General features: G+C 38.1%; 3 protein-coding genes, 1 long non-coding RNA gene and 2 other non-coding genes across 12 annotated transcripts; 5 read left to right on the forward strand and 1 right to left on the reverse strand.

The window, feature by feature from the left end:
• Nucleotides 1-20,476: 20,476 nt before the first annotated feature.
• On the forward strand, nucleotides 20,477-29,600 carry HEY2 (hes related family bHLH transcription factor with YRPW motif 2). Its single transcript, XM_063098118.1, has 5 exons — nucleotides 20,477-20,559; nucleotides 22,450-22,528; nucleotides 22,659-22,742; nucleotides 25,043-25,124; nucleotides 28,912-29,600. The coding sequence occupies exons 1-5, from the start codon at nucleotides 20,477-20,479 to the stop codon at nucleotides 29,598-29,600; spliced, it is 1,017 nt and encodes a 338-aa protein (XP_062954188.1).
• A 15,497-nt stretch (nucleotides 29,601-45,097) lies between these two features.
• TRNAE-CUC (transfer RNA glutamic acid (anticodon CUC)) lies at nucleotides 45,098-45,169 on the reverse strand. The gene has a single exon. It is a non-coding gene; the product is annotated as a tRNA-Glu (tRNA).
• A 461-nt stretch (nucleotides 45,170-45,630) lies between these two features.
• On the forward strand, nucleotides 45,631-46,243 carry LOC134377683 (uncharacterized). The gene is made up of 3 exons (XR_010023561.1): nucleotides 45,631-45,684; nucleotides 45,798-45,868; nucleotides 45,963-46,243. It is a non-coding gene; the product is annotated as an uncharacterized LOC134377683 (long non-coding RNA).
• An 8,312-nt stretch (nucleotides 46,244-54,555) lies between these two features.
• NCOA7 (nuclear receptor coactivator 7) lies at nucleotides 54,556-177,105 on the forward strand. Of its 5 annotated transcripts, XM_063096512.1 has the most exons (17): nucleotides 54,556-54,788; nucleotides 74,842-74,927; nucleotides 75,811-75,924; nucleotides 112,072-112,292; nucleotides 122,984-123,063; nucleotides 128,990-129,097; nucleotides 133,120-133,233; nucleotides 133,818-133,943; nucleotides 135,488-135,672; nucleotides 139,829-140,874; nucleotides 141,540-141,708; nucleotides 160,676-160,823; nucleotides 169,141-169,266; nucleotides 170,744-170,896; nucleotides 175,451-175,546; nucleotides 175,958-176,031; nucleotides 176,519-177,105. In XM_063096512.1, exons 3-17 carry the CDS (start codon nucleotides 75,875-75,877, stop codon nucleotides 176,652-176,654), a joined length of 2,832 nt encoding a protein of 943 aa, XP_062952582.1. In that variant the 5' UTR covers nucleotides 54,556-54,788; nucleotides 74,842-74,927; nucleotides 75,811-75,874; the 3' UTR covers nucleotides 176,655-177,105. The 5 variants fall into 5 exon arrangements, with proteins under 5 accessions (XP_062952582.1, XP_062952581.1, XP_062952583.1 ...); XM_063096511.1 differs by lacking the exon at nucleotides 74,842-74,927; XM_063096513.1 differs by lacking the exon at nucleotides 74,842-74,927 and having other exon boundaries at nucleotides 139,862-140,874.
• On the forward strand, nucleotides 110,733-110,862 carry LOC134379382 (small nucleolar RNA SNORA30/SNORA37 family). The gene has a single exon (XR_010023781.1). It is a non-coding gene; the product is annotated as a small nucleolar RNA SNORA30/SNORA37 family (small nucleolar RNA).
• A 25,225-nt stretch (nucleotides 177,106-202,330) lies between the features above and the next one.
• On the forward strand, nucleotides 202,331-225,473 carry HINT3 (histidine triad nucleotide binding protein 3). Of its 3 annotated transcripts, none has more exons than XR_010023628.1 (6): nucleotides 202,331-202,747; nucleotides 207,882-207,999; nucleotides 212,310-212,379; nucleotides 214,521-214,647; nucleotides 215,774-215,896; nucleotides 225,165-225,473. XR_010023628.1 is itself a non-coding variant. In XM_063097372.1 (5 exons), exons 1-5 carry the CDS (start codon nucleotides 202,547-202,549, stop codon nucleotides 225,195-225,197), a joined length of 549 nt encoding a protein of 182 aa, XP_062953442.1. In that variant the 5' UTR covers nucleotides 202,331-202,546; the 3' UTR covers nucleotides 225,198-225,473. The 3 variants fall into 3 exon arrangements, 1 of the variants encoding a protein (XP_062953442.1); XR_010023629.1 differs by lacking the exon at nucleotides 225,165-225,473 and adding an exon at nucleotides 219,070-223,746; XM_063097372.1 differs by lacking the exon at nucleotides 215,774-215,896.
• The last annotated feature ends 9,631 nt before the right edge of the window (nucleotides 225,474-235,104 follow it).

A 235,104-nucleotide genomic window follows, 5' to 3' on the forward strand; every position in this document is an offset into this window, starting at 1 on the left:
TCCAAAATACAGACTTGCCACGTAATATTCCATTTCATAATATCTCATTTGATAAAAATATAACACTAAAAAGATTGAAAACTGAGCATGAATTTTAGCACATAATTGTGTGTGTGTGTGTGTGTGTGTGTGTGTGTGTTTCCAAATGAAACATAATTTTCTCAATACCTGGCATCTAAGTATACAAAAAGATTGTTCAAAGGGCTGTGCTAATAATAGTTGATTTATGTAAAAGGATATTTACTGCTGCAACGATTCTAAGAGTGAAACACCGATACAACTTAAACATCCAGCCATAGAATGGTTAGATAAGTGCTATATTTGTGACATATTATAAGGGGATTTTTTAAAGGAGGTAATTTTATATGTGCTAGTAGAAGACTGCTCAATGTACATTAACAAGTATACATGCAATTTCATTGGCATTACAATGCTAACATAGTATGAATCTTGATTTACAAACTCAGATGTGCAAGTAATATAACTTTTTTAAAATGATAAACTTATTTTCTGTTTTAAACCCTATCTTTCAGTGGTGATAGAAATTTAATTTCTGATATTGCCTTTAAGTTGCAGGGAGGCTTCTGCAGGGTCAAGATGTGGGTAAGGAGACATCTCTTCCTTGGTTGTGTCATCTATCAGCACTGGTGTCCAAGGATCCATTCCCACCCTGTCTGGCCACCCATCTGAGGACCACACAAGTCATTGCTGTGACCTCCTCTCCCCAGATCTGGGCTTCAACTTCTTCCATGCCCATCCCAGGAATCATTCTATTCATGCTAGGCTGTAGGGAATTCTGAGACTGTCTAAGATCCAATGGGTCTAGACACACTCCATGGCATTTCTTCTGTTCCTGGGGCCTTGCACCACTGCTTCCTGGAGGTCTCCCAGCAAAGCAGGCACAACCCTTCCACTTTCAAATTCCCTAAGCCGACTTGAGTCCTGTCTCACTACTACCAAGTTCACCTGAGTTGGGGAGACAGGACAGAGGACTGTCTTTCTCAGGAATGCACAAGGAAGCATGCCTCACACAGTCATGCAGTTTGAACACCACACAAATGTACTTGCTTGGACATGGGGCCAAGGATGCCGGAAGGAGGAGCCTTTATCGTTGCACAAAGGTGTTGAAACTGTCTAAGGCATTGCTGCTGGAGAGCTTCCACCCAACAAAGAAACTTACTGTAACTCATCCATCAAAATGGGGCATTTTTCTAATTTTCAGAGAGAAACAGTATAAGCTCTCAGAGGTCCTTGTTCCTCTCTGACTCTCTCTCTCCTCCTACGAATTGAAATCTTTTTTATTCAGTCATGAAAGCTCTAAAGCTTCTTCTGACTAATCATGTATTCTTCCAAATCTCCTATTATGCCCTGTGTCTTTTTCTATTCCCGTGAGGGCTAGAAACTCAAAAATTTGACACTGAAAAGTTATTGACTCCATTTTTAGAATGCATTCAGTTGGGTCATCTTTTCTCTGAGGCAATGAATGCAGAATGTGTTGGCTGAAGGAATGGGTGAAAGGCCAGGACCACTAGGAAATACAGAGGGGACCAAGTACCTCCATTAAAATTTTGAAATGTCATCCGGCCATTGTGCGTGCATCGAATAGCTCTGGAAGGCTACACACTTGTCTACGCTGTCAGCAGTAATTCCCCTCAGGAGTGAAATCTGGATTTCATGTCTATTGTTTGCTATATAAATTTCTGCATTTGAACTTTGTGACTTTTGCAATTTTTCTTTGAAAGACAGACTTTTTTAAAACTGGAAAAAAAATGCTCCAAGGTACTTTCACTGATAGCACTCAGAATGATAACTTGTTTGTTCTCTCTTCTCATTGCTGTTTTGTGGTATTCCTTTCTATGGCAGAGTTAAGCTATTTTTTAAGTTTTGCTCATTGTTTAAATGAAATTACAGTAAGTTATGGAAATGGCAGCATCAACAGATGGAAACAATCTGGATTAAAATGTACGTAATTTGCATAATTTAATATGACCCTTTCCAGGTGGGGTCACAAAGGGTTCCATAACTGGAATGCAAATTTCTCACTTCCTTTTACAGAGGAGGAAAGGACAACACTTAATAGATAATAAGAGTGAAGCCCAGAGGGGGACCCAAAGGAACAGGTCCTGGGAGAACTGGGAGGAAAGCTCCAGTCCTCTCAATTCTTTATATTCCAGAACACTCCTTTTCAGTTTGGGCTACTTCTCTGCCTTAGTGAATATAGAATGGTGAGCAGAAGTGGACGTAAATGAATGAATCTCAAGTTTTAAGGGCCTAACCTGCATGGGCCCTTTCCAAAGAAATAGATTCACATAGACACATGATTTTTGTAAAATTTTAAAAAGTAATACTTTTTAAACTGCAATTAGTTGATGCCATTGTCTCTTTCCACTCCAGCTTCCCCCTATATTGCATTGCTTTCGGTGGCATCTGCCTTTTAAAAATACGACTAAGGGGTGGTTGATTATGTTGGGGACACATGTGATTTCAGTATAGTATCATGTATTTATGGGTTCATAGTTACTTCCATGAAAATTATTGCCAATCATCCTAGTGCAGGAATAGATTCCAAGAAAACGTTATCACCCACTGTGCCAAGTCTCCTGGTCTCCTGATGTAATGGTGCAGGGCCGATGGCTGATTCCTACTGCACTCTGTTCCAGCAGCATGTGGTAATGGACAAGAGCCAAGGTTAAACTGGACGGAACCAGAAGCTGATCTGTAGAAAATTCTCCCAGTCATCAAGTGTATAAAATTTTAACAGAGGATTTGATTCTTATGAACTTTGAATCAAAACAGATTCTTTTTCCTGTCAGGAATATATTTGTTAATGCAGTATATACAATGATAAAATCCCCATATTTCTCTTGTTTTTATGGTAGTTGTATGAATTTATCAGAATTACTAGGTTTGAAGGGAACAAACCCATAACCATGCTAAAAAGAGACAGCAGGCCTGTAACAATTCAACAACATGATAAAAGGTTTTTCCTATTTGACAAAAGTCATGAAATTCCACATGACATTACTAATAATGATGGGACTAAAACTTTTGTGAACTGTCAATAATTTTTCAAATGTTAAATTTATGACACTAGAGTGAATTATGTTTCTATTCTCTCTACAGAACATAAAATTAATGTCCAGCAAAGAGGCAATCAAAGAGTATACAGCCAAACACAGTATAATAAAAGTAGTACATAGAGGTGCAGAAGACAGTTAATTTAAAAATTGGCTTTCTAGATTTTTTTTTTTTTTTTGGTATTCATGGCTTTGTGAGCTTTTATAAGTTTGTCACGTGTATGAATTTTTTGTGCCTAATTTTGTGTTCTTCTTTTGGAAGAGGGCCTCTCAAATTATATAGGCTTCGGGAAGCCATTAAACCCAGATTACCCTGATGGTGAGCATGATTTTAGGTTTTCTTTTGACGCTCGCCTCTAGCAGCTTCATTAATCCCTGCAATTTGCTGGCTTCCCTTCCCACTTCTCCCTACCTCTTCTCCTCATCCTCAAATGCAACTGACACAGAAACCTTCCCAACATACCTAGTCAGGATTAATGGTTCTTTTTTTTAATTCCCACAACAGCCAGTATTTACCTCTGTCATTATACTTATTAGAATCTGTCCTAAATAAATTTATTCATCAAATATGTATTGAGGATCAGTTATAAATTGGGTTCTGTGCTGGGTCTAGTACTACCCCTAGACCAGGCCTCATCCAGGCTCCTGTATTTTAGAAGGTCTCCCAGCCACACTCCTCCAAATGGGCTGAAGGTCTTTGAAGCCAAGGGGAGATGCATATCCAGAGTCCTGATCTCTTTTTTAAAATCACATTCTGGATTCCTGGGACCCCAGTACTTCTTGCTTAAATCCATATTAAGTTTGCTTCAGTGTGGGCCTCTTCCCCTGGTTCTTTGTCCAGAGGATTGATTTGCCTTTGGTATACTCATTCCTAGAGCAAAGGAGAGGCTGTTCTTTGGGATGGGGGGGGGATAAATATATAGAGCTCAGACTTGAAAACTGGGGTATCCATACACATGTGCATGTAACCCCATGAGGTAAGAGCCATAGTGAGAAGAGGAAGGAGCAGGCTAGTGGCTCCATTTGTATTCATGCTCTTGACCCTGTAAATGTAGTTGGATTACTATGCCTCGGTTTATTCCAGAATTCCCTAAACTTTCTCTGTTGCTATAACTTTTTAGTATCTCTGTCATTTTTTTCATGGAATAGCTGGGAATGAAGAAATGCCTAACCATTCTGTTTATTGAGTAATTAGCTCCAAACAATTTAATAAAAGTAATTTACATTGTATCTGACAGATGTCTCTTCATTTCCCTCAAAAATATAAAATACCTGCAGCTATCCTGTGAATTTGCCACAGAGACCTGGGGGATGTGTCAATGCACAGTTTGAGAATCATAGTTTTATACACTAGATTGTGAATTTCTTCAGAAAAGACGTTGTGTCTCATTCGTCATGGCAAATTGTATTTTCCATAGATGACTGGCATGTAACCAGTTCAACTACCCTGAAGCCACCATGCTGTAATAAAGCCCAAGCTAGCCAACTCACACAGACTACATGCGGAGGCTGTGAAGCTACATAAAGGAAGATAGAGTCCTCACTTGCTCAAGCCCCCTGCTGTTCCAGCTCCAACCACTGTCAAATACAACCATATGAGACACTCCAAGCCATAACCACCCACTGGAGCCCCTCCCGAATTCCTGTCCCACAGAATCTCTGATAATAAAATGACTATTATTATTTGAAGCCATCAGTTTTTTTTTAAAAATTGCCTTGACAGCATAGTATTTTGAATATCTTGGAAGGTCAAAAATATTCACCAAGTTGAACTGAAATACGGAAAATCTCAAATTAATGATTAGTGATGAGTGATTAATTCAAACTTCAATGATGATTATAAAGACCAAAATTACAGATGTATATGTTGAAAATGTGGGAACTTGGGCTAAATGTGTACTGACTCTAGAGCAAAGCCTAGATATTAAAGGTTGAGATTTTTTAAGAGTTTTAATAAATACCTTAGATGAGTCTGTTTCCTTGCCTTTTGCTTTTTTCTCCTCACAACAAAGAGCAAGGGAAAAAGTTCTAAATTCATTCATTTGTTCATTTGCATGAAGTCACCATAGGGATCATATATGCTGAATTACCAACACCAGTTAATTGAGGATTTTAATTAGTCAATTCAGATTAAGCAAGGTACTACTATAATTGGTTAATTCCAAAGGTGGCCATCTGTTCCCTTATGTCATGTAGAGTTTAGCAGGGAGAAGAATTTGTCAGGTAGAAATTGTCTTAACATTAGCAAAAGATAGATCCTTAGGAAATAAAGGAAGGGCTAGGAGAGGAAACTTTCTAAAGATTGGAAAAAAGGAAAGAAAAGAAAAAGCCTGTGAAAAAAGGAGAAAGTCAAATAATTTGCAATGTTAGGAGAAACAAACTGAATTTAACCTTAGACATCTGCTCATGTTGCTTTTCATCGGGGTGGAGGGAGGTAATTAAAATGCCATGTAGCTGCCTGCCTTGTACACATTTCTAAGCATAATTCAACCTCTTATGAATATACCCTCTCAAAGAAATAGCTGATTATAGAAATAGAACAAAACCCCTTTGATCCCTCTTGTGATACAACTAGGTCATGAGAAGCAGAATTCCAACTGTATTCTCAGTTTTGGATGACTCTTCATGGAAAGTTTGACTTGGGGAAGCTTTGAAATGAACAATGATGGAAATCAAGGCAGAATATAAAGCAAAAGACTTGCTGGCATGAAAAAACACCAACTCTGCAGAGGTTACTAAATGGGCTTTTTTGTTCATATGATTATTTTTTTCTAATCTCCATTGTAACAGGGTTTTTTCTAATGAATAGTGTACAATGATATGTATCAGGTGTGTGTAAAGATGGATGAACTGACTGTGCCTGTAACATTTCGGATATTTGTGAAAATAAAAAAAAATGGACAACATTTATGAGTTTCTCATAAACTTCTGTTTTTCGAGAGGCTCTGTTATCTAGAATACATAAATGTATCTTTGTCTTCTAATCAGAGGAGAACTTCTGTGCTTTTGAAATTAGTTGTACCTACTTCTAAAAACAAAACAAAAAAAAAAGGATTTTGTGGAGAATCTAATATTTTTAACATTTATATGTAAAATAATAAGATTAGGATGAGGCTGTATATCAAGTAACATTTTTTCCCCCTTATAAAGAACGGGCTGCCAAATACAAACTAGTTTCAAAAACAAAAGGGACTTAAAGGCCCATATAAGAGTAAAGTTCCGAGGTAGGAATGGCTTCAGGTACAGCTTAGTCAGGAATCTTGCTCTGTTTTTCTGCAGTTTTCTTGGTATTTCCCTTCTCTAAATGTCATTCTAAGACTTCCCTCATGGTTCCAAGATGAGTCTCCCAGAAAGGTGGGTTTCAGGTGTTTTCACTCATCTCTTAATCTGCTCACCCAGTGAACCTCCCCTGAACCAATCCTAGTGGCCTGCGGATAGCCACACAGACATACCTAAGCCTACAGCAAGCAGGAGGGGAATGTTCTGACTGGTTGGTTTATACTAACTCAGTGTCTACCCCTGGACTGGAGTCAGTTCAATCCCACCCAAACTGATGGCTACTACACAATGCGGGGAGGTAGCTTTTCAAAGGAAATTCTGAGTGCTGCAAGGAAGGAGGGAGAAGGGGTATTGGATACTGGGAAGATAATTGATGTCCACCATGGATGGTTCCTATCAATTGTCAAAGCAGCACTTCTGTTTTTGCGTAAGTACAATTATAAAACGACTTTTGCCAGAAAAAACAAATCCTTCCATTCTACATCCTATAAAAGTTTTTTAAGTGCAGAAATAATCCATAAGTTTATCAGAAACAAGTCAAGGAATTAAATTAGCAAGGATTTCAGCCAACGAAAATGAGTCATGGGGTTGGTTCTGATTCATTTAGCAAATATTAATTGAGCACTTACATGAATCAGGTACTGTGCTAAGTTCTAGACATGAAGAATCTCTTTATTATTTTTCTACACTTGCAAAAAAAAGGCCTATCAAACAAGCAACGATCAAATTGTTTCCTCCCCATTTTAAAGATTAATCAAACACACATAAATTATAAGAAATCCTAAAAGATAAAAAATGACCAGTGCTGAAACATTAAAGACATTGACATTTTATTAGTGTATTCAGTATCTTGTAATATAAATAGATATAGTATTTCTGATAGTCTTAAAAGCATTATTATTAATAAGATTTAAATAAATAATACGTACATAATTTCTCTTAGACTTTTAGAAGTAATGTTTTTTTTCTCAAAAATATTTATTACTACTTTTCTGAAGCACTAGTGATACAAGGGCCCTGGATTAGGAACTATGATAAAAATAAAGTGAAATAAAAAATTTAGACACATGTTATATATATTATATATGTATAATAGCAATAGTGTCATATAAATCTTATACACTATTGCTATTAATTTTGAGGCTCAATTCTCCTAAATCGTTCCCCAGTGGTAAGATATACTATGATGAGAGGCTTCCAAGTTTTTTATTCATCATATAATACAGGAGTCAGATTGAGCTCTACTTGGGGTTGTTTATTCATAATATGAGACTAAGCAACTCAACCCCAGACCTTGGGTGACACCAAGTATGCACTATGCAGAATTAATCATAAAAATTAACATCCTCAGTATCCAAGTAGCTTGTATCACAAATTTCTCTCTAACAAAGAACAGCATGTATTTTATACATTAGTAGAAAACCTAGCAGAAGTGTACACAGGACCAGACAGCCACACGCTGACTTTGTATCATGCTGAGCACCCACTTCCCACTTTTCATGTTTCCATATTGCCCCCACACAGCCAACCTCTGTTGCTAAACACTTCACCTCCCACAAAGCAATATGATGCAAGATTTATATAATTAACGTTTGTAAGGGGCTATTAAAGCCTTGTCTGAAAGATGCCTTTGAAGAGGAAAGGATTGTTGATACTATGATGTCCTGAATTTCTTATCCTTCGCAAGACTGTTTATGTGAGGGAAAGCTACAGAAATGATAGATGAGACCACTTTTATTCAGTACAGTCACAGGTGGCAAAACACTGCTGCAGGACTCAGGCAAGAATGTGTCCCTGGGCAAAATCAACTGCATAAACATGTGTCCTGTCAATCACTAAGAATGCAGGTACAGTACTTTATAGACCAGGGATAATGTTAATTCCATCCTGCTTACAGAGTGCTTTGTACTAGAAAAGTTCAAGGTGCTTTGCAAGCACCATAATTTAGCAAAGCATGAAATGAAAGCTACACATAGAAAAATTGAGTCATTATAAAAAATTAAGACATTATCTTTATTTACCCATGAATCCAGGTAGGGTTGACATTCAGTGCCACAAACTCTTTCCTCTGTATAGACTATTTTTGTTGTCATTTAAGAAAGGAAGGAAAAGGAAATTGATCTTCATCAAGTATATACAATGAACTATATACTGCTAGGGGTTTCACACATATTTGATCTTTAAAACAACTCAGAGAGGCATATTTTTCAGTTGAGAAAACTAAGACTCAGAGAGAAAAATTAATATGGCTTAGATAACATAGGCTAGTAAATGACAGAGCCAAGAACTTAACTTAGGTCTGCATGATACCAAAGTCAATGCTCTTTCCACTACACATACAAAGCAGAAGAACAAATGACACCAACCTAATAGTTTCTATCTTCTAGGATTTTATCCTTACCTTTGTAAAGAACGGAGGAAACATATCGGACTTTTCCAAATAAACTATCTTGGAATACCCATAAAGCCATCTCATATCATGCCAGCCCTCATTTCCCTTTTCCATCACTGAACTGTGGACTTCAATACACAATTTAACATTTGGTTATTTATAGGAAGTCTCCATTTCAAAATAGGACCTGACTTATACCTAATCACTGCCTGCCAATCACGCACACAAACCACCTCCCCCTTTCACCATCACTGGGGTCACTAATGTCATTAACTATAACAGAATTCCAAAAGGAAAGAAAATCAATGGATTCATCAGTGAAAATAGAGAAAAATATCTGAAAACAAACAAACAAAAATAGTACTGCCTAAGATAGTTTGCATGGGCAGCAGACACAAGAAGCTGGCCCTCAATTCAAAAATATGTTACCCATGTGTAGACAGAAATTTAACAAAAGACTTAGTTATACTATTGGAAGTCTACAAAATAGCAAATCATTTAAGTTCACAAATATCCTTTTCTTTAGATACACACTCCACCAAGAGGGCTAAGAAGCATTTAACATTCACAACTTAGGGACAATTAGTTCCTATTGTTTCCTCCCAATACCTCTATGAGACCAATTGCATTGAGGGAATGCCCATTTTTATTAGGAGAATGAAAGTGAAAATAGATAATTTTGAAGCTTGGGGCAGCTTGAGGGAAGGAGGAGTTCAGGGATCAAAGTACAATGCTGGGATTAGGCTAGTGTGAAGACAGTCAATACCAGTAACCTGGGAAGGTAGCAATAATAGAATGGAAAAGAGATAGAAAGGGACATGTGAGGATATTAAGAAGAAATTAGGGTATTTGGGAGAGTTTTGACAAAATGATTCTAAAGTTATTTAATTAGTATAACTACAAGGGATGCCATCAACAGATGAATGGATAAATAAAACTTGGTATATTTGTACTACGGAATATTATTCAGTTTTAAAAAGGAATGAAGTTCTGATACATGCTACAACATGCATGAATCTTGGAAACATTATGTTGAGTAAAATAAACCAAACACAAGAGGACAAACATTATATGATTCCATTTATATGAAATATCCATAAAAACTAAAATTAAGATGACAGATACTATTTCACCTATCAGGTTGGCAACTATCAGACATCAATTATTGGTGATGATTCAGGCAAATGAGCACTCTCAAACATTGCTGACAGGGATATGAATTGGTCCAAATGTCATAAAAAGTAATTTGGCAGGAAATATCAAAAATGCTTAAAATATGATCACCTGATTTGGTTACCTGATTTCATTTCTAATAATTTAAACTAAAACTATTTTAAAGCATGTGCACTTTTTTTTTTACCTACAAGATTATTTCAGCATTGTTCATAATAGGAAAAATATATAAACATTTAAATGCCTAGTAATAAGGAATAGTTAAGTAAATTTATGATGCATTTATACCAAGGGTTACAACACTATTAGAAAAAAAACTAAGGTCATGAAATATTTAATGAAATGGGGAAATGTTCATGATAGATATTTAGGTTTAAAAGCAGGTTACAAAATTGTGTTAGGCAAAACGACCTCATGTTTTGTGAAAAGAAAGGAAAGCATAAGAAGTGGAAGGAAAATCATCTAAGTATTAATGGTAATTGTCTCTGATTGTCAGTTTTAAAAGGCAATTAAGTGTTCTTATTACTGCTAACAATTTATTAATTTTTCTGCAATAAACATGTATTAATACTATAAAAGAAATGAGAAAGTTCTAATTTTTTGTTTTCTTTTCAGCTGACAGTATAGGGATCAAACCCCAGTCCTTAGTGGTTAGGTTTTAATTTAAAAAAAAAAAAAATAGGAAACCTTATCCCCTGTTCTCAAGAGCCAGTATTAGTTAATCCGCTATAGCTCTCTTTTTCCATGTGTCAAACATGTTACTAAGCACTTGACATGCATTATTTTATTTGATCTTTACTCTATTGTGAGGTATCATTAACCACATGGATGAGGTCCTGGTTTCAGAAACAGTAGCATGCTCAAGATCATGCAGCTAGTGACAGAGCTGAGTATATATGACTGACACCCGTGGTGTCTGATTCCAAAGCACGTGTTCTTATTTACAAATTTTCCTGGTGCCTATTGTGGAGTAATTTTCTTTTTGAGGGTAGACCCAGAAAACTAACAGCCACATATCACATAGTTTCTATGAGAAAATATTTTGGCACTCCAAATAGCACACTTATAAATGGCCTTTGAGAAACAAATTTTTCTTAAACTGCGTGTCACTTCTAACTGTTTGCACTTTTTGTCTGTGTCACATGCATTATTCTTAAAGGCTATGTCTAGTAAGAGGTAGGAGCACTGGCTCAGAATTAGATTTCCTGGGTTGAATCTTACTCTACCCCTTAATACCTATAAAATCTTGGGCAGTTACTGATTCATCACCAGTAAAATAAAGGTAATGATTGTACCTACCGCAAGGAGTTCTGGTGAGGATTAAATAAATGAATCCCCATAGTGCACTGTGGATTAAAAAAAGTGTCAGACACATAGCAAGCACTGAATAAATGGTAGCTAGTATGATCATTATTAATGTATTCTCTGGACAGTAAATACCCCAAGGGCAAGAATCATATGTTGCATTGTTTTTGGATTGCCTGAAGAGCTTGCTATATGATTGATCAATGGGTGAAGGCTGGAAGTAAAATAATTTCTAACAAGAAGATCTCAGTACTGTAAATTAGCTTTTCTGACTCAAAAAGAGCAGTCTTTTGTTAACTTTTATTTACTAATAGGAACCTTAATTTTATCTTATCTACATGGGGTGACTAGAAGAAAACCACTATTTAAGGCTATGTTGCATTTCCTTATTAAGCATCATTGTTGCTTACTCATTAAATATTCAATATTTAAATGCAAGTTACTTTTATTTCAAAAAGGCCTTGTAGGGAAGGATGTAACTTTATGCATGTAAAAATAAATGACACCCGAGTTGCAAAACCTTTGGATGTTTATTTATGGCACACTATAGGAAGGTAACTGTAACCTATTTCTTTCTTCCAGCAAGAAAGTAGCAGGAAAGAATCATGGCTCAATCTTTCATTGAAAGTATTTAATCTGGATAAATCCTGAATAGTGTTCATATGTTGCTTTGAAGTTAGTGAAGCTGAAAATCTCACTTTGGAAATTTCTCTTAATCGTTGAGAGTAAAACTGTGTTCTGATTTTAATAATGACATGGTAGATTTTAAAACAAATATGTAAATACTGATGTGCAAGTCCTAGCACAATTAAGTTAATATTCTACAGAGCAGGGAGTGACCAAGTTTTTTCATATACATCAAGCCATACTAAGTAAACCCAAGGAACCCAATTAAAAGCAATGAGCTTCCCAAGGGCTGAGCCAACAGTCCTACCTGACAATGGTCTTCTAATGGCTAAATGACTTGCACAGAGAAACAAAGAATATAAAAAATTCCAACACAAATTGTCTTGGAATTTTTCTTCTACTGTAATGTTTTCGAGTTAGTAACAACAACTAGAACAAGGAAGAAATTTGACTGGACTGAACAAGCATATCTAACGAATTATATAGCTCTGAACATGCCACCTCAGGTGGCTCTCGAATGACTTCAAGAAGATACTCAGCTTGGAGTGCAAGCTCCTCTGGGATTTGCCTACAGCCTAACTCATTTTCCCAAGACAACTCTCTCCCCTCTGCCCACTTTCCATTTCCCTCAGTAAAGCTAAGGATCACCCCTCTTTCCCAAAGCATCACTTGCACTCTTCAGCCTGTGTCTTTACAAATGCCGGTCTCTCTCCAAGAAAATCTATTTAAAATTGTAGCTATCCTGCACATCCTTCAAGGCCCTGCTCAAATGCTACATTTTCCCTTCACCCCATGATAGCACCAAAGGATAGATAAGGGTTAGACACCCCTTCCTATAATATTTAAGAACAACAAAGACATCTCAATAAACATATTTAGTAAAAATACTGTGCTTGTTCTATAAATGGAGCTTGAAGACAAAAAACCTAGGGCCACCCCTGCCTTTTCAACAGGATTAATGCCTCTAGGTCTATACAAAAATTTTGGGGCTGCCTCTGCTGAAATCTCCCTTTAATAACAAATCTTCTCACTCTTTGTGTACATAGCATTCAATTTTTTGTTTACTTCCGCTTAAATACATCCCATCTTGTATAACAGTTGTTTGTGTTTAGACTCCCATATTATTTTCCCTGCTATTTCCTGGGAGCAGAAATTGAATCTGTTCACCATGTATCACCCACACTGCTTAGAAGAGGGCCCTGCTCAAAGTGGGTGTTCAAGTTAATCTATCAGATGGAGAGAACAAATCTATGGTTATTAGAAGAGAGAGGCAGAAGGAGGTGGAGTAGGGGGAGGGGGAGGAGGAGGGAAGGGGAAGGGAATGGGAGGGGGGAGATTGGATAAGGGTCATAAAGAATAAGTATGATTTGTAACAATGAATATGCTAATAGAAAATAAATTTTTTTTTAAAAGTAGATGTTCAAGATTTTAGTGGCCTGGAAATGAGAATGCATGAATTAAGAGAGGCACAGTCTGAAAAATCAAGTCATGATTAATGAACGTTAGTCTTACTTCTTTCCAAGTACATACCCTATAAATTCTATCAATGATCTCTGCCCATAATCTCTTTAGTTTCATTTTTAGATCATTTCCCCCACAGTTCCGTTTATTTAGTCACCACTGCGATGTTACTATTAGTTCTCAAACTACATTTTTGATAAGAACAAAGTGTTCATTGTTACAATTAAAGTATAAATGTTCTTTTCCCAATTCACACTCCAAAAAAGTTAATTTATGGTTAAAACTTTTCAATTTTAAACTTTGTTTAAACCTTTGTCTCAACTAGAATCTATGTACATAAGTATATAGTTAATTTAGCAATATTTTATGGGTTCATGCAAAGAGGACATGATTTTTCCGCTATTTCACCTGAACGCCAGAAAGAATCACTCTCCCAACCCTTTAGCATAACAATCTTATTCCTATTGCACCAAGAGTTTCAAAATATTAAAGCCAGTTTTTCTAAGGGTCTACATTTTAAAAATTGCATAAAGAAACTTATTTAAAACATACAGGCAATGGGATAGACAATAAATGAGGTATTTGGGTATTTAAAATAAAATAAACCAATACAGTGAATGTAATTTTCAAAAATAGAGAAAATACACAAGATACATAAAATTTGTAAATTTCATTTTTCAAATTGTGTTTTAATTACAAAGTACAGCATTTTCCTCTCTGACTTGGGCTACTGGTCTGTGCCAGACATTACCATTGGTTTTTATAGACTAACAATCAAGTCATGTGAATTATAAAACTTTTCATTATTGTGTGCCTTTTATATCTGTCCATATATAGATACTTTTATCTATTTGCAGATAGATATATACTTATATACACACATGCATCATTTGTCTGTCTTCTCTTTTCTACTCATATTTTGTCTTCTATTTTCAGACTTTATTAACGTTCCCATTGAGACTGTTACTGCAGCAATATCCTGCTAGCCAGCCTTAACAAGTAAATCCTGCAATGCTGTGAGTTTTGATCCATGATTCAATAATGCCCTAGGATTCTCAGATTAAAAGTGTTATGGAAATGTACAGTGCACCTTTTTACATATTCAAGGCACAGCACACTGCTCTTCCTCATGCTGCAGCTGAGCATGGCTGTTCTCCACTAAGTAATATGACATTCTATTTCCAAAGAGATTTCATTGCCCTAACAAATATTGTGATTGCTACAAACTGTTATTTTCTAAAGTATTCACTTCCTAGAAATGGAATGAGCCATTCTTAAGACCAAAATCTATTTGTAAAAATGTTTAGTTCAATATTCCCAATACATTGTTATACTATTAAATTATTTTGAAGGCTAAAGCTAGAAAAAACAAACTTCTGTGTTTTGCCTTTCAACTAATAAATACCAAGAACTAGTCAAATTCTTATTCAGTAGAACCACTCCAACCCTGTCTAGAAAATAAAATTGCTATTTTCTACGTATCTTGTAAAGTATGTATTGCAATAGGTTTGCAAAACACCAAGGTCCAAAAATAGCCTGTATTTTTTCCACAGTAAATCTAAAATTAGCAAGCTCTTATTTCCAATCTATGAAGTTTCTGTTTTTTTTTCCAAAAGTCACCTACCAACTTAAAAACAAGCAGATAAGGTCATAAATGTGCATACATCTAATAAAAATGTTGTAATAAAAGTGTTAAGAAAATATAGATGCTCATTTGCATTCCAGTGGCAAATACTTAGTCTTTAAAATTCTATAGCACTTGATATTTCAGAAACCTGCAGAGCCTCTCTCTTTCATTTTCATCAAGTAATGCCAACCAAGCAGATCCAGGAATCTTTCATTTAAATTTTCTTTCTGAAACCGAAAGCAAAAACTTTTCTACAGAGAATCCACATTTTTAGGACTCTGTAACACACTGGTCCTATTAACATCTATTAATTAATCTTAACTTAGTAGATGGCTTATTCAGCTATTAGGCATAAACTATTGTCTTCATTTATGCATAGTGTGAACGTTATTTTTCATGTTGTAATTAATACAGATATTTTGGAGAGATCTTTAGACAAAGAAAATAATTGTTTTAAATAATTAAAATAAATTCTTAAAAGTCTGTGAACAGGCAATCATGCAGTTCTTTTAGAATTCAGTAACTGGGTAAAGTTTTTCTTTACTGAAAAACAATGTGTTTCTTCTTTTTCGAATATACAAAGTGGAAAACTTTCTGTTTCTCTTCTGACTTGGCTGCCAGGAAGCTCAGGACTGAACTAAAGGGTCCACTCACAGTAAATGCTTTTCTGTTCATATTTAAGCATATTCTCTCCATCTTTTCATGGCCCTTTAGTTCATGGTTGTTTATTTCCTTTTAATTACTCCAATGTATTTAAATTCTATACACATGAAAAGCAGAGAGTTCATTAATTTTAACAAGAAAGTCATCTCCAAACCATTTATTGTACACCCACTCTGTTCCAGGCATTATTGTAGCGGAGGGGAATATATTAACTAAAATAACATTTTCATGAGAGAAGTGAATATATTTCACTGTGTCCTTAACAGAGGGGAAAAATCTGCCAATCAAACCAAATTCAAAAAAAATGGAAATTTAAAAGAATTTCCTTAAAAGAAAAGCCTGACAGTATCAATTCAATCCCCACTAAGAGTTAATTAAGTAAGTGTTGTCTTCTGACTGTTGCTTACTGGGGTATGGAAAACCGGTTACTTGCTATATGACCCTCATCTCAAGGGTTCTGCAACAAAATCAGTCTTCATCCTTGAGCATGTGCTAAGCACTCATAACACCGTAGAATAAAAGCTTTTAAATTGCCCCTTAAAAACAGAGATCAATTTAAACACACTAACTTCCGGGAAAGGGAGCTTTGGGTCTTAGATTTCCTACCTTGGAGCCTCTGACGTAACAAATCAGTAGCACCTACTGGGGTAAGCCAAGAAATATTACGCATTCTGTGTGGCTGACCAGGCAAGAAAAATTAACTGGTAAAGCAGCTTCCATTTAGAGATAACTTCAAGGTAGGTGGGCCTAAATTTGCACTTGCTTTCAGCTTTGTTTTGCTTTACTGGTTTGCAAATATGTGTCACACAGTGACCCCAGGTTGGCCTGCCTGTTGCCAGCCTGATGTTGGGAAGGGTATTGAAATTTACAAGGATCTTGCCCTTGGCCTCCACTCCCAGGGCACGGCATTCTCACACATTGTAAGGCATTTTACCAGCTCACAATAGCCCTGTAGTCAGGGAAGGCAATCCTACAAGACTGCCCACAGATCACACGTGCTTGTCACCTGCCCTAGCATTTGCAAATAGACTAGCACTTCTCAGGGAAACCTGTTTGTCCTTCCTTTGGCAGAGAAAACAGTGTAAATAATTATAACATTTCAGATGGGGCAAAATATTGGACTTCTCAATTTGAACTGTGTGCACTTAGGCTTCTCAGACTAACATAAAGGTCTCTAAGAGAGCTGCCTTTAATTCACTGAGAAAATAAGTTAAAGTATTTTTTAAAGTGGTGCATGCCTTGGTGAATTTCTGAGCCAAATACTGGAGTGGCTGACGTTTTCTAAGTAATTGTAAGCAGCATCTCAAAGGATTCAGAGAAGCTACAAGTAAAATGTGACAACTGATCTTGAAAAATCAAAAAGCTTTAACGAAGAAAAATAGCAGACCAAGAAGAATTAAAAAAAAAAAAAAAAAAAAATCCCTGGTTCGTTCGTTCCAAAAACGCTGCAAGGGAAATTTCTAAAGTACAGCAAAGCAATCACTTCATTAGCTTGTGCAACAAAACTCAAATTTTGTGGGATAAAATAAGACTTGGTCAAGATCGCCAAACTTATGGTTACAGATATAAAAACTAACTTTATATTAAACGGGTGGGGGGAGAATCAGGGAAGAGGATAAGGGCCATTGAATCTGATATTTCCAGATCTCTGCATTCAACGTCTCACGCTCACGCCAGTAATTGTGTTAAATCACATAAGTACAAAACACGGGTGAGATGACCAATTTCGGGAAGGCGACTGAGTCTCCCCTCCTCCATTCCCCTAAGAACTGTCGTCCTGGGGCTTTCTTTCCTAATGGCATTTCGTTTTTAGGAAAGCCCCTCGTATCTTTCGGTCTAATTATCTCATTGTACAAATCTTTCAAAGAGAAAGAAAGAACTGCAGTTTGCTCAGTGCGCAGACATCTTTTCTCCTGCCCTGGCTCTTTCTAAGCCTTCGACCAACTTTCGCTGAAAAGGATGTCGCAGAGGGGCGATGAGGCTTGAAATCCCGCCGTTCTCTCATTCTCTTTTTTCTCTCCACACACGCCACCCCTACACCTCCCTGCCCCACCCCCACCTCCGATCCAGGGCTGTTTTCAGTGTGCTGGGGCACTTTAAAGAGTTTCCTCCCTCTATTTTCTCCCTCTTACTCGAGACGCACTTTCAGTTGAAGACAGACAAGGCACCTAACCAGGGGAAAAGCAAACGGAGTACTTGGGGGGAATAAAAGACCTAATTGAAAAATCTGCTGCCTAATTGCGATTAAGCATGTTAAAAAGAAATGAGCATATTATTTTGATAGTATTCAAAACGCTGAGGTTTTTGCCCGATGCGTTCTTCCTTATTAACAGACATATACACTCATTATGTATGAGGCACTGTTCTAAACGCTTTTAAAATATGACCCTCTTTGCTTAAAAAATGTTTAACCCACATTAAATCCATGTGTGCTTTCACGTCCCTGCCATATTTTTTTATAACACTGTACAGCGGTTACATCTTCAAAGACAAATATGGAAAAACTAACCATTGCTACTTTATTGCAAGCAAGTCATTTCCCTTTTTGCAATTTTTCGCCATCATTATAACTAAATTCACTAGTATAGTGAGAGAGAAATCTTGTGTGTTTTTTTTTTCCAAGGATGATCTCAGGTTTTGCTTCGGGCGTTTGGGAGCGCCCGCTAATTTGCTCGCGTGGCAAACGTCAATTGCACCTGTAGATATTCGCTTTCAGAAAACCCTGCAGCCGTCACTGACAGTGGTGAAGGTCGCGCTTGCGCTCGGCGGGCCGCGGCGCATTCACCTGTGGCCTGGGCGGACTGGCCACCTACGCTTGGGCCGGAGAGACGGGGCAGGCGACCGGCGCGCGTCTGGCTCACCATCAGCTATACGGCGGGGACCCGGAGCGGGGGCGGCGTCGGGGTGCAGTCCAGCTCTGCTCCGCGCAGCGCGCTCAGGCCACGGGCGCTGCAGTCGGGCAGAGGCCCGGACCCCGTGAACACCGGCCACCCAATCTGAGGCCGACAGCCAAGCTGGGGGGTGGGGGTGACCACGCCACCGCCCGCCCACCCCCCGGCCGTCCCTCGCTGACCCGGTGCAGCCCCGCCGGGCCCCGCCCGACCCCGCCGACTGTGTGATTTGCCCGGGGTTAAGTTTCAGAAGTCAGGATGGAACGTTTCGGGTTTCTGTTCGCACGGTTATTGAAGGCACCGAGGTGGAGACCGCACTAAAGAGACGAGGGCGTGTAGGGAAAGGGTTTTGTGTTTTAATGAGGGCTTATCACGCGGGCTGCAGTCCTCTCCCCCGGCCCAAGCCCCGCCCGGGTCCCGTCTTTTCACGTCGCATCCTTTCCTCTTCTGCCCTCCCCGCGCCGGTCATATGTGGGGTGTCAAAGGGAATGGGGTGTCACTGGGAAGCCCTAGGCACATCCCCAGAAAGATATGAATCCGTCCGTGGCGGAGGGTTGTGTTTGCTAGACGCCCCTTTCTCAGAGGCTTTACTCCAACGTGTGGAGCCTCCGGCTGGAACCCAACCAACCCGCCGCCCGGGACCACCACGCCCGGGTGCGGGAATAGACCCCGGCTCAGTCTTGCTCAGTTCCCGCCCTCGCAGAGGCACGTCGGCGTAGCCGATTCAAAAATCTCACAGAATGTGGAGAGAAAGAGCAGCTTGAAAACGCTTTGAAAGCACAGCTAGAGTTTTAGCAACCCACATTGTCCAATGCACTAAGTACTGTCGAACACGAAGTCGTACTTTACAAATTGTTTCCAAGCGCGAATCTTCAAGTCCCGGGTTCTAATTAACTCTACGGCTGCGACTACACACGCCAAGTGGGGGTTACAGGGAGAATTCTGGCAATCATCTGTAAAATCCAAGCTCGAAAATTTTAAAACGACTAAAATCGTGTCCTGAAATACCCGCGTCACTGCTCTAGTTCTTCCTAGCATCAGGGCAGACACCACTCCGGCGCACGGTCTACTCAGTCCCTGTGGCCGAAGACCACATGGAAATAACCGAGCTCTAGCAGAATCGGAAACCGTACGGTGCCGACCTCTCAGACCCTCCGACCGCCAGCAGCTGAGTACCTGGTCGGGGAAACGCACGTCCTTATGTGTCCACAGCCCAGAGGCCGCGGAAGTAGCCTCGGGAGTTGTCAGGGAGAAAAGCAACTTTGATTTAAGGTTTTCGAAAGCCCCAGAGGGCAAATGTGACCGCGCGGGTCGGCCAGTCAGCAGTTTTGGTCCAGACAAGGGACAGCCGGGTGGGGAGGTTCGGCTAAGCCGCGGCGCCTCCCGACGTCACACACGCTCGCTCACACTCAGACACGCGCTTGGGGTTATTCCTTAAACACAGGACTCAAACTTCACCCGCAAGACCGCCGAGCGCGGACGAGGGCCGAGACCCGAGGGCCGGAGCCCGCCCCCGCCGCGGCCGCGCGCGTCCCCCGGGGAGAGAGCTAGCCGGCGCTCCCGCTCGCCGCATCCCCCCTCCGCCCGCGCGCGGCTCCCGGGTCCCAGGTGCGCGGCCGCGTTCCCACGCCTCGGCCAGAGCCCCGCGGCGGCCATTGGCGAGCGCGGTCCCGCCCCTTCGCCCCAGCCAATCGCGGGCCACGCAGATCGCCTAGGAGGCAGCGCCCGGAGGACGGCCGCTGCTGGCGCGCTGGGGGCTGGTGAGGGGGCCCCGCCCGCGCGGGGGGCGTGGCCGGCGCCGGCTCCTGCGGCCGAGCTGGGTTGCGGCGTGGGAAAGAGCCTCGAGGAGCCGACCGCGCCGCCTCCCGAGCCGCGCCTGCCGAGGCCCAGGGAGGAGGGAGGAGGCGGGCGGGGAGGGCACTGCACCCGGCTCGGCGTCCGTGGCTCCGGCAGGGCTGCGCCCCGCGCCGTCTTCGCCGCAATGAAGCGCCCCTGCGAGGAGACGACCTCCGAAAGCGACATGGACGAGACCATCGACGTGGGGAGCGAGAACAATTACTCGGGGTAAGCGCGGGCTCGGCGGGAGCTGCTCGGAGCCCGAGGGCGTCGGGGAGTTTTGTGCACGAGCGGCGCCTTGGAGATCCCGAGGCTCCTCTCCGCAGCATCCGGGCGGAGAGGGGAAAGTTTTGCCCGAGAAACTTTGAGTGGTGGGCGCTCGCAGAGCGCGAGTTGGGGTGGGGCGAGGGATGTCGGTTTTCAGTATAGGGGTGGGGCGGAGAGGACTAGGGAGCGACTGAAAAAGAGAGTGCAGGAGTTGGCAGGGCAAGGTTCCCGGCTGTCACCGCTGGGCGCGCGGACAGGCACGTACGGGCCACGGGAGACGCTCCCGCCACTGAAACTGTATTTGGGGACAGTTTCAAAATAGGTCAGGAGTAAAGAAAAACAATTTGATTTTTTACTTTTAGAGAGACTGATGACTTGCTTTTTGAAGAAATTAAAGTAGTCTGCGATGTCAAGGCTAAGTAGGTTGAGCTGTGCAGGTTGACCGTATGTGAGCTAGTGAGTGACAGATGTAACGATCGGATCGGGCATCCTTTCTTTGACTGCTTGTACTTAAGTCTGGAAAAGATCGGCGTTGTGATCACAGAAGCCAGACCTCCACTTTCCTGTGACAGAGGGAGATTACCGAGGCATTTTAGAGCCAAGGCGGGTCAAATGATAATTGCTTCTAATTGGCATCCCATCCCCAGAAGCACTTTAATTATTTATCTGCAGCTGTCACTCAAACAGCAAAATTCTTCCTACCTTTGGAAAACTGGTTTTCTTTCATAATGTTATTCTTATACAAACCAAAGCCTGAAATCAGCAAGAGCGAAGATATTTACATGAAACGTAGTTTGCAAAGTAACTATTCAAGTGTTATGTCATCTTTAAAAATGAGGTCTGAAAAAACGGAAGTGTCTGTGAAAGGTGAAACCAGTAGAGAAGGAGTGAGAATGAGGGGGACAGTTAATTGAGAAATAAGATCCAGAAGTGAGAAGGTGAGGTAATAGGAACCTGGTGTGTGCAACATTTCTAAAATGAAAGAGAACAAATGACAAGAACCTGGAGAATTTGAGAACATAAAGCAGCACAGTCTCCATGAATTATGAGGAGAAACAGATACGAAGTAGAAAGAATTGTAAAAATTATGTGACCAAATAATAGTTTGATTAAACTTTCAATATAAAAATATATTTTCATTAGTCCACTGAGTGAGGGTTGCAGCTAGAGATTTAAACTTAGATGAAGGCTGAGAGGACACCTACAGTTTCATATTCAAAGTAAAACACTTACCTAGTCCTAAACCTAATTTTAATTTCCCAAAGATTAGTATGAAAAAGAACCCATCAAATTTGTTGGGTTTTTCTTGTAAAATGTGACTAATGGAAGTTTTGAAATAATAAGATAACTTCTGTTTAAAGATTGCATGTAGGGACAAGTTCCACATGTGACGGCTGTATATCTTCTTGATAGTGGTCCTTAACATGACCCTTATTTTAACAAGGTGTATTACTTTGTTCAGTGTATCTGACAGAAGGGAAGAGGAGGGATGCTATTAGTTGACCTTTAAGAAATGTATATGAGTGAAACTAGGAAATACTAATATCTAACTTCTCACCATAACTGCCCATAATTATTTCACTGGGAAACTCAAGTAAAAGCTCAGGGACATTTTGCCAATGGATTTGACATCTGGGTTAACCATTAACTATTTTTTTAAGGCATAATTTCTACCTAAAAAGAAACAGGGCTGGAATGAAAGTCTGTTAAGAGTGAAGCAAGAACTAAGGTTGAAATAACACAGAAATGAACTGTGCAATCACTCTGAATATTTAATGGGTGCCATTAAGTACCCAGAAGAAACGATTGTTATGTTAATGCAGCACCTGACTTACTCTTCCTATTTCATAGGCAAAGTACTAGCTCTGTGATTAGATCCAACTCTCCAACAACAACGTCTCAGATTATGGCCAGGAAGAAAAGGAGAGGGGTATGTGTTATTTTTTTCTTTTTATTTCATGTAATTCAGCCTAATGTGTAACAGTTGTATTTTTCCATTCTAAGGAATTTTATCATTTATGTATTCATAAACTTTTGTTGTTTTGCTTTCTTTGGGACAGATTATAGAGAAAAGGCGACGAGATCGGATAAATAACAGTTTATCTGAGTTGAGACGACTGGTGCCAACTGCTTTTGAAAAACAAGTAAGCTACTCCCCCCTGCCCACAAAAGAGCTCAAACAATCTGATTCTCTCATCTGGGAATGTGGGTTCTTGTTAAAGCTCATTAAAATAATGGTGTATGTTCCCTGATCTGGCACAGAGCAGCTATTTCAATAAAATGCTTTGTTGTGGCAGAACTATTAAAAACATAATCCATCATGAAGTTGAAAAACATTTCCATTCTTTAGCTTATTTTTCCCTTAAGGGTAACAGTGTTCATGCTTTCTCTGTTCTTTCTATGAATACCAGTAGTGGTTTTGTTTAAAACCATGCTGTATGTAGTATTCTTCAAAAAAAAAAAAAAAAAGTTACATATTTAAAGTATTATTTTTTTCTTACACTGTTTGAAAAAAGTAAATCTTTTTATTTAAAAAATAATCAAAGCCCAGGAAGTAACGTCTTTAACTCTATTTCCTAAATAATAATACTAATAAAATTTATTTACCAAGACATTTGCTTTCATTTTTAATCCCTGGATTAACTGGATGATGTTTGATTTAGGGAAGCTTGGTAAAAATCAAATCAGTCATAAATGCCCTTTTCTAAGTGTGCAAAATCTTCTGAAAAGTAAAAAGTTAAATGTTTAAATCTTCCTTTGTGGTTTTAGAAAAGTCAAGTTTCTCTCCCTGCTGCAATGACTAATAGCACAGATTTTAAGAGCATCTTTCAAAGGATATGGCAGCATGTCCTTGTTGAAAATTTTCAATTTAATTCAAATAGGGTATAAGACAGTAGTTGTTTGTTTATTCCATTTTGTCTTTTACTTCATGAATCTACAAACATAAAACAAGCCCTTGGAAATTATCCAGAAACTGCAGTTTTAGTTATTAGTCATTTTCACTAAAACTACTTGTACATCTTCATGGAAAAGTTAAACACTGACAAAAGTACAGGGTGTAATGTGCTATTGATTATACATTTTTAAAACAAGCAAAAAGTCTATATGCAGAGACTGTCTTCAAAAATCAATATATGCCATAGAAATTGTAGTTTTGATTAGTAGCATTTTCAATGACAATAGGCTGCAAATGAAAATGTCAGTAATCGACGCTTCGAAAATTTTGAGTACTGAAATGTCTGTAGTTAGGAGGAGCAGTCAGTTTGGGGATTTTTTTTTTTTTCTCTTGGTTTGTTAGATTTTTTCCTTAAATGCTGACTTAAAACAAATCTTAAAAGCAAACCTCAGTTGTTTGGCAGTTAGTTACCGTAAACACAAGCTTTCCCATTTGCAGAGCTTGGCTACCAATCCTAGCAAGCTGGCCCTGTCACAATATGATTAGAAGAATTTTCTTGAGAGCAGTTAAATAATCCTGGCATTCTCACCATGTACTTGTTTTGTGATAATTGTCACAAAACAAGTAAAGCATAGGAACCTGAGATAAAATTTAGTATCCTTTCAAAAAAAACATATTAGTTTAATTATTTAGCTCTTCCAGGAAATTAGAAGCCACTGTCAGCCCCTGAGACAGTTTGAGGTGGTGCATTTATATTTCAGTTGGTTTCCAGAGGTTGCCTTATTTTAAAGAAGAGGGGGAGGGAGCTAAAAATATATTTCCAAGACAATTTTATTAAGAACTATTTTAAAAGGTTTGAAAATCCTCAAGCATTTATGATGCTTCCTAGATAAGTAGTAAATTATCCCTCTTGTTTATGACCTTGGGAATTCACAGTGACACCTGCTGGTTATTATTGAGGGGAAAACCTTAAAAGTCTTCCCTTGTTTATTTGTGGATCTGCTTACCAGTGGCCTAGTATGAATTACCTTAACCTCTGATTAGATTTTTCTCCTTTTGAAAAATCTCCTTCTAATAATAATTTGCTAAAATCCTATCTCCTTATCTTCCAGACTTGGTATTTAACTATTCAACTGATTTAGACTTCAGTATTACATAAGACTATTGGATGTCCCGTAATAAAATATATTTTTAACCAAGACAGAGAGTGAATGTAAAGTTTGAGATTTTTGCATTGTAATAGTGGAGTGATCTTAGGAGTATAATCTAAGTATAATAATTATAATTATTCTTATGATTAAAACAATCATTTATTATGCCTTCTTCTAGTCTTTAAAAGTTAAAATGGGAAATACTACCTGCCATTAGTTAGGTATGACACAGTAATTAGTGCAAAGTTTGGAAAGAATTCAGACTTTTCTGTGAAAGAATTAAACTTAGAATTTTCTAGTGAGAGAGAAAATTGGCATCATAATGCTTAATTCAGTGTATAATGTTCCAAATTAGTTTCCGTAGGAATTATGGGGACTTTATTATTTGTTTATGTAGGGATCTGCAAAGTTAGAAAAAGCTGAAATATTGCAAATGACAGTGGATCATTTGAAGATGCTTCAGGCAACAGGGGGTAAAGGTAAGTAGGTGATTTCATTTTTTCTCCCTTTCTACCTTTCTCTTTTCATTTTTCCCTTCTAATATTGTAAGGAAGTCATAGTTGAACAGTTCTTTAACAAGCTGAGATAGACAGTCCCAGATTAAAGCCATGGAAATCAATGCTAATGGCAGGATTGAACTCGTGGGAAAGAACTTCTGGAACAAAAGAAGCACTTGACCCTGGGCTTGTGTTTGCTTTCATAATACTGTGGGAGTAAAGCATCATTCACAGTAGCCTGATTTGTTTGGGACTTAAGAAGTGCATGCTGGAATCTGTACAGAAAGACAAAACAAACATCCAAACATCCAAACATAAACAGGAGGCTAGAGGCAATCTTTTTCTCTTTCTTCATCTTTTCATTAAATTGAGTCTAGGACTCAAAATAATTCAGGTATTCCAAAGGAAGTGACTCTGAAATTATTTTCAATGTTGTTTTCAGATTTTGGTCAGTCTTGGATTTAGACCAAACAGAACACTTGAAGTGCAGGTAGTGAATCTCTGTACTAGAAACCATTAATGGAGCAGAATCATTCCTGAGGAGAGCAAACAGAGGCAGGTGCTCCAGGACCATTGCCCTAGAGAGATGTCTTCTGTACTAGATAGTGACGTAGGGAGGAATTGTCAAGGGGGTTAGGGAGAGCCCCTCATCTCATGTTAAAAATAGACTTGAGATCCTAAAAGCTGTAATATTTATTCAAATTTTATTTCCCGCTTCCCCACACATCACTTAGATTTGACTTTGCATCTTTTTACCCTTTTGTATGTTTTTTACCCTTCGAGGAAGGCTTTGATATTCACTCAGCCAAGGGTATTGTTGGGTATATTTAACAACCAGATAAGGAGAGGGTACCACAAGAAGTTAAGGGCTGCGACTAAATCCTGGAGTCCTCTCTGTGCTCAGCATTAACCTTTAACTACATAGCGTATGGGTTCTAGATCAGCTCAGGGACAGGGCATTGGAGGGAAATAGCTGTTTACCAGTTGGTATGGGAGTATTTCAGTATTTAACTCCTGTATGGCCGTACTGCTGAAGATCTGTAGGATATTAGCTCTGACCTTAACCATCTTTTACCTGTGCCAAGTGTGGGATTGGGAAGCCATTGTATAGAGAAGCCCACATGGTGTGACTTACCCCAGGCTGTACCTTCTCAAGGAACTGTTCTAAATGAATAAAGAATAGCATAGGATGCAAGCAATAATAGAGAAGTGAATTGGATTAAATCATAGAAACCAGTGATCCAGCCCAGCTTGGCCACTGCCTTGCCTTTGACCCAAGACAGAAGTACTCTGCTGCACTTTGAGGCCTACTCTAGCAGGATGAGCTCCAGAGGCAGGCCCCTCCAGCCTCATGACTCTGTGTTTACAACTGCTACCTCAGGAAGTTAGGAAACTGATTGAGTTAGTGATGGTGCAAGAAAAGTTGTTTGTTTGCTCCACCTCCTTTGGCATTGTTAGCCACTGGCTAAGAATTCTTATCAGGGTTTCACATATTTGGCATGAGCTATACTTCTAAAGAGTAATATTGTTTTTTGGCTTTATTATAAAAACTGAGGTCCATCTTGGTTGCTATTCTTGGCTACCTGAACAGTCCTAAAATTTGTCCCAGAATAGTTTGTGAACAGATTTTTCCAAGCAGGCTCCATACAAGTGGCCTGACTGCCAGGTCATTAGAGATCACAGGAGAATGTGTAGGCCTTGAAGAAGGGAGACTGGCCGTTTGGGTTCACATTGTCAGACTCCCAGGTGCCTCACAGTATAGTGTTGAAGGGCATAGACTCAGTAGCTGGGTTGCCTGATTTCAAACCCTGGCTCTGCCATTTATTAGCTCTGTGACCCTGGGTAAATTACTAGCTCTCTCTTAGCCTCAATTTTTTCATCTACAAAGTGAGGACAGTGATAGTGTCCACCTCACAAGGTTGTCATGAGTTAATTCATTTAAAGCCTATAGAACAATGCTGGCACAGAGGAGGTGGTATGGACATGTATGCTATTGCTGGCCCAAGATCCGTTCACAGGAGACAGCTGCTCATCATCACTTCCCTCTGCATTCAACAACAGGATAGGAATTACATAACTTATATTCCTGAAGATGCAACAGAAGACTCAGCCATATACAATAGCATAGCTGGTAAACCACAAATTTCACTTGCTTCATGGCCACTGATGAAAATCCTTGGAAGGTCCTAGGCTTCCAGTTCTCTTGGTTCATTATTTGTAGTCTATCGTGGTATTATAATACTTCCTAGAGAGGATTTAGTAGAGTAACCTAAATTTCTAAATCCCTCTGGGTTTCTGGATCTGTCTACCCTAATCATTACCTCCCTCCTCTCATGGAAGTCAGAAGCCTGCAAAGCCCTGTAGAGAACCATGAGGACTGAAATGTGAAATCTTTCCATGGAGGCGTCTTCTTCAGAAATAGCTTTTCCTCCTAATCCCGGGAGCTTTGTTTGCTAACTATGCCAAAGTCCTGGGACAATAACTATTTTTGTTGCCGATCTTTCATATTTCATGATATTCTTATATCAGCTTTGTGCTGTTGTTATTTCTGTTTTAATAGTGTACATATCTACCCCAAATGTCTTTTTGGAATGTCCAAATTTCTGTTGTAATTCTAGCTTTAGGACTTTGAATATATGTGACTATAATTTTCCAACGTGTTTTGATTACAGATTAAGATAGTCTAATTTTTAATAATCAAACAGTTAATACTTTCATCTGCCAAACCTTCAAAAGATAATGTAGTAAATGCCTGAGATGAAAATAACCTTGTATAATGTGATATTTCTCATTCATGGATACAGACATCCCAATAGTAATAATGACAATGAGACATTACTATTTTCTATTCTAATGTATTTTCTTTGGATAAAAAGGGACTTAGATAAATGAGGCCCAGCTCCGGCCATTTTTATGGTAGTAACCATAGGTGTACATACACACTGACAGTTAAGATACATGTTTTCTTGGGTGGGTGCCAGAAAAAAGTAAGCTAACCAGTGAAGGAGATATATATATTTGAACTTCAGAAAAACTTAGAAGTTATAGTATAGTAATCTCATATCAGTAAAGCAGACTTAAATTGCCTGACAAAAAATTAGATCTTTAAATTAGTAACCAAATTTTTAAAAAAATACTTCATTTTGTTTTCATTGAATTTTTTTCATACAAAGTAATGACAAGATGTTTTCACTTTGATAAAACATTTTGAGTCAAGAAGCACGTATGACTTTGAGATTCTAGCACATTTCTAAAGAAAGTCTTCAAGCTGCTAAGATGCAGTTCACGTCTTTGTTAAAATGCCAAGAGAGTAAGGATGTTTCAGATAAGCCCTTTAATCTCCAACTGATGTGACAGAGACAGACTGGAACTCTGTTTTTCTATGAAGAAATTTGCTGGGGAATTTTACTATCCCACAATACAAAAGGAGAGACACCTTTTTTTTTTTTTCCTGAAAGTGTTTAAAACACGGATGTTCCTAATTTTTCCCGCACTGTGATATTTAGTTGCAAGAACAACTGTAGCATATCGCATTGCCAGCTGTCACACATGTGAATTGCAAAATACACTTTCTTCTGCAAACATTAAAACCCATAAATCGCTGGCAATATTTTCAGAGAGGATTCTCGTCCTACTTAAAACTTTGGAAGGACGGAGGAGAACATAAGTGGCTGGTGAGTCTAACTGTATCATTTTCCCCCCTCCGCCTCCCCCAATCTCTCCCTCTCAATCTCTCTCTTTCCCCCACTTTACTCAACCCCCTTTTTAGGCTACTTTGATGCGCACGCTCTCGCCATGGACTTCATGAGCATCGGATTCCGAGAGTGCTTAACAGAAGTGGCAAGGTACCTGAGCTCCGTGGAGGGCCTGGACTCCTCGGACCCGCTGCGTGTGCGGCTGGTCTCTCATCTCAGCACGTGCGCCTCCCAGCGGGAGGCGGCGGCAATGACGTCGTCGTTGGCCCACCACCACCACCACGCCCTGCACCCGCACCACTGGGCGGCGGCCTTCCACCATCTGCCCGCAGCGCTGCTGCAACCCAACGGACTCCACGCCTCCGAGGCAACCCCTTGCCGCCTCTCCACAACTTCAGAAGTGCCTCCTGCCCACGGCTCTGCTCTCCTCACAGCCACCTTTGCTCATGCAGATTCTGCCCTTCGGATGCCGTCGACCGGCAGCGTGGCCCCTTGCGTGCCACCTCTGTCCACTTCTCTCTTGTCCCTCTCGGCCACTGTCCATGCCGCAGCCGCAGCAGCCACCGCAGCGGCACACAGCTTCCCTCTGTCCTTCGCGGGGGCTTTCCCCATGCTCCCCCCAAACGCAGCTGCAGCAGTGGCAGCCGCAACAGCCATCAGCCCGCCCTTATCCGTGTCAGCAGCGTCCAGTCCTCAGCAGACCAGCAGCACAACAAACAGTAAACCTTACCGACCCTGGGGGACAGAAGTTGGAGCTTTTTAAGTTTTCGTTGAACTTCTTGCAGTCGTAACTGAATGTCCTTCATTTCAAAGTCAGCTTAAAACCTCTGCACCCTGAAAGTAGCCATGCAAATCCACAAAGGGACAATAAAGCTATTTAAGACACAAACCTCACGAGTGGAAATGTGGTATTATCTTTTTGCAGTTTTTTTGTTTAAGGCAGCTTGGTGACTGACATCAGCAACTTTTGAAAACTTCACACTTGCTTCCATTTAGAAGTTTCCTGGAAAATATATGGACTGTACCATCCAGCAGTGCATCAGTATGTCTGAATTGGGGAAGAAAATACCCTGATTGAATTCTCTTGAAGCTAGATGGGGGTGGGGAATGTGTTTCATAAGTGCCTGAGCTGGCGAAGTTTTCTTCTGAATATATAACATTGCACACATGAAGAAGAGTGTGGCGGTTAGGTTAAAGGAAAGGGACAGAAGTCTTGCATTATTAGGCTGCAGTCATTTTAATCCAGTGCCAGAGAAGAGTACTCTGCTGAAACCAACAGATTTTATTGGTCAAAAGGATCGCTGAAAATAATTTTCAAGTTGAAAAACTCAGTTTTATCCTAGTTTGCTTCTCTGTACAGACTTGCCAAGAGGTGACATTTAGCAATGCATCGGTATAAGCAATTATTCCATCAGTGCCCAGATTAACAAGCATTTCTGCTCTGCCTACAAGCCCCCAGGCACTTTTTGTTTGGATGGCTCAAAATATGGTGCTTCTTTATATAAACCTCACAGTTATAAAGTGCACCTAGGAGCAGTTGCCTACTATGTGCCCACCAGAGGCTATTTGATTCATGCCAAGTTGAGAACTCTCCAGTTTGTAAGAGTTTGGATTAATTTATTCAGTTTCATTTGGACTATTTTTATATATTCTCTTCATTTTCTCCTGATAATATGTAACATCCATTCTTGTCACCTTTTGGGAGAACTTGCATTTCTGGAGGTGATGAGACAAGGGGAGATCATTGGGAAGAGAAAAGCCACAGGTTTTAAATGCTCTTTGTCAAGTCTGTAATTGCATTTGATCCCAAATCAAGATGAATGTATGCAGTGGGATGTATATAAATTATTTTTGCCCATGCCTAGACTAGTGCTACATAATGGTGGTTTTGTTTTGTTTTGATTTTGTTTAATGACAAAATAATCTCTTAATACATTGAAATTGAGCACGTGAGATTTTATGTTTGAAAGAGACACAGCATGTATTATTATGCACTTCATTTCTCTGCTGTGTGGAGAAAGCAATAAATAACATAAGAATGTTAAACATTATGCAAAATTATACTTTAAAATATTTGTTTTAAAATTACTGTACCTAGTCTTTTTTGCATTACTTTGTAACCTTTTTCTATGCAAAATCTTTACATATCACTAATTAAATGAAGTCCTTTTTGACTCTTAATGTGAATGAGTTGCTTTGCAGAATGGAAAGTTGACATGAATTTCAAGTGAGGCCTTTTACAAACAATTTAAGACATGGCTTTTCCTTATCTCTTTCAAAATCGTTTGACTGATATAACTCACAGCTTGCTTGGAAATAGCATTTATCTGAGCTTTATAAATCAATTAAGCATAGGCAGGTAAGACATTTGGAGGCAAGAAGTGATCAGTTTCCTCTGCCTTCTGTTCTTAACCAGGATTCTTGAAAAAGTGTAAATACGAGACTTCCAAGTGGGAGTATGCCAAATACAGGATAATAAGCCGGGATATGTAATACTCAAAAACATTTGTAGAATATTTGTAAAACATCACATGCATACTGATAGGCATATACATGTATCCTGATTGTAAATTCTCTGTAACTCAATGACAGTTTGTTCTGTTGAGGTGGGAATTTTGTGGGTATTCCCCCCTCTTCAGCCTAATATAAGCTAATATAAAGGTCCTGAAACTTGGGCCAAACAACATGAAAAGAATAAAAAAGAATGTTGTTTTTATTATGCTTACCAATATGCTCAAAGGAAAAAGGAGGAGGACTTTACATTATTTTGGTTTTGAAATATCAAGCATATAGTTTATCTAATTCTTCTGTAAGTGGGTAAAAAAAAAAATGGGCAAAAACAAATCACCTTATTTCTCCTCTTTGTAAGCCCTGTGGTTCTTAAGTTTTCAGATAGCGCTGATGGAATTAGGTAGCAAATAAGAATGGATTCAATAGTATTTGGAGTTTGCTTTTTAATCACAATTTGTAGACAATAGGCATGTAAATAATTTTTATTTTAATATCTAAAAGCTGGTTTTGTGCCTAACAGATTATTGGCATTCAGAGAACCTTTTCCTTTTTGAAATGTACACTGTTTTAGAGATGAGGAATTTTAAAAAGATTTGGATTAAATATTTTAAGATAAACCCTTTCCTTCCTCCTTCCCTCTCTTTTTGTTGTTTTTACATTTTTTTCTTTTCCAATTATATATGGGTTACTATTTTTCAATATAACTGACTAAAATATTTGCAAACCAACTTGCCATATAGTTGATAAGTCAGTGTTCCTAATTTCAGTCATTTCAAGTTAATTGGTCCAGGATCAATATTTCACATCATCAGCTTTTAACATCACATTTCACTGTTTATAAACTTTACAATTGAGTTTTCCATTCTGATCCAAGTGTTTTATGAATGTGGTGTTCCACCTTTAGGTGGGGTAATTTTCATGTTTATTACCAAAATTAAAAAAAGGAGTTATGCCTTTTAAAATTATTTTAGGGAAAAGGAACTTTTAGGGTTTGATTTATTGGTGGCTTTTATTTGTGTAAAATTCCAAAAATTAATTCAAAGCATTTTTAGTAAGATAAAAGGAAAGAGGGAACATAGAAATTTGGTTTTCCCCAACTGTTAAAAGCTATGTGTATGCCTAATTAGGACATGATTTTGTATTTCGCATCAGTGAGCCAGAAGGCACTTATTGAGTAACTGCTTTGGTGGGCGCTACACTGTATATGTCAGTCTTGCAATGGTGTATAGCAGCACATGAAAGTACAATCCTACCGCCTGATGGTGATAGCTATGACTCCCACCACCCTGGCTCTTCACAGGGACTCTCAAAAGAAGGAGGTCCCCTAAGAGTTAGGAAAAGGGAATCTGGAAACTGGTGGGGGAGGCTTTTTGCTCTTCTTTGGATCTTTTGCTATCACAAACATATTTCCTATCTCATTTGAAGAAATCTGAGGGCCTTTTAATGTAATGTTGAAACAGTCCAAACATTAACTAGAGTGATGACTCTCATATCCAGATATGCCCAAATAATATCAATCTTAATGAAACCTCTTGGATTATCTTTTATATTCAACTTTTTTTTTGGCCTATCATTAAGTTATCACAGAGTAAAAGTAATCACCTTAGGTAACATCATCACAAAGCAATATGATTTTAGAATTCCATATTCCCATAAACCTAAGCCTCCATCAGTTACAAGATACATTGGTTTAACATCAGTTTTTAAGGAGAAAGAACCACTACAACATGACCTTACACCCTGATCATAAAACAGCCTAATTACCAGAATATAAAAAAAAAATGCATCTTGGATTTGAGGCAATATTATATATAACACAATATTATACTCATATTGAATACAGTTTTAGAAATCCATGGCTAGAGGTGTACATAGATTAAAACGTGGCTTATTTAACTTATTTTTAAAATATCTCATTAGGGTAGGGTCCTAGTCAAATCAAAGAATCTAGATTGACTCTGTAAGCTTAGTGATCTAAAGATAGATGTATTTTTTAAGCTTTTCATGCTTTTATTGCTCAGTGAGACTACTCCTAGTTGTTCTGCTGTATTTTACTGAAGAATGGAGTTTGACTTCCCCTTATAATTCTTTTAAGATCTAAGCAGTGACTGAGGTTGTGAATTCCTCAGCAACAACAAAGCATTACAGCAAACATGACATCATAAACTGTGACTGTAACACATATTATTTGGAAGGATAAGTCTTTGAACTTGGATGAGAGATCTTAAAAAGAAGAAAAGCCCCTGAGCTTACATAGACAATCTTGTGTGAGGGGCCAGCAGCATATGGAAAATGGTTGTCTAGGCACCAGGTGGTGCTTTTTCCACAGCCTCCTTAGTTCAACTTCAAAGAAGAGGAAAGAAATGGGGTTGGTCAGGGAATTGCATCCTCCGCTATAACTGTCGGAACCAGCACCCATTGTAAGCCACAGGAATAAGAAAGTAAACCAAGTGTGATACTAAATGCTAATACTGGTCAGTTGTTCTCTGTGCTAAGCTCCCTGCTGAGTGTTTGAAATCTGTTTCCTCATTTAAGCCTAATGATTGTCCTAAAGAGTAGATAATACTATACCTACTTACATATTAGCAATTGGAGAATAAGAAGTTGACCGTCCAAGGTCATACCTAGCAAGTTGAGTTATGCCTCAACCCAGGCCTGTCTGATTCTTACACCTGTGCTTTTGGCCTGTAGGCTATGGTTTTTGACACCACTGTTTTGGACTCAGACTCATTCAGACTCTCCCAAGATTTCAACCTGCCTGGGATCACTTTGGACTAATGACAAGAGTAAACCCGTCTATAATAACCACATAAATCCACCATCATCTCACCATTTTAATGTGAAAGGATGAAAAAAAGAATAATTCCACTTTATTTTATAATACAACATAAAAGAGAACTCATGTTGGCAGTTCTCTAGTTTTAAATCAGCTTTCAAGCAGGTCATACCTATCTTAATCAGTGAACTTACCCTCTGTAAAGACCACCAAAGAATATTCTATAATCTCATTCAAGATGGTTAAATAAGGTGAGGCAAAATGATGAAGTGTTAGGACAAGGTGCTAAGCAAATTGAGTTTTGGGGGGGGGAAATCCACTTTCTTCCATTGAATGTGAAAGATGAGACTTTTTTGAGGGATAATGCTGGATTATTCGGACTGTTTATACATTCCAGGTCCATCATATCATAAAACAACATTCTTCCTTCGGCCTATGAAGACCTGCCCTGTAACCCGTTCACTTTCCCAATTCTCATTATCAGGAAGGGCTTTCTAACTAACCTAAACTCTTTGGTCTATAGTTAAGCATGTTTTCTATAGAAACTGATAGTTTATATGTGTATAATTTTTCAAAAATTTTATGCCCAGAGACATTTTTTATATGCCTCTTGGTTCTTGGCCTTCTATAAACTGAATATTTGGGTTCCTTGGCCTGTATTGTCATTCTGTTGGTCTGTGGGAATGAATAGATTCATGTATATAAAACGGTATATGCATGTAACAATGTATTATAAGGGATTATTTTTGAGGGATAGAAAGAGGTTAAATAATTTTGGCACATTAACTCTACAGTTTCTTGCATTAAGTTTGCATTGTAATAGTTTGGTGATTTCACTGCAATGAAAACAGTCACATTTTCTCATGAGGAAGAAAAAGTATTTTACAAAGAATGGCTATTATCCATAATATTTCACGTGTATTAATGTGATGATAAATTTAAAATTGCTCATAAACTCCTAAAACAACTATCTTCATTAAGTTAACCGCTCCTTTCCTGATTATAAACTATCAAGCTGAACATTATTTAACATACCATAAAACTCTGCTTCCTAGATCTTTCGGCACTTCTTTCTTAACCCTTTTCCTTAATTACAGAGAACCTAAAGACTTTTTTCACCAAAGCAATATGACTGGAGCATTGCCTAGCTCTGTTTGTGTAGACTTTCTCCTGAGCCACCAATGGCTGGCTTCTTTCCTTATCCCAGCCAGTCTGTCCCAGCACAGCTGCTTTAAATAGGCTTCTTTGGGATCTGGCAAGATGATGAAAATGTGCTTCCAGTCAGAAGGGCAAAACACAGAGGCACACTGACCATATTTTACTCTCATCATAAAACATTTCTCTGTCAATCACAAGCCACCTCCTAAACAGGAACTAAGCCAGTCTCACAAGCAGCCACAATTAGATTAATTTTATTATTTTGATATCTTTCTGATGGCAGAAAGATAAGCATAGAGTAAGTAGTACAAATGGGTGTGGTAACATCACCAAAACCCATGTGCAACCTGGTGACCATTAGACGAGGGTCTGGCCAAGCACAGTGGCCAGCACTGCCAATGGTGCCACACGTCCTTTATTGCTGCAGTACAGTAGGGAGGCTTGATGGGCACAGATATCCATGAGTCCATCACTGCCGAATCATTAAGCAGGCTCAAGGTATACGTGTTGCACCAAGAGAATAGACTTAAAACACCAAGTGCTTCCTGACCATGACTGTCATGGAAACGGGCCTCAGTACCAAACCCATGAGTTATCTGGCCCATGCTGACCAGTTCTCACACCAGAGCCACTCCTTTGATGTGATCCTCAAACCCCAAAGACTCCCAAGAGTGGGAACCACAGACAAAACAACACAGGAACAATAATTCAATACAAATGCATTTAGCCCTTTCCCCAAATGCCAAGACCCAGCAGGCAGCCTCTTTGCTCTGGGTATCAGGAGTTTGAGACAAAAGGAGAAACAAAGTTCACGAATTGTTTGTCTTCAGGATATGACATAGTGAGGGAAGTGGTGAAAGTTATTTGTCTAATTATTTTTTTAACATAAAGCTTAGCAGTTAAAATTCTAAGTTTATTCTCTACCAGTACAATAAAGACACATTAACAAGGAGGTTGTTTGCTTAATGACAGTGCAACTTCACAGCCCTATCTAGGATAATGCATGTTTAATTGCTTAAATTGAGTCTGTTAAGCAATTTGTTTAAGATGTGGGAGTTATTAAAATTCTTGGCGCTTACTCAACAGACCACTTGTAAATAACTTGAAATTCATATTTATAATTCTAGTGAATTTCTCTCTATTCAATATTTATACGTCATTTAAAAAAACCACAACTCTACAAAGAGTGTAATAAATAGTGTCATGACTAAAGGACAGATTCTGAAATCAGACAGGTCTATCTGTCTGATTAATGGGATATTAATGGGATTAATATCCATAATATACAAGGAACTCAAACAATTATATAGTAAAAAAAAAAAAAACAATTAAAAAATGGGCAAAGGAGCTGAATAGACATTTTTTGAAGGAAGATATACAAATGGCCAACAGGTACATGAAAAAATGCTCAACATCACTAGTCATCAGGGAAACGTTAGACTGGCTATAATCAAAAAGATGGTGAATAACAAATGCTGGCGAGGGTGTGGGGAGAAGGGAACACTCCTACACTGTTGGTGGGACTGTAAATTAGTCCAACCACTATGGAAAACAGTATGGAGGTTTCTCAGACAACTAAAGATAGATCTTCCGTATGATCCAGCAATCCAACTTCTGGGTATATGCCCAGAGGAATGGAAGTCATCATGTCGAAGGGATACCTGCACTCCCATGTTCATCACAGCTCTGTTCACAATAGCCAAGACATGGAACCAACCTAAATGTCCATCGATGGATGCTTAGATAAGGAAACTGTGGTGTATATACACCATGGAATACTACTCTGCCATAAAAAAGAATGAAATACTCCCATTTGCAACAACATGGATGAGCCTGGAGAAACTTATGTTGAGTGAAATAAGCAAAACACAGAGGGATAAATATCACATGTCCTCACTCATATGTGGGAGCTAAGAGAGAAAGAAGGAAGGAAAGAAAGACCACAGTAGTGCGTTGGACTTGCAGAGGGAGAGAACATTCCTTGGGCTGCAAAGTGGAGTGAAGGGGAAGGGAAGGTGGAGAGGGGAAGAGAGGTTGGGAATAATTGGGTGGGGGACACAGGGTACAAATGCAATTTGTGGTAATGGGTATACAGCCAGTATGAACCTGGTCCCCACATCATGGGCAAGAGGGGTGACAATCAGCTTTGTATCTCATGAATATTCATAACCAAATAAATAAATATATAAATAAATAACAGAGTGGAGAGAAGATTTTTTTTTTTCTTTTTTGGCAGCTGGCTGGTAAAGGGATATGATGTTTTAAACTATTTTTATTAAGTGTCTTACCAGTTCCCATGCCAACCAGCCACCAATAAATAAATAAATAAATAAAAAGATCTGGATACATCTTGAGATGTATTAACTGTGTGACTTTAGACAAATTACTGAACCTGTATAAGCTTTATTTTTCTCATTAATAAAATAGATTTTTAAAACACCTATCTCAGGGATTTTCTGAGGATTAAATGAGATAATGTTCATCAGACCTGGCACACAGTATACTATCAGTAAGTGGTAGTGCAGCTTATTCAAATTTAGTTTATTAAAAATGTCTTAATATCCAAAATAAGTCTCATTTGGTCTTACACACGATTTTTACTTTCCCGCTCACACAACTTTATTCAAATACATACCAAGGTAATCCCCCCAACATCCATTCTTTTTGCATTAAATTAATAACACGTATACATTGCTTTTTGTAAATATGTTTACAGATTCACAGAATTTCAGAGTGAGAAAAACATAACTAGATCAGTGCTTCATTTTGCAGGCAAAAAAAACCTGAGGCTCAGTCAAGTTAAATAATCTTTCCCACAGTCACATGACCCAGATCTCCTGATTTCCAATATGTGGTTCTTTTTGAGACAATGTGACCATAAAGTAAACATTTTCTTTCATACTTTTTATATTTTAGATGCCAAAAGTTTTTATTTTGTTGTGGATGAGCTAAATAGGTCTATTTGTTAAGATAGCACAGTTCGTGTTTCCTGTCTTCCAAAGCAATGGTATTTAGTATGATTCAAAATAAATACAATGGGGTCGTATGAAATCATATGACTGTCTTTAAATGATGTCCCTCACTACCAAAAATCTACTCACACATAGATGAACAGAGTTGTGCCACTCTCTAGTAGGGCAGAATCTTTCATATATACTTGTACGACTACTGTCTCATCGTGACTGGGCAGGGGCTTTGAGCCGCTGCTGCCACCTTTCTGTGGCTCCCTAATGCTCTTACCATAAAGGCAAAATCCTTCACCCCATGGCAAGGCCATGCACGATCTGTCCCCTGCCCACTTCTTAGGCCTCTCTTCACCTCTCTCTGCTAGCTCTGACTTGCTATCCAGTTTCCTGGCTTTCTTTTAACCCCTGGTATTCTCCTTGCTCCCTCCTGCTACATACAGGCCTTGCATGTGTTCCTTCTACTTAGAGTGTTCTTTTCTCTCCTTTTTACCTAGGCAACTCATCTTCATTTTTCAGATCTCAACAAATGGATCACTCCTCTGACATCCCCACCTGGTTCAAAACCTCATTGTGGAACTGTGTGAACCACATGTTTCTCCTTCACAGAATTTGTCAGTAGCAATTTAAATTTGTGATTGTATGATGACTGACTGTCTGCACCACTACACTGAAAGCCAATGATAGTGACTGTTTTTGTTCACCAAATAGTCTCCAGGACCTCTTTGCCCTGTGTCTGCTGCAGAAGAGAAGCTCAACAAATATTTGTGGACATTGGTTAAATGAAAAAATACATGAATGCATGACTTGGCTGAATAAGGAATGAATGAATGTCATATGCTGGACCAGCATACTTGTTGCATTAAATTTATTCAAATGGCTTCCCCCAAACTTTAATCTGATAGCACAGTATATATACAAGTAAAATCAAGCATAATTGATAAAATGAAAGAAAGAAACTAAAAGGAAAAAAATCCTTCACTGTTCCCTATGGATACAATAAATTAGATTTTAACTATACCCAACATTTCCAAGGTAAATATGAGTACAGTGACTTGGATTAAAGAATCAGAACAAAACTCATGAAACCAGAATGCCACCTTGTGGTTCATTTTCATATTTACCATTTTCAACGTGCCTGGAACTTTCCTAATTTAGAAAAGCAGTATTATAAACTATGGGAATAGAAGGAAGTGGAATTTTGCTCAACTAAATATTGTTTGCATGCCTTTATCCCAAAGAGTTGGCTCAAACATCATTCATTCCTTTTCTATTTTTTAATTTTAATTAAATATTAAATTAATACAGAAGAATAGTATGACATATATAAGGTATAAATAATCGAATGAAAATGAACACGTGTACCCACCATCAGCTTAGCACTGCCAGTACTTTAAAAGCTCCTCGTGTGCTTCTTCCCAAATATTTTCTCCATTCCCTGGGACTAACCACTATCTTGCTTTTATTTATAGTTTACCATCTATATGTTTATTATATATCAATAAACAATATTTTTTACTTTAGCATTTAAAAATTTCATATAAAATGGGATGATACTGTATTTGACTTGCTTTTTAAATTAACTATTATTTTCCTGGGATTATTTATGTTGTGAAAAGGAGGTGCAATCCATTCATTTTCACTACTCTAGTATTTCATCATACGACTATACCACATTATATTTAGCCGCTTTACTCTTGATGGACATTTAGGTTGCTTCCAGTTTGGGTCCATTATGAATGGTGCTGCTATGAATGTTCACGTGCACATCTGGTGCACACATGCAGGATTTCCCAGGGATTGAATTGCCGGGTATGGGAACCTCCAACTTTACTAGATAATACCAAATGTTTTCCAAACTTACTTTATTGAACCAATTTACACACCTACTAGTAGAGAATAAGAGTTTCAATTGTTCTACATTCTTGAGAACGCTGGATTTTGTCTGATTTTTCCATTTTTGCCATTTGATGGGTGTGAACAGTATCTCTTTTGCTTTAGTTTGCATTTCTCTGATAACGAAAGAAGTTGATCCTGTTTGCAAAGGTTTATTGATCACCCACGTTTTTTATGAGAAGTGCTTGTCCAGTCTTTTCCTCAATTTTTCATTTATTCACTCAAGAGTCATTTGAATCGCGATTACATGCCAAGTACCATCACAGCCTGGAGGATATAAAGATGAATACAACATAGATCCTACCCTCGGAGGAGCTCTTGGCTTGTCTATCATTTTATTGTCTTCAGAGATCATACTGATTATCAAGACCAAAAAAACAGCAAAAATTTTTGATGACCAGGTATATGATTATCATTTTGCAACACAGAAGCAGTATAAGTTATGAACTCTGGTCTCAGGAAATTTACAAAAACACAGCTTACACAAAACAATAGCAAATTGTATAATGTAGTATATATTATAGAAATTTAGAGAATATAATAAGCAGAAAAAAAGCTAATTAATCAAGTAGGTCCATGGTTTAAATTTAAATTGCTTTCCATTTACATAACTAATGTAAAAAAATTTTTCTATATCCTACTCAATAAAGGAAGAAGAAAAAAGAATCATTTTTAAGTCAAAATAATACTCCTCAACATGAAGATGTGGCAAAGACTATTTTTAAATGATAAATATTGTACTGAAGAAGAAAAAAACATATCAACATGCCTATCCATAAATGCAAGTACACTTGTGTTTGTCATTAAACTTATTTACTAATTAAAACTTTTCCACATCTTTCTATGGAATCTGGCAACTCCTAATAAGCTCTACAAGGATTTACTTTCTCCAAACTTATAATGCATAGAATTCAATTATAAATTTGAAAAAGATCCTCCCAAATCTTATAATTCCTCTCTGCTTCTATGCAACACTCCCCTGAACCCATCTATTTGTAATGACTGCTCTAAAGAGGACTTCATTATGCTACCAGACACCTTGTTGTAGTGTGGGGGAGGGTTAAAGAATACAGGGTTTAGGTTGGACAAATCCAGGTTGGAATCCTGGTTCCCTTACATATTTGTGTGACTTTAAATAAATTACATAAAATTTCTGAGTCTATGTTTCCTAAACCACAAAACAAGAAAGATTGTTGTAAGGATTGATTTAATTATTTTGAATTATGTGCTTAATTCAGTGTTCACCATCTAAAAAACCTCAGTAAGTGATAGACATTATTCAGAATGACTCAGTTTAACTCTATTTCCACTTGTGCTGTTCTCAATGAAAATGAAGAACTTTCATTAGTATAAATATAGCATCATAAGGGAATTTAAAGGGAAGTCCTAGCAATCTACTTCTTGGTTTAATGAAGTATTTATTTCATTCATTCATCACCAACCGTGTCAAGCACCGTACTAGATGATAGTGAAAGTCTTTCCCTTCCTCCCTCCCCATCCCTCGTTACTCTCAGACACCCCCCAAATCACCATCCACTGTAGTAGTCCAACCCTGAGTGAATGTTGATTTTGTATTTAAAATAAAATAATTGGATATGTCTAGGAAAATACTTTTGGTGTACAGCAAATAGCCTTTGCTTTCTTTAGTGCGGGTTAAATAACTCCTCTCCCCTTACCTTTAAAGAACCTCTTTATACGTGGAGTATTTTTGCAAACAGTCCTTCAGTGTTTCCCCATTCTTTGTAAACACATAAATGAACACAGTATTCTGGCTCTACAAAGCAGCAACTTTGAGCTTTGTGTAGGTGATGTGATACACTCCTGTGTCTAAATTACAATATCACTTAGGAAAAGGGTAATTCTTTGACTAAAAATAATAATAGAATAGGTAAAACACAATAAGGAAAATACTAATCAAAACCTAAAAACAAAAGCCTCTATTAAAAATTAACCAAATAAGAGACATATGCTGTACGCTATTAATGACTACCCAGCAATCTCTAGACTCTTTTTTTGGTTTCCTTGACCCTGACTCTTCCTGACTCTGCCTCTTCAGACTTTCCTCCTTTGTCCTCCTCTGGCCAAAGCCATAACTGAAAGCGTAGGCCCTTCTTTTTGCTGCACTCAATCTCCTGGCAAGCATTATCATTACTGAGGCTTCAGTTCTCACCTCAGATCTGAACCTTCTCTAAATCTATTATTAAATGTCAAAAATTTTAGTCCAGGTACAGGACAGCTGCACTTGGATAACCTCTCTTCAGTGAAAATCTAAATGCAATATTTGAAAAAGATCCTCCCAAATCCTCCCAAATTTTGCCCCGCTCCTATTCAGCACCCTTTCCAAATTAATAGGCCATGATCAAAACCCTAACCATTTTCTCCTTTGATCCTTATTAATAGATACAGTCTTGTTCACTTTTCTATCCCTATGCCTACAACAGTGATTGGCAGGAGTAAGAATTCCATGTTTGCTGAATCACTTAACAAGTGATTCACAATAACTCTGTAAAGCATGTACGGAAGCTATTAGCTTCTCCATTGTACAGATTAGGATCCAGAGACTCAGAGAAGTTAGGTCACTTACCCCAGATAATCCAGCTTAAGTTGGCACAGTCAGGATAAATTCAGTCTCTGGCTCCTGAACAAGAGTGTTTGCTCTTCTAAGACCTCCTTTTCTTCTCCATATTTGTTCTTCCACAACATCTAGTTCATGGACATGTGTGTTGTCTCTTTCTCACTTTAGTCCCATCCCTCAGCACTTTGAATTATATTTATAGCCATGACCTTCTAGACAGATTTCCTTAGTCTGGTCTTGCTTCCAACAGTCTGTTCTGCACCCAGCAGCCGTTGTCTCACCGCCTGTCTTTCCTTACTCTCCTTCATCTTCTCCTTGACCTCTTTACAACACCCTGTTCTCTTCATTTGCTACTTTTTTCTTGAATCTCTCTTATCCTTTTATTATCTGTCTGACTGCACTTTTTCTACCTCCTTTGCTACTTACTCTGCTCCTTCTCATTCTCCTGCATTGTTTGCTCTCCTGGGTTTATTATTCCTTGGTCTTCTGTCCTTTTTATAGTTTCCTTTTGGGAGAGCACAACATTCTCAAACTTCTAAGGTAATGGCTCCAAGATCTATACCTTCAACCCTAATTCATTACCAAAGTTTCATTCTATATTTCCAACCACCATTTAGATTTGCTGACTCTGTACAGATCAAACTGAATTTACCTTTCTTCCCAATCTGTTTCCCCATTGCAACCTCCCTATCGCTTTTTTCTGACAAATTACTAAAGCATAATAAATATCTAAAAACTCCCTATTACTTTCTATGCCACCTTAACTTCACTAACCACACAGCCCATAAATCATGGAGTCATTAATGATTCTTCCCTATTCTCAACCCTTTATATCCTATCAGACACTAAGTCCTCTTGGATTCCCTTTGTAACTTGTCTTAAGGTCCTCCAAAATCTGGCTGCAGCCACCTATCTGACCTCATCCTGCCCTGTTTCCTAGCACAGGTTTACAGCTATAGCCAATGGGATATAGCCACCTTGTTGGCAGATTCCAGGCCTTGGTCATCCTGGATCCTCTTAGATGAAATGCCCCATTCCCCTCTTCTCAGGCATTACAGATACACTAGCCTTTACGTCTAGCTTGGGAACCAGTTTTCAGGTTCTATTTTCATTTAGCGTCCACTACATTCTCCCTTTCTTTACCACATGCTTCAATTATTTGAAGTGCCTGACACCTAGCAAATAATCAATAAATGGTGACTATTATTTTTGTTAATAGCAATAGTAATAACAAACATATTTCTAGCTTAATTCCCCAATGTAGTAAAAGCTCCTTTAGCACCAAGATCACATCTTCTTTTCTCAGACCATGGCACCTATCACAATGCACTCCTGGGCCAGTAATAAATATTATCATTCTCCTTTTCCACATCAGTCTCAGTATAGCTAAAAAGGAAAGCAAAACAAAACCACCCTACTTGTAATCACACTTTCAGTCCAATTTGATGCTATTGTGAAGTTTCAGGTTTAAAAATGAAATGGCAATAAATAAATAAATAAATAAAAATGAAATGGCAAAACAACAAAAAAGACAACAACAGCAACTGCTCAAAATGTGGCAAGGGCTAGAATAGTTTTGGTATTTCAGGATTTAAAAAAGTTAATGTCTAGATAGAACAATTTGTCTTCTTTTTGACTCCAACATTTCTATATTTCCTTTCTGGGAACTCCTAGAGTTCTACTTTGCCCTAAGTGTAAGAATTCCCATTGCTACTTCAGTGCATTTTGGGGGAGACTATATGATTTATATACTGGGAATTGACACTGTGGTAAGATATTCACCATATCTTTGTGAATTTATTAGAGAAAAGTTAAAATTTAAGTGGTAACATAATTAAGTAAATGGATTTTTAAAAGAAAATGTAATAAACCAGCTACTTAGTAATTAACCAACCACATTTCTCAAAAAATATGCTCTTGGACTCATAAAGAACAAAGCAGGAACAGCTCTAATATATGCAAATAATCTGCAAAGTACATAAACTGAATATAGAGAAAAAGTAGAAATTGATTCTAAACATGATGCGAAATAGGTATTATCCCTCCTAAAAACTAGGCTTTGTAAAAATCCCTGCTTGTATACGCATTTAAATTATTTTCAAAAGCTCGAAAATGCAGTTTTAGAGGTGGCTTAACAAATTTATGGACAAATATATCCAGAGTATTTTAGAATCAGAGACCTTTATGTTGTTTAATTGATTGTAAATGGTATCTGTAAATAGCTACAGCATATTTTAAATCTTAGATTAAATAATGTTTAAAACAATCGAATTTTTATTATATGATTTAAAAACAAACAAACAAACAAAAACCCAGCAGCAAGTACCAAATCAAAATCATAATGAAATTCATGACTTCTAAACGTCGCAAGAAAACACGTATTCCCTGACCGGGAATCGAACCCGGGCCGCGGCGGTGAGAGCGCCGAATCCTAACCACTAGACCACCAGGGAACTTGACATAGTGACTTCCTTAAGTCTATTTGCTTCCTAAAAGAGCAGCATCTAACCGACCAGCACAGGGCAGGTAGTTGTCTCTAAGTCACAACCACATTGTTCTTACTTTGGGTCTCAGTCCCCGAAAATGAAGCAAATTCTCGGCGCTCCCCGCCGAGCTCTACGGTGTCTCCTAAGGGAAAAACCTGCTTCCTTCAAATCTAATCCGCTTCCGAATGCCCTGCTGAAAAAGACGTCCTGAAATCCTCATTCTAATTACATAATATGTAAATCTTTCTCTACACCTAAACAAGTGTTAAAGTGTTGTCCAGAAGCTTGTAATTTGCTTTATTATTTTCTTAACTATCCTATCCGCTCTTTCCAAATCTAACCCCTGTCGCTGTCTTTCTATCTCTGTCACGCTGATAGTACGTCCCAGTAAACATGTGACTGAATCGAACGAGATTGCCACAGGCGGAAAGCATTTCAGGGTGAAGAGGCGGGTGCGACACCGCACAAGTCCTGGGCACAAAGTAAGTACCCTGTAGATGTGGGTGGTGAAAGGCCACTTAGCCTAACAGGACGCGACTTCATCTGTCTTCTATCCATCTATATCGCGTGATTATTGCTTACTTGGTATATTTAGGCTAACCAAGCTGAGAGAGCTTTGCGGTGACATGCCTAGTGAAAAACCAGAGCATCTGCACAGAGCTCCAGGTAAGCCCGACAAACTCACTGTGTTTATTATCGTCACAGTTTTCAAAGTGTTATTATCTGGGTAATCGCTTCACTTCTCTTCGTTACATACCAGGCACGCAGGAAATGATGCAATTAATTACAAAAGGAGTCAAGAAACCTTACAGCCCAGCCTTAGTTCAGAAACCCTCATGAAACAGAAGCAGAAGGATATAACTCAATTTTGAAAGTGCCAACCATTCCAGGTGAAGAAATAGAACCCAAGAGACCCTTCTCTGCTGCAAGATGGAAGGAGGCTTAAGTAAGACATAAATTTGTAGTAACTTGTTCACGACAACGTCTGGCGCCACTGTGAGTTACAGCCATCCTCCATTACCACAAAATTAGGTGAACCAGCGCTTGAGTATAGTTTCTTGTTTTCAGCAACTCAGAAATGGAGTTTAAATCTTTGAGATAATTTATCTAATATTATTTAATAACACGGAAACAGGAAGATTAAAAGGGGTCATTAAGACTAATAAGAAAAGATGAAAAAAACACCAGAAGAAATTTTTAAACATTATTATATTTTAGATGGGGCATTTACCCCTTTTCTATATCAAAGCATCTTAGATCATCATGGTCAATAGGTGGAGCTCATAGCTCTCAATTGGGGGATTATTAAGATGATTAAGACCTCAGCATTAGAGTGTCTGGGTTTGAATAAAAAGATAAAGCAGATATTATTTTTACAATAATTTTAGTCTAAATTCTAATAGTTTAGTAACAATATTTTACACAAGGTACAAAAGATACAGTGAAAACCACCCTCCTACTTTTATCCTCTACTCACTCCTCATTTCTTCTTCCCAGAGGTAACCATTGTTAACAGTTTCTTCTGTACCCTCCCAGAAATAGTCTATGCATATACAACAAATATCATCTTCTTTTCTTCCCTAACTTTTTATTTTGAAACATATCAAACCTACAGAAAATTGCAAGCACAGGACAATGAATACACACACGACCTTCGTCTAGACCTCTCCTGCCCAATTTAATAACTCCAGCAACATGTGGCTATTGCGCTAGCACAAACTTAGATGTTCTATGAGTGTTGAATACACACTGGATGTTTAAGCCTTAGTATAAAAAAAAAGAATGTAAAATATCTTATTAATACTTTTTACATTGATTACCTTTTAAAATGATAACAATGGGATCTATTAGGTTAAATATTAAAATTAATTTCACTTTTTAATTTTTTAATGTAGCTACTAGGATACTTAAATTATGTGTGGCTTACATTATATTTCTATTTCACCGAACTGATCTAGATTCAGCAATTGTTAATATTTTACCATATTTGCTTTCTCTCTATCTATCTTTTTCAGAACCATTTTAGTTTCAGACATGATATTTTACTTCTAAGTAAACACTTTATCACACACCAACTAAGAAGAAGCAGTACAATGATCACACTTGGGAAGTTTAAGTTTAATTCCATATTGTTATTTATTATACAGTCAACAGTCAAATTTTCCAGTTGTCTCTTTTAGTTTTACTTTTTATGCAGGAGCCACTCAAGGATTATATGTTGCATTTAGCTGTCAAGTTTCTGTAGTCTCCTTCTCCTTTAACAGTTTCCCCAACCTTCTTTTTTCTTTTACAACATTGACCTTTTTGAATAGTGGAAGACAGTTGTTTCTGAAGTCCCTCAATTTAGTTAAATTTTTCTTTTGGCAGAGTAACTATTGTAAGTGATGTGTCTTTCTCAGTGCTTTATATCAAAATGTGCATAATTGACTGTATTGCATTATCTGTCATGGGTTAAGTGTGGTAGGAAGAACAATGCCCCCCCCCACCATGTTCCTGTTCTAAACCCCAGAACTTGTGAAACATGTCACCTTACATGGCAAGACGAACTTTGCAGATGGAATTAAGGATCTTGAGATGGAGGAGATTATCCTGGTTTATCTGAGTGGGACTCAAAATCATCACAACGGTCTTTATAAAGGAAAGAGGGAGGCAGAAGAGTCAGAATAATGTGATGTGCAGAAGACTCAACAGGCCATCACTGCATTCAAAAATGGAGTCAGGGGACCACAAGCCAAGAAATATAGGTGGTTTCTAGAAGCTGGAAAAGGCAAGGAGATAGAGTCTTCCCTAGAAACTCCAGAAAGAAAATAGCTCTGTCAACACCTTGATTTTGGCCCAGTGAGACCTGTCTTGGACTTCTGAACTACAAAACTGTAAGATAATAAATTTGTTTTGTTTTAAGCCACTAATTTTGTGGTAATTTTTATGGCAGCAATAGGAAAGCAATACAGTAAGTTTGATCACTGATTAAGGTGTCTGCTGTATTTCCCTGTGCTGATGGTAACTTTTACACTTGTAATTAGCTAATACTGAAAAAAGCAAGTATCACCTATGGAAATAATACTTTGAGAAGGTACGACTACTCTGTTCCTCAGCAAACTTTCACCCAATGGTTTCAACATCCAATGATGATCCTCGCCAAAATCAATTATGGCTATAATGAATGCAAAAATAGTGATATTTTAATTTCATCGTTCTCCTGTAAAGAAGAGCTTTTCCTTTCCCTCCTCCCTCTTTTTAATCTGTATTTACTATTTACATATAAATTTGAACTCATATATTCTTTTTTGTTTTTATTCAATGTGTTATAATCTACTGCTGTTTTATTCATTTAATACTTAAATTGTCCCAAACTTGGCCAGAACACGTCCCTTCAAGCTGGTGCCTGTGTTCTTTCGGCAGGTCCCTGTAAGTTTTTTGAGCACTTGTTTACTTTCTGACACAACACGGCTCAGGTACATGCTGTACTTTATAAAATAACTTAGGTATGATTAACATCTTCATGCATATATATATATTCTTGTTTAATTTCCTCTTTTATTGTATTTTTTTAGACCGGCTAGTATGGAGATTGAACCCCGGACCTTGGTGTTATGAGCATTGGTCTAAACAACTGAACTAACTAGTCAGCCCCCCTTTTTATTTTTTACACTAATAGTAGCATACTCTATATACTTTTCTCTAACTTTTTCATTAGTATTTTTAAAAGATGCCCATTACTTACATAAAGTTTTCTCACTATTTTTAATAACTGCATGGTATTCTACTGCATAGATATTTATATTAATAAAATATAAATATAAATATAAAAGACTGGATATTTTATCCAATCTTTTGCTGTTACCAAAGTACTACATGAATAACCTTATATCAACATATTTAGCATTTAGTTTTTATTGACTTGCCCACAAGAGATTCACCTTGTAGAGTACCAACTTCTGATTTGAAAATGTTGTTATATATTAGAAGAAAAACGATGGCATCCAATTCAAATTCAGCTATAGTTATAATTTATTAACAATTTTATTTTTTAAATTGATTTCAACCTGACTCAGCTATTCTTCTTTTCATTAATTTGTTCACTTATTCAATAAATATTTATTGAATCCAATATATGCCTGGCAAAATTGTTAAGCACCAAGAACACCAAGGTGAATAAAACAGGATCCCTGGCCTTAAAACTTAGTCTGGTGGGGTTTAAGTAGCCAAGCAATTACAATATAGTAAACAAGTAACCAAGCAATTATAATACAGTAAAAGAAATGTATCACTACACTTTAATAAGTTTATTTAATAGATTAAAATTCATCTTTCATTCCTATCAGCATAGGAATCTGGAAAATTGTTTGGCAGTTTCTTAAAAAACTAAACATGCACTTATCATATGCCCAAGCAAAATGTACCCTTGGGCACTTATCTCAGAGAAATGAAAACTTATGTTTACACAAACCTGAACATAGCAGTAGTTTTATTCATAATAGCCAAAAACTGGAATTAATTGTAATGTCTTTCAATGGCTGAATGGTTGAACAAACTGTGGTACATTCATGCTATGGAATATTTATCAATTGAATAAAGGAACTATTGATACTTGTAACAACTCAGATGGATCTCAAGAGAATTGTGCTGAATGAGGGTGAAAAAGCCAACTCAAAAGGTTATTATATGATAGATATTGTATGATTCCATTTATATAGCATTCTTGAAAATACAGAGATGGGAACAGATTAGTGGTTGCCAGGAATTGGGGTTATGGTGAGGAGGAGGATCAGTGTGACTGTAAAGAGGTCGCTCTCAGGAGCCTTGCAGTGGTTGCATAAGAATCTGTACATATAATAAAATTGCACAGAAAACACACACACACACTAATGTATGTAAAACTGATGAAATCTGAATAAGCTCTCAAGATTGTACCAATGTCAGCTTTCTGGTTTTGATATTGTAATGTAGTTATGCAAGATGTTACCACTGGGGAAAAACTGGGGGGAAACATGAGACTTCCCTGTATATGTTTTGTAATTTTTTGTTAATCTACAATTATTTTCTTTGAAAAACTCCCTTTTAAGCATATTCACTGTAAATTTCTTTTACCTAATAAATGCAAACAACAACCACTACTTAATGTCATTTTGAGTTTAGGAATTCATTTCAGAATTATAAATTGTTTTAGTACCAGCTTATTTGAATACGTTTTTCTGAAAGTATAAAAAAAATATATAATGAATCCTCAAGCTATTCAAAAGACTATTCTGAGCAGTAATAAAACAAGAGGAAACTGTCCAAAAGCAGATATTTTTAAATTAACTGTGAATAAAAGAAAAGGAAAATATTATTTCTCTAAATCAATAGCCATAAGTTCGATGTGCTGACAGGCACCCAGACAGCAGTCCATTTCTATATGTGTCAATATTTCTATCTCAGTAAATTCTGGCAGACTCCTCCTTCCAAATGACAAGGTGATTTACACCTCCTGTTTAGATTTATAATGAGCCAAGAGAAGAACTGAACCTAGTTCTATTCGATAAACAACCCTTCTTCTCAAAAGCTCAAGATGGTATCTTAACAAGGAAATGGACCAATGACCCCAGTCTGTGAAAATGATCCCCTTCCTTTAATACTATTAAATAATGTACTCTTTTCTGCTTCTTCAAGTGCAGGATGTCTACCCACAGACCTCCACAGATGTCATCAGTATTTACCTCCCGTGTCTCAACCAGCCTGAGTCTGTTGTGCGAAAGGAGGTGTTTCTTTCTGTGCTAGAAAGAGGAGGATTAGGTCCAAAAACAAAAGGATGCACTTTCTTGGTGCTAGTAGCCCAAACTCATTACCCAATGCACAAATCTCCTCTCCAACACCTTTGCAGAGAAACCTTTTAGAGAAGTTTCAATACTTCCAGTAGTTGCAACTCATCACCTATCCAGGGGCCCTTTTGCTTTGGCAAAGTGTTAGAGCAATATTCCCAGAATTCCAATTCCAGGAGAGGTTACCAGTGTTGTGTTTAAAAATGGAAATACTAGCCATACTTCTCCATTCCAGAATTTTCTTTACACAGACAGGTAAGAAAAATACTGAACACATTTGCAGTTATTTGATGATGCTTCTCTAAGGCCCAGGGTGCCTCCTACCCAGGCCTTCAGAATGTTACTTTGGAGAAAACCTAGTGTCTAAATTCAGAAATCCAGCTGCCTCTGACTGGTTCAGTTCCTAACCTGTGGAGCAACAAAAGGCAGGGCGAATGAAGTGACTCTTTTCTTCTTCCTTTAAGTGCAGAAGTGATCTCTGCTTCTCTATATCTACCCCCAAAGTCTCATCATGCAGATTTGTTTATTCCAGAAAAGTGAGATGACAATTCCATCTCAATTGTCCTATAATGAGCTCTACACTTCAACAGAGAAAGAATGGTCAGTTTGCATATTTAACAAAAGCCCTCATATCCATAAAATCAATGTAGCATTACATGTTTTTCACTAACTCAGCATTTACCAACCACCTTCCGTTAGCCAGGTTCAGTGAGAGGTGCTAGGGATACAATTTTTAAAAAGAAAACCTTTATTGTAATAAACTATATTGTTATAGCAATAGCTAACTTCTATTGATGGCCATTTTCTAGACTTTAGTCTATGTACCATTCGTGGATTATCTCATTTAATCCTTATATCTACCCTGTAAAGTTGGTACTTATTATCTCCCTTTTATGGATAAAGCAACAGAGGTTAAGTAATTTACCCAAGGTCAGCAGGTAGTGGAGTCTGAAGCTAGAGCCTTGGTAATCTTAAAGATTACCATGTTATTAAGAAGTATACTTTCTAATGAGGTTAGATCTGTAGTGTACTAAGACTTCCCAAATTATTTTATGTATCATATCTTATCTCCCAATTAAAATTTAACCTATTTAGGGCAGAGCTGCTCAAAAGTATTTTTCTGCAATAATAGAAATGCTGTCTTCTGTACTGTCCAAAGGGTAGTAACTAGCTACGTGTGGCTCTTTGGCACTTAAAATGTGGCTAGTGGACTGAAGAACTACATTTTAAATTGTATTTAATTTAAGTGTAAATGGCCACATGTGGTAGTGTTGGACAATACAGACCTAGAGGATAAGGGAAATGGTTTTATTTCTTCTGATTTCTCTATAAAGACAAGGCTTAGGTAAATCAGTTAATGTTCAGTTAATAATAAAAACTGGGCAGAAGAATCATTAAGGAGGAAATTCCCTCCCTGCCCCACACCTAAGCTGAGAAGAAATATTTATTATATCAGAACTTCCTCTGTATTAAAAGGTTATAATGATACAGTGTGCAGTTCTAGAGTTTATGGAGATAGTGGAGAGGTCTTTAAATTACTTGCAATGTTTTTGAAAGGCTGACAAACATTTCATAATTTATGGTCACTACTTTTAAAATACATACTCAGTTATATCTCTTTAATAAAAAAAATCACTGCTTACTTTGTTTCTTGACAAAACATGGGGTCTATAGGAAGGGGGGAAAAAGGTGGCTCTCGGTGGTGAAAGGAAATTATAACTCAATGGATACTTCCTGCAGAAACTGCATTCGAAATTTATAAATTTTGTTAAAGAGTAAGCAACTGCCAAATTCTCCTCCTAAGTAACATTATACTGTTATTTATACATCACACAAATAATCCTGAATTGGGGACAAAATATCACGAAAAATAATAGATATCTTTTGAAAATAAAGTGGGGCTGTAGACCAATCAGAGTCTCAAGAAACAGCCAAGTCATGTGCCCAGGTTTCTTGATTCAGCGCAATGCAGCTCCCACAATGCCCAACACCCAACCTCCAATTTGCTTAAAAGAACTCATTTCAAAACTATCTCAGCTATTTGATTACAATTTGTACTTGCCATGGAACATATTTTTTCTTTTGCGTGATTTTTATTACCCTTAGTTTTCAAAATCATAAAAGTATTCATCAAAAAAGTGTGAAAGCAGCTTAGTTTCTCTGGAGACTCAAAAACATGTTCTTCTGGTACAATAAAATCAACCTTTTATATTTTAGGAGCCTAATTCTACCTTGCCAAACGCTAAATTATTTATAAATAACACAATGCCTAAACAAAAAAGAGAAAAATCCCTAATTCTTCACATTCAAACTAAAAGGAGGTAAACCTGAGGTCCTAATTTACACGCTCAGTGCGGGTTTGGGCGATTACTCTATGTTTGCAAGAGAGTATAACATGACCACCGGCAACTGAAATGCCAGAGTCGCCACTGTTAAATGCCTCGCGGCGCCTTCCAGAGAGGCTGTTACGGCTTAAGCAGCGTCAACAGCCCAGAGGAGGACGCAATCTAATGTATCTGTGTGGCTGGCCTCTCAACGCGTCGTTATCACTGCAAGCTCTTCCTGGAGATTTTTTTTTCTGTGTGTAAGGGTGACAGCGCAGCAACATCCTTCTTGTCATCTTGCAGTGGTAGTCATGCGACCATACAGGGAACAGCGCCCAAGTGGGGATGGGACGCTCACAGGCACAGGCCCCGATGCTGATGCAAACCTTCCCAACCAAGGCTCCCTCGGGTCTCTGCCAAGAGGCGCCTGGAGGACCCAATTGCTACGTTCCAATTGCTACGTTCCTTTCGCGCTAACGATTGCAATTTGGCTGCATCCAGGATGTTGCACCGGGGACGGGAGGGGGAGGAGATGGTGAGCCCCTGTACTAAATGCAACGCCGGAAGGGACAGAAGGATGAATTTATTGTGGCCAGCGGTCCTCGAGCTGGAAGGAAAGGCAAGGGGCTTTAAAGCTCAGGGAGACGCTCTAACTCCAGCTCTGCTCTCAAAACCTTATTTCCCACGAAGAGTGGGGGTCAAGGCGGGCCAGCGGTAGGGGATGCAGCCCGGGCGAGGTAAGCAGACCCTCGCAGGTTCCGCAGCCGGCCTGCCGGGGCAGCTACGCGCTGGCGCTGGGGAGGCGCCACAAAGGGCCGAGGCCTGCGGAGACCGCGCGCGCAGCTCCCCGGGGAGGAGTCGCAGGGCCCGGGTTGGGGCCGGAACTGTGCCCCGGCGACGGAGGGTGCCGCAGCCGGGGGCGACCCGGGTGCCCAGCCTCCCAGCTCAGAGGTCGAGGGGGGCCGGGAGGATGCCGCAGCCGCAGCCCGAGCCGCCGAGGCCGGCCGCCGAGCCCCGCTGCCCCCGCCGGCGCGCAGGGGCGCGGAGCGTGTCGCGGACCGGGCGGAGCTAGAGGCGGGCTTCTGCACCGCGTCGCGCCACCCGCGGCTCCCCGCCTTCGGCCGGGCCCGGGAGCCTGTGGCGGCCGATGCCCTGACCGTGGGCGCAGCTGCAGGGACGGCGAGGCACCGCGCGTGGGGAGAGGCCTCAGGCAGCCGGCGGCGGCGGCGGCAGCGGCGGCACCCAGCCGTCGCACTCCCGGGGCTCCGCGGGCGCGCGCCTGGGCGCTCCTGCCTCCTCCCCTTGCTCCTCCTCGGCTCGCGGTCCTCCTCCGACCCCTCCTTCCACCCACCCAAGAGGATGCGCTCCCCCGCGCCCAGCAGCAGAGGCCACCTCTCCCAGAAATGCGTGCGTCCGACCCCCTCCTCCCGGGCACGAAGAGCCGGCGCCCCCGCCCTGTAGGTAGGTGGGTGAGGCGGGGTCCAGCCCCGGCGGCCTCCGTGACTGCTGCTGCCACCGTGGGGGAGAGGCCGGGGGTAGCGGCCGGGACCGCCAAACTTGCCTCCCGCCGGGGCTCGCTGAAGCTCTCGAAGGTGTGCTAATGGCGCTGGGCGTAGCCACTGTTAACCTGCAAACCTCTTCTTGGGCTCGGAGGCCGAGAGGGGGCGAGGGAGAGCTTGACCCTTCCCCGCCCACCCCCTGGGGGCCCGTGGGGTGCGGGCTGGGGCGGCGGTGGGGAGGACAGGCTGCCTTGTGGCTGATTTGGGGAGAGAAGACCGTTGGATTCGTAGCAGCTCAGGTAGGAGTATGTCGCTGCATTTTTTTCGCCTGGATTAGCAGATGCGTTCTTCCTATCTTTTTAGCCAAAACATGTAGACAGGCAAAGCGTTTTATTTTAGCGACATAAGGAAGTCACTGGATTTTTGTGAATTTCAGACCTGACTGGGTGGTATAGAACATTTATGGCGCAACCCCTTACCGTCAAAATTGTAGGGCCGCTTTAGAGAAGGTCCTTCTAGAAGTCAAGTGATTGAGGAAAGAGGAGGCTGTGGTGTCCTTGTGCAGCCTACTTAGCCTCCTTCTTACGCGAAGGGATGTGTTTAGAGGCAAGTTTAATACAGGTGTCGGGAGTGGAGATTCTGCTGGAAGGATGCACCGGGTCAGCCAGCAGAGGCAGCCTTGTGCTCAGCCTAACTTCCAACTCGGTGTGTGGTTTGTGTTTCTGAGAAACTGGTTATGAATTTTTTTTTTCTCCTCCAAGTGTAAAGTTCATACCTCAGAGCTTTTGGCAAGATTATCCCATCCTAGGCTATCATTTTCTATTTTTGTTAAGCGGTAAGGTTTTAGAGTTTTGGAAAATGGATCACTGTAAGCTCCAATTTTATATTAACGTATTTAGAGATTTGGAGAAATGAATCGGTATAAACTCCAAGAGGACAGAATCTTCGTTTTTTTCAACCCTGTATCCCCTGCGTCTGATGCATAATAGGTGCTCATTAATTATTTGGTGAGTGAATGGACAGTCTTTCAAGCTATATCTAAAAACGACAATTTAGAATTACGATGTATTCGTGCTGTGGCTGTGAAATTTAACTGGATTTAAAAATTGCTTCTTTGTATAAATAGGCAAACAGTAATTTTAGCATTAATACTTGAATTCTGGTATTTTTTAGGACTATATGCTATTCTTCCGTAATGTGTTATTAAATGAGGTAATTCTCCTCAACTCCTAAATTCATTTCCTGTCTAAGCTTGCAAATTTTCCAGTCTCACTGGCAATCAAACCTATTTCGATTAAACTCTCACACACAATTTAAAAAATACGATTCATGTTTTAAAGAAAATTCTAAGTTACTCCAGAGGGAGTAGTGATTTGGTTCATGTGACATATTAACTTGTTTTAGAATTGAATTGTTGTGGTTTGATCCAATTACAACGTATTTATTACAGGTGAAGGTAAAAATAAAAACATTTTGAAGTGTCTGTGACTCCTAAATGATACACAATATATGGCATAGAGACAAATTTTTAACTGTTCTCCTCAGTACATAAGTATATTAGTTTGCAAGTTTGATAACCAGGGTGGTAGTAAAATGTTATTTTGGAAAAAAAAAAAAATAAGGATAACTGCATCACATTTCATTTGTTTTAGTTTTGCACTTGTTTTTGTTTTCCTGTCACGTAAATTTTGAGTCAGTATTAACTTCTTTTCAATCTCTGCTTAACAAAATTATAAGGGAGCGGTCCATTCACTTTCTTTTTTTCTTTTCCTCATTTTAATACATCTTCACCATCTTCACTACATATTACCCAAGGGACTCCCTTTCAAAAAATATGGTAATCCATAATGTATTACTACTGCTTCTCTAACCTAGTCGGGTTCTTCCTGGATGGGTGGGGAATAACACTTTTATGTAAAAGGTAGTAAGACTGGGGAACCAACAGTGGAAAGGCACTTATGAAAAAAATCTAATTTGTTATGATTTACTAAAACAAAGCAAAAATTCCCCCAGGCAATAAAGATAATTATATTTTACACATCTTAAATTTGTAATCAAGGGTATGGAGCAATTAATTTACATTGGAGCAGTTAATTTACAGTGCTCACTTTACACTTTTCAGAAGAGCCCTTCCCTGTGATTACAATAAACTCTTCTTTACTTTGTTACTTATAAATATTTATTTGTTGATTTGATGATAGAAGTTGAGCGCTTAACAATGTGTTGCTAATCTGGGCCTTGCAATCACAGTCAAATACCAGCTGGTTCCTAGTCTCAGCATGGAAGATGCGTTTTTCTCTTGTGTGTCCTGCATCAAGTGTGCAGAGCCTTATGGGATTGGATGACTCATTTGTTGGGTCCTGCTTCATCAGCCCCCAGCACCCTGCATCCATATGTACCACTTTAATGTAATCCTAAAACCTGAAGCTTCTACTCTATCGTTCTGTATCTTCCCCCAAGGTTTTATTTTAGAAACTTCCATCCCTTTCTTGCTAAATGTCACTTACTGTCCTTTTAAAAATCCCAGCCTATAATTCTCTTTTTCTTTTTTTTCTTGTGTTTAAGTTCAATAGGATCCACTCAATTTACATATGCTAAAATCAAAATTATTATTGTTGCAGAAAGAGTATATAAAATTTATATAACCTTGAATTTCAAATATAGGGAATGTTTGGCTGAAGAATAATTGTGCACTGGTCTCCCCTCAACAGTGGTACAAAATACCTCTGTTTCTCCACATGCCAGAAAATATGAATTGTCTGTTTGTAAATTTGATCAGAAGCTTAACTGGGAGAAATGATGTTTGCAGAGGGTTGGCTGAGCAAAGGTCAAGACATCCACCCATTCCTCTGCAATACTAGGTGTTAGACCAAGAGGCCAGCCAGATTTTCAGAAGCTACACACTTTGGTAAACTTGTTTTGCTTCCTTGACACCCCCAGCCCACCATTGTGCTCCCACTGAGGGAGTCTATTAATAAAGACAGTCAGAAGAAACCTACTATTGTGTTACTTTAAAGATCTGGTTAAGATCATGGTCCTGGGCCGGCCCGTGGCTCACTGGGAGAGTGTGGTGCTGATAACACCAAGGCCATGGGTTCAGATCCTATATAGGGATGGCCGGTTCGCTCACTGGCTGAGCGTGGTGCTGACAACACCAAGCCAAGGGTTAAGATCCCCTTACCGGTCATCTTTTAAAAAAATAAAAATAAAAAAAATAAAAAAGATCGTGGTCCCTTCTACAGCTCCTGTATAAAGACCTGTGCAAGGAATTCCATTTATCTCAAGATGCCAAAGAAAAGCTTTACTTCCCCTGAACAATTAATGTGGTTGTCTTTTTTTTTTCAGTCATGCAAAACGAGAATCACGTAAGTGATTATACTTCCCTTCCTAATTTTGCAAATAGGAAATGAAGAGTCAAATTTGCAGCTCAATTTTAGTAACCATATAAGAACGTATAACCTAATGTTGATATTCTAACTTTCTCTTGGGTCTTGAGCTTATATCCTTTGTTTTTCTTGATTCTGATTCTTTTCTAATTACATTTTCCCGTTTTCTTGAATTGTGATATTTTAAGCTGACTCACATCCTTTGTGGAACACGGCAAAATATAAAACATAAAACCAAATAAATGAAAACATTGTAGAATTGATCTCTGAACACAGTATGTTTTTGATGAACAAGTTTAATTTGTTACATTAAATATGTTTTGAACAAATATTGTAAATTTAGTATATTTGAGCTTATATATATATATGTGTGTCAAATGGAAAACAATGTTACATAGTTTTGTAAAACTAAATTCCACTTATTTTTTAACCATTAAATTTATGTCCGTTCATCACTAATTTGAAGTTCATAAAGCCATTCAGTTTAAGTCACTTATTTTGACTACCTATCTTAGATGCTATATTAGGGCTAAACAGGAGATTCTTTTTTTTTTTTTTTTTCCCCAAAAGATGAAAGGACTCCTTCTCATCCCTGCCCCACAGTTGCCTGCTTCCCCTATCCATAGGCAATTGTCCACAGGCAACTGCTATTATCAGTTAATAGAGAATCTTCCAGTGACATTTTACATTTATACAAGCAAATATGAACCTAGAGCCTGCTCATTTTTCATGTAACCAGTCCTCTCCTTCACTCATTTCTATTCGCACTGCCCTTGTTTGGCTCCTCAGATGCTTTGTATTTTTCATCTTGTTTTCTGCAGCTGGCTGGTAAGGGGATCCAAACCCTTGACCTTGGCATTACAACACCATGCTCTAACCAACTGAGTTAACCAGCCAGCCCAGATGCTTTGGACTGTTGTCTACATTCTGTCTTCTACATTTCAGCCTGCCTTCTTCTAAACTTCCCTCTTCTAGCCTTCTAAAGGATTCCTGTCATACACAGGAAGGAATCTGTATCTTAGCTTGATCTCTTGGTCCCTTAGGGATTTACCTCCTTTCCCTTGCCCCTCTCTGCCATGTATTTGGCTCACAATCATTCTTAACTTAGCCCCCTCTCTCCCATTTCAGGGACCCTTTAAAAAATTGATAAAAGTTCAAGGTGTCATCACTCAGCATTTGCCTACATGTCCTTGTTTGTGGACCCCTAAGTTGAGAATGTCTGTTTTAGTAATATAAAACCAATTGTCACTTCCTGCATGCACACAGCATATGATTTTTATTCACCATGCTGTTCTCTCTACTTGGAACACTCAATCATATTTGCAAGCCAAACTCAGTTCTGCTGTCATTTCCAGTGGCCTTTCTTAGTTGAGATTCCATAAACACATGGAGCCTTCCACATGTAATTTAGTGTTCCAAGTAGGCTTCCCTACTGTGATTGGACATTTCTTATAAGTAGCAAAATTGCCTTTCTAGTAAAAATTAACTGTGATTTTTGGGTAGCATATAATATTGGTCAAAAAAACAAAACAAGCTTGAAGCTTATCTTTAACCGTTCCTCCCTCTTCTCCCCCCAGCCCATCCTCACCCTCACCTCAGTGTAATACACATCCATATCATTTTTGTTTGTTTGTTTTGTTTTTGTTTTTTTTAGCAGCCTTGGATTGCTTTACTAATTCTCTTTCTAATATCATGTTAATACTCATTAAAAGTAGGTTTTATATTTATTATGACCCTCATCTGACAGAGTGCCTTTTATGCCTCCAACTCTGGGTTTTCCTTTATAGTTGGTACATAAAGGGGCTAAAGCCTCCAAATAGGGTGTCACTAAAGTTTAGAAATCTAATAGGAAAAAGGTTACTCTTAAGAAATTGAAAGTACAGTCCTCCCTCAGTATCTATAGGGGATTGGTTCCAGGACCTCTTTTGGGTACCAAAATTCATGGATGCTGTAGCCCTTGATATAAATGGCATAGTATTTGCATATAACCTATGCACATCCTCCCAGATACTTTAAATCATCTTTAGATTACTTTTAATACCTAATACAATGCCTATACATCCATTTGTGTGGTTTCCAAGTTTTGCTTTTGGAACTTGGTGGAATTTTTTTCCCCAGAATATCCATGAATGTGGAACCTATAGATATGGAGGACTGACTGTATTAAACATTGGCCCTGATAGATGACATGAACTATCTGGAGAGAGTGACCCATCCTAAGAAGTGACCCCTGAGTATGTGAATGAAATATTTTTAATTCCAGCCCAAGGAATCAGAGGATATCTTAGGTGCTTGGTTTTATTGCAAAGTGCCTGGCATGAGGTAATTTGCTCTTGATGACTGATTAACAGAGGATTTAGAGAGTAACGATTTAACAGTGTTTGCTCACCACTGTTCATGTAGAATTTATGACTGGTGGACTGTTCTTGTCACTAACCAGGTGTACCTTGTAAAAGAGGAATAAGTGTTGAGACCAAGTATGAGATCCCTCCAGATCTTCCATTTTCCTCCTGTAGTTTTGACTCACTATGCAAATATCAGACTTACTGAATTGTTTCCCCAGACATGTTGACACCAGGAATTGAGAGTGCCCTGAGTAGCAGCGATAAATATTCTAGCCATTGGATAAGTGTAGCCCCTGTTGTATCATGTAAATACAATTTCAGGCTATTAATCAGTCTGTAGGTATTGCCTGCTCAGTCTTATGGTCTCAGGTGTTTACAGCTGAGCCCTCATCCCTGCTTTCTGGTGATTACCCCAAGGTACTGCCTGTTTCTAGGGTTCCACTGAAACAGCTAGTTAGCAATTCTCTTTACTATTTTGAGTCACAGAGCTTTCTAAAACAATTTCAACTTAACATGCCTTGCTTCTTTAAAAAGCATTATAGTAAGGAATAAGAATAGAAAATTCACAAAGTAGGAACGTAAGATGGCCAAAACATGAAAAAATATTGACTTCATTGCATCAAAGAAATTCAGATTATAATTAGATTTTTAAAGTTGATAACAGTGCTGGCAAGGATAAGGTTGTGTCAGATGGTAAGAGGGTATGTTAGTATACCTTAGATGGAGAACAGTTTAGGCACCAGTGATTCTATTGTGAGTGTATCCTAAGGAGATAATCAGAGATAATGCAGAAGTTCAGTGATGAACCCATTAACTTTGATAGGTAAGTGGTATAGTAGAGGAGTTAAAAGCAGGGATGCAAGAAACAGTTACCTGGCTTGGAATTCTGTTCCACCATTTACCCCCTATGTGGGCTTAGGCAAGTTAATTTCTCCACACCTTGACTTTTTTCATCTGTCAAATGAAGATAATAATTGTATCTGCCTCCTACATTGTATAGAGAATTAGGCTGGTTAATTTATGTAAAGTACTTGGAACCCTGCCTGGCACAGAGTAAGCAAATATATAAGTATTAGTTATTATCAAAGGTGTTATTGTGAAAATTTGAGAAAAATCCAACAGTGCAGTCATTTTTTAAGTGATAGTACATATATATGTGGTAAAAATTTAGCCATTAAAATAATGATTTTGAACAATATTTAATCACTTAGGAGATGTTCATAATAATTGAATTAAATATCTGTATATACAAAAAGATCCTAATTTGGTTTTAAAGATAAATTTGCACAGAAGAAAAGACAGGAAAGTGCCAAAATATTAAAGCTTTTTCCCCATTGATGGGATCATAGGTGATTTATATTTTCTTTTTCCGCATTTTTATTTGTCATCCATATGTATTACAATGATAATTGTTAAAAATTAGTAAAATTAATGTATCACAGAATTCTTAGGTTTTTGACTTTTCTTCGCCAAATGTATATTCATTCTGACATTATTTTACTTTCTCTTCCTCCTTTCAAAGCTACGAATATCTTCACCCACACATCCATCTGCTTGGTATTTTCTTGCATTTAGCTAGCTTGTTTTGTGTATAGATCAGCCCCAAGTCTGTTTCTTCAAGAATAAGTAGACCAAGTGCAATGATTTATGAGATTTTAGTGGTGTTGTCTTCTCTCTGGGAAGTTTAAGCCAGAGAGTACTAGTTAGGTGATGATAGCACTGTATCCTCCTCACCTTTCATACATTCCACCTTATCTCCCACTCTGACTCTTGTGTGAATTTGGCACTCCAGTGGAGTCAGAATCCTCAGCAATCCTACACACACAGGAGGGTAATTTCTGCCTCCAAGCCTTTTTCTGCCCTTCCTATCTGAAATTTCCTTCCACATTTCTTCCTTTAAAGTCTGTCTTCCATACCAGGTTGATACTTAATTCCGTGCACACTTTCCAAACCATTTATTCTACTCTGACTTCAGTTCTTCTGGCATTTAAATATTTTTACCACAAGTAAACTAAATATTGGCTTGCTTTATGTTCTTACAAGTATGCTTATAGGGGTTGTGTTTTATATTACTCTTATGTCTTTCATTTTCTAGCACAGCATTATCCACATACATGCACATGGAATAGGGGAAAATTGAATGTTATGTTGATGACATTATTAAGGATGATTTATGAGTTTTCTGTTCCATCTTCACCTTTGCCTAATCTTTCTCTTTTACTTATTTTCAAGATCAGTATGTTATATCATTTGATTCTGTCAGTCTTATAGACATTTGCCTGAAGATCTGATAATATGTTGGTAAAACGTGTTAATAGGGATCTCCTAACACACAAATTAATTCTAGCTTCAAGGACAGCTCTATCATCAACTCTAAAATATTGCCTGTTTGATCTGGACAATTTCATGAATCTATCAGAGAATGTTTTAACATTCATAAGTATGTTAGAATTTCATAGATCTTACTTAGCATTTCCTGGAAAGGACCAAATCCCAGGAAATGTTTTAAAATATCTGCTCTCATAGTTTAGACCAATGGTTTCCAGATTGGGGTTCTTGCACCTCATGAGAATATGGGAAGAAATGGTTAGCACATTATCTTTTTATCACTTCTATTTTTATGTATTTTATAATGTATATTAGTGTAGAAGACATGCTCTTATAAATAAAAAAATAAGATTTTATGCTCAAATACTTTTATTTATGTGGAATATGATTTTAAAAAGCAGAGACCATTAATTTAAATGAAAGGCAAGACATTATTCCATAAAATGAAGTCGGTTTCTGTTATTTTGCTGTAACAAATCAAAAACCAACTTATTAGCAGCACCGAGGTCAAGGGTTTGGATCCCCATACTGGCCAGAAGCAAAAAATAAATAAAATGAATCAATTTATTAAACATAAATTCTGTGTCCAGCCTAATCTAGGAATTGTGATGTGTGCTTGTGTGTGCACCTGTGCATGCATGGACAACATAAGACATATTCCCTGCCTGTAGTGAACTTACAGTCTTCTTGGAAGGAATGTGGGCACAAGGAACAATTAATTAGAAAATGACTCGAGGTAGCATAAGCATGCCCTGAGAAACCTGGCAGTATGAGTTTGTTAGATTAAAATTTCTAAAGAAAGTATGAGAGTGGCATGATATATGATGATGCTGCATTCTCAGAATATTGTAAACCCCTTTTATGTGAGAATTTTTCCCTGATAGGTCAGTTCTTGGTCCACCTACTCGAATAAGTTGTGCTTGGATTATCTCCTGGGTGCAGATGTTAACTGGATACGCTTTCTGCTCCAATATTCAAAACAATATTTACCGATTCTCTCAATGACATGCCCACATTTCCTTTAAATTATACGAGAAAGTGGCAGAATAGACATGGTAGGAAAGTAATAACGTTTTTGGAGTATATTTTTGGAACAGTGATAGTGTATAAAAGTAATTGCAAATCAGTGTATTAGTTTCCTAGGGCTGCCATGACTACCACAAACTGGGTGGCTTAAAACAGAGGAAATTTACTGTCTCACAGTTCTTGAATCTAGATGTCGAAAATCAAGGCGTTGGCCAGGAGTAGGCTCCCTCTGAAACCTGTGGAGGAATCCTTCTTCGCCTCTTCCTAATTTGTGGTGGGTTTGATGGTAATCCTTGGTGTTCCTTGGCTTGCAGCTGCATAACTCCAAGCTTTGCTTCCTTCCTCACATGGCATTCCCCCTGTGTGTCCCTATCTCTGCATGGCCATCGTATAAGGATGCCACTCATGTTGCATTAGGCGTTCATGCCACTCCAGTGTGACATCATCTTAACTAATTACATCTGCAATGACCTTATTTCCAAATAAGATCACATTCTGGGGTACTGAGGATTATGACTTCAACATATTTTGGGGGGTGAAACAATTCAATCCATAATGGTAAGTAATATCAAAGTCTATAGATGAATATACTAAGACAGTGACTAAGTTCAAATGATGCCTTCTTAGCTGAAACTCTAGAGCCATGCCAATTGGTTTTGGGGTAAATGACAACTGGAAGGAAAGAAAACTTCCTCAGCTATTTGTGTCAATTGGCTGCTTCTGTCTTTGGGCTTTGATATTCTCGGCCATGGTAGAATCATTCATACAGACAGTACTATGTTTTGATCTTCCTAGTAAAACTCCATTAAGTAACTTATGAATCAGGATGTTTCTAAGAGTATATTGAATTTTTTGTTGTGAGAATGCTAACAACTTCCAAACCTCAGTGGCTTAGATCCACAGATATTTATTTCATGTTCATGGATCTGCAGGTTGATTATGGTTTGGTTGTCTTGACTGGGTTCCACAGGGCTGAGCTAGGGTCCAGTGTTGAGGCAGGAGTTCAGGTCTCTTTCACATGTCTTTATCCTGGAACCCAAGCTGAACAAGAAAAAGTAACTAAATGGAGCATACTCTTCTGGTGGAGAACAGAAACCTGATAGATCTCTTATTGGCTTAAGTTAAGTAAGTAACACTATTAATCCTCATAGTCTATTGGTTAAAACAAGTCACATGGCAAAGTGGGTGGGGAGGTATACTCTGTGCTAGTGCAAAGCACCACAGAGTTGTATAGCAAAGGGTATGGATGTGTAATTCTCTTACCCGAGGGAAGGAGTGCATAATTGAGAACAATAATCCAGTCTATAAAAGAGTCACTTTTTTCTTTTCAATTCTATAAGAACTTTTATATTGAGCAACTAAATAAGCCTTTAAACAAAATAAGTACTTAAACCATATACTTGGTTTCTTAAGCCAGTCTCCTGGAAAATTATAGTTAAATATCATATACATAATTTTTTTCCAAGTAGAGGTTGTAGTACTTCACAATGCTGATTCACTTTCACGTTGGGCATATTTTCTGCTCTGTAGATACTTTCTGTTATGCCTTGTTTCCAAACTCACATTTGTATTGACTGCATTTTAGACTGTGCTACCATGCCTCTCTCCATTGTTACCCAAGACATCTGAGGCAGAAGAATCTGTAGAATTGCTGTCCCCTTAAGTGTGCCCTGGTAGAGAACATTTTCATTCAGGATAAAACTTTCTAGTTTACAACTGTGGTTGTTGATTGTGAAGCACTATTGAGATAAAAGTATAACCATAATGGTTGTTTTTGGAGATGTCTCACTTCTAACACCTTCCCTAACAATGCTGGCCCGTGTGACCTGGCCCTTTTCATACTTTCTGTTAGCACTTCCACTGTGTATCATACATTTTATTTGGCATAAACTTTTCAAACCCCTTTTTTCTGATTATTTTACTTATATAAATCTTATCTCACTTGTCAAAAATGGAAGTTTCCTTAGAGCATATTGAGTCATTTTTATATTCATAGGTTTTAGATAAATAGTACAGTGGTAGGCATAAAATAGGTTCTTAGTAAAAGCTTACTGAATGAAAAAGAAATACTCATAAATATGTTACAAGGCGCTACATATGAGTAAGTGTAAATTGTTTATTGCCTCTTATACTCTCCATGTAAATAAATATGCTGAAAGCACATTAAAAAGAGTGATAATTTTGTTGGGTTTTTTTTTTTTTTTTTTTGCATCTTAACAAGTATGAGTGTATGCCAGTTTATTTTGAAAATGCATTCAATTTCAGATTTCAGTCATAGAGAATAAAGCAGCACATGGCCTTTTCTTTAGTGAAATGGCAATTTACCTGATAGAATGAAGTTTGTGCCTTTCATTGATAAAGTCTCAGAAGATATTTGTATTAGTCCATTCTGTTGCTTATAACAAAATACCTGGAACTGGGTAACGTGTAAGAAAATGAAATTTATTGCCTACGGTTTTGGAGGCTAGGAAGTCCAGAGTTCAGGGAACACATCTGGTGAAGGTCTTGGTGATGGGGACAGTGACCCAGGGGTCTCATGTGGCAGAAATGGCAGAGCAGAGAGAGAGAGTGAGACCCTCATGTGCTTTTCTTTTAAAGACCTCCTAACCATGCCTCTGACCATTATTAATCCATTCACTATGGCATGGTCCTGCAGTCCAATAACCTCTTCAAATCCCCACCTATCAATTACCGTAATAGGATTTCCCACCTTCTTTACACTGTCACATTGGGGACTAAGTTTTGAGGGGACATCAATCCACAGCAATATTCAAATTAAATTCTTGGGCTGGCTGCTTAGCTCAGTTGGTTAGAGCATGGTGTTAAAACACCAAGGTCAAGGGTTCAGATCTCCATACTGGCCAGCTGCCCCAAAAAAAAAAAAAAACTTGAAAACTAGTATTTGCAGTCCATATACTACATGGTTTTTTGGGAAGACATTCCATTTATTTTTTAGTACTTTTTATTCATCATATTTTATTAGTTTTGTTTTCGTCAGTTAACTCTTAGTTCAGATCCATCAAATAGACACCTACCCCCCCCCAAGAATAATAATAATGATAATAATAATACTTAGTAGTAGCAGTAATACTGGCCACACTTATTTCTCTCCTGGCATTGAAGAAGTCGTGGCACAGTGTAAGACCAGGACCCATGCCGTGGTGATAGCATTTGCCGTGAGCATGAGGCGCTGGCACAGTAGTTCACATTAGCACCTATTTTCTGCAAACCCCACTGTCGGTGATGCAGGCATCAGATTTTTCCCAGCTCTTGTGAGGGTCAATGATATACATGTAGCAGGTACTCAATAAATAGTGATTGATGGTGAGAAAGAGAAAGTTTTCTCTTATGGTTAGGAGATGATATCAACAGAGTAGACTCTGTTCTGTTTTCACTGCCTGCAACTAATTTTTGTATGACTTAATGCCTATTTCTGTCCTCTAGTCTGTCTTTTGTGTGCAGGTAGAAAGTTGTTCAAAACTGACTTCTTATAACTTATGAGTTTTAGTGATAGAATGCATTTAATACATTAAACACCTTTGGTAGAATTTTTATAGAGCCATAATTTCTAGTTCTAAAAAGGAGCTACAATTTTTGTTGCTTAGAAAAAACTAACTTTTTAAATTTAAAACCAATAAAGGAATGGATGTTTTTTCAGAAAGATCAAATTTCCAAATTCTGATTCTCTGTATTTACCAATTCCATGTTCTGTAGGGAAACAATTAGATTGGCAGAAAATTACTTTTCAGAGCAACAGAAACAGAAGGAATTGGGGCATGGTGCAAGTTGGTATGGTGCCAATTGCTAAGAAATATTCCTGGCATATTCAAAGACATCTGTATGTTCTTAAAATTTAAGGGGCAATTCATTTAATTTAGTGAATTAAGGGAATATGCTTTCCAGTTAGCTCTTTAAAAGTCTGATCACTGCAATAAATATTTATTAAATGCACTGACAAGTTCACTGCAGTGCATTTTATAATGCACAGTAATGGCTAACCTGCATATGGATCAGTGTTTACACCCTAAAGGACAATTGGCCAGAAAGCTGGTGTTCATCCTCTTGTTCTTTTTAACTGTGGTTAAATCCAGGAAGAACCAGGCACTTAATGTGAAAATTCTGTGTAGTAACAGCCTAGCAGTAGAGACTATTATTAGTGATTCTTTCGTTGGGATCAGACAGAGGTGATCATTCCGGCTGTAACTCTTATGACTGTTTGACCTTGAATAAATTCTTTAATCCTTCTAAACTTCATACTTCTAATCTGAAAAGGATTGAGAATATTAATCCCCTTATAGTCATAATGATTTAACTAAACTGTGTGTAACAGCATTGAACAAAAAATTTGGTGCATATGGTTAATATTTAATAAATGTTTAACTGTTGCTCTTTCCTGTCATCTTTGTATTCACTAGGTCTGCCGAGTTAGTTAGTTCACGATATGGTTTTTCTATTTGAGGCAAATTTGAATTTGCCAGGTGTTGTAGCAAGTAATGTCTCATGAACACTTGCATGTCTGGATTCATTGAAACCTCAGTGGATAGAATTTTCTGTTCCATGGAGCACCAGACTCTAGAAACATCTAAGCTCTATAACAGCCCTTTTACATATAAGGAAACTGAGGATTAGAGAAACTGGATAATTTGCTGAAGGCTACATACCTTGTAGATGGTGGAGCCTGGATTCTAACCATGCCCTCCCTGCTTTAAAAGTGCTACTTTACCATAATAACATGTTGTGTTATTCAGATAAAGCACAGAGCATATTGAAATCAGAGAACTCAGATGTGTAGACTTTATAACATCTCAGCTTTGAAGGAATTTTTGAAATTAAACATTTTTAATTTAAAAATTGATGGAAAATATTAGTCTACTCATCAAGATTGATTTTCTTCTTAATAGTAGTTTTCAATGGGTGCAGTAACCTGCAGATCCATGAATGTGAAATACATATCTGTGGATCTAAGTCACTTCCCCCTCTGTGCTCTGTGGTTCTTTGTACAGGCCAAAATCAGAGCACTTACCCCTTCTCATTACAGCTGGTGGGTGCTAGTTGCCCGGTCTTCCGGCCAGTGAATATTGTCTTCATCTTTTTATCTGCAGCAGAGTGCTTGGTCCATGGTAGATGTTTCAGAAAAGGCTCATTTGTTTGTTGTTCTGCAGAATGGTTGGTTTTCTGGGAACATTATGGATCTCAGGGTTCACTGCCTCCTCTTCCAAGCCCTTACCAAGCTGCCTTTAAGGATCATTTCTAAAGTTTTCCTGGGGATCTACGTAATGTCTTCCAATGTGTATTTTGCACAATCCCCTTTCTAACTTTTCTTGAAAATTAAAATGTATTTGCCTGTTTTCAGACATCTGGCCTTTCCACATCTTCAGCAATTCCTGAGCCTGCCAATGACTTTTTAGAGGTCTCATTTGCATGTTCTCTTGTTAGAGAGAACTTATAAAATGATCTATCAAGCCCAGAGATGGGTCTTCATTTAGAGTATCTAGGAGCTTTGATGGAATCTGTTTACTCATCTTAGTTAAGAGAGCACTGACACTCACACTTGTTTAATTCTTTTCAGGTCAAATTTGAGTTCCCTAGGCAGAGAATAATGAAATAAGCATTGACAAGTTCTCCTTTCATTTTGCCATCATCCGGAGACTTCAGGTAGCAGATCAGTAGTTCATCACCTTGATCATCACCTTGCTTTCAGGCATAACTTTTTAGTTCTTTGTTGCTGTTTTGTTTTTTCTTGTTGTTTGTTTTTGTGACACAAGTTTGTTTATTTGTCTTCTGGTTGCTCCCTTTAGGATTTTGTGGAATGTGTCTGTGTCTCGTTCTGTGTCCTTCCCAGGTTTCTTGTTAGAGAGAATGTTCAACTTTCTGACCTTGGTTAACACTGAAATTTGAATATCTTTCCTTTGTTTAGATGACAGTGTGGCTTTGAGAGAGACAGCACCTGTCATATTTCTGAGTAAGTGTAAGTATTTTCTAGGAGGAAGTGTCTGCACAGAAAGGTACATTTTGATCTGTTCTTTTAGTGGCCAAGTTCAGTGTGACCAAGCCTCAGTGCATGTTCCTGCCATTATTTTGTTTGTATATTAGGAAACTTGTTGTTGGGGAAACAGTTAATGGGCGTCATGGATACACTGGTGTTTTTCTAGTCCTGAGTGGTTGTATCTGAATGTTCAAGGAACTGTAGTATGTTAGATGTGAGTCCAAAAAGCCACACTGTGTTGTGTGGGTCCACACTAATTTGCTGTATTTAGGAAGTCTCTGCTAGCTCTGCTCTTAAATTCTCTTTAAATGGTGCCATGGTCTCATAGGGCACACTTTGCTGGTAGTACAAAAAATGCATCATCTTTAACACAGCTCTCATGAGGTAAGGATTTTGTATGTGCTATTTTTATTTGAATAATGAACTGAATTTAGGTTTAAACTGACTATCCTGATTTAAGATTACAAAAAGAAATATTTAGAGGGAAGGTTCATCTTGTGCTCCCTCATAAAATTCTTTTTGATCTGCAATATACCATAAATGCAGGAGACGCTTGTAAGTCGATGTTTGGATGAGTCTAGAGTGTATTGATGTGAGGAAAAGTCAACATTAAATGAATGAAGGGCTTTTAAGAAGCCCATTATAACCATTATAATGGAAACTGTAGTTTGCATTAGAGACTGACTTAAGGAGCTCTGGTTCTTCACCACATCATGAAGGCTGCAGTGTCGTGTCTTGTGCAAATCATTTTTATAGCATCTTCTGCTGAGCTCTTCTTGGTTAATCTGTCAGTGTGTCTAAATCTGAAAGGACTGTGTCTGTCTTGTTTAAAGAATATAAACATTCCTGGAAACTTAAAAGAAACCAAAAATTAGCATATTTTCATTTGTCTAGTAGAGTATTGAAAAACAAAAAAGCCTTACCAGTTCTAAACAGACACAGCAGCACCAGATGTCAGTTCTTGGATCATTTAATCTTTTTCTCTTGTGCTTATTTTTGTCAATATTTTCCTGCTAGATCGAAATATTAGTTTCTGGCTCAGCTTGCAATATAAAAATTTTCCAATTAGATTTTTATGGCTTCATTTTTATTCATGAGGGGAAACTTAATAAACAGAGCTCATCACATATTTGTGGCATGTAGGAGAGGAACTTTAAAATAAGCCACCTGGCCCAAAGCAGGGCTGAGAGCCTGGGATTCTAATCCTTTCTGGAGTCTCAAGGAACCCGGCATGAGTCTACATTCTTCATCCCCAAGTACTTCGTAATTTGGAAGGAATCCTTGGATTTATATTAATCTGCCATATAATTGACCTTATTCCCAATTCTGCATTAATTTAATTCCTTTCTTAGCTTTTATGTAGATTTTGTGCATACTTCTATGCCAGGTGTGTAGGGAAGTATAAGAAAAGTGTGAAACATGGTGGTGTTTGGCTGGAAGGAATTTATGGCTTGGGGCTGAGGAGGCTAAGTGAAGTGCCATTGTCGTGCAGTGTGTAAGTGCCTTGCAGAAAGTGATAGGTGACATGTGAAATAAGCTCCTAAGGAGGAGAGAGAAAGACGCACAAGTAGGTGTTCAGGGAATGTTTTAAAGCAGAATTGGGCCTTGTGCTGGATTCGGTCAGAAAAAGAAGCATAGCAAGGTTACCTCAAGCTTGGGGAAGGAGTATGGATAAAGTCACAGAGTTGGGGAGGAGCCCCAGGGGTTCAAACCACAGTGTGAGCCTGAGCTCGTGAGAGTGGGACACTCAGCCACCATCTTTTCTTTTTCTTCTTTCTTCCATCACCCAAATTCTTGAATGAGTGCTAACTGTCCCAATTCATCATACTGTGGCTTTACTCCCACTGTTCCGCTGATACTGTGCTGTTGAAGGTCCTCAGCGACTCCCCTGCTCCCAGTGGCCAGGTGTGTTCGTCTGAACTTGCAGAATTTATGTGGAGGCAATGGATGTTGTTGATTCCAGACTACTTTGTCTTACTCATCTCCAAATGCTTCCTGGCTCCAGAAGTTATTGAAAGACTCTTGTATTAGTCCGTTTCTGATGGTTATAACAAAATACCTGGAACTGGGTAATTAGTAAGAAAACGGAGTTTATTGCTTACAGTTTCAGAGGCTGGGAAATCTAAAGCATAGGGTATCACATTACAAGAAAGGCAGGAGCAGAGAGAGAGACTTTCATGTGCTCTTTTAAAGCTCTCAGAACCACTCCCAAGACCACCATTATTAATCCATTCATTAGGGCATGGGCCTCAGAATCTAATCCCCTCTTCAAGGCCCCACCTATCAATTACAATAATAAGATTTCCTACCCTCAACAGTTACAATGGGGATTACATTTCAGTGGCTTAAAACTTGGGGGACACTGTTCAGTCTATATCAACACTGGAGTGTACACCAAACTGATTTATTTATTTATTTATTTATTTATTTATTTTGTTGTTGTTGAAACATAATTGTACATATCTATGGGGTACCCTGTTAAATATCAATACCTGTGTGCAATGTGATGCTCAAATCAGTATAATTAGTATGTTCAGCATTCTACAATGTAATCATTTTTTGTGTATCTACCAATTTCTCACTAATACCCCCACCCCATTCCCCCTTTCCCACCTCTAGTAACCTCAGTTCTGTTCTTTACTTTTGAAAGTTCAGCATGTTATTGTGATTGTTCTAGCTTTCTTTCTTTTCTTTTTTTTTTTTTTTTTAATGTTATTTGCTTTTTTTCTAAGCTCCCACTCATGAGTGAAGACATGCAGTATTTCTCTTTCTGTGCCTGGCTTATTTCACTTAACGTAATTTTTCTCTAAGTTCATCCATGTTGCTGCAAATGGCAGAATTCCTTTCTTTTTTCTATGGCAGAGTAATATTCTGTTGAGTATATGTAGCACATTTTCCTTATCCAGTCATCCGTTGATGGACATTTAGGTTGGTTCCATATCTTAGTTATTGTACACAGAGTTGTGATAAGCTTGGGAGTGCAGGTATCCCTTCAGCATGATGATTTCCATTCCTTTGGGTTTATATCCAGCAATGGGATTGCTGGATCATATGGCACCAAACTGGATTTAAATCCCTGTTCCACCACAGCTGTGCTGTTGAATTAGGGAAATTAATTATCACCTCTCAGCCTCAATTTAATGGAAATAAGGATACCTGACTCATAATGTGGTTGTAAAGATCAAAAGAGATAACATGGATAATATGTTGAAATAAATGGCTTATGATAGGTAGGCATCAAGGTTGGTTCCCTTTTCCTACCTGGTAGCTATTCTGTCCCTCTTGCCTGAATCTGTCTTGCCCCTTTCATTGCTATCCCTTTCCCTCTTTCTGGAATGCCCTATCTCTCTTCTTTACACTGAAATTTTAACCGCCCTGAAAGGTTTATTTTATCAACTTAATCAAAATTGAATTTTGTGTCTTCTGAATTCTTACTATTATTCATTGGACAGTTCCTAGTTACCACCCTTCAGTTTAGTTATTTGCACACATCTGATTTTCCCCACTAGATGAAAAACTCCTGGACGGAGGAATCCATGTTAAGGACATTGAAGTAAAGCAGTAAGAGTTGAGACTGTGTCTCCCGTTGTCTCCATACAGGGCTTGTGCGTAGCTGCCATGCTTCTATGGTGATCTCATCATCATATCATTTTTTCTCTTTTCTTTTTTTCCCTAAGTACAACCATATGCTGAGAATTTCTAATCCTTTTCTTCTGCCCTTACTGTCCTCCTGTGCTTTCGATGTAATCAGGAGTCTGGGGCATGTCTCCAGCTGACTACCCCATAGGCATCTCAAAGCAACATGTCCAGATCTATCTCTCATCACCTTCCACTCCCCTGTCCCACACACAGTCTGCCCTCTTCCTGTATATTGTATCTGTGCTGTCATAGTCGACCCAGTCCCTGAAGCAGAAACTTGGAGGGCATTCTTCATTGCTTCCTTTCCTATCTTGTCTACTTTGAATGAGTCACCAACTATCAACTCATTTGTCTCCTAGGTATTTCTCTGTTAACTACTGCTTCCTAGGTTTGGGACCTATGCCCTCAACTCATTTTATTGTGACTTCTTTCTGAGTCCACTTTACCCTGTTCTTAATCCTCTGAAGTCCATATTCTACCTCAACAATCTGATTTTACCACATTCCCTCATGTAAGACCCTTTGGTGGATGTAAAAAATTGGTTTTATCTTGTGAACCAGTTCCGGTCAATTTCGTTATGTCTGCTGCAAGAGCTGCTGTTGGGTTCTCTGTGATCACTTAGTGATGTCTGGCAAAGTGTGGCAAAGCACGCAGGCAGTGCATAGCTCCTTAGTGCGGCATGCAGGGTCTTGCATGACCCTGACAATTCCCATGTCTTCATTCTCAGCTCCCACCATTTTCCTGCTTCACACTTTACTCTAGAGCAGCAGCAGACTATTTTGTCTTTTTGCTTTTGTTCAATCTGTACCTGCATCCCTGTACTCATTACCTGGGAAGCCCATACTCATACTTACAACCTTAATTTGTATGTGTGTGTCCTGGGGGGAGGGGAGGGGCAGTGGTGGTGCATGCAGTGGGCCCTGCATGAGGCTGTTTTTTGTAAATTTATTTTTTTAATTGACAAATAAAAATTGTATATATTTATTGTGTACAACATGATATTTTGAAATATGTAGATTGTGGAATGACTAAATGGAGCTAGTTAAGTGTCCTTTCTGTAGGCTCTAGTAGCACCCTGTGCCCCCTCCATAATAGTACATATCCCATTGTCTTGAAACCCTAAGCCTAGCAAGACAGTAAATCCCATTAGAGTAAGTATCATGCCTCATGTATCTTTGGTCCCTGGTACTTATGACAGTACCCTTCATGTAATATGTACTGTGGGTCAAATTCTTTATTGAATTGAAATGAAATAGTAAATAATTGTTTTGTTTTGTTTTGTTTTGTTTTGTTTTGTTTCGGCAGCTGGCCAGTACCCAGAGCCAAACCCTTGACCTTGGCATTACAAGGCTGTGCTCTGACTAACTGAGCTAGCTAGCCAGTCCAAAATAGTAAGTAATTTGGTTGATGAATGTACTTTACTTTTTTTGATTTAAATTTGATTAGAGAACATGATTTTGTTTCAGGGTAAAATGACAGGTTTTAGGACTGTTAATGCCCTGCAGAAAATTTAGGTCTACTTAGGCAATAAGTAGACATTGGAAATTTTTTAGCAAGGGAGTGGCATGATGAAAATGGTATTTAAGGACTAATGATCTGGAGAAACTATTTTTATGATAGTTTAATTATTTTATGATAGTTTTAAACTGCTGCCAGCAAGCATAGGTGAGTGTCTCAGGGATGGGGAGAGGAAGAGGCATGCATATAATGCCATTCTGATGAATAGCATACTGAGGTCTTAGTACTTTCATTTCCACATTAGCTCAAGTGCAATGTACTTGCTGGCATGTTTCCAAAAATAACATAGAACACTGAGGTTATTTTTATTTTTAAAGAAAACATTTTTGTAAAATACCTAAATAAGCCATTTTACATAATTATCTGAGACATAGTCATTATTAATTACTTGAAAAGATTATGAGTTCCAAAATTTAAAAAAATAATAATTATCATCTGCATAGCTAGCCTACAGTCTTCCAAAGCCAGTGAAAGTTTTCATTTTGGCACATTTTGAAATCTAATTATGAGGGAAATACTTTAGTTTGGTTTTCCATCAGCTTTTTACATTAAGGTTTATCATCTCTATAGTTTAACATCTCTATTCTTTTGTGGTTTCCACCCTCCCCATGGGCATTTGCGTTTTGTATTTGACTCATGTGACTATGTTTCCTGGTTTAAGTTTATCTTTCATTTGTAGCTCTACTCTGCTTTATTTTTCATATTGGCCATTATGAACGTCGTAATTTACAGTTACTTTATTATTTTTTACTACAGGGTTTTGATTCATTGATTAAAACGAAGGACATTTCCAAATACTTTGCACTTTTGATTGTGTATTATGGATACCAAGGAAGAGAAGAAGGAACGGAAACAAAGTTATTTTGCTCGGTAAGCATTCACTTTGCAAAATTATGTATGTACTTTAAAAAAAAAAAAATTGAGGTGACTTTGTCCTAAAGTATTACTTGGCATTTTGTGTTTGTGACTGTTCAGAAACACAAATTTCGTCCTTTTTCTTATTCATCTCAGAGGAATAACATTAGTTTCTTCTCTATCTTTGACAGTTCTCAGACCAGTGCTGCTCAGAGAATCTAGCTGTCATGTACTGACTTACAGATTGCTCTGAATCTCATGTTTAACAACCTACCTTGAATTTTAAATCCTAAGTGCAATCCTAAGTGCTGTTCTGTAGCTTAATTGGTTGAGCTATAACTAAAAATCTATGACGCATTTAAAGCTTATCACCTTGTGGGGAGTCCATTACTAAAAAGTATTTTTGTAGGTAGGTGAAATGGGTGTAACTTTATCATTGGAATCAGTATCATTTTTAAGGCTTTAACTCATTCAACATATATACATTTGTTGATATCTGAACAGAAATAATCTGCAATATGACTGATTGCTATTTATATATTTAAACATCTGTTTGGCAGTCATTCATTAGTCATAATAAAATGAATGATAAACATAAGTCATTTTGATAGTCAGAATGTTTTCAGACTCAGAGAACATAGGCTTAAAATGATCATTATGGTCTCCTAAACTGAAATACTTCTCAAGAACTGAAAAGTAGCCTCACTTCTTCCCCAACCCCTATCTATGCTTGTTATGATGCATTCCTGTTTTCTAAATGTAAGCCTTTAAACTAAACCCAAAGTTTGTTGTTGATATTTGTAACTGGTAATTACACAGGATTTTAGGTTATGAATGAGAAAAGGAAGGGAACAATTTAAGGACTTACTATGTACCAAGTGCTTTACTTACTATGTTTATCTTCAAAATAAAACTATGACATAGGTTATTTTACCCTATTATATCAATTAGGTAAATAACACCCTGAAAGTATTTTGTCTATTTCATGCAACATAAAAGTCAGTATTCAAACACAGGACCATCTCCAAAGTGCATGTGCCATTTAGGAATAAAAAACCATAAATAAGGGTTTTGGGAAAGCAAGAATTAAACTCCTAATTGTATGGAAATATTTTCCGCTGTTAGGACTACAGACTGTAGCAAGATTGTTTGGGGAAGAAAGAAGCCATCTAATGAGTGAAACATTGGAAAGATAGGACATATAGAATAAATAATAACTATATACATTTTTAAGATAACAGTAGATTCACATGTTCTTGTAAAGAATAATAGATACCCTGTATCTTTCATACAGTTTCCCCCAAAGGTAAATCTTGTGATATCACCACTAGGAAATTGACATTGATACAATCTACCAACCTTATGCAGATTTCACCAGGTTTCCAAATACTCATTGTGTGTGTGTTTGTATGTATTTATTTCTATGTAGTTTTATCATGAGTAGATTTGTGTGGCCACCATCATTGTTAAGATACAGAACAATTACATAAACAGGACTCCACAAGCTACCCTTTTGTAGCCATACTTACCTCCCTCTCTTTACCAAAAGTTGAACATCTTTTCATGTGTTTGTTAGCCACTGACAACACTAACATGTTCTTAATCTATGTAATTTGTCATTTCAGGGATATTATATGAATGGAATTGTATAGTATATAAACTTTGGTAATTAGCTTTTTTCACTCAGCATAATTCCCTTGAGATCTGCCCAAGCTGTTGCATATATCCATAGTTTTTCCTTTTTATTGCTCAGTAGAATTCCATGGTGTGGATGTATCACAGCTTTTTAGTAATCCACCTAATTGAAGGACATTTGGGTTTTTTCCAGTTTGGAAAAAACTGCTAGGATCATGTTTTTTTGTGAACATAAGTTTTCATTTCTCTGAGATTAATGTCCAAGAGTGCATTGCTGGGTCAAATGGTAAGTGTATGCTTAGTTTTGTCAGAAACTATCATATTCTTTTCCAGAATGGTTGTATCATTTGACATTCCCATCAGCAGTATGTGAGTGATTCAGTTTCTTTGCATTGTCACCATCATTTGGTATTGTCACTGTTTTTTATTTTAGCCATTTTAATAGGTGTGTGGTGGTATCTCATGGTGGCTTTAATTTATGTTTCCTTACTGGTTAGCGAAGTTGAACATCTTTTCATGTGTTTATCAGCCATCTGTAGATCTTCTTCAATGGAATCTTTTTTTCATGTCTTTTGCCCATTTTCTAATTGAATTGTTTTTTATTGTTGAATTTTTATTGTTGAATTTTGGGAGTTCTTTATACATTCTAGATACTAGTCCTTTGTTGGATATGTGGTTTGCAAATATGTTCTCCCAGTCTGCAGCTTTTCTTTTAATCCTCTTAACAGGGTTTTTGCAGAACAAAAATTTTTAATTTTGATATGGTTTAATTTATAAATTTCTCTTTTTTTATGAATTGTGCTTTTAATGTCAATTCTAACATCTTTTTGCCTAGCCCTAAGTTCTGAAGATTTGTTTCCTGCTTTTTTTTTTCTTTATACTATTATATTTTATAATTAAGTCTGTGATTCATTTTTAGTTAATTTTTGTATAAGGTGTGAGTTTCCGTCCAGGTTCTGTTCTGTCTCTTTCTTTCTCTTTTTTTTTTTTTTTTTTTTTTTGCCTTTAGATGCCCTACATAGTGATTTTAAAACCTGTAGTGCCTTCTCATTCTGAATCCAAAGTGATTCCAATAGTAAGAGTTACTGCTGGTTCATGAACAACCTGCTCAATGTTAACTTCTTGTTCCAAAAATGTAGAGTAAAGGGAGCCCCTTAAAGTGAGAATACAAGCCAAAATTGTCTGGAAGAACAGCATAGTTTTTTTTCAACTCAGTTTTTGCCAACATAGAGCAGATTTCTCTGGAGCCAGTGTACTTAAAGGCAGTCCAGGCAAGATCTCCGGAGAGGAATGTAAGGTCAGGCCAAGGGTAAGGCAAAATTGATGCAATCATAGTCTTCTCTAAACTAAATTATACCACCTTACAGAAATCTCGATGAATGTTCAGAAGAAATCAAAAGGAAGATCTGCCCTGATGTTCTGCTTGCTACCACAGTTGTGTATTGGAAACCCTAAAAATTCCTTTTAAACTCTGCTTCCCCCTATCCTCCCTCCCTTTTCCTTCCTGAGTAGTTAAATAGCCAGTGTTTACTTTGTATGCTCTCACGTTGTGTGGTTTCATAAACATTGTGTGGCTGTGTTTGGTAAATAATCCTTTACCAAACCTCCTTTGTTGATGTTTCTCTCTCTCTCTTTTTCTCAAAGTAAAGTTTGAAAGACTCTATTTTAATAATGTTGGATTAAAATTAATGACTTGAGGGTCACCCAGTCCTTCCTTTTTAATAAATTATCTTGAAATATGCCTGTGTAACTCTAAATAGAAGGGTAGATTAGTCTCACTACTAGATAAATTCATCTGGATTAGTCTTGATGAGTTTTCAGGACCCTGGCCCACCTGGTTTTTAGGTGCTTTAGTGTAGTTTTACACCAGTTTATCTTGGATCCAGTGATTCGTGAGACCTTTCTTCATGCTTTTGCAAAGAATTTGTATGTACAAAATTAGTACATTATATTTGCGTGTATTCCATGATCCCTGACAGATCTTGAAGACCAGATGAAAAACTGTATTATTAAAGCAAATTGTATTCTCTGTACAAGTAAAGCAACTTGTACTCTGTACAAATTGTACTGTCCTCTGCGGAGACTGTTATTCATTATGGTGCCTTCTTCTCTGTCCCTCACCGTCTAGTTAGAGTGCAGGTATTTCTTCAGTAGTGCCACACAGGGCTCAGTTCTATGCTCAGATGACATTATTTGGCTTTTGTAATTTTCATGTAGGTCCCTATGTGCTATCTGTATGTGTTTGAAAATTCTTTGAAAGCATATTTTTCAGTGTCAAGTGTTAATTGAGGACATCAGAAATACATTTGTAGTTATCCCAAAGTGGTATTTTGTGGGAGGTTTACTTTTCACCTCTGATAATGTCTGAGAGGGCCTGTGAGTAGACACTGAATGATATTCACCAGCAAGCAGTGTGTTGTTCATGAAGGTCCCTCTTCCTAGATTTGCCCGATTCCCTCCTCTGCTATTCCCTGGTTATCGTGAAAAGCAGAACTGCTGCTCCCACCTGCTATCTTCTCTTACCCACCTCTTCAGAGCTAGCATCATGATCCCCAGCACCTCTGCCATCAGCCTCCGTGATAAAGGATGCAGAGTGTCGAGCATATCTTAGTTCCCATGCCTACTCCCACCCCAGCCTCTGCCCTGGCAGTTCATCAACCTTGAACCTCTGACCCATAGCAAAACATTTAATGTTTGAAAATAGCTCCAGTGTATATAACCTTGGGCATATTTTCTAAACTTCCTTTACCCAGCATTACTGAAGAAGTTGTTAAATGTGGCTAAAACAACCCACTAACAAGATGGCTTTGAAGAAGGAAGTATCCCAGCCAGAACTGGGGAGAAGAAGCCCAAATGGGACACAGTGAGGACCAGAGCCAAACAGCTTGTCCCTTATTCCCTTCTTTAGGGAGGAGAATCTGGAGACTGATGTTTGAACTCACTGTATAGCCTTTTTATTAAGTCTGCATAGTAAACTGTGTAGCTTTCTTTTTAAAACACAACCAATCCAAGATGGTGATGAATATGAAGGTAATATATAAAGAATGGCACAGTAAATATTCACCTGTCTTTTAGAAACAAGTTATTCCTGACCTTACTTCTATGCCTAACTGCACCTTCATTTTCACCCCAAATAATCCATGTCTTGATGCCCCACCCCCATCTCACAAGCTGCTCTTATTTTTAGGATCAGGGAGGAAGGAGCAATTACAGCGATCCAAATTGGAATCAATAGTTTCCCAGAGCTACATTGTTATGAGCACAGTTAGGTTCTGGAATATCATGAAGTGGATTTATATAATCCATAGGGCTTTGAGAAATCTAAGGCACCCTTTTATTTAACAGTTGGACCCTATGCCTGTGAGGTGAAAATGACAATGATATGCTGGCTCTGTACTAGGGCACTTATATATATATTCTAGGTAATCAGAGCCTCACCACTGTGTTGCTGGACACTGTCATGTATCAGGTAGGTGTGCCAGAGATACAGGTTCCCTCAGCACTCACCTTTAGCTATGATCACCTTTAGCTATGATCATTACCCTTTTATCCCAGTGTGGGTTGAATAGACTTATACGGGCAGTTCTGGCAACTTAACATTAACTTACCCCATTGTAAATTAATCTGGAGAATGCATCCTGGGTTCTAAAGATCTAAATTATAAGTGACCTTTTAAAAACAACTTGTTTATTACTTGAAGATATCCCATAGCACAACCTTACCCATTCGTAATATGGTTAATGTCAGAGTGTTAACCTACTAAGGCAATAGGAAACATGCAATCCACGTGTATACATAGAGTTTCGTATTACGGTGATTCACTTTATTCTTTGAGATTGCATCTTATTTAAAAAGAGTAGTTGCGCATAACAGAAATGAATACAGAAATTCATTTGAACAGAAAGCCTCCGTTTGCCCTCTTGGTCAGATACAGAGTCCAAGATCCAGTGAAGGTGTCACCTGGACAGGTTAGGCTAGCTGATCTGTAGCACTAGTTGAGGACATAGGGGCATGCTTCTCTTCTCCAGCCCCACGGAAGGCAGTCTTTGAACCCTAGGAAAAAACGACCTCTTTGTGGCATGCCTGTGCCAAGAATGAATATATCATGCAGATAGAGTGGTATGATGTGAACTCTTGCCCTTTCTTTAGTTAGCAGTCTGTAGATTGTTTTTTCCTATTGGCCAAGGGCCATTAGAGATGATTTGACCATCCTTAGTATGTCTAAGGAAATTGGAAGAGAAACTTATTACCAGTTGTTGGATTCAGGTATTCAGCTATATCACAGCTTTTAATTGTGTCGATACACGAAAAGCAAATAGAACAATTTTAAGTATATGGTAAATGTTAACTCTATACCTTCTTAATATTTGGTCTTTTTATTCTATCAATTTCACTAGGCCTACTGATTCTGGTAAAAGTTAATAGTAATAACATTTGTTGGTATGTTTACAAAATGCTTCATAAACATTCTCTCACTTTATCCTCGGCCTCACAATGATCCTATGAGTAGATATATATGCAGATGATGAATCTATTGTTCAGGAGGTTAAATAATTGCCACAGATCACTTAGCCTTTAAATGGAGGGTCTGAGCCCTGAATCCCTGTCTGCTGTGTCTGTATCTCTGATTATTTCTCTTCATTCCATGTTGTCTCAATTTACGTTGCATTAGTATTAACTTTTACTTTGTCTGAAAGAGGGATTAGAACATGCTGTTTGCACCATAATGTGATATATAGGAAAAATTGTATATGGGTTTGGGAATAGAATGTTTTAGTTGACTTTAACGGAAACCTTATTTGATTCCAATTTCAAAGAACCATCCTAGATGACTATTGTGTTGTGTGCCTGTAGCAATCCCCAGTACTGCCTAAGAACACTCTCTTGCATGGCCTTCATAGCTCTGATTTATTTATGTGTGTACAGTCAGTCACCCCCCAAATGGCCAATCTGAAAAGTGGGGACTCTGTAACAGTTAAGTGCTGTTTCAGTGTGCTTGTTAAAATAGTGGTTGGCATATAATAAATGTTAAATATTTGTTGACCAACTGACAGCCTAAGAATATTTAAACAGCTTTTTTGATGTAGGATATAAATGGCTTGTGAGTCTTAATTTTTATCACCATAGTATTCAGTAATTTTATTAATCTACAAAGATTAAGAATATTTTAAAGCCGTTTTCCATGTAAAAGCTTCTAGTGCATTATTTGACATTGCTAATCACCAGTTGAACTCTTGCATGAGCTGTAATGTTCTTTAAAGCTTATGTTTCCTATTCTCTTGATCGAGTTCAGACCAGGCAGCTCTTAAGGGAACATTAACATATTGCTTGTTGTTCATTACTGGGAAAAACATCCATGGTCAAGTTTGATCTGCTAATGTTTTCAGGAAATCATTAACTTTTTTCTAGAGATTAGAAAAAAGGCTTATGAATATTTAACCATTAACAGTTAGACTCATGCTTTTTGCTTCATTTTAAAGGAACAGTTACTTGATTTAATTCCATGTAGAATGCTGCTTTTTAATGTGTAGGTTACAACCCATTGGGTTATCATGAAATTGATTTAGTGGATTAAAACCAGTATTTTTTTTTAATGGAATAGAACAGAATCGATTAGATTGGTCTAAGCTAAACTGAAATGGAAAATATCAGAGTGTGTTGTGTGTAGTCAGAATAAATAATAGTTTATGAAAAAATTGTTTTAAATAGCTCTATGTATGTACATATTGCATCACAATTTAAAATTATTTCTTTATTGTGGGCCATGATCAAAAAATGACTCATTGATTTAGAATGTTCTTTGGTGGTTAGTATACTGGGAGTGAGGTTATTTTTTTAACATTGAAAAAATGAATGTCTTCGAAAATTATTCATCTAACACACATTAACCAATTGTTCAAAGGCAGCCATGCATAAAGGGCCTGTTTTATAAATATACTTTCCCACAGTACATTGTATGGGCTCCTGTTAAGCTGATTTCAAGGATCAATGGCAAGCATGTTTCTATTTTACCCAAAATCCCAGACTGATCTAGATATCCCAAATCTTGGAGCAAGACCAATAAAGTTGTTGCCTACTAAAACCCCTAGTTGGAACTACTGTGGTGGTGAAGTTTGGGTGACTTTTGCTTTTGGGCCTCCTGCAGGTTTTTCCTCTATAGAACTACTTGTTAGCTGTGGGGCCATATTAGTCCATTTCTATTACTTGTAACATAGTACCTGAAACTGGGTAATTTATAAATAAATGAAATTTATTTCTTACAGCTTCAGAAGCTGCAAAGTCCAGGAAACATATCTGGTGAGGGTGTTGTATAGCAATGTAGGGTGTCACATGGCAAGAATGGGCTGAGCAGGAGAGAGTTAACCTTCTTACTCGTTCTGCTTATAAAGCTATTAGAGCCACATGCGTTACTTCATGAATGGATCAATCCTCACAAACTAATTGCATCTTTAAGGCCCCACCTTTCAAATGTCATAATTGGATTTCCCACCCTCTTAACGCTGTTACAATGGAGATTAAGCTTCCAATACATGAACTTTTGGGGGACACATTTGACTCATAGCAGGGGCCTTAGGTATAGTTTTCTTTTCTCTAAAATGGCGATAATAATAGTACTTAACTTATAGAGTTATTGAGAGGATTGAATTAATTAACATTTATGAAGTTTTTAAAATAATACTTTTAAAAATAAGCACTAGTGAATTTTAATATAAAAGCAAGCTCCCTAAATGAAGAGAGAAATAAATGAGAAAATGAGAAAAAGTAAGAATAAATACATACATACTAATTTTGTATAAATTTCAGGGATTTTATATATTTCCTAAAACTTGTCTATAAACATGCCATAGCCACAGAACTTCAGTGAAAGACCTAAGGCTCCAGACTCTAAGACATAGCTGAACTGACTCCTGAATTTGGACTTAAAAAACCTAGCACTACTGGCTTGAGATGACTTTTGTCACATTGCTATGGAATGAGTGTGTGTGTCCCCCCTCCCCCTCACCAAATTCATATGATGAAAGCCTGGATACCTAAAGTGATGGTATTTGGGGGTGGGGCCTTTGGGAGGTAAATAGGTCATGAGGGTGGAGACCTCATAATAGAATTAATGCCCTTATTAGAAAAGCACTCTCTCTCTACCATGGGAGGACACAGCAAGAAAGTGGCCATCTGTAAACCAGGAATAGGGCCCTCTCCAGGAACCAAATCAGTCAGCACCTAGATCTTGGACTTCCCAGCCTCCAGAACTGTGAAAAATAAATGTTGTCATGGAAGCCGCTCTGTGGAATTTTTGTTATTAACAGTGAGAATGGACTAGAACATACGTGTATCCGAAACCTTTTGTTTTTGCTGGTACAGCTGTTCAGCAAGAGAAGTTTGAGTTCTATGCTTTGTGCTTACAGTTCTAAAGCTTAGGTCACACTTAAAATTCAGCTTTTGATGATTTTAGCAGAAAATAGTTTTTTTCCCAAGAAACTCATATCTGAAAATTCCAACAAACAATCTTCATCCCCTCTCCTCTCATAAGTCAAATGCTGACTGCACATCCTCCCACGCATCTCACCTGATTAGTATTCCTGGGCAGAGCTCAGGTATGTCACTTCTCTGTCCCAACTTCTTTCTGGCATTTGAGGTTCTGCACAATAAGGCTCATTCCTACCGTTCTATAATTATAGCCTACTTTGATTTGGAGTACATGTTGTATATTTGCCTTCTGAGAACGTTGCCTTCTGTATACAAAGAACTGCTCTTTGCTGTACTCTCCTTGTATATGGTGATGTGCACATCACTCTGTCAAAGCTATCTTTAATTGTGGCACTACCTTCTTGAGGCTTTTCCAATTTCATTTCTTCTCCCTTTCCCCAACACAGACATAACTAGATGTACCCTCCCCTGTTACTGGACTCTGAGGGTATTGCTAGGCTTCCTTATGTCTTCTCTGGAGGCCCTTAACACAGTTTATCTTGGGATGCACCCAATAACACTCTTATCTTCTCTGCCTCATTTATCTGTTGTTATTTATTGTCAGTTCTTTTTCATTTTATATTCATCGCAGGATCTAGCCCCATGCCCTGCACCCACCAGTCATTCACTATGAATGATAGCTAACATTTGTTGAACATTTACTGTGTAACAGAGACTGACTTGCCTTCTCATGCAATCTCATAATTACCCCCATGAAATAGGTCCTGTTATCATCCTAATTACAGATATGATGCTAAGCCTCGGAGATGTTAAGTAGCTTGCCCAAGGTCACATAACTATGTAGTACAAGACCCAGGTCTCAACCCAGCTGTGCCTGACCTCACAGCTCACACTCATCATCATTTTGCTATATTCTTCATTGAGCTATGTTGAATTGAGTTTTATAGAATCTTATGGGCTCTTAATACAAGAATAAGTGGGAATTATTTAAGTATAAACTGGCATCTTCTGATTTTCAGTACAAAGGTATTCTTAGGATCTTTTAAACAAACTAGAGAATCTCTGCTCTCTCAAGGAAGTGTCGATTTTTTATTTATTATTTTTTAGGCAGCTGGCTGGTATGGGGATCTGAACCCTCAGCCTTGGTGTTACAACACCAGGCTCTAACCAACTGAGCTAACTGGCCAGCCTTCTCAAGGAAATTTTGAAAGTCCCTACATAGCAACATAAAAAGTCAGCTATCTCCTGACCTTATGTTTTTGGGATGTGGCAAGAATTTCCCTGTTCTTAGCTCTGTACATTCAGAGTTGGAGGCACTAACAGCTGAAATTCTTTCAGCTTGGACACTTCTACTGTAAAAGTGATGACCTGGTGTTTGAGTCATGGGCATGTGTTCATACATTTTTTATTTCCCTTTTTTTTTTTTTTTTTTTTGCTTACTGTTTCAAATAAAATTTGTATAAACAAAATGGTTAGGTTCCCTTTTTTTTTTTTTCCCTGCACTCATTTTTGTGGTGCTTCATACCAGTGAACATGCAGCAGCCTTGCCTACTTGTTTTAACTTTTGGCTTCTCACACATAAATGACAGAGGTAATGGAAAGGATAGTGATCCAGGTTTAAGGACAGCTAGCAAGACACAGGTTGGTCCAGGGCTTGCAAATGTGACTCAGCACAAATAAAGCAAAGTCAGATATGTCAACAGCATTGAACATGCATCTGAGTGCTCTAGGGGCAAGAAGGGAAGATGAATTAGTTGGAGTGGGGACCTCCTGGGTCTCTTCCAGAGCAAAACAGGATCTAGCATCTCTGAGGCAAAAGGTGGTGGAGAGCTGGAAGAGTCTTTTCTTAATAATTTTGTTACTAGAACCATCAACTGATTTCATTTGAAGAATAGCCAAAGATGACTTTGAGGTGGGGATATCATGGACTGAAATAAGAAGTATAGCTTGATGGTTGTGAGACAAGAATTGTTTAGGTGTGGGGCGTGGAGAGTGTGAAGTAAATTAAATATAGAAGAACTAGAGAACAAGAACATGGATTTCATGGGCTGGCTACTTAGCTCAGTTGGTGCTGACAGAAAAAAAAAGAATATGGATTACGTCAGTAAAATTTTAAGATGGTATTTGTTAGTGTATTTATGGGATACCTGATAGACTAGATGGCCAAAATATGATTATTTGGGCTTATGAAGCAGTTAAATTAAAGGCCAGTTAGTCATGTTTTAAGTATTTTTTTTTCTAAACTAAAAAAAAAAATCTCTAGTTCTATTTCTAAATCACTCAGTGGCTTTTTAAAATACAGTTTGTGCATATATTTTCATGAACACATCTGTCGTACAGAGCAGAATAGAATCAAAATTGATCGATCCCACTTTTGAGTAGGTGGAGTGATTTCAGTCAAATGACTGTTGTGGGTAATTTAAGCTAAGTCATTAATCTTTCCATTAATTTTTTACTTTGTGGGTGAGAATATGTTATGATTATGACGACCATGGTGCATGTACTTCACAATTTAGAGCTGGAAGAGGTTTTGTTCTAGAAGTTGCATAATATGTAATATAAAGCAGATGAATTTTGATATTTCAGATTAACTTTGTTAGCACAGCAGAAAGCTGAACAAGTAATTTGGTTATTTCATTTTCAGAGGGTAATTGAAGCAGATGCTGGTGAGGTCATTGGAGACTGAACAATCTCCATTTCAATGGCTCTGTTGTTTTTAAAAATGAGGGTGATATTTCCTTTTACTGTGCTAAATCAACTGCTTTCTCTAGATAATGAGAAAAATTTAATTTTTGTACCCACAATTCTAAGCTTATATAATTTGGATATTTTTCTTTTATAAGAGTAGATATATTTTAAATATAAAAAGGAGTTATATGCACACATATACATATATATGCAAATACATAATATTTTTACAAGTATATGGATTTTTAAAATATAAAAATTTGTTGTAAACACATACATATTTATATTCCTTTAAGTGCAATTTGTAAGAAATTGCATAGTCTTAACAGATCATTAAAAACGTAAAGTTATAAAATTAATTGGGTTATGACCCAAACATATGTAATCTTTATCTTCTTCTTGTTTATTTTTAATGCATGAAACAACCTTTCTCTAATGTCAAATAAATGACCATTTTGGTTTTTATATTACCTGATGCAACTAGATACTTATGACTTCTCCCAGTTCTTTGACTTAATCAAATGTAAAAGTTTATTAGAGCCATATAATATTTGTCCTTAGATTTGAAATGTAATATTGTTTGTGTTATGGGGAGAAACATATGCATTGCTTATATCTCAGGCCGACCTTATGTGCCAGGACCTATTAAGCCCAGAGGGTAGAGTGTTGAATAAAACAAATGTAGTCCTTGCCCTTATGGAGAGTACTTTTCACAAAGACATTGTCTTAGTTTGCTTTTGTGCTGCTATAACAGAATACCACAGACTGGGTAATTTATAATGAACATAAATTTATTTGATCCATGATTCTGGAGCCTGGGATGTCCAAGAGCATATCACTGGCATCTGGCAAGGGCCTTCTTGCTGCATCATCCCATGGCAGAAGGCACAAGAGCAAAAGGGCGAGAACAAGAGAGGGTAGAAGTCACTTTTATAATAACCCACTCTCAAAATAATGACAATAATACATTCATGAGGGCAGAGCCCTTGTGGCCTAATCATGTCTTAACAATCACTTCTCTTAACACCATCACAATGGCAATTAAATTTCAACATAAGTTTTGGAGGGACATTCAAACCATAGCAGGCATTCAACAAAGAAAAACATAAATGCATATGCCATTATAAATTGCGGTATTTGCTATGAGGGAAAATAACAGGATGTTATAAAAGACAATTGCAATGGCAGTAATCACATTAGACAAGAGTGATGTTCAAGGAAGGTCTCTGGAGAAAAATGACACTTAAATCACCAGGAGATCACCAGGTTATCTATGTGTTTAGGAGAAAGGCTAGGGAGAGAAAAGGGGAGTATTCTATGTAGGGAAAACACTTAGATGAAAATCCTTAAGGTGACAAAGAGCTTGGCAGTTTCCTAGATCTGCAAGATAGCCAGTGTGCCTTGAACAGAGTGCTTTTTAGGGAGAATCGCACAAGAGAGGTGAAAAGATAGGCTGGGGCAAGTAATGGAGGACTTTGTAGGCCACGTTTAGGAATTTGAATTGAGCAAGTACATGAAGCTGAAACGGGATAACTGGAGAAATAAGTTTTGAAAGTGAATCTCAAGAATTTTAGTTTGGATATGTTGAGATGCTTATGAGAAATCCCAGTGGAACCACTAAATGCATGTGAATCTGGAGTGAAAACAGGGTGGGTCTGGGTTGAGATGAAAATTGAAAAGTTGTTGGCTCCAGCCATGGGAAAGGATGAGATCATATATAGACAGAGGGTATAAAGTGAAAAGAGAACAGAAATAAGGAAAGGGGAGCAGAATTGGGAAGCTCCACCGTTACGTGGTCCAGTACAGAAAGAGAAGTGGAATGAAATCCAAAAGAGGTGAAATCACAGCAGCCAAGGGAAGAGAACATTTCAAGGAGGAGAGAATGATCAGCAGTCTTGTAAGCAGCTGGGAGGTAAATTTTGATGAGAATTGAAAAGTATCTATTAAGATTGACCCCTTGGAAGTCAGTGATTGATTGAAAAAAAGCAGTTTCAGTGCAGTGTGGGAGAAGCCAGTTTGATGTGAATGGGCAGTAAGGAAGTGGAGACCAAGTTTCCAGGCAATTCTTTTGGGAACTTGGCTGGGAAAGGGAAGCCAAAAATGCAGGCCTTGACATGAGGGAGATGTGGAGGTCAAGGAAGGGTAAGTTTTTAAAGATGTAGGAGGAGGGAGAAGTATTAGACCATGCTTGTTGGCTAGTAGGGATGATCTGTTCAAGGGAGATCCCTCAGGGAGGTCAGCTTGAAGACCGACCGACCTCATAATGTCATGAGGATATTAGCAAAGCAATCAAGTGGGAGATGAGCCATGCTAGGTTACATGTACCCTGGCTATCTAGGGTCTATAATGTGTTCTAGAGTTTTCCTTGTGTGTATTGGAGGTACCGTGGGCCTCCTTTGCTGATTGCTCACTTTGTGCCAGAAGCTTTACAAATATGACCTCACTGAATCCTAAGAACAACACCATGAAGGAGGTGGTATTTGTTTCCTCATTTCTGCAGGCAAGGAGACAAGCTCAGAGTGGTTCAGTAACTCCCCAAGTTAGCTAGAATGGATTAATTACATTAATCCATTACGAATCCATTACAGCTAGCTAATAATGGAGCCAGGATTTCTTCCTACTTGTGTCCAGCTCCAAAGCCTTTGTTCTTAATACAACTTCCATAGTACTCTCCAAATACAATGTTAAAATAATTAGAATAATTTTGCCACATAATAGAAATTTTCAGTTGTAATAAGCTAAATGAAAAAAATAATTTAGACATTTTAGAATTTAAATTCTAAAAATAAAATTTTTAAATTTAGACTTTTTTTGTAAATTTGTATAATCGTTAGTAAAAAAAACAAAAAATTATAATATGCCCTTTTTATAATACATGTGCCAAGATATTGGATAACCTAAGTGTTTCTGTTTTCTGAGTAGAGCTATTGCATATTGTTTTAAGAAACAGATGTACAATGCTAAGAGTTAGAATACCCTGGTGGTATTAACTTTTTCCCTACTGATATGAATTTTTAAAATAAGCTATAAGTGACTGGATTTTAACATGTTAGTGATTTAGTATAATTATTCTGTTACAGATGAGCATTAATCACTCATGTCTGTTCTAAATGAGGAATGCTAATCTTAATGCTGTAGGCATTGCTGTCTGTATAGGAACTTGATGTACAGTAGGTTTGCTGAGAATGGTTAGTTGAGCATGTTGTAGCATCCTCTTTTATGTGCAGAAAGCAAGCTATTAGCAGCCGTGTTCATGCATTTTCAAGTAAACAACATGCAGTGAAGTGGTTATGTCTGTATAGCTCTGATAACAGCTGGTAAATTTCTTTTCCTGCCTTCAGAATTCTAATGAGTGTCTCCATGACCTTTCTTTATTGCACTATTTCACAATAGCTTAATTTTATAGGCACTTCAGTTCCCCTCTAAAAGTAGGTCTGGGTTGTTGAAGCACCAGGTAATATAGTATTTAGATAATGCCCTGGGAGCCTGGAAGAAGTGACTCAGAGATTAGAAATAAAAGACAGCAGTTTCTTTTATAAATGTCAGGTTTATGCTAACTTGGTATCTTATTTTTCTTCTTCACTAATCTTTTTAATACAGGCACCATTCTTAACTTGAGAATCATAAAATCTTTTAGTTGGAAGACAGAGGTCATCTGGGCTATCACTCTAGGGTGAAATTATTTTTCAGCCTGTACTTGAACTTTTCTGGCTGTAAGGATTTCCCGGGGATTCCCACGGTTGCTTATTTCTTGCTTGAAAAACTCTTAGTAGTAGAAAATTTTTTTTTTTAATTTTTAGTTAAAATTTATTTCCTTTCAACTTATTCTGCTTATTTCTAGTAAATTAGGATCTACACAGAATAAATCAAATCCCTCTTTCATATGTCATCATTGCTTGTGTTTAAAGACAACATCATGTCCTCCCTCAACCTTCTCTTTTCCAGGCTGAATGTCCTAACTTTCTAAATCTCTCCACCTAAGACAGTTTTTGAAGATTTTTAACCATCTTAGTATGGCCTGATTAATAGATTAATAGGAAATTACTTGTCTTTTATTTTTGTTAATATAGCATATTTCATTATTTTATTGACAACAGTTAGGCTTACACTGAGGGAGAAAAATGTTTTTCCTTTTGAATTGGAATTTTAATTTTATCTTGTTTGTTTTCCATGTATTATTCTATTTTTCTTGGAATTTTGAAGCCCAATTTTTAACATTGAACGTATTTTCTGTCCTTCCTAGCTTGGGTGAGATATAATACCTATAACATGCCTTCTATGTCTTTATTCTAGTAGTTTATTAAAAGGTTGGATTGGAAAACTTTGTGCATGACGGCATATTAGTACCATCAATATATTAAATAATTATCTTTAAGTACTTCACCTTGCTGTAATCATCTTGCTGTAAGTTCAGTTAACCAAATTTTCTAGCCCAGCTGATTCCACCTTATTCTCAAGAAAGTAGTGACATTTTCAAAGGCCTTAGTGAAATCTTAATATGAGGGTACTTCAAAAAGTTCATGGAAAATAGAATGAAAAGATAATATGAATCTTTCCATGAACTTTTTGAAGTACCCTCATACTATCTATCTCCTTTGACTATTCCATCAGTATGCCAAATCTAGCAGTGTACCCGTGGTGGCTCCTAGCAGTCAGTAATTCATTTTCACGTAATCACAAATGATCAGTAATATCTGTCTGTCTATTTTTCTGGGATCTGGGAGTTTGTATCAAACTGCTCAGTGTGTCATTTCTAGATTTTTTTTTTTCTTTTGAAAACCAAGATTATTTATTTATTTTTTTCTATTTCTCATTATCTTTCTCTGTGATTTGCCAGAGATTACTGGTAATGATTCTGCAACTCAGAGGGTTGCTTCATACAGGGTAAGAGACTTCACTCTGGATTTCGTTTTCTTCTTAGCCATGGATGTGTCATCTTTTTAGTTTTTTGTTTATTCACTTCAGTGGAGCTGGAAAATAGGATTGGACTAGATCTGTTTTCTCTTTCTTGTAAGTTAGTTTCACCCAGTGGGCCTATTGCTTCTTGCCTCTTCATCCTCTTCACTTCCCTCAAATTGCCTTGTTATTTTTTCTTTGCATTGTTTATAAACTTCTGCTGACTCTGGGCTTTCCTTTTCCATCGTTGATGTTACAGGTTTCTGTCATTTGCTTTCTGCTTTTGTTTGTGCTTTCTTATGTGCCTTTCAGCCACTCTATATGTAGGCCCAAGTTGAAAACTTGTGTTCCACAGGCCATAGTTATTTCTTGAGATGCTTTCAGTTTTGCCTCTTCAACAGGCTCATTTGTGGGGGAGTTGACACAATTTGTTTTGGAAGAACATATTATTCCTCTCGAGCGATTTCCCTTTTAGTCTCTGGCCAAGAGATTATACTCATCCATCCTTTCCTTCAGCAAACATTGGTAGGAATGCACAGTCTGGTGTAATAACAGAATGCTTATAAAAGTTTAGTAGCAATGGGATAAGTACTGGAACCCAGGTGACTGCCAGGTTATGGGGCAGAAGTGACTGTCCGAAAGATCCTGGCTGTCACCAAAAAGGTAACATTAGGCTGTCTTTAGATGCGAGTAAAAGTTTGCCATGAAAGGAGGAAGGGGGTTTCAGGCAGAGGAGAGGCAATGTGCAGATGCATAGACACGTGGAAGTGCATGGGATTTGCCTGTGACTGGGATGCTAAGAGAGATCCCTTATATTATTTGAGAGAAGCCAATTATTTGGATCAGTTTTTTTGCACTATCTACTGAATACTTCCATATCTTACTTTTGATTTATAGCCACAGTCTTCAGCCACAAAGTGAGAGGAAACATCATTGAAGACCCAGATCCATAAGATTCCTACTCAGAACTTCAAAGGCATTAGGGAATCATTGCAGGCTTCTTCCATTAGGGATCAATCTCTTGACCATGTGTCTGGACAAGTTCTTCTAGAGTGATGGTTATGATCATTCTCAGGAGGTTCTCTGCCACTTTGTCATTTTGTGCACTAAACCTAACTAACCTGTCAGGTCAAATTTTGGTTGCTTTCATCCCCCCCGACAGGGAGCACCCAAATACTTTACTTTCTTTTAACTCTTAAAGGGATCAGTAAAACAAGAATGGAATTTATTTTATTACTTGCCAGGCAAGAGAACACACACCAGTCCATTGATGCTTCTTAAGGATTAAAATTTGCACCCTAAAGAAAGGGAATGAGTCTGTAAGGCCACACAAATAATTGACTTTAACTAGTCCTGTTTTTCATTGGTCAGTACAGAGCCTTCAGTCAGGGCCCATGAGGGCCTAGCATACCAAGGGTGCTCAAAGATCGCAGTTTTACATGAGCTTTGGCTGATGGGCTGCTCAAAATTCACAACCAGTTACAGCAAAACTCAGCTCCAAGTTTACCTCGTGGGGTAGTGCTGCTACAAGTGGGAAGTTCTTTGGCAGGACTCCTGAAGGATTTTCAGGTTTGTAGGACATCATCACGCTGTTGTTTCACAGCGTGGCATGGTCTCTAGGCCTTCTTTCTTCTCTGCCACGTGTTCTGCCCACCAAAATTTTGTTACTGGTTTTAGCTTCTTTCTGGAACTTCAGGATAGTTTTTTTCTTGTATTTTATATAAATTATTTTTTATCTTCTAGAAATTGTGCTTAATGAAACTAGTATTTTTCAAAATAACATTTCTGTTCCAATCTGTGTTACCACAGAGTGAAACCATTGGTCCTAGATATTTGGCACTTTGTTAATTTGAAGTCATCCATTTTGAGTGATTTACATAGTTTAACCTTATTAAAGAGAAAATGAGAAAATAAGGAAAAAGTGGAAATTAGGAAAGACAAATGTGCTTTTTTAATGAAGATCACACACATGCATATAAAACTTTCAGTAAAGTAGGAAGACAACTAAAACTCTTAGAACAAATAAGTGGGGCTGGTCTTTTGTTTAGAACAGGGTGGAGGCAAGAGATACTTTGTGGGTTTTAGCCTCTGCCTCCTCCATGCCATTGCCATCAGCACTTCCCACATGCCACCCCAAATAAATGGGGAGTCCTAATAAACACAGTCTGCTTGCTTAGCAGACGCAGCTTTAAGACATGTCCCTGAGTCTCCCTTCATCCCTCTAAAGCTCAGTTCTGCCCCTAGCTTCTTCCTGTATGTTAGGTTCAGCAAGACAGAGAAAAGGAAGAGAGAGAGACTCAAGCCAGGCACCATTTTAGCCAAAAAGCTTTATTCCACTAATGTGGAGGGAAGACTGAGCCAGATCAGTTACCCCGAACAAAGGCAAGCAGGGGGTTATAAGCCTTTGAGGGTTCTGGCAGAGTAATGGGCAACTTCAAAATCAGTGGTATGCAACGTGACATAGCCCTTGTAGTCTTCTAACACCTGGTCGGTTAGGGCATAGGCTTCTTATTAGTGTCGCTACTGTATCAGTGCAAAGCGCTCCAGTCCGAAGCCGAGGTTCCTTTGATGATAACTGTCATGTTTACCCCTTCCCAGGAGAGGAATTTCACTGCTCAGTTCCTGGAACAGAAAAGGGAAAGAGGAGAGGAGAAGGAAGAAAGTTGCTTAACCTGGCTTTGCTGATGTTAAGCTAGACATGAGGCCTAGTACTGTATAGAAGTTACAGAGTGGCTACTAGCTTAAGTTAGGCCCTTCTTCCCTCTGTCTCTTCCTTCCTTTTTGTTGGTTCTATCAGGTTGTTTCCTCTGGGGAATAATAATGGACTTAAAAAAAAATGTTAGGTTAATATATTAAACTGTAAAGCTTTTCATTATTTTTAAAAAATCATAATGCATGTAAAAACATTTGGTAGGTATGATTATCAAGAAATGATAAAGAATCTTTAAAAGTAAGAATGTACTTCAGTACGCAGTGGGAGAGTATTAAAAGACATGTGGTGGGCTTTTAACTCAGTTGGTTAGAGCACAGCCTTACAACAACAAGGTCACAGGTTCAGATCCCCTTACCAGCCAGCTGCCAAAAAAAAAAAAAAGAAAAGAAAAAAACGTGGGTGACTTATTTATCTTTTACTTTTTTTAGTAAACACAAATGTTTGGTTTTAACCATGAAACACCCGTGTATCTAAAATCATCACTAGAGAAAATTAAAAATACAAATAATACTTATTAAATACATGTGGACATAATTTATTATGTCCTCTGCAGCTATAAGAAAATTCTAAAAAAAACATGGAGTAATTGAAGATTTGTTCTCCAAATAATCAGTCCCCATATGATTTGAATTTGTTTACTTAGTTGTTTATTTTCATAGACATTTAGGGCTGGAAAATACCTTAAAATTTACCTAAGCTAACTGCTTGGTAGAAATGAGTTACTGAGTCTTGAGAGGTTGATATTTAACCAGAGTCACCAGAATCTCAGTTGTTCCAAGCCACAAGCAAAGGTTTTCTCTTAGCAGAGTTGTGGTTTCATCTTTCTTTACTCTCAGCAGACCATTTACATTCCAAGCTTTTCTTTTGTAAGACCTCATTGAAGGCCAAAAGAAATAGATAACTTACTCCAGAATCCTAAAAATTCCCATAAGTCTCCTAATAATGTGGCCTTAATAGGCACACAATCTAGTCTTAAGATTCAGCAGCCATCCATTTTAATGTCAGGTGATAGAGAATGCCAACTTCCTCGCTATCTAAACCCAGCTGTGCCAGTCCACATTTTGGGGTTATTCATGTGGAACATCCTTACTATTATAAACTTCAGAAATGACTGGATTTGGAGCTCAAATAATGTCATCATGACTCAGTTCAAATGTATCTAAACCCTTCCATTCTTTTGGCTTCCTTTCTCGGGCTTTACTTGATAAATGCTGTAAACTCAGCATCTTCCTTGTACAATAGCAGGCAAAGCAAGTGTTTGCCAGTAGGTCACACAGGTCCTGAGATTTACTCTGATTGGACCAGACTAGGTCATGTGCTGATTCTTGGAGGAATTACTGCTGCTGGAGAGGCCGGGGCTCAGTGCTTTGACTGGACAGGGCTGTGTCAAGTATTTCCTTTCTGGAGCTAGGGTGGAGCCCTACCCAGATCTGGTACTATAGCAAAGGGCATATTTATTGAAAATTGGGCCTTGATGCCAAAACAAGTAGGAATATATTGTAGGGAAGCCAACAAAACTCTACTGCACTTACCTGTAGTGTATCAGGCAGTGTACTCCTAGGCAGTGGAGTTAAAGCTTTTAAAAAGTAGAATAATATACATCGAGTCTTCATGAGTTTCTAGGCACGAGAATATTTTGGTAGAGGCTGTAAATATAGTAGTTAATTCTGTCATTGAATGGATGGATAATTTGATAAAATGACTTTCAAAGAATTTTCCTACCTGAGATTCTATGATTCATTCTTCTCAGAAAACTAAATGGAGAAGATCATTTGTTTATTAGTTTAGTAGTTATTTTATCATTTTAAATTATTTAACCGTTTTAGAATTTTTAATATTGTGACAACTTTATGTAGAATTTAGAAAACTTAGTTCAGTGTTTAACAGCACAACTCCCCTGAAACAACATCTGAACACAGAAGAATTCATATATTGATAAAGAGTGCCCTTTTTTGGTGTGTGTGTGTGTGTGTGTGTGTGTGTGTGTGTGTGTGTGTGTGTGTGTGTGTGTGTGTGTGTGTGTGTGTGTGTGTGAATTTATATATTAATTTTTAGCTCCCACCAATAAGTGAGAACATGTGGTATTTCTCTTTCTGTGCCTGACTTGTTTCACTTAATATAATTCTCTCAAGGTCCATCCATGTTGTTGCAAATGGCAGTATTTCATTCGTTTTTATAGCTGAGTAGTATTCCATTGTGTAGATGTACCACATTTTCCGTATCCACTCATCTGATGATGGACATTTGGGCTGGTTCCAACTCTTGGCTATTGTAAAGAGTGCTGCGATGAACATTGGGAAACAGGTATACCTTCGACTTGATGATTTCCATTCCTCTGGGTATATTCCCAGCAGTGGGATAGCTGGGTCGTATGGTAGATCTCTCTGCAATTGTTTGAGGAACCTCCATACCATTTTCCATAGAGGCTGCACCATTTTGCAGTCCCACCAACAATGTATGAGAGTTCCTTTTTCTCCGCAACCTCGCCAGCATTTATCATTCAGAGTCTTTTGGATTTTAGCCATCCTAACTGGGTAACATGGTATCTCAGTGTGGTTTTGATTTGCATTTCCCGGACGCTGAGTGATGTTGAGCATTTTTTCATATGTCTGTTGGCCATTTGTATATCCTCCTTAGAGAAATGCCTACTTAGCTCTTTTGCCCATTTTTAAATTGGGTTGCTTGTTTTTTTCTTGTAAAGTTGTTTGAGTTCCTTATAAATTCTGGATATTAATCCTTTGTCAGATGTATATTTTGCAAATATTTTCTTCCACTTTGTTGGTTGTCTTTTAACTCTGTTAATTGTTTCTTTTGCTGCGCAAAAGCTTTTTAGTTTGATATAATCCCATTTGTTTATTTTTCCTTTGGTTGCCCGTGCTTTTGGGGTCGTATTCATGAAGTCTGTGCCCAGTCCTATTTCCTGAAGTGTTTCTCCTATGTTTTCTTTAAGAAGTTTTATTGTTTCAGGGTGTATATTTAAATCCTTAATCCATTTTGAGTTGATTTTAGTATATGGTGAGAGGTATGGGTCTAGTTTCATTCTCCTGCATATGGATATCCAGTTATCCCAGCACCATTTGCTGAAGAGGCAGTCTCTTCCCCAGTGAATAGGCTTGGTGCCTTTGTCGAAGATAATATTATTCATGTTTAAGAGAGTTTTATAATGTTTATTAGAATTAAAAGGAATTTCTTAAAGCATGTTTACAACTCCATAAACAAGTAAACGCTATGTAAATTACCTTGTCTTTTATCAAAAACTATTTAAAAAATCAAAAATAAAATGTGATAAAATCAAAAGTTTCTTGGTAACAGCTGCTACTGGAGAGGGTGGTTGATTACCCACTTAATGGCGTGTAATCGATTGCCTTCTGTGTGCCATGTGACATATTAGGTATGAAGAACAGTTCATGATAGGAAATTCCAGTTGTCTTATTTATAAGGGGAAAATGGGAAGGTATTCAAGTGGTGGGGAATTGTTAGTCTCAGGGTAGTTGTTCCCCACAAAACACCTTGTAATATTTTTTAAAATAGTAGATTGATGTTGGGTGGGTTTGATTTCTCTCATTGTAAGGGTACAGGGCGACTTCACTTGATATATTGGTCCCTTTTAGTCTATGTGACATGGTCAGATTGAAGGGTTTTATCAATTCATGAAATTGACATAGATGACTCATGATTAGCTTGCTTTGTCTTTTCATACTGAAATTTGTTCATTGTTTTTGTTTGTTTGTTTTTGTTTTTTGGTTTTTGGTTTTTTGATAGCTGGCTGATATAGGGTTCAAACACTGGACTTTGGTATTAACACCACCACACTCTAACCAACTGAGCTAACCAGCCAGCCTTTGTTCATTTTCTTGTTCTTTATTCATTTATACATACCGCACCTTTAAGGCACCTTGGAAAAACTACACATATGTAACCCATATATAACCAGCTTTGTTTTGGTCCATCCCAGAATTAAGTCACAATCAAAGAAATAAGCATAATAGAGAGAATAATTGAGAATGTTTAAAATATTTATTCACCTCTCAGAAAACATCCAAGGGAGGAATAAATGCATTACATTTGATAAAACTTAAACTCTTTCCCCATCTCTCTGACCTTTCACATGGCTGTCAGGTGCTTCCCCAAACTGTCTCCTTCTTGAAACTTACCCAGAGATTCTCCCCAAATTTAGTCAGTGTATCACCTCATGTCCTTACCTTTTGCCCTTTTTTTTTTCCTTTAGGTCTTTTACTGCTATTTTTTCTTTCACTGTGTCCTTTTCTACTTCTTTCTGCCTCCTTCTTCACATCTATGTAAATAAGCCCAGAACCAGGGAAAGAGAAAAGCAGACCCAGAATTTCCCTTTGGAGGCAGCACAAGGAATAAGGCTGAGATCATTCATGTGTTAATATATTTTCCCTTTGTTGCCCTTATTAAAAATGACAAAATACTATTTAAAAATGAGAAGTCCAGACCAGAGAACATATAAGTTGGCATGAAAAAGAGGACAGTAAATTGCTTGCCATTAGTTGTATGGTTGACTCGGATCTACTTCATGTTCAGTGTTAAAAAGGAACTCCTTTCCATCTCTCTCGTTACTGATGAGTCGAGCACCCTCCAGTCCTCAGATGACAGTGACAAAGCCCTTCCTAGCCTTAACTCTAAAATTATATAGGACTTCACATGAGAACACTGAAAAATGCAATGGTAGTGTCTTTAACAGCACTTATAGAAGCAATTTATTGCAGCGACTATAAGTGAAATGAGAGGGCATGATGCCAACATATGACTCAGTGAAATATATTCTATACTAGGCCAACCTATGTGGTCTAAGACTGAGCTTTCTGATGAGCTAAATTGACTCAAGAATAAAATGTGTACTGTCTAGATAGAGCAAAAAAATGCAAACAATACCGTTAGGAACCAATGTGGTGATGTCATGAGTGGATGATAGTTGTTAACTGCCAGCCTGAGATGTTGGGATGGATACCATAGGGCAGGAAGAGACGGTGACTGGACAGCATGTGCTTTTTCAGAGGAGGGAAGCTGCTTCGGCTCAGCTCCATCAGGTTTAACACGTGGGGCTATAGCTCAGTGCTGTTATATTTTCTAATTCTTCATAAGAATCTGAAATCCAGATTCTTATGTGAAATGTTTCCATTTTAAATGCTCACTATTTAGTCATTGGGATTTTTAAAAAGTGCTCATGGGCTAAGCAGACCGTGTTGCAGGTATTGAGTCATCAATCTGTGATCAAAAGGAAGGATAGACTGCATGGTTTTTGTACAAGTCTTTATCAATCATACTTCCATCTTCTCTGCTGTGTTCCAGATTGGTTCTCTGGAAAAATTTAGAGTTTGGTTTTCTCTGATTCTCTGACACCAGCTGGGTATTTAACAATTCGGTTCAGTTCTGACAGTAACTACCCAGAGTCAGTGTCAGACTCCACATATTTAAGAGCTCAGTTCCACCAGATAACTCTCATTTCAGATGCCAGTCATAAACCCCAGGTCCCTAGTTTGCCTGTACTTCTGTCCAACTTGGCTACAAATTTGGGGGTTCCCACGACCCCCTCCTCAGGTTTGATATTTTGCTAGAATGACTCACAGGATGCAGGAAAACATTTTGCTTATGTTTACCAGTTATAAAGGATACAACTCAGGAGCAGCCCACTGGAAGAGATGCATAGGGCAGGGTATGAGGGCTGGGGGTATGGCACCCAGTTTTCATAATGTGTTCATCACCCCAGAAGCTCTCTGAACCCTGTCCTTTAAGTGTTTTTGTGAAGGTTTCATTCTGCGAGTATGATTAATTAAATCATTGACCATTGGTGGTTCAACTCAATCTCCAGTCCCTCTCTCCAGAGGTGAGGGGTAAGGGTGGTGGCTGAAAGTTCCAACCTTCTAATCAAGCCTTGGTTTTTCTGGTGACCAGCCTCTATCCTGAAGCTTTCTAGGGACCTCTGACCCCCACCCCCAAGCCATGAGTCAAGTATTCTAGATCTGTTCCAGGAACCTGGTGTGAAAGACCAAATATTTATTTTTTATTATACCACAGATGATCTTTGTGGTTGGTTAAGAGCAAACTGGCATATTTGAGAGATGCCCTCTGATGAGGATTTTTGAAGAGCCTAAGACTTTCATGTGATTGGATGGTCATTGTCCTGGAGATGGGCCCTCAGAAATATGAAAGCAAGGCCAAGACTTTTCCTCAAAAATCTCTTTTGGATTCACCCTTACATGTGAATGAATTATCTAGACCCCAGAGTTCTACACTAATTTTAGAAACATTTAGGAAACATTTCAGAGTAGGTATTACTATTCTCGTACCCCATGAATCCTGTTTTTGAGCAATGTCACTTCCCAAGGAAACAGCCAGTCTATATCAGTTGGAAAAAATATCTCTAAGACATTGAATGGACATAGTGAATGTAAACCACCTAAGTTGAGGGAATCTGCCAAAATAATTTTTTTTCATTTTATAGCTGATATTAGACCTTTTTTTTCTGAAAATACCTATAATGACAGGACAAGTTATAAGGCCTCTTCTAGTTTATGGCATTGAAAGCACATTGTCATAAAAGGGTAGGTATATGTGAGTCTGAAATTGTTCAAAAGCAATTTAAAATTAATGAAATACATATGTAAAAGTTGGAAGAGGGAGAGAAGTGCAGCTAGAACATACTCTAATTTGATGCCATTCATAATTGTTTTTGTTAGCAGGCCATTTCTGCTGATCATAAACTTTATGCCTCACTTATTAGGATTTCAGGAGGGCATTAATTTATATACTAAGCTAATTATTTTCAGGATTGTATTTTTTTAGCCTTTATTTTCCTCCATGTTTCTACAGTTTAAGCAATTGTCAGGAGGGAAGGTTAAAATCTGAGAATAAAATCCCTGGCAACATTGCATTTCTGCTTGAGATTTTTCAAGGTAGCGATGCTTTAATTGCTTGTTTCACTAAAATGGTTCAAGAAAGCAAACTTTTTCAGTTCCTCCAGAAGAATTGTGTCCCTGAAATATATTGCTGTTATAGTAAAATATGTGTGTCTCTAAAATGTATCCCAATGCTGTTTTCTTTAAAATTTATTGGGTAGTCAGAGCATATAATTCATTTTCAATAAAAAACATTCCTAAAAAATTAACTGACCAGAAAAACAAAAAGAAAGAAAATCTGGGCATGCTAAGGCACTCTAATAAAAGAAAAAAATTTTTGGAAGACTTCCTTGGCTTCGTGAATGATCATAAACATTGAAATAATGATTTCAGTGCAGACTGAAGTAATTAGATAAGAAAATGAGATTTAACCCTTTAGAAATCCTTCCTAATAACATTTTTCTTTGAATACCCACAACTCCAAGCGGCTGTTTTAGAGTCACCCAGTATAAAACGAAAGCTCATATCTGAAATATCCTCATTGCAGCACGAGATTTCAGGGTAGTCGTGAGTAAGCTTTTTGGTTTTTCCTTAGAAATATGTTTATTGACAGTCACTGCCAGCAGTGATCTTTTTCAAGCAGCTTAGACAATACATTGTGTAGACATAATAATGATTTGGACATGGAAACTAAGGTCCGACAATGATATGATGCTTGGTTTATAATTATTTATAACACAAAAGTTAAATTAACCAGTGTGGTAGGCTGAATAATGACCCTCGAAGAAATCCAGGTCCTAATCCCAGGGAATGGAGAATGTTATCTTTTATGGCAAAAGAGATCCTGCAGATGTGGTTGAATTAAGGAAGCTGAGATAGGGAGATTATTTTGGATTATGTGGGTGGGTCCTGTGTGCAATCACAACTGTCCATATAAGAGGGAGGCAGAGGGAGATTGAACTGCAGAGAAGAAGGCGGTGTGCATGGAAGCCAGGTGCCATCCTGCTGGCTTTGAAGATGGAGGAAGGGGCCACAAGGAATGCAGCTCTAGAAACCAAAGCAGGCAAGGAAAGAGCCTCTGGGGGAGCATGGCCCTGCCCACACCTTGATTTCAGCTTGGTGAAACCGGTTTCAGACCTCTGAGCTACAGAACTGTAAGAGAATAAATGTGTGATTTTTAAAGTTTGTGATAATTTGTTAGATCAACCACCGGGAACTAATATAGCCAATTAGTTTAACTATATTATGTTAAATAAGCCACATGCATAATACCATTGTAAAGCAGAAAGGAAGAAACAACTTTCAAATGCTCTGTCACTTCTTAGCATTTCTATTTGCAGATTTTGATTAACTTCTGTGTTGCTATGTTGATCAGCTTATTCTTGGTTGATAAGCAGTAAAATTCCTAATATTTAAATGCTATATTTACAGGACTTTGCTGATATTCTTAGCACAACACACTTCTCTTATCCTGGAGCAAGTTCCCTTTTCTGGTTCCTGTCCTCAGTTTATAACTGAGACATATATTACCATTGTCTGTACAATTGGTTGTCCTATAACTTTTTTAGGGTGTGACTCAGCATCCTGACTTTCAGAAAAGGGAGCCAGACTTCCACGTGGGGTAACCTGCATGTGCAACAAAAGCCTGTCTTGTGCCATAAGTACAAGGCAAACACAGTGTGCATCCACTTTGCAGCAGTGTCATTGTAATCCTGGCCCTGGGAACGACTTCTAAGGTTCTCTGAAATGTTCCGTATGAACCCACCCGAAGGCTCCTCTGAGAAAGTGAGAATTTGTTTGCAGCCATTTCTGGCACCTGCGTTTTGGTTACCAAAGTCTCCTAAGATCTGCTGACCACACCACTGTTTCAGTAGCACAGGGAAATCCTAGAAAAGGGAAACTGCATTTTGTGGCTTGCCCCTGACTGGCATTCTATTTATTGGTTGTTGTTTAATTATTTTTCTTCCACTGCCTTTAAGTTTGATTTTATTTGAGTTTTGCAGTTAAGTAGGAAAAGCAAACTGTTTTTCCTCTGCTCTCACAGCACACTCGTCGACACAGAAGACAGACTTCTGTGACCAAATGTGTAGAGATTTCTCCCCGCTAGCAAGCAGGAAGATTCTGCAGTGGAAACCAGCTGGGTGTCCTCTAATTCAATTCCAACATTATCTACTTAGAGATAGCATCAGATTGCACAGGATGAGGGCTCAGTCCCCAAGTCTGCCCCCACTTCAGATGCCAGTCACAAGTCTAGGCCTCTGGAGCTTCTGACCAATCAGCTATAAATTGGGGTTCCCATGGCCTCTCTTCCCTCTTTAGGGACAAAAAGAGTATGATCTAACACTAACAGACTGAGTTCCCAGGGAAACCCAGCAAGGCCTGTTTGTTCAGATTCTTCTTGGCCTCTCTGTGTAACATTCCTTTCTCTTGGGTATAGGGCAGAACCTCTCCTGAAATGGGGGTCTTATGACCTACAGTCAGATAAGGTATGTCTGAGAATTTCTTTATGGCCAGCTCTAAGACAGAAAGGTAGGGATGGGGAGAAGATTTAGTCTTTATGGCTGACTTTGGGGAAAATGGGCTCTGGTTTCTATGACTCGCCTTGGGGAAGAGAGGTTCTAGTTTCTGTAGCTTGCCTCAGGGAGAAAAAGGAGCAGGTGAAAGGGGGGCAAGAGAAGTTCACAGAGAAAGACTGTTTTCTGAGGACTGATTCTGAGGCCTAAACCACCCCGACATTATAACAAAAGAACAAGGGCTCTGAGAGGTATGAGTTGGTTACTGTGGATGAAAACCAGTAAATATAATATCAAAGCAGTAGCAACTGAAAACTGACTCTCTATAAAATCACAAAATGAAATGGAATACAAGAAGTGATGTTCTTCTAGAAGTGATAAATAGCTTTGTACTGGTGACTTAGTCATAGCAATGTTAAATAAAATAAATATTTATGTACAGTGAGAAAAAGAATGTGAATGTATATTAATATCTGGGATTTTTCAGATACCTTCTTTGTTGTGTTTTATATTCATTTGTTCTCTCCTTTACTTGGATCCTTAGAAATCCTCAAGTAAAAATAGCAGCAGCACAACAAATTAGTAACTTCTGGTTATTGTGCTCTTATTGTGAACCAAGCACAGGTTGTGTTTAATAGTAAAGTAATTTTCTGTGTAGTATTTAATCATCACAAAAACCCATCTGTAAGGCTATTATTTTTATTTCAAGGACAAAGAACCTGAGGCTTAGATATAGTAACTTGCACAAGGATGCACACCCAAGGAACAAAAGAGAATTCAGACACAAATATTTCTTCCTAAAGGCTGAGCTCATTCCATTGTAGTACCCATTTCCCCGAGTCTGGAGGTAGCAAAAGTCAGGAAAAAACAGCCTAGACTCTGAAGGTCAGACAGTACAATGACAGGGTTGCAGCCAGAATAGCCAAGAACCAGTACCAGAACCAAGAGAAGGTCTCCTGAGGGAGATAGACCAGCTCTATCTGATTTAAAAAAAAAAAAAAAAAAAAAGACATGTTTGCTTGCAGTCCAGGAGTTCACTGCAATAGCTGGATTCAGGAGCAAGAATAAACCACTGAATGAGATTTAGCAAAATGTTGCCAGAGCTGCAAATATTTCATTTTTATTGTGGTTATTTATTGGCCTTATAATAACAAAAGTTATACATTCTTGCTGTTCAAAAAATTTAACACCACCAAGTGGTATAAATGTAAAGTAAGTCAACTGAAGCAAAACGTAATAGCTCAATAAAAAATTTTGAGAATCAAAAAAGTAAAGTCAACAGGGCTGGCTGGTTAGCTCACTTGGTTGGAGCAAGGTGCTGATAACACCAAGGTCAAGGGTTTGGCTCCCAGTACCGGTCAGCTGCCAAAAAAAATGAACGTTCTTCCCTTCTCCAACCATTTTCCCATACATCCACCAAACCTGTATACATATATATCTACATGTATATAGTTGTTGGTTTTGCTTTATTTTTTATTTGTTTTTTCCACAAGTGGAGTCATAGTATAATGTTATTCTAAAACTTTTTTCATGAAATATTATATTTACATCTTTTATGTTAGAACTCTATTTCCGTACAGAGGCAATTTTAAGGAGAAATTTGTACTAAAGAGGACTATACTGCCCTCAAGGTCGGTCAATTTTAACATTTCCTACTTTTCTTCCTGGAGCTATTAGCCCCAAATTGTAGAGCATTGGGGTTTTGTTGTTGGTTTTGTTTTGGTTTGGGGTTTTTTTTTTGACAGCCTTTGTATATGAATGGTGTTCTGTCCTGACCCATGGACTTCCCCTGGGCTGGAGGCTCTGCAGTGGAAGGAAAATGGCACGTACAGGAAAACATAGGAAAGTGCAAGACTCGTGGAAATGTTTAGTTTGGATGTTAAAAAAATTTTTTTTAGATATCCAAACAGCTTTGGCACATTTCCTAATCTTCTCAGCCAAGTGTAATTTGTTAGAGCCAAACAGGACCTTGAAAATCATGTCATCCTCTTGCTTTTGTTTACTTAGAAGTCCCAGAGAGTTTATCATATTTCCAGAGACGGTCACAGAGCTGATTACAGAGAGAGCCAAGCCCGGAACTATGCCTGAGTTCACGGCTTCCTGAGAGTGTGTGCTCTATTGAAGCCCACTAGATTATCAGGCCATTATCCCCCAGATAGATCATAAAATGCCCAAAGTGTGGTGGATTTTATTTTAAAGTCAAGATATGCATATAAACCATACAACACTTTTAGAAGGGGTGATCCTGGGAGGCCCTGCGGCAATTAGCTCTAACCTAGGTTTGTGAATTCCTACTCCACGACTAAACTCTGTGCTGTGACCTTGGGAAATGGTCCTAGTTTTTTTCAGTCTTCTTTTTCTTATCTGTAAAATAGAGATAAAATTGCCTACCTCACTGGGCTTTTGTGAGAATAGGATAAGATTTGTACAGTACATAGCGTGGTGCCTGGTTCCTGGTTCCCTAGTGAACTTGGCAGTTATTGTTTGAAGAAAACTCTTTCAAGCTTTTCATAACAATCTCAGAAAAAGTAAACATTTTTAAATATTGACAATATTTATGTGTTAAATTATTCTTATAGTAGGGAGACTTCAAAGACTAAATACTTAAAAAAAATTTTGAATACTTATTGTACATGGTATAAAATTTAAAAGGTGCAAAAGCGAACACAATGAAAAGTAATTTTTCTTTTTCTCCCCATGCTTCCCACCCCACTCCCAGCTAATAACTTTCTTTTTCTGGAAACTGATTTTACCATTGTTTTTGTGTACCCTTGTGGACACAAGCATATACTCATTAAGTTTTAAATATTAGTTCTATCTTCACCCTTCCCTCTAATCTCTTGCTAATAGGGCTAACTATAGCTCTGCATCAGTATTGTACAGTACTTTCTGTGAAGAAAGAAGTGTTCTGTATGTATGTCCAATAAAGTACCTGCTAGCATATGAGTCTGTTGAGCTCTTGAAATGTGTTTCTTACAACTAAAGAACTGAATTTAAAATTTTTATTTAATTTGATTAAATTTAATAACCATAAGTGACTGGCTACTGACTACCCTATTGGACAGTGCCATGCTAAATATTTATGTCAGTCGTATTTTTTGCAGAGTCATATAGAACCACTAATTTAATATTAATTAAAGAAGTCTATAGTTTAATGCATTTTAAATTTTATGTAGCTTATATATTTTCTTTTTAAGTCAATTATCTAAATAAGGAGGTGGGAGTTTATTTTTGAGAGCATGCTGCTAATCACAAAGCTGTGAAATGGCATGTTTGTAGGACAGATCTCAACCAACACGGGACATAGAGACTCATTATCCATTCATTCATTTAAGAAACATTTATTGAGTACCTAATGTGGGAGCACAGCCCGTAAAAGAACAAACCCCTGCCTGCGTGAAGCTTTCTCTCTGAGCGCTAATGCAAGCCTCATCATTTGGCGCCTTTTCCTGTTGTATTCCCCTAGGTGTCAGCAAGCAAGGGAAGAAATCTCTGCAGAAAGGATCTTGCTCCATCCAGGCCCTGGCTTTGATTCCTGCCAGTGCCCTGAACTCATTTCCTTTAGTAAAGGAAAAAGCTTCAGAGGAAAAACAGTTTTCATTTAACTACTAAAAATGATTTCTTTAGTAGTATCACCTTATTGATTTCTTCAGTCTGCTGACTCTGGGCTCGGACAGTAGTAGGTATGTGTGTAGTAGGTATCCTGCAAGTGCCCTCGCTGTTTTAATGTAAAAAAGCCAATAGAGAGAATTATATTAAGTGAAACAAGTCAGGCACAGAAAGAGAAATACCACATGTTCTCACTTATTGGTGGGAGCTAAGAATTAATATATAAATTCACACACACACACACACACACACACAAACCGGGGGGGGGAAGAAGATATAACAACCACAATTATTTGAAGTTGATACGACAAGCAAACAGAAAGGACATTGTTGGGGGGGAGGGGGGAGGGAGAAGGGAGGGAGGTTTTGGTGATGGGGAGCAATAATCAGCCACAATGTATATCGACAAAATAAAATTAAAAAAAATAAAAAATAAAAAAATAAAAAATAAAAAAAAATAAAAAAAAGAATAAATGCAGTGAAACTAAAAAAAAAATAAATAAAATAAATAAATTCACACACACACACACACACACACAAACGGGGGGGGGAAGAAGATATAACAACTACAATTATTTGAAGTTGATACGACAAGCAAACAGAAAGGACATTGTTGGGGGGGAGGGGGGGAGGGAGAAGGGAGGGAGGTTTTGGTGATGGGGAGCAATAATCAGCCACAATGTATATCGACAAAATAAAATTAAAAAAAAAAAAAAAAAAAAAAAAAAAAAAGCCAATAGATTCCAGAATTAAAAAGCTCTTTAGTATTCCATTACAGAAAGGTATAAATAAGAAGTTTGGAGTCAAGGCATTGAGAGCCCTTCTGCCTCATTCTTCAGCCTTTGGGGAAGGTCTGAATGGTGTAATTTCCTTTTTCTTCTGGTTTTCACACTACCTCCCCCAAACAGTGATAGCTTCTTAGTGTTCACATTGCATTTGTCTTATTCTTTTTACTTTTCTGCATTTTGAAAATTTTCTAGTATAAAATGTATTATTTTCATAATAAAACAAAGAATAATAAAAATATGGTAAAAAGTAGTTCAGACAGAGATGATTAAAAGCCAGACACGATCAATGGGAGCAGAGATCAAGAAAAGAAGGTGGATTTGAGAGGGAGACATTTAGAAGACATGACAGGGCTTGGTTACTATAGTGGGAGGGGGTTAAATTAAAAACACTTCATTTATGTAATTGTGATCTTTTTTAAAGAAAGACAAATGCAGCATAACAAAATAAAAATTTGAGTTTTGTTTATTCATACAGCAATCAAATGTAAATATATTTCGTTATTTTTTAATCTTTCATCTGTTTAAGATGATGTTCCAAGTATTTTTAAGTTCACAATATAAATAAGTGTATATTTGGGGTCATTAAAAAAGCTTAGATGAAATAAGGGGAGTTTTATTTTTCTTTAAGACCTTTTTTTCCCCCAGTTTACCTTAATTTAGTGATAACAAATTCCTATTGTGTGAATGTCTTACTATGATAAACAATGACTTGAAAAACAAAAGAGAAGGCCTAAAAGATAAAAGCCCTGAAAAGAAACATTTGAAGAATATTAACTGTATCACATTCATCAGGTTGGCCATTATTCCTCCTTGGAAAAGGTGTTTAAAAAGTGTATTTCTTTGCTTGGAAGGAAGGATTTCCCAAAGAGGTTCCAGAAACACATCTGATTTCCAGTTGCAAGATCAGAATGTTCCAGTTATATTGATAACTCCCAGAGAAAGAAATTCTCATAAGTACTCTAGTCCAAACAAAAGATGTAGCTTATTGCAGGATTTCTAAAGCATTAAATTGTACTTTGTTTTCTGTTAAGCAAGTTTGGTATTTCTATTTTCTAGCATTTTTCCTGAAACAACAACTATATTTGGCATCTGTGTTGACAATAACGGTCTGTGTGGAAAAGGGGGGAAATGAATAAAACAGTGTATATCCCATTTTGTTATTTCCATGTGTGAAAATCAGCCTGTAATGAGATGTCCCCAGACAATGCTGCTGTTCATCAAAACACATGCCCTAGATCTGATTGAGTTTAATTATCGTGGGGACAGTGAAATGAGGACATTTGAATCAACTTAAAGTGGAAAAGTTCAGAAGATTGAAAAGCAGCATGTCTTAGTCCACATAGAACTAATTGTTGACGTCTCTTTTCTCTCCTTGTAGAAGGAATCTCTTCTGGATGGGGACCACAGGGGTTATCTCAAGCATGTTTTCGATCAGCCAGTACTTCACAACAATGAGATCAGCCCCATCCATAGACAGCATTTTGGATGAAGAGATCAGCCCTTTGCATAGGCAAACCTCCCTGTGTAAAGAGATGATCTCTGTATGGTATCTAGATCACTACATATTAATTTCTGCCTCATACAGTAATCTCAATTGGGAGAGAAATTATTTTGTTGAGAACATTATCTGACTCAATATTGCAAAGAGCCACCTGCTCTTTTACCAGAAAAAAATTTAAAATCTGAGGGTAGACTAGCACTTTCACAAGTCCTCCCCCAGGCAGTGGGGCCAGGATTTGCGTAGCTGGTACTGAGAGAAAACCCTTGATTTCATCCTTGCCCTGGGACTGTACCACTGGCAACTGTTGCTCCACTGGACAGACAAAAACAAAATAAAACTTAAAAATCTGAGGATAGAAAATGCAAACATCTTTACTCAAAATAATCTCTTTTTATGAGTCTCCAATTTTGTTTCGTTTATGATTTTTTTTTTCTTTTTTAACAAGAGAACATAAAAAGATAGCCAAACTAAGAGATGGGGAGTATATTCATCTATGGCTTTTGTTTAGTTTTTCTGCTCTCATTTATTAGCCAATGAAAATCTGAGAACCAGGCTGCTCAGTGTTTGGTGAATGATAGCCTGGCTGAAATATCTTGTTGGAATATGGGACCTTTATCCTCAGATCATGTATCTTACCATGCTTAGTTCTCATGTCATCATATGATTCTGTTAGGAAATATTTTACTATTTCTGTTTCTGTTTGTTTTATGTTAGGTATTGACATATATCATCTCAATTAATCCTAATAAAAGACCCTGTTAGATAGCTGCAGAAGTACAATTATCACCATTTAATATGTGGGAAAACTGAGTCTCAAGGAGTTAAGTCCCTAGCCTGAAGTCAGAGCCCTCTTAAGGGTCAAACCCTCAGGGAGACTGTCAAATTGATGTGTCCAACCAGACAATAATATAATAGCTGACCGATAGCATTCATTAATATATTCAATGCTTTCAATTCTTTACTCCTCAGTCAAAGATGTATAAAAGATGAAGTTTATCATAATTCACTGAAATCCAGTAACTCAAAATATTTTCCAATTTGATGTATCACTCTGTGATTAACTGATGTGTCGTTCTTGAGAATGTTTTTGCCTTATCAGCGTATAAACTCTGAAAACAAGGCCTTTGGCCTCTACGTATATGTGGCACTCTGCTCATATGTAAATATATTTTTAATTATGGCTCCTTTCCTGTGCTTAGAAAGGATCTAGACAGTTAGCTTTCGCTTACACATTTCTATTTCCTTCACCCTCTCGAGGAATCTCATTTTTCTTTAAGCCTAGAGCATTTCCCATTAATTTTCTGAGACATAGTACTGAGGATATAAAATTGAGGAAAGGCCACAGGTCTCACATAAGAATTTTTAAATGATTAGGAAAGGAAAAGTTACAGAAAAATCTGATTAACAATATTATAATGAAGGTGTTTTCTGTATCAGTTAATTAGTTTTCAAAGCCCAACAGCATGGAATTAATATGATTTCTACTAGCAAATCATTTCTCCAGTGTTTTTCCTTTATTTTTCATTCGTAGATTGAAAAAGAAAAAACAAGCCAAACAACATGCAGAGACAGCCTCAGCTACAGCTGCGAGGACTCACACTGGGAAAGAAGATGCTAGTATGGTCATTTTAGAACAAGACAAGTGCACCATTGCTGTGGAAGAGGAATATGTTACTGATGAGAAAAAAAAGAGAAAAAATAATCAGTTAAAGGAGATCAGGCGTACAGAACTAAAGAGATATTATAGTACTGGTGAGTACTGGTGGCACGACTGAAGTTATCCTTATTTTAAAAATCTGTAATAATTTTTAAAAGACTATAATTTGTAAATGATCATCATCATAATGAAAACAACAGCTTATTGAGCAGCTACTACATGCCCCAAGCCCTTGATTTATATAATTGACCATTGAACATTGCAGGGATTAGGGGCATGGACCCCTCACACAATTGAAAATCCACATATGACTTTCAACTTCCCAAAAGCTTAACTAATAATAGCCTACTGTTGACCCAAAGCCTTACTGATAGTATAAACAGTCGGTTAACACGTATTTTGTATGTTATATGTGTTATATACTGTATTTTCACAATAAAGTGAACTAGAGAAAAGAACATGTTATTAAGAAAATCATAAGGAAGAGAAAATACATTTACAGTATTTACTGGAAAAAATCCACGTGTAAGTGGACCTGTGCAGTTCAAACCGTTATTGTTCAAGGGCCAGCTGTGTACATAATCTTGTGTAAAAGGATAACAATGAAATAATATTGTGTCTTATTCACCTTCGTGCTCTCAGCACCTAGCATAGTGCCTCGCATGTATTGTGCACTAATAAATATTTATCTGGTGAGTGGTTACTTTTTCTGTATGACAAATATTATTTTTCTTGTATATAGATGTATACATAAAAGTGTTGATCGAAATGCCTGCACTTTTTGGCATCAGCTAGGCAATAGAAAATGGAGGAGCATCTGTCAGTTAAAAATATGTATACTTGAGAATTTTAGTTAAAGGGGATCTTAAAATGAGTACACAGTGTTGTACAGCTTCTCAGAATAGCCACTGATCTGAAACTGCACTAGCAGAAGTGTCATATCCAACTTTACTTGGATCATCCTTCTCCCGCCTACTGTTCTATCATATGCAGGCCTGGAGTATGTTCTAGAAAGAATGCAAATAAAAAGTAAAAAAGTACCAGGAGTCAGAACTTGAAGTGGCATCCGGATTGTGGCATACTCAAGACTTCAAGGCAAAGGAAGAGAAAACTGAGGGAGGTCTCTGAGCACACTCTGCAAGTACAGTATATGAAATGTGGTAGCAGAGCAATAAGACTTGTTGTCGAAGGCCCTAAACTTGGTCCCAGTTAATGCCAAAGTTATGAGGAGACATATTGGTCTTGATGGTTAATGTAAATGTCTAACAGTGCTCAGCAAAGATGAAATGGATTGCCCTTGAGGTGGTGATAAGTGCTGCATCACTGACATTGCTCCAGCAGAGGCACATGAGGTATCTGTAACTGAAAGTATGTGCTTTGTAGCTATTACAGTGGGCTAGGATGATTGTATAATGTATCACATAGCTTAATGGATGCTCTTAATCTCAAGCCATTGTAATATTTTATAAAAAGCTATAACCGCCAACCTATTGAAAGAGGTTGTGATTAATAAACTTCCTCTTAAAATTCACATCATCTTTTACATATGATTTCTCACTGCATTAGGATAGCTTTTTAATGTGGTATATACTCTGTTGCGTGTGTAACGCTGAGTCTGAAACAGTACCCTTCTCTGTAGGTGACTAAATCTTAGTTGACTCCACAAAATCAGCTCAGTCATTATTTCTTCTGGAAGGACTTCCCTATCCCTGTCCAGGTTAGACTTCCTTTCTGCATTGTTGTCATGGATTTATCTCATTCCCTATTTACAAGCTGGGATGACTTAGACCCTGCTGTATTAGCTTTGTATAGTGTCTGCAGCATTACAGGTGTTCTTTAAATGTGCACTGAATGGAACAATTAATAAATAGGTGAATGAATACTCTGTTTTTATTTTTTTGAGTCTCATGAAACTTTTGGAAGGATATGGGTGACAGCGTAGTTGTTGGGTCAGAATTATCCTATGATTTTATTAGGTAGCAATAAATAAAGAGACACTATTACAGCTTGTCATCTTCTCTCAAGAATGATAATGATAATAACTAGTTTGGAGGTTTGGGGCATTTCTTCAGGAGAATCCAGTGCTTAGATAGAACCTCTCAGTGGGCCACTGAATTCCAGGGCTCCTTGGCCCTTTCCACATCTGACTGTAGCTGGCAAACTCCCATGTTGGCAGGTTTGCTTAATCTCGCAAGGTCTGTCTGGCAAATCCCCATGAAACCCAGTCTAGGATGATGTTCTGTGCCACTAGGTGGAGCCTCAGACCTCACATCAAAGGTTATCTCACATTCAGTTCAAGATTCTTTTGGTGGCTCTCCTCCGGGGGAAAGAGACACAAAATGGGAAGATCTTGTTGGCCCACCAAGGATTTGTACTTTATTCTGTACTCAACAGGGCGTTGTTGGAGGAACTCATTCACTCTGTGCTGGCCTGAGACTGGGGCTGAGGAGTAAGGGTACACTGAGGAGAGATTTTTCTTGTAGAAACAGCAGTATTTGGTTATCATTATAGTGTGTCAGAGAGAAAAACAACAAAGTCAAGAATTGACAAACTAGGAAACTTTAGAAGATAATGAATTTGTGTTTGGAGGTGTTTCTGAAGTATCAAATGAATTCGTTTAGAGGAACCCAGATTTCAGGTGAAAGGCTTGTAAATTGCTATTTACAGGTATGAGGTGAATCTATATGTGTAAAAAATGTAATTCAAGGAACACAAAGACTAAAAACGAAAAGTTAGTGGACAGCAAATGATAACATATGAATAGGAAAAAAAAGACTAGGAGGATATATAACATTATGTTGATAGTTGTTTTCTCTGGAACAGAAGTTGCCAGGAAATTCGTTTTCTTCTTTTTTAATTTTTTTTTTTTTCCGGCACATGACACACTATATAGTTACTTTTAACAAGAAAAAAATTTAGAAATCTTCATATAATAGAGTAAAAGCAAGGGCTTTGCAAAAAGAATGTTGGACAAATATAAAGTTCAACAAACAATATATAAGAAAGTAATCACTTTCTGTTGGTATTTATTCCTCACCTGTACGTGACCTGCCTGATCTGAAGAAGCATATTTTGACAAAATAATGTTTTTACTTGTTGAATTAGATTTATCTGTGCCTCACTTAAGCCTAGGGTCATAATTCATTGCTATCTCCTGACACTTAAAAGAATAGTTAAGATACTGGTAAAAGATGTTCTGGAAAGATTGAGTCACTAGAATTGCCCCATTGTAACAACATGTTGCTGATTCTAAAAATGTTTTGTTTTGCTTTTGAGAGGGGAGTAGGAGAAAGGAAGTGGAGTAATTGTGTTGAGAAAGATAGCATCAGATAAATGTGGATCCAACAACTAGTGCAGTACCTGGCACACACACTAAGCATCAAAAAAGAAGCTTCTAGAATAAGTGAACTCAACCCTTCTGTAGTTGCATTTGTATTTGCTAATATGTAGGTCTCTTTTTTTTCCATTTCTGTTTATTTACATAAACTCTTAAGGAATTGTTTGGTAATAATGTGTCTTAATGTATTTTGCATTAAGTGTCTTAGTAGTTAAATTTGACAGAAGTATGTTGTAATGTTTGTAAAAGTATCAAGAGATGTATGGTCTGTACTACAGTATTAAAAGGTATGAATTGTCATGAATTATATCACAAGATACTTTTATATTTAAGGAATTCGTTATACTTAACCTTAGAATAATTGCACATCTTTGATTCTAAGAACATGGAGATAGGAATGGGAATTTTACAAATGTGGAAAACATTTCATTATAGAGAAGTTCTTCAATTGAATATTGCTATGCCAGCCTAAGACTGGAAAGAGATGAAGAAATTTTATAAATAAAGGAGGCAAACCTGAATTGGAATAAAATTTATTATTATTATTATTATTATTATGTAATGTTTTAATGTAAAAGGTTAATACTAAGAATCCTGGATAGTAAAGTAGAAATTTTAAGAGAATTTTACTTGGGAAGTCATTATTACAAACCCAAGAGGCTTAAATTAGGAGTATGGGTAGTTTTGAGAAGATCATAGTCAAAGATTTATTTAAGAATAACCTTTGCAGTGTGAAGAATGAATTTAGCTTTTCAATAATAACTCTGTAATATCAATATTAATCATTTCAAATCATAGTTTCCCCTCTTGACTTCAAAAGAAACTTAGCAAGAAAAAAATAACAAATGAAATTCTCTACTTTTTCTTTGCTATACATTTTTGGTTTTTAGGACAACATGAAAGTAACCACTACAGAGTTATTTCCCACAGTGGCAACCCTAACACTTTTCCATACACAGATTACTTTTTATTAAGTATTTTGTTTTGTTTTGTTTTTTGTTTTTAACCACATGTGTGAAGATTTCATCTATGTCATTTGTCTTTATTTCACAAAGCAAGTTCAGAAAGCTGGTTTTGTTATTTTGATAAATTTACAAACATAAATAGGTCAAGCCACAAACATAATAGCATTGCTCTTCTTTTCAGAAGTGATGACTATTCTGATAGTTTAGATCTCAAAGAATCAAAGAATATAGGATATAAGGGCTCATCTCAGTTTACACAGGTATGCTTTAGGAGAGTTTAGAACAGTGCTTAACCTCTCAGGAGACCATTGATGAGCACATGGGTGCCTTTAGTACATTAGAGCTCAGCTGTTATCTTGGAGTGCTGTGAAAGGTGGCCTCCAACAGACAGAAGGGATTCCCTCTTTGTCCATAATGGGGTTTCCAGACTGTCTCCATTATGTTTGTAGTGTTTCTGCTTTCATCTCCATTACAGAGTTTTTTCTTTATGACCTTAAATACTCGTAGTTTGGCTCACATCACATTAGGTTAGCTTTTTTATTATAATTTAGTATAGGGGTAAATACCATGTCCAGAAGCCTTAAAAGCTTTGCTGGAATTGCTCTTAGTCACTTGCCTTCTGCAGCAAAACCGGAATAGAAGGAATGGGATGGAGCTTGCACAGTGCCTATGGGTATCTGTCCCACTGTTCATGTGGAGTCTTTTTTCCATAAAGCTGGAGGCAGGAGCCTTAGCAGTGCCTTAGTTCAGGCTGACTTTAGGTAATTAGCCAGTGATCACAGACCTGGAGGTGATATCATGAAGTCATTCAGTTTTTATTCTTATGGGGAAATTGCTTTTGATATAATACTCATGAGGATTGCATTGCTTTTTCAGAAGCATATTTCTAATGAATATCAAAGAGTAACTAAAAATTCTTCATTGTGCTGAAGAAGTTCATTCTATTCTTAGTTTTCCAACAGTTGGATTGAAATGAGGTTTTTTTGTTTTTGGGGGGGGTTTTGGGGGGCTGTATCAAAGTGATCAGATATGGTTTTTCTCCTTTAAGTAATTTATAATAATCGATCATATTAATACTCTATCACTGCTGCATTTCTGGAATGAACCTTTTTGCTCATGATTTATAATTCTTTTAACACTGCTGTATTCAAATTGTTATTTACTTATGCTGACTGCACTACTACTAATAATAGTGTTTGTTAAGCACGTACTCTATGCCAGCCTCCAAGAGTAACACTATTCACTAATTTTCTTGACAACATTATGAGACAGTTCATCTTACAGATGAGGAAATTGATACACAAAGATTTCACATAACTTGCTTAACATCACACAGCTATGAAAATATATCAGGATTGCTAGTTGGACTCTGCTCATTTTGACCCCTAGACCAAATTATAGTCAGAAAGGTGTTTGGTGACATAAGGGAGATGGCGCATGACCTTGGTTTTATGATAAATGTCTTGATATTTTTATGATTAAATTTCATAATGTCATCATGGCTGAATACATCAGTTTTCAGTATAAGGACATGCCTGTCATTGGAAACAGATTCTCCAATTCATAAATCAGTGTACCTCTTTCTTAGAAAGATCTGGAGAGACACAGAAAACTTTTGCCTCTCTGGACCGCGCTCATTTGGATGCCATGGAAACCATCCTCCCTCTTTAGATGAGATGTTGAGGGTACTGTGCTGTCAGACTCATGAACCACATTCTTATGGCAGAGATAGATGAAGGGGAGAGAATCGATTGTTCAAGGGGAGCCAGGGATGAAAGGACACACATGCTCAGTAAGTGAAAGACCAGAGCAGAGTTGGTCCTTATATAATCTGAAAACCTGATAATTTTCTAAAGTTCTGTTTGTGCTTGTTCAGATAATTGATAGTAACAGAAAAAAAGGCTACCTCCTGTCTTTTCTGTCCTTCTGTATGTATATAGAAATTACGGAATCAGAATCCAGGGAATTCACAGGTGTCTGTTTTGTTCCTGTTTTCAAGTACAATATTATACAATCATTATTCAAGTACAATCATTATTACTGTCCACAGTTCTAAATTCACCTGGTCCCCACTGGTGTGACAGGAGCCAGATGCTCAGGTTTGAAGGACATTGGTATTGGTTCATTTGTGCTGGGTTTTTTGTTGTTGTTGTTGTTGTTTTTCCAGAACCAGAATATTTAACTAGCGCTGCATTTCTTAACAGCCCACTATCTTCCCTACTAGCGTACTCACTGGCCACATCTGACAGCACTACCTGAATCCTCAACAATCCCCTTTGGATCTCAACCTCTTTTTGTTGTCTTTTCTTATAAATCTGTTCTCCATCTGTGGTAGGCAGAATAGTATCCGCCCCCCCCACCCCCACCCCCGGCCCCAAAGATGTCCGTGTCCTCTTTTCCCAAACCTGTTAGGTTACATGGCAAGGTAAATTAAAGCTGTAGCTGGAATTAAGTTTGCTAACCAGCTGACATTAAGGAGATCTGTCTGGATTGTCAAGGCGGGCCCAGTCTAATAGCAAGGGTCCTTAAAAGTGAAAGAGGAAAGTAGAAGAGAGAAAACTAGAAAAACAGTGTGAGAAGAACTTGCCAGCATTGCTGCGTTTGCAGGTGGAGAAAGAAACCTTGAACTAAGGAAAGTAGCCCATTTCTTAGGACTTAGAAAAGGCAAGGACACTGACCCTCCCCTAGACCTTCCAGAGGAAAGCAGTGAGACCCAGGTCAGGCTTTTGTAATCGTTGTTTTTGGTGGCTGGACAATACTGGGATCCGAAAACTTGACCCTGGTGTTATAACACAGCACTCTAACCATCTGAGCTAATCAGCCAGCCACTATGTCAGACTTCTAACCTAAGGAACTGTAAGATAATGAATCTGTGTTTATTTTTAATGTTGAGCCACTAAACTTGTGGTAATTTGTTACAGCAGCAACAGGAAACTAATTCATCCTGCCATTGTCCTAACTCCTCCAACATCTTACTGCCCTTCACCCACCACTGGTCTAGCTTCAGCCACCCTGCTCTGTGTGTCTTAAGCCCCACAGGTGGCCATTTCAGCAGTGTATTTGCTTACTCCTTACTTGGCCTGTCACCCTGGTGTCGAGACCCCACCCCTGGGTGATCCCGTACTGTTGTGTTGCTTCTTAATGCTCATATTATTGAAACCATATCTTTGCCATAGTAACTCTTCCAATTTTCACTGCCCCTTATTCTCCCAATCCTTTCTTCACCCCCTTACATTTTAGCAGATGACCTTACCCCTGCTCCTGATAGGGTTAACACCATGTGTCTTGAGCTTCCTACACTTGCAGGAACTCTGTGACCTAGTTATCCATTTCCAGGTTTCCATCTCTTGGCAGCATTTGACAGTGTCAGCACCACCTCCTTTTAACTTTTTCCATGATCTCTGTGACATTACATTCATTTTCCCGTTCCTCTAGTTGATTTTCCCCCCTTATATCAACCACACTTGTTTTCATTCCCCCAGTCTAAGCCTTCCTTAGGTTCTGTCCTCAAATCTCAGACCTCTTCTTTAAATGTTTTCTCATGGCAGTCATAACCTCACCCGAGACTTCACAGATAACTACTACAAAGGATTCTGTCACATCGGGACTTCATGTCCCCCTAGGCCCCAGACATACTGGTGGATATCACCTTCTTTTGCCCTAGTGTGTGGAGAAAAAGGAGTCGTCTTTCAGTAAACTTGTATCTGGGATCATCTCAGATGCAGGAGCCAAAAGCCTTGTGTTTCATACCCTCCTGGCCCTCTTATGAGGTGGGAAGGAAAGTGGCAGGACTTGTGGACAGGACACCAAGATCCACCTGGGTTGAGGTTGACACAGGTACCCTATTCCTGCTGCCCATTTCAGCTCTCAACTCCAGGACTTAATGCAGAGTAAGATAGGTTAGGCCGAAGGGCCTAAGTTTCATTCCTCTAGGATTTTTATCAATTTTACTACAGGTACTTCCTTATTCAACTGGGAAAAACCAGCTCTGAAGACTTGATTTCAGCAGTGGGGCAGGTAGGAGGTTCAGTTGCTTTGCTCTAAATGGCTTCTGAGGAACACCTGGCCACCTTTCCCCTCTGGCAGTAGATACTTTTATAGCATTTTCCTCAGGTTCCTGTAAGCTGGGGGGAGGGTCAGAATTTGGGTAGGTACAAAGGGCTGTGAGGAGGTCTGAAGCTGGAAGTGGAGGTGTTGTGTCACTTAGGAGACAATTGCACCCTTGGGGATAGTCATGGGTCCTCTCCTAAAATACTGGAGTTCGAGCCCCATCCTGAAGTACCTCAGAGCTGTCCTTGCCCATGGCAAGTCTCTTTCTAGCTCTCTCCAGTGCTGTGTGGACTGTGTGCTGCAGAACCCGTCTGGGTAAGACAGAGAGTATCACTCATTGAGACACGTAGTTGGCCATCTTTACCAACTCCTGCAAAAAAAAATACTTGTGAAGCAATATGAAACCTTACCTTGTGCTGTAATGATATGAAGATAATTGAATTAGGTCCTTCAAATTTGCCAGTTCTCAAGCTTTTTATATTGAGCTAACTGTAAAACACAGTGTTCAATTTGTGGCTTTGACAGGTGTGTCACCCGCAATCAAACACGTCAAGGTCTCTGGTTTTATAAATGGATCTGATTTGAACATACCAATGACTAGAAGAGGACTCTTAACAGGAGCTTCTATTTAAATATATTTTTCCCTCTTGGTTTTTAGTTTTAAAAGGAAATATTTAAAAGTCAGATAAATCCATGTGAATTAACTATTTTCATGTTTCTGTGTTACCATCCAGTTCTCATCCAGTATCACCATATTTGTTATGTAGATGAAATGATATTGTTGATACATTTCTGTGTTATGTGTGTGTGTTTATAGGACCTCAGATATAGAGGGCTGAGATAATCACACTTCTCAGATCACAGCATGTCATAACTAGTTAGAGCTGGGCTCCTTGTTTTTATTCATTAATTCCCTTTTATTCTCATTCTCCACTTCCATTTCTCTACCCACTCCACATCATCCTCTTGGGTTCGGTGTATATAGGCTTTTATTTTTCTGGGCCCTTGAAAAATGTTTGTGGTTGTTTTGTGTCCATCTGTTTAAATGTACATAAATGATATTGTTCTGTACATTCCATTCTCTTTCTTTTGATGTAAACTTTTGTTGTGTATACTTCTGGCTTGTTATTTCTTTTTTTTTTTTTTTTGTCTTTTTCATGACCGGCACTCAGCCAGTGAGTGCACCGGCCATTCCTATATAGGATCCGAACCCGTGGCGGGAGCGTCGCTGCACTCCCAGCACCGCACTCTCCCGAGTGCGCCACGGGCTCGGCCCCTGGCTTGTTATTTCTAATTACTGCCTGGAATCCCAGTGCGTATCTACCACATCCTTCTTACCCTCCATTTCCCACTGCCTGAGATGACACTGTGATGATCATATTGAGTAGGTCACTTACATTATAGATAAAGTGTATACCTCCTGGGAGAGGATGTATGTCTGTGAGTTAAATTGCTGGGTCATATGAGCTGCATGTACTTAATTTGCTGGAATGACTGAACCATTTACATTCCTAGTAGCGATTCATATTTCTAACAACATTAGAATTACCCTAACATTAGAATTAACATTAGAATAATTATAGAATAATAGTTAGAATTATTAACATTATAACATTAGAATTTTTGTTATTCTTTTTCACCAGTCTAATAGGAGTCAAATGATACGTGATTTTGACTTGTATTTTTCAGAACACATACAAGTTGCTCCAGTTTTCATGGTTAATTCAATTTTATATTCTTTTTGTCACTTAAATTTTTATCCACTGCAATATATCTCTGTGGTTTTTCATTTCTGAATTAACATATCAGGATCTATTAACCAACAATTATGTTGAATCATCTTATAGCTGCCAATGGTTGACCATTTTTGACCTCTAAACTAGCAAATCTGTGGTCCAACTTAATATGTTTTTGTACATACAGGTCTTTCCAAGTGTTTATTATTATAAATATTAGTACAATGACCATATGTTGCGACAGTATTTTTCTTCTTTTGAATTTGTCCTTAGGATAAATTCCTAGGAGAATTATTACTGAGCCAGAGAATGAACATTTTTATGTCTATTTCTACATATTACTAAATCATTTTCTAAAAGGGCTGCACTGATTCACATTATATATCATTTATATCATAACAACACTGATTTTACTCTTCACCATCATTACACATTATCATTTAAACTATTAACTGTAAAATATTGCCTCATTGTTTTTACTTGTGTTATTTAATTACAGTTAACATTAATTGTTCATGTGTTCATTGATGAATAGTATGCTTCTATGAGTATGATCTGTTTGTACCCTTAGTCCATTTTTTATATTAGGGTCTTTATTTTTAAGTCAATTTGAAAGTAAGTTTTCATATACTGTAGACTTACCCTCTCTTCAATTCCTGAAAATGAAATGATTTATCTACATACAATTTCTTCTCCAGATGACAATCAAAACAAAACACATGATAAAAAGGAGAAGAAGATGGTGGTTCAGAAGCCCCTTGGTACTGTGGAATACACTGTAAGTATAGACAAGGTGGTGCAAATGTCTGTTAATACTGGTAGGTTTACATAGTGCGCCCCCCCCACACACACACACACATAGAGACTACACATCCTGACCTTTAGCTGCATTCCTCTTGTGTGCTCATTAAGTAATGAACCTTCTGAAGACCTGTTCTGGGTCATTTCTTTTCCCTCCAATTTTTCTCCCCCTGCCAATCTCGTGCAAACCAATGACTTGAGGATGTGAGGGTGACCTGGCTGCACCATCTGTCACCCCATTGATCGCCAGCATTGATTAAGCTGATCAGGCTGGCTAGGCAGGTATCCCCTTCTTCTCTTACCCCTCCATTTGCATCCCCCTGGAAGGTGATTTTAAAAGGAGAACCTTCCTTGATAGATGAGGACTGTTTTGAGGTCAAGGGTGTACTAGTAGCTGTGTTCCCCTGCTAGAACCTCCAAACAAACTGATGGATTACCTTTGATATGGCAGTGACTACCAATTTTAAGCCTCCATCTCTGACATCCTTTCTGAGTTCTAAAGCCGTATATTTAGTCTCCTACTCTACATGTCTACTTCATCCTCTATGCTTGTTTTTCAAGAATAAATGGCTCCATCATCCATACATGCATAAACCAGACCCTTATCCTTGACATCTTCTTCCTTTACTCTCTCTCTCTCTTTTTTTTGTTGGGGGGGGGGGCAGTTAGCCAGCTTCTTCCTTTATTCTCCACATTCATTCCTACCTTCTGTGATAATCCAGTAAGTCTATGCCACATCACTTCATTTTACACTCTTACAGAATCTTGTTCCTTTATATAATTTGTCTCAGTTTAACATTATTGATTCATTGATGTGATTGTTATTTTAATGTCTACCTCATGCCTTGATTCATGTGTCTGTTACTACAACTCCGCTCTGTATGTCATGTACTCATCTCTCCCACTGCACCATGAGCTCCTAGAGGCCAGGAGTTATATCTTATTTATCCTAGGCTTGGCACAAAGTGAGTACTCAGTTACAGATCTGTTTTAACTCATGAAATAGCAATGTTGAGGAGTATTCTCTTTGACTTATTTTATGTTATTTATTTAATTTACTTTTTGGTGGCTGGCCAGTACAGGGATCTGAACCCTTGACGTTGGTGTTTAGCATCTCCTTGACTTCTAAGAAGATATTAAGTGCTGTTGCCATTGCCTGGTTGTGTTTTCCTAATGTGTACTTATTTTATGCTCGTTATTTGTATGCCATATCAGGCACTGTATAAGGCAAGCAGCAAGACCTGACCCTTCCCTTGTGTTTCTTTTGGAATGCCGCATCTTCTCCAAGCTTCTGTAGAGTTACATTGAAGAGCTCTGGCACAGGCGTTTCATGCCCAGTGCTCTGTGAACATATCTAGGCATCTTTGTGGCATTTATAGGCCCCGTCATTTTCAGAAAGGATTTGGGGTGATTACATCACTCATTACCACAGTCTAAAATGTGTTGTTGATCCTCATACACACAGTGCAATTCTTATCTCAAAACAGACACTCATGAAGTGTTAGGTTAAATTATTTATTATTAATAACTAACAATATTAGCAGTATGATTCATAAGCCCCTCCAAAGAATCGAGAAGCACTGTTTGCTGAGTTGCTTCACATAGTGTATACTAAGCAATTCACTGAGTAAAAATCAACCCCCAAATTAATTAATAAATAGAAACAAGTAATCAAATTAGTAATGCAGATATGCCCATTTGTTTGATTTATATGTTATGTAGATTACTTTTATTTGGCAAACTATTTTTGTATTTGTCATTGGAAGTAAAAGGTGACATAATTTTGTGTATAAAGAACCTGCTCGCAGTTACTAGATTGCTTATGTATTATTCTGTTTATGTTGCTTATAATAAAATGCCTGAAACTGGGTGATTTATAAAGAAAAATGACATTTATTGCTTATAGTTTCTAAGGCTGGGGAGTCCAAAGTCCATCTGGTGGTGGCAGCAGTGACCCAGGGGTCTCACATTGCAAGATGGTGGAAGCAGAGAGAGCAAGAGAGAGAAAGAGAGACAGACAGACTCTCCTCTTCTTTTAAAGCCCTCAGAACCACACCCCGACCCCCATTTTTAATCCATTCACTACTGCACAGTCCTACAATCCAATCACCTCTTCAAGGCTCCAACTTTCAATTACCATAATAGGATTTCCCACCCTCTTAACAGTTACAGTGGGGGCTAAGTTTCTAATACATAAAACATGGGGGATACAAATCAAACTTCAATGACTTTTGGGTGGACATAATTCAATCCATTACATTCTGCCCCTGGCCCCCCAAAACTCTTGTCCTTTTCACATACAAATACATTCATTTTATCCCCAAAGTCTTAACTTGTTTCAACTCAAAAGTCCAAAGTTCAAAGTACCATCTGTGAAATCAATACAAGTTATATACTTCCAAGATACAATGGTGGGACAAATATAGGGTACATATTCCCATTCCAAAAGCGAGAAATAGGCCAAAAGAAAGGGGTAACAGGTCCCAAGCAAGTCCAAAACCCAGCAGGGCAGGCATTAAATCTCAAAGCTGGTGAATCTTGTAACTTGATTGCACGTTCAACGTCCTCTGCACGCTGGTGTGGGGGTTGGGTCCCCAAGTCCTCCAGCAGCTCCACTCCTATGGCTTTCCTGGTCTCAGGTGATGCTTTAGATCTTGCAGGCTGGCGTTGCACGCTGGTAGCTCCTAAGGTCTGGGGTCTCCATGGTGGTCCCACTCATGGCTCCACTAGGCATGGTGCTGATGGGATTTCTCTGCTGCAACTCCAACTCCACGTTTCCACTTGACATTGCTCTAGCAAAGGCTGTCTGCAGTGACTCCACCCCTGCAACAAATCTCTTCCTGGATCCCCAGACTTTTCCATACATCCTCTGAAATAAGGGTAGAGGTTCCCAGGCCTCCACAGCTCTAGCATTCCGCAAGCCTTCAGACCTAACACCACGTGGATGCCACCAAGGCTTCCAGCTTGTGTCTTCTAAACCTGTGGGTCCAGCCACACCTGGGGCCAATTTAGCAATGGCTGCAACAGCCAAAGCAGTTGGGGTGCTGGTGCTGGAACCAGCTTCCCAAGGTGGTCCTGGGCAGTGAGCCCATGGAGGGCACCTCAGGCCTGTTCCCCAAGACCAGTCTGTCTCCCTAGGCATTTGGGCCTGAAATGGAAGTTGGGCCCAGAGGCTTCTGTAATGCCTTCAGGGCCTTTTTCTCCTTCTCTTGATAATCCCTTTCCTTTGTACTAATCTTCTTAGCTAATGGTTGCTGGGCTGCACCATTGCATACTCTCTGCTTCTGTACCACATGGCCAGGCTGCAAATTCTCTAAATTTTTGCACTCTGCTTCCCTTTGAAATTCTGGCTTTATGTCATACCTTTGCCACCATAACTCAGCATAGGCTGTTACAAGTAGCCACGCAGCTTCCATAATGCTTTGCTGCTTAGAAATTTTTTCTGCCAAGTACTCTGGTTCACAACTCCTAAGTTCCAACTTCCACAAAGTCCTAGGGCATGGACACAACGTAGCCAAGTTCCTTGCCAGTTCACAGCAAGGGTGATCTTTGCTCCAGTTTCCAATAAACTCCTTCTTATTTCTAAGACCTTTTTAGAATGGTCTTTACTGTCCATATTTCTATCAGCATTCTGCTCACCACCACATAACCAGTCTCTAAGACAGTCCAAATATTTGCTTGTCTTTTTGGCTTCTTCTGAGTCTTCCAAACTCCTACAACGTTTCCTCAACATCCAGTTCCAAAGCTGTCTCCACATTTTCGAGTATTTGTTATAAGCAACACCCCACTTCTCTTGTACCAATTTTCTGTATTAGTCCGTTTATGTTGCTTATAATAAAATGCCTGAAACTGGTTGATTTATAAAGAAAAATGACATTTATTGCTTATAGATCTCACATTGCAAGATGGTAGAAGCAGAGAGCGAGAGAGAGAGAGAGACAGACTCTCCTCTTTTTTTAAAGCCCTCAGAACCACACCCCTGACCACCATTTTTAATCCATTCACTACTGCATGGTCCTACAATCCAATCACCTCTTCAAGGCTTCAACTTTCAATTACCATAATAGGGTTTCCCACTCTCTTAACAGTCACAGTGGGGACTAAGTTTCTAATCTGTAAAACATAGGGTATACAATTCAAGCTTCAATGAGTTTGGGGGGATATAATTCAGTCCACTACAGCTTATATTGCTCCTGAGTTGTGGACGTTCAAGCATTCTGATTTAGTTTTAAGCATTTACTGTTACTAGCATACCTCTTAGAGTCTGTGGCCTAATTCTGTATTTTTTATCCTCATGTAGTAACTCCAGATTGTTGAAGTTTTTCTCTTTCCCTGAACCCCATTACAAGCTTTATTTATAAAAATATGAAGCAAATTTATTGATCACTTACTGTGAAGTAAGTGCTGTAACGCAGATATTACAGTTATCTGTATTTGATGGATGAACAAGACACACAGAAGATAAGCAAATGGCCAAAGTTCATATAGCTAGCAAGTGGCAGATCTGGAATTCAAATCCAGGAGTCTGGCTCTAGAATCTGCATTCTCAACCTGTGTCTTGTACTTTCTCCAAATCTTGAAAACCTCTGTATTTGAATATATTACATAAATGTCTAATATTAGGGGAAAAAAATTTTTTTTAACTCTTTTTTGGTTTGTTTTTTATGGAGATGATTTTGCCAAGTGTAGAGGTAGGGGCATATATGTTTACTTAAGTTTTCAATGATTCTTAAATATATATATATATATATATATATATATATATATATATATATATATCCTAATTTGTTCTAGAAAGGCTTTGAAGCTATTTTACTGTAATCTGTAATTATAACCTTTGATTAGTCTGAGACAGTTTATCTAGTTGGTGGGTTTTTGATACTGAGGGCAGTGGTGGATTTAATTATACTTCTACATCTCTACCTTTTCACTGGTCCACATCCTAGTTCAGCCTCTTCAAATCTCCACATAATTCAAGGCTCACCTAGTGGAGCCAATTCTACTTACAGGATCAGCCACCAGTCTGGACCCAGGGCAATAGATGGAAACTTCTCGGTGGTATTCATCAGAGTGACCTCGTGCTAGTTAGTCCATCCAGTGACTCTGGACAGGGAGTCCATCATGTCCTATCGACATGACCACAAGCAGCCAGCTTCTTTCTGGGGGAAGCTTTCTTGCTATGATGGTTCTCATCTTCTCACTGCCCTCTATTGCTGTTTCTCCTCTATTATAGAAGGAAGGAAAAGTATACACCTAGAACATGTCACAAGTTTTATATAGATTTAGAGAATAACGCTAATTTGGCTGACCATGGAAACTTGTCACTTTAATGACAGTGAACAATTATTGGTAGACAGTCTCAATTTCTTTCAGATTTCCTTTCATCCACAGTATTCATTTGCCAACTATTTGAGTGCCCTTTATGTGTCAGGCACTGTGCTAAGTGATGCGGAAAACAGCCATTAACAGGCCACTGTCCAGGAACTTAACAGTGCAGTGAAGAGACAGGCAAATAGAAAATTGTAAGAGAAGTAGTAGCCCCACTTCCCCTATGGGTGGGTACCGTGTGTATGTTTTATTTCTTATTACAGTGTTGTGCTGTATACCTCATGGACCTCTACTCCATACACCTAAATTGTGCCAAAGTAAAATTAGAAATCTATTAGTGGACAGTGAAACTTGAAGATGAGGAATCCCAGAAATGAATTACACTTAAGACCTTGCTTTTACATGATTTTATTAAGAATTGAGAACATATCCACTCTGTTTCATAGTAAATCTGGGTGAAAGTATTACTTTTTCATTCACTTGTATCATGAACAGATTAGTGTTGTCTATCTAAAGGAATTTTTTTTTTTTTTGCTTTATGTATTGAATCTGGTTTTTTTTAATTATTATTCTAGGCTGGAAGCCAGGACACCTTGAACTCCATAGCACTGAAGTTTAACATCACTCCCAATAAATTAGTGGAACTGAATAAACTTTTCACACATACTATTGTTCCAGGCCAGGTAATTATTTTCTTGTTGCATATGACTTTAGAATTGACCGTTTATCTTATATTGCTGTTTTTTGATGCCTCACTCTGGGTGTCACAGGATTATCATCATTAATGTGCATTGGTTCAGTCTTTCCTCTCCTTTAGAACCAAGAATTCTGAAAGCATCCTAGTACTTATAAACTGTTCAGAGATGAATACTTTGCAAATGATTAACGCATTAAAGTATCATTAGTTTATGTAGTATAGTAGGTGTTTCCTAGGGCATCGAGAGAAGTTCTAAATTAATGTGACTTTTTTCCCCCTGTCAAATATAACACAGGCATTCTTAGAACGTTTAATGCAGAATTGAAAGTTTCAATTTAGTCCACTCACCTGGGGTACATTATGGCCATTGTTTTGTTTTAAATTAGGCAGAATTTTTGTCATTTTTGTTTCAATTTGATGCTATGACAAGAATGGCCAGTCTGGCCAAAGACAGAGATATTCAGCAGGACCGTCAACAAAACGCCACCCCAGTTTTTTCCAGGTTTTTAGTACTTTGTTAGACTGAATGAAATTGACAAATTGTGTAATTTTGCTACCCTAGTTTAGTCCAGTAAGTCGTTTTTAGTGCCCTCTACGTGATAAGATATTCTTGTGTCTCCACTTTAAAATGACATTCAGTCAATAAATTAAAATGTCTCAGTCACTGAAGGAACTTAGCTGAGGTTAAGTATCCAGTCCCAGCCACAGAATTGTTTGGTTGCCATGAGCATATTTGGGTTTCATTGTTGACTTACTAGACCATCTTCCTGCATCTCTACATTATAGTGACATTTTAATTCTTTCAGGAAAGATAATGCTACTTTTAAGCATGACTTCATTTGGGCAGTGATGATATTCTTCTTTGCATTTTTTTCAAAAGCAACCCATGAGGCCAGGATGGCCACAAGTTGGCCATTTCGTACTATACTGGTTTTTGTATTTATGTTCTTATTGAAAGGAGAAATTAGTGTACTGCCAGTACCAGGTAAGTGGGGGGAAACCTGCATTAAAACTTTTCAAAACAATAAATTTTCATCTCTAGGAAAAGTAACAGACAGAATTTAATCTCTTTCATTGTTGGCCTTATCTTATAATTTGGGGTATTGCTGCATAGTGTGTAACTGACCTATAGCAGAGAGCCTAGGCTTATATTTACTAATTCCAGGCTGAAGACTGTAGTCACTGGAACTTTAGTAAAGTAACTTAGGGTGATTCCTTATACTATGTCCATAAACAAAATAGTTGATTGGTACTAGATTAAGGTTCAATAGCCAATAGGAGTAGAAGGACTGTTTTAATATGTCTACTGTAATGGTAAAAATACCAGAAATAGGAGCCCCAAAGCTTTGTTTCTGTTTGGCCATGTGTTAGCTACATGACTTGGACAAGTAACTTCCTATTGTGGATTTCTGTTTCCTAATCTCTGAAATTAGGGGTTGGGCCACGTTATGTCAGATGTCTCGTCTAGCCTTTACTGTTTGTAGTGTCTAGCCCTTAGAGAACTAAACAGTTAAGTGCTGTCTCAGAACCCCTCTAAACTGGTGATTTTTGCTGGCAGAAATGAGGAATTGAGAAGAGTGAAATAGACTGAGGGGATTTCAAAATCTGAAGATGACCTTTTGCTTTGAAGGATTTTTAAATACTCTGTCTTGGTTCCTGGAGGGGTGGGTATCCCTCTCATCTCGGTAGATCTGATTAATAAGAACCAGTTTGATCTGCTCTGGTTCCAGAACATTTGAGACTCACCTTCCTAGTTTTGATTTGATGATCACCTTGAAGCAGAAAACTGGTCTGGCTGGGTCAGTGACTACTTGTTCAGAGGAGGGTAACTAGGAGCTTATTAAACTAAAATCTTACTCTAGACTTTTTGTTACTTCAAAAGACAGAAAACAGGGCCGGCCCCATGGCTCACTCGGTAGAGTGCAGTGTTGATAGCTCAGAGGCCGCGGGTTCGGATCCTATATAGGGATGGCCGGTGCGCTCACTGGCTGAGCGTGGTGTGGACGACACCTAGCCGAGGGTTATGATCCCCTTACAAGTCAAAAAAAAAAAAAAAAAAAAAGACAGAAAACAAAATCAGACAAACTTAAAAAAAAATTACTGAGGCATAAAATGTTTTTAGTATGTCCTGAGTTGGGCCATTAGTTCTGCTACTTATATATATCAAATTTGAAATCATGTTTAAACAATGTACTTTTATAAGTGATTTATCTTGAGCACACTCTAAAGTTGCCTTGTTGATATATAATATTTGAAGATGTTTTTATATTCATGGGATACCTTGGCTACATGTGCTTAAAATTTTTTTTCTAGGCTAAAATGATAGCTTTGCTTTATGGTGAAGGAAATGAAGGACCTCAAATTTCCATTTGCCTATGTGTTGGAGCAAACCCAGAATTATTTTCTAAAGGCAGTAGGAAAACTTGACCCCTGCCTATGATCCGGGAACTCATTTCCCTATTGAGGTAGTATGTGTTCTGGCTGAGATTCCCAGCTTTTAAATGTCACCTCTATCTACAGTGCAGTTAACTGTTTAAGCATAGGAATTATCCCTTCCATTCAGCATTTGGAATGTGTCAGACAGTAGAATCTCAATCTGTGTTGCCTGGTATTTTTCAAGAGTTCAGGTACAAACAATAATATTAATGGAGAATTGCTTAGGAAAAATGCAATCCATTCATTCCTCTAGTTTAGCTATGTAAGGTAAATAAGAGAGCTGTATATCAAAACCACGTAATTATAGCCCTTTCTAAACTGCTTTTACAGAACTCTAAACTTTGGCATTTGCTGTTGACCTGTATTGAAGATGTTATAAAGAACAGTTTTTTAAAATTTATTGTATTTACTTTTAGTACATCACTGAGGACAAATAGTTCAGTCTAGGATATTCTTTTTTATGAGACTCCATGAGAAAATACTTGTATTTCTGAGAAACTGGTTTGTCTTTATCATGGAAATTGAATTCTGCTAACCAAAGATGTCTGTCTGTCTGCATGGGTTATATGGAAACTCAGAGCCCGTTATATGGGCCAACTCTCAATGAGTGTTTAGTAATTTTGGAGCATATATTTTCAGTAGTAATCAGTCGTTACCTTATATCACCTTGGCTTTGATTTTCCCACCTTTATCTTGATGTGTCTATTCTTGCCTCAGATATTTTCTGGATTGAAGTGAGGTTTAAATAACTAAAGTTAAAACAGAAATATGACTGGAAGGATGGGAGACACTGAATAACAATATTGATCAGTGATCAGTTGTTATATAATTAGCTTTTAATTATGTTTTATAACATTAAAGGTCATCTTTTAAGTTTATATTTGATGTATGCCAAAATATAGCATGTCTCATGAAAAGAGTGTTGAACGACAGGATCATAATAACATTTCAGGAACCAGAATATTTTGTAGAAGGAAGCTATTTTGTACAATTTGTTGGGGAATTTTTATTTTTTAGATGATCCAGACATTGAAGGAAGAGAAAGTATTGGGATTATTGTGTTAATATTACCTTGTATACTTTATCATATGAGGACCTACTACTTTAGCATTCAGGGCCTGCTAGGAGTTAGCAAGCCTGGATTTGTTCCATGTCTACCTGACACAGGTATTATGTTTAGAAGCATGCCATGCTTCTTTCTCCTTGATTCCCTTATACTGTTAGTCCCCTTTCCTGGAAGTCTCTCCTTTCCCTCACATCCAATTCCCACTTACTCTCCAAGGCTTCACATGGCCTTCCCAGAATACTCACCACCTGCTCTCCCCTTTATTTGAGCCCCTGTAGTATCTACAGGTGTGTTCCATACCCTTTGACCTAAACACATTCATATTGCTGAGTATCATTTCATGGATTAGTGTAGAAGACCTCAAGTTGCTTTTGAGTTCTGTGAAAGCCAACTAGGTCTTAGTCATGCACTGAGCATGACACAGTGCAGAGAATGACTTCTCTAAACACTTATTAGTGGTTTGCCTGATTCTTGGTATTCACCCAGCTCCTCTTTCCCACTCTTAGGTCCTTTTTGTGCCAGATGCCAACTTTCCGTCCAGTACTTTAAGGCTTTCATCATCCAGTCCTGGTGCTACTGTCTCTCCTTCATCATCAGATGCAGAATATGATAAACTGCCTGTATGTATGTTATGCACTTCATGCACTGAAGTTCATTTTTATCAAAAAGATTTTGAGTTGTACAATTCAACTTGTTATTTTTCACAAAATTATGTCTGAAGTCCCCCCCGCAAAGTGGTGGACTTAGGTAATCTGTCATTAGTTGAGAGAATGCATCCTCTGCAAGAGAAACATGTTCATATTTAAGTTCTCAAAGGCAAAAATGTGTAGTAATGTGTAAAGGTACGAAGTAAAACTCCTAATGAGATGAATAGTTTATTTGAACACTTTCTTTTTCTAGAGAATTTTAATCATGAGTCTAATACGAATTCTTTTATTTAGGTTGCTTTCTAAAGATATGAAATGTCTTTACACCTTTATGGGTTTATATATATGCTTTTGTTTCTTAAAAAAGCATTAGTTTGATTTGGATACCTATTGTTGTATTTGTGATATTTTTGAAAGACAACAGACATTTGCTTTTTTTAATGTCGTGATAAATAGAAACAATATACTTACTGGGAACTTATGAGGCTTGATTTATATACATAACTTGTTTTGAAACAATGCTTTTATTTGAGTTTGGAAACTTTTGCTTTCACAAGGATGCTGACTTGGCACGAAAGGCCTTAAAACCCATTGAAAGAGTCTTATCATCTAATTCTGAAGAAGATGAGCCAGGCGTGGTGAAATTTCTAAAAATGAATTGTCGATACTTCACGGATGGAAAGGTATATGGCAATGTAATTTGTTTCCTTTTCCTGGAATCTATGGGAAACTAAACAAGGTTATAAGTTACTGGAAGGGAGGTCACATTAAAATATCTTACACAAAGTTTCAGTTTCAGATTTGATAGCATCCATTAGTTTTACTCTGTTAGATGCCAGACATTTTATTTATTGAATGTGATCATTGAGTGGATGTGTGATTCTTTGTGACCTTGGATGTATCATTTTATCTTTAAATCCTTGACCTATAAATTGTTAGGGAGATAGTATATGTTTAACAGCAAACACTGGGGTCAGACTCACTGAATTTAAATTCGAACTCCACTATCCACTAGCTCTGAGACCATGGGCAAGGTATTTAAATTTTCTAAGTTTCTACTTTCCTCATCTATGAAATAAGAAACAATAATAAATTTAACTAATAGGATATGGTAATTGAAAGAGGTAATTCATGTAAAGAGTTTAGCACCTAATCTGGAAAATGGTACGTTCTCAACCTGTGTTTCCTATTGGCAATGCTAGTATTAAAAATAATGTCTGCTGTGTCATGTTTTTTATTGTTGGTGTTTTTTGATTCTTGGTGGTTTTTTCTTGTTTGTTTTGTTTTGTTTTTTACAAAGAACAAATCCAACTTTCAGTGAGCCTCTGAAGGAGCTATGTTGATACCAAGTTAATTTCTGTGATTATAGTAGAGACTTCATATCAGGTTCAAAATAATAGGAAAATATGTTATTGATGTACATTTGTAACTTTTGCAAACAAGAATAAGTAATGCCTGAAATACAAAACTTTTCAGAAATATAATCACTAGACTCATTAAGAGTACCAAAATAAATTATTTACCTAATGGGCATTATCCGATCTTGCCGTCCATGGTAGCCAATATCCCTGTGGCTGTTAAGTTATATATCATAATTTGACCAAGCTTCAGATTTTAAGATCACACCAGGCTACTACTGCTTTTTTATTTTAATTTCCATAGTTCAGCTATATTTGCTCTGGCTGCAACAATTATATATTTTTATTTATGTTGAATTTGGCTGGATGTGGGCTTCCTAAATATTTTAGAGAAAAATATTGGGACTACTCTTTGGCACAATGACCCTGAGACCGCTGTTCCCTTAGCATGGACCATGCACTTGTTAGACATGTGGTAAAGACTTCCTAAGTGAATTGAAAAGCACCATGCTCTTGATCAGAAAAGCACCTGGGAGAGCCACTCTCATTTTACAGAAAACTAGGGAATCTGAGATGTGCATGTGGGAACTGGGATTACACCGCAGTTGTACTGTTGTGGCAGCTGTACTAGGATCAAGCTCAGGTGATTTCCACAGAGACACAAGTCCATTTTGCCTGCCTCACCACCGAGCACTCATCATTGCATTTCTTCAGCTTGTTTTTCCAGCACTCAGACAGAAAGTGATGGTGTAAGCAACTGTGGTTCACAAAGTCAGTGGCATAGCAGTGTAAGTTAATTAAAGCTTCTGCGGTAGTTGCTGAAAGCATGTCTGCCTGAAGTGATTCTGTCCTGTCCCTTTCTCCTGCAGGGTGTGGTTGGAGGCGTCATGATTGTCACTCCTAACAACATCATGTTTGACCCTCATAAGTCCGATCCCCTGGTTATTGAAAATGGGTGTGAGGAGTATGGCCTCATCTGCCCCATGGAAGAGGTTGTCTCCATTGCACTCTACAATGACATTTCCCACATGAAGATCAAAGATGCTTTGCCATCGTAAGACACATTTCTTTGCTTACCCCAATAAAGGGGTGTTGAGAGAATTAAATGCAATTAAAAATGAGGGCATTTGCAGGATGGAGGGATTGTGTAGAGGTGAACTCAGAGGTGGAAGATGTGTGCACTAAATTTAAAGAATAGGAAAATGAGAAGAAATGGAAACAATAAAGTCGGTGAGAGGGGAAAGTTGAACATATAAAGGTTAAAGGAGAAGAACAAAAAAGCTAGTATGTAAAAATGGTATTCATTTGGCTTATTTTTCTGAAAAGTAATGCATGTTTTTAATGAATTTATGAAAGAAGAAATGACATTTCTCTGAAAGAAGTTTAGCTCAATTATCAATAACAGCATAATGTTTCCTTCTGGGTTTAATTAAGGAGAGTTATGTTTGCCATAATTTAAATTCTAGGAAAGGCAGTCTCCCTTCGCCTCCTAATCCTGCATGGAGAGAGGTTTGAGTAGACAGTATGGTAGCCACCTCCCCTGTGGTGTGAATGGGGAAATAATATTGGTTTGCTTTTTCTCTGAAATGTTGGTGATTATTACTTTAGTTCTGATTACTTTTGCCTTAAAATGCTAGGTTTATTGTAAAAAAGGGAGCTCCCCATGAAGAAAGAGAAAGAGTTAAGAAAGCTTAGGGACTCAATTAAACTACAGGGATAATCTGATTTTGGTTGTCCTTTTGCCAGTATGTCTGTTTTTCTACAAATGCCAGCAGTAAAAATCTTTAAAACCTCTCGGTAGATTCTAACAGTGCAGAGGGAAACTAGCTCTAGGGACTCATTTGAAAAGAAGGTAGGGGAACTAGGGAATTAACCCAGACACTGAGTCCCTGGGGGTTTATACCAGCAGGTTCACATGGACTCTTGCTGTCCTTAGCATCTGATCCACTCATCCTGTACCCAACCCCAAGCCACAGAAACTACCACCAGAACACGGGCACTGAGGTAGTTTCTAAGTTGTGCTGCCAGAAGTGTTCAAGTGAGAGGTTTAGGGTTTAGGAGGTGTGTAGCAGGTGAGGCAGCACTGCGTGATGATTAGGAGTGGAACCAGACTGCCTGGGATTCCCAGGCTCCATGACCTGCATGAGTTACTCAGTCTGTGTCTCAGTTTCCTCATCTGTAAAATGAAGTTAATAGTATTCTTCAGCTTACAGGGCCGCTGTAAGAACTAAATGCATTGCTATACCAACAATCTTAGAAAATAGCCTGGTGCTTGGTAAGTGTAGGCTGTTAGTATTTGAACTTTTAGTTCATGTTTGAAACTCTCTCCATTCATTGTTCCATGGGAATCTTGTTATCCATGTGGATTGAGGCTTCTAATGCACCTTAGTGTGTGCCTCTTTTGCGCCAAGGACATGAAGATGAGTGAGTCATGGCCCTGCCCTCAAGGAACCTGCAGTCTACGGGTGCAGCAGACACATGGAGAGAAGTTGTAATTAAATGGCACTGTAAACGTAGAAGTGCACACAGCATTTCATGAGAACCCATGGGAGGGAATGTCTAGCTGCATTGGAATCTTAGATTAGAAGGAGGAGAGGAAGTGATAGAGCTATTTTTGGAAAGAAGGAGTGAATATTGGATTCTCTGTGACAAGAAGAAAGAAAATTAGAATAGGTAAAGATATAGTTAGGTCTAGAAGTGAATGGCCAAACAGATAGGAGCATTTCTTGCCAGAAGGTGGCTTCTAACTGAGTAGTACTACTCATATTGCACAGCTCCAGCCTAGGATATTAAGTATTCTGTCTAATAGTAGAAAGGGAAGATACATCTTACAGAAAAATTTCTCTCAATGTGAGATTATGTTTAATGATCCAGAATACAGGAATAATGCTGTGACTGGGGGAAGAGAAGAGAGTTAAGAAGTGGCTCCTAATTTGTTGAAATTATTTCAGGGTTGTGCATTGATTCCTGCCTTGGATGCAGGCATATAAAAGATTTCTAGTCTAATGAACAATATGTGCCCAAATGAGCAAGACAGAATGTGTGAGTGGAATCTGTGAAATAAACTTTGTATTGTCTTCAGAAGTCCATCGACTGTTTAAAATTGGTTAAAATGTCATTATTAACTAAAAGTTTAACGGTAAAACAATAAATACAAATTATTTAGCTGCAGTGTGCAAATAGTTTCTAAAAGTGTGTGTGTGGTATAAAAAATCTCTATCCTCACCTTCAAGTTTCGTATTTTTTTCATGCGTGTGCAGGACGTTTTGTAACTCCAGCTGCCGCAGAGAGTAGGAGGGGAACAACTGAAGCAATTATTGATTGTCATTAGGTGCCTGACTAAGTCCAGAAAACATTAATTAACAACAGCGCCAGTTGACACCATTATGTACTTTGCCTCAGAAGCGCTTGGCAGCTGCAGTGCAGAAAAAGCAGATGGTTAAATTAATCCCAAGTACGGAATTGGCAGCTTGATTTAGGTAGAAGAGAGAGAAGGGGAGGTGGGCAGGTAATTTAGGAGGCTAATTAGAGTGCAGCTGAATGTATGCTTTGTGGGGTCAAGCTAGGTAAGGATGGAAGCAATGAGAAAGGGGCTTGGATGTTTATGGAAGAAAGTTTTGCATCTTAATCAAGTATGTGAAGAGCTGAGTTTCTTTCATACAGCCCATAATATGCCAAATTAAATATTGAGTTCCAATATGGAGATTATGCCATGTTAAACTAACTTTTTTGACTGAAGAATTGGAGCATCCTTAACATTTCCTGGGATGCTAGTGTTGGGAAGAACATTTTGTGTACACAAATTCCTGCAGAACAGAGACCGTCACAATCATATTTTAGAATATGGCACTTACAGGCTCAATGAATGCTTACTGAATTAAAATGAATTATGAATTAAAGACACTTTTTAAAGCATTTGTCAGAGCCTAACAATTACATAGGCTTTTTTTTTTTATGTTGGAAAAAGCATGAACATTTCATGCAAGTGATTTATAAAATAACTTTAGGGAGACAATCTTCTTGTAACTTGAGAACTGCTTGATACTTTGTTGCTTTATTGCAACATAACCACTTGTTTCGAAGCCAGAGTAATAGATAAAGTATCACCTGAAAATGATCTGGCCTTTTTTTAAATTTAAATATTTTTGAAATTAAAAATGTTATTTTTATTTTTAAAAAGCACTTTTATATCTCTGCATTTCGACTCAATAGAGGCATGACTACTAGCAGTGATAAGTAGAAATATGGGGTTACACAAGATATTTCCAGTCATAGTTTAAAAAGTATGTGTGATCATTTATTTTAAACTCAGGAGAACATGTTTAATCAATATTTTCATGTAATTCAAATCTGTTCAGTAAAGCATCTATTATTAAGGAAAAATAATGGACTACATCTGAAGACAACATGTTTCAGCTGATAAACCAGTTGCCCCATTGCCATAAAGTAAAGTGATATTGTTATAAAGTAAAAGAAATGTTTAATTAAGAAATTTAAGTTAAATATTATAAATAAGATGTTTTTTGATAAGATTTGCTTCTCTAAATTTTTAAACTGTAAAATGGAGCTACTGCTATATATCCACAATAATAGTGGAAGCTTCCTCTTGCAGCTCCTTTGGGAGAAGAAGGGTGTCTGTTATTGGAAGCATCAGAATCTAAGCCATAAAACCTAAAGTCAGGGTTCAAGGTCAGTCACTTTACATAGTGCAGTTAAATGATTAGCTACTAAGTCAATGAGTCTTTCAGAATTAATGTATTGTTTGCTATACTATTTTATAAAATGGAAAAGCATTGACTATTTAAGGAATTGTAGTCACTGGTACTAAAATATTTCTTCTCCTTTGTCCTTTCCTTTATGAAAATTAGAAACATTATTATTTCATACTTAAAAATCTTATGAGTGACATCTCCGTGTTCATATGTAACTCCCAAAACCATTCATGTGCTTCTAGTAGGATATGCAGCTCTCATGGTTCATTCTTTTGCCATTTCCTTTAGTTGACTTATATTTTATTTTGAAATCAATTTCTTGATTTCGTTTTCGTACTCTGTAATCATTTAAACATAAATTTAAGTTGTAGTATATTTATGTTTTGGTTTTTAGTTGGGATTTTTTTTTTTTTTTTTTTTTTTTTTTTGCCTTTCCTCCATTTTGTTTTTGGTTTTATTTTTAACATTCCATGTGCACCCACCATTTTTCCCCAACAGTGACCTACCTCAGGATCTTTGTCCTCTGTACAGGCCTGGAGAATGGGAAGACCTGTCTTCAGAAAAGGATATCAACCCATTCAGTAAATTCAAATCCATCAACAAGGAAAAACGTCAGCAGAATGGAGAGAAAACCGTTACTTCGGATTCCAAATCAACAGGACCTTTGGAGAAGTCAACAGAATACACACGTACAAAGCCCTCAAGCAGCTCTGTGTTAGAAAAATTAAAGAAACTGGAATCCTCTAGGGAGACAACCCGTGGATCTCCCACAGTGACTAAGCTCAGCAAGGAACCTTCTGACACTCAGTCTGCATTTGAATCTACAGCCAAAGAAAACTCCCTTTTAGGGGAAGATGATGACTTTGTTGACTTGGAAGAACTTTCTTCTCAAACTGATAGTGGAATGGACAAAAGAGACACCTCGAAGGAGTGCCTTTCTCTTGACCCAGAGGAGCAAAAGAAGGCTGAGTCACAAAAGGCCAGTTCTGCTGTAGAAATGCAGGTACAGTCAGCCCTGAACTTTCCAGGAACAGAGAGTGATGCTGAACTGAATGGGGCCCTAGATCTAGAAACTTGTGAGAAGCAAGATATTATGCCAGAAGTGGACAAGCAGTCTGGTTCTCCAGAGAGCCAGGTGGAAAATACATTGAACATACATGAAGATCTTGATAAAGTTAAACTTATTGAATATTACCTAAATAAGAATAAAGAAGGGTCACAGTTACCTGAAAATTTGCAGAAGGCACAATTAAGTGATGGTAAAAATATTGAATCAATGGGAATAGACATCACCCTTAGTAGTTCTCTTCCCCAGGCAGGTAATCCCCCAACTGAGGGCAATAACAAGACAGATAAAACCTGGGTGAAAGAAAGAGAGTCCCTTGCACTGAAACTAGACTCTTCTACAGAAGGAAATATGACTAAAGAGTCTCTAGACTCTTCTATGGAATCTACTGTGGACAACAGCTGTCAGGGTGCACAAATGGATAATAAATCTGAAATTCAGTTATGGCTATTAAAGAGAATTCAGGTACCCATTGAAGGTAAGCTGTTTTCCTTTAATGTCTTTATATTCTGTTGCATAATTGCCTTTCTAAAACTTGCACATGTAATAGCAAAAGTAGTACAATTATTTGAGAGCAGGGTTTTCTCAGAGTGTATTCTTGTTGATAGCATTAATAATTGGGAAAAAAATAGCAAGATATGATATCTGTTCTGGAACTCGAACCATGACATAGATTTCCAGATTTCTGCTTCAAAAGTAGTTTACTTTTTAAAAAATCTTTTAAGTAACTTTCCCTTTTCCCCTTGAACTTCTAAACCTCAAGGAGTTTAAAATGTTTTTAAAGACATTTCAATTCTAAACTGAATTGCATTATGGTGTAATTGAGTCCTTAGTACCGTTCATTAATATGTATTCTTGTGGATTGTCTCAGTTCTTCGTTATTTGCTATTTTATTGGTTTTTATGCTTATTTCTGGTATGTATCATCTCATGATGTAGTCCAACCTGAAACATCCCAGGTTTTTCCCTTTTGTGCTGAGGAAGTTCTGAAACATTCATTAGTCTTAATATAATGTAGTTGTCTGATGTTTCTGCCATATGTTTTGACAAAGAGGACTAGACACTATTCTTTCTAAGTTGGCAAGTTTTATTGTCACCTGTTTATTGTCAATATTAAGGGAGGTTTTTTTCATGTGTGATTCAGATATACTTCCTTCAAAAGAAGAAAAAAGCAAGACCCCACCCATGTTTCTGTGCATCAAAGTGGGAAAACCAATGAGGAAGTCCTTTGCCACTCACACTGCAGCCATGGTCCAGCAGTACGGCAAACGAAGAAAGCAGCCCGAGTACTGGTTTGCTGTTCCTCGGGAGAGGTGAATGTGGCTAAAATGGAAAGTCTGTTGGTGAATTTGATTCTAATCACATTTTGATATTCTTTGTCTTAAAATACTTAGTTTTATTCAGGAATAAGATCTTTCTCTTATTTGTAGATTTTAGAATCAAGAAAGTTATTATTTGAGTGGCTTTTTGCTTAAGGGTGATTTTAATAAAGCAAAGATGAGGTCATCATAGGCACTGTGTGCTGAACCACTTTTCCTAACTCTGTACCCAGTTGATTTTTAAATGAAAGAAGATTTAGACATTCTCAAGTGCCAGTAATCGGAAGTGCTCTTCTGTTGAGAATAATGGAATACCATGGAGCAGATCCAAACCACTCTAAGTGCAGTAAAGCAGCATGATTGCAATTTCTAAAGTGCTTATAATTCTAGGGAACGAAAGATTCTTTGGCCCTATGGAGGGAGTATCTGTGACTCAGCAGCATGAGAAATGTGGCGTGTGATCTCCTGGTTGGAAGGGCCATATATCTCTAGAGAGATTTATATTTTTAAATTACTAACGAAGATATTTTATTGGTTATGTGACAGTCAAGGATAGCAGGGATAGTGGCATAGAAATTCTTCCTCAGTACATCATTGAGGATGTCCTTATAGTAAAAATATTTTGGAAATATTCTTTTTAGAAAAAAATAAGTGTTTTCCTTTTGTATATGTAGAATAAAAATGTCTTTCAAAAGTGTTACAATTAGTTTTCAAAATTGTTAAACCCACACATTTTGCCTTTTCCTAACTGGTCATCAAACATCATCATCTGGGTAGACCTTTTGACTTAACACACCTGCCAAGAACAAATACACTCAGCAAGCTTCTTTTGCATGAATTCTCAATGAAACAAAATTAAATTCTGAGCAAGGGCACACGGTCTGGCTGATAATTTCCCAGAATGATAATTCTCATCAAGAGAGTTGTCTCATTTTAAAAAATTATAGTTTAATATGCAGAATAATAAGATTTTTATTAATGAATTTGCTAACAGCTTTTCTCTGTCTTAGACACAAATCCACATTAACATGAACACTAAACATAATTTGTTTTGCATTTAAGTAATATAGTCTTTACCTGTGCCTACAACCCCCACAGTATCTCACTGAAGGTTTTTTTTGGGGTTTTTTTTTGTCTTTTTCGTGACCGGTACTCAGCCAGTGAGTGTACCGTGCACCGGCCATTCCTATATAGGATCCGAACCCGCGGCGGGCGCTCCCAGCGCCGCACTCTCCCGAGTGCACCGCAGGGCCGGCCCTCTCACTGAAGTTTTAAACTAGGGATACTGGAGAGGAAAAAAAAGTGTCTTTTGTTATTATTTAAAAATGTTTCAGCAAACTACATACATTTCTGAAGGCCCGTTAAAATTGGGGTCCTAGAATTAGAAATTTCACAGCTGGACAGTTCCTTAGGATTCTACCGATTCCTGATTTTATAGGTGAGGAAAACAAAGCCCTGAAACTTTCAGCCACATTGTGCGTAGTGTGGACTTTCGTCATCTATAAGAAAAATTACGTATCATATATATCACATTTTCTCTGGGAAAATGTTTTGTTTATAATATAAGAAAATAGGGCTTGTTTTCAATTTTATTATCTATAATGGGACAGTGTAGAATAATTGTAGCGATCCCACACATGTAATTATTTTACTGTCATTCTTTAACACAGAAGAAATCTTTAATACTGAAATAGTACTTCTCTTTGAACACTTGTACGTGAGGTTTTTGTGAGTTTTTTGAAGTAGGTCACTTATTAAATTCTACTGTATTATATTTTATAGTGTCCGTGACTTATCTGTCTTTGGGTAGCAAAAAACCTGTAACACTTATTTTTCTTTCTTTGACTAATTATTAATCAAAGATTTTCTTGGAAGCACTATATCACACTGTGTTAATAACAAAAGGGTTATTTTGTGTAAATGTTAAAAAAAATTGTTGTAATTGTTTCTTTATTTGCATGTCTACCTGCTCTAAAGGAGCCCACATTTTAGTATAAGAGGACAAAGATGGGACAGTACTATAGTTAATTTCTATCTAGACCTCTAAGTGCACAGTAAGAAGTAAACTCATTTTCATTTCCACTGTATGAAATTCTTCAGGATTTAAGGCTCGACAGAATCTTTAATGGGGAGCTAAGAAATGGCATGCAGTGCTTTTCTCACTCTAATAATAATTTCTAGATTCCCTTGCTACATCAAACTTAATGTTTCTACTTGCCTTTCTGTTTAATGGATCCAAGTATCTATTGGAGTTTCGGCAGCAGGGTGAGGTCACCCTAGCAATGTCTTCCTTCCTAGGTTAATGTTTCATTATTCCTCTCTATTGTTCCCAATACTTTTTTTTTTAAGGTTTGCTATCTCCTTTTTGTTATATAACTACAAAGAAATTAACTCTACCAAATCACTCTTTCTTCCTTTACGATGTGCTCTATGGGTTGCTTAACTCCATCATGCAATGAATAGTTCACCAAGTAAGAAAATGGGGAGAGAAGAGGGCAGGGAAGGCAGAGATGAAAACTCTGCATAGTCTCTCTTTATCTCCTTTGTTTTTGGTGGGGTGTTTTTCCCCACAGCTATTCTTATTAAATTTTAGATACTAGAAATTAGAGATGTGATCTTGGTAGAACTTGTCACAAGATCTAAGACCACTGTGAATCCAAAAAAGCTGGCAGTTTCTTCTTGTACATCTGCTCCTTAAAACATACTCAGATTCACTGGGGAGTAAGTGCATGTCAACCACAGAATCAGGTGCTTCTCCTGAATCAGCTGAGGATGACAGTGGTGTACTTGGAAGATTGGCAGTTTTCAGAACTCGATCTGTAAGCCTGGGAGATCTGGCTTTTCCTACTCTCACTTTTGTTGCTAATTTAAACATGAGAACAGTAGATAATTCCACCGTATTCTAATCATCCAGTACAGGATTTCTCAACCTTGGCACTGTTGACATTTTGGGCTGCATGATTCTTTGTCGTGGGGAGATGCCCTGTGAATTGTAGGATGTTTAGCAACATCCATGGCCTTTACCCACTTAGCTGCCAGTAACACCTCCCCAAATGTAACAAGCAGAGTATCTCCAGATGTTGCCAAGTGTCCTCTAGAGGACAGAATCGATTCACATTGAAAACTACTGGTTAAGTATTAGCCCTGGGCCTATACACCGTTTGAAAGTATTTGTGAGCCACATTAGCTAAATAATTTAGGGAATTGACTACTTAAAACTTTGTTGTACTTGATCATATTCACTGTGGTTACTCATCTGCATATATTTTGTTTACTAAGGTTAAATTTTTTAAAACCCTTTTTGCAAAGAATTTCATTTAAAAAATGTTTTAACTTCCTTATTTAAATACTATGATTGTCTTTTTTTCCCTTTTATAACAGATGATTTCCTTGTTTAGAAAGAGCCAATAGTTCCTATTCAAATTAAAACTGTTCTCTTTTTTTCCAATTGTTTATGGCTTCTTTATCTCTAAAAAGGTTTTATAATAATTGATTTTATATTATAAAGCCTTTAAAATAAATAAGACAGAAATGATATTAAACAGCAGAAATTATGTAGAATTTGCCAACTCATGCATAAATGTTTAAACCAGGATGAATTAATTGGTTAATGTGATTTGTATAATAAGTAAAGAAGTAGGAGAGGGGAAAGGGGAGAAGGAAAGGGAGAAATTATATGATTAAAAAAATTTTTTGTACTTAATAATTGTGTTAAGATAATTTTAGCAACACTTGAACATACACATAAGCCAAAAGGAGCAGAATCTCACAATTGGCTTTATTTCACAATTGGCTTTTTTCCTCTTAACATATTGAGCACATTTTCCACACCATATACTGTGTTGTTATATGTATATAAACAATATAGTTAGCATCGCCATTATGTTTTCTGATCGATTTAATCATGCCCCTAGTTTGGATATTAGGTTGTTTTGAATTTTTTGCCATTATAAGCAAAACTACATTAAACATCTTTGTAAAATCCTTCATAGTCTTACCAAGTAAAAGAACATGTTTAAGGCTTTAAATACATGGTGCACATGAAAAAGTGCAGCAGTTTATACACCCACCTGTATAAGAGTGCTCTTTTCCTCACATGCTGGGAAATCTAAGTATTATGATTCTTTATCTCTATCAGTTTGATAGATGAAAAAAGAAACAAATGTAACTTTTAAATGTTTTATGTTAAAGTTGAGTGAGCACTTTTTATATATTTGTTTGATGTAAGATGAGGCCAATAGTGGCCTGAGGGTTTTTATATGACTCCTTTAATAATAAAAAATTTATGCCTTAATATACAAATGTGTAATACACTTATTTGTTAAAAATTATTCTAAAATGCCATTTCTCTAGTTAGCTTCTAATTATGGTCAGCAAACCTTTGATTTATAAGTTATGTTTTATGTCTGCACACATATTCAGAATAAATTCATCATCTTAAGTTGATAATTCATAATTAATAAGTTAATAAGATAATTCATAAGTTGATTCCATTTTAGAAAGCATATTTTGTTGCATAATGTCAAGCACAATTGACATTCTCAAGCACCTTGTAATAACTGAGATTTTTGTACTTTCAAATAAAAATGAGTAATGTACACATGAGCACACAGGTATCTGTCCTTTTAAAAAGTGCTATCCGTGTTATATATGTGTGTCAGATTCTAATTAGTTACCAGTAATAGTATTTTCTGTAGTTTATGTTGTTTCTCCAGAGTTCTCCATGGTTGCTTAGCCCTAAGAATAGATTCTAGTGTTCAAGGCCTCATTTTTTTAAAAGGGCGTCTTTTCTTTAGGTCAACATTTTCTCAAAGATGTTCAATTACCTTTTATTTCTCCATACTAACAGATAATTTCCTTGTTTAGAAAAAACTAATAATTCCTTGATGTAGTTTGGATGTGTTGTCCCCTCCAAAACTCATGTGGAAATTTGATCTCCAATGTAGCAGTGTTGGAAACTGATTGAGTCATGGGAGTGGATCCCTCATGAATGGATTAATGCTCTCCCTGGGGGAGGGGGGATTAATGAGTGAGTTCTCGCTCTATTAGCTTCCGCCAGAGCTCGTTGCTTTTAAAAAGACCCTGGCACCTTCTCTTGCTTCCTCTCTCTTGCTTCCTCTCGCCATGTGATCTGCTTGTACCTGCCAGCTGCCTGCCACTTTCCACCATGAGTAGAAGCAGCCTGAGGCCCGTGCCAGACGCAGCTGTCCCAGAATCGTAAGCCAAATAAACCTCTGTTCTTTATAAATTACCCAGTCTCGGGTATTTCTGTTATAGCAACACAAAACGGACTAAAACATTCCTGTTCAAATTAAAACTGTTCTCTTCTTTCCAATTATTTATGGTCTTTTAATCTCTGAAATGTTTTATAGTAATTGATTTTATATTATCTAGCCTTTAAAATAAGTAAGATGGAAATGGATTAAAGCTAGTCCCATGGACAAGTAATAGATGTTTCATAGTTAACTATGTTCCATGGTTAGTTTTTAGCTCTATCTAAAGTAGTCTTTTATGCTCATAATTGCCACTCTCTTAATAGGCTTCTGTAGGAATTTAAGTTTTATTTTCTGTTCTCTACTGTTTTTTCTGGTATTGGTATAACATACAATTTATTTTATCTCCAATTTTAATTTTATGAGATTACTTGGCTATCCACACATACAGTATATTTAAAGCCTGTGTTATTCCAATCTCTTTTGGTTTTAAATTTTTTGCTATAGTAAATGCACGTTGGGATTTATTTCTCTTTTTCACATTTTGGGAAGAAGCGGCCAGATATATAAAGACCATATAGTAACCTTTTGGCCATCAAAGCTATATTGCATTGTTAGGAGTGACTAGTTCTTGACAGATCCTTGTAAGGATCTACCTTTTAACTCTCTTTGTATCTTCTGTTTTTTAAAAGTGTTCAATCTTAGTTCTGGAATATTTAGAGTAAAGCCTGAAAGCCATGAGTACTGAGCTTTTCATGATGTGCCATCACTCTGAAATCTTATTCATGTTTAAACTGTGTATGTTAAGCTTCATTAGACTCTGATGTAATTCTGGTTCCTGAATTACAGACTTATAAATTGTATCAGATTATTGTGATTAAGCACATGCTTTTGCAGAGATGATCCTATGATCCAAAGTAGGATTGCTACTTTTAAAAACTCAAAGGAAATATCAAAAAAATTAACCCACCAGGTCAGCTATCAATTTCCCCAGGTCTAAATCAGAGAGGGTTAAGAGGGGAGGCAGAGCACTAATTGATGCCCTCTTTGACTGTGCTAAACATAATGCGTAAAATAGCTCTGTGTGAGGCCTGTGGTATTATTCCCATTTTACAAGTGAGGAAACTGGAACACACTGGCTTAAGTTTTAACACTTTGCTCAAAATAGCAAATATCAAATCCGGGACTTATACTCAAATCCATTTGATTTCAAAGCTCATTCTCATCACCCTACATCAGAGCAGGCAGTTGAAACTATATTAATTATACTCTACTTAGGCTGACAAATCACTGAAATGGGGTTGGGGGAGGGATGCCTTATACACACAAAGTCATTTCTTGGTTAGTGAGGAAATGGAAATTTGCAGTATCCCCAAGTTTATTCATTTCCTTGGACATTGCTAAAGTGCCTTCCATCTGGCCAGATGTATTTCAATGAGTATGGGGAGAGGAAGTGATTGATATTTTATGGATGGCACTCCATGTATACTTCTTAATTGAATTGGTATGGTCTAATCAGAACATTGTATGAAAATAAAGAACTTGAATAAAATTTCCTCTCAACATTTATTCCTGTTTTTCTGTTCTCTGATATTAGATATTTTAACTTAGTTGCAGGTTGGTTCTTGCATTGGCCCGTTATTATAATGAACTTTCATGTGCTACAGTGGTAGCTGGTCAAAAACAAAAAACCAAAATCCCATCCTCCAAAGCTAGTATCACAAGATCCAAGCATATTATTTTACCTTAATCCAGGTAGCTTATTTTACTTTAATCTTATTGTGAACATAGCACTTCGTACCTAAAATGCAATTTTCTATTCTCTAGTTCTTCCTCTTAAAGCCTGTTTTGTACCGTATGGCCACAATAATCTCCTAAAAAGGCATTTTGATCTTGTTGCATTGGCCCAAAAATATCTTAAGCCTTCGGGACTATTGTCTAACTCCCTTGTTTATTTTTAAAAGCCCTTTGAAGATTGGCCTGCTTTTTCAGCTTCTTCTTGATCTGCTTGAATCTGTAGCTTTACTGACATTGGTTGCTTTATTGACCTCTCCAAAAGTCTAGAGCCTTTCTAGCTTGGCACCTTTTCAAACATTGGCACCCTCTATTCTCTACCAGTGCAAATACTTTGTTACAATGACCTCTTCCTATACTGGCAATTACTGTACTTTCCCAACCTACCTTGACTGATGAACAACACACAGGTTCCAGGGGGAGGAATAATATTCTGGCATCCTTACACAGGAGTATAATACTTAGAAAATACAAAAAAGCAAAAAGAAGAAGATAAAAATCTCATGGTTTTGTTACACAGAGCTAAATACAATTCATTTTATTTGTGTAGCCTTTCGGCCTTTTTTTTCTATGCATGGATTAATAATACTGTATAGACCATACATACACACTATAACGTAAACTACTTATACTTAAAAGAGTATCTGTCTCTGCCATTAAATATTCTATTTGCATGTATTTAGTAAACATACATTACTTTTATAATTGGAAGGAAAATCATAAGAAAGAAATCAATCCTCCTATTAAATTCCTTTTATAATGGGAAGATATCCAAGTCTTAAGGACCCTTATGAACACTGAGTAAAATGCTCTCAACATTTTCTTAGAGAATTAGAATTAGTACTTTTTTTAGTACTTTTCTTAGAGAATAAAGGATGAATTAAAGGATTTACAAGCTGACCTAGCTTTCTAGCATGAAATCTTTAACCATAGTGTGGAGATTTCTGATCAAAAGTCACGTTGCTTTTAATGGGATAAGGGCTAAATTGGACTCTTTAATGAATCTTTAATAATGTCGGTGCTAAGACCATAGTGTTAAACATTCTTTAAAGTACTGTACTTTCTGGAGAACTTAGATTCTACTCAGCCAAACTAAGTATATTGCAGAATACAAACCCTGTGATTTTTAAGTACTGCCTACCATAATGTCATACTGTAATATTATTGTGATGTTCTAAGGTGAGAATGTCAGTAGTAAAGAAAAACCCAAAAAGGTCTCCAAAACAATCCCTAGAGGAATTCTTTCTCTCTTCCTATTTAATAGGAATTTTGGAAAACTGCTAAACAAATATGTTGTATGATTATTAGTCATTTATATAAATATTCTCACTTCCACTTTTTAAAAATACCTTAAAATGTTTTGAAGTGATATTGCTTATATTTCATTCCTATCCTGGTCATTTTACCTTTTGTTTTAGCAACTTAAAATTCTAGAAATTCATCACCTTCCAGAAACATTAACCAGCCACCCTTCAGTAACTTCAGTTACCAGCTTTGGCAAATGCCTTGAGTTAATCATTGACTCTATAGCCAGAATTAAGCTCAATAAAAAATAACCCCCTTCATAAGTGAGCTCTTCACAGTGGTAGCTGGGCTTTCTGTTGGAGAAACAAGCTTTGAGAGAGTAGCTTTGGAGAGTAGCTTGGGGCCATTCCCAACGAGACCAATTAATCCCTGCCAATCCAGTGGGTGCTGCGCACAGTGTTTGGGAATAATTGTACAAAACAATAATTATTACAAACCTAAATGCCTGCGGGGGCCAGGCTGATGAACAGGGGTGAGGGAAGCTTGGGACCAGGGTTAACTACAGAGTCCTTCTCTGGGGAACAGTCACCTCTGCATACCTCTGTAGCTAACTGCTATGTACCTCTGTAGCTATGTGGCAACGTGGGCCTGGTGTTGCTAGATCTTCTCCTCTTTTTCAAAGGAAACTAAAATGTATATTATATGTGCCAAGTCTCTTAGGGGCCGGGCCGTGGCTCACTCGGGTGAGTGCGGTGCTGATATGTGCCAAGTCTCCCCCAAGTTTTAAGTATATTGGCAGACCAAAAAAAAATGTATCTGCTGTTGAGTCTAGGCTGTGGGCTGCCAGCCTAAGGACTCCAGCGTTGATATTGATATGAACTTTGTTTTTATTTATTTTTAAATATTTTTATAACTACGACTATTGTTTTGAACAGTTATTCTCCAAAGAGAGCTTTCTTACTATTTTTGGCAAACCAAATGAAGAAGTGTGCTTTTTCCCCAGATTTACTGAGGCACAGTTGACAATTAAAAATTGTATGTATTAAAGGTGTACAACTTGATGATTTCATATATTTTGAAACATTGTGAAACACTACAGTCAAGCCAATTAACATATCCATATGTCACATAGTTACCATTTACTTTTTGTGTTGTGTGATGAGAACAATTATTAGCAAATTTCAAGTATAGGATACGATATTGTTAATTATAGTCACATTGCTGTTCGTTAGATCTAAAGAAGTGCATGTAGTTGGTATGTTATAAATAAAGTTTTCTTTTGATAGACATAAGACCCTTTAAAAAGGGACATTATATGATGGCATTACTAATGATTGGTTTAATTTGGAGTTGTAGAATATTGAAACTGAAGGACTTTACAGGGTAAGGTAAATGATTTTTTTCACATAAGGACTTTGGGCCAGGCCACTGAGCCTGGATTTTTAAAGGTGATAGTTTCTAGCAATAATCCCTGTGGTGAAGAATGCATTACCCTGCTGAGCTTCTGTTGCTGTGTTCAGAATGGAGCCTCAGGAGGTTTTAGATGGAAGTGCATTTGGATAGTTTATATTTGGCAGTACAAATGACCAGCAGAACTGCATGCACATGCGTGTCCGTACTTTCTAGGCCAAATTCTCTCTCTTCTTCCCTTTCCTTTATATGTCCTCTTTCAGGATTTCCCATTCTCTGTGCCATAATATACTCTGTAGTATGTTTTTAGTATGATGGCTATTAAATTATTCAATGGTTTATACTCCCAATTTTGTGGGGTTTTTTGGTTTTTACCATAGGAAAAAAATATTTTTTTAAAGAACATAAAAGCGCTTTGAATCAGCATCATGCTATATAGTAAAACACACAGTTATTATTTGGGATGAAACTATTGTTTAAATTATCTTAAATAAAATAGGGAAATCAGACTGTTTGAATGTTTACTTTTTAAATTAATTTCACTATCAAGTGATAAGGAACAAATTTAACACAAAGATGAACATTCTTAATGAAAAAAGAACTCTTACAAATGAATTAGAAAAATATAAGCAGAAACTTGGTAAAGGACATGAGCAGATAAGTTACACACTCTGTAGAAATGCTCGTTTCTAATAAGTACACTCTAAGATGTTTTTGCGGGTATGGAAAGTGGGGATAGGCCAAAGGCCCTTGTGTGGACCCCCCCATCTCAGGGCCCCAGGGCCTTTTAGTTCGGCTCTGTGGTCTGCCTGGTTGCAGAAGGTGGTGGGCGGGCTGAGGCCTGTGGCTCCCACCCTCGTCTTCAGAACCCCCTGGGCTCTACTCACAATTTTTAAGTTGAGTGAGTAGTTTAGGGGTTGTATTTTTCTATGTGAACCCCCAATTTCTTTTCCTATGAGTCAAGTTGCCTTTGATAGGACAAGAATGCCTTAACTGCTTGTCAGTCATTTTGGTCAAGTTTGTTGGTTTAAGTGATGGCAAGTTTGTAGATCATTATATAGAAGGGACTTCCTAAAAGATTTGACTAAAAGTAAAATGAACTTCCTTTCACATTTAATGCTCCAGACACTGATAGGAAGAACTAGGATTTTTTATCTTCATTTAGAAGCTCAGAGAGTAAGGAACTTTCCCAAAGCCTCCAGCTAGGAACGGGTGACACCAGTTTGGGAACTCTGGTCTTTGACTTAGAAATGTGTGAGTTGCTTTTTTGTTTGTTTCGTTTTTTCACTGTATCTCACAGCTATGTAAAAAAAAAAAAAATATATATATATATATATATATATATATGGAGGGGACAGAATGGGCAACAGTAAATTAAATTTCACCTTAACTAGTAGTGAGTCTTGTCCAATAAAATAGATTGTAATTATACCTAAAATCTATACGCCTAAGGTATAAAAGGTAAAATAATATTTTGTTCTAAGCACCAGTTCTTAAAGATTTTTACTCAAGGTTTTCTATTCCTTAACCCTGCAGCTTTGTTAGTGACAGGCTTTTATGCACTAGTAAAACCAGGACAGTGGGACTGACCATAAAGGACATGGTAAAGCATATTGCTTAAGACCATGAACTGACCCAGTGTTGATCTGGGTCTACCCGTAATGTGCTGTGTTAGCATCTGTTTCTTCATCATTAAATAGTAATGATAATAATAGTGACTATGTCATGGGGTTATAATGAGAGTAAATGAGTTTATCCACACACTCAATGAAAGTTAGTTGCTGCTGCTATTACTTCTTCGGTCTGCATTCCTTTTTATATCTGAGAAAGCACTGCCTTCCAAGAACTTCTATCATCTACTTTTTTTGAATTTCTTCTTCAGAGATGACAGGTTTACCTGCTAAATGGGGATTTGTAACTTGAATATGGTGTCTCCTTTGAGGTGAATTCCTAAAGGAGCATTATGTTGGAGATAAAGACCTTTGAGGTTTATGAATAAATCTAATTAAGCCCAAATTTGTAATTAAACAGAAACCCAAGTGCCAGGTTTTGGTATTAACTATTGCTACATGGATTGGTTTTGTTCCTGGGGCATGTGTATGGTAGGTTTCTCCCATGTCCACTGCCACGCCTGGGGTCTGGCCTTGATCATCTCTTGCCTGGATCACTGTTGTAGCCATAGCAACAGAGCCTTTGTTTCTAGTTGGTCCTGTCTCTTCCTGGCCTTCCCTTCTTGGCTCCACAGCAGTCTTTCTAAACTGCAGATCTGGCCGTGCCTCTTCCCTGCTAAAACCATGGGTGTGGCCTGCCAGTGCCTACAGCAGCACTTCTCAAGCTTCAGCTGTCCTCATACATCCTTCCCTTCAGAAATATCTCCATATCTTTTTTTACTTAGCATTTTCCTGAGCAGCATTAGCTGTGAAATTAGAAATATAATATACTAGTTGTACTTATTACCCTTTAGAATAGGTTATTCTGTGCACTCTCTGAAGTCACTGGGGCTGCCCTTACTACACTTTGGGAAACGGTGGCCTAAGGATAAGGTTCACGCATTTTTCTTATGCCCAGAACTTTCTGTAACCCAGTGACTCACCCCCTCCATCTTCTTCCTTTTCATCTCCTCCCTTGCCATCAAGCAAAGTGTAAGTCTCACTCTTTCATTCCTCCTGTCGGGCATTCCTCCCCTACCAATTGAGGTTTTATTCAAACCAAACATCACAGCTCAGATGCCCGCTAGCTTCTATCCCTGTCATGTTGGTAATGTGTTGGAATTTTTTGTTTACTCCCTGCCACCTGAGCAGTCTAAGGCAGGGTCTGGGTCTCCTGCATCTCAGCAGCCCTGTCCTCAGTAGAGAATCCTCTGTCAGAAGTCACCAGTGACCCATTTGCATAGTCCTTCTTTCTCAGTGCCACGGCCAGCATCACCCTGCTCTGTACACATGTTCTCTCCACTTCCCCTTCCTCCTGTAGCAGACTCTCCTGCCTTCCACAACAACCAGTTTACCCATGGCTGCTGGAAAGCCTTCCCTGACTCCAGCCTCAGCCGCTTCTCCACCAGGCTTGCTTTTGACACTCTATCTAAAAAAAAAAAAAAAAAACAATGTGAACACAGAGCCAGAATGGATGCTGGAACAGAGTGCATTTTAGAGAGTGGCACAAGACAAAGATCTCAGACAGCCCCCAAGGAGCTTGAATTTATCCTAAAATCTATGGGGAGACAGCAGAAGAATTTATGCAGCTTGGTGAAGTGATCAGGCTTGCATTTTATAAGATTTTATAAGACAGCTGCTACCTCTCTGCCAGTTCTTGGCCTCCCTCCAGGACTACTTCTGCTTCCTCCTTAAGTCTTAACGGTTCCCAGGACCCGGTGCTTGACCCAGTTCTCTGCTTGTGTTTGTTACCACACCCAGTGCTTCAGGACCCATTAGCAGCCAGGGTGGCTGTCATTACTGGTAATCCTGCTGGCTTGGCCAGAGGCTTTGGATAGAGTCCTGAGGAACTGGGGCCTAGAGATGTTCAGTGAGTCATCCAAGACCGCAAGGTGCGTCGCTGAGGGAATTTCAAAAAGACATTAACGGGCTTTCAGAGGTCAAGACAGATAATGACTGAGTTACTGTCAAGTTTCACAGTTGGTGACTTTTGAGAAAATCAGCTTCACTAAAATGGAGAGGGAAGAAACCAGACTTAAAAACTCTGCCTCCTTCTAGAAAGTATCTTTGACTCAACAAAGGGCATATACTAAAAGGTTAATTAAATCAGAATAGAAGAATGCAGGAATGAAAAAGTGTGGGAAAATATACTAACCCAGATGTTAACAATATACTCTGAAGGGAAAGTGAGGTATGGGAAGGGACTTTAGGAAGAAACCCAGAAAATTTTATTTTTTAAGGATGGGGAAATACAAATGGGTTGATGGATCAAGATGAAGGAGACAGAGGAATGGAAAGGATGGGAGAAGTGGGGTGGAAATAGTGGAGGAAATTCACCAAGGACTGGCACTGTCAAAAGTACAGAGAGGAGGGTTAAAACAGGTAAAAGAGGAGTTATTTCTTCTGCAGAAAAAGATTGCTGAGAGGGATGGCAGAGGAGAGCACATTATTAGAATAGTGCAGTAGGCATCCTCCATTCAGAGAGGGGCAGGTGGGAGAGTAGCATGAAAGCTTGAGAAAGTAGAGGTGTGGAATAGCTATGGGTCAAGTAGTAAAGGAGAAGAGCTATGCATGAGTTTGGAGCTTCCAGGTGAAGGGAGGGTTTTTCCTAGCCAACGTTAGTTATCTTTGATTTGCAGGAGACCCATTAAGCACGAAGAAGCAAACCCAGCAACACTGATTATCCCAAGTTAGGAGGTAGAAAGGTGATTGTGTTTCTGCTTCTGCGGCAGGGTCTTTGGAAAGGCAGGTGCAGAGGGATCCCAGCTATAAGCCTCTAAGGGGCACCAGAAAGGGTGAGATGGGAAGATCAAGGCAGGGTCCAATGGCTGGGGAAAGAGGAGGAGGAGAGGTCGAGGTGGGAGCAAAACCAGTATAGTCAGGAGGAAGGAGTGGGCGAGGTGGAAGGCAGAGGGACAAGGAGGGGAATTTCAGAATCTGAGGCTTGTTTCTAGAGGTCAGGGTTGAGTTCTGGGAACTAAGTATTAGGAAAATCCAGTTCGTCAAAAAGAACCATTCCAAGAATAAGGTTAAATAAACTTAAGGCAACTCTAATCAAGAAGGGAAAAAGATGAAGTCATATCCTCTCCATTCCCCACCCCCATTATATACTAAAAATAGCATAAACAGATGATAGAGAATTGAGCAGAAATAGAGCTGGGAGGAGGGACACTGATTTCTTCCATTTGGAATCCAGGACCTTAAAGCTAAAGTAACTGATTCCAAATGAATTCTAATTTTCTCATATGGAATCGACCATTTTAATTCTTCATTCCTTCTGCTTTCCCTCAGAGGCACAGTATGAGGGCCCTCCCTACATGAAAAAAGGAGGCTATTGTTGAGGGAAGTTGGGGTGTGCTAGTTCCCCCGAGTGTCTGAGAGAAAAGACATGAACATTTCCCATCAGGGTGCCCCATTGCAGAAGGTGCCCTTGAGTTTCCCATCTCCCCTCACCCAAGGCTTCCTGAGGCAGGGGTGACTCCATTGGCCACAGAGACAGAGCACAGTGCCCACTGGCCAGTCCCAGGGCCTGAGGCAGTGCCGTGAGGCTGCCGGTAGGAGGTGCAGGAACAGGAACGGGGACTGGGCAGCATGTGCCCTAAGAGTCACCCCGGAGGTATTGTCAAAGGAAGCAATGCCGTCTAAACAAAGACCACCAGGAGCACACCTGTGGCTGAATGAGTGGAGTTGTCTTGTTGCAGTGAGTGAGAGCACATACGGCTGGGAGCCACGGGCCATCTCAGGAAGAGGGTGTTAGAAAGGATTTGGGTTTGTGTTAGGTGATTTGGCGGAGGACTTAAGAAAGCAGGGCTTTGCTCTAGGTGGGAAGCTGCAAGGAATAATTTGGATTGGGTATTTTATTAAATCTTGTCTAAAAAGAGGGAAAGCTAGAGAGACTAATGCTATAATTGATAAAGAAGAGAGTCATTCATATGATCCCGATTAGGGAGATGTTTGGTCATTTTTGTGGCTGGGCAATGTGGTTTTTTATATTCAGATATGATTACAGGTGGTCTTGTTTTTGTTGTGGTTCATCATGGTCATAGAGTGGTCTTGTTTGATGTAGGTGTTCTGTGAAATTATTTATGTTCAATAATAGGAAAATACCAGGGCCTAGCTGTGAGTGCAACACCAAGGCCTAGCTGATAGTGCCAGGCTAGCTTCGAGGTATTAGGGGCCGCTCTTCTTTCTCAAGTAGGCTAGCCAACAGGCAATTAGGACACCACTTGTGCCTACAGATTTTATCCAATGTAGATATACACATAATAAATGTTTCCTTTTCCAGAAGTTATACTGAAGCATATTTGGTTCGCAACTCCACTCCAAAATACATTTAAGATGGACTAAATTTTTTTAAGTACAGTCATGTGCCACATAATGATGTTTTGGTCAACAAGAGACCACATGTAGGACAAGGGTCCCATAAGATTATAATGGCTATACCAGATAGCCTAGGTTTGTAGTAGGTTGTACCATCGAGGTTTGTGTAAGTACATTCTGTGACATTCACCCAATGATAAAATCACCTAATGACACATTTCTCTGAATGTATCTTTGTCATTAAGCAACATATGACTGTATTGAAAAAACTAAGGGATTTCGAATTGTACATTTATCAAACCTCTCTGGAGTGGTGTTTTATTTCATGTTTTCTAAGTTAATTTTTAATATGGAAGTTCATACTACATGGTAAAGGTAGTTCAGGGGTTCAAAAGAGATACATGTTAGTTAGTGGTGGGAGGGAAAAATATTATAATGCCTATACCAGACAATGTGGTATTATAAATCAAAATTATAGGTGAATTGTTCCTTTGTCAATGCAATCCCACTTCTGGGAATATATCCTATAGCTATGCCTGTACACAAGTTAAATGACTAACATATGAAGTTAATTCATCATAGTATTGCTTATTACAGCACTATCTTGGAAACAACCCAAGTGTCCGACTATAGAGGATGGTTATATAAATTATGGTAAATCCACATAGTAAGTACTATGTAGCTATAAAGGAAAGAATGAGGAAAACATCTATATACTGATATAGAAAGATATCTAGGATATATTGCTAAGTGAAAAAGCAAGATAGAGATAATAATCATGATAACGATAATAATGATAAAGAAAGGGAAGGCAAAAAAGGTATATATTTTTAATATATAAATAGTGCTACAAATAAATGGTCACCTATGGGACATGGGTGAACAGAGATGTAAGTGAGAAGGAAACTTCTCATTATATGCCTTTTTAAATATAATTTTGATGTTTGAATCATATAAATGCACTACCTGTTCTAAATATTAAAATAATTTCTTATTATTTTTTGGCAGCTAGCCAATACAGGGATCAAACCCTGGGCCTTGTTGTTATCAGCACCACACTCTAACCAACTGAGCTAACTGGCCAGCCCCCAAATATTAAAATAGTTTAAAGAAAGATGTTAACAATATAAAATGTCTTTCACTTCATTCTGTTCCCATTTTGATCATTTCTTTTGCAACCTTTCAGAGTAGTACATTGTATTAGTCAAGGTTCTCCAGGAAAAGCAGAACCAATAGAATATATGCTATGTTGATGTTGCAGTATTAAGTCTGAAGGAAGTCTGAAGAAAGAATTCCATCTTGAGGGACCTCAGTCTTTTTCTCTGAAGACCTTCAACTGATTGAATGAGGCCTACCCACATTACGGAGGTTTTACTCAAAGTCTACTGATTTAAATGTTAATCACATCTTAAAAATATCTTCACAGCAACATCTAGGCTTGTGTTTGACCAAAAACTGAAACCATAGCCTCACCAAATTGAAACATACATATCATATCCATGGACAATTATAGCATATTCAATATCTGTATCTATTGCTTTTTATGGAAATGGTAGCATATCATATACACTGATACACACTCTGTCCTGAGTGACAACTTTCCATGTTTTGAAGGAGTCTAAAAGGAAATAGACATTTAAAGTATGTGATGATAATTCTGTGCTGTGGGGGAAAAGACATAATATGAAAAGGGAAACAACACCTTGGAAACCAATTTGATAGTGGTTAATGTTTACATTACATAAAGGTTCCCACAAATTGAAAAGAGAAACATTGACACCACAAATGACAAAGAGCCAATTCATAAAAGAAAGCTTCAACCAGGAAAAAAACATTGAAAAATGTTCAACCCCCAACACTCAAAGAAATGCAAAGTGAGTTGGTAAAACTTAAATTCATTAAAAACTTATTTAAAAAAAAGAAAGCACAAGCAAGGTTGTGATGAACTGCAGTGCTGGTTTCAGAGTAACCTAGTCAGCCTTTCAAAAGCAGTTTGGCAGGATGAATCATGAGCTATAAAATCATGCCCTTTGGCCTAGTAATCCCTTTTCTGGGAACTAATCTTGAAGAAATAATTCAAAAGATAGTGAATGGCTTAGACTGTGAAATATTCATTGCAACATTATTCCTATAATCAAAGAAATAGAAACAAGCTAAAACCTGATGACATGGGAATACAGGCTAATTGTGACTTATTAATTTCATGAAATGTAGCCATTAAGAATGAGTACAGAGAGTAGCAGCGTGTTAAACATGTATTATATAATGTTACATTTAACAAACAATTATGTCTTGACTCTGAGTACAATAAAAAGAAAACTGTATAAACTGTATAACCTGTGGGCTAGAACAGATAGGGATGTGGAAACCTAAAAGCAGTGTGATCTATTGGGATATCAGAATTGTGTGTGACATTTCTATTTTTGTTTTAGTCCTATTAATATTATTATATTTTTAGGTAATTGTAAGTTTTTAAAAATTAATGATAAATTAACATTGTCCCCCAAATAACCGCAAATTGCAATTATCATTTTGTAATTAGAAGTGACTAAGGATCATTTGATCCTACCCATTGCCCTCTCCCCTACTTTGATGGGTATAGGTATGGAATCTGAGGTCGGAGAACATGTGACTGTCCTATCTTGAGGGGATATTGCAGGTGCTGGAACTGAGAGTTCCCATCCTCTGCTTGGGAATTAGCCATATTTCTACTGATTAAGCCTGCAGAGATGCTAGAGAACCTTCATATATTAAATATATAAAAGAGAATAGAGAAATTGGAAGCAAAGCACACACCAAAGTCAAAATTAGGTCTCTTTCTCATATTAAAATAGTAGCTAGTATTATTCCTGATACTTTCTAGTTATCAAAGATATTTTATTAAAATTATGATATAACAGTGCTTTGATCTATAAAAACATCCATTGGAGTATTGTTTATCTTTGTTCCCAGCTAAAACTTCAGATCAACATTTTTTTCTCAATAAATACAGGAATCTAATAAATGAAGACTCAGCAAGGAAAAAAAATTTGGTGTAAATATTTCATTGTGTTTTTCAGTTTTATGTCCCTTCTCTTGATCTTTCCCTCAGGTTGAAAGACAGTTTTAACCTTTTCTCAGTGCATGTGGACTTTGGCTTTCATTTGTTGCCTTTTATTTTCAGAGTTTGGAAGGCCACTTATAGACATAATCTTGACGGTGGGAAATTTCCCAATTAGCAAAATGGATTTGCCAAGCAGGAAAAAGATCATTGGATGTACACAAGTCCCCCGTAGTGGCTGCCAGGAAAGCGGACTTAGTGTTAACGCCTGTCACGAACGTGTTTTTCAGGGTGGATCACTTGTACACATTCTTTGTTCAGTGGTCTCCTGACGTCTATGGGAAAGACGCCAAAGAGCAAGGCTTTGTGGTGGTGGAAAAGGAAGAACTGAATATGATCGACAACTTCTTCAGCGAGCCAACAACCAAGAGCTGGGAGGTGAGCACTTGGGTTGGGGCTAGGCTATTTTGGCCTCTAAAGTACAGAAACTGGCTGGTAGAAGTTAGAGTTCCTGTGAATCTGTGCAATTACAGGGGAAAATAACTCTATTCCTGTTTGGAGATAGTTATCAGCACCACCATGCATACATGCACACAATTCATTCCAACCACGCTGGACAATCCACTTATATTCTCACTCATAGCCTCATGCCTTAGTTCAGAGGTCAGCAAGTTTTTTTTGTTTTGTTTTGGGTTTTTTTTGGAAAAGTCCAGGTAATAAATATTTTTGGCTTTGCAGGCCATGCAATCTCTGTTGCAGCTACTTACTTCTGTCATTGTAGAGCAAAAGCAACCATGGACAATACATAAATGAATGAGCATGGCTGTGTTCCATTTCATATAGTTATTTTGGGTTATAAAATATTATTCTTTAAAAATGTTTTTCAACCACTTAAAAATATAAAAACTTTCTTGCCTCATGTGCCATACAAAAACAGATGGTGGGCTGCATTTGGCTACAGTTTGCCAAACCCTAGTTCCCTTCATCCCATCAGGCAGGCATGTATCAAGTACCCCTTTGGGGCAGGGCCCTGTAAATATGATGATGGATAAGACAGGCTTTTTACACTTAATAAACCATTATGAGGCTCTTGCATTAATCAATGTTGAGAGATAATGGTTGCTGAGAAAGTGGCAGTGAGGATAGAGAAAATTGAGTGCCTGCCTTTGAAAGACAGATAGAAGGTGGAATACACAGGACTTTGTGCATAATTAGATGTGGAGAGTAAGGAAGATGTCAAGATTGATCTCTTGGTTTTTAGAGTAGGAACTTGTGTTAGTCCATTTCTGTTGCTTATAACAAAATACACAGAACTGGGTAATTTGTAAGAAAATAAAATTCATTGCTTACAGTTTCAGAGGCTGGGAAGTCTAAAGTCCAGCGAACACATCTGGTGAGGGTCTTCTTTGGTCATGTCTTTACCACATGCAGGGGTCTCACATGGCAGAAAATGGCAGAGCAGAGAGAAAGAAAGAGACTCTCACGTTCTCTCCTCTCAAAGCCCTTAGAAACAGGCCCATGAACTAGGGCATAGCCCTTACGAACCAATCACCTCTCAGAGGCCCCACCTTTCAATCATCAGAATAGAATTTCCCATACTCTCAACAGTCACAGTGGGGGCCAAGTTTCCAATATCTGGAACTTTGGGGGATACATTTAAGCTTCAATGAGTTCAGGGGAGGACATTCAATCCACAGCAGAACTGGAGTGATAGTAGTAGCTGCCTGTCACTGAGTGAGATAAGGAGCATAGCAAGAGGATTTGATTCATTAGAAAGGCTCTGCATTCTGGGTTTAATCTGGGTTTCAGATGCTATGGAATGTCCAAGAGACAATTGAGAATGAAACTTAGGAAAAAGATCTGAAGATGTGATTTTGGAAATCAATAGAAAAATTGAAATTACGGGTGTGGATGAGGTCATCCCAGGAGAGTATGTACGGTGGAAAGAACACATGGCTCAGAACAGAACACTGAAGGAGACCAGCATTAATGGACCAAATAGAGAAAGTACAGCCCCCAAAGGTGACTGAGGAGGAGAAGCCAGGAAAGGGGGAGAGAAGCAGGAAGGTCATGTCTCAGAAGCCAAGAGAAGAGAATGCTTCAAGAAGGGAGTGGTTGGTCAAAAATGACTAATGTTACAGAGGAGTCAAAAGAACTGAAACACACCTTTTGGATCTAAAACGAGTGAGGTAGTTGGTGACTTTAACAAAAGCAGTTTCATTAAAGTGACCGGGTCAAAATTTAGACTCCAGTGATTCAAAGAATAAGCAGGGGGTAAAGAAGTGGAGCTAATAAATTTGAGCAAACAACTCAAGAGTTGGCTTTGGAGAAGAAAAATGGGATAATATGGTGAGCTGGAAGAGGTGAGGTGGGGTGGGGGCAGGTTTCCCTCTGATGAGAGACTTTAACATTTTAGGTGAGATCAGATGGAAGGATAGAGTAGAAGGTGTGGAAGATAGGGAATGAGAGAGGAAATCATCAGAATGGTAGGTCCCTGCAAAGTCACAGGGAATGTGGAAGGATCAGCCTGAGGTGATCAGACAGGAGAAAAAGATGTGTGCAAATCAGATGTAGATTCAGTGACAGTAAATCATGGCACTTCTCATTTGATGGTTTCTATTTCCTCTGAAGCAGAAGGAAGGGGCAACTCCTAGAAACCAAAGGGGAATATGAAGAAGGTTCGAGATAGCAATGACAGAGATAATACAGAAAACACCAAGTAAGGAACAATAAATAGTAGGCTGGCTGGGACTGAAGGTTGCAGAGTGGGGCGATTTTCTCCAGCAGTACCCCCAGCCTGGTGTTAGATTCATCCAGTGGGCTGTTGCATTCTTCCAAGGCTGGAACCTTGTCAGACTGGAATGGCCAAGGCTAATCTCTTCTAGAATGCTGGGTCCTTTCACAGGCATGTTGGCACGTACTCTTCCCTTTCCCGTTCACTCCCCCAGCCCTGTGCACATGCACAACTGTCCATGACAAAGTCCTGTCCTCCTGCAACTCAGGCAGATTTACTTCTGACCTCCTACAGCCCACTGTTCATAGCTCTGTAGTACGTTGCCCAATAATTAACTCATATACATGTTTGTCTCCCCATAGTGCATAAGCTCCTTGTTTGAGACCATTGTTTAAAGGTTTTTAAGCATATTAGGCTTCCCCTCTTTTGGCTTTTTTATATTAATTTTTGGTCTGTTTCCTTCTGTCTCTGGCTAGTCTTTCTGAGTCTACTTTGCTTGTTCCTTTCCTTACGGTGTTCCCTAGGAGTTTGTCCTTGGCTTTTTCTTCTCCTTTGTTACATCTTCCTTAGATGAGCTCATCAAGTCTGTGGTTTATGCTGCTGATCCCACATCTGCCTCTCACAGACCTCTTTCTCCCAAGCTAGTACTCTACAATTCACGGCTGCCCCACACGTCCTCCTGGAAGTCTCCGTAAAGCAAGGCGTGACACTCATGTTCCAGCCAAGAGACACAGGAATATCAAGTCCTGTCCTCACCTAATCATCCCTGCCCAAGATGCCCCCATGAAATATGGGATAAAGGAAGCAAAGCCAGAAAAGGTGCTTTTTCTTACCAAGGCTGTGGCCTTTCACCCTAACGCAGAGTTTCAGAGAGAAGGTTTAGACCAATGGGGGACTTAATCCTTTCCTGACTAGGCCTGAATATTTAGAGACAAAGCAGTCCTCTTAAGGCTTATTCTTCCTCTTTCCACCAACCCTAGACTGGAATCTCAGCTTTTGACAACTCCCAGGGAAGAAGAGGCCACATAGACCAACACCAGAAGAAAGGGAGCGAAAGAGGGGTGCAGAGCAAGAGGTCTACTTCAGGATCTAGGGTTGAGGAGAGTGGGGTTGGGCGGTGGGCCCCAGGCCTTGTCAGGCCCAGCTGCTGAGGAGAATGGAAGAGAGGGCAGGTCCTTCTGGAAGGTAGTCCCTGACCTGTAGTGGAAGGGGAGGAGAAGAAGAAGGGATAGAGAAGGGGGAAGCAATGGGTTGGCCTGTTCCAAGCCCCTATACTGCCCTTACCAGTGCACAGGACACATGGAACAAAAAGATAGCTGGAGAGAGGTGACTAGACTGCTCAGGCCACCTTAGCCCTTTTCTCCATGTGGAAGAGAGTCCAAAAGTGCAATGAGGAGAAAACCGCTGCTTCCCTCCCATGCAGGAGCAAGCTCTCCCCGCTGGCACTATCTTCAAGCCAGTCCACAGTCACAGCATTTCTCCTCCTTTGTGGGAGGGGAAGGAGAACCTTGCACTCCCTGAGAAGATGACAGGTGTTTGGTCCTCGGTATGTTCAAAAACACTCATCATCTTTTCCCCTAACTTGCTCCTCCTCATGTATTCCAAACTTCGTTAGTGATGTCCAAGCCAGAAACCTAGATTTGCCAGATTCTTCTTTTATCATTACATGCAGTCAGTCATCTCTAGTCAGAATCTTGTTGATTCTGATCTTAAGTGGTGCAGGGTCCTCTGCTCCCCTTCACCACCACTGCCCTTGTCAGGCTCTCTGCACCCTTCACTTGGACTCCCAAGGACACTTCCAGTCCCAACCTGACCACCAGTCCACCCTGCCATACACAAGATCTTTAAATAAGCTTTGTTTCCTCATTTTATAAAAGTAATACCTGCCTATTGCCGGAAATTTGGAAACTACAGAAAAATATTATGCAGAATATTTAAAAATACTATCTAACCACAATTAACAATTTTAGACATTTTCTCCTACTCTTTTTTTCTATTTTGCTTTAGGATGTTTTCTGGATGGAGGTGGTGCATGTTGCTTTTTATTTTTGCAAAATGGGATTATGCTCTGTGTATATTTTGTATCTGGTTTTTCTCACTGCTGTATTGTAAGAATTATGTCATATTATTAAAGATTTTTAAGAGCTTCATTTTTAATGGTTGCATAGTCTTTTTTAATCTCTATTATACTTTAATAGTTGCCCACTTTGGGGAATCATTGTGTTGATTCAAGCTTTTCACAAGGATGAGATGATCTGCAGCCCTTATTATTCCCTTAGTTTCCTGGAAGTGAAATTACATGGTTTAAGGGTACTAATTTTTTAAGGCTCCTAATTTTTTATGTAACGCCTTGCCAGCAATGTGAGGAATACCCTGTCACTGTGCATCTGCCACCAGAAAGCATTATTGCTATTATCCCTTTATAAATATTTTTGCTAATTTGGAAGCTGAGAAATGTTGCCTTATTATTTGATTTTTATTTCCTTGATTGCTGTTGAGGATAAAATGAATATAAATGTATTCTTGAATTAGCCATTTGTTTTTCTCCTTTTCGATGTCCTCTCGTTTCTTTTGCCACCCCATGTTCTCCCTCCGCTTCCCCCCATTTGCCTGTAGCAATTGTTACTCCCCTGGGCAATTGTTAAACTAACTACCTCAGTCGTAGACCCTTATCATTAGAGACTTTGATTCAGTAGGTCTGGAAGAGGAATGTTGAAATATGTATTTTAAAAAGCTCCTAAATGATTTTGAAGAACAGCCTGGTTTAAAAAACACTGATTGTATTAGTCTGTTTTTGTTGCTTATAACAAAATACCTGGAACTGGGTGATTTATAAAGAAAAACCAAATTTATTGCTCACAGTTTCTGAGGCTGGGAAGTCCAAAGTCCATCTGGTGGTGGCAACAGTGACCTGGGGGTTTCACACTGCAAGATGGTAGAGCAGAGACAGCAAGAGAGAGAGGAAGACATTTTCTCCTCTTCTCTTAAAGCCCTCAGAACCATGCCCCTGGCCACTATTTTTAACCCCTTCATTACAGCACAGTCCTACAGTCTAATCACCTCTTCAAGGCTCCACCTTTCAATTACCATAATAGGATTTCCCACCCTCTTAACAGTCACAGTGGGGGCTAAGTTAGTAATACATAAAACTTGGGGGACACAATTCAAGCTTCAGTGAGTTTGGAGGGGCATAATTCAATCTACTACACTGACCTATAGGATAAGTTCTAAGCCCCTTCATGACATAAGGGCTCTTCGTTTTCTCTACTCTTGCTCCCTCCCCAGCCTCATCTCCCTCCCTCATCTCTACTTCCCTTGCTCTCTATTCTCCAATCATAGTAAACCTAGAACCCATCTCTCTATTCCTGCTGTGCCCTGGAACATTTCCCCAGACCCCACCCTCTGCTTTCAAACTTCACCATCTCCTCTGTGAATAAGCCATCTCAGAATTCCCCAGGTTGCCCCAACCTCCTTTGGGCATCTTCTGTAGCTTTTAGCATCCGTATCACATGGAATGTCACTCATTTATTGCTAATTGTCTATCTACTGTCTCCTCGCCCACTGGAGACTGTGGACTGCTTTGTGTCCTCTTGCCTCACAAAGGACCTGGACATCATATATGAAGCACTCAATAAATGTTAGTTGTCATCTAGGAACTGAAGAAAGTACTGTCTTACTGGCACAAAATCCATCAGTGATTCTGCCTCCAGTTGTGTCCAGGCTCTTGCATTCAAAGTCAGTTCTGGTTGACCTGGAACTGGTCACTAAGTATCTGCCAGAATCTTCTCTATAACTGATCCCCACAGTGAGCTGTGCAGTAGCACTCTGTTCTCTTAGCAGTCCTCAAGACCAAAAGGCCACATTAGAGGTGGAAGAGTCACAGAAAGATCGATCACTGAAAATTAATCTAGTGGTGATCTATATTTCTTTCCAACCCTCTGACATCTGATCTGAGTGTAGAAGAGGACTCAACATACTTGCTGGTCATTAAGACTAATTCTGAAATGTAAAAAGATAAATACTACTTTGCCAGCTGTTTTGTAAATCTGCACCTTATGATCATGTCTTTCACAGCCTCATATAAACCAGATATTCTCCCATTCTTTTATGTCCCTCACATCCAATAAATATGACATGGTATTGAAGTGAAATGCCTTTTTTCTAACTGTAATGAACCTGTCTCAGCTAAAGGTTCCTTTTCATCCTTACATTGAGATTCAAACTGATGCCAGGGAGCATACATAAAGTTTAAAATGGAGCTCTAGCCTTTAAAAAGGTGCTGGAAAAAACCCGAAAGAGCAGGGCTAGAAAAGCAAGGTTAGCCGAGGACAATAGGGAAGAAAAATATAAGAAAAAGGAAAAAAAAAAAAAAACGGCGTTTTATTGTACTGTTAGGAAACCACCATTTCAAAGGTGAAAGTGTCATTTTACAGTCTCACAGCTTTGCCTGACAGGAAGTGTGTTTTCTCTAAATCCTAATTTGGGTGTGTTCCTGTAGAAATGTTGAGCCCTCTCCTAAGGGAAACAGAAACTCAATCATGCAGGAAACTAGATACTAAAAAAACAGTTGTAGCTCAGCGTGGCCACAAGTAAGTGTGGTGTGGAGGCAGAAAGAGAAAAAACCTGTTCTTCATTAGCAAGCCAGCCCACCCTTCTCACCGGTCACCATGAGAGGCCGACGGTTGCCCGTGGACATTCAGATTTTCTATTGTGCCAGACCTGACCAAGAGCCCTTTGTGAAGGTATGTTGGAGGGTGTCCCTGAGGTGAATTCTCAGAGATTTGCCACTCAATATGTTTTGAAATGTGTGCTAATTAGAAAGGGTTGTGACATTTCAAGCAGAGCAGGCATTTTATTCGTGTGGAGATGAATATGGTGTTCTTGCCCCTTCCATTTCGAGTCAGAAATCCAGATTTTATTTTTTTCATTCCACATCTTCATCATGTGCCTGTGGTAATTAAAAAGTTTGCCAAAAACGTGGTGCTTTATTTAACATATTTACAATGCTGGATTCATGATTCTTTGATTGTGTTTTCTCTATGTAAATACTCCTTCAGAAAATGGTAACATTTATAAGCTAATTTCCTTACCTGTAAATCTGGCTCAGACAGCAGGCAGTGGTTACTTTTTATCTGCCACTGTTAATTTTGGAAATTGAGTGTGCATTATTTGACAGCTTTCACTAAATATAACTTAAATGCTTTTTCTCTATACTGTAATACAAAAGTCAATAACAGTGGTATCCAGGAACTTTGGTGAATTAGTTGTTTAATATAAATCCCTCCATTTCAAAATTATTCAGTGATTTAAACAGAATGTAAGAGGGGCGAAAAACTGACTTTAAGGTGAAATGGACTTTGATAGTTCATAAGCACAGCTACAATGAAATAATAAATGTTGTATACAAAGTAATGTTTGTAGGTTTCGAAGGGAGGAACACTTCGGTCATTTCTGAACTGTATGTAAGAAACTGAAACCTAGTTGTAATTTAGACTGACACTTTGTGTGTCTTTGTGTTGTTGCTCCTGATAGCTGTTATCGTTGTTTCTGTGAGAGTTGATTGCTATGTGCACAAGCTTGAGAGAAAACATTAGGGACCTTGATTAAAAACTGTCCTTATCATCCCAAACTGTCTATTTATAGAAGACTTACTCACTGAATGCTCTCTGACCAATCCCTTAACAATTCAAATTTAGGTGCAAACTAAAGGAGAATAATTTAGGGCATTTCAAGGGTACATGTTGCTTGTGGAGTTATACATAATTCTCACTCAGTGATTGAGCCATCAGCAGGAATAGTAAAACTGTAAATCTCCTGACTTTAATTTGTACCTATTAAATGACCTAAATTGTGCATTCGTTCTGAAATTGAAAAATTAGCTATTTCCGTGAAGTCCTGCTCCATTTATCTCCTGTATTCGATGCTCTACCTTTTCAGGCATTTGTGTTCCTGTGGTGTGTTTTTTAGCAGCTGGAGGAAAAGCAAATGCATCGTTTTTCTTGGCTTGTTTTCTCATTTTAGATCATCACCGTTGAGGAGGCGAAGCGCAGGAAGAGCACATGCAGTTACTATGAAGACGAGGACGAGGAGGTGCTGCCGGTCCTGAAGCCGCACAGCGCGCTCCTGGAGAACATGCACATAGAGCAGGTGCTTCTCCCCGGGGACGCAGAGCAGGGCTTCTAGGTCTTAAAAGTATTTTAAGACCTTAAAATACTTTTAAAAAGTATTTCCCATCCCTGACTGCACTTGCTCGTCTCACTCAGGGCGAAGGATGAGCGAGGTTAGAAAGAGGAACGCCGGCAGCCTCATCACGGCTGGGGTCCCCTCCTCTGCTTCTGAAAAGTTACAAAAGCATCCTCGCCACCTTTGTAGGAGTGTGAGGAGTTGGTCAGACCTTACCATCTTTCTCTCAAACCTGAAGGAAAAGCCAGTTCTTACCTTAAAAAAAAAAAAATAGATGTCCTACCATAGTCCTAATGCACTTAAAAAGGATCTGCATTTATCCTAGTGATTACTGCAGAGTTCTAATGGCTTTCATTTACGGTCTCAATAACAGTAAAGCAAATGCACTTCGTTTATGAAAAATACCTTCCTCTAGGAAGAATTTTTTCTTTGTCATTTTCTTTGTGTACTTTATACATTCTGAAAATGTGTTACTTGAACTTTATCAAATATTATATGTGCTTATAACTGAACCTTAGTAAGGAATCTCTTGTCCTTTCCTCATCAGTTAGCTTAGAAATCTGACTTTCAGAGAACTGAAAGAATCATCAAGTTCAACTTCCTCAATTGACAAATGAACCACTGAAGGCCCAAGAAAGCCAAAAAACTTGACCAGGCAGTTATAGAGATGGGGTTCATGCTGATACTACAACTAATCTTAAGCACTCTGAAGACTTAGCACTTGACAGCCCCTTTGCTAATACTCTTAAAGAGATATACAGTATTATTTGTACTTATGGCAGCTGTGTTTAAGCTAAATGTTGATGTAGATGAAAGAAACAGGTGTGGTGAGGACAGACTACCTCTGATTTCTAGCATAAAACACCAGGTTTTTTTGCTGTCACTTTTATGGGAAGTTGCAGTTTGTCAATAGCAGCTCTGAGCCTGCGAGGGTTTAGAAAGTACAATTGCAGAAATACGAACTGTTTGGCAAAAGTCAGGTTGAAGTGTAAAGGCAGAGCATGTGTCTAGTTCAGACTTTTTTTTTTTTTTTTTTTTTTTTAAAGATGACCAGCAAGGGCCGGCCATCCCTGTATAGGGTCCAAACTCACGTCTTTGGTGTTATCAGCACCACACTCTCCCGAGTGAGCCACAGGCTGGCCCTTAGTTCAGACCTTTTGATCCAGCTTGATCTGTGACTTCACATGTATAGTGGCACAGCCACGATCAGGCCCCTGGTAGAGGAGCATGCTCTGTCCAGCATCCCTGCCAAGGCAAACACTGTCAAGTAATGATTTCCCCCTCTCATTCTTGGTTTATGATGGCAAATATTTGCCAAAGTGATGGGGAACAATATGTGTATGATTTTGAGTAAGAAAAACAAGGGTACTTATTTTATGCCACAAGCTCATGAGTGATTTGTGGGTGAACTATCTGTTTACATCCTCCTTTGAATTTGCAGCTGGCCCGTCGCCTTCCAGCAAGGGTGCAAGGGTATCCATGGAGACTGGCCTATAGCACATTAGAGCACGGGACCAGCTTGAAAACTCTCTATCGCAAATCGGCATCTCTAGACAGTCCTGTCCTATTGGTCATCAAAGATATGGATAATCAGGTGAGGCCTGTCCCTCTCACAGTGAACATGTTTCTAGTGACAATCTTCAAATCCATCCAAGAGTAGAAAGTCTAGAACAAGGAACTCCCATCACCCAGAATCCACAATTGGTGGGATTTTGCCACACTTGCTTTATCTGTCTTTTTTTTCTTTATCTTTGTTTTTTCTTTGCTGAAGTATTTTAAAGTAAATCCCAGTCATTAGGTCATTTCACCCCTACATATTTCAGGATCAGCTCTCAAAAGAAAATGGGAAATATCCCCAAATACAATCACTTTCTAAGGAATTTTTTTCCTATGCTCTCCATGGAGTAGGAAACTATGATAATACTTTATAACCTAAAGCTGTAAAAGTTAAGGAAAGTCAAATCTGGATTTAGAGATAGTTGAAGAAATAAATTCCAATGCCAGGCAAGGCCAGGGTGCGTTATACCTGAAGGGTTCTATTGTAGGAAGCAGCAGAGAATGCACTGTACCATACCTGACTGCACTTTCACTTATGTTACAGTTGGTTTTTCTCGAAGGTACTGGTGAAATCTCGATGTTACTGCAGTATTACCTCTTCCCTCAAATCAGCTTAGAGTGTGAGTGGAACTTGTTCAGGTTTTTTTCACTTACAACCCAGTCAGGCTCTTGTGTCACAAAAGAAAGACATCATTTAAATCTGCTCTTCATTCATTTCAGTTTATTCTGTGTTGTATTAAGAAGAAATTCCTGTAAGAGTTTAAGAGGTGGATGCCACCCTTTTCTACATTCTGGCATCAAAGCAGGTTTTACTCAACAACCATTCATTCATTTATTCATCCATTGAGCAAAGGTCCAAGGAGTGTCTGTTATGTGTCTAGCACTATTAAGCATTGGGGAGCTTACTGTGCAGTATAGAATTTTTATATTGACAACATGCCCACCTCTAATGAGCCAAATAAGTGGGATCATTTTAGGGGAAATAGAACTTTGCTGTCATAATTTGCCTTGGGAAAAATTAGGGGAGAGAGAAGGGTACTAAAGACACTGTCTTTTTCAACAGTGACCTTTGTGTTTTTATTACACAATTATTGTAGCTTAAGAGTTGCAGGGAGGAGTTGCGCTGTTATCATTGTTACTATTATTATTTCCTGATTGATGATATTTTGTTTAATAATAGTCCAAGCTGAATAGTGGGTAGAGTCAAGATAAAAAATTAAAATAATAATAACAAATTGTTTAAAATGGAATTACTTAGGGTTTTAGTGAAATGTTTGATAAGTTGGGTGCTGTGTTTTGGATGAGGTATGACTAAGGTATCTTAGACCACACATGCAAATCCTTACCAAAAGTATAGAATAGTTTTCCTATTTATTTACAAAATATATCAAACTTGCTGGGGAATGTGATGGTCCACACAGGGTAGGTGTTGATGAAGCACCATCTCACCACGCCTCCTGTTAGCAGACAGGTGAAGGAGGCTCACACTGACGGTTACACTGTTTGTCCGGGTGGAGTCTTACTGAGTCATGTACCCTGGAGGCGCTGTGTTGTTTGAGGACACCTGAACACTAACTGCTTTCCCTGCCCCAGCTACCCCCAAGGGAAGAATGTGGATTTTCTTTGTTTAAAAACATGATAGAAAAACACCTGTAAATTTACCTGAAAACAATATGAAATTCTAATGCGAAAATACTACATATGCAGAATGGGAGGAATGAGGAGCACTGCAGAATCAAGCCCCAGTGAAAGAACTGTATCTGCTAGGAATTATAAAAAACAACAATCACTTAAAGTCTGATAATTGCCCTAAGGACATACAGCAAGGGAAGAAACATTTATTCAAGGAGATCTAATAAATCTCACTAGCAACATGAGATTCTGTGACACTAGAGGCACAACCTTTTCCCTCCCCACCTAGCTCCCAGCCCAGACTGATAGTAGCTCCACCCTGGGCACATGTGGCCAAGAAGATGGGACTCTCTCTCCCCACAGCTGCCAATCAAGGGATATGGCATATCCCTTCTATATGCAGGTCCCCAGCACTTTTTATCCCCCACTCAAGATCTGCGTTTGAGAGGCTAAAATCTAAGCAAGTGTGGCTTAGAGGTAGGGGGCTCTCTTCCTCCACCCCGCCCCCATCACAGGGAAGGTGTTCTACCTTATGCATGGTAGGCTGAGAATACTGGGGTCTCTACAGTTCTTGCTCTAGCTCTTCGGGCAGAAGTTCCATAACAAGTTAGGCAAGCCAAGACCAGAGGCTACTGCCCTTGCCCAGCACTTTGCTCATAAAACCTGATTATTCCTCCTAGAGAAGCAGGCCACTGTCCAGCCCCTAGCTCCAGAGCAGTGGCTTAGAGATTTTTCCCCAGGCAAGAGGCAGGCCATAAGACATAGAGCTCTGAAGCTCTACCCAAAAGAACTGACTGTATTTAGACAAGCAAGTATGGGGAAACTTAAGCCAAAGGGCACTCAAAACAATGAAAATTTTCTTGATAAACAATTAAGAGGAGGCTGATAGCCCCAGGAAGGCAACAAACTAATCTACAGAACACCTAGCTTATCAGAGAGAACCAGAAAAAGAGACAGCTAAAGACAACCTTCCTACAATCAGGATGAACATCATAGACTGGCCAAAGAAACCATCCCTGCAAAGGGATCTAAAGTTAATTGAATCTGACTGTAGAGTAATGTATACCACAAGGCATTATTAAAAACAGTAGAATAATTATCAGGTAATTAATAGAGCCTGATTTATTCTTACTTAATTCCAGTGAGGTATAGAAATGTTAATTGTATGTTGCTCTGTTACATCTTTCCACTTTTGGGGGTATTATTGTTATACATATTACACCTATATATTATACACACAACAATAAATTGTTTTGATTACTACTTTGTATAATTTTATGACTACTAAAGCCATTGAGAGAACAAAGGAAAGCAAATACACATTTATAGGTTTTGTTATATTAACTTTTCTTTTATTATTTCTGGTTGTCTTCATTTATTCCCATGAATTTCTTTGTTTTGTTTTGCTAAATATATTACATTTTTATGTGGTATAGGCCAAATAATACCATCGTGTGCATATTATTTTATATAATTGTTTTCTAAATAAATTAATAGAAAAAAAGAAAATGGACATCTTCTTACATAATCCCAATGCTGTATAGACCTAGCAGAATTAATGGTAATTCCTTAGTATCATTCAATCTCTAGACCTTAAATGGATTTCCATGATTGTGAAGAAAATTTTAGTTAGGAAAGAATATAATTACTTAGAATCCTGCATTGAGTGAGAATAAGGATGATGTTTCTTATTTATTGATTAGAAAGGGACCCACTTTCTTCCACCTATGGCCATTGCCCTTCTTGGCATATTTTAGCACCCTGCTTTTAAAAATAGGTGTTTATATCAGTTGTGTTCTAGTTCTTTTACTGAAAGATCACCAGAAGGGAAAAGGATTTTTGATGTTTTGTTACTGTTTTGTTTTCCTTTGTTCTTAGTAGCTCTAGGGAAGGGATTGGTAGCAGACAGGATGAAGAACATTGGTTAGAAAGAGATTCTAGACTTTTGCGTAATGTTTAGTATTTCAAGTAGTCAGGGACTGAGCATAATTGGTGAAGAAGAGAGCACTGTGATTATGATCCAATTAAAATAACTTTTAAAAATTGTAAGGCATTTTTTAGATAACCTGTATTGAAAGCAGTGTTTTCTCAAATGAGATTTGGAGTAGAGGGTATATCTGAATCACCTAGAGGCATTTTTAAAATATGTATGCTAACCCTTGCCAATCCCCACCCCTGCAAGTATGGATCTGGATCTGAACAGAAAGATAAGGCACTGAGGCAGTGGACATGCATATTCTGAAAACGCTGCTCCTCGTGTCACTTGGCTCTCCTTCCACCCCTCAACAACAAAAGTAGAAGAACCGTTGATTTAAACACATCTAAATCACCTTTAAAGCCTTTAGCATTACAGAGTTGTTATTCTTTTCCTAAAAGTCATTTCAAAATAAGATATATTGGATCGTCATGTTAAGGATATAGTTGTAATAAGTGTATTGATAAGCATATGATAACTCATTGCTACAAATCAAAAGGGAGGAAAGTTTGTTTTCTCAGGAAAATGTCTAGCCATGACTCTGCTTATAAAACATAAGAAATGTGACTGTGTTCTCCCAAGAACTCATTTCTGTGGGCAGGATGCATCTTGCTGTTGTTTAATGTCGCCTGTATTCCCTAATGGAAATTTGTCTCCATAGTGGACTTTGGAATTCTTTTAAAATTAGTACAAATTGTTGGCCTTACACAAACAAGTAGTCTGACTGATTTTCCACACATCACGAAGCCTGGCTACTTGGATTTCAGTTAGGGCTGGGATATTATGTTTATTCTTTTTACGGTGGTCTTTTTTTTCCCCCCTCCTACTTTTTAGTCTTTCTTATTTAAGAGCTCCAATTTAATAATAATCTTTGCTGAAAGAGATATAATGAGATCTCAGAACAAGATTGTGTCAAAATACTTCAGAAAGACTTTCTTTGGGAAGTTTAGATTTGAAAGTAACATTTCTGTTTTCTTTTGACAGATTTTTGGAGCATACGCAACTCATCCTTTCAAGTTCAGTGACCACTATTATGGCACAGGCGAAACCTTTCTCTACACATTTAGCCCTAATTTCAAGGTACCAAGATGGGAGAAATATCTGACTTCCTAGTATCACAGTGTCAGCAGTGGGGGTGGAAGTGGGGGGCATTGGGGAAGTTGCTGTCCTGTGACTTCATCTGAATTCACCCCAGCCATGGTTAGCACTTTGTGACTGTAGCACAAACTGCTTAGGGTCCCTGGCCTTGGAAGGTGCTCAGTCTGGGATCCAGGGAGGGTTTCAGGTTCAAAGCCAGCATGTGCCTGAAAGGTCTTTCCTCCTTCGTAACCCCTTCAGAGATCTCATTGTGGTACGGGCCAGGTCTGGCAGTCAGGAGCGTCCCAGCCAATGGGGTGGTTCCCTTCCACATAGAGGTGCTATCTAATATTCCCCATTTGCTAATTCTCCAGATTAAAATGTCTGTTCTCTGTCTTGTGTTTCAACCCCAAGGTCTTTAAGTGGAGTGGAGAAAACTCATATTTTATCAATGGAGACATAAGTTCTTTAGAACTTGGTGGTGGAGGGTAAGATTTTTCTTGTTGTTTTACCACCTGACCTGAGTGGGTCTGTTCTGACCCAGGTAACCAAACCCTTGGTGTCAGGTGATTTTAACTAGTCCGTATGCTTGGGTTAATTAGAACAGTGGCCTAATACATGATACTAAGAATATAGATAAAACTATTAATTTGTGTGTGTAAATAAGGAACTACTACCACTCGGCTTTTAGGAAAGACAGGTCATTTAAATGAAATAAAGGAAATATAAGGGCCGGCCCGTGGCTCACTTGGGAGAGCGTGGTGCTGACAACACCAAGTCAAGGGTTAAGATCCCCTTACCGGTCATCTTTAAAAAAAAAAAAAAAAAGACAAAGGAGATATACTCTGTTTTACAAGTAGTTTAGAGTTTTTGTAGTCTGTGATAAGGAAAGAAGATAGGGAAAGGGAAGATAGAAAGTGTGCCATATAAGATTTAAGTGTCTTCACCTTTTTTTTTTTTTTTTAACCTTTTCAGGGGACGATTTGGTTTATGGCTAGATGCTGACTTATACCACGGACGAAGCAACTCTTGCAGCACTTTCAATAATGATATTCTTTCCAAAAAGGAGGACTTCATAGTTCAGGACCTAGAGGTATGGACATTTGAGTGAAATTGAGACTGCCTTAAAACATAACATTAAAAGGACTGGTTCAACCAGCCCTCCCAAGACTGGCTGGAAGATGAAGCACCAGCCCGGGCTGCCTCATCCCACCATAATGCTTTCTTTCTGCCATCATCTCAGAGCATGATCACATTGCAGAAAGATTCTGAAAGGTACACGTGGAGAGCAGACACTGAAGAAAGAAAGTTGAAGTCCAGATTGTTGAAAGACTTTGTACTTCCACTTCCTTCAAGTCCATACAGTGAAGAATCAGAGTGTTTATAGATGTATAAGTTGAATGCAATTTTTATTTTTGGTAACTGTGAAAAAAAGGATACTGTGGAATTATATACATGTCTTGTGTATTTATCAGCATAATTTTCATTACCAAAATGTACAGCTATTGTTTGCCATGGAAAAGTTTAGTCTCATTTAGAAAAATTGAACGTGCACAGCACTTAAAGGGAATATATGATTTTTTTAAAAACTTTTATTTATTATTTCTAGTTTATTGTCTGAAATGTGTTGGCAGTTGTTTTCTTTTAATATGTCAGATCTTGAAATAAAGAAATGTATACATTTTGTGCTATGTTTTGGGAACAGAGCTGTTTGATTTATATAGTTTTATATTGAATTTTTTTTTTGCCCTGATTGTTTAGGGTGATAGGTCTTAAGCAGCATATATATATGTGTGTGTATATATATATATATATATATATATATGCATGTATAATTCTGAATTTTTAAAAACTTATTACCAATGTTCATGACTTAACTATTACAGGCCAGCTTTCCATTTAGTCGTTAAAAAGGTACATTTTTAGTTACTCATCCTGAACATATTTGTGTAAAGAAGTCATAATTGATATTTATAGAAATGGATACCCTTTATGAATCTAGACATATAACAAACCCTGCTTTTGAGAAGAAATGTTTTGCCTTCTTATCAAATCATGTGTGTTAATAACAAAACTTTATTTTCGTAGTGTTTTTTGCACAATTTTCCCCAAGCTTTAACATTAGCGATCAGGACTCTGTTTTAAAAAGAACTGAGGGTTTTAATTTCTGCTTTTTTTTAAATAACATGAAAAATGTCAAATTGGCCCAACTGTCTCGATTTCTAGACTCTTATGTTTGAGAAAAAGCAATGCAAAGAAATGCATTCATACCAAAATTGATATGAAAAGGAAAACCTATTTTTTATATCAACCATTTTTCACATCATAAAACACCCTTTTATTAAAATAATAATAAAGCCTTGTTAAAAACCAATGTTATTGATTGCCAGACTTTTATGAAAGCCAAAGACTGCTAATGGAAAAAAATCTCAAATCATAGCCAAAGCTGAGAAGTGGTCTTTCATAATTATTTCCCCAGTGATCTTTGAAAGGAAAAATTAATAACAAGTAGTATTTACATATCTACATTTTAAAAAAAGAGCAGTTCAGCAGAATTTTTTTTTATATATATTATTCTCCTATTTTAGACTATTTGTAAAAGAGAACAAATTGTCCCACGGCCTCTTGTCAGATCAACAGTTATTGTACTCCGCTCACATTCTATGCAAGTTTAAATGAATGCTATAAAATTCTTAATCTGTAGCCTGGGTGTACTTTTCACCCATGTTCTCCTATTGAGAATTCTTGATTAACAACATATGAGCAGTTTAACTTTAATCTGCTTGTTAAACAGTGTGTTGGTGTGAGATACCAGGAATTTCTCATGATGATCATGTTTACCATTTATGCCATCTGCAACCATATGCTATTAATAAACAGAACGGTCATTTTGCATATAGTTCACTCTTACCTAGTTTAGTCCATGATACTGTAACTGTGAGAGCATATCTAGATGCTGTGGTTCTCTATTTAAAACAGTATTGTTCAATCAGAAATATGTGACCCTTCATTTATGGATAATGACTGTGTGTAATGCAGTGCTATCCCAATATTTTCAATAAAGGAATTTATGCATTCAGTGTGATTTTCTTTCCCGAGGACTCATTCATCAATTATTTATTGAGTACTAGAGTATTTACTTTTGTGAGAGGATGATGAAATATCCAAGGCTAAACTGGTCGAGGGCTCATGTTTTCATCACTACTGTGGAAACTCCCTCTTCATCCCCTGTAGACACCCTTTTATTCTCTCATCAGTTTATGAAAACTGCTCCTGGTGTAGTTACTAGAGACAAGTCTTGTCCCTATGTATCAGCCTCTTAGTTCTTAACATCCTTCTAGCTGTTTTATGAATAATGGCCTCTTCTTCTAACATCTCTCTCATATCAAAGGACTTGGGTGGAAGGAGGCAACTGAATGTTTCTTCGGACTCTGTTGAAAATGATTTAGATGAATCCCTGTGCTACAAGCCACCAGGGACACCCTGAACTAGTGTGAAAGGTATGACTGCTCTTAATTTGATTTTCCTTTCCTTGATTCCTTTTAAAGTTTTCTAGACATATGAAACAGGGCTAATAAAAGAACTACTTTCCTTTCCAGGAAGTCATTTAGAATCTCTTAAGCCAGAAAGGGATCCTAAGATTCATGTTCTTCTTAGGATGCCTAACCTATTTTTTACCAATTTAATCAGAACCAAGAAAGTAAGGAGGTGAAAAGCCAAGGGAAGCTACAGAAAGCTGAAGATAAGGGCAGCTACACTTGCCCCTTGTGCAAGTGTCGAGATTGCCTTTGACCACTTCCTTCTGCCCAATCAGGTCACACACTCTCATTCAAGAGAAGTCCTAACATCAGAGCAACACATCCTTTGCTCGCTCCTTTTTGCCTATGACCATTATCCATAGTGATCCCCTATCAGGTATCTTTACTGAGAAAATTCACCTTCACAATTCACGTGCAACCCTAAGGTCTTACTCCCTTCCCTTCCATTTCAAATCTCTAGTGGTTCAGAATAAGAATTAGACAGGGCCTCCCTGGTATGGGCAATCAAGACATCAAAATCGTGTTTCTTGATAAAAATATCTTTGGGGACCTTTTTATCTTTTACATTATCACTGCCCACTAGAGCATTCTGTGATGAGATGATGGAAATGTTCCATGAATTTTCATTGTCCTTTCTGATAGCCACTGGCTACCATACTAATGTTGAACACTGGAAATGTGTCTTTGGTGATTGAGGAGCTGAAGTTTTTTGTTTAAATTCATTAAATTTTTTTTCTTTTGTTGGCCGGTACAGGGATTGAACCCCAGACCTTGGTGTTATCAGCACCACACTCTAACCAAGTTAATTGGCCAGCTTAATTCATTTAAATTTAAATAGCCACATCTGACCAGTTGCTACTATATTGAACAATACAGCTCTAGATCAAGGTGTTAGTGCCAAATCATATTTTCATCAGCAATTAAATCAGACTATGACCCCTGCAGTGGGTTGAACGGTGCCCCAAAGTCATTGAAGCTTAATCCCCACTGTAACTGTTGAGGGTGGGAAATCCTATTAAGATAATTGAGAGGCAAGGCCTTAAACAGGCAGGTGATTAGATTGTAAAGACAATGCCTTAGTTCATGGGCATGGTTCTGAGGGCTTTAAAGGGATAGCACATGACAGTCTCTCTCTCTCTCTCTCCCTCTCTCTCTCTCTCTCTCTCTGCTCTGCTGTTTTCTATCATGTGAGACCCTTGTGTTGCTGTAAAGCCACCACCAAAAAAGGCCCTCATCATAAGTGTTCCCTGGACTTTGGACTTCCCAGCCTCCAAAACTACAAGCAATAGCCACAATAATGGCCGGCTGGTTGGCTCAGTTGGTTAGAGTGCAGTGTTAAAACACCAAGATCAAAACTGTAAGCAATAAGTTTTGTTTTCTTACAAATGATCCAGTTCCAGGTATTCTGTTAGAAGCAACAGAAATGGACTAATATAGAAAATTGGTACCAGAGAAGTGGCATGTGGCTTAAAACAAATACTTGAAAATGTGGAAGCAGCTTTGGAGCTTGAGGTTAGAAAAGGCTGGAAGAATTTGGAGGAACAGACTAGAAAAAGCTTAGCTGCTGGCGGGACTTTAGAAGACAAGAAAACTGGGGAAGGTTTGGAACATCTTAAAGTCTGGTTAAATGGTGATGACCAGAATGCTTATGGAGACATGGACAATAAAGACCATTCTAAGGAGGCTTCAGATAGAAATGAAAAGGAGCTTATTGGAAACTGTAGCAAAGATCACCCTTGCTATGAACCAACAAGGAACTTGGCTGCATTCTGTTTATGTCCAAAAGATTTATGGACTGTGAAACTTAAAGGTGCTGACCCAAGGTATTTGGCAGAAGAAATCTCTAAGCAGCAAAACATTCAGGAAGCTGTGTGGTAAGCTGAGTTATGGCAGCAAAGGCATCATGTAAAGCCAGAATTTAAGAGGTAAACAGCATAAAGATTTAGAAAATTTGCAGCCTGGCTGTGTGGTAGAGAAGCAGAGAGCATTTTCAGGAGAACAATTCAATGGTGTAGCCCTGCAAATGTTTGCTAAGGAGATCAGTAATAGAAGAAAGGGATTATCAAGAAAAGGGAAAAAAGACCGTGAGGGCATTTCAGAGATCTTGGGGTCTGCATCTCCTATTATAGGCCCAGAGGCCTAGGGAGACATAATGGTCTCAGAGATCATACCTGAGTTACCCTCCATGGGCTTGATGCCCCCAGGGCCGCCATGGGATGCTGCTCCCCACACGAGGACCCTGGCTGCTTTGGGTGCTCCAGCTGTGGCTAAATTGGCCCCAGGTATGGTTGGACCCACAGCTTTGAAAGAAACAAGCCAGAGGCCTTGTCAACATCCATGTGGTGTTAGGTCTGTAGGGTCACAGAGTGCCAGAGTTGTGGAGGCTTGGGAGCCTCCACCCTGATTTCAAAGGATGTATGAAAAAGCCTGGGGAGCCAGGAAGAGATCTGTTGCAGGGAGAGAATCACTACATACAGCCTTCACTAGAGCAATGCTTAGCAGAAATGTGGGGTTGGAGTTGTAGTAGAGAAACCCTATCGGCACCATGTCTAGTGGAGCTGTGAAAGCAGGACCACCATGGCGACTCCAGACTTGTAGAACTACCAGTATGCAATGCCAGCCTACAAGAGCTAAATCATTGCCTGAGACCAGGAAAGCCATAGGAGTGGAGCTGCCTGAGGACTTATAGGCCAAATCCCCACACCAGTGTGCAGAGAATGTTGAACATTGAGTCGAGGTACATGATTAGCCAGCTTTGAGATTTGGTGCCTGCCCTGCTGGGTTTTGGACTTGGTTAAGACCTGTTATCCCTTTCTTTTGGCCCATTTCTCCCTTTTCAAACAGGAATAGGTAAATTATGCTTGTTCCACCATCATATCTTGGAAGTAAATAACTTGCTTGATTTCACAGTTGGACTCTGGACTTCAGAGTTGAAACAAGTTAAGATTTTGGGGATGAAAAGAATATATTTACCTGTGCAAAGGACATGAGTTTTGGGGGGCCAGCAGTGGGATGCAGTGGATTGAATGTCCCCCCCCCCCGACCAAAGTCATTGAAGCTTAATTCCCCATTGTAATTGTTAAGGGTGGGAAATCCTGTTAAGATCATTGAAAGGAGGGGTCTTGAACAGGTGATTAGATTGTAAAGACCATGCCCTAGTTCATGGGCATGGTTCTGAGGGCCTTTAAAGCAGAACACACGAGAGTCTCTCTTTCTCTGCCCTGCCATTTTCTACAAGGTGAGACCCCTGTGTTCCTGGCAAACCACAACCAAAAAAGGCCCTCACCATAAGTGTTCCCTGGACTTTGGACTTCCCAGCTCCAAAACTATAAGCAATAAATTTTGTTTTCTTACAAATTACCCAATTTGAGGGGGAGAGTGGAAGGCGGGGAAAAGAGGAATTGGTAAACAGACGTGAAAATCAACTACATTGTATACTGATAAATTAAAAAAAAAAAAAAATTACCCAGTTCCAGGTATTCTCTTATAAGCACCAGAAATGAACTGATACAACTCCCTCACCAGCAGAGAACCTTTAGTTCCAAACACTTTGATTTTTCTTTGCTATTGTTGATCTTTGTACAGGTTGGAATCACCTAAGGTTTTAACATATCTCTTCATTGTTTAGGTAGTCAGCTTATAAAGTTCCCAGACAGTTGAGTTCCTTAAAAGTCTTTCTATACTGAAAATTGGATCTCCATAGGGTTACTGATCCCCATCTCTAACCAAAGGCAGTAAAAACCTCTCCTAGTGCCCAGGCCTTGCCTCACAAAAAGTTTTCCTGGCTTTGCCATCAACACGTTTTGTTCCTTTACTGGACATTCCACTGCTCATGGCAGCCATGTGGGATGCCATGTCCCTTACCATGCATCTTTTTTCAATTGCACAATGAACCACAGGGAAAAAAACCAACTTATTCTTTACACAGAATTGTGCATCTAGTCTCAGAACCATCAGGAATAATGGAACTTCCAAGAATGCCTCACACAGTGATATTCAATGACCAGTCTTCCTTACCAAGTTTGCCAGCTGGGATGCCCACTAGCCACAGGTACACCCAGAGAACCTGCCTACATGTGGAAAAAAATTTTATTATCAACCTGTTAGAACGAAGAACAACCAAAAACCATAGGAGAGAACATTAGATAACATTAATGTCCCGTTTACCCCATCAACAAGGGCCCATCATTTGATCAACCCCTCTACATCTAGGGTTACAGAAAGTAACCCTGATCTAGCTTGACATAATAACGCTTGAGGAAAATACTAAACAAGGAACACCCAAAAGAAATACGATGACAGTCAACAAGCTTAGATGATAAGGCATGTCTTGTGCCTCTGCAGATAAAAAAGTCCTCACCTTAATATCATTTTGAAAACATTGGAATTGACCCAATCAGTTTCCCCTTCAGTCCCCATGGCAGACCTTTTAGCTTATCTTCATCCACCGCTGGCTGATGTATCAGCCACTATTTACCTAACAGTTGACTGAGATCAGCCCTTTCATCTTCAAAGACTCCAATTAACAATAAGAATATTTCTACAGAGATATGCTTGTTGAGGTATTATGTCGATCTTGAGAGCTGTTAAAAGACCTCATTATTATTCCATACCCAACAAGGCCCAGTCTTGTTCTCTTGTAGCATCTTGTTTCCATACTAGAGCCTCCAAAGGGTCAGAAAAGTGGGTAGGGTTGAACTGGACACGTCCTAGAGAGAGTTGGGGGTATATAACATGGGCCCCTTATAGTGGGCCATATAGCAGATCAACTGGATAGCACTCAAAATGTCTAAAGACTTCAAGAGGCAGCAAAGCATAGAAATTAAGGTATGGATTCTCTCCAGCCAGATGTCCTGGGCTTGAATCTCAGCTCTAGAGCTTACTAGCTATGTGACATTGGTTATCTAACCTCTGTGTGCTTCATTTTCCTTATCTGTAATGTGGGGATAATAATAATAACCACCCCATGAGTATATGATGATTAAAGTACTTAAAATAGTGCCTGGCATAAAGTAAGCACTACTGAGTGTTAGATAAATAAAATAACGGGGGAGTTCCTCCTTCTAATGGAAGAATCACCTAATGACGTAACAGTTGCAAGGGAAATTTTATCTTCTAAGAGAGAAACTTATTCAGTTTCAAAAACTATTTTCAGATATATTGCAATGGCTCTCATTTTCTCTTTAGGTATTTCTAACTAAAGTTTTGTTTCCTTCTTTTTTTAGTTATAAAAGTGATACATGTTCATGGTAAAGTGTTCAAACAGTAGAGAACTCAGTATAAGACAAATGTTTCTCTCCTTACTTTCCCAGAGGTAGCAATCACAAAAGTTCCTTGTGTTTCTTCCTAGAGCACTTATATGCATATGTAAGCTTATTTATATCTTCTTCATATGAAAGAAGCATACTATATATATTGTTCCTCAGTTCACCTTTTTTAATTTAACAATGTACTGTGAACATTTTACATCAGCATATATAGATTTACCTCATTCTTCATTGCATGGGTTCATCTTTGTTTAAACAGTTCTTCATTAATGGACTCTTTTTTTTGTCTATTATAAATGATTCTTAGTGAACATCCTTGTGTCTAGAACTTTGTGCACTTATGAATTGTATATTTGTAGGATAATTTTATCGGTGAGCCAGAGTGTATATACTTTTTATTTTAAAAGATATTATCAATTGTCCAGCTCTTTTACCTGCCTGTAATCCTGCCAACTGGGCCAATTGTCGAGCTAGGGCTGGGTCTGGAGCTCACAGACCCCTCAAGCTCATTGTCCAGACTGGGTCACAAACCCTTTACACTCCAGGCTGGGTCATCAGACCCCTCACACACAGGTCTACGAGCTAAGTAACCGGCAAACAGGCACTTGGAAGCCATAGGTCAGAGAGCATGGCTATGCATGGCAGCTGCCGGAGGCAGACGCCAGCTAAGTCACAGTGCTGTGCATGTGCACTAACTCCACCCACACACAGCTCCTTCACAAAGAATGTGCCACACCGCCCCCAACCTGACCTAAGGTAAGGGGACCTGATTAAATGATTCTATTTTCCCAACATCAATTATTCCTCTTCAAAAGTTTTACTAGTTTACACCAATTGTGCATAAGCGTGCCAGTTACCTCACATCCCCACCAATACTGGTTATGTCAATCTTTTTATTCTTTGCCCAAGTGGTATATTATTTTAATTTTCATTCTTTAATCATGAATATGGTTGAACATCTTTTCATATATATTGCCTGTTGTGATATTATGACATGCATATTTTGGTTTTCATCTATGGTTCTTGGCTTGTTCTGATCTTCCCCCTGTCTTTCCATCTTGGAGCTCACCACAAAGAAATCCTCTGACCTAGCTTGTCTGATTGTAGGTCATAAGACCCCCATTCCAGAAGGGTCTTGCCCTTTGCCCAGGAGGAAAGAATGCTGCACAGAGAGGCCAAGAAGAATCTGAACAGACATGCTTTGCTGGGTTTCCCCACCCAGTCTGTTAGTGTAGATCATACACTTTTTGTCCAATCACATGTCTACATAGTTGTCCATGCTTCAGTCATGCCAACATAATGAAGCTTCTATAAAAACCCAAAAGCACAGGGTTCAGGAAGCTTTGGGAAAGCTCAACACATGGAGGTTCCTGGAGGGTGATGTGCCCAGGGATGGAATAGAAGCTCTGTGCCCCTTCTCCCATACCTTGCCCTATGCAATTCTTCATCTGTATCCTTTGTAATCTTCTTCATAATAAACCAGTAAGTTTAAATAAGTGTTTCCCTGAGTTCTGTGAGTCACTCAGCAAATTAATTGAAGCCAAGGAAGAGGTGGTGGGAACCCCAATTTGGAGCCCCAGCAAGTGTTCTTTGTACATTCACAACATTATCCCTTGTCATATATATTGTAAATATTTTGCTCAGTTTATATTTTTAAAACACATGCTTTTTTCATACATGAGGAATTTTTTTAAATTATAATATCTGTGTAGTCAGATTTATCAATCACTTCCTTTATAACTTCTGGACCATGATTTTTAAAAATCAAGCTATATTTATTCAGCATGATTTCACTTCTCGTTTCAACACCTCCCAAAATCATGTATGAACACCATCTTCTACTTAACCTAAAATGCATTCTCTTGCTTATTCTATGCTTAATTATACCCCCATCATACTTCAGAACATTTAGAAATAACCTCCTCAACATGAATTTCACTATGGTTTCTAATCATCTTTTTAACACGTCAACATTTCCAGGAAAGGTCTTGGGCAAGAACTGAATGTTCACCTTAAGTAACATCCTCCAGTGGGTAAGCTCAGGCTAAGCAAAGTTCATGGACATACTTCTACCTAGCTCCCCAGACCCTGTCACAGTGCCTTGCTGAGGAACCACTTATATATAGGGACAACAGTGATGAAGAGGAAGAGGAGAAGGACAGGTAACAATTATTTAGCGTGACTGTCTACTCTCCTTTTCTGTATGCATTGTCTTATTTGATCCTCCAAATGAAGACAGCACAATTATTATCTCTGTTTTAGAGGTGACAAAATTGGTTCTTCAGGAAGTTAGGTAACTTGCCTGAAATCACAGACCTAAGGAGGGTTAGAGCCAGGATATCTTCAGTTATGACTGACCCCAGCGCTGACCTCTTAACCACAATAGTGCATTAACATTGTCCAGTCTTTATGACATCTCTGCCACCCTGTTACCCACACTCTGCTTAACCAGCTCAGGCACCATGATTCACAGTCCTCCACTCTAGAAAGAAAGCTCGTGAATGGCTCGGAGCTTCTCTATTGCTAACCATGTCTTACTCATCTTTATATCCCCAAAGCCTGGCAGGGTGCATGCTTGTTAAGTTTAGCAGAACTGAAGTACATAACTGAAGGAAACGAACCCCAGATAAGTTAATGGATTTGTCTAACACTGTAGCTGAGTGGCAGAGCTGGGACTAGAATACAGATTTGGGAATCCTAGCCCTCCTCCCCTGCCCCCTACACAATGCTGAATAACAAATTTACAACCATCATTCTTAAGATGGACTATTGTGATGCAGCAAGAAATGATTTTTCTCTCTAGCTTATTAGAGTTCCTTTCTTTGGGTTTTAAGCATGTAAATAAAAGAAGGCTGGGAAAGACATGTCTGGGAAATCGTTTTCCCTTGGAAAATTCCTTCATTTTCATGTATCTTAGGAATTAGCAGTCTGAAAAATGTAGACTGAAAGGCAGTTCCAGGACCTCAGGGCTTTAGGGGATTGGCAGTGAGTCACATTCTAAGTTTCCAGAAGTGACATCTGGAAAATGGTTCAGAAGACCATTTAAATGGAGAGCAAACTATCAATTGATTTTGCACTTAGGTGATGGGGGTTTGGGAAAGAATGTGAACAAACAGGACTAACTGGATTCTCCAGTCCTAATTTGTTGTGTTGATTTATTTTATTTATTTATTTTTTTCTTTTTTTTTAAAAGATGACCGGTAAGGGGATCTTAACCCTTGACTTGGTGTTGTCAGCACCAGGCTCACCCAGTGAGCTAACCGGCCATCCCTATATGGGATCCGAACCCGTGGCCTTGGTGTTATCAGCACCACACTCTCCCGAGTGAGCCACGGGCCGGCCCCTCGTTGTGTTGATTTAGAAAGGAAAATTCATCAGGTAGAAAAAAAAATTAAGAAGGATATTTTATAAACAGTATTCATCAGAAGACAAATAACTATGCAAAGTAGTACAGTGTCTGGTATTGCACAAACATACAATAAATGTTAGCTACATCCTGGCACCTCCACTTATTAGCACAAGTTATTTAAACATTCTCTGCCTCAGTTTTCCCATCTATAAAATGAGAGCAATAGTACCTATCTCAAAGAGATATTATGAGAATTAAATGGTTAAATATATGTAAAGTGTCATTGTACTATATACATTTACTTATTAGAGACATATTCTTTCCTTTTCTCATCAATGTTGTTTCTAAGATTCATTTATGTCGTTACTATAGATGTATTTCATTTGTGTGTGTGTTTAATATTCCTCTGGGTGATTATACCTTTCTACCACTATTTATCCAATTTCTTGTCAGTGGATAGGGTTGCTTACAGTTTTGTGCTTTCTGGGGTATGTGAATGTTTGGCTTTATAAAATAATGCCCTGATGTTCTGCAAAGTGATTGTATCACCTACGTGGCCATTGGAGTACATTGTGCAAGTCCTGATGTTGTTAGACTTGCTAGTTTTTGCCAGTCTCCAGGGTGTACAATGATATCTCATTGTGGTTTTAATTTGCATTTCTCTGATTATTCATGAAGATGAGCATCTTTTAATATGTTTCTTAGCCATTCATGTTTTCTCTTACGTAAGATGTCTCTTCGTGTCTTCTTTCTGTTTTTGTTTGTTTGATCTGTTTTCTTGGGAGAGGTCACATGATATCCTTGCTGTTTCTGCCTTAAGAATAATAGACTATAGTCAGTCTGTTAATCCTATGTACTTCTGATGAGGGGGACAAAGAGTTAACATGATTATATCAGAGGGTCTCAGGCTCTAAAAGAATATTTTCTAAAGAGTCTCACTCAAACTGGCAATATCTAGGGAGAGGGGTGAAAAAGTAAAGTATTTGTCAGTCTGTGTTTTGCTTTAGAGATTTAGGCATGTATTGGCACTTCTTAATTTGGTTGTATGATTTGTTTTTAGAAGCAGCATTAAGCAGTTCAGTTGTAATAATAGTAAACATTTATCGAGCACTTATGTGCTAGATATTATTCTAAGCTGTTTATATATTTCAATCTTCATAATATGTCGTGATGGTCATGAGACAGATACTGCTATTGTTATTTTGCAGTTAATGCAGTGGAAACCCTGAAAAATTAGATAATTGTTCAAGGTGGAACCAGTTAATGGTAGAAATAGGCTTTAACTTCAAGGAGTCTGACTCCCTAGCCCATGCCTTTAACTACCAGGAAAACCACAGGAAATTGCAGGTTAGTGCTGTGTGTAGCAAAAAGATAGAGGGAGGGTATGGTGGGTGCCCAGAAGCAATTTAAGGAATTGATGGGCCTCTGTGTAGGGAAGGAAGTGAAGGAGGAAGGTGGCTGAAAGAGTTGAAGATAAAGATCAAGAACAGAAATTACTACAAACTCAGGAGACTGGGAAAGGTGTTAGGACGTGTATATGCGGGGAAGAAAGTCACCGAAGTTCAAGTTATCAGAGAATCTGGGTGAACATAAAGTTAGGATTTTGCTACAAGAGTGAGTTGTATTAAGGAGGAATGGAGGCAAAGGGCACCAAAATGCAAGTGTTTGAGATGCTGTAAGTCATGGATGCCAAAGTTCTGTGAGATAAAGTCAGGAGTTTGGCAACATTTGTGAGCCAGGTGCTGAAGCTCTCTGTGAATCTGAGGGAGAGATCTAGAAGCTGGTAGATGATGGTTGTGACCAACAGACCAGGCTCGGCTTGCCCTCTTGCAATAAACAAATGACTCTAAAGTCCAAAAGTTGATGCAAGGATTGGAAGGTTTATTCAGATTACCAGTACTCAACTAAATGTCTAACCAAGCAAACAAAGAGAAAAGAGGAACAGTGGGGTCCAGTTTTTCCTGCTCCCAATCGGCAGAGCCAACCTATTCCATTGACATAGTAATTGATAAAAGCAGTTCTCCCCACTATTGTCAGCACAAAGAAGAAAAGTAGCTCCTAGATTTAAATCAGAGAAACAGAGCATAATCAGGAGCCCTCTAGGGTGCACCTATACAGAACAGCAGAAGAGGGCTCGGAAAATCAGAAACAAAGCCTAGCCGGGACCCCTCCAGGGTGCACCTACATAGTCGTGGATACGATCCAACCAAACAACAGAAGAGGGCTCAGAAAATCAGAGAAAGGTAAAGAGAATTTTAGTGGCTTCCAGATTGCCAGTCACTGTGAGGCATGGAAATTAATCCCCACCATTCTCATGAATTACCTGCCAGGGGGGACCTGTTCAAGAAAGGTCTTCATGGTATAGGACTGGCCTTCCCACCTCTGCTAGTCACCCATCAGGGCAAGCCACTGCCGGCCAGAGGGAGCATGCTTCTCACAGGCTGAGAGGAGTTTAAGCTGCAGTTGTCCAGCAGTCACTTTACTGAGCAAGAAAAGGGGAAGAAAGGAGAGTAAAGAGAATAAAGCATTGCCTTGTCAGAATGTAGGCTGGGGACTCCAGGAGAGACTTACGAGCAGCAGAGATGCAGGAGCAAAATAGTCACAGTTGGCCACTTGCCTCTTGTAGCTTGTCTCCTCTGGTGCCTGAGGCTTTCTGATCTTTGCTGGTGCAGATATTAGAGCAGCATGTGTGTTGCATGGGGAAAATCCCAGGGCCATTCTCAGCACCCAGAGTCCCCTTACCTCTTGATTTGTACTGAATTAGGCTCTTGGGTCATAGAGATGAACACTGAACCCAGCAGTAAAGCAAGCAACACTTTATTAAAAGAGGGAATAGACTTATACATAAGGCAGGGGGGTAGCTACAGTAAAGCTATTCCCCTGAGGGGAGCTGTTCAGGGTCTTTTATAGTTAAAGGAGTTAAGGGGTACAGGCCAGTGTCACTGCAGGTGATCCATTCTGTTCTTCCTAGTTGTGTCATGGGCCTATGCTCAGTTAAGGCTTTAGTCCTTGCACCTGCTCAGTAGGTCCAAGATGGAGGTGGTGTTCATCATCGTCACCCCAGGAGGGGCATTGTAGCGGTCACCTTGAAGCTTGTGTACATGCGGGAATTCCTAAAGGGGTCTTAAGGTTAATTCATAACTTAATTTTTACAATTACAGTAAACAATCCTTGGGGAGGGGTTTTGCAATTCAGTTAATATCCGTTCCCCTCTTATCTCAGTTTATTTTATCAGGGTGGGCCATGGAATAATCATGTACCTTTGGGGGGGGGGCGTCTCACAACTGAGAAATGGAAAAGTAACAAAGTGTCCTCTGCAGGGAAAATGGAGTCAGTTTGGTTCACAGGCCTAGGCTTACTCTGTTTCATGCCATAGCAGAAGACACAAAAGAGGGCAGAATGTGGGGAGTTACATATAATCAGAAATGGAATCACCTGGAACTGGTACTAGAAGTTAGAAGAATGCCAACTTTGCTTCCAGATCTGTCTTAACATGTTGGGAGGTGAGGAAAACAAGCTGTTTTTGCTTATCAAGGCTCATGGGAAATGATGTCCTAGGAGAAAGCCAAGTTTCAGTTAAGGCAAGAAGGTGAAGGTACAATTCTATGAGGAGGCTGAGGATATAGATTAGGGTGAAACTGGTTACCATGAAACTGGTTTTTATAGTAGAGAGGGTTTCAAAGGAGGTCAGTAGTGGGAAAAAGTTCAGTATAGGACAGTTTGGGTATGAGTAAAGAAAAATGTTCACTTTTACTTTGAGGGTAACTAATAAGAACAAGGATAAGTGGTGTAGATGAGATGTACTGGCCTTAACATTATGAGAAAAAAATACAAGTGTGAATTTGACAAGCAAATTGACATTCACTTCAGCATCTTGGAGGTGTGCTGATGTACACACTGGCTGTTTCCTGTTGCTTTGGGGGAGACAGGAAGTGCCTCTGGTGCTACTAAAAGGGCTACAAGACAGACCTTTCTATCACCCACCAAGTAAATTATCCTGAGCAGGCTGATTCATCTTCCTGTGTCCCATTTTCTCTATTTCTAAAATAGGAGTTATGATACCTTCTTCTCTGAGTTGTCTTGAGAATCAAATTAGTTTACTATAGGGAAGTGCCTTAGAAAATTGTCAAGTGCCAGACAAAGGTAAGTTATTATTAGACACATCAAACTGTTTATGCTGAGTTTCTTATCAATAGGAAGTCCAAATATAACCTTAGACCTGACTTTTTTTTTTTTAATGAATTACTTATAATGTTTTGTTTGAGGACATGGCTTTTAAGAAAGTATTATTTAAAAAAGTAGAAGTGCCAGCTTTATACTCTGTAGACAAGTAAACAAAACAATTTATCAGGGAAATCGCAGGGATGGGGAAGTCATTACAAGGACAAGGGGTGTTTTTCTTTTGTCAATCTCCCCATTACAAATGAGGTCCACAGTTTCCACTTAAGAACAACAGATCAGGACTTCCCTTTAGCAACGCTCAAACAGCCACAAGTTGTGACTGTGGGCCACTTGCCAATATTTCTTCAAAGAGAACTTTAAGTTAAGTCAGTTTAACAATCAGGATCTGGAAATTTCTCTTTTTTCACACACACAAGCAGTCCTCCTTCCCCTTCCTTTGCCCAGACATTTCACACTCATTCTGACAAATGAAGGCCAAAATACATATTTAATTTATTTATATTTTACATATTTAATACCAGGCAGCAGCCACTTTAGACTTAAGTATTTCCTTTGTTATTACTTTTCCTAAGGAGGAAGAAATGTGCTCATGCTTCTTTTTCTTCTACCTTTGGAAAAATCTAACATTCTTGAGACACTGGTGAAATAGCAAAAAGTTATTCCTGTTTACTAAATAAAAGTCCGGGAAGGTCTTTGTGTTCATGTTCTGGAAATTTCTATTTAAGATGTGGAAAACGGGATGCCTATTGTTAAGATGTTATTTTATCAGATTAGGACAAACCCACAAACACACTTTCCACATCTTCACTGTAAAATAAAAGAAAAATGACACTGGATCAGACATGTGGTCCTAGCAGCTCAGTAGTTCACCTCTGCCAGAAATACCAAGAAATTTTCTTGGAATTGCTCTGTATCTTCTGACATCAAGGTTGAATAATTTAAAAATTTATGGAATAAGATTATTTATAAAGAAGAGAATTATTAAGGTAAATAAGCTTATCTGAAATCCTGCATTAAAACAAAAATCTGTTAGGATGTTTTCCTTATGAAAAAAGTAATTTATTTTCGTTGTTGAATGTGTTAAATATTCAAATAAACAAACAAACAAAAAATCAATCCGTAATTTATCCATTCAGAGATCATAGTGCTACTATAGCCCTTCAGTCATTTTTCTTACAAATCCTTATGTATATTTAACAAACAGGGAATCATACCAGACCTACTATCTTGTAACCTGTTTAACGTGTGCATATATCATAGTACAGTGGTTAATAGCACAGGCTCTGTCAGACTGCTTGGGTTTGGGTTCCAGCTCTGTCGCTGACTAAAGAGATAACATTGGGCAAGTTACATAATCACTCTGATGATGGGAATGGAGATTTTGAGCAGAAGAGTGATAGGATCTAGAGCTGCAAGGATTAGACTGCCATCAGCCAAGACTGGAAGTCTGTGAATAAAAGAGATTTGTCGTGGGGAGACCAGCAGTTCAATCTATTGGACATCTGAGTGGAAACATCAAGTAGTTGGAGTTTGATTTGGAGAAAAGTATAAGTAAAGTTAGGAGGGTGGGAGTCATAGGCTTATAGATATTTAGAGTTTTGAGACTGGATGAAGTCAAGAGAGTAAATGTAGATGGAAAAGAAGACCAACTACTGAGCCCAGGGCACTCTGACTCTGAGCGTTTAGAATAGAGATACAAAAGGGAGGGAAGACAGAGCTTAGGAGGAAGGAAGAACACCAAGAGAATGCAGTAACCAAGAAACAAATGAAGAAGGTGCAGCGGGGAGAGAAGTAATAAAATGTGCCAAATACTACTGATAGCTCAGGTAAGAAAAGGACTGAGACTGACCATTGCATTTGGCAATGTGGAGGTCATCTCCAAGAGCAGTTTAGGTGGAATGAAAGCTTGAAAGAACAGTGAGTTTAGTGGGTTCAGAGGAGAACTTGAGCAAAGACATTGGAGAGAGCTAGTAGGGAAACTTCCTTAAGGGAGTTTCCTGCAAAGAGCAACAAATACATGGGACAGGTTCTGGGGGGAAGGTAGGCTCAAAAGAAAATTTAATTTTATATTTTTTAAGATGAAAGAAATTATTGCATGTTTATAGGTGGGTAGTAACAGTCCATTAAAGGGAATAAAACTGATGTTGTAGGATATAACAGGAATTTCTGGAGTGGTGTTATTGAGCAGGCAGGAGGGGAGGGGATCTAGCGTGTAAGTGGAGAAATTAGCTTCGATGTGAGAACAGGCTGTTTATCTCAGGTAACAGGAAGGCCAAGTATATGGGTCATCATTTGTGAGGGAGTCTGTTGAAGTTCTCTTCTTATTGCTTCAATTTTTTCATTATGTTCTTTTTCCTTGTTCACATCAGTTATACAGGAAGCAGCAGAGTCCCAGGTCACTCCTTATTTCCAGGTCTCTAACCCTCATGAAGCCCTGTGCTTCTCATAACTGGTCTTCTCCCATCCTCATTCCTGAAACTCTTCCATTATGTCATCAGAATGTAGGAGGTATTATTTCAATTGTGTATGGGAGAATTTATTTATCTTCACCCTGACAATACTGAATGCTATTATGTAAAGGAATCTGCCAATTTGATAATGAAAAATGTTATTTCATTGTTATTTAACAGGACTTCTTTAATTTCTAGTAAGGCTGAATATATTTTCCATATATCTATTTGTTATTTTTATACATCTTATATTCCTTATAAAAATATATCTTATTTTTCTACTGGGGTTTTCAACTCTTTCTAATAGTTTTATAAGAACTGTTCCTATTTGAGGATTATTAATCCTATTTTTCATGCATGCTGCAAATATTTTTACCCAAATTGCCATTTGTCTTTCAATGCAGTTTTTAGCATTTAAAAATACTTTTAAAATGTTATTTTACACCAATCTGTAATTTATTTTATGAAATTCATTTTGGAGCACTTAGAAAGGCCCTTTTCATTCCCAATGCAAAGTAAATATTCATCTACATTTTTAAAAATCCATAAGTTTTTTGGTTTTATTTTTTTACATTTAAATACTTAATTTCATCAGTACTATGTTTGGGTTCCTGGTGTGAAGAAGAGATCTAAGTTTTCCCCCTGAAATGGTCGCCAGTTGTCCTAACTCCCTTTTAAAGCTAATCCCTTGTACTAGAAGGGTCCACCCAGCTGGCAGCTTCCTGCTGAGAAAAGATGATCTGGGATGCTCTTGAGAAAGGATTTCATTGTCAGTTGGGTTGGGCTCTGATCCAAGGCAACCTCTTAGATTCATGACATCTTGCACCTTCACCCAGAAGAATGATATAGCTGGTACCTGATGCAGCAATAAAAAGAAAACTATTCATTTGGCATCAGGGAGAGAAATGAGAACCCACAAAAAGAAAAGTTGAGCTTGAAAGAAAAATACCAGCAGTTATGCTACCAGTGATGCCACTGAGAAAATGGGATTTCACCCCCCATTTCAAAATGTGTACAATCCATCCACTCATTCCTGCAGCTCATGTTTTTCCAGTGCCTACTGTGTGCCTGGCTGGCTGTTATGGTAAAGAAGGACATGTCACACCTGCAGGGAACTTGCATTCTAATGAAAATAAGTGTGGGGAGCTACAGGAGCATCTAGAAAGTATCTGTCCTAGGTATAGAATGTAAATAACAAATACTGAGAGGATAATTTAACTGTACATGAATAGCTGAGTCATTGCATCAGTTTTCAGAAAGCTTGGAAACTAAAGCAAGTGAGTAAGAATTTAAAATGTGATAAAGGTAGAGTTAGAAAATTGGTGGAGGTAGGGGGTAAGGAAGTTGAGCTAGTTTACCTTCCTCAGGTTGCAAGGAATGGAAACACCTGAGAAGGTGAACATGCTTAATATGTATTTACTTTGAGTTGGTAACAGTCACTCTGCTCAGCCTCTCCCTGGACTTTATCTGTGTAGCTCATGGTCTCTGATATCCTTTGTGTGCCTTCTCTTTTTTCCTGTGAATAATCAGTTTGTTCAGTTCATACTTGCTGCCTTAAATTCCTTAACTACTGTTCTCTGTTAAACCCACTGAAATCAGGCTTTCTCCCCAACCCCAGTGCTATAACTACCTTTATCAACTTTCCCAGTGGTGTCCTCTCTACTCCCAGTCCTCCTTTTTCTCATCCCATCAATAGCCTTTGGCATAGCTGATCATACCTTCTTATCTAAAATACTCTTTGCTTTGCCTCTAGGACACCACTCTTTCCTGATTATCCTCCTGTCTCACAGGACACTTTTTTTCAGTCATGTCTGATCATTTCTCATTTCTTTCACTTAAAAATGCTAGAGTGCCCCAAACTCAGTCCTTGGAACTTTTTTCTTTTCTGCTTATACTTAATTCCCTTGATGATCTCTTCCAATTAAATAAATGTAAATACGTACTATATAGGCTGAAGATTCTAAAATGTATATCTCCAGCCTGGACTTCTCTCTTGGACTTCAGGCTTAATGATGTCCAATTACTAAAGACATTGCCACTTAGATCTCAAATAGGCGTCTGTAGTAGATTGTATTATTGTTCATGATGCTTGTTGCCTTTTCTAGGGCTAGGATTGATTGTATTTACTCTCTTCGGCTGATGTCAGGGTTGGCCATGTAACTTTCTTTGGTTAATGACATGTGAGTAAAAGTGACATGAGCCACTTCTGAGAAGACACCTTAAGAGCCATCATGTAGCTCCACCGTCCTCTTTCTTCCCTCTCTCCTAGTACCAGAAACATTCCAGATAGAGGCTGTTCCTTCAGCCTGGGTTATGAGATGAAATCAGCAAAGCCACAGCTGGGCTGCTGTGGACACAAATGTGAGCAAGAAATAAACCTTTTTGCTTGACTGCACTAAGATTTTTGGAGCTGTTTGCTGCAAAAACTCAGCCTAAACAGATTGATATAGCAACTCAAATTAACGTGCTCAGAACTGAATGTGTGATCTTTCCTACCCACCCTAACTTGCTCTTCCCACAGATTTCCTTATTTTGGTAAATGGCAGCTTCAGCCCTCCAGTTTTCAGACTAAGAACCTTGGGCTTGTCCTTGATTACTCTCTGAATCTCACACTCCACATATAGGCACTGGGGATATATCGATGAACAAAATAGACACAAAAGATAAAAATTCCTGTTGACATTATATTCAACAGAAATGAAGCAGACAATAATAAATAAGCACGATAAGTTAAATATGTCATGTTTATTTATTTAATTTGTTTACTTTTTAAAAGTGTTTTATTTGGGCAAAGTGCTTCTTACAGAAGTGCAGCTGCAAAATACAGAGACCTCTGCAACAATTACTTGTTTTTTCTTAAAGCGAAAGAATGGGTGGAATTAATATTTAAATATATATAATATTAAATCTTTAAATTTAAATATATCAAAGGTAATGCATGCAATGGAAAAAATAGAGCAGGGTAAAGGGGAAGTGAATACTGGGGGTTACAATGAGGGGGTAGGTTGCAAGGGTAGTCAGAGGTGACCTCACTGAGGAAGAAACATTTTAGCAAAGACTTGAGAACTGTAGAACTCTTGGCACATAACAAGTCTGTCCAAACCTTTACACTAAGAGATGAACGAACTCTAGCATGGCTTCCAGCAGCATAAGGCCATGTCCCTAGGATGACCCCAGCACTCCCCTCCCCCGACCCATGCCTGCTTTCGGCCAGTAGAATTTATTGTTTGTTCTAGCTAACCCTGACCATAGGCTCTTGACCTTCTTTTCTTAGAGCATTTACTAAAAGGCCTTACAATTGTGTATCTGTATCTCCTTTAACTCAGAAGTGTCTTTCTCACGGACTGGAAAGCCATTTCTTTGCAATGTAGTCATCAGGAAGGATAGGTCCTCTGTCTCGCAGTCTCTGTGGGAGGACAGAACCTAACTTCAATAAGTGACAGCTAGCAGACTCAGTTGGCCTAATCATATTTACACTGACCAACCCTCTGTAATTTTTCACTTCTCTGACTCTACTTGAGCCCTTGACCCCATGCCCCACATTCTCCCTTTAAAACATCAAATCACCTCTGTACAAACCAGGATGAAGCTCAGCTCTATTCCCTACCGTCAGTAGTTACTGAATAAAACCTGTTTTCACCACTTTAACTAACTTCCAGCTGTGTCAGACTTGAAGAAGGTGAGAAGAGTAATCCACTTGACCAACAGTAAAAAGAGTGTTCCAAGCAGAGGGACAGCCAGTACAGAAGCTCAAATGTGGGACCATGCTGGACCCATACAAGTAACAAGAAGTCCAATGTGACTGAGGCAGAGTAAGTGATGGAAATATTGGTGGCAGCTGATGTCAGAATGTAGGCAGATGGGCAGGTGGCATATAATGTAGGGACTTATGTAGGTTCTCATAGGTAAGTACTTTAGCTTTTACTCTCAATGGGTGAGAGAACCATTGGAGGATGTTGATCAGAGGAATGACATGATCTAGCTTACGTTTTTAAAGGATCAGTCCAGCTACTGTGTTGAGACTAGATAGCAATGGGGGGACGGTGGGGGAGTTGGAGGGTAAGATTGGAATTAGGGAGTCCAATTAGGAGGTTATTGAAATAATTCATATGAGATGCAATGGTGGCTAAGTTCAACGGAGATAGTAGTGATAACATCAGATTCTGGATGTACTTTAAAGAATATCCTGATGAATTGGATAGGAGGAGCTAAAAAGGAGTGTTAGTATGATTTTAAAGTTTTTGTCCTGAGTAGCTGGCATAATAGAGTTTTCCTCAACTGAGATGGTAGCAGGTTTTAGTGCGGGGAAGGGGGTAGAGAAGCTCTCCCCATAGGAGAGCTCAGTTTCAGACATGTTTATAGCATTTGGTAGACATGTGTATGGGGTGGTTGAGTAGGCAGTTGGATATTCATGTCTGGATTTCTGGGGAAAAGACCATACTAGAGATTTAAATTTGGGAGTCATCAGCAAATAGATGGTGTTTAAAGCCATGGTCTGCATGAGATGACCAAAGGAGTCAGTGTGAAACGGAGTAAGGCTAGGACTGTGAACCAAACTGACTCCATTTTCCCTGCAGAGGACACTTTCTTTTCCACACCCCTGGGGCAAATAATTATCCCATGGGCTGCCCTGACAAAACAGACTGGATAAGAGAGGAAACAGATATTTACTGAGTTGCAAAACCCCTCCCCAAGGCTTATTTACTATAATTGTAAAAGTTACAGACTAACCTTAAAACCCATTTAGGAATTCCCACCTGCGCACAAAGCACAAGGTGATTGCTACAATGACCCTCCTGGGGTGACAATGATGAACACCACTGCCTACTGAGCACGCACCCATGATGCAACCAGGAAGAACAGAACGGACCACCTCCAGTGATGCTGGCCTGCCACCTCTTAACTCCTTTCCCTATAGAAGACCCTGAACAGCTCCCCTCAGGGGGCTAGCTTTACTGTCACTACCCCCCTTATGCATGTCTATCTCTTCTTTTAATAAAGCGTTGCTTGCTTTACTGTTGGGTACATTGTTTATTTCTATGACTTTGGAATCCGAGAGCCTAATTTAATCACTGGCAAAAATTGGAAAGCTTTCAGCACTGGAGAGGACTCTAGCTGCAAGAGGCAAGTGGTCACTGGGACTATTTTGCTCCCATGTCTCTGCTGCTGGTAGATCTCTCCTGGAGTTCCTGGCCTAAATTCTGACAAGGCAATGCTTTATTCTCTTTACTTTTCTCTGATTTTATGAGCCCTCTTCTGTTTGGTTGGATTGTATCCACGTCTGTATAGGTGCACCCTGGAGGGCTCCTGGCTATGCTTTGTTTTTCTGATTTAAATCTAGTTGATACTTTTCTTCTTTATGCTGAAAACAGTGGGGGAACTGCTTTTATCAATTACTTTTAATGGACTAGGTTGGCCCCACCGATTAGGACCAGGCTAAACTGGACCACACTGCTCCTCTTTCTTCTTTGTTTGTTTGCTTAGTTAGACATTTGGTTCAGTACTGGTAATCTGAATAAACCTTCCAATCCTTGCATCAACTTTTGGACTTTCAGGTCATTTGTTTAAGGTGAGAGGACAAGCCGAGCCTGACCTGTCAGTAACAAGTGTAGCTAAAGAGAAGAGAAGAGAACCTAAGACCAAAGCCCTCCAATCATAAGAGAGGTTTGGCAGAAGAGGATGCAGCAAAGAGACTGAGAAGTAATAGCCAACCAGGTAGAAGGAATGTCAAGAAAATGTGGTGCCCTGGAAACCAAGAGAAGAAAACGGTATCAAGAGGAGGAAATGACGAACAGTTGCTGAAAAGATGGGAAATGAAAAGTGACCATTAGATTTGGTGACATGGAGATCATTGCTGATCTTGACAAGAATAGTTTGGACAGAGTGGTGGCAGAGGAAGCCCGAAAGGAGGAAGTGTGAGAGAGAATAGGAGACAGGGATTGGGAAGAGTGACAGGACAACTTTTTGAGGAGTTTTGTTGCAAAGAGGAGCAAAGAAATAGACCAGTGATGGGAAAACCGACATTCAAAGTTGGCTCTTAATAAATGTTTGCTACTGATAACAGAGACTTACATCCATATCCTAAATTATTCTCAAACAAGGTGATATCCTGGTGTCATTCTACATGCAACACAATCATGCATTAGGCATCATTATTATCCCCAATTTATAGGTAAAGAAACAGAGAACCTCATCACAGGAAGATAAAGGCTACTGAAGTGCTGTAAAGCTATTGTAGTGGTTCCCCCAAACACCAGCCAACTGCAAAAGGAATGAAAAATGTCTTGAACATATATTTATATGTACAACTACTCAAAATATATAACTGCTTTTGCTTACTACAAGATAAATTCATTGAAAACATTACTGAATTCACAATAGGACTTTGTGATTATGTATTTTCTAAATCAGCAAATACCAAGGGTATGACTACTATAATGAGCTAGTCCAAGACATTTTTCAGTGTTAAAAAAGAAGTTCAGTGTTCAAAAAGGCTGGTGGTTTCTGGAGTTAGACAAACCTTTATCTGAACTCTGCTTCTGTCAATTAGTTGTGTAGTACTGGGCAAGTCTTTTTGAGTTTGTTTCTTCATCTCTAGAACAGGGATTATAAAACCAACCTTGCTTGTCGTGATGACTAGAGAAATACATGGCTTATTTTTGGCACTCAGCAAATGCCAAATACTATAAAATGAAAAGCCAAGGTCAAATATGATTCTACCTTGAGTACCAAGCTAATGATTTTTTTTTTTCTTGTGGGCACAATAATTACTAAAGGCGGGCTGGCCAGTTAGCCCAGTTGCTTAGAGCATGGTGTTGTAACACCGTGGTCAAGGGTTCAGATCCCTGTACTAGCCAGCCGCGTCCCCCCCCCCCAAGATCCTAATAATTATTGAAGTGTTTTCATTTGAGTGACAGAGCGTCACTAGGAGTGTAGTCAAGGCAGATGCAACTTGTGTAGGTGTGTGTACCAGTATGCAGGTGAAATATGTTAGAAGGTTATTGTAGCAGTCTAGGTGAGGCATAATGAAGCATTGACAGTAAACTTCAGAAATATTGCAAACCATTATCAACCCAAATAATAGACAGACAGAGATGCTCTCTAAAACAAAATGACGTTTATTTGGGAACAGGTATTGAAATGGGAATAGGCATGCCATAGCAAACTATGTGCGTATTCAGGGAGGTAAACAAAGACAAACGTTTTTAAAAGGAAAATGAGGGGGATTACATAATTGTTTTGAGATAATTATCCTTAGCTACAATGATCAATAACAGGGGTGGCAACCATGTGAGGTTGGACAGGCAGTTGCTGGGCAGATGTCCTTGCAGACGTGCCTATGTGCAAGGTTTTGATGGCTTTTGTGCAAAGTCGTGGTTTTGCAGAGTCCTGTGTAGACAGTTCTTGTTATCAGGCATTCATGCCTTAGAAGCCTCCCTTCATGGCCTTCCCCGGCTCTATTTGTCAGAGATTTTTTTAAACACAAGTGACTCCATTTTCATTTTAACAACTTTCACACTATCACCTACCTATAGGACTCCACATTTACTTGTATATGAGGAATGCGAGATAAGAAAGATTGCTATTTTGATGTAGATGATGCTTTTAACAACAACAACAAAAAAGTAAAAAGAGTTGTGACGTTCAGTTTGGGACATCTTGAGATTAAACTCCTAAAATGATTGGGGCTAAAATACATACACAAAGCACCAAACATGATCTATGCTGAAAACAAGTCTCTAGAAATTTTTCTTTCTTTTAAAAAAAGACCTATGAATTTTTTTAAATCAAACTTTTAAAAACCTTTTTTTAAAAAAAACGACAGCTCTACTGGAACATGCACTATCGGGACACACTATAACACCTGCTTAGAAAGGTTCCTCAGAAACTCAACAAGCTCCACTTGGCCTGAGGTCACCGCGCCTCGGTGACGTCACTAGGACGCGCGGGCGCTCTCCTGCCTGTCGGCGGAGGTCGGGCGCCATTACCAACGAGGGGCGAGGGGCGGGGCTCCTCCTGGAGGCGCCCTCGCTCGCTCTCTAATGTCAGCCGGCTTCGAAGTCGGCCTAGATCTGCGCGTGCGCCCAACTCGGTGCCCGGCCCAGCGCCAGGCGAGGGGCGACGCCTCGAGGTAAAACGTAGGAGGTGCGAGAGGCGGACCCGGCACGGCCCACTAGTCCCGGAGGGCGCAGGCTCCTGGCCGTGCGGCGGGTGCAATGGCGGAGGAGCAGGTGAACTGCAGCGTGGAGACGCACACCGACTGTAAGGCAACGGCGGCTGCAGTGCCCACGGCGTCGTCAACGGACGCCTCCGAGGTCACCGCAAAGTCACCGGAGCACGAGCACTATGACAGCAAGTGCGTGTTCTGCCGAATCTCGAGGCAGGAGGAAGCCGGCGTCGAACTCCTGCCCTGCGAGGTGGGCGGCGCCCCTCGGAGCTCCGGGAGGGAGGCCTCGCCCGAGCGGACCCGGGTGGGGAGCATCCCGATTGCCACCCAGAGCTCGCCGAGGCAGGGGGCTCTGTGTGAATGGGGCTGTGGGAAGCTGGGGATACGCCCGCTGCCCGCCCTTCTGCAGGGTGCCCTGGGGTCGATGACAGACTCACTCTTCTCGGGGGGGAGTGTTTCCAGCGGCATCGTTGCTGTTTGGGTGGGAGAAAAGATAGTGATAGAGCCAAATACCCCGGCCTCGCTCTGCAGGTACCAAGGTACTTGGCATAAAGGAGCATTTTGTGGCCTCTGTTTTTATTACAGCGATTCTCTCCCCCCGCACCCCCTTCCGCCAGATGCTGATTTAAATTCTGCACGTTCTGATACTGATAACTAAAGAAAAAACTAGTAGAAAGTAAAGGTAATTGTGGAAAGCTGTTAGTTATATTGACTGAAAATAGGCTGGGGTGAGTGGGTCTAAGGTCCAACTATTGCTTAATAGCCTCTGATTTCTACTGAAGTATTATCCGTTGGGGTGTGTGGGAATTTTCAGAGCAGTAAGACTTTGCCCACATATTTTAAAACAGGTATCTGATACACACTTTGTTCTGTCTGTTCTACTTGTCTTTAAAGAAGCGACCTTTTGAGAGAACCCGCTCCAAAAATTGTCTTTTGTAGTAATCATTCACTCATTCGTTAAAAATAAGTAGAATTTCTTCTAAGCATCTCTTTTTGGAGATTTAGGGATGAACAAGATAAAGGACAGCCTGTGTACAGATTTTATAATCTAAAGGGTGGATTGAATACAGAGGAGGCAGCCAATTACAATGCCCTATGCTGTGGTAAAATGGTTTTACAAAATTTTGCAAGCCCGTGGGCGGGGCATCTAACCCAGATTTGAGGGGTCAGGGAAGGCTTTCCAGTGAAGAAATAAGTAAGAGTTGATCAGGTGAAGAGGAGGAGAGAAGAATGTCCCAGAGAACCTCCAGGAGTTCCATTTATGCCACAGGAGAACTAACAGAAATTGTCTAACTGGAGCATAGAGCTTGAGGGGTTGGGTGGTGAAAGATGATGGTGGAGAGGTAAACAAGAGGCCAGATTATTAAGTGTGTTGAAATTCATGTTAAGGAGTTTTGTTTCTTTATCTGAGAGCAAAGAGAAACTCCAAAAATGTTTATTTTAATGTTGGGTTGGGAGGAAGGGATTGAGGAGTTACGTGAAGGGGTTTGATCTTTGAAAGGTCATTCTCGCACCATAGTGGAGAATGACTTGGAGAGGACCAGGCTGGAGATATGGAGACCCATTAGGAGGGTATTGGAGTAATCTAGCCTGATGATGGCCTGAAATAAGAATGTGGAAGTGGGGATAAAGTGGATCAATCTACAAGATATTTAAGAGACAAAACAGGCTGGACTTGAAATCATTCTTTTCTTTGTGTGGTTATGTTACCATCATTACATACAGTTAGGTTTGTTTGTTTCTCTTTGTTTTCGATTTTTAGGGATTGCTTTCTTTCTTTCTTTCTTTTTTTTAAAGCCCAAAGCATATGTTAAATATTTACATGTTTTCAGAGTCAAAATTTTAAAGCAAGGTACATTTAGAAAAGTCTAGCATTTGTTCTGTTGTCATCTCTACCCTGTTTCTCTTCCCCCTAAGAAACTTTTAAAAATTATTTATGGTCTATCCTTTCATTGTAGGTAAATATGTATATGTATGTCTATATTTGTATTTCTCCTTCTTACACAAAATATAGTCTAACCTCCTTGCTTTTTTTAAACTTGAGCATATCATAGAAATGAGGTTTTGACAATATAAAGATCTTCCTCAGTCCTTTTTATAGCTACACAATATTTCTCTATATGGATTTACCATAATTTACTCAACCAGTCTCCTAGATGAATTATAGACATTTAGGTTATTTTCAGTCTTTTGCTATCATATCATTTCATATCATAGCCTTATGCAAATATCATTTAATATTTTTGCCAGTGTATCTTTGGAATAGGAGGATAGTCTTTCATAAAATGAGCAGTATAAATAATGGCTGAGTAAGTAGTGAAAGTGAGAAGAGAAGGTGACATCAGAGAGCCAGTTTTAATATTGTAAAAAGCTTAATGGAAATCTAATTCAATCACTGTGTAGGCTAATTAAAACATCAAGTTTATTTGATTTGGACATGAATTTTATTGGCTCAAGATGATGATAGTTACATTGATTGGTAGTTTTTAATTGGAATTTGGAAACTAAATTCTTTGTATACATTAGTAAATAAAACCTTTTAAAATAGGGGCTTGGAAGACAGAGAACTGAATATTTTGATTTAGTCTTCTGGCTGAGTCATGGAGTATGAGACAGCAGATTTTTAGGAACTTCTTTAACTCCTATTATCCTTTAGTCTGGCTCAAAGTTCTGTTATCTAAGGAAATGTTATTCTTGCTTTAAGGCAGAAATTATCTACATTATCTCAAACTAATTCTAATCTGTGAAAGAAAGTGAGCTGAGACGCCGGGTACCGTTCAAACTTTATTAAAGGAAAAGAATCTACTGGGCTGTGCGCAAAGTGGGGGGCAGCCCAGGGCTGTCCTCAAAATGGAAGGTAGCACTAGATGTGGGTGGTGGGAGAGCTTGTATGGACTGATACAATCAAGGAGGGGCGTTATGCTAATGTGGATGGGGCTGGAGAACTGCCTCCTTTTGGAAGCAAAAGGGGTTTCTGTTTGTAAGGAGGCTTCTCGTAAAGGGAAGCGGGGAGGGGCTAGGTGCTGGAGTGGAAGATGAGGCCAGCGGCTATTTTGTGCTTATTGTGTGCACAGTGGTGCCAGTCACATCCAAAATCCATCAATCTGGATGTATTATGTACCAATAAGAATTACCTCTGGAATAAAAAAAATCAATGCCACAATTGAGGAGAAATACAGATATATAACATTTTGTTACAAACCAATAATCTGAGAAGTACGATTGTGGCAATTTTATTGTGTTAGATTTAACCCCAAATATTAATTGTTTCTCAGCTGGGAGCATTAAAGAAATAATAGAAAACTTTAAACAAGAACATTTTGGTCCTTGACCTTATCTTTTTCTAAAACATTCCATGGATATCAGTATTTAATTTTACTACTAGACAGAAGAACCATAATAAATATGGATTAAAATTGATATACAGGTGTATCTCATTTTATTGTACTTTGCTTTATTGCATTCTTTTACAGTTTGAAGGTTTGTGGCAATCCTGGGTTGAGCAAGTCTATGGTGCCATTTTTCCAACAGCACGTGCTTGTTTCATGTCTTTGTGTCACATTTTGGTAATTCTTGCAGTATTTCAAACTTTATTATATCTGTTACAGTGATCTGTAATCAGTGATCTTAAGTGTTACTATTGTAATTGTCTTGGAGTGCCACAAACTGCACCCTATAAGACAGTGAACTTAATCAATAAATGTTCTGTGTGTTTCAGTTGCTTCACTGACCAGCATTCCCCCATCTCTCTCCCTCTCCTTGGGCCTCCCTATTCTCTGAAACACAACAATATTGAAATTAGGCCAATTAACCCTACAATGGCCTCTAAGTGTTCAAGTGAAAGGAAGAGTAGCATGTCTTCCAGTTTAAATAAAAAATTAGAAATGACTAAGCTTAGTGATGAGGTAGGCATACCAAAAGCTGAAACAGACTGAAAGCTAGGCCTCTTGTGACAAATAGATAGCTAAGATGTAAATGCAAAGGACAAGTTCTTGAAGGAAATTAAAAGCACTACTCCGGTGAACACATGAATGATAAGAAAGTGAAAGAGCCTTATCACTGATCATTGAGAAAGTTTTAGTGGAGTATAGATCAAACCAGCCACAGCATTCCCTTAAGCCAAAGCCTAATCCAGAGCAAGGCCCCAACTCTCTTCAATTCTGTGAAGGCTGAGAGAGGTGAGGAAGCTGCAGCAAAGTTTGAAGCTAGCAGAGGTTGGTTCATGAGGTTTAAGGAAAAAAGCCATCTCCATAACATAAAAGTGCAAGGTGAAGAAGTCAGTGCTGATGTAGGAGCTGCAGCAAGTTATCCAGAAGATCCAGCTGAGATCATTGATGAAGGTGTTTACACTAAACAACAGATTTTCAATGTAGATGAAACAACCTTCTACTGGAAGAAGTCTTTCATAGCTAAAGAGAAGTCAAAGGAAAGGCTGACTCTCTCGTTAAGGGCTAATGCAGCTGATCTTAAGTTTAAGCCAATGTTCATTTACCATTCTGAAAATCCTAGGGCCCTAAAGATTATGCTGGATCTACTCTGCCTATGCTTTATAAATGGAACAAGAAAGCTTGGATGACAGTACATCTGTTCATAGCATGGTTTACTCAATATTTTAAGCCCAGTGTTGAGACTACTGCTCAGGAAAAAAGACTCATTTCAAAATATTACCGCTCATTAACAATGCACCTAGTCACCCAAGAGCTCTGATGGAGATGTAGAAGGAAATTAATATTGTCTTCCTGCCTGCTAACACAGTATTTATTCTGCAGTCCATGGATCAAGGAATAATTTCTACTTTCAAGTCTTATTATTGAGTTTTTTTCAGTATTTGAAAGTCTTTTTAATGTTGGAAAGTGACAAGTAAACAAAGAAAAGTATATATAATTGCTTTAAAAATGTAATACACTAGATGCTGTTCTTGTTATAACTGAGGAAAATGCCACTTTGGAAAAGAAATAAACGTAAAAAGAAGTTTGTCCATCTTGCTGTGATTCTGTAGTTAAACCTTTAAAGGTACATACCAAGAGTGAAAAAACCTTAGATAAGGGTACAGATGGTGAAATGTACTAAACTCTGGTATTATTTGGTAATGAAATTTTAATGAACTTCATTTGTAATTGTTTTTCTGAAGTTGACTTTATATGTCTTTTTATTTTCTGGAATAAATGAGTATCTCATGAAAGAAACTAAACCTTGTCTTCTCTTTGTGAACTTAATGCATAATTATAAAATTGCCTAGTGGGGTATAGTTGTAATATAAATACCATTTCTTTATCAAACTGAGATTTATGATGTTAAAGTCATGCCAGAAATTCTTAGGAATTAGAAAATACATTAGGAAAATTTTTTTAAAAATTCACTAACAAATATGTTTTTTTCTTTAGAATGAAGACCTAGTTTGCTTCAAAGATATCAAACCAGCAGCACCTCATCATTATCTTGTGGTGCCAAAGAAACATATTGGAAACTGCAGAGATCTAAAGAAAGATCACATAGAATTGGGTAAGATGATGGCAGTATTATTCATGGTTATATCATCTTGAATTGGCATCAGCAATGGCAGAGAAGATTAAAAAGAAAAAGTCTGGCCAGGTGTCATGAAAAGGGAGCATTATGACTTTTTGAAACCTTCATTCTAAAAAATTTCAAATTTATACAAAAATAAAGAATATAGTATATTCATCACTCAACTTCAACATTTATTAACTCATGGCCAATCTTTTTTCATATATTAACCTCTCACAGTAGATTCTAAGCAAATCCCAGACATAATGCTATTTAATCTTTAAAATCTTTAAAAGGTAATGCTTCTTTATGATTTTTTAAAATGATGGCTTTTCTTGACTCTGAAAATGAAAGGTGCTATGAAAAATGATGAACAGATAAATTATGATATGGAATATAAGCTCATACTGCCTAATAATGAGATCATGTTGATGGCTGCCTTGAAATCTCCTATAAATGAATGAATGAATTAGCATCAAAGTTTCTGAGATTTTTTTTTTTTTTTTTTTTTTTTTTAAAAGATGACCGGGGGGCCGGCCCGTGGCTCACTTGGGAGAGTGCGGTGCTGATAACACCAAGGCCACAGGTTTGGATCCCATATAGGGATGGCCGGTTGGCTCACTGGGTGAGCGTGGTGCTGACAACACCAAGTCAAGGGTTAAGATCCCCTTACCGGTCATCTTTAAAAAAATAAAATAAAATAAATAAAAGATGACCGGTAAGGGGATCTTAACCCTTGACTTGGTGTTGTCAGCACCACGCTCAGCCAGTGAGCGAACCAGCCATCCGTATATGGGATCTGAACCCGGGGCCTTGGTGTTATCAGCACCGCACTCTCCCGAGTGAGCCACGGGCCGGCCCAAAGTTTCTGAGATTTTAGGGATGAACTTTCAGCCTCTGAAAAGGAGATACTGAAGCTTATCTATTGTAGGATTATGCTGCATTTTCCTACCTGTGCCTTCTGTGACTTCTCAGGTATCATTTCCTAAGACATTTCTAAGTACACTTCAAATCTACTTTGACAGTGTTTGTCACCAGGGTTTGGGATTAGTTTGGTAAATACTTTATCTTTTTTTTTCCATTTTATTTATTTATTTATTAATTATTGGTTATGAATATCCATGGGGTACAAAGCAAATTGTCACCACTCATGCATAAGATGTGATGGCCAGATCCGTACTGGCAGCATGCCCATTCTACCACTATACCATTATACAAATTGTGATTATATACCGTGTCCCCCACCCAACTGTCCCCCCAATTGTCTCTGACCTCCCTCCCCATCCCCCTTTCCCCACTTCACTTTGTATCCCTAGGTATGTTCTCTCCCTCTGCAAGTCCAACACACCACTGTGGTCTTTCTTTCCTTTCTTCCTTCTCTCTTAGCTCCCACTTATGAGTGAGTACATACGGTATTTATCCCTCTGTGCTATGCTTATTTCACTCAACGTAAGTTTCTCCAAGCTCATCCATGTTGTTGCAAATGGGAGAATTTCATTCTTTTTTATGCAGAGTAGTGTTCCATAGTGTACATATACCACATTTTCCTTATCTAATTGTTCATCAGTGGACATTTAGGTTGGTTCCATATCTTGGCTGTTGTGAACAGAGCTGTGATGAATGTAGGAGTGCAGGTATCCCTTCAGCATGATGATTTCCATTCCTCTGGGTATGAGGAAAAGGATAAACTACAGAGTACACATTTTTCTAAAAACACATGTTCATCAAGGCTGACCGTAATCTGGGCAATAAAATAAGGCTCCATGTATTTCAAATGATTCAAATCTTATGAATTATATTCTCTGAAGACAATGGAATTAAATTAGAAAAATAACAAAATCTAGAATAGCACTAAATATTTTTAAATTAGACAACAGCTTTCTAAAAAACTTACAAATAAATAGGACAAAGAAGAAAATATTTTGAATTGATTGGTAACAAAAATACAATATATCAGAACTTGTGGGTTGTAGCTAAAGCAGTGTCTAAGGAGAAGTTTATAGCTTTGAATGCTCATGTTAGGAAAAAAGGTTTAAAACCAATGACTTAAGTTTGCATTTAAGGTGCTAGAAAGAGGCAATCAAATCAAACCAAAATAAGTATAAGGAAGGAAATAATAGATATCAGTGAAATAGAAAAGACACAATAAGTTTTATTCCATGTATTTTGGATTTGTTTTTAAGTGAATACATAATTATGATGTTATGTATTCTTCTCAATGAATTGATGCTTTTTAATTATTATTAATTATTCTTTTTTGTTTCTGGAAATACTCCTTTAGTCTATTTTGTGTGATATTAATTTAGCTACTTCACCTTTCTTATTACTATTTGCACTGGGTATGTTTTTCCTGTACTTTCAACCAAACGGAATATTTATATTTAAAGACTTGACAGAAATACAGTTGAGTTTTGCTTTTATTTTATAAATGTAGTGTGAAAATCTGTGTTTTTTAATTGCTGTATTTAATCCATTAACATTTAATTTAACTATTGATATAGTTGGATTTATGTCTGCCATCTTGCCATTTGTTTTCTGTTTATCCCATTTATTTGTTTTTTGTTGCCTTGTTTCTTCTTTCCTGCCTCTGATGGTTGATCAAATATCTTTTTTAGTATTTCACTTTATCTGTTGCTGTTTTAGTTGCTATGCATAATTTTTTTTTTTAGTGGTTGCTCTGGAGAGGTCACAATACACTTTAATTATCACTGTCTACTTAAAGTTAATGTATCAATTCATGTAAAATGTAAGAAAGTTTGCAACACTTGGTGTTATTGATGGTAAGTTTATATTACATCTACATACTTTATAATGCCATGATTGTGTTAAAATTATTGCTTAAACACTCAGATGTCTTTCAAAGAAATAAAAAAGAGAAAACATGGTCTTTTAGATCTACCCACATGGGGTCGTGAGAATATTTTCAAAGAAAAAAGATACAGTCTGGCTTGAAGTCACTTGGGAGCTTCTTTTGACCGTATTGGCCTGGTCATAGAAGTCTGGAAGTCTCCTAGCTCAAGCCTGACTTAGAGAGGTAAACATTAACAATGATTTTATTAGCCTCTATATAACAACCTCTTTTACTTCTCTTAAACACATAATTACACCATTCAGAAACAAAGGAGGCATAAGGTTTGGCATTGTGCTTTGAAGATTCAGGTTACCAAAACTTTTCTAATGGGGAGGTTTATTCCCATTTGAAGGTCAGACAGCACCAAGAGAAGAAAGATGATAAGGCAGATAGAATTTGGAAGCCAAAGTCATAATACAAATGTTTGGCTAGTCAAGGCCAGGCTGATTTGAAGGATATGATATCCCTAATTTGGGCTCAAAGACAGAGTCAAAGTTTTCTTATCTTTCTTATTAATTCAAACAATTTTTGTTTAATTGCTGGTCTCCTTATGATTAAATTAGACCTGAGTTTGACCAGATGTTTGACCAGAGTAGCCACTTGATAATATCCCTCAGCAGCTGTTCAAAGTTAGACTATATGTGATATTTTGTGATAGTCACATTGCTCTGGGACTCAATTTGAACCTTTATTTTTTTTTTTTTGGCCAGTAAGGGGATCACAACTCTTGGCTTGGTGTTGTCCGCACCACGCTCAGCCAGTGAGCGCACCAGCCATCCCTATATAGGATCCGAACCCACGGGCTCGGCGCTACCAGCGCCACACTAACCCGAGTGAGCCATGGGGCCGGCCCTGAACCTTTATTTCAGTTGTTGATAAACTTCTCAATAACTTGAAGCTATTGCATGTCTTTAAATTTTTTCCCATTTGATAGGTATTTTGACTAGGTCCCTAAAAGTTAAGATTTATAGCAATTTAATGAAAGTATTAGTCCCTTACTGTTGCGTATAACAGAATGCCTCAAACTGGGTAATTTGTAAAGGAGTGAAACTTATTTCTTATAGTTTTAGAGGCTGGGAAGTCCAAAGTTCAGGGAACACATCTGGTGAGGGCCTTCTTCTGGTGGGAACTCTCTACAAGGTCCCTTGGCAACTGGGGTGTTACATGGCAAGAATGGGCTGAGCAAGAGAGAGTTACCCTTCTTCTCACACACTCTCTTTACAAAGCCATTATTCCCTGCATGGATCAATCCATTCACAAGAATACAATCCTTATAATCTATTCACCTCTTCAAGGTGCCACCTTTCAATTACCATAGTAGGATTTTCTACCCTCTTAATACAGTTACAGTGGAGATCAAGTTTCCAATACATGAACTTTGAGGGGGATACATTTGACCCATAGCATGAACTTAATTTCTCTTATAGTGTCATGTAATTTCTTTCTTGTTTTACAGTTGAGAAAATGGTAACTGCTGGAAAAACTGTTCTTGAAAGGAATAATTTCACTGACTTCACAAATGTAAGGTATGTATACTTCCAGATAGAAACCAATGTTACCTGTTATTGATTTTTCTGAAATATTTTTTGTTCATGAAAATGGAAGCAGAGGTGGCAGAGTTTGTGTTATACCTGAGAGTGAGAATGTAGTTTTTGGTAGTATAAATTTAATAAAATTTCTTCCTCTATGTCTCAATATTTTCCAATAATCTTCACTTATAATCTGGACAGAGAAGTATATACAAGCAGTGGGTAGGTAAAATAGTTACATGTCTACTTTTTTTGTTTAATATGTGCATTCATATAAAATTGTGTGTAAATTGAATTTTCTTTGGAAAACTTTAATGTGATTTAAAAATACATATTATACTTCTAGCATGAAATTAACATGAGTTTATTTCCTGCTAAATTGAACTCTGGCATTTGTCAAGTTTGAGCAAAAGCACATATTGTTCAATTTTCAACTGTGTTATTTAATCTCACTAATATTTTTCTTATTAAAGGATTTCTGACTTTGCTTTGTGTGATCCAGGCAGTATGAAGGTAGCTATAGTGAAGATTACTTCTAATACTTCTGAACTACAATTCAGAATAGACTTGAATTATAATGCTGTCCATGCTACTTGTTATGTGCTGTACTTGTACTGGCTGTGTTACTTTAGACAATTCATTTAACTTTTCCAAGATACAGGTTCAGCATCACTAATCTGAAATTCAAAATCCAAAATCTGAAACTTTTTGAGCACCAACATGATGCTCAAAGGAAATACTCATTGGAACATTTGAGATTTTGGATTTTTGGATTAGGGATGCTCAACCGGTATATATTCTACAAATTTTACAAAATCCAAAAAAATCCAAAATCCAAAACACTATTGGCCCCAAGCATTTTAGATAGGCAATACTTAACCTGTAATACCTGCTCTGCTTGCTTGTAGGCTCAGATAAGATTATGTGTGTGAAAATCCTCTGAAAACTGACAAGCATTATCCATGTGATAATGACAAGGAACTGATGTTGTTGGGACCCTTTGGCTAGAAGCAAACACATTCCCTTCCTAGTGACAGGAGTGCTAATTAGAAGAATCAACATTGGACAAGGAATCAAGAACCCTGAGTCTCAATCCCAACTCTAGCACTGTTTAACTTTGTGACCGTGGGAAGTCTCTTAAACTTTTTGGATCTTGGCTTCCCTATCTTTAAAATGAAAGGATTGAATGAACCATTGAGTTGCTTCTAGATTACTTTATTCTATATTACATGACTCTTGTTTCACAAAGGGAAAACCTAGTCTCCTCTTCTAGGTAGAAATGGAGTGTTTTCAATATGTGCTACATTTCTGACTCCAGATTGTTAGTCAAAGAGGATCACTGCTGCAATATGGCACTTCTTCTGTGCCTTCTTTTCATACCACCACTCACTTCTAGTTTGAACAGGCATGTATTTCTAGGCTTTGATTATTGTTATACATGTTCCTTGCTCTATTCAGCATAAGTGGACTTGGAAAACTATAAACTGCTTTTTAAGAGGCGAAATCATATTTTTAAAACGTTTTTTACTTTTTAAAGGAATTTTCTTATAAATTTTGCAAAGCAAATAATTATGAATAATTATCATCAACTTATTTTCACTATTGAAAAACAAACTTAAGTGGTGATAAAGATTTCTTTTATGATGACATAATCTTACTACTAAAATATTGTTGGTTGGTAAGGAAGTGCCTCAGTACTTTATTAAAGGGGAAGGCATGCCATCTACTGGCTGTGTCTTGGATAAAAGAATACTCCTACTTGAGTAGTCCAGTGATGTATTTTTAAATTCATTGCAGAGACATATCTTAGAATTAATGCTTAATATGGTAAGAACTAATGTGATAAGACATAATGCCAATTCAGAATTCTCAAAGATTATACTGAGGCATAATATGCTGTTAAGGCCTTCCTTGGTGATGAGCTTATGTTACTCATGAACTTTCAACATGAAAAGAAGAGGAAGTGTGTGAATACTCTGTAGTGAATAAAAAATAGTAAAAGAGATACATGAGTAGTAATCTTTCTATACTGGGTACCTATTTTGGATGTCTTTAATGTTTATGTATTTTAATATGAAAAATAGCTTTAAACTATTGTAGAACTTATTTGTCAATCATTTCTTACCTTTCTGTTTTAGGATGGGTTTCCATGTACCGCCATTCTGTTCCATTTCCCACTTGCACCTTCATGTTATGGCACCCGTCAGTCAGTTTGGCTTCTTATCCAAGTTGGTTTATAGAGTCAATTCCTATTGGTTTATCACAGTAAGTGTTATTGTTATACCAACAGCATACAAAAGTATTGAAAACATTTGTCTTTTTTGTTGTAGTTTTTCTTTTCTTGGCAATAGTAGGCACATATAGCTCTCATAGTCTTGATCACATGTTTTAACATACTGGTTGCACATATCCAAAATAATATTTTTAATTTGGGGAATTTTTCAGGTTATCGTATCTGTAGGAATAGATCCTGTGTCTCAGTCTGTCCATTGCAAGCAGGGGATGTGATATAGAACCATGGCATTCAGAGTTCAGATTTTAGAGTCAGATCTAGATTTGAATTTTAGCTCCATTGCTTACTTGAGGGGCCATATGTAAGTTACTTACTTTAAGGCTCAAGTTCTTTATCTATTACCTGTATATAGATAACAGTGTCTACCCTTAGGGTTGATAAGACAGTTGATGAAATAATTCATGTGTAAAGCATTTAAAACAGTACCTTGCAAATAGTAGTACTTAGTAAGCATTACCTGCTGCTTCTATCATCGTATTCATCAACATTATTGTAGAAATTGAATTGATAGTCTATTTAAACTCCTTAGAAAAGGGCTGCTGTAGTAGCATCAACTACCAGATCTGAGGTTGAAACTTTGAGTCTTAAACAAAAGGCAGAATACTGCTTTTCTGAGGCAAAGTGGAATAGAATTCAGCTATTCATAGGCCAGTGGTCAGAAAGTCAAGCCTTATTTATTAAGTGATTCTGGTCCCTCAAGGGCCACTTGGCCAGTAATTTATCTTAAGTTTGGCCTAAAGGTTTATCAAGGCATAGTGAACTGAAAACTAACTTGATTGTAAACAGACAGTAACCTGTTCTTGTAACAAGTAGCCAAGTCTCAGCCAAATACAGGCAGCCAAAAACTATGTTCAAATGAGGCAAATGCCCAGCTATAACCAACCCAGCCAACCCCGCTGTTTCTGTACCTCACATCTGTTTCATATATGTCACTTTCCTTTTTCTGTCTATAAATCTTATCCAAACATGTGGCAGCTGTGTGATCACTCTGAACCTATTCTGGTTACGAGAGCAGTCAGATTTGCAAATCATTTTTTTAATCAATTAAACTGTTAAATTTAATTTGACTAAAGTTTTTCTTTTGACACATGGTGTCAGAAGTGGGATTCAAGCTAGAACTTTGAGTGACCCCCAGGACATCGAGTGACCAAGTGAAGTGCCCACAGGACCCATTGAGTCCCATTGGGTCCACTGCTCTCTTGCAGCAACTGGGGGCTGTGGGTAAGTTCTCTCTTGGACTCTGAAGTTCCACAGATTTGTGTTTAGAGCTGTCTGAGTTTGTTTGAGCAAATTTTTGACCTGGACTGGGTTCGGAAGTTGCAGTAGAAACTGGATTGGATCCAGGAGTGGATTGGTTTCAATAATTAACTGGATTGGATCCATTTAGAGGCCTCAGATGTCTGGCTGGTTCAGACAGAAACTGTAAAAATTACTGCAGGAAGTGCGAACTTTGACCTTTGGAAAATTGCAGAGATTTTGTGTTCTATCCATGTCATTTCTTTTTCTTGCATGCTTAGGTGAGGAAAAATCATTGGCTTTGTTGATGAAAGAGATCAAGGAGATCTCAGAGCCAAAGCCAAGATTTAACATGAAAATGGCATTTTCAGTTTCTGAAGAGCTGAGTACCTCCACTTTCTGTCTATTCTTATTTTTACATGTGTAAGTATTAGGCCCCAGAATCAACATATGCTTACAAAGAGGGTGAAATCTCATTAAAGAGAATTTAAAGTTATTGGAATGATCCAAATGAAAAACACTACACTTTAAGAAGTGTACTTAAAAAGTAGAGCTGCCAAAATAGGCTCACCCAGGGATGCCAATTGATGTGCAGAAGCTACTAAAAAGATTTCAGAATTTTTACTGCCTCTTTTAAATGGCTCTTTACAAAAGGCAAATAAAAAGCTTAAGTGACTAATTGAAGAGAACAGTTGAATCTGCCAGCCTTTTGGCTCAATTATTATCTCACCCAAAGGTGAAAAGAAAGCCGCATAAAGTGTTTATAAAAAATAGGCTCTCAGATAAAGTAGGCTTGTGCAGTGGATTGAATGTCCCCCTCCCCCCACCCAAATCATTGAAGGTTAATCCCCACTATAACTGTTGAGAGTGGGGAATCCTGTTATGATAAATGAAAGGTGGGGCCTTGAAGAGGTGATTAGATTGTGAGGACCATGCCCTAGTACATGATTTGAGGAGTTGGTGATTTAATGGTGGTTATGGGCATGGTGCTGAGGGCTTTAAAAGGAGGAATGAGTGAGGAGTTAGCTTTCTCTCTGCTCTCCTATTCTCGCCATGTGACACCCTGCATTGCTATAGATTCACCTCACCAGATATGTTCCCTGGACTCTGGACTTCCCAGCCTCCAAAACTGTAAGCAATAAATACTGTTTCTTTACCAATTAACCAGTTCCAGGTATTTTGTTATAAGCAACAGAAGCAGACAAATATAGCTTGCTTCTTTTTCAGAGCTATCTGTGCTAACTCCAGGCATAGTTAATACACTCTTTGCCTTATTTGTTAATGGGCTCTACCTTGAACTCAGTAAATTTTTAGCTAAAAAACAGAAGCTGGTTAAAGAGACCACATGTTGAACTAAATTGGTCTCCAAAATACACCTTTCTGACATTTAGCTGGCTATTTTGAAACCCTTTTGTAAAAAAAAATTATATCTATAAAGGAAATATCCATTTTAAGGGTGTCTGCCTCCCTGTACCAGGAAGAGAGGGAGAACTACATCACTAGAAACTCTTAAAATGGAATAGACATTATTTTCAATTTACATAACAAGCTTTTTTTCTAAAGTGCTTTTCTGACCATCCTATCTTAACTGAACCTTTGCCTATATCCTCCTTCCTTGGTTTGGGCAAATGTTTATAATGGTATTTAGGCCAGAAGTCTCATATTTGTGCTTTTCAGATATAAATTTTCTACGTTTTTTTTTTTACCTAAGCCATCCCTCTGCAAATACAAATTTAGGGTAAAAAATTTTTTTAGGTGATTATTAAAATGGGATAAGTAAAGCAGACAGTGATGGGGTTAGAACAAAGACTAAATCTACCATAGGTTGGATGGACCAGAGGGACCCCTGCCAGTCCCCCAAAATTACAGGGTCCCAAACCAATCTGATCCATTTATCCTTGTTTGGAGAAATTTTAAAAGTCATAACAAAGAAATTACAGTGAACAAATTTGCTAACAATCACTCAGGACAATAATCAGGTCAATGAAGAAAAGGGCAAGAGTTTCTTGACTTAATCTCTTGTAGGAACAGGATAAAAGTTTATAAATAAATTTGTCATAGTTTCAAAATTATTTTTCATTTACTAGAAGGCTTAAAGTCATGTAAAATTAAGTAATAGACACTCATTAAATGTCTGAGTCATTTCTAAGTAGGTTAAAATACCGAAGCAATTGCTGAACATAGGTTTAGGATATATGTACTTCAACATCTTGTTTTTATATCGTATAGAGAAGCTAAATATATTTGGATCTGTTAATAAACATGAAAAAATTGTGTTATGAAGAAACATGTTTCTAAAATTATGAAATGGTTCTCATCTACGAAATGCTGATAAAAAAATATTTCCACATTGTTTACTTTCTAGATTTCCACTAAAAATTAAGGTCACTAGAGTTAAAAATTATTCCAATTAATGTATAGTAATTAAAACCATTCCTTATGCAAGGAAAGTAAGATGTGTTTTTGATAAGTGAAGCTTATGGAAAAGATGTATTTTAGTTAAGTGAACAAAAAGGTTATAGGTTTGTGGAAGGTGAATCTTGTGAAAGGAATTTTATGTGCCATCAACCTGGCTAGATTATAGGAGAACTACTTATTAGTTTTTTTCTAAAAATAGAGCATTAATATCAAAAGCACACTAAAACAAAACTAGAATTTAGTTTTCTAGCCTCCTGCTGTTTTTATTAGATCTTTTGGTTATTTGGAAAACTGAATCTCCTCTCTGTCAGAGAGTATAGGTTTTGCTTTTTAACCTCTTACATATTTGACAGGCTTCCCCAAATCAGATTTTAAAATCAAAATTAAGTCGTTTTGACCTCAAACTAACTTTGGCCCCTGAAGCATCTGGGAGAGAGATAATAAACAAGCGTATTTGATATGTTATATGGGAAGCACTGTCAACTAAGAAATGATGTTTAACCTTTTTTTGGAGTTATATTTGTATGGATATGTTATTAATATGTTCTGAAATTGTGAGATTCTTAAAATTCTGATATGTCTGAGTATATGTTATCAGTCATAATTATGGTTATGTTAAATAATTGTAGGGCACAGAAGTAAGCAAATTCCCTTGTCAAGTGTGTCTTTAACTGTGAATGTTTTAAGTTTTGTTGTCCACAGTTAATTGCTTAATTCAGATTTTTTTTTTTTTCTGAAAGCTCTTTACAAAGAATTATAATCCTAAAGTATTGTGAAGACAAGGAGTTTCATGGAAAGGATGGAAAGGACTCTGACAAGTACAGATTTCTGATAACCTTAGGTTATGCCATTGCACTAGATAAGAATTTCCAGAACTCGAAGAAATTGACTGGCTTATAAAGCTACTAACCACCATCAAGCAGGACAAGAATTAATTAAATACCAAGGAAATACGTTGGCAGATTTTCATGCTAAGTTAGCATGTACTGAAATTTAAGATATGCAGTTTGAATGAATTCTGTGATCAAAGTCAGATTACCTTTCATAAGTCATTCAATAAATAGTGCTATGCACCTGAATTGGAGAAAAAAAATTGGTATTTAAGAAGATATAAATCCAGTGTTAAATATGGACTCATAAATAGCCTGGTTGGCCATCTGGTCCTTTCTAAATTCATAAAGCTTTGTTATTAAAAGTTCTATACTCCAAGACTCATTGTGAAAGAAAGAAAATGATCCAAATTATGGGGGAAAAATTGGTGGGGTGACTATTCTAAAATTGCTAGAATGGTTTATGACCAGTGTTTGGTTTGTTAAACCCATAATCCTGAGAAGATAGTCAGAACTTCAGGTACAATTTCTGTTGTCTGATGGGCCATTTGACCATTTACAGAGGGATTTCATTCAGTTTCCATTTTCAAAACATGTCTTCTGGTTATATAAAAGCTTTCCCATACAAGAAGGCCAATGATGCAACAGTCGCTAAAAGTTTATTAGGAAATACATTTCTCTCATGGGACATTCCTGGAGAATCTCCAGTGATAGAGATATTTGTTTCACTAGACAAGTTATGAAACAGTTAAATAAGGTACTACAGATACAATAGCTTTAGCCAAAGCTAACTGAATTGGCTGGATTGCTTTGGTCAAAGGTATTGTAGATTGATGACAATTAAAGTCTCCTTCCAGTGGAAAACCTAAGTTGACCCCTTAGGAAATAGTCACTGGAAGGTTCATACCCTAAAAATAGAACTGCATGTATCTCCTGCTCTCCTAAGCTCTGATATGACTAAATGCTGCAAGGCTTTAATGTATTATACCAAAGTACATTTTCACCAGAGAGAGGAAGCTTTTTATGATCCACCAACTGAGTACAATGAAACCCTTCATGATGTAGAACCCTGAGGTTGGATCTTCTGGAAATGATATCAGAGAAAGACTCCCCTTGCCACCTACAATGCAACAAAACTTTGGGACCTTGAGCCTTGGCTCCATATCTGAAAACTCGAAAGGGACTGTTACACCATTGGAGACCCTCAGGTAAAGCTAAACAGGGAAGTTTCTCCCCAGAAGCAGGCAGCATCCTGGATGTGGACAGCTTTCCCAAGATCACAGATTAAGACTTCTCTGCCATCATGAAACTCTTACTTTTCTTAATTTTTTCTTACTTACGCTATCTTTTTCACTTGGAAGAATAATACTGTAATTAGAATTTTACAATCAGTAGCTTCTGTGGGTAACATGACAGAGTATTGGATTTGTCATACCAAATACAGATCTTCGCATGACCTAGGGGATTCATTGGTTTACCCAGTGGGTAACTCTGGCAATATCCCTAATGTAACTGTTGTTCAAATTGTACTAGTGGTAAGATTTCTGGACCTTGTTTTAACTTAATCCAGTGTCTTGGTCTGTTTTCTGTTGCTTCTAACAGAGTAGGTGAAACTGGGTAATTTATAAGGGAATGAAATTTATTTCTTACAGTTTCAGAGGCTGGGAAATCCACAGATGAGGGGTCATATCTGGTGAGGGCCTTCTTCTGGGTGGCAGCTCTCTATAGTGTCCCGTGACAATGCAGGGTATCACATGGTGAGGAAAAGTCTCTCATGTGCTCTTATAAAGCCACCAGTCCACATCCATCATAACTCATTATTCTATTAATGGATTAATCCATTCATGAGAGCATAGTCTTCATGATCCAACCACCTCTTAAAGTTCTCATCTTTCCAATATCATAATTGGATTTTCTACCCTCTTAAACCTATTACAGTGGAGATCATGTTTCCAACAAATGAACTTTTGGGAGACACATTTGACCCATAGCACCCTGCAATGGTGGTATCCAAAAACCACGACCAATGAGTATATCACGAGGCAGATTTACACCGAAAGCCCAAATGGAGTTCCTTGCAAGTGGATTCATGTGCTAGGGAACTAAAGTCCTCTTTTAACCTGTAATAACTTTGCCTCAGATCTTGGCTAGAAACTGCTAATTTCACCATTCCAAGTAACGTATCCACGAACAACACCACCAGCACCTCAGGGCCCTGGACCCCCCCCCCCCCCCACACACACAACCAGGCACACCACCAGCGCCAAGGAGCATGCCAAAAATATCACCTCCATGTTTGGGGCCCACCACAGCCACCACAGTAACCACGGCTGCCACAAAAGTGGCTAGACATCACAACCACCACACAGATGGTCCACCAGCCACTGGAGTGCATTGACACAAGGAGAGTCACCAGCAGAGACCAAAGAAAAGAAGAGGATGTTTCTCCAAAGCCCATTACAGAGTGATAGAAGAAGCATCTGCTTACGATAGTGTTGGGGGACCTGAACACACCTGTCAGCATTGAACAGATCATATAGGCAACAAATCAACAGAGTAACCATTATTCTTTCAGAGGGATAGAAGTAATCTAGGGTTATCAGTGGTGGGGGGGGATAGGGAGAGATTGGACAAGGAACATAAAGCATAAGTACATTTTGTAACACTATACATACTAGTAATATTGATTTGATCAACACATGTCAACATTGAATCCCAAAAGTATGTATAATCAATCATGATTCAATTAAAAAAAAATGTATCCATGACCAATAGAAGTGGAAAAGCGACCTTGTGTGCACCCATGGTATTATACTTTTATTTGCAGAGGATTTCGCAGCCAACCTTACACATGGTCATTATTTATAAGGAGATATTTATATATATATATGCACACACACACATATACATACATACATATATATGGTTTGGAGTAAATGTAAATGAGGCAATATTTAGAAAATTATCCCTTATAGTAGACTCTATAGTAGGTTCCACTGCAAAGGCTATGATTGTGCAACAGACTTCTTTAAATTCTCTTACTAAAGTTGTAATAGGCAATAGAATTTCTCTAGATTACCTACTGTCTGAACAGGGAAGAATCAGTGCAGTTGCTGACACTCTTCTTGCACATGGAAAAATCCATCAGGCATTATAGAGACTTAGTTGCAGAGGATTAACAAACAGCCTGCTTGGTTAAAATGGGCAGATTCTTCATCTGTCTCATTCTTTGACCTATTTGATTTTGGTTGGTTTGGTTCATGATACCCTGGCTAAGGAGTATACTCCAAACTCTTGGTGTTATCATCCTGCTAGCCATAATAGTAGTCTCCCTTGTACGCTGTATTCTCTCAAAAATTTTTGCTATTTGTGTGCAGCTATCTGTAGAATGTCAAATGTCTCTCCTGAGGTGGAATGACAAAAAGTCAAAGTAGTATGTGATCAGGATGACACCATAACCTATGAATGACATTTTGAGACTGGAAACCCAAAATTATGAAAACCGAAAGTAGTGCTAATTCCCTGTGTTTTAGTCACACTCTTATCTAGGTGATAATCTGACCAAAAGGGGGAGGACATTGTCTTGGACTGAGCTCCTGCACTCATACCCAACAGATCAGACTAAACCGAAATGGAGTCACTCATGCTAAGGCCACATAATCAAACTCAAACTTTAAGGAAGCAGATAGATCTCAAAACAGATCAGTTTTTTTCTCCCTAAAACAGAAGACTCCAGCATAAGGAAGTCCCCTATGCTGTAACCATTACCCAAAAAAGTAACCTAAAGTAACCTGATTCTTTTTTATTTATTTATTTATTTTTAAATTTTAATTTATCAATATACAATGTAGTTGATTTTCCTGTCCCTTTACAAATACTTCCTTTTCCTCCCTCCCTCTCTACCCTCTCCCTCATCAACATCGTATCTGTAATCTGATGTTAACCAGTTTTTTTTTTTTCCTATTGTTTCCTTGCTCCCACCTTATAAAACTCACTGTTCTGCTATTTCCCAGTGGGATTTGAGTCCAAATAAGTCCATTTCTGATGGTGACAGTATGACGTCAGTATCTAAAGCTTTAAAAGGGGGCAATTGTTAAATTAAGTTTGGCCTAAAGGTTTCTTAGGATATAGTGAACTGTAATCTAATTTGGTGTGTAAACAGACTGTAATCCACTCTTATAACAAGTAGTCAAATCTCAACTAAATACAGGCAAACAACTGTTCAAACTGTGTTCAAATGAGGCAATCACCCAGCTGTAACCAATCCAGCTGTTTCTGTATCTCACTTCTGTTTTCTGTATGTCACTTTCCCATTTCTGTCTATAAATCTTACTGAACATGTGACTGCTGTGGAGTTGCTCTGAACCTATTCTGGTTCCGATTTGCAAGTCATTTTTTGCTCAGTTAAACTCTGGTAAATTTAATTTGTCTAAAGATTTTCTTTTAACATTTACCAGGCTATTTTATGTTTTCATTTTGATAAGGTGACCTATAGTTGCTATATCTGAATGATATCAAATAGTATTTACCATTTGTTAATGAATGGTATTCTAGTCATAGTACAGAAGAAATTAAGCATCTGATTTCTAGAAACCTTATATTTCAAATATATTATCCCTTTCTTGACTTGTTTTACAGATGATTTTATTTAATTAAAATATATATATATTTAAGATATATATGTGTGTGTATTTGAAAATAAAAAGTGGGACATTCTATACTACAGTTGATGTGGTCTTCTTTACAGTGTGATAAAAAGGATTTTTTTTTCCTACTTGTATTTCTTTTTTTTAAAGGTGACTGGTAAGGGGATCTTAACCCTTGACTTGGTGTTGTCAGCACCGCACTCTCCCAAGTGAGCCACAGGCCAGCCCTTCCTACTTGTATTTCTAATTTTCTATAAGATCTATGTTTCTGTAATAATTAATGAAAATATATTTTAATAATGTTTTTAACTGTGTTTCCTTACATGAGAGATTTTTTGGTAGGAAAACATGAATATACAAAATTATAAGATTTGTTAATTGTTCATTTTGGGAATCTCAACTCTTCTTAAGTCTGGGACTTTGTCTGAATACATTATGAGACTTTGAAAAAATCAAGATAAAAGATATTGAAGTTTATTCCAAAATCTCTTATATAGAAATTATGTATTATATATAATTTCCAGATTGTATAGGATGATTGAGAAAAGCTTTCTGAAATGATGTAACTCAAAGACTTTAGTTTACTTTTGTAAAAAACAGACTTCATTTTTTAGAGCAGCATTAGGTTCACAGCAAAATTGAATGAAAAATGTTGAGTTCCCATATACTCCCTCCCCCCACAGAAGCACAGTCTTCACACTGTTACATCCTGCACCACAATCGTACATTTGTTACAATCAATGAACCTACATTGACACATTGTTATCACCCAAAATCCATAGTTTACATTAGGATTCACTCTTGGTTGTGCATTCTGTGGGTTTTGACAAATGTATAATGGTAAGTATCCACCATTATAGTATCATACATAATAGTTTTACTGCCTGAAAAATCCTCTGTGCTGGGCCTAGTCATCCCTCCCTCCCCCCAACCCTTGATCTTTTTAATGACTCCATACTTTTGCCTTTTCCTGAATGTCATATAGTTGGAATCATATAATATGTAGCCTCTTCAGATTTTTTTTTTATTATTATTTAGTAATATTTACTTAAGGTTCCTCCATATCTAGTTTACTTTGTAAAACTTTAGTATTATTTTTCCTTTTCTTATTGAAACATTTAAATGAATATGCAATTCAGGTAACAATCTGCCTATTTATATATGATGTAGAATACCTTTATAATACTATAGTTCATAAAATTATTATACTGAGAGATTTTTCTCACAAGATATTTTTAGGAACAGAATATGTAATAACCAGCTCTTCTGCAGTTTATAATAGGTATGCCAGTGGGATTATCTAATAGAGGCTATGATATCTAGAATAAAACATATGTTTTGTTTTGTTTTTAATTACAGGCTGATTTTTTGATTGAAAAACTAAGAACATGAAAATGTCAGCGGTGGAAGATTTTCCTATTCTTGGCTCAGTATAAATTAATATTTTGGTCCCCTCAAAGTTTAATTGCACTTTTAAGGTTTGTTGGGTTTTGAGAAGCTGTTACTAACTAGCCTTAAATCTTTTCTGAATGTTTCCTGAGATTTGTGATATAGTTATATGGATACTTTGTCACTGACTTCCTTATTTTAGTGGTTACTTGTGTAAGAATTTTATATAAAAGACACTATAGATAAAATCTCATTTAAAACAAATTCTGTTAATTAAGAAGGGCTCTGTATTTTTTTAAAAAGTTTGAATATTTTAATTTCTCAGTAGATAATTATATAGTGATTTATTTATGAAGAATAAACTGGTATTGAAAGCACTTCATTGGAACCTTTATTACTGTGAAGGAGAAAAAGAATTTAGCTATTTGACAGTTCTATAGTTTTACACGTACATTGTCAAAATAAAGAATACCGTATTACACAGGGATCTCTATTCTTGATGGAAAGAATTATATATGTGTCACTTTCTACTCAAATTTCAGATGCTGGTTTTTACTTCTTAAAGCCCAGCATCTTTTTAATAAATTGGTCCTGAAAGCTATGTAATATGTATAATATAATTTCTTTTCTTTTCTTTTCTTTTTTTAAAGATGACGGGTAACAGGATCTTAACCCTTAACTTGGTGTTGTCAGCACCACGCTCACCCAGTGAGCCAACCGGCCATCCCTATATGGGATCCGAACCCGTGGCCTTGGTATTATCAGCACCGCACTCTCCCGAGTGAGCCACAGGCTGGCCCTATGCATAATATAATTTCTAACAGTGAATTTATAATAACAATCAAGTTGGCTATCAGAAAAAAAACATTGATTTTCTAACAATTCACTGTAATGGAATTTTACCTGTTAAATCATAAGGGAGAAGGAAACATAAAATGGTTCTACTGGTGTATTCAAAATAGCAGAAACTGTTGCTTTATGGAATGTTTTTTGTACCAAAGGGTAACTAGAAGAAGTAGTAGTTAGACCTAGCTTTTATCATGAAAAAGGCCTGATTTGAATGTAAAGGTAAGACTTAGATAAGAAAATTTGTTTTAGCACAATGTTATTGATATTTCATGAGGTGTATTTCTTTTTTTTTTTTTTTTTTTTTTTGTCGTTTTTTCGTGACCGGCACTCAGCCAGTGAGTGCACCGGTCAGTCCTATATAGGATCCGAACCCGCGGCGGGAGTGTCGCCGCGCTGCCAGCGCAGCACTCTACCAAGTGCGCCACGGGCTCGGCCCATGAGGTGTATTTCTTTAGAATTGTCTTTTAATGCTGATCTACAGTCACAAAAGTGAATATGAATAAAGATTAGGTGCGGAAAGCTAATCCTACATTTTGCCAGTGTAATAGTACCATATACAGGAACATAAATGAACATAAGGATTAATGTATTGTTGGAAATAGGCTGAGATTAGTAGTTTTCTTTCCTTTTTTTAGCATGATAGTAAACATAGTTTTAAGTAATGAAATGCTTATTTACAATACTTACTTACAACATCTGGAATCAATATTGTTTTGTTTGTTCATTAATTTGTTCGTTCAGCAAACATTTGTTTAAGATTTAATGTGTACCAGACACTTCCAGGATCAGGAAATAAAGAAATGAGAAAGGACAGTCTGCCTTCAATTGTTAGTACAGGAATCAAATAAATTTGGTGATTAGAATTTACTGTGTTGACTTCATGAATACGACCCTAAAAGCACAGGCAAACAAAGGAAAAATAAATAAATGGGATTATATCAAACTAAAGAGCTTCTGCACAGCAAAAGAAACAATTAACAAAGTTAAAAGACAACCAACAGAGTGGGAGAAAATATTTGCAAAATATACGTCTGACAAAGGATTAATATCCAGAATTTATAAGGAACTTAAACAACTTTACAAGAAAAAAACAAGCAACCCAATTAAAAAATGGGCAAAAGAGCTAAGTAGGCATTTCTCTAAGGAAGATATACAAATGGCCAACAGACATATGAAAAAATGTTCAACATCACTCAGCATCTGGGAAATGCAAATCAAAACCACACTGAGATGCCATCTAACCCCAGTTAGGATGGCTAAAATCCAAAAGACTCTGAACGATAAATGCTGGTGAGGTTGCGGAGAAAAAGGAACTCTCATACATTGTTGGTGGGACTGCAAAATGGTGCAGCCTCTATGGAAAATGGTATGGAGGTTCCTCGAACAATTGCAGATAGATCTGCCATATGACCCAGCTATCCCACTGCTGGGAATATACCCAGAGGAATGGAAATCATCAAGTCAAAGGTATACCTGTTCCCCAATGTTCATCGCAGCACTCTTTACAATAGCCAAGAGTTGGAACCAGCCCAAATGTCCATCATTGGATGAGTGGATCTGGAAAGTGTGGTATATCTACACAATGGAATACTACTCAGCTATAAAAACGAATGAAATACTGCCATTTGCAACAACATGGATGGACCTTGAGAGAATTATATTAAGTGAAACAAGTCAGGCACAGAAAGAAATACCACATGTTCTCACTTATTGGTGGGAGCTAAAAATAAATACACACACACACACACCCACCCACCCACCCCCGGGGGAGGGAAGAAGACATAACAACCACAATTCCTTGAAGTTGATACGACAAGCAAACAGAAAGGACATTGTTGGGTGGGAGGAGGGAATAATGAACCACATTTTATATCGACAAAATAAAATTAAGAAAAAAAAAAAGAATTTACTGTGTTAAGTGCTATAAGGTCCACAGAAGAGGCTGTGGAGGAGGAAACACTTCTGAGAGCAGCAGGACTGAGTATTAAAGACTCAATGTTAGATAGACAGTGACAGGTTAGGCTGAGAAAACCACATGTACTTCCCCTGAGTTCTGCTTCTACTATTATTTTCTTCGCCTTTGACATGAATGTCCAGATTTCATCTTATTCACTTGGAAGTAGGGGTTGTAGGCTTTTGAAATAGATTTACAGGTTTTTCAGCACTGCTTTGAGAAATAGCTCACTGAGCAACTACAAATATTAACAGATACAAATTTCCATAAATCAGTTAGAATATGACTAGCTCCAGGGAAGGTATTTTCAAGAGGTGCAACCTTTGAATGTTTTACTATGTGAACTTGCAACATTATGACAATAACATGTAAAGTATTTAAGGAATTCCCAAATGCCTTATGGACCTCTTCAAAAATGTGATTAGCCAGTTGATTCAATTTATATAGATTTATGCCCTCTCATATAAGTTTCTCTTCATTGTTGGAAAACCCTTGGAAACTCACACTATTAATGGAGGTTCTCTTTTTTTCTTATAAAGATTATCAAATTATTACAATTAAAACTCACTTAGCCTTTTCAGCAGTCTAATTATTTGGTAACTCCCTAGCTATAACATTAGCTTGAAATCTAATTCTTAACCTGTCTTAAATATGTTTAAAGTAGTATTGAGAGCATTATCTATGCACGTTGTGATACTATTTGTATAATTGTAAAATTAGCATAATGACCTATTTCAAACTATGCTTACTTAGCTAGAGGAAAATGAAATAAAAATGGAAACGTAATGTGTTAAATTTTGCCTCTCTGAACTCAGTAATACTAAAAACAGAGGTTCAAATGAAATGTGTTTAATAAATTTGCTGATCACAATGTATGAAAGATTTACTGTCAGATATGTAGACACATATCTTCTTTCATATAATGAATCTAAGGTCAAAAGCACAGTCTTGATTATTGTAACACTCATATACTTCCAGATTTTGATGTCAAAAAGTCATCTACAAAAGTCAATGCCTACACTTTTATTAGTAGAAATACTGCAGGTCACTAATATGAAGCTGATACCTGTTGATTCATCTGTTCATGAAACAGCTTTTATTCTAGCAACATAAATACAAAAAACCAGATCTCTGATTCAGCTTAAATCAACTTAATGAAGATGACTAAGTTCACATATGATTAAGGAGAATCAGATCCTCATTGTATGATTAGTTATTTAAAACCACATAGGTAGAGATGACTCCACAATCAACAATCATGCATTAATTAAACCAATCCCTACACCAGATATCTTTCAAGTAATTATTATATTTTATGTTCATATAAAAGAGGCACCTCAAGCTTAAAATGTTCCCCTTCCCTAACCCGTTCCTCTCAGTTTTCCCCATCTTTGTTAATGGCAACTCCAGTCTTTCAGTTGTTCAGGCCAAAAATCTTGGAGTCATCCTTGTCTCTTGTCTCTCACATTTCATATCTAACTTATTAGCAAAGCTTGTCATCAGCACCTTTAAAACATATTGAGAATTTGATCACTTCTCACCATGTGTACTGCTTCATCTTGGCCAAGTTATCATCATCTCTTGTCTACATTACTGGAGTAGCTTCCTCACTATCTCCTGCTTTCATCTTTACCCACCCCAGTCTATTCTCAACACATGTACACATCAAATAAGCAGAACATGTATGTCTGAATGTTCTCTCAGGCCCATAGTTTCTAAACACTTTGCCCTCAGATACACACAAAAAGTTTTGGTACCAGGGTGTCATCTTGAAGGGACTAGAAACAGAAATTAGTTTATACCTCTCAGTGCTCAGTGTCCCTACCTTTTCAGACACGCATCCTCTCTTGCCTTGAATATTGCTAGAATCTCTTGACTAGGCTCCATGCCTCCAGTTGCTCTTTCTTTTCTTTCTTTCTTTCTTTCTTTCTTTTTTTTTTTTTGGTGCCTGGCAGGTACAGAGATCAAACCCTGGACCGTGGTGTTATCAGCACCATGCTCTAACCAACTGAGCTAACTAGCCAGCCCCCAGTTGCTCTTTTTCTAACACAGCCTCCATCAGAGTTCTTTCTAAATTACTGACTAAATTAGTAAATTGATCACGCAATTTTCTTATGAAAACCTCACCATTCACCCTCAAGCTTATTCATCAGCCTTTTCAGCTCTATTTCCTGCACTTGTACCCAATGTCTTAGTCACTTTTACTACAACTAAGCTGAGCATAACTTTGAAAATCTGTTCACCCTTAAAGTTCAGTTTCAAATGTTATCTCCTCTGCAAAGTCTTCTCTGATTCCTTCTATCCCCAACTGCAGCAATATTGTTTGTTCAGCTTTGATCCATGGTATTTTGTTTATTTTCCTAGTATAGACCTTATACAGTCTAGCCAAGCTATAATGGATATCTCTTGCCACTGGATTTTGAGCTCTTTTAGACCTGCGGAATCTATTTTTTAATTTATCTTAGTATCCCCATTGCCTTAACCCAGTGACTGATTCATATTACTAGTCAGTAAATGTATTTTAATCTCTGAGTCCCTTAAAATGTTATCATAACAAACCAAAATCTGATTGAAGATCCTAATTTCAAGCAACTTTCAATCCAAACATCGAGAGTGTAACCTAGATGTAAGCTGGTTCTTTCTGGCTTTATATCCTTCATGGCAGTATCCATGACTAATATATCTCAAGTATGAAACCTTTTTGAGTTTCCAAAGAATCCATCCACACCAAGCATTTTAAGCATTTAATAACCAAACTTTTAGCAGTACAAGGCTATAGCAAAGTATTGTATAAGGGTACCTCAAAAAGCTCATGGTCCCTGTACCAGCCGGCCACCAAAAAAAAAAAAAAAAAAAAAAACCACAAAAAGATTCCTATTATCTTTTGATTCTATCTTTCCACAAACTTTTGGAAGTACCCTTGTATAGTTCCTGCCATCTTGCTGAATCTCTTTTCATCTACTTCCCTCCTTGCCTTTAGAACACATTTCTCTTTTTTTCTCATTAGATCCAACTTTCTCTGAAGACTTAGTTCTAGCCAACTTGTCTGGCCCACAGGAAATTACCTAACTTAAGGAGGCTTATTCTAGATATTTTCTCAGCTGAGATTCTCTCAAGATTAATTCTTAATTCATCTGGTAAGAGAGGAATATTTTCTTCCTGTTGCATCTTCCTCTGAGAAAAATACTTGCAGCATTCTGCAAATTTATCACATAAATTCTCTCTCCCCAAAGGTGGTTAGTAAGAGACTGTAGTGGATTGAATTATGTCCCCCTAAAACTCACTGAAGTTTGAATTGTGTCCCCTAGGTTTTATGTATTAGAAACTTGGTCCCCGCTGTGACTGTTAAGATGGTGGGAAATCCTATTATGATAATCGAAAGGTGGAGCCTTGAAGAGGTGATTAGATTGTAGGACCATGCCATAGTGAATGGATTAAAAATGGTGGTCAGGGGCGTGGTTCTGAGGGCTTTAAAAGAAGAGAGAAGAGAGTCTGTCTCTCTGCTTCCACCATCTTGCAGTGTGAGGCCCCTGGATCACTGTTGCCACCACCAGATGGACTTTAGACTTCCCAGCCTCAGAAACTGTAAGCAATAAATTTTGTTTTTCTTTATAAATCACCCAGTTCCAGGTATTTTGTTATGAGGAACAGAAACTAATACAGAGACAAAACATGCTACTTATCTGTCATACCTGAGCCTCCTGGGACTCAGAGCCCATCCATCTACCTCCCTTTCTCCCAGACAGTTATTCTTAAACCTTAGTGTGCTTTAGAACCATTTGGTGGGCTTCTTTAAAACAAACTGCAAGCCTCCACCTCCAGAATTTCTGATTCAGCAGGTTTGGGGGTGGGGTGGGATTTTGTGTTTCTGAATAGTTTCTGGGTGATACTAATGCTGCCTGTCCTAGGGCCACACTTTGAGAACTCCTGCCATAAGTGGTTCTTAAATTTGGCTTCACATTAAAGTCAACAACTGGGAAGCTTTTAAAAAGTCTTTACGTTCAGACCACATCCAGACAAATTAAATTTGAATCTACCAGGATAGATTCTTGGCCTCAGTATTTTTAAAAACTCCTCAGGTAATTCAAATGTGCAGCCAAGTTTGAGAACCTGCGCCCTATGGTATTGAGTAAAACTCCTCTTGGGCCTTGTTATAGTAGATTCTCAAGAAAATCTCTTTTATGGCACCAAAATGATCTATACTATATGTAATTACTTTCCTACTCATGGGAAGCAAATTGGATCGAGAGATGGAGATTACTGAGAATTCTGCTTAAGTATTTAGAAGGTGAGCTGCACACCTTTTTAAAGTGAGAATGTAACATTTGTGAATTATTTGCTAGAAACTTTTGTTTAGAAATCATGCTTGCTTCTCATATTTTAGGACGGAAGAAAGGAAGGGAAAGAGAAAACATGGAAGAAGGGAGGGAAGCTGAAAGATTTGTCTCAAATAAGGCAGATTTGCTGTGTTCTTATAAGAGGGGACTTAAAACAGTTCATGGAATTAAAAGATAATACTAATCTTTCCATAAACTTTTTGAAGCACCATCGTATTACCCCGGGTCCACAAGTTCTGCCCAAGAAGAAATAAATGGGGTCTCATTCAAAGACATGGGATAAGGGGAGGGTTCTCTTCTAGCTTAGCTCAATCAGGCAGCCTTCTTATATTTGCCTGGAAATGTAAGGTCCTTGATTATTCGAATTGTGGCAGCATTAGAGTTTAAGGATAACCAGGAGAGAAGGCTGGATTTCCAGTCTATTTTCCTTCACATTTTTTCTATGCACAGAACCTCCTTCACAGGTAGCAAATTAGAGGAAACAATTTGCAACTAGGGCTTCAGCTTTATTCTGGGGGGTCTTTTGACCAGAGGACACGATCTACTTCACTTCAGGAGATCTTGCTTGATGGAAATTTGACCTCACGGAGTTGAATCATACTTAAGTCAACTCCAGCTACTTAAGTCTGAATTGGTGCCTCAGAATTCCAACTCATTTAGTCTTGTTTCCATAAACCAGCTAGTGCTATTTTTCTCTTCCTGAATTGTCTTCATTAAGATTGATGAAATTGGAGACTCCTCTGGCACATCATGAAATTTGAACTCCCTGAGTAATGCTTCACTATGGTGAAGCTCCTTAATTCTTATGTAACTTGTCCCAATAAAACTTTATTCTCCAAACTGTTCAGAATCCTCTCGTTTTTTGCCAATTGCAGAAATCTTAGTTTTAATACATATGAAGATAATTTTTCTCCCTCTCATTGTTACACAAATCCCTATGGTTCTCTGTGATACCCAATCCCTTTTCAATTGTTAGATGCTCAGTCTGAGACAAATGTATGGGCAGTTTTGACATATCTCTGCTGCTGGGACCTGTTAACCTTTTATTCATTTCTCTGACTCTGCATTCTAACTAGCTCCAACACTGAAGTGGCATGTTATAAACAGAAATCAAAATTCTCCTTTCCAATTCCTGGTCCTTACTTCCCAGGAATGACTTCTGGTTTTTAAATAATAGGCAGCCCATACTAAAAGCTTCAATGCTTGCACAGTAGCAGCCTCACAGAAGGAACCAAGTCTCTAAAAGTTCTGTCCTGGTAGATGGAACATGGAAGGAGCTTTGGATTAGTTCCCAGGAGATAAACTATGATGAACCTCATTGCCGCTTACAGGGCAAATTTTAAAAGAAAAAAGAAAATTGCAAGTCTCTAGATGCTAGTTTGAACACTTCCAAAGTCCGTACTCCTGCTGCTGCTTAACCACTCTGGTAAGCTCATAAAGTTTGAATAGATCTGGCTGTGAGTCCCTCAAAGGCACAATTGATCTCAGAGCAGTTCCACACTAACCTTTAATGGTAATGGCCTGTGCAGTATAATCTCCACTTCCCCAGACCATGTATCCAACAGTGTAAGACTGATGGTGTAGATGCTCTTCTCATTTGTGGAATAGATATTTAGAAGGGATTTAGTCCTAAACCTTAGCACAAAGGATCCCAGGTGAAAAAAATTAGTGAAACATGATTACATCTAGGTTCTATCTCTAGGCCCTGTAGTCACATTTGCTGTGTCTGAACAGCATTGTATTAATTCAGGCATGCAAGTCAGCAGCTTTTCGATATTCCCTAAAAAGCTACCCCATCAAAATTTTGTGCTTGGTAATTTTACTGAAGATTTGATAAATTCTGGGGGTGGGGCATATAAAGCATGGCACATCCTTCCCCTAATATTTCATTGCTTTTCTGTCCCTTGTCCTCTCTTTTCAAAGAAAAAACAACTTCCTTTGCTTGTCTCATAGAGTACTTTTATCCCCTCTCTGGAGCCCTGGGGACAGGAGACATATGCTCCTCAGAGACTCACTTACTTCAGTGGACTTATCAAGACATTTTCTTAACAAAGATCTCTTGCTAAATGGAATTCTTCATATGGTTTTTTTTTTAAGAGAAGAAAAATGTCTTTAAATGCCACTTATTGACTCTATACAATAAGCCAGGTGTTGTATTAAACTTTATGAACATTATTCCACTTAATCCTTATAACAATTTTTTGAAGGAGGCAGAATTCCAGTTTTGATTAAGAAAACAGGCTCACAGAGGTTAAAAAATTTGTTTTAAGAGGCTGTAGGTGGTAAATGGTGGAAATGAGGTTTGAATCTAAGACTGACACTGCAGCCTATGTTCTAATCACTACCACTAAGCATCAACTACGTTCCTGGCACATGGTGCTGGGGATATGTAGGATACTTAATCTTTTGTACTATGCACAGTATCACAGGGTAATGCAAAAGAAATGTCTTAATATGGCAAAGGGCTTTCAGTACTCTCAAAAGCAATAACATATATAGAATACACAAAATATTTTATAAACTATGTGCTACTATGAAGTCTGTGTCATTGTGAATAGTTACAAGTAACTTTCACCAATAGTTTTAATTTACAGTTGGCTGTGGATTGGTAGTGTGAGTCTAACAGGTAACACAACCTAATTAATTATTGCATACTTGCTCAGAGGAAGATACTGTTTTGGTTTCTGCGAAGCACAGAGTGAACCATAAGAGATGTTCGCGGTCCTCAAGAGCTTGTTCTAATTGGCTTATAAGGCAAGTACTGAGTTGT

This window comes from Cynocephalus volans, chromosome 5 (assembly GCF_027409185.1).
Source record: "Cynocephalus volans isolate mCynVol1 chromosome 5, mCynVol1.pri, whole genome shotgun sequence".
In the NCBI taxonomy this organism is placed as follows: domain Eukaryota; kingdom Metazoa; phylum Chordata; class Mammalia; order Dermoptera; family Cynocephalidae; genus Cynocephalus; species Cynocephalus volans.

Excerpts from the sequence above, each read along its gene's own strand:
- HEY2 (XM_063098118.1), top strand. The coding sequence starts at position 20,477 with ATGAAGCGCCCCTGCGAGGAGACGACCTCCGAAAGCGACATGGACGAG. Across the intron at positions 20,560-22,449 it reads AGCGAGAACAATTACTCGGG|GCAAAGTACTAGCTCTGTGA; the intron begins GTAAGCGCGGGC and ends CCTATTTCATAG. Across the intron at positions 22,529-22,658 it reads CCAGGAAGAAAAGGAGAGGG|ATTATAGAGAAAAGGCGACG; the intron begins GTATGTGTTATT and ends TCTTTGGGACAG.
- NCOA7 (XM_063096512.1), top strand. The coding sequence starts at position 75,875 with ATGGATACCAAGGAAGAGAAGAAGGAACGGAAACAAAGTTATTTTGCT. Across the intron at positions 141,709-160,675 it reads TTTGCTGTTCCTCGGGAGAG|GGTGGATCACTTGTACACAT; the intron begins GTGAATGTGGCT and ends CGTGTTTTTCAG. Across the intron at positions 169,267-170,743 it reads AGAACATGCACATAGAGCAG|CTGGCCCGTCGCCTTCCAGC; the intron begins GTGCTTCTCCCC and ends TTGAATTTGCAG.
- HINT3 (XM_063097372.1), top strand. The coding sequence starts at position 202,547 with ATGGCGGAGGAGCAGGTGAACTGCAGCGTGGAGACGCACACCGACTGT. Across the intron at positions 208,000-212,309 it reads GAAAGATCACATAGAATTGG|TTGAGAAAATGGTAACTGCT; the intron begins GTAAGATGATGG and ends CTTGTTTTACAG. Across the intron at positions 214,648-225,164 it reads ATTCCTATTGGTTTATCACA|GCTGATTTTTTGATTGAAAA; the intron begins GTAAGTGTTATT and ends TTTTAATTACAG.